General features: G+C 48.6%; 2 protein-coding genes across 7 annotated transcripts; both read left to right on the top strand.

Moving 5' to 3' along the window:
- Window positions 1-53925: 53925 nt before the first annotated feature.
- Window positions 53926-198535, top strand: FOXP4 (forkhead box P4). Of its 5 annotated transcripts, none has more exons than XM_054025524.1 (17): window positions 54218-54307; window positions 97335-97542; window positions 120029-120118; window positions 140940-141062; window positions 143560-143646; window positions 155983-156130; window positions 157270-157474; window positions 157892-157996; window positions 164034-164121; window positions 167301-167384; window positions 169052-169253; window positions 169357-169433; window positions 170742-170843; window positions 184452-184573; window positions 185784-185850; window positions 186785-186951; window positions 187946-198535. In XM_054025524.1, exons 2-17 carry the CDS (start codon window positions 97351-97353, stop codon window positions 188088-188090), a joined length of 2004 nt encoding a protein of 667 aa, XP_053881499.1. In that variant the 5' UTR covers window positions 54218-54307; window positions 97335-97350; the 3' UTR covers window positions 188091-198535. The 5 variants fall into 5 exon arrangements, with proteins under 5 accessions (XP_053881498.1, XP_053881499.1, XP_053881497.1 ...); XM_054025522.1 differs by having other exon boundaries at window positions 157889-157996; XM_054025520.1 differs by having other exon boundaries at window positions 155980-156130.
- Window positions 198536-216924: 18389 nt separating this feature from the next.
- On the top strand, window positions 216925-259018 carry MDFI (MyoD family inhibitor). 2 transcript variants are annotated; one of them, XM_054024839.1, is made up of 5 exons: window positions 216925-217235; window positions 217596-217700; window positions 242354-242572; window positions 255402-255671; window positions 257144-259018. In XM_054024839.1, the coding sequence occupies exons 2-5, from the start codon at window positions 217607-217609 to the stop codon at window positions 257398-257400; spliced, it is 840 nt and encodes a 279-aa protein (XP_053880814.1). In that variant the 5' UTR covers window positions 216925-217235; window positions 217596-217606; the 3' UTR covers window positions 257401-259018. The 2 variants fall into 2 exon arrangements, with proteins under 2 accessions (XP_053880814.1, XP_053880815.1); XM_054024840.1 differs by lacking the exon at window positions 216925-217235 and adding an exon at window positions 217246-217425.
- Window positions 259019-286431: the final 27413 nt, after the last annotated feature.

Below are 286431 nucleotides of genomic sequence, written 5' to 3'. Positions count from 1 at the left end.
CAAATAGCTGGCCTGCCACCATGCAAATCACAGTCTCTGCATTCTTTTAAACCTGGGCCTGCCCTGCTTTGGACAATGCCCATTCTCCTGACATTCTGTTCCAGCATCCTGTGAGTAGCATCCAAAGGAGAGAAGATCAGAGAGATGCTTTTTCTGTCTCTCTAGCAGAGATTCAGAGGTCAGAACCCTGGAAAGTGCCTCCTCGTTTTACACTTTCTCTCTGTATTTCAGGGTCCCATTAGGCAAAGTGACATTTCCCTATCTCTGCTGCATTTTTTCACAACAGTTTGGCAGCACTTTTCATCTTTGGTCCCACAGGGAACCACATTACCCAGCCTGCTTCACTTGCCACAATGTTGGCCGCAGAAGGCCAGGCACTCATTGCTGAGATTAATTTGTTGTATAAATATTCAGACTTGTCAGAAGTATTGTGCACTTGTGATAAGGAGCCTTCCAAGCCCTCAGCTTGCAGTACAGTGACCGAGAGATCCTACAACCTACCTACAATCCAGTTCGCCTTCCAAACTCTACCATGTCCATAGACCCAGCTGCAACACAATAGTGTCCATGTTCGCTAAAGAACCTTTTGGTCTCACTTATGGAGATGAGACTAGCCCAATGTAGCTAGGTCAACCTAACCTTTAAATATAGACCACGCCTGAATCACATGCCAGCACTGAACTTTGCGAGACCATCACACAACTTGTTCCAATAGCTAAACGCTATTCGAGTCCATCTACACTGCAAGACCACACTCTGTTTTAACCGTGTGAGGGTGATACTGCATTGGGTCAAGGTCCCCTGATGGAACCAAGGACCTTTGCTCCTATCCACACTGTGTTAGGAATCGTTCAGTGATTAAATACGGTTTATAACACAGTTTGGAGAACCAATATGGACAGGGCCAAAGTGTATTAGAAGAATCTGATTTAACTCATCTATACCAGTAATGAGGTTAGTTCTGGTTTACCTTGAACCAGATTTGAAGCAACTTTAATGATACTTAGCATTTTCACAGCACTTGATGTGTCCGAAGCACTGTATAAAGGATAATAATACTCTCACTCTCGCTGTTTGTCTTGCCTGTAAGCTTTTCAGGGCAGAGACAGTCTCAGACCAAGTGTATGTACAGTACCTAGCACAATGGGACTTTGATCTGGGTCGGAGTCTCTAGATGCTTCCGTAATACAAATAATACATTAGCATCCTACTAGAACATCCTCCCAGCATCCCAATGAGGTGGATTTAAAGATGACACCTTCCTACCACGAGGTGAAATGTTAGCATAGAGCACTCCTGGGTCCTTCGTCACTGATCCAAGTCCTAAACCAAATGCAGTGGTTCTCAGCTTTTTCCATACCACAACCACTTCCTCAGGGCTCTCATCCCATCAAAGTGAGGTGTAGCCTGGACCCACCTCCCAGTATGGGGAGGACAGGGTGCTTGCAACCTCCTGCCACAGGTTGAGAGCCCCTCACAGATCAAAGTATGACCCAGACTCAAAGGTCAGCTCTCCTTTTTCCTCCCATGTAAGATTCAGGCCTTGTCTGCAGTGGGCATTTGCCCTCGTTTCAGCTCCCAGCCTAACTGCACCAGTTGCAAACCTCTTAGTGTCCACTGGGCGAAGCCACCACAAGCTGCGATTTGCACTGGTGCCGTTTCAAGCAAGGGCGAGCTGCGTCGGGGCTAATAGCGGCTTTCCATGTCTGCACCAGAGGTTTGCGCTGATGCAGCTACAGTGGTGGCTGGAATGGGGGCAAACCCCCAGCTACAGGCAAGGCCTCCTGTGCCGTTGATTCAGATTGGGGGGGCATATAAAAAGGTGAGAATTTCAGAAGATAAAACTGAAAAGCAGCAGCCGTTCGCAGCAGTAAACACCTTGGAAACTTGCTCCCAGTTTCTCGTTCTCCTTCCCCCACCTCCCCTTTCTCTCTTAAGGTAGCAGCTTGGGAGCTTTGCCAAAACATTGCGGTCCCGCGGGGAAGCTTTCCTCTCAGTGAAAGAGTCCTTGCGCCTGCCAGCCCAATTAAAACAACGTGAAAGGAAAGCAGCATCTGGAATTGCACTGCCTCTCACAGCCAAGGCACAATTGTTTAGTCTGAAAGTCGTTTCAGGGAGAGCTGGGCTGGCTGGCTGCGCAGTGGCCCCCACATCTGGAGCTGCGGCTAGACGGCCTCTTTGGCTGCAGTCCTGTGTGCATGTGCATTTTTAACTTTAGGATATGCTGACAAGTTAAGAAGTCAGAAAGTCAGTCACAGTAACAGCCTCAGTGGCCCCTTCCTCCCTCCTCCCCTTTCTGACACACACCCACAGAGTTGACTAAATACAATTTTCTGACATCCTTTCATCTGGAGAGAGTTTCTTCCCGTTCCAGCCTGCCGCTCTGCTCCCATATGAGTTATCTGAGCCAAGCCAACACATACGAACAAAAGTCCTCTCTTTAATTTACACTTAGAGCCCTGTCCATGCAACTCATGTTCCACCTAAAGTGGGGTTCCATCACGCCTGTTACTGCCTAGGTTTCCTTAAGGACGGCAGGCAGGAATTCTGTGTCTGAGAGTCATCTCTGAACCATATTATAGATGAACTAAGGTGTGTTGTTCATAGTTTGGTTGGCTAGCGTGGTCCTCAGGGAAGTTATGGAAGCCGTGACCATGATTTGATATGGTGGTAGCCTCAGATGCACCAGAGTCAGGGACTTGCGTGACACACTATTGCATCTCAGCAAGAAGGGAGGCCGTGGTGCCTCATGGGAGATGTAATCTGGCCAAGGGCTCAGCGCATAGAGGAAAATGGAGGCATATGGCACTGGAACTACAACTGCCATGAGGCACCGCAGTGGCATTTCCAAATTGCAAGTTTTGCTTTTCAACCAAAAGTTTTTCACCAATTTTTTTCAGTTTTTTGGTCAACAATTTTTGGTTTTCAATATTTTGTTGAAAAGTCAATTTCCCACCCCCACCCCTCATTTTCTGACCTGTTCTAATAACCAAGACCAGAAAGAACCACCTGATCATGTTTGTGTCACTAGGCTATTGATTAATTAATACATATATATTTATTTTTACAGCACCCAGAAACATACCAAATCCTTTACCAATATGGCTCCTTTTGCCCTCCCAGGATTCTAGACATGCCCAAAGCATGTGGGAACTTGTCTGGGTTTTCCCGGAATTCAGTAACACAAAGACAGTTATGACAGCATGGTCAGTGTGAGCAGGACAACCTGCCTGCCTTGAGAAAAATGCTGCTGTACAGATATGTTCACCAAAACCATGACAGATGGCACATCGGAGGCTGGTTACACTTCCCATAGTTCTGGAGGATCAGCAGTGTAGTGAGAGGCCTAAGAGAAATTCCTTTTTATGACTGAAATACTTCCCTCTGTGCTACCGAAAACATTGCCACAATCTAGCTAGCAGCTCCTTGCCAGGCTTTGACTTGTATCCTTCGCTTTGCCCAGCTGTGTTTCTGCGGTATTAATCCGCATGCTGTTTCAAAGCAGTAAAAAGACAATAAAATAAGGGAAAGTTTCCATTTTAAGAGATGCAGTTGTAGCAGACCGGAGGGCCCTGTCTGCCATCTGCAACCTTTACTTAGCAGCATTTTAGCCTCAGATCCATGCCTGGCGGCCTAAGATTTCTCAGCATTTTCATTAAGGCCACAAATTTTCAAAAATGGCCACTGATTTTGGGGTGCCCAACCTGGGGCATCTCAGTCTTGATATTCAAACAGGCGGAACGCCTGTTGCAGCATGCAGCTCCCATCAACTCCAACAGGGCTGGCCCCACTAATCCTGTCAGAGGAAATGCAATGGCTACAGGATCTGAACACTAGAGGCTCCGAAGTTCCGTGTTGTCCCTTTGTGTTCGATATCTTGGTATCATGTTCATGTTGGGAACCCACCCACATCCTCGCAAGTTCTGCTTTGAGCTCTGGGTTCAAATGAGCCATAAAACTCAGATAGAGCTTCCGATGATACCACTCCATTTTGCTGGATTTCAGGGTCAAACTCTCCGAGGCCACCAAATGTTGCTTTGTTTCCATCTAGTACCATATATTGTCCGCCAGCTACCCGAACCTCAGCCTAGACACTCTCAAACTGTTGGCCCAGGTTGACACCACACTTGTCTCAGGTTCATTGAAATGTCCAGGAATCCAGCACAAGTTCTGGGTTTGTAACAAAAGGTTTGTTCAGCTCCCACAATGGCTTGCTGTTTACACAGATGGGCCTAGGTAGGCCGCAAGAGAATGCCTTTAGCCCCTAAAGGTTTGGGTTTAGTTATTTTATGCTGATCAGTGCTTTTATTTTAAAATTTTCCTTGTGTGTGTTTGCCTGTATGGCTACAGACGAGGGGCGTTATTCCCCTGCTCGTGTATACATACCCACATAGCTCTCATCAAACTAGCGTGAGTAGAAATAGTGTAACCGGGATAGCACAGGTAAGGGCAGCTGAGATGTGCCGAGTACATACCCACTGTATTCACCACAGCTCAGCCATGCCTTCACTGCCGCTACCTGTGGTGCTCTGGGTACATTGCTATTTATACTCACTGTAACAGCTAGCGCCAGCACGTATACACAAGTAGGAGAATCACACCCCCTCGCTCATAGTGTAGATGTAGCCTATGTGTGTGTATGTTTGTATATGTGTGTGTTGGTGTGCCTGTGTATATTTTTGGTGTGACTGTGTGTATACATGCATATGTGTGTGTGTGTACTAAACAGGTTTAACAGCTCTTTAGGGATGGGTTATGTTGTTTCCAAAGTCTCACAAAATAATATGTTGTTCACCAAGCTCTCCTGTATAAATAAATACCCAGCATTTTCTCTTCTGACCTTTACTCTCTTGCCGGGTTTCTTGTAAGTGCAGAGCATACGAAATAACCTTTTATCATTAAAGAAGCCTGCAGCACTGCACCGCTCTATTTTTTGTGTGTGATTACAAGTCAGGGCAATTGCAGGGGCATGTCCAGAGCTATTCTTGGGCCATGGGAAGAAGGATATTGGAGTATTGCCAGCTCCAGCTTCAAAGATCATGAATAAGGCCTCCAAAAATCCTGAGATTGGGTTAAAATCATGAGATTAAAATGATTATTATTAATAATAAATGAATGCAACTGGGGTTCTTTTTATCTGTCTTCTGTTTTTTTAACCTGAAGGGTGCACTCAGGTCATATTTTCGGTGTTTTCAATGCCTGTGATTTTATTACGAGTCTCGTGCTATTTGGTCTATTTCTTAACCTTCCCGGCTCCCAGGAGTCTTGCGAATACACAAGAATCTCAGCTTTTTTCTTTCAGAGTAGCAGCCGTGTTAGTCTGTATCCGAAAAAGAAGAACAGGAGTACTTGTGGCACCTTAGAGACTAACAAATTTATTGGAGCATAAGCTTTCGTGGACTACAGCCCACTGCATCCGAAGAAGTGGGCTGTAGTCCACGAAAGCTTATGCTCTAAAGCTTTTTTCTTTTCTTTTTTGTCCTTATGGTTGCAGAGAAAAACTTGAAAATGTGACTCCTAAAGTTCAAAAGCCAGAAAGGGAGTTAGAAGTAGTAAGCCAGGTGGGGCTGGTAGCTTACATAGTCAAAGACATGTAGAAATGAAGGCATCAAGTCCAGCCCCAAGTAAACGTAGACCATCCCTGACAAGTGTTCTTAAAAACCTCTGATGATGGGGATTTCACAGCCTCCCTTGGAAGTTTATTCCACAGCTTAACCACCCTTACAGTTAGAAAGTTTTTCCTAATCTCTAACCTGAATCTCCCTTGCTGCCCAGTACTTCTTGTCATACTTCAAGAAGTAAAGATCCAGCACCCAGGAGGGGAAAGGGGATGCAAATATATCACATAAACTTCTTGAAAGAACAGAAGGCCCACAAATGCCTGGTCATAGCCCCATACCCACCAGAATCCAAACTGAGGTCAGAGGTGACTTTCATGCAAGTAGCAGAGAACAACAAATGTATTGTTTTTACAATTCCATGATTATGGGGGACTGCTTCAAGATTTTGGAATGCCTGGGAATTCATCTCCTGTGACACAGCCACCCCGTGACTGCTGTGATGCACCAAGAGAGGAGACTGCAGTGCATTATGGGAGATGTAGTCTGACCAGGGAGCCCAGCCTATAGGGGAGAATAGGAGCCTGAGGCACCTGAACTATAAATCCCATGAGGCACCACAGCAGCATTTTAGAATCAAACTATTTCATTTGGGGCCAAAATATTTTACCCCAAACTTGAAATTTTCTGTTGAAACACCTGCCCCCCCGCCCCCAACAATTTCTGACCAACTCTAGTACAAACTGCTTGATGTAACTCCCTCCCTCCCCCTGTGGTGCCTCCATTTTCCCATCTGTAAAACAGGGGAAATAAAAATGACCTACTTCCCAGAGGCGTAGTGAGGCTTCATTCATTCGTGCTGCTAACGTGCTTTGAGATCCACAGATTAAAAGAAAGGGCAGAGTATGATCATTATCCCTTTATTATTTCATGGAGCATTTAAAAAGGTTTCTTAAAGAGAATAGGCTGAATTCCTATCCTCATTTGCACTGGTTTTGCATCACTCATCTTAGTGCTTCACACCAGCGTAAGAGCAGAATTGAGCCTGTGTCATTTGATTCTCCAATGGAAAAAGCCAAGGATATTAGATGACAAAGCTTCTCTCTAATTTAGAGATCTCACTCCATCCGTAGGCACCCTCTATGCAGTCTTCCTGTTGGAAAGCATTGCACGGTATTGATAACTCCCTGATGGATACCTTGTTTACCAATGTGGGTGTCATGTGAGTATGTGATAGGCCGGCAAGGGCTGTAAAAAGGATGCTGTGGACCATTTCAAACAAAGGAAAAGATTCCTATCCCCTTGAAACACCTTACAGCATAAGCAAACTGAACTTTGGGTCAGATCCTCCATGAACAAACCAAAATGGAGGGACTACTGAAAAGGGAAATGTACTATCTTGTGTGGAAATATATTGTCTTGTCTTACACTTAGATTGGAAGCTCTTTGGGGCAGGGACTAGCTTTTTGTTCTCTGTGTGTACAATGGGGTCCAGGTCCATGACTGGAGTTCCTACGGGCTGTTGTAATGCTTTCATGGGGCAGAAATTACCAAGTCCGCTGTCTCCAGAGAGACAGAATACATACACCCGTCTGCTGGCTCAGCTGAGGTTACGCGCCTCACTTTACTGAAACAGCACTGAGATGAATTCATAATAAAACAAGAATTCATTTATTAATGAAGAACAGGGCTTTAAGTGACATTATGCAGAGATAATAGAAACAGAAAATGGTTACAAATAAAAGTATAACGTGCTTTCTAGCAACGAAAAGTTAACAGGCTGCAATCCTTGCCTCAGGCAGTTTTCTCACCTACAGCTACTTTTTAGCATCACCAACTCACATGGCTGGGGATCAACCATTCATAGATGCAAAGAACACTACTGAACTCTTTGTTCCCACAGTGATGAATAACAAGATGCCCTTTTGCTTCTCCTTATATTCCTCAAAGTTTCCTTGTCTTTGTCTCAAGAGCCAACATGATCCCCTGGGATTCAGACTCCAGTATGTCCTGACACCACACTGTTTCATCCTCCTGGCATTTGGTGTTCACCTCGGTTGCAAAAGAACTGCCCATTGTCTGACCCTCCCTCTTGTCTGAAAGAAAACCTGGTTTTCACTTTGTTTGGTTACAGACTTTGAAGCATAATATCAGTAAGTGTCCATAATTCCTCCCAGAGTGCTAATACATCCATTTCACAATCATATTAATGACCAGTGTGTCCCCGGCTTTCATATGATATCTCATGTGATATTCGTTATAGACAAGTACCCTGACAGCACTGTGTTAAGTGTAGGAGTTCGTCAGGCTTGATAGGAACTGCTGTTACATGGCAGCGAACCCTTCGCCAGGGGGCTGTTAGGGTTACAGTTGTGTTTTGCAATCATTCAGTGCTCAGGGTGTTTGCAAGAGCTCTGCTTTTTTCTTTGCTTGGACATAGCAACAAGAACGCCGCAGCACCCCACTCAGGCTCTCTGTCTGGGAAGCTCACCCCTTAAAGGCACTCTCCCCAATAGCACTTCTTCCCTTCCCAGCCAACATTTACCACTGTACAACTAATAAATGATCATTATATCTCTGCCCCAGTCTGCCTATACTTCCACCAGTGCAGATCTTGGCTAACCCGACTGATTTCAGTGAAGTTACTTTGCCAGGGGGTGAGCTAAAGCCCTCTGAAGTCAATCCAATTAATGGTGTTACTCCGGATTTACAGTAGTATAAATAGGAGCAATATCTGTCCCCTTCATGCACTGATTTCCCACCTCTAGCAGTGGGGGAGCCTCACTGCATGCCCTTCCTTGCCTGTTTATCATCAGACCCATTGCAATCTTCACCTTCTGCAGTACATTATCTCTGAATGCACCTTAACACGTCAGGTTTTCCTATCCAGCGGTCCCTACTATTCCCAGGGCTTTCTGGTCTCTCTCGCTCTGACTCTCCTACCTCCTCCTCCAAGTGCCCAAGCTTGTCTCCAGAAGGGGAGGAACTGGCTGTGGGGTTTCAGGTGTTGAAAAGTCTCTTTGGAGGTGAACGCAAAAGTATTTTGCCCTGGAGCCGTCAGGTAAGAGCCAGAAAAGGGGCTGTGGGCAGGAAAGGCTGGATGTTTTCATGTAAACACTGAGAGTGAAAGCAGCTTCCATCTGCTTGAAGGGAAGGGTCGGGGAAATTAAAAGCCAGAAATGTTCCTTCTCTCCCTTTTTCTCTCCTTGCCCTCCACTGCGTCTGGCTCAGGGGAGACCTGGTCTAGAACCATCTAGCAAATAAAAACGAAACTAGGGCTTGTCCACAGGAGACAGTTCCACTGGTTTAAAGGAGTTATAGCTCAGTGGTTTGAGCGTTGGCCTGCTAAACCCAAGTTTGTGAGTTCAATCCTTGAGGGAGCCATTTAGGGAACTGGGGTAAAAATCTGTCTGGGGATTGGTCCTGCTTTGAGCAGGGGGTTGGACTAGATGACCTGCTGAGGTCCCTTCCAACCCTGATATTCTATGATTTCCCTATATGTGTATCCATACGAGGGGTCTTGTGCTGCTTTACCGATACCAGTACAGTCAAAGCAGTGTGTGTAGACAAGGCCTTAGCTTAAATCAATGGGGAATCAGTTTAAACTAAACTGAAATAAGTGTGTCACCCAGGTGTTCGCCGTATAACTGCGTCCACACTGAGGGAGCATCTTGCTTTAACTATCCTGGTCTAATTAAACTTGTAGGAGGTTTGTGTGTAGAAAAAGCTTCTAAGGCTATATCTATACTGCCCACAAAGCCTCAGTTCTGACTCAGGCTTGAGCCCAAGCCCCACGTCCATTCATATACAAATCAGGCTAACTTGGGTCAGCAAGCACCTGGGCCCTAGGATCCTGCTGCGGGAGCAGGTCAGAGCCCAAGTCCTGCTGAGACTTGGGTCCAAGTCCTGTCATTCTGCAGTGTGGATGCAGCTCAAGCCGCAGGCCCAAGTCAGAAGGTCTGCATAGCACAGTGTGGACGCATTAACACAGTGTGAGACCTGGATCCAGCAATTGTAAACCCATCTTTACAATGTAGCATGGATGCTCAAGCACGGGCCTGGAAACACCAGGTGCACAAGCGTGGATCCCATAGACCTGGGCTTAGTGTGCTGGGTTGACATACCCGGAGTCATCATTGCCAATTGGGCCATGTCTAGCCACAAAATGACTCTGCTTTAACTAGATGTGTGCTTTTTAAAGTGATGAATCTGGTGCAAGCCCTGGTGTAGACACTCTTAAATGACTTTAAACCTGACTTTTTCCATTTTAGTTTGTCTACTCCTTACTCAATTACGCTAAATCAATATAAGCTTATTGGAGACAGTGTGGCCTAGTGGAAAGACCATTGGGCTGGGACTCGGGAGACTTCGGTTTAACATCTGGATCTGCTACTGGTTTGCTGAGTGACTTTGAATAAGTTGCTTCACCACCCTTTGCCTCAGTTTCCCCATGTGTAAAATGGAGATGATGATAGTGATTCCTTTGTAAGCATTTTGAGATCTACTCATGAAAAGTTCTCTGTAACGCAAAGGCATTATTATTACAATGATTTAAGTGTCCCGACAGGGGTGTTCACTGATTTAACTAAACTAGTTTTAAAAACCAATTTTAGTTCAACCAGTGCAACATTGTGAGTAGTCCAGACCTTGGGTTACAAATTTGCCAAGAGATGCTAAATATAATTCAGAGACATCTTAGCCAATTGCTGAAATGAAAAACTTCACAGGAAGACTGGAAGTTGCAGCATACTGACACGGGATGCTGTAGCCAAGGAGGAAGTATGTTGTGTGCAAAATTAATGAGAACCAAACTTTTCACTCACCCTTCCCCCCACGCGCACACACAGTTTCTGGGTTTATTTTATATTTTCCCTCATAAAGGTTTGGGCCTGTGTTACTCTCCTATCAAAGTCAGTGGCGGCCCCTAGGATAAACATGCGGTCAGAAGACAGAAAACTCCAGGCTAAAACACTGTTCGTTTCACCCATAGCAGCATAAACTGAGAGGCTTTTAAGAAGGGCGAATGGTTTTCAGTAAATCTCTCATATCAGCAGAAACCTTTGAAAGCGTTTGTTTAAAGGCTGTGGAGATAAACAGCCCAGCCAAGTGTTTGTTTAAGATGTATGTACTCTGTGTCGACTGGTAGGCTGGTATTTATATCAATGGGGGCAGGAAGGCGAGCCAGGATCCTTTTGACCCTTTGCTAGCTCCGACTGCGTGAGCAGGGCGTTCTAAGAGCTGGAGGGACCCCAGCCTTCTGGCATAAAGCACTGGCAATCTCCTCTGGGTGTCATGAAGGGAAACCTAGATGCAGCTGTGGGTAATATGAGGCAGCAGGATCAGAGCCTCTGAGAAGTACTGATGGGTTTCATGTGATCGCTGTTATTTCTTTGTCCTGCAGTTGTGCTTAAAGGTCCCATCCAAATTTGGGGCCTCCTTGTGCTAGGTGCTGTCTGAACAAATGCATGGTAAGAGACTCTTTGTCTTGAAGAGCTTGCAATCTAAATAGACAACAAGAGAAGAGAAAGGCAGTATCTTTAACTCCATTTAATGGAGGGGGAATTGAGGCACAGACTTGCCTTAAGTCACACAGGGAGTTTGTGTCAGAGCTAGGAAATGACCCCAAATCTCATGGGTGCCGGTCTTGTGCCTTAACCATGCGACCATCCTCATTACAATGAAAGTCAAGGGCTGTGCTGGGGCTACCAGATTAAGGTTCATACAAGATTATTCCATTTTGAGTGAAACACATTTTTGGGAATGAGATGCTGGATGGGACTAGACACAGCCTAGCAGCTGGCTGTCCAAGCTTGCTTTGATGGGTGTAGAACAGACGTGATTCCAGAGGGATTATACCAAGGTAATGGGTAAGGCACAGAACCCAAATAGAATAGAATGAGGCTAGAGCAGGGTTGGCCAACCTGAGGCTCCGGAACCACATGCGGCTCTTCAGAAGTTAATATGCAGCTCCTTGTATAGCAGGGGTTCTCAAACTGGGGGTCGGGACCCCTCAGGGGATCACGAGGTTATTACATGGGTGGTCATGAGCTGTCAGCCTCCACCCCAAATCCCGCTTTGCCGCCAGCTTTTATAATGGGGTTAAATATATAAAAAAATGTTTTTAATTTATAAGGGAGGGTTGCACTCAGATGCTTGCTATGTGAAAGGGGTCACCAGTACAAAAGTTTGAGAACCACTGTTGTATAGGCACTGACTCCGGGGCTGGAGCTACAGGCGCCAACTTTCCAGTGTGCTGGGGGGTGCTCACGGCTCAACCCCTGGCTCTGCCACAGGCCCTGCCCCCACTCCACCCCTTCCTGTCCCCTCCCCTGAGCCTGCCATGCCCTCACTCCTCCTTCGCCCCCCCATAGCCTCCTGCATGCCACAAAACAGCTGATCGGGAGGTGCGGGGAGGGAGGGGGAGGCGCTGATCGGCAGGGCTGCTGGTGGGTGGTAGGCAGTGGGAGCAGGGTCGGGGAGCTGATGGGGGGCTGCTGATGTATTACTGTGGCTTTTTGGCAATGTACATTGGTCAATTCTGGCTCCTTCTCAGGCTCAGGTTGGCCACCCCTGAGCTCGTGCGCATTTTAGTAATTATAGGGGAGCAGCAGCATTGCAGAATGGATAGGCATTGTAACAGAGGACAGACACCATAATCTGGGCAGGGTGTGAACATGGTAGAAGATCATATTATTATTATATTTATTATATGTATTGTGGTAGAATCTAGGAGCCCCAGTCATGGACCAAGTCCTCAGGGTGTTAGGCCCTGTACAACCAGAACAAAAAGCCTCACTCCAGATCCCCTACTCCAAAGAATTTAATGCAGTGAAAGGGATGAGAGGTCAGATGATAAATTAGCAAAAACTCCATCGTGCTAGGCACGAAATTCAAAACAGCAAACCATTGACCGAGAAGCAGAGCAGTTCAAAACATGGTCACTGCTGTTCTTGGAAAAGTTTGGAAATTGGTTTAAATTTTCAAAGATTTTTTTTTTAATGAAAAACTGAATTTTTTTATTGTTGCCAACCAAACACATCTGAAGTGATTGGGGATTTTGTCAAAGCACTGGAAAAGATGGGAGCGGGTAAGAGAGAGAGAAATTTTTTGCCAAAAAAAAAAAGTTTTTTTCCAAAAAAAGGCCATTTTTCAACCCCAAATAATTTTGACCAGCATTACTTGTATCACAAACCAGGTAAGGAGAGAGGCATTTGAGAATCATGAGTAGGACAAGTCCAGAGTTGCCTTTGAGTCATATTTATGCTTTCCCTCCATTGCCTGCTAAATTTAGCTCTGGGAAGCCAGCTTCCTTTTCTCTCGCTCACTCACTCACACACACACACACACACACACACACACACACACACACGATGGACATGGCAGAGAAAGCTGCTGGTCTCAGCAAGCTTAGCACCTGAGCCTGTAAGTTACTGGTGCTCAATCTCTGTGCAGCACAGGCTTGGGGGAGAGGCTTGTGAAATTGCCCTAGTCTGGCGGGTTGGGAAAGCCCGGTCAGCCAAGACAAAAGGATTTCAGACTCTCTGGGTGACACACCTGTTCTGTCCCCCTCCCTCCCATACCTGGCCCTGCAAATCATCAGGATGGCTCTTTTAAAAATAGGAATATCAGACAGGAAGGAACCTCGTGGGCCACAAAGTCCAGTCCGCTGCTATCACAGGCAAACCTGTCATATCATCCCCTTCATAAACTTATCAAGCTATATCTTAAAACTAGTTCGGTTCTTTGCCCCTCCCAAATCCTCTTGGGAGACTGTTCCAGAACCTCAGTCCTCTGGTGGGTACAAACCCCTAATTTCTAGCATTAATTGATTCCTGGCCCATTTATTGCCATTTGTTCTTGGGCCAATGTTGTCCTTTAGCTTCAGCAGCTCTTATCCCTCCCTGGTGTTTACCTCCCTGACGTATACAGAGCAATCGTCAATATCGGCCAGTCTGTCTCCTAATGACACACAGCCCAACTGTGCTCTCGGGGCAGGTCTACACTTAAAACGATGCTGCAGACAACAGGAGAGCTTCTCCCGTCGTCGTAGCTAACCCATCTCCATGAGAGGCGGGAGCTATGTTGATGGTAGAAGCCCTCCCGTTGGCAGAGCGCGGTCCACACCAAGGGTTTGGTCGGTATAACCACGTTGCTCAGGAAGGTGTTTTTTCACACCCCTGAACAGCAGCGTTATACTGATGGAAGTGTATAACGTAGACCTCAGAAGAACTCCAGTTGATTGTAACCTCAATGGAGTCAATTTACACTGGTTTAACTGGGAGCAGAATTTGGCCCATTTCCGGTGATTGGATGATATGTGGAGTCCCACAGGCTGTGTTAGGCATATTAACAACAGTTGTAATACCAACGCCCTGGGTGAGCCATCAGCAATGGAGATCAAACCTGGGACCTCTGAAGCTTAAGACATGAGCCTCTAATGCCTGAGGTAAAAGACAGCTGTGTTAGCTAAGGTTGTAGCAGTCTCATCAATTGCTAGTTGGCCTAGCCGCTACAAGAAGGGGGCAGAGTGCCACATGGCTTACGTCAACTTATCTTTCATCCTAAAGGGTCCCCAGAGTTCTCTACAAAGATAAAATATACAGGCACTATTTCATCTACCATTGCTGGGGTGGGCAGCGGTGTCTGTTTAACAGCACGCAACAACACTATGCAACCGTTTAGGATAGGGACGTGAAGGAAAATGCTCTATGCAAGTGAATCTGTGGGATGGAATTTAGACCATCCTTATTTGGTGTAAATCAGCATAATTCCACTGACTTCAATGGAGCTAAATCAATTTATATCAAGCCCAAAGAAGGTAATTATGCAAACTGGAATCTGGTCAGGACACCAGGGTTCACACTCTTGCCAAACCTGCCATGGGATTTCCAATGGCCCTCAAGGGTCACCGCCTCAGATGTAAGCCTCATCAGAAAGACAGAACCGCCAGCATCCTGGGGATACTAACACCACCCAGGGACGGAAGGTGATTTATTTTGTCTTGGTGCATAGCTTGCCTTATACATCTTAACTTCTCTTAGAATTAGTGAGTTATTCCTCTGGCTTCCTGGCCACAAAGCCATCTTTGAAAGCGGCGACCGGGATGATCTAATTCTACTAATGCAGAGAGCCCCCAAAGCCTTGCATGGGTAAGGAAGTCATCACCGTAATTATACCTGGGGCTTTATAACCAGTAAAACGTCTTCCACAAATTCCCTGCCCTAATCTAGAGATTATTGTTTATCGTTTATATTGCATGAGCAGCCTCAACTAGGCATGGGGGGGCCCATTTGTCACAGGCATTGTATATATCTTAGTAAATGATCGTTCCTAATCCAAGTCCAGTAAGAATAACAAGGAACAAGGTGAGACTGAGCCTAGAGTGTCTGCAGAGGCAGAATCCCAGTAACTATCTTTTGGATCCCAACACCAAGGTAGACCATGGCTAGGAAGGAATGAAAGGCTCCTGCCAAAGAGAAGAATGGGAGTAGACAGAAGCAGCAAATCAGGGGTGCCTATTGGCTGGAGGGTTTGCCCAGCTGCTTCCCTGAAGATAAAAGGTTTTGAAACTAACAGCTGGAGTTAAGCAGCTGAATCTATCGATCTGTGGCATTATCTGGCCCCCCATTACCGTGGTATCTGAGTGCCTCACACTTTTTAATGTATTTATCTTCACAACCCTACTGCAAAGTAAGAAAGTGGTACTGTTCCCAGAGCAAATAATGCCTAGGTTTAGATCTCTATGTGCCTAATTGTCTTGGATGATTTGGGTGTAAGGAACTTGCCCAAGCTCACTCAAAGAGGCTGTGGGGGAATACAGAATTGAACATGAGTTTCCCAATTTCCAGACTGGAGCACTAACCACTGAGCTATCTTACCTTGCGAGCATCTAGAGCTATAATTGCGAACTTGTCCGCCAACGTGATCGTGGAGTTTGTCACTGTGATTCCATATTTAAAAGTTCAAAGTGAGTTTGGGGCTGCAAAAGATGCTGGCTTGAAAGCATCTGGAGACTGAAGTCCTGCATTTATCTATAGAACAAGGAACAGGAAACAGGAAAAAACAGTGTAAGCTTCTCCAACATTGCCTTGATGGGCATGAGGAGATGCAGTCTGTGTGAATCATAGAATATCAGGGTTGGAAGGGACCTCAGGAGGTCATCTAGTCCAACCCCCTGCTCAAAGCAGGACCAATTCCCAGCTAAATCATCCCAGCCAGGGCTTTGTCAAGCCGGGCCATAAAAACCTCTAAGGATGGAGATTCCACTACCTCCCTAGGTAACCCATTCCAGTGCTTCACCACCCTCCTAGTGAAATAGTGTTTCCTAATATCCAACCTAGATCTCCCCCACTGCAACTTGAGACCACTACTCCTTGTTCTGTCATCTGCCACCACTGAGAACAGCCGAGCTCCATCCTCTTTGGAACTCGCCTTCAGGTAGCTGAAGGCTGCTATCAAATCCCCCCTCACTCTTCTCTTCTGCAGACTAAACAATCTCATTTCCCTCAACCTCTCCTCATAAGTCATGTGCCCCAGTCCCCTAATCATTTTTGTTGCCTGCCATTGGACTTTCTCCAATTTGTTCACATCCTTCCTGTAGTAGGAGGCCCAAAACTGGATGCAGTACTCCAGATGTGGCCTCGCCAGTGCCGAATAGAGGGGAATAATCACTTCCCTCGATCTGCTGGAAATGCTTCTACTAATGCAGCCCAATATGCCGTTGGCCTTCTTGGCAACAAGGGCACACTGCTGACTCCTTTCCAGCTTCTCGTCCACTGTAACCCCTAGGTCCTTTTCTGCAAAACTGCTGCTTATCCAGTCGGTCCCCAGCCTGGTCCATTTGATCCTTAGCCTCTCTGCTGCTGATGGCTAGGAGCTTAGTTAATATGGTGGTGAGGGCCAGGTGAGTATTTAGATAGTATTTAGATGGTTTTGTGGGGATGACACTTATCTACTAGGATAAGGATTGAGACCCACCAAACTTATTCCCAGCCAGCCACTTTAACGGGGGGGTGGCCCCAGCTCTGGTCTTTGTCACGCTCCTCTTCTAATTGTATATTTATTTAAGACAATACTTCCTGAGAAGCAGCTTTCCCCATGCAACTGGAATTCATATCTCCGGGATTCTTATCGCCATTCACAAAACACCTATTTCCCCCGACTAATTTCTGTACAAAGGAAAACCCTGTGTAAGAAATTGATTTAAAACCTAGAAGCTGATACTTTTCTTTTCAAGCCTCTGCATTTCATCTTTCTCCTAAGAAGGGAGGAAGCCCCTTCTGTTGAGTATACAGCCTGTAATTTCCCTGTCAGATCCCAGCCAGCAGGTCAGTGTTGTGACTGACTGTGTGAGGATAGCTCCCTTAAGGGTAATTACACTAAATTCCCTTTTGAAGGACAGCTTTCTCTGGATATGATACAAGGAACCCGCTTTTTCCATTCACTTAAATTCATGGATTCAGCAGCTGTCACTAAGAACCCAGCAGTTAGAGACTTACATCTATTCCAACTTCAAGGTGAGTCCTGAAGAGGAGGTAATGACAGTATTGGAGACTGAGGGGCTAATTATTTAACACCGGATGAGTTGCTTGGAAGGGAAAAGGGGACCAGAAAGTGTGAAGAAGGGAAGCATCTTCTCGGGTCTATGTCGGCAAGTGTGGAGAATGGGAATGTCTCAATCCCGGGACATCCTGGATTGAGAATGTGGAGAGTGAAAAGCCATTGGCTCTCAGATTGTCCTGGGATGGTGAGTGCGGAGAATGGACATGACTTGACCCTACAAGCATTTGCAAATGGAGAGTGAGGCAACAGAAATAGCTTTCTTCCAGGAGACTCCGTGAAAGACAGAGCCAAAAGCTAAGGCTTTCTTTCCTCGAACTGCCCAGGTGGGGAGGTTGTGACATTTGAAAGAATGATGCTGCGGTTTGGATGTACCCAAGGAACAGTCAGAAAAGTCTTGGCTCTAGAGTCCAGAGAATGAAAATACTCCATAACTGAGAGAGTGAACCAGAGAACTATCTCCGTCCTGAGACTGTCTAGGATGGAGAATCTGAGGAAGGGATGGAAGTGCAGAGAATTTGGAGGAAATGCCAGAGCTGAGCATCCCCAGCTGAGAGACAACATATTGTTGAGATTTCTAATTCCTGGAAGAAGTTGATGAGGACGGAAGGAAGCTGGGCATTTGATCCAAGAATAGTCCCTATACATAAATGAACTTCTCTTTCTTCCTTTTACCTTCCAAAGACTTCATTCCTTACTTCTCTGCATCCAGATAGTTCCTGTGGGTGCACCCTCACCGTGCATCCAGGAGTCACTCATCAACAACAAACAGTTAAAAGGAAGAAAATAGGCTGGAAATATCAATGCACTTTGGTAACAATAAACCCTGCTTTTAATTTATGCTAATATGTAGGGTTGTGGTGACAGTAAGAACAAAATTACAGAGTGGCTTTCTAGCTGGTAATTATCCCCCCATTTTCGTTGCTCGGGAAGATGGACACACAATTATGCTCTCTTGCTGTATATTAATACGGATTCTTGACATCTTCAGCAGACCTGGAGCTGTCATCGGGCTTTTTGTCTACTTTAATTGAAAATTAATGGTTACTGTGTTACCACGGAAACCGTGGCAATGGACGCCAATAGCGCTCACATATCAAACAGGCACTGGTGGCATTATCTGTCCCTGTTGACCTTGAAAGTTAAAAGAAAAACTTAAATAAAAAAAGGGAGGGGGGGAATCCACCCTGAAAACAGAGGGTTGAATATTGTATATTGAAGGGGGGGGAAGAGGGAAAGGGGAAAAAAAAAACTTGGTGTCTTTTGTATCTTGAAGGGGAAAGAAGGGGAAAAAAATAAAAGGGCCTAAACTGAAAGTGTCAGAGTGGCAAAGCGGAGAATTATGTTTGAGTACAAAAGCATTACGGCCCATCTTGTGAGCAGCTCTTGGTGTGGTATTGATGTTCTGATGGCGCTGTGAGGTGTATTATACCATCAAAATGCAGAGGATAGGCCCAGGCAAAAGAGTCACGGTGGAACTGACACAACATTGCGCAGACAGTAATGATGGAGTGAAAGAGTTGTGTCTGCCGGGCCATCAGTTTGAAGACATAACAAAAGAGCTCAAATGGGTCAGGAGGATGGGGGTGGGAGAGGGAGAGAAGAGGGGTGTGAGAGACTGGGGGGAGAAAGTTAATGGTTGCTTGGAAGATAAGAGATTTAAAAAAAAAAAGGAAGAAAGAAAGAAATAGACTAGAGGGAAGAGAATCCAGATTTGCTTCGAATGGAAACGTTGACTGAACGACGGGTGATTGCAGCAGCGTTTGGTTCAGAGGGGTCAGTAACTGCTCTGGAACGGGTGTTTGAACTATCCTACCTTCCAATGCTTAATTTGTAATGAAAGAGATGTTGGAGCTCAAACAATTAGGTGTTGGGGCTCATGCAATTTTTTAATGTTCATAACTGATGCACCAAGCCCAGAGGCACCGGGGCTATGAACTGTCAAGCCCAGAGGTGCCGGGGCTTAGCCCTGGCACAAATTAAGCACTGCTACCGTCTCTCTTTAGTAAGACACAGCAGCTGGGACTCTGATGACACACTCTCTGCTCACAAATCGGGGGACTCCAGGATACCACAGCTCTGAATGTGGGCTAGAGGGGGTCTGGGATAGCCAGACTCATAAAGGAGGCCAGGTGGGCTCTGGCAGTAATTTCTTGTTCAATGCAGGCCAGAGGAGATAAAACCCCTCCATTGTAGGCCAGAATGAGCTCTGATGGTAAGAGGTATGGCAATAGGACCCCTGCCCCTGTACATTAGATGCACAGAGACAGCCCCCTCCCAGGGTGGGATGGGAGAACCCCAAGGTGGGAGACATGAAGACAACCCCTGCCTGCCTTGAAGTTAAGGAAACCTTGGGTTTAGCAATAGGCTCTTCCTTTTCTCTTTCACAACCCTGCCTGAAGTGAGGTGGGACATTTCTTTTTGGGAAGTGCTATTAAATCCAGTTCCTCCCATGGCACCTTCTCCTTCACTGACCTTCCCTCCTTCCCGGTGCACAGAAGGGTAAGCCCAGAAACTTCCCCTCCAGCCACGCTGTGGGATGCTTTAACTTTTTTTTTGGTTGAAGCTAGAGGGAGAAAGCCCCCTAAGGAATAAAATGAACTTCCCAAAAGCAGTTTCTCTAGTTCAGCTTGCTGGGGCATGGATAGCTTAGGGGCCTCTTCTAGGGAAAGCTGCCTTTCTTTACAACAAGACCGGACATGGGCCCGTGATGTTTAATGATGAAGTGGGAGTCTGACCTTGCTCCTGTTACAGTCAAGGAGTGTTTTGCCATTGAGGTCAATGGGTGCAAGACCAGGTTCACTGGAATTCAAGATTTAGGCTCCGTGGCTAGACAGGGTCCTGACACAGCTGTGGTCAGAAGACAGCAGGCAACATGTGCATGGCCAGCAGTGGGTGAGAAAGCCCATGGTGTGGCTGCTGCCATCCTGTAGGTCACATGACTTGAAGGAAAAGGGAGCTAGCAGCAGCCAGGAGTGGTGGGATTCCATATCGGCCACCGTACGCCGTGCCCACCTCTACTCTCTGTCTTGAGGGACGATGGTGCAGTGGTTAGGGCACCAGCGGGGGACATGGAAGCAGAGCTGGCTGGGATTTTTTTTTTTTGACTAAACTGTTTTTCATTGGAAAATGCCGATTCTTTGAAACCAAAACTTTTTGTGGGAATGGAGTTGGTTTCAACAGAACTTTTGCTGGAAGGAATTTCTGGTCAAAACAGAGAGAACCTGATTTGGAGCGAGGCCTTCAACCTGGGTCTCCACATCCCAGGTGCGGACTCTGACCCAGGTGCTTATTCTATGTTTCTCCCACACATTCCGCCTCTGTTTTATTTTATTTAATTTTCTTTTTGTTTGTTTTTGTGGTGGGGAAATGAAAGGTCTGGGGTTTGTTTCAATGTGCAATGGGAAGATGTTTTGAAATCTTTTAAATTTTTCCATGATGGGAAAATCATTTCCTACCTAGCTCTACTTGGGATGAATACAGTAAAAATGTATTCAGGGATGAATACAGGGAAAATACAATAAAAATTATGTCCTCAGGTATTATTGTAATGGGGGCATGCCAGCACTTTAGCTAGACAGAAGATTTATTTGCAGGGCACACATTGTTTCATAGCAGGGTCTTCAGCCACTTCTGAGAGAACGTCTCCGATAAAGTAAGAAAGAAGCAAACAAGGGTCCAAGATTCAAATTAACCTGCTGTGCAGGTTCACAAAAGGTTGGTTAACTTCTCCCTCCACCCCTTCCGAATCCTGTTTTCATTTTTTGCTGCGTCTGTGTTTTCTGGCTCCTACAGGGAGCTCAATGAAGGCCAAAATAACCCAGAATGGCAGTTCCATGCTTCCATGTTGGAAGCAGGGAGACTTGGAAGTCTTGAGACTGAGCGTCAAACTGAGGCATGAGGTACCTCAACAAATAGCTGCGAGTGAGCGTCAGACCCTGTCCACACTAGAACTTTCAACGTGTTTGTGACAGGTTAGTGATCTAGTTTGTGTTCACACACAATAATCCTTGGTTTGTAACCATGACAGCTAACCATGTGTTGACTTTGCCAACAGCCTGGCACAGAACTGTCTTCCTGTAACCAGTTCTTGCACTTTAGATGGGAGCCCCATCCATGCTTGTATAATTGCTTTCTCCTGGCTTCCTTCACGCTTGCTCCTTTTGAGGTAGGAAACCCCAGAGTACGTCGGTCCAGGTGTTGCTGTTGCTGCTCTGTGTGTGTGTCTTCCTGGTACTCCATCCCCTGCTGAGGCACTATGGGATAGTTGCCCGTGTCTTCCCAGAATGCATGGGGAAGCAGCGAGGACTCACAAATGTGACTGACAAATGTTCACGGTTGTGAAAAAAGTTTCCAGGTGAACACAATCGAAGAGCTAAGGATTATTATAGGTGTACATGAGACTTAAAGAAACCTAAATGGGTGCAACTTACATGCTGAGGGGCTGGAAAAAGGTGTAAGTTACCCCAGTTTTAGACACCAAGGGCCAAATTCATCCCTGGTGGGGCTGCACCAGGGATGGATTAGACTCCTTCCACATCACATCTGGATTTGGCCCAGAGAGAATCATTACTCAAGAGCTTGCCCAGTCCAGTTATCCTGGCCCGGGGTTCCGGGAGGTTCAGAAAAACAGCTGGAAGGTGAGGTGCTTATCCTGAGGGCTGAACCTTCAGAGGTTTGCCCGCCACACTCTTGTTATGTTAACATAAGTCTTTGGAGGCGGCAACATCTAAGTGGTGTTGAGGTGAACACCGGGCCTTTTCAGGAAGGTAATCTGGGGCCTTTTAAAGTCGAATGCCCAGGGAGTCAATCTTCCTTAAGAACAAACAAGAAGACAAACACAATAGAAGCACGCCTGAAAGCCAGAATCTTTTTTCATTTCCCTGCCTCCCTGATCCCAACCTTAATCCCTGCTCAGAATCCTGTCAGCCCGACTGTTCTAGAACTGACATTGCTGCAGGCATCTTCTCTGCTGACTTCCCTCAGATCTGCCTCCTCCTGGGATGTCTAAAGAGGACTCAGAGATTTCTGTGTTACTGGATGATTCACTCAGTGCCCTCAAGCAAAGCGCTCCGCGTCCCTGGAGGAAAGAAGCGGGGGGGGCGGGGGGGAGAGGGAGGGGAAGGAGGGAGTGTAACACCATCCCATGCTAAGGGGATAAGGGTTATGCGGCGGAGTACACGAGATGTCTGATTGCAGAAGTTGATCATCAGAGCTGGCACAACAGCACAAGCGGCGGCTGCGTTCTCTTCCTGTTCTCACTACTGCCTTGTGGCCTGGGCCTCCCTCCTGCCTCATTTTGGCAGAATCGATACCTGATTCTGAGAGACAGTCATAATGGAGACACCTTGCCGATGTGGTTGTCAGGTAGTGATAACAACGATCCTCTGCCCTTCTCCAGAGTCTTTCGCGCTGATGCTGTATATGTTCAATGGTAGATAATCATGCTAATAACTAGAACCAGACAGCAGATCTCCAAGCACTTTATAAACATTTATTAATTGGGTCTCACAACGCCCATGAGGTAGATCAATGTTATCAGCCCAATTTACAGACGGGGGTGGGGGATGAGAACCAGAAAGGCAAAGCGACTTGTCCACAGGTATGTGGTGAGTCAGTGATGGAGTGAGCAATAGAAACCAGGAGTCCTGTCTCCCAATCTAGTATTCAAACCGATGGATACCACTGACTGTCAGTGTCTTTTGTAGCATAAGGAGGGATAGTCTTGTGGTTAAGGCATTGAGGCAGGGAATGAGAAGGGAGTCAGGGTTTGGTCCCTGGTTTTGCCGCAGATTCCCTTTTTGACTTTGGGCAAGTCACTCTGTCTCTCTGTGCCGCCGATCCCCATCTGTCCTCAGGGAGCCCAGTACCGTAAGCCACCATGTTACCTCTCTGCCTCAGCAAGAACTGAAACAATGTGACAGCTCCCTGCTGCACCTAACTTGCCAGCAAACTCCTCGAGACTGCCAGTCTAACCTGGCCTTGCAGGTAACATCTAGGGAACCCCAGTTCCCCGGAGGCATCTTTTTTCAGTGTCCAATCCCTCTCAATCTGGCCATTAGGATGACCAGATAGCAAGTGTGAAAAATGAGGACAGGCACCTATGTAAGAAAAAGCCCCAAATATCAGGACTGTCCCTATAAAATCAGGCCATCTGGTCACCCTACTGGACATTCATAGAAAGTAACCAAGTTCGCTGTCTCCAAACAGACAGAATACACACCAGTCTTTTGATTCAACTGGGATTCATAGCTTATTTCAATATAACAGCACTGAGATGTTTTATGGTAAAACTCAGTTTATTAATAAAGAACATAGATTTAAGTGATAATATGCAAGAGAAAAAGAGACCGGTCTGGTTACAAAAATCACCCACTTCCTAGTGTCTAAAACTTCGTTCTAGCAAACTAGGTCTTTGCCAAAACAGTTTCTTACTTACATGAAGCCATCAGCATCTCCAGCCCGTCAGGTAGGAGGATCTGCTTTTCACAGAATCAGAAGGTGCTGTTCTCTTTGTTCCCTAAGTGATGGATAACTAAGGAGTTCTCTTCCTTCCCTTTTAGAGTCCAGAAAACTTTTGATACATATTCTTTGAAAAGTAAACCCAGACAAAGTTCATCTCCCCTGCTGCTTGTTTTCAGCATATAGGCACCAAACCTCTTCTTCATTCTCAGGGCAAATTGCTTTTTCTAATTGGCTTAATCATGTTGTTTACCTTATATGTAAATGTACTTTCCTTGTCCTTTGCCTGTAATCAAGCCAGGCAGACCGGTAACTCCACATTCTTTTGTCTAGGGCAGGCTTGTTTATTATTGAAACCACCTAACTTTGTGGGTTCAGATTCCGCCCACAAAGTTGGGTCCAAACTTTCACAAAGTCTGGGATTGTCTGTATGTGGGGGGCATTTGGAGACTAGAGGGAATGAAATGCTGGATCCAAATCATCCCCTTAGTTTGAACAATGGAAAACCAAAATAATTCTATAGCTAGAAGAAGTAACAGGCTTTCAGTTTAAGCAAGTTTCCTCACTAAAAGCCAGCCAATCTGAACCTGCAAACTACAGTAAACAGTCATAGCAGCTTTAGCGTGAAATGAATATTTTTCATGTCCCCTCCCAAGTTCCATGTGTCCCCTTCCTCTCGTTCATGCTAGGACTGCTATTCTTCAGGTTCACTCTGGGAAAGGGTGGCACAGGAATGGGGCCAGTTCTGGATGCACTGAAAATGGATGGTGCCATTGGGGAATGATGAGACAAAAAGATAAGATAAAGATACAAAAAATAGACCCCCCCCTCTATAGTTTATTAGGGATGTGATGTGCAACCTGCAGTGTTCTTCATGCTAGAGAATGGGGACTGGAGCAGCTATCTTTTGGTTCTCTGTTTCTCCAGCGCCTAGCTTCATGAAGCTCTGGTCCGTGATGAGGGTTCCCATGCATTGTGGTAATATAAATAATAATAGAGAAAAAACAGAGCACAGTTATAATGAAATATAAAAGGAATTCTTTATGGAGGCTGCTAGACATAGCCAGACCTTTTTGTTCTCTCTGGCTTTCTAGCTGCCAGCTTTTGCTGCCTACTGTCCTCACACAGTGTCTCCCTATGTTCCAGCCTGGACGACGCAGTCATGGAAGGCACTGCGGATTCCACTACAGGCTCAAGTCTTGGAAAACTTGAAGTGCTAATCACTAGGAAGTTCATTTCAGCCGTAGAGTGGTGCTCACAGATCCCAGCATGTGGTGAGAATTTGATCCCTGAGATACCGAACCTTGACGGGTTTTCTGTGAAGGATAAATGTGCAGGGAAGGCATGCTACGTAGGTAATCAAAAACCCTCGCAAACAGTTATTATCATACATTCTGTCACTCCTGCTCTGCTCTGATTGTGATGCTTTGTCTTGATCTTGGGACAAGTGTCTCGTGGGCCTGCCACACCTCAGTCCACCAAAGTCTGAGGCCGGGGGATCTATTTCTTCTTCCCTTAATCACACCCTGGAAAGCTAACCAAGCAAATTAGGATGCTCCTTTGCTTCGGAGCTGCAGATGCTTTGCAGTCCAGAGAACCAAGTTCAGTCTGGTGTAAGCAGGTGTAATTACCCGGGAGTTGAATTTGAACCTAGAACTCTGAAGATTCAAGGAAAGCGATAATAAAGGACTAGACGGATTAGTAGTGGGATATGAGACCTTTTGAGCTGGAATTTTCAAAGGGGCCTAAGGGAATTAGGTACTCAGATCTGGAATAAGGCACCTTTTAGGCCTCTTATTCAGAAGTCAACTGTTCAAATCCAGTCCAGGACAATAGTAGTTACAATCAAAGGATGGATGTTCAGGTATCTGTGGGAAGTTGCACTACCACAATAGACATAATAACAATTAGTTGATCGTCATATCTGTGGAAAGGCTGAAATGAACTGATGGTCTCAGACCAGACCTTAGAATTCACGGGCCCTCATCTCAAAACCACCACTAGGGCTGGTGCTGACTGGCGATCTCAGCATCGAGGCCAAGGATTGAATGGACATGGAGACGGAGACCTTCTCGCCCTAAGAGATGGGTCCACCAGGACTGGGTTGATGGGCATATTTGCAGATGTATGTGAGCAGCTTGTTCCATGCCTAAATAGAGGCTGAAGCTCCACAGTTCTATTCTAGTCTATTCAGGTTCTTGTACTGTGCCTATCACCACGATATCTGAACACCTAAGAGAGTCCTCTACAAACTGCCCTTGCTGGGTTCCCTACTTATTTCATCCCGGTGATTTTGAGTTCAGATCTGCTTAGCTTACAAGTAATAAGATGTTTATTGTCTGCCAGCCCTACGAAGGCCCACTGGGATCTGTGAGTCAAACTGGATTCTTTCCTTCTTGTGGACCATCAGCAGTAATACAAATTCAACAGACCAAAGTCTGCCCTAATGCCTTGGCAACCCACTTGCCTTTAGCATGGTGGAACAGAAGCAACTGAGGGCCAAACTGGACCCTACACGTGGAAGTTAGTTGACAATTCTATGGATGACGTGTGAGAATGGAAAACAGCTCCCTCTCCTGGGGCCATCTTGGTTTGGCAATACTAGCTAGAGGAAAAAGCAGTGGCCAACTTGTTTTCATCTCTAAGTCAGCAGATCTGACTCACAATACACACAGGGAGGGAGTAGTTCTGTGAAGTCAGAAACCGAGGCACAGAGAGGGAAAGTGCACAAAAAGTCCAACGTTGTACATTGAATTGGGGGTGGCCCTGTGACCGGAACCCAGAAACCACCTTCTCCCACTCCAGTGTTCAAGTCAATCAATCTTCAATGGGAGCAACCGGTATCACTTTAAATAGAGAGACCTCCACTGGTTAAATACATTTCCCAGCCCTTTAGCATATGGTACAGACTCAGGGTCACTGTGTGTGTGTGTGTGTGTGTGTGTGTGTGTAAGAAAGAGAGGGAGAGAGAGAGAAAGAACAAGCTTTATTTTAGACAATGGCTCTTTTTAAAAATTCCCTTTTCCATGAAGGACCTCCTCTGTTTGGTAGGGCAATGGAATAACAGGAGGAGTTAGCAGTCAGGTGTTTTACCTGATGGAATGCTAGCCCTCATTCTGGGTTTGTTGCTAAGTTGGACATACAGTACTAGACATACGCTTAACTGGTGGTGCATATATGATTCCAGCTTTTGTTGACCATGAATGGTGGTAGGATAGCTTGAGCAAAGATGGAGAACTAGCAATATAAATCAGGCCCTGTTAAGCTTTGTCTCCGACTTTCAAAAGTCAAAGGTCCCCTGGACTGCTCAAAGACACTTAAAGTGCTTGAATCTAAGCGCAGAAAGGATAAATATTTTGGTGTCTTAAACTATGGCATGGCCTTCCTGGAATAGTACAGAATTCGTAAAAGAAGGCAGAGAAGTCCAGAGCAGAGGAACAAGAGAATCAAAATGCCAAATGTGTCTATGTGGGGCGGGGGAAGCTGGCTGTGTTCCTGCCAGGCACTTCAAGATTAATATACATGAAATCTCTTGAGAATGTTTTTCATACATTTTAAAATTTGATCAGCCATATGAGGAGGTGTGTTTGCTAAATTTAATTGATGTAATTCAAACACAGCGGAGGCTTTCAGATGATGGTTATACAGAGTCGGTGTCATATCGAACATCATGTAAAAGGTATGATTAAATGCTAAGTAACAAGACCTGGACCTCAGTGTAAGGTGGGACCGCGTGATGGGTCAGGGAGTCTGGTTTCAAGAGGCATGTGTGATGGAGACACACCACTTAAAGCTATTTCAGAACAATGGCCCACGTTTGGCCCTGGTGTAATTCTACTGCAGTCCATGAAATTACATTAGAGATCAATTTTTTTTCTATTCAATCCAGTTCAATCCAGGAATCTTATACAGTTCCTATCACCATAGTATCGGAGTGCCTGGTATCTAAATTGGCCCTAAAACTATGTAACGATTCACTGACTGTTTACTCAGCAATGGGATTGGGCTCCAAAGCAACAAGTTGAGATGCATGGGGATGGAACAGCTGATTCAAGCTCACTGGCACATGTCACCTGGTGCTGCCTAGGGTGCAAGCCACCTGTAAACAATGGTTACCTCATCTGTAGACATGTCTGATGTCACCAGATAATTGCTTTCCCAGAACGATGTGTGGGAAAGGGGTGTGATGAGGGAAAAAATGTGCCGAGTGCCGCTGTGGGAAAATCATCAGAAGGGCAGAGCAGGACTTCTCTACCATAGAATGTGGCTTTGCACTCGAAGAGCATCACAGAAGGGAAAACACTGATTGCTAAGGGATGGTGCATGGGCAAATCTAGAGGGACAATTTTATTAGAGCAACAGAGAGACTAAGGTGGTCCATTCACAGCACACTCTCTCTCTCTCTCTCTCTCTCTCTCTCTCTCACACACACACACACACACACACACTGATAAAAGTAGCATCACTGAAGAGCAGGAGCATGGTTGAGCCCAATTTCTATAAAGTGCTCTGGGATAGTTCAGAGTGAAAGGAGCTATATACATGTGAGATTTTCTTCCTTCTACATCACCACGACTACCTCGCCTTGCCACCCCTGCTGCTCCTTTTCTTCCTCTGCTGACACCATCACTGCTGCTTGTTTTAGTGCTCGAATGAAGATTTTTTTCCCCACCCCAACATGGGTTCTCTGGGAGTCTGAGAGTGCTCTGGAGGTTCTAAGAGTTCCTTGGTCCTCCCAGTATCCTCTAATGAGCAACAGTGCAGTAGCCAGGGGACAGGTCCTGGGACTAGGAGTCAGCGAACCTGCGAACCTCTGCCACTGAGCCAGTGACTTCCCTTGAATAAGTCATTTGACCATTGTGCCTCAGTTTCACTATCTGTAGAATGAGGATAGTGATACTGACCTGCCTTTGTACAGCACTTTGAGATCCGTGGATGAGAAATGCTGTAGAATTCCTGTTTATTATCTACTTTCATCTATTTAGGCCTGTTTCTTCTCTCATGCTGATGTAAATCAAGAGTAAGACCATTGAAGTCAACCGAATGTAAAATTGGTGCAAGCTGGTAGAGGATCAGGCCCTCTGTCTTTGAGGTGCTCATCACATGCAGTATCTGGGTGCCCAGTTTTCAACTGGATTTCTTCTCCAAAGAGCCATGTTGCCTCCCTCCCCCGAGAGCAATTGGGTTTGAGGAATCCAAACCCAAAAACTTTTGTCACAGGACCAAAAAAATAGCCAATGTGTGGAAAAAATCAACTCTTTCCTAAAGGGAAAAAAAAAAGCATTAGAAAAAATGCCGACGTATTGAGCTGTGACATATGGTTACACAAATAGAAACCACAGAGGGGAAAATCATGTTTTCTCTTTCATTATTTATCACTCTCTAACCATCTCCAGCTGGGTGAGTAAACAGCCTCATTGGGCTGTAATGAGAACAGCCTGCTGCCACTGTGCACGCAGCTGCCGGATTCCAATGGTGTGAGGAGTGCGTGTGTGCGTGCGTGTTTGTGTGTGTGTGTCACCTCGCCTAGCCACTGTCTTGGACAGTAAACATGGTCCACGGAGGCAAATCTCCAGTTGGTTTCCTCCCACTCATTGTTACCGCTGTCCATTGTTCCTCTTTTTCACTCATTCTCCCCCATCCCGTTTGTTTGTAGCTATCTCCGGTGCAAGCAGGCTCGATGCCATCACTGTCCCAAGCAGGATGGGTGCAGCACACGCTGTGCCATGCAGACCTGTGCAGTGTGCCTGCGGCATTCTCCTCCGACCGAGCGCTAACTAACTGCAGACTTGGCGTTAAATTAACCACGCAACTCTCTGTTATTGTTCAGGGGAATTATGTGCCCAATTTCCCCCCTGCACCGCACTGCAAATTGACTCCTAAGTGTCCCGTGAAATGGCTGCATAATTCACACATTTAGGATCTGGTGGCACAAATGCGTTCCAAGCCGGGAGATGATGGAGAGCCAGAGACTTTATTTTATTTTATCATTCTGGAGCTGTCTCACTCACTTTAATCTGTATTTTTTAAACTGATCTCTCATTATTATAGAAATTAGAGCTTGGGGGGAGTCGCCTGTCTCCCCACCCCCTTTCCTAACAGCATTCTCCATCCCAGGATCTCAAAGCGCTTTAAACACCTTAACAAATTAAGCTTTACCACCCTCCCTGTCCTGTGACCTAGGGACAGTGAACCAGGATCAATTTTCACTCTTTAAACCCAGTGCGACACCAGAGATACAGAGCAAGTGACCTGGTTCCCGTCACTATACTTTAACCACTAGACCATGCTCGCTGGCTGTGAGCCTGGTCCGACTCCCATTGGAGTGAACCAAAAATCTCCACTGAGTTCCAGGGGAGCTGGATCAGATCCTATGGGCTCATGGGAGATTTAGCATTGTCTTTATTGGTTAACCTCGAAGGGCCTCACCCAAAGCCCACTGCAAACAGTGAGAATTTTTCCACTGCCTACAGTAGGCTTTGGATCAGGCCCTCAATTAGGTCAGAATATTGTGGTGTTTCATCCCTCTGCCCCTAGCTGCTTTCCTGTTTTGCACCCATCTCTCTCCCATGGTAAATACCAAAAATGGCTCCTCTCCAATTGACTTCAGTGGGACCAAGTTCTGTGGCTTTACTCTCCATTAGGTAGCTCGTCCAAGTAAGCCTGAGAACAGGAGCCCATAACACACCTACATGCCACTTACGGCACAGGGCCAGTAAACACTCTTGCAAAAAACAGCTTCAGCTAAGACGAGAGCTCAGCGTGAATAGCGATGGGGAGAGAAGTGCTAAGTCAGAGACTCCCGGCAGAGACATCTCTTCTTCTAGGCTTTTCTACACTGTACTTAGGGGCAGTCAGTCTCCCAGCCTCTGGGTTGCCCAGTAACAGAGCCAGGCCTATTATCATAAGCAAATAAGTGTGAACATTTCAGCATCTCGTTGAAACATTGGAAAATGGCCTGAATTTGGTGGGGAAAGTGTACCACGAAATTCATGAAAGCAGGTCAGTTTTAGTGACAATTGACCTGTTTTTCAAGTCAAGAAGGGCCACGTTGCCATTTAAAATGGGCAATAATTTGAATGACATTTGGTCGTTTATGAAATGTGTTTGTAAACAGACCAATGAGAATGAAAATTGACCCAATTTTTCAAATCGAATAAGGAGCAACATTTCCAACAAAAATGGGCCACATTTTGATTGAAATTAGGTCAGTTTTGAGCAAAGGCCATGAAAATGTGGGAAACATTTTGTATGGTTTTTTTTTTTCATTATGGGAAAGTTCTGGTTTAGTGACTTTTTATGGAAATCTCCCAAAACTAAATTACAAATAGAGCTGCAAAAAAAGGTGTGAAAGAAAATCTGTTAGTGCATTGGCCCACCATCCCCAGTAGGGGATTGTCTTAAAAAAATCAGCCTGAACAAATTAGAAAGTTCACCGGTGCTGGCACTGGTGTATTTTCCAATGGGTTTGGAGAAAAGGACTAAAATTACCTCTGTTGGAAATGTTTAAATCAGATCTGATTTTTCAGTCTAATATGTAACTCCTTCATACGCGGTTAGCCAGGTCATGATTACACAGATCTGCTGGTAAATTGTAATTATATTTGCTTTAAAGATCCTTTATTCTAATAGTGCTGTGTACAGCACACTTAGTGTCATGGAGAGTCAGAGACCTTATCTAAAGTTAGGCACCGAAATTTACCAGCGCCACCCCCAAGTGAGAAGCCAGGTTAGAAAATTTGGCCTTGGCTGTGATTCAGCAAAGTATTTAAGCACGTGCTTAACTTTAAGCATGTTTAAGTCTCATGGCATTTAAGCATGTGCTTTGCTGAATCAGGGCCTTTCTACAGTACATAGTCACATAGCTATCATGTTAATAATATTAGACCTGCTCACTGCAGGTTTTCCTCTAAAGTGATTGCTCGTGTGTGTTCTTACGCAGCTCACTGCTTCTGAAATCAGTTGAGGTTAGAGGAGCAGTAAGTTTGAAAACAGGGAAGAAAAACAATTAAAAAACCCCACCCCCCACACAAAACCAAAGGTAGCTTGGATTCAGCGTCTTTGGTGTTTTGGAAAGAAGATCTCTAAATAATGTTTTAAAAATTCCAAAAGGGTTATTGAAAGGGCCACTTGTAGGGAGGAGAGCCCTGAAGTGTTTGTATTGCATTTCGTATTCATGTGTGAAAAGCTGTCAGATTGGGAGTCGCATCGTCAGTGATTTCTGCCCTGCTGCTCTTCTCATTTTGCTGAGTGGAGACAAAGGGCCTGAGTTCCCCCCCGTTTTCCTTACGCCGGGTGTCATCATTCAGTCCCGGACAACATGGATGTGAAGCGTTACCCTTCCGGTGGGCAGCATTTTATCCTCTGCACAAGTGTAAACGGCGCAAAGATGGGGAGAATCAGGCAGGGGAACTCAGTTTTGCCCCTGGTTTGGAAGAGGAGAAGCAGGGAAATCTGATTAATTCCAGGATGAAAACGGTTCCGATTCATTCTGCTGGAATGATTTCCTATTAACCTCTAGTTTTTCCAAAATTTTCCAGTTTTTCCTTTTATTGCAACAAATAATTAAGAATCCAAAACGTTAACACTTGTATGTGCTCTCCCACATTATTTAACGGAGACTTGATCTAACTGATTTAGGTCAGATTTGACACAAAAAGGGAGGGCTCAGTAGCTGAACTGTTTTACTCTGCACTGCTTCTCAGGAGCTTTGTGTTTGCTTCCCAGCCTGGTCTTCAGTTTGCTTGAGTCAGCAATGGGCTTAAACTCCAGCAGTCCATCCCTACTCGTGCACTTAAGCACAGGCTTAACTTTAAGCAAGTAGGCGGCATTGAGGACAATAGGATTTAGGCATGTATTTAAGTGCCGTGCTAACCTGGGACAGTTTAAACATATGCATAAGGGCTTTGCTGCATAGGAGCCTAAAAAAGCCGTCACGTACAGAACATTTTTGTCAAAACAGATGTCCACTGGAAAATGCCATTTTGATCAAATCAATTTGTGTGTGTGTGTGTGTGTGTGTGTGTGTGTGTGTGTGAAATCATATTGATTTTGACAAAAAAAAAGGGGGAAAAAAGTTTCCAAAATGTCAAAAATGTCCCATTTTGACACAGAATGAAAAGTTTTGATTTTTCTTTTTGAAATCTCTTTATTTTGAAATTTTACTTCATTTTATATTAAAAAGCATTGAAGTAGAAATGAAATGTTTTGAAAGTATCGAAGCAAAACCCTTCAGTGGACTTGAAATAGTTTTTGTTTGTTTGTTTTTTGTTTGTCTTTCTAATTTTGTTTCACAAAGCAAAATTTGAAATTTTGGCTTTTTGTCCCAATTTGGGATGAAAAAAATGTCAAAATTTGGGGGGATGGAAATCTCTTTTTTTACCAGCTTTGCTGCCACGGGTGCCGTTGGGCTGGGGTGTGTTTTGTCCTGTGTAACACATTTATATTGACATGGTGCCAATAAGAACTGCATAGATAAATTGTCAATGCAGAGTGTGGACTTCATTCTGACCTCACACGGGTGTAAATCTGGAATAGTGCCATGAAAGCCAATGGAGTTACAGCAGCGTAAAATCAGAGGGAGAGAAGAGTCAGATCCCATCCCTGTTGTATGGTAAGTAGACTAACTCCAGTTATGGAACAAAGCTCTCTTGTGTCGCCCCTATAACTTATGATTGCTTCCCATCACAATGGTGTTTTGGAATTGTCTCCATTTTGGGGGGATTGTCTCTGTTTTTTCAATCTCATGTCCTGCTGCTCTAACTTGGGGGACATGAGCAGGTCCCAAAATAACTTTCAGGGGCCACAAAAACCTGTGATGTTTCACACCACAATGTAATGACATTCTGACAAGAACGTGCTTTGACATACTATCACCCATATCTGCATCCTTTGTCAATTAAATACATTTGAAAATTTGGCCCTCTCTGCCTCAGTTTCCCCATCTCCAAAATGAGGACAAAGACATTGGCCTTCCAGTGCAATGTGGCCTGTATAAGAACTGAGTATTATTCCTAAATGGCAATGCTATTTTTAAAAAAAACTGCCGGTGTTATATGCAGTGTTGTTATAGCCGTGGTGGCCCCAGGATATTAGAGAGGCAAATTGGGTGGGGGAATATCTTTTATTGGACCAACTTCTGTTTGGTGAGAGAGGCAAATTTTCGAGCTACACAGAGCCCAGCCCTGAAGAAGAGCTCTGTGTAGCTTGAAAGCTCATCTCTTTCCCCAACAGAAGTTGGTCCAGTAAAAGATATTCCCCCACCTGCCTCAGCTGCCTATGTTAGGGTGTCCAGATGTCCCAATTTTACAGGGACAGTCCCGATTTTTGGGTCTTTTTCTTATATATGCTCCTATGACCCCCCACCCTCTGGCCTGATTTTTCACACTTGCTGTCTGGTCACACTAGTCTATGTTAGAAGAAGTTTTGTGAACTCTGTATTCCCAAGCAAATCCTTCCCCACCTTTTCACTCCATGGGGACAGATTCTGATCTCAGTAACCCTGGAGTAACTCAGGATTTACAGCCTGGCTTCACAAATCCGAATCTGGCCCCCACGCATCTCACCCAGCCAGACTGCTGGGAGGGTTATAACACCATCTTCTCTGAGCATTGCTGGCTTTTTGCTTTTTTCCCTTTTCTCTTTAGTTACCCTGTTAACATTCTCTCCATGTAAACTTTAATGAACTGTCGTCAGACAAAAGTAATCGCCAATCAGCAAAACTTAATTTTACAAAAAGACAAAAAGAGGCTGCGCTCTAATTGATGGAAAATTGGTCGTTTCTTGTCAGGTTATTGTTCATTTCCTGGTCGTTAATGACTGTGTTTTCCACCAATCAGGACTCTGAACAGGGATCCCATAAAATATCTTCTAGTTTCTTATGCCACTGAACTGTACATTACTTGCTGCCCTTTAAAGTAACCTTGTCAGGTCAAATTTGGTCCTAAATGTAGCTGTTCTAAAGCCTAAAACCAACAGAAATATGTCCAGGAATAAACTTTTAATGAAAATTGCAATGGAAATATTTTTTTAAAAATAAATACATTTCCTACCCCCAACATTACTGCATCCTGTTGCTAGTGTGTGAAAACCCAACAGTGAAACTGACAAGAAACAAAATGAAACTGACTAATCTATTTCCCATGGCAACAATAACAACAACAACAACAACAACAAAAATCAAACAAAGTCAATAGGGAAGAGTATATTTGATTTTTTAAATTCCTCTCTGTTTTAATAATGTAAGGTGTTACTGGGGATGCAGGTAAAGGAGATTTCTGGTCCAATTCTGATCTCACTTGCACCAGGAGTAACTCCACTGAGCTCAATGGACTTGCAATAACAGTATAAAGGCAGTGTCAGAGCAGGACTGGTTTTTAAAAGATGGGATTTTTAACTAGCCACTGTCCTTTATCATGCTGCTCTTGGGAGAGAAATAAAACACTCACACTGTTCTTTTCCTTCCAATATTGGCCACTGAAATTTTCCCAGAACTGCCTCACACTACCCCACTCATTATTGGTCATTATTTGTACTATGTGTGGTAGTGCCCAGAGGCCCCAATCGGGCCCCATTTTGCTAGATACTGTACAAATACATATATATTAGACAGTCTCTGCTGCTGCTATGGCCGGTCTAAAACTGGAGTAGTTATATACCAGGTATGGGGACAGAGTGGAGAATGAGGGGAGAGAATAACTACCAGACATCACCAATGCCCCCTTCCCAAATACACACAATGCCAACCCGCAGGAGCTGCTTTGGAAAAATGCATGTTCTACACAGGCTATTATGGTAATTTGATAAGCCAGTTCTTCGTGATATGAATCTTTGCCTTCGTTAAAGGGAGGAAAAAAAAAACCATTGCATTTTGATGGCTCACAGGGACAGTTCATTAAGCAATCAACTCTTTTAATGAAATATTTCTTTGTTAAAATATTCATTGATCTGCTGCAGTTTTGCATGGAGAAAGGAAAGGACTGCGTCCCAAATGCTTTTCTATCGGAGTCTTCCCAAGTACGCACTTAAAACAGAGGATTGTGCCCCAGCATTACAAACATGGTAATTCATACATCAGACCTTGTCAGGTGACCTTCAGGGAGTTCAACCAAGACCCCCGGGGTGAAGCAAAGATTTTTTTTTCTCTGTCTCACCATTATGCCTAGTGATCGCTGAGGTTTTACACACCGTACCCTGGTCTTCTTCTGAGCAAAGCAGACATCAGACAGACAGTAGCAGACAGAAAGTGGGATGGGCGACTGGCCTATATTGTAGGGAAACAACGGCCCCCGTTTAGACGGCGTAAAGAGAGTATGCAGAGAGAGTATCTGCTCAGCTGGTGTAGCTTGGTGGCAGAGCTAGAGAGAGGTCAGTTTACACCAACTGAGGAACGAGCTCTTGATGTCTAGGGCAACACAGTGCCAAACAGCAGGGGATGGGGAGAAAGTTGAACTGAGAGCGAGGGAAAATAGGTGAGCATGGGGTGAAGAAGAAAGCACTGGCATGAGGAGCAGGGCTAGCAGCAGCAGGAAGTCAGGAGAACAATGGGCAGAGGGTGGTGTAAGGAGAGAATGAGGCAGGGAAATAGAGGGCCTGCTTCTCTTCTCTGAGTGGTGGAAATCAGGAGGGGCTCCTTCAAAGTCAATAGGCCTAATCCCCAGTGGGTGTCAATTGGTACAGTTCCATTTGATGTCAATGGGCCAGATCCTCAGCTGATGTACTTGAAGTCAGTGAAGCAATGCCAGTTTACACCCAATGGAGATTTGTCCCAGTGCAGTGACCTGCGTGTAAAGGAGAGGAGGATCAGACTCAGAGAGCAGGAAGGAGACAGAATGAAGAAGAGTTAGAGAGAGAGAGAAAGAGAAAAGCAAAGGGAGAGAGATTAAAATTCCCAGCCAAAGGGCTGGAATCCGCTCCTTTTACTCGCTCTGACAAGTGCATTGCCCTGTGAGTAACCCCACTGCTTTTAAAAGGGGAGGCCACTCACAGAGTGAGGTACCACTCCCTGTGTGAAAGGATCGCTCCCTAAGGAAACCATGCAGACAAACACGGAGTGGTGTGTACACGCTATGTATGAGTAACATTATTTGAAAAGCAGGCAAATGAAAAGGGGGGGGAGGGACCAGGCCTGGCTCACTGTATCCAAATGAGCGAGCAGTAAAGCATAACCAACTCTAGGCAGGTGGTACTACAGCCCTTGGTCCCTTTCCATCTGGCACAGCATCAGCATTAAGCACTGGTCAGCTGTACATAGTTGAGGAATTACATCGTTCTCCCGTGTTCAGACACAGCCCCCTTAAACCCACCAGCTTTTCTTCTTTTGGTCAGGGAAGAAAACTCCCCCGCTGCTGATTTAAGCCCCTGAACCAGGGATGAGGATTCTCAGGTGAAGCAGGGATGTTGAGAGGGTGACGTTCCAGTCCGTGGGAGCCCAGGGCTAGCGTCCTTTGGAGGTGTTGGAGAAATGGCTGTCATTGGAGTTATAGGGCAGAAGGAGCAAAATCAGACAGGGTTTATTATTAAAGGGATGATCATTTTAGGAGCATTTCCCTCTTCCCTTCTCAGTATAAGCTTGATTGTAGACCGATTGCCTTGATACCTGTTGCCACTCCCCCACTAATATGTAGCACTTGACAGCCCCATTTTACAGATGGGGAAAGCGAGGCAAGGAGCGATGAAGGGATTTGCACAAGCTTACAGAGGGAGTCGGTGTCAGAGCTGCATTCCAATTCATGTGCAGTCTCCTGAATCCATTTATCCCATATTCCAGGGGGGCCGATAAACTACTGCTCCCAGTGCTGGTCACACTGGAGTGTCCCTGCCCCCACTCTCCTAGGTTCAGAGCTTGTAAGGGGAACCACATCAGTTGAGGATGCTAGCCTGGGAAAATGTGATGGAAGCTTTTCTTGATTGATGCCAGTGGAAGGCAGGCAAGGCAGATGGGGCAACGGTGGGGGGGTGGGGAGGGAGAGATCAATTTTTAACCCACTGTAAATGGGAGTCTGTTGCTTTAAATGTGGAGCCAGGCACCTTCTCATCATTTACAGTAAATGTATCACATCATTTCACTGCCTTACGCAACATGAGCTCAGTGTCCAAGCACTGGCCACAAACCCAGCCAGCAGATCCCAGGCAGATGCAAGGATTTCACAGTGATTACACAGGGCTCGCAAAGGCGGCCACACACTAGGGGGATATGTGAGCCAGGGACGTGGGCCTGGCAAAGACACCAGCCATCTTTGCTCTCCCGGAGACCCAGGAAATCTCAGAAGTCCCTGGCTTCAAGCCACCCTTTGCTTCTCCTTGGTCCCATGATTCTGTACCTCCCCATGCATCTCCCAGGATCCAATGAGTCCATAGGCCCCACATTTCTCTTGGGTTCCAGTGATCTTCCCCTCACCTCCACTGGGACCATGGAGATTCCTCCAATTCTTTAATCCTCCTGTGAATCCATGAAGACAGAGCTCCTTTTCCAGCCAAAGCTCAAAGGAGCCAAGTCTGGATAGGACAAACGTGTCTCCTGAAGACACAGCAAAGCAGGGATGGGGGCTAATCCGTCTGGGTTTGGGTTTTGCAAAAGTAAAGTACAGGTGGCTTGAATCCAGGTCCCATTTGATCCAAACCACAAAAGTTGGGGGCAAGGAATCGGGATAAAAGGTTCTGGATTTTGGCCTAGCTCCACAATTAACCCCCATCGTGGCCAGGATGTTGATGAGAATCAAAGGACAAGCAGGAAATGTCAAAAGGTGGAATTCAGCTGTTGTACGAAGTCACCCTCTCAGGTCGAGGACACATGGGACTCGGCTCAGTGGCAATTTCTGGAGCTGATATTAGAGCTCCTCGAAAAATGGGGAGTGTCTTTGGTGGAAAAAAGGCAATGGCATTTACTTGAAATTTTTATTTAAAAAATTGACGTTTTCAGATTTTTCTATAAATGCTGACTCCCCCAGAAAGAAAGAGAATATTTTGTTTTTCAAAACCAAAACAGAAAAATTTGGTAATTTTCAGATATTTCCTCCTCCACCCCCACCTTCTCTCTGTTTTTCCTTTCTACCTTTTTTGTTTTTCATTTTGCCACTGTAAAAAGGGAAAGAACGGGAGAGGGGGAGAGAGACATGAAACTGAACATTGGGGGGGCAGGGCGATGGATTTTATCTTTTAGTCAAATAATCAGAAATTTACCTTTTTAATGAAAATTTTCTCTGAAAAGTTTTATTTTGAAAAAAGGCCATTTTTAATAACAAGAAGAAAAAGTTTGGAATGAAAAAGTTGGCCCAGCTCTAGCTCGTCTGCTCTCCACAGCACATTAGAGTCACAACCCGGTGAAATCCGTCCATCCCTACAGCTGGGACATGAGATCGCCCCCCCGTTCTTTGGTGTCACAATCCGCTACCCTGTCATATTGTGCACATGCTGGGTCATCAGTGGGAACTGCTACATCCAGAGCACAGTCCTCCTCCACTTGAGCAAAAGAACGGAGTCCGCTAGCTGGAACAGTAGCGCCTCTTCTGTAGCTCAACCATTAAAGGGACAAAGACACACGTGGCCAATGTTTTGCTGTGACGCTTTCTCGAGGCCTCCAGAACTATGAGTGACTTTGTTACCCATCTGCATCAGCATAAAAGGGATCTGTTGGTGCTACATTCAGTGACATCTCCTTGCCACTCCTGTTTGTTAGCCAGCCCCACAGACTCCTTAAGACTCTGCCAGTCCTAACTTTGCCTTGCAGGTAACACTGCCCCCCAGTTCCCAAACCCCTAGAAGAGCAGTCACCTGCAGTATCCTGCCCCTATCACTGGAGACTCTCAGAAATGACCAAACCCACTGGCTCCAAAGAGATAGAATACGCACACCGGTCGGCTGGCTCAGCTATGTAACAGCACTAGATGGATTTATAATTAAACAAGCATAAATTCATTAATAAAGACCAGAGCATTAAATGATACTAAGCAGGGATAATAGAAGCAGAAAATGGTTACAAATAGAAGTGTAACATGCTTTGCAGTGATTAAAACTTGACCCAACAGGTTACAATCCTTGTCTAGGATACATTTCTCACCGAAAGCAACCTTTCAGCGTCACCCACCCACATGGCTGGGGATCCACCGTTCATAGACTGCAAAGAGCACTGATCTCTTTATCTCAGTGATAGGTAACAAATGGGTTCTCTCCCTTTCCTCTTATAGTCCCATAACTCTTTGAGAGGTGTTCTTTTGACTGTATCCCCAGAGAAAGTTCTCCTCCCCTGCTGTTTGTGCTCCAGGGAACAGACACAAGGCTGTTTTTCTCACCCTCCAGATAACTTGCTCTTCTGTTGACTTCAAATGCAAATACAGAAGCCTTTGTGCTGGTTTCACAATACTTGATTCACGACAGGTACCTTGGCAGACAGGTAAATCCACTTTCCTTTGTCTGGGGAAGACTTGTTTATCAACCAGGCTTGGTGGCATGGTTTCAAACAAATGTTTAGCGTACACAGACAATTTTTTCGTTAACAGCTGTATACATGTCATGCAACTCCTATGATGACCAAGATGACATATGTTTTCATTTGATATCTTACATGAAATTCTTCAGAGACAAATACTCTGACAGCACTGTGTTAGGTTTAGCAAGTTTGTCAGGCTTGATAGAAGTTGCTGTTACATGGCAATGAACCCTTTGCCAGTGGGCACTGAGGGGCTGCTAGGGTCACAGTTACCTTTCTGATGCTAACACACACGCGAGCCACTAATCCGCAGAGTGTTGGCGACTGTGAACTCAGGATGCAATCTGTCCTCTCTGAAACATCCCGCTAACTGCACTTAGATTTCCCCACTTTGACGTTCTGACTTATTGTCTGAGAGTAGATAAACCTTCCAGGAGCCAGCACTAAGGGCCTGATCTAAAGCCCAGGGAAGATCATGGCAATTTTTCCATTAACTTCAGTGGGTTTTGGATTTGGCGTAGATTAAAACTGACTTGAAGGGTCTGAAAACTTTTGGGGTTTGAATTTTCTGTTTTTTGATGGAAAATGAATATTTTCAAGTTTAGTTGAAACCAGAATCTTCCATTGAAAATTTCATGGAAAAATTTTGAACAGCCCCAGTGGTGTTGCCTAAAAGAGGCTCAGGTGTCATGACCCACAGGCCTCAAACTCAGGTCCACAGGAGTAGCCATGCTTCAAGCCTCCATCTGGCAACCCAGGAAGCCAAGCCCAGTTTGAGGCTCTACCCCGATGCCCTGTGGTGGACACCCAGAGCAGCTGATTGGCCCACTGGCCCTTCTTAAGCCAGCAACAGGAACAGGAAGCTGTCTGAACAACTGTGATCCACTCTGCTCTGGACTGCATACCATGTGCTTCTTGGTCCCCCAGCTTGACTTCCCGGCATCTCGACCTGGCTTAGCTCTTGACCTCTCACTTGTGGTTCTGGTCTCCAGTTTGTCTCCTGCCTCTGACCTCTTAATATCCTGAGCCGGCCTGACCCTGGTTACCGACTCATGGTTCTGATCCCAAGTTTGTCTCCTGCTTCTGATCTCCTGGTATTCTGACCCAGCTGACGCTTGACTCCTGACTGTGGACTCTGGTTCTGACCACTAGGGATGTCTGCCCATGACCCAGCCCTGACATCAGGCAACAGAAGAAGCTTGTCTCTCTGGAAAGGATTCAAACTGAGATAAGCCACTTTTCTGGGAAATTAAAAGATTGTGCCTGCCTTTGGGATGAGCCGCGTTCTCCTGCAGCTAAAACTATACTAACTCTTTGCCCTCCCATCTGAGGATCTCAAAGCGCTTTACAACCATCAGTCAATGAAACCTCCCAACACCACTGAGTGGTACATTAAGGTATTAGAGTTTGTCAAGGCTGCTTCCCCACTTTGAACTTTAGGGTACAAATGTGGGGGCCTGCATGAAAACTTCTAAGCTTAACTGCCAGCTTAGATCTGGTCCGCTGCCACACTCCCAAAGCTAATTCCCTTCCCTGGGTAGCCTTGAGAGACTCTTCACCAATTCCCTGGTGAATACAGATCCAAACCCCTTGGATCTTAAAACAAGGAGAAATTAACCATCCCCCTCCTTCCTCCCACCAACTCCTGGTGGATCAAGATCCAACCCCCTTGGATGTAAAAACAAGGAAGGCTTTTAATTAAAGAAAAAGGTAGAAATCATCTCTGTAAAATCAGGATGGAAAATAACTTTACAGGGTAATCAAACTTAAAGAGCTCAGAGAACCCCCCTCTAGCCTTAGGTTCAAAGTACAGCAAACAGAGATAAACACTCTAGCAAAAGGTACCTTTACAAGTTGAGAAAACAAAGAGAAACTAACACGCCTTGCCTGGCTGTTTACTTACAAGTTTGAAATATGAGAGACTTGTTCAGAAAGATTTGGAAAGGCTGGATTGATGTCTGGTCCCTCTTAGTCCCAAGAGCGAACAACCCCCAAAACAAAGAGCACAAACAAAAGCCTTCCCCCCGCCAAGATTTGAAAGTATCTTGTCCCCTTATTGGTCCTTTGGGTCAGGTGTCAGCCAGGTTACCTGAGCTTCTTAACCCTTTACAGGGAAAAGGATTTTAGAGTCTCTGGCCAGGAGGGATTTTATAGTATTGTACACAGGAGGGCTGTTACCCTTCCCTTTATAGTTATGACAGAGTTATCTTCGTTTCATAGATAAGCGAAGTGAGGCCTAGAGGGGTGGAGTAAATTGCCCCAAAGTCTTACCAAAAATCTGTAACAGAGGCCTGATCCAACATCCAGTGAAGTCAGTGGAAAAAAGCTAGTTATCAGGCCAAGCCTCCTCTCTAGAACCCAGTCTCCACAAATTCTTCTCTCTGGGTTAAGTCATGCTATTGTTTTCAATATACCAGCTATAAATCCTGCTATGTCTCTAAACATCTTCACTGCCATTCTTGTAAGAGGAGATAATACATGGCTAAATCTTTGGACACCACAGTGAATACCTACCTTTTCGTCTTTCTTTCTTTCTTTCTTTCTTTCTTTCTTTCTTTCTTTCTTTCTTTCTTTCTTTCGGTTCATCACTGTGATATCTGAACACCTATACTATCCCCTGCTAGCCTGTATATGTCTACCCTGCCATTGAAGGCGTAATTGCAGCTCAGGTAGGCGTTCCCATGCTAGCCTTAATCTAGCTAGCATGGATAAAAACAACAGTGGAGACATGACGGTCTGGGCTTCAGACAGGGCTAGGGATGTGAATAGGGTGTGACGCTATCATCGGGGAGCCCAGTAGCATAAATCACTGTGTTACCTCTGTCTCAGCAAGAGTGAGCTTTTCTGGAACTAAAGCAGTATGACAGCTCCCTTGCCTTGCCAGCAGACTCCTCAAGACTCTGCCAGGCTAAATCTTGCCTTGCAGGTAACATTCAGGGAACCCCAGTTCCCGAGTTCCCCAGGGGTGTCTTTCTGTAGCGTCCTGTCCCTCTCACTGGACATTCACTGAAATGAACCAAGTCCACGGTCTCCAAAGAGACAAAATAAACACCTGCTGTTGGTTTAGCTGGGGGTGTTCTTCAGCATAACAGCACTGAGATGGTTTGCAGTAAAATTAAGAATGCGTTTCTCAGTAAAGAACATAGATTTAAGTGATACTAAGCAAGAGAAAAAGAGACGGGTCTGGTTACAAACAAAAAATTACCAGCTTCCTAGTGTCTAAAAGTTAATTCTAGAAATTCTATATCTTCACCTAAAACGGTTTCCCATTTACATGAAGCCATCAGCACCTCCAGCCCGTCAGGTAAGAGGATCCACTTTTCACAGAATCAGAAGGTGCTGTTCTCTTTGTTCCCTAAGTGATCGATAACTAAGGGGTTCTCTTCCTTCCCTTGTAGAGTCCAGAAAACCTTTGATACGTATTCTTTGAAAAGTAAACCCAGACAAAGTTCCTCTCCTCTGCTGCTTGTTTTCCCTGTGCTGCAGGCACCAAGCCCCTTCTTCATCCTCAGGACAAATTGCTTTTTCTAATTGGCTTAATCACTTTGTTTACCTGATATGTAGATGTACTTTCTTTGTCCTTTGCCTGTAATCCAGCCAGGCAGACCGGTAACTCCGCATTCCTTTGTCTAGGGCAGGCTTGTTTATTCATGGCCTACCCAACATATTTTAAGAACATAGTTCCTGTGCACATACATAACTCTTTATACACACCCCGTGCATACATCACGTAATGCTATTCATGACCAACATGTCATCAGTTTTTATATGATACCTTCCAAGGCGCTGTTTGGCTAAGTATTTTGACAACAGTGTGCCCTTTGCCAGTTGGCATAAAGGGCTCGTAGGTCACATAGATACTCTTAGAATCAGAGGAATGTAGGGCTGGAAGGGACCTCGAGAAGTCACCACTGAGGCAGGACCACATAAACTTAGACCATGCCTGAGAGGTGTTTGCCCAATCTGTTACTAAAAACCTCCAGTGATAGAGATTCCACAATCTCCCTTGGAAGCCTGTTCTAGAGCTTAACTATCATTATAGATGTAATATCTAACCTAAATCTCTCTTGCTGCAGATTAAGCCCCATATTTCTTCTCCTACCTTCAGTGGACATGGAGAACAATTGATCACTGTCCTCTTTGTAACAGCCCTTTATATATTTGAAGACAGTTATCAGGTCACCCCCAGTCTTCTTTTCTCAAGATGTTTTTTTGACCTTTCCTCATTGTTTAGTGTTTCTGAACCTTTCATCATTTCTGTTGCTGTACTCTGGACTCTCTCCAGTTTATCCACAGCTTTCCTAAAGTGTGGCACCTAGACCTGGGCACAGTACTCCATCCTCACCAGCACCGAGTAGAGTGGGACAGTTACCTCCCATGTCTTACATACAAACCTCCCGTGAATACACCCAAGAATGATATTAGCCTTTTTCACAACTGCATCACGTTGTTGACTCTCATTCAATCTGTAACCTACTATAACCCCCAGATCCTTTTCAGCAGTACTACCCCCCAGCCAGTTATTCCGCATTTTGTAGTTGTGCATTTGATTTTTCTTCATAAATGAAGTATGTGGCACTTGTCTTTATTAAATTTCATCTAGTTGAATTCAAACCAGTTCTCTAATTTGTTAAGGTTGGTTTGAATTCTAATCCTCCCCTCCAAACTGCTGGCAACCCCGCTCAACTTGCTGTCATCTGAAAATTTTACAAGCATGCTCTCCGCCATTATCCAAGTCATTTATGAAAATACTGGGTAGTACCAGACCCAGGACTGACCTCTGTGGGACTCCACTTAATACACCCTCCCAGTTTGACATCATTCTGGGCAGGCGTGTACCACCTACACTGAAGCCCATATCACCACATCTTCACTGCTATTGCAGTTGTACCTCCAAATGAAGTGTAGACATACCCAACCTCTGAAATCTTCTTGATGTTACTATGGCCAGCCTTAATGTCCTTAATGGCAGTATTGTGTAGCACCTAGGAGCCCCGGTCATGGGCCAGGACCCCAGTGTGTTAGACGCTGTACAAACACAGAACAAAAATATTATCCCTGTCCCAAAGATCTTACAGTGTAGGCAGAGAAGCAAAGTTTTAGCTCATCCAAATACCTTTTAATTAATATTTTCCCCCATTGGCATAGCTGAACATAGCCAGACTTTTGGCCCCATTTCTTGTCACCAGGGCCGGCTCCAGGCAGCAGCGAAGGAAGCATGTGCTTGGGACGGCCAATGGAAAGGGGCGGCATGTCCGGGTCTTAGGCAGCAATTCGGCGGCGGGTCCCTCAGTCCCTCTCTGCCGCCGAAGAGGAAGAGAGGGAGCAAAGGACCCGCCGCTGAATTGCCGCAGAAGAATGAAGTGGCCCGTTTGAGCTGCCACCAAATCGGCTTTATCTTTTTTTTTTTTTCCCCTTCGCTGCTTGGGGCGGCAAAAAAGCTGGAGCCGGCCCTGCTTGTCACGTGATTCCTTCCTGCCTCTCGCCTCTGAAGTAACGAATGCTATTTGATATGTCACCAAAGTGGTTTATATGTTGAGAAATGGGGGCAAACGTGTTTTGATGGGAATCTTCACTCAGAGAGGGTTTATTTTCATTCAAAAATGGGGCTCATTTTGGATCAAAAATTCTGCCCATTTTCACAGGAAAACAGGGCAATATTTGGTCAAATAACTCACAAAAACATAACCTTTTATTCAGATGTTGGATCCTTCACCAGTGCATGAAAATATGAAAAATCTTGAATTCTGCGCTGGTTTCTAGGAATACCTTACACCCCTCTTTAAAAAAACAAACCACTCAGTGATGAGGATGAGACAGCTCTCAGGATAGGATCAAAATGGGATGTGGGTCAGAATTTCAACCAGAATTATACAAACCAGCACTAGGAACATACACAAAGCAACTGTAATTGGTGGGAGCTGGCTGGTTCTTGGCTCTTTAAGGGGACTGAGGCTGGCCCTCACCTGTGACTCATTAGATGCCTCTCATGTGACCAATCGGAGGCTGCAAGTGACCTGGTCCTTAGATAAAAGGCCTATATGCCACTCAGTTGAGAGTGAGATCTGCAGGGAGGCTTTTGTAGGAGATCCTGGGTCAGGGATCAGTCAGCAGGACCTGGTTTAATTTATGTTGGATTGCTGGGGAAAAAACCCTGCCTAAAGGCAGGGATGGAAATTCTGCCAATGTTGGGAGTTTTATTTGATATCCTGGCTGATGAGATGGCCCCTCTGGCTTATACCAACCCCCTGGCAATGTTCTATCTCAATGGTGCCTTCACACAGCGGCACACAGTAGTGACTGGTGGCGGTGATTCCCAGGAGAACCCAACTTCTCAGCATCTCTGGGGGATTCTCTTCTCTGGGGTTGGCTCTGAATTTGCTAAGCATCAGAGGCATCTCCCAGGCTTGTGAGAAATGTCCCATGCGTTCAGTTTCTACCCTGCAGAAAAGAAAAGCTCAGCGAGGAAAGGGACTGAAGATGATTCTTGTTTTCACCTGCAGGCTGCAATGTGAGGCTTGAACTATGATGCTGAGATGGGGATGCGGGGGTGGGGGGGATCAATGGGGTAGGTATGGAGCCTTTTATGCAAAGGTGATGAAGGATGGCCATATAAGTTGATACTTCTCCAGGAAGCTGCTGATCTGAATCCAGCCTTCAGCAGGGGTTGAAGATTATTACCACCTTGTGGCTGTTGGACTAGTGGAATGAGTTTGGACATAGTCCATCTCCTGGCAGTGAAGAGCCCATGTTGAAAACCATGGACATTAACTTGCAGTCTCAGCAGAAAGGTCAAGGATTGACTGGATATGGATGATGAGCTGTTCCCTTCCCAAACCCCTAGAAGTGTTGCTTCCAGATCAAGTATGAGGTAGGGGAAGCTAGCACTTCCATTTCCTGGGCTGTCCCTGCTCTGTGGATCGCTAGAGTCCTTCAGTCCCCAGGGCAGTGTATCGAGCACCTTTTGCCCACATGGAATTCACTAGGAACTTTGTGAAAGTTCCAGAGATATTTGCAGATCTCGGGTCTGACCTAGCGTATACTCACTAGTGGGCTGGGTGCTCATGGAACCGGTCAAAAGTCTTGTCAACGTTTTGTTCAATGGAAAAATGACTCTCCAACAAAACAGAAAATGTGTGTGTGAGTGGGGAGATTCCAGGATCCCCCCCCCACCAAAAAAATTTCTCTCTCTTTTGCAACACCCCCCCCCACACACACAAATTTGGGGTTTTCAACAACATTAAACCATGTCTGCCATTCATGAAAAGATTTCAGGAGGGAATCATCGCCCAACTACTCTGGTGCTCGCTAGGTGGGAGTGGTCCCACTGAAGACAGCGCTGTTCTAACTTGCACGAGCAGATAATGGCTCCCAAGGGGCTGCTTTGCCACCCAGTATTGCAGGAGCCCCTCAGATTTCAGCCTTGCCCCATTCTGCACCTGCAAAGCCCACCCTGGAACGGCCCCTTTGTAGAGGCACTGGGGCTGGCTGCTTCTTACTGTAGGAGAACCCTTAGTTGCTGCCTTAAGGCACTAAGTCCCTTTTGCACTGCTGGACTCACACAAAGGGTATTCAAGAAGGGTTGAGGATCTGGCCCATTATGTGAATGGCACAAGCCCCTCACTCCCAAATGGTAAACTAGGGCCCAATACTGAAAGCAGCTGAGTGCCTCTTGCACGGTGAGGGCATTCAGCCCCTTGCAGTATCAGGCCAATAAATTATAGGTCAGCCTGATGACTGAGCAAATATTATTTGCTAAATAATATTTCTAGAAGCTCCCCAAGCTTAGGGATGCAGATGGTTCCCATGGGGAAGTGTGCAGGGGACACTGCTAGGAATTTCCTGCCACCTACTCAGGGCAGCTTCAGGTATCTATAGAAATCACTTCTCCTGCAATCGGACACAGCAACTGAGGCAATCAAATAACAGGATGCCAGGAAGCTGAGGACTTTGAAGAGACCAACCAGTGCTTGAACTGTCCCCAGAAGCCTAGAGGCAATAATACCTAACGCTTGTATAGCACGTTTCATCTGCAGATCTCAAAGTGCTTTACAAAGGAGGTCAGTATCCTTAGCCCCATTTTACAGATGGGGAAACTGAGGCACAGACTAGCACAATGACTTGCCCAAGGTCACCCCGCAGGCCCATGGCAGAGTTGGAAATAGAACCCAGGTCTCCTAAATCCCACTCCAGTGCTCTAGCCAATCACAGCTCCCCAGTGGGGAAAGCAGAGATGAGCCAACATCCTGGGCCCTGCTGAGGCAGAAGGGGGTGTGGGGAATGGTGTCTCAATGTGAACTGAGACACTTCTCCCAGCGGAGGGGGCTGCAGGAATAAGGTGTGAAGATGGGGGAAAGAAATGAAGAGGGCAGTGAGGACAGAGGATTGAGAGGAGTGTAGAGGGGGAAAAGGGGGATATTAGGGGAAGCACAACTGAATGTGATGACAAGGACCCTGGACTCCATCCCTAGGGAAGGACAGCACTGCCTGGAAGGCCATTAGATGACAGGGTGCAGAGATCTTCTTCTGCACTCCACTCCATTGTGTTCCATCCAAACAGTGTCTCGCTCACCCTTCCCACGCTCTGGGGAAAGGGGAGGAGCACCAGGCTTCAGGAGCAAACGTTTCCATTGCCAGGGAACACTTTGTCCTGGGCGCTCCTTTAGCTAAATGCTGGCTGGGCCGTGCCCGTGCCATGCCCAAGAGTAACGTGCACCCTAGACGGGGAGGGAGATACCTGTGCATTCAGCAGCTTTCATCCCACAGCACTTTACAAGCATTCCAGCTACAGGAATCACTTCACCCACCGTTAAAGTGCAGCTACCTCTGGGGTGGGACATGGCCGCTGTTTAACAAGGCGCCGCAACGCTGCATGCCATTTTAGGAGAGAGAGTGAAGAAGGCTCCCATAGGCAACTGAAACTACACATGAGCTAGTCTGGTTCATTCTTCCCTCTCCTCGGTGGTGCCACAACAGGCTGCTGCTCTGAGCACACAGTGATGGTTATGTTTCCACCCTTCGGGGGGTTAGGCCGCACCCCTAGACTCCCAGCTATCATCCCGTATTTTCTTGCAGCATCTTTCAAGACGTGTGTGGGGAGTGTTTCTTTCCCACTTGCTCCCCTCGTGTACTAGGCAAACAGCACCATCCCACAGCTGAGCACCTCTTACAAGGTGCTGAAGCCAATGGTAGCTGAAGCCTGATGTGCACCAACCCTGAGGCACTCAGTACCAGGCAGGATCAGTCCCAAAATTAGCCCTGGAAATGGGCTGTCCATGACTCCCTAAAACCCCAAGTGTGTGAAGAGTCTTGATTTTTTCCCCCTGATTCTTTTAATTAGTTAATTAAAATCTTCCCCTAATTATTTATGGGACTTTTAAAAATTGTTAGTTTTAAATCCTTTGAAAGCAGATCCTTGGGCACCAAAAGGGCAAGCCCCATTGGCTCAGAGGATTCACTTCCGGAGGGGGAAAGGATAGCTCAGTGGTTTGAGCCTTGGCCAGCTAAACCCAAGGTTGTGAGCTCAATCCTTGAGGGACCCATTTAGGGTACTGGGGTAAAAATCTGTCTGGGGATTGGTCCTGCTTTGAGCAGCATGTTAGACTAGATGACCTCCTGAGATGTCTTCCAACCCTGCTATTCTATGAGGTCAGAGCGAGCAGCTATCACCAGATTATACCACTGGTGCCATGTGCTTCAGAAAGAGAGCCAGCCCCAGTCACTGCACTTAGTACTGTTCATCTGCAACATGCTTTACACACATTGATTAATGCACACATTCTGTAGGAAGGGAGGTAGTCTAGCCTCACTGGGGAGTAGACATGAAGAGGGGGTAAGCACCTGATATTTTTTCCACTGCGTACCCAGAGTTGGTGCTGGGGAAAAGGATTCTGGGAAATGTTTCACAGTTTCCAAGCTGTCTCAAAATGGGCTGATTTTCCATTTTTTATTATATTTGTTACTGGTTTTATTTATTGAAATGACCTTGGAAATGTTTTGTTTACTGAAAGTCCAGTTCTCAGTAAGAAAACATGACAGGTTTCAGAGTAGCAGCCGTGTTAGTCTGTATCCGTAAAAAGAACAGCAGTACTTGTGGCACCTTAGAGACTAACAAATTTATTAGAGCATAAGCTTTCGTGGACTACAGCCCACTTCTTCGGATGCATATAGAATGGAACATATATTGAGGAGATATATATACACACATACAGAGAGCATAAACAGGTATCTATCTCCCCTTGTAAGTATTCTCACACTTATCAAACTGTCTGTACTGGGCTAGCTTGATTATCACTTCAAAAGTTTTTTTTCTCTTACTGAATTGGCCTCTCAGAGTTGGTAAGACAACTCCCACCTGTTTATGCTCTCTGTGTGTGTATATATATATCTCCTCAATATTTATTCCACTCTGTATGCATCCGAAGAAGTGGGCTGTAGTCCACGAAAGCTTATGCTCTAATAAATTTGTTAGTCTCTAAGGTGCCACAAGTACTCCTGTTCTTTTTAAGAAAACATGGTTTGTGATAAACTAAAGCTTTTGACTGAACTACATCATAAAACAATGTAAACCAATGTCTGACAGAGCTCAGGGTGAGCCCTAACTGGGAGGGCAGGGGGAAGGCAGATTATTTTACATTTGCCATTGTAGGGCAATTACCCCTTTGTCTGAAGCTGGCCACGTTGGAGAGCGAAGACTGGGGTAGGTTGACCTTGGTTCTGATCCAGTCTGGCAATTCCTATTTCCGAGCATGGAAAATGTTGTATAAAAAATGGGAAATTTGGATATCAACACTTTTTTGCAGAAAGTTTCTGTTTTGAATAAAAGGCTATTTTTTGACCCAAAGAAATCCAGAGCCAAAATATAATTCTGGTCCTACCATCAGCCTTCATCTGGACCCACAGGTGCCCAGCGCTTCCAAAAGTCGGGCCCTCAGTGCTATATTTTCAAAAAGGCCCATCACTCACAATTGGGGCCAGATTTTCAGAAGTGGGTCTGTGATGGATATTAAGCTAAATCTGGCCCTGATTCGGGAGTCTAAAGGATCTCAGAAGGGGCTGACTCCCACTCCTGTGGTATAGGTCACTAGCCTATGTTTCTCTCTGTCTCTGCAATACCCGCGCGCCATAGCCCAGATGCTGATGGTCCCTCACAGCTCTTGCAACTAGGGTGGTGCCCTTTTCCCACTCATTGTAATGGAAGAGGATTGGGACAAAACAAATGTCCTACCAGGAACCTAAAGGAGGGCAGAACTGACACCTACAGCTGTGTGGCAACTGGATTTTCTGATTCGCAGGAAAATCTGCAGTTTTGAAAAATGTTCCACTCTAAACCAGACTGAAAACAGCAAAAAAATGAATTTTCCTGTGAAATGAAATTCTGACATTTGTTTCAGGTCGATCGAATGGTTTCATTTTAGATGAGACCAAACCAGTACATTCCAGTTTTGACCTTTGAAAATGTTTTCAGATGTCTGTCTTATTACAAAAAAAACAATCAATTTCATGTCAGAGAGTTGTTTCAAACGGAACAAATCGGCACATGTGATTCCGAAAAGGGACGTTATCAAAGTGCTTTGCTTGTGGGGGTTTTTCAAAACAAAATGTTGTGGAAATTGACACATTTTTCTAAAAATTTTGATTTGACGCAAATGGCATTTTTTTTTATTGAAAAAATGTTTTGATGAAATATTTCTCACCAGCTCCACGGAGCCCCCCACCACCCCATGAGCCCCAGCACTGCGAATACAGCCAATGGGGCATTCAGCCTGGCTTTCTGTGCAATGGATCAGCTGGTGGCTGGATATTTGTTCCTCTCCCCAGAGATTCTCTTCTCTCTCCTTCCTTTCCCCTGTGTGGGGGATAAAGGAGATTCAGGGATAATGCTGATGAATGCTGGAGGTGGGGAAATAGATTGGCTGCAGGGATAATAAAGAGCAGGCTTGGAGGGGGTAGAATTTGGGTACAAGGAGCAATAGTTTGATAGAGTAACCAGTTCTCACTTTTTATCTCTCTGGCTCTTAATGGCCACTGACAAAGGGTTCGCTGCCATGTAACAGCAACTCTTATCAAGCCTGACAAACTCACTACACCTAACTCGGTGCTGCCACGGTATTTATCGGTATAGAGTATCGTGTGAAGTATCAAATGAAAGCTGATATCATTAAAATCACTGCATGATGAATGGCTGGCTGGTGTGTAAAGCGGTACCTACATGTGCTGGAACTGTATTCCTCAAATATGCTTTGGAGGCTGGGTTGATAAACAAGTTTGTCCTAGACAAAGGCACGTTGCTTTACCTGTCTGCCTTGGAACCAGTTGTTGATCAAATATTGTGAAACCAGCACAAAGGACAATTCGTTTGCATTTTAAGTCAACAGAAGAGCAAGTTATCAGCCTGGCCATCAACTTCCTGAAGCACAAACAGCAGGGGAGAAAAACTTGATCTGGGGATACACTTTAAAAGAGCACCCCTCAAAGGTTTACTGGGTCAGAAAAGGGGAGAAAACCCCTTTGTGATCCATCACTGGGGGGAAAGAAAGGCCAACCCTCTGTGTGTTCCTGAACATGTGGGTGGCTGATGCTAAAAGGTTGGTTTAGGTAAGAAACTTATCGTAGACCAGGTTTGTAACCTGCTGAGTTTGGTTTTAGTTGCTAGAAAGCATGATTATACTTTTGTTTTATTTGTAACCATTTTCTGTTTTATTATCTCTGCGTAGTGTCACTTAAAGCTCTGTTAGCTATTGATAAATGTATGCTTGTTTTATTATAAATCCATCTCAGTGCTGTTACATTAAAAGGAGGTGTGCATCCACCGCTGGGCCAGAAGACTGGTGTGACAGCAGACTTGGTAACTGCTGTGATTGTCCAGTGTCAGGGGCTGGATACTACAGGGGAACGCTCTCCCAGGGGGTTCAGGAACAGGGGGCATCAAGGATTCCCTGCAAGCCAAGGAAAGGACTGGCAGAGTCCTGAGGACTTTGTTGGGCTGGCTAACAGACTGGAGTGTCAGGGAGCTGACACAAAGTTTAGCACCAGGAAATCTCTCTTTTCCTGAGATAGGGGGGTAATAAGGTAATTTACAGTTCGGGGGCCCCCAAGATGGCATCACAGGGCCAGATCCACAAAGGGTATTAAGGTCTCTAGCTTCCATTGAAATCAATGGAAGTTAGGAGCCTAAATACCTTTATGGATCTGGGCCTTTGGACCTTACTTTCCCTGTCTATAAAATGGGGATGATAATCCTTTCTCTCAGCCTTTGTCCGTCTTGCCCATTTAGATTGTAAACTCTTGGGACAGGGATTGTCTCTTGCTATGTGTATCTGTCTAGAAGATCTGGGTTCAGTTCCTGGTTCTGCCACAGACTCCCTGGGCAATCACTTTGTGCCTCAGTTTCCCCCCTCTGTAAAATGGGATAATAATCCTTCCTTTCTCTCATCCTTTGTCTATTTTGATGATAATCTCTGGGAGACAGGAACTGCGTGTTCCCATGCAGGTTTGTGCAGGGCTTAGCACAGCATGGCGCAGATATCCGTCTAGGTGCAACCTCAAGAGAAATACTTATTATTAATAAAACAATAATAATAATGGACCAGCCGGGGAGAGAACTGAAACCACCGTGCAGCCTGACCCCTTCAAATTTATTCAGACGCTGTCCCTATTCAGCATGATCCAACCTGCCGGATCCCTCACACGTAAAAAGAAGAGATCAGTTTCCTTTCCTTTAATTTCAAAAGCCTCCCCATCACCTCTTCATCCCCATGTGGTGCCTTCCTCTTCCCTCCTCCAGGAGCTGTGGGGTTGGAAATGAGCTGCACCTGTTTTAGATGGATTATGGTAGAAGTGGAAGTAACTCTCTCTCTCTCTCTCTCTCCCAGCCCTCCCCTCCCAGATCTCAAGTCACATCTCCAGTGCAGACACAGCCCTACTGATTAGAGCCCGCTCTCCCCATGTGAATGGGACAGAGAGAGAGGAGGGCGCACCCTGACCCCCCCACCCTACCCTGAGCAGAGGAAGAAGAGGAGCAGGGGTGGGGGGAGGAAAGCAGAGGGAAACCCCCCCAAGAATCACCCAGCAAAGGGGGAGCAGGCAGCAAGCCCGGGCAGTGCGCTCATGCATGACCGGGTCTAGTGGCTCCCCCCGAGACGGCGAACTTTGGGGACCCCCCGCCCCGGAACTGGAGAAGTTTCTCACCCCCCACCCCCACCCCCAGCGGAGATCTGGCCCAGGAGAAGCAGCCGCTACCCATGCCCCAAGCGGGGGGTTGAAGTTGAGCCTTGATTCCAGACGCTGTCGAGCCAAACAGGTTGGTGGGTTTGTGTGTGGCGGCGGTTGTTGTTGTGTTTAATTTGTGTGTCGCTTTACGTTGACTGAACTCTCCATGTGGGTGAGTTTCAGTCCCCAGGTCCCCCCGGGCACACTTGCAGAGGCAGCCTGGTTACACCGTGACTCGGATTCCCTGCCCCCTTTCAGTATTTTCAGCCACTAACCCCAGAAAGTTGCTAAACAGGCTGAACAGCTGTTTTCTTTCTTTCCTCCTTTCTTCTTTGCAGAGGCCGGGTGTAAAACAAAAAACAAAACAAAAAAACAGGTGGGGGGTGGAGAGAGCTGCTCGCTTGGTGGGTGCCCCAGTTCCCTTTTTGTAAAGGGGAGGGGGGGGAATTGCAAAGACTTCAAAAAAATATTTTTTCCCCTCGCTTTGTTGTTTCGAATTGGGCAACCTGCTCGTCTGAACTGTCTCTGGAGTAGCAAGCCCCAGGAATCGCCTTGCATTCAGTTTGGCTTCGCCACCCGCAGGACTTTTAGGGGTCTGTTCTTAGTTTCCCTTTGGGGAGGGGGAAAGAAGGGGGTCGAGGTTAAGGGAATTGTAGTCTGTTTCCCACACCCCCTCCCCCGGCACCCCTATCGATCGATCGCTTGGAGTATTTGGTCCCAGGGATCGCTAAGTTGCATCGAAGAGCTTTCAGACAAAGAGAAGGCTCTGGGAGAAGCAACTTTTCAGCTGAAACTTTGCATGGAAGGGGCGTGAAATGCCAGAGATTTGGGGCACAGAGGATTTTTTTGGGTGTGTGTGTGTGTATGAATGGTTTATATTGGGGGAGAAGGGAATGAAATCCAGAGGTGGGGGAACTGGGAAAGCCTGTACATGCTTGGAAGGGGGGGGGGGGAGAGTTGAAAAATACAGTATTGATTTGCCTTATTTTGTGTGTTTTTGTGTGTGTTTATTTCTTTTGGGGGGTTAGAAGAGACTGCTCTTGGGGGCTGTGTCGATCAATCAGCCCTGGGTGTGTGGCATGGGCTTTGGGGGGCTGTGAATCTCACAATTTGCTCTGATTGACAGGATGGGCAGATTCAAAGTTATTCACATTTATGGGGCTCTTAGTAGAAAGTGTGTGTGTGTCGGGGGGGGGGCACATAATGTGGGGACAGCTGTATTTCTGCCTACCTCTCTCTCAACCCCACAAAGCGACTTTCCCTGGGAGGCCTGTGGAGATGAACAGGAAACTTCCAACAAGAAAACCTGCTCTCTGGCAGTGTCTTTCCTGTTGGATTCTAGACTCCAAGGAAACTTTTGCTGACAATTTTTTTTTTCTCTTCAGTCCCAGAACCTGCTTTGCTCTGTTATTTTTAATGCTTGCCAAGGGAGTGGGGGAACATCTTTAGCAATTAAGAAATTGCTTTCACTTTCCTTAATTAATTAATGTTTTTTTTAAATGTAACCTTGAGAAATAGGTGTTTCAATTAGCCGTCTTTCTGCTAGGGGAAGTAATGCAGAATAACCTCAATAGCTATTGTAGTTCAGTATCCTTTGCGGGGACATGTTGCATTTGGTCTTCCTTTGTTGGTACCTGTCTCTTTATTTCCCCCATAGCCGTTTTATTTTAATGTTGTCTATTGCTGAGTGTTTAAAAAATAATTTCAACATAAAACTTGCTGATCTGGGCTGTGTGATGTGCCAACAAAGTAAACTTCCCCCTGTTTAGAAATATTGAATCAAATCAAAACCAAACAAGTTTTAAAATCTCTGCAAATTCCCTGAAGAAGCAAACTGAGCCCCAACAAACCATAAACAACCCGCAGAGAAATTGTTCCATCCATGAATACCCTGATTGGTGTGAGATTAAAATTTAAGTATTTAAAATATTTATTTATCTAATAAATAGAGAGCAGGCAAAAATAAGACTAAAAACAAAATATGATTGATATTGATTATTAAAACTTACAGGGCAAGGATTCTAACTCAGCCAGCTCTACAGTGAAATTCCACATTGTGATTTGCTTGTGCACATCTTTCCCCTAATGGCACAGTTTGTGAGCCTTTCTATATTTCTTTGTTTTAAAAGTGTGATGAGGGCTTTTGGGGCGGGGAGGAATCCCTAAAACTTTCATACAATGCATGGTAGTCTGTATGAGGGCTGATCAGGTTCACTGTCTAGCAGAACCGCTGTAAACCATCGCTAATAACAATCATTTGGAAAGAGTTTATTATTAAGTAGTAGTCTTCAGGGAGTTCAGAAATCCCAGGCAGAACTTGTTTTAAAACTGATGGCTAGTTGGTGAGGGATGTGAGGACAATTCTGATCAGTTGCTTTCTTCGGATCCCCAACAGAGCGAATAGCTTCATTTGAAGCAAATTCCCAGTGCAAACCTTGGCAAAATTAATGATTTTTTGCTTTCTTCAAAATTGTCTTCCCCGTCTCGGGCTTCTGTCTGCCCTCTGTATCTCCTCCCCCGCCTTCCCCCACCCCAAAAAAGTTTAGTAAGTGGTTTGTTAGCAGCAGATTACTCTGAATATTTCTTTGGGGGATAGGAAACTGTTTTGAGTTGGCAAGCACATTTCTAAGGTGTGTATGGAGGAGAACAAGTGGAGTGTAATTTCAGTTAACCTTTCCATTTGGAAATGGCTTTTTCTTTTTTTAAAAAAAAAAAAAAAAAGTTTCATTCTTTTTTCTCCCCCTCTTCCTCCTTTTTTAATTCAAATAAAAATGTTAATAGGGGAGAACAGGAATAATTCATGAGTATCTAAAACTAAACTTAGTTTGCATTGTTACTCAGAGCAACGTTAAAAAAGCACATATATTTAGAGAAAACACACTGTGATTTCTCTATTCCTAATATAGTGCTAAGGAATTAGAGAGGAATTTCAGCTCAGATTCCTATTCAGGATCTGTTGCCGGCTTGGAGTAACTGATCAGCCCACATGAGTTTTGCTTTGGAGACTAAAATGTACATACATTTGTCATTTACCACAGTCAGAACCAACTTAACGTCAGATTAAGACCTCACTTTACCATGCTTTTGGAAAGGCTGTGGGGTATACAATAAAAATGTTGTTAGTTTCTCTATTAAAAGGTTGTGTTTTTAACCTAAACTAGAAGTAGGATTTTTCTAGCGAGTGAAAATTCTTCCTGTGAGTTTAAAAATTTACCCAAGAAGTGTGTTATGCTGGAGAACAGGCAGTTTGGTGTCAAATCAATACACGTCTTAGACAGACAGTGTGAGCCTGGCAGTTGTGTATTTGTGAGTGCGTTTCATGCGATACTGATATTGTTGACTAAACATAAGTAAATCTCAGATTTTAATGAAATCATTTTGATTTATTTTGAGGAAAGTCTGTTTTTAAAATCAGGCTTGCTTATGCAGATGCAAAAATTATTTGTCAAATGTGGCCCCCATTTTTTCCCCCTAAATCAAAACCTTTGAGAGTTCAGGATGGAATACAGTGAACGTAAGGACGACAATTTTATGTGCTGACTGAGTCGGGGAGCATTTGTCAGTTCTGCGAAGCAGTCAGATGGTTCTAATTCCAGGCTTTATTCTTTACTCCTTGTGGAGCGGGGCTTGAAAGGGAAGACTTTCTAAGCCCCCACATTCCCTGTATTTTGAAGTGTTTGGGCTAATATTCTTGAGTTGCTATTTTTTTTATTATTAAAAAAATCGTTTTCCCCTTCTATCTTTGCTTCTGTGTTGAAAGTGGGATTCTAAAGTGGAGAAGAGAAACCCTCTGGTTAAAACCTGATGCAAATAATTTGTTTTATGCTTTGAACCTATGAGGATACTAAAAGCAAAACCACTTCTGAAATGGGGCCCATATGATAGAAGAGAAAGTTTGACTAGTCTTGCCTGGGGGGAAAATAATCTGATCATCCTGGAATATCAAAAATGCACTCAAACTCCATCCAACCTGTCTACTCTGTTAAGTGTCTAGATGGGGGGTGATGGGATGCATCTCTGTGCTTTCCAAGATTCTGCTGCTGGTGTTGAGTGAAAATGTTCCGTTTGCAGCGAGATGCACCCAGTGGTCTGATCTCTCCCAGCCTGGTTGCGTGTGCACTTGTAAAGGAAGCTAGCAATTCCTTCTGCTGGTCCCCAAGCCGATGGATTCACCAAAAGCAATAAAAAGGAGTATGCACAATACATCTACTATTCGGAATGTCGTGGCTCAGTGAATCTAAGCAGAAAAGTTGTTTGTTGCGTCAGGGGAGGGGGAAAGAAAGTGAGATGCTAAGGAAAAATGTTTGGGCCGAGTAGATTTTTTTTTTATTATTATTATTATATTATTCCTGAGTGGATTTACCTGGAGCAGAGGATTTTAAAATAAAATCTATTCAACTTCTTGATTTTCATGGGGAATTAAAATGAACAATAAAAAAAAATTTAAAAATCCAGCGACGCAACACCAGAGGAATCTGGTGAATTTCTAATTCAGATTCTCCATTCTGAAAGAAAGGGCAGAGTTTATTTAAAAATCGACGTGATCTATAAAATCAAGTGACACTAAAATATCCACTTCAGGCGCTTTCTCGCTTTCTTTTCTAATAACCAAGCTGGAATCCAAGTGCACTCGGTTGTGAAGTTCTTGCCCAGAGAACCCTAAGAGCTTTTCTTTTCTCATGGTGGAGAGGGGATGCTTTGAATCTGATAAGGTTTGTGTCTCGCTAGGGGGCTGGCTTTGAGACTTTTTTGGGGGGGGGGAGGGGGAGGTTGTTTTTTGTTTTTTTGTTTGCTGGGCGGGTGGAGGGAGAGCAAGGGGAAAATCAGAGGGGGGAAGAGGTACAGCAAAGATTTTCCCTTTGTAGCAACAAGGTGGGGGGGCGAGCGCTGTGGCGCGGGAGTCTCCCTCCTATAGAAAGGAGGGATAATGCATGTCTGTAGCTTTCCCCCCTTCTTCTGCGTTCATTTTTTTTTTTTCCCGGTCTTGTTTTCCGACAGGGAGCGAAATTTCGTAGCCTGGGTCCCGTGTGTTTAGGAAAAGTCTCTTATTTATTTTCAGCTCAAACAGTGACCATTCCCCCCAGCCCTACCCTCTGCTATCTGTATTTCCGTGGAGTTAAAAGATGTTTCTGTCGGTCTCTCCCTGCCCCACAGCCCCTATTTCTAGCTGGCAGGTGTGTTGGAGAGGGCGGGTAGCTAATGAATATGCCCTTTGCAGCAGGATTAGGGGAGGGCTTCATGCCAGCCTAGGTTTCTTGCCCTGTGTTAACAAGGCGACTTACTGCCATGTATGTACCTGGTGCCGGTGCTTCAGGGAATTGGAGTCGGATAGGAGACCAGCCTTTGCCTCTGCTTGCGCTTTGGCCTTCAGTTCAGAAGAAACTCTTATCTAGGGTGACCAAATGTCCCGATTTTTATAGGGACAGTCCCTATTTTTGGGTCTTTTTCTTATATAGGCACCTATTACCCTCCACCCCCGTCCTGATTTTTCACACTTGCTGTCTGGTCACCCTACTCTTATCTGTTCCCTTTGGGTGACCCTGTATTTTATTCCCTCTCCCCTCAGTAATTTGCTACACCCCAAGTGTCCTTAAGCCATGTTAACAGTCTGTCTCTATCACCTGCTACTTCTTAAAGCGATAACTTGGAAATTCCACTCCTGTTCTCTTTGATTTTTAATCTCTCTCCGTTTGGCACTGTGGCATTGTTAAACAGAATAGGATGCCACCTTTCCCTTACGCCCCGGGAGAACTGGCCATGTGGGAGGTTAAATACACACCTCCAGATCTGTGTGTTCAAAGGGAAGAGGAGTTCAGTGGTACCCGGAGGGGGGGTGTGGGACTCTATAGATACACTCAGAGCAGGGAAATGCATACAGCCACTGCAGAAGAGAGAGAACGCTGGTGTATGTGACTTAAAAAACCACCCAAACTCACCCAAAACCACACAACGGTGAACTGTGTGCTTGCAAAGGCCTCTTAAAAATATTTGAGATGACAGCAACCTCGCAAAATTCGTTGTCATTTTCAGTGACTTTCTCCTATATCTGTTCATTTTTTTTTTTTCTCCCCTCTTACCCTCCACTCTACATCAGGTCATTTCGTTCACTCTTTAGAACAAGCTTACCCACCAGGGTGCTGGTTCTTTTGGGGCACCATAAGCAACCCTCTTTGCTCACTGGAGATGGAACTTTTATTTTATAGAGGGGGGAGAAAAGGTTTGGGGAGTGTCTTGTTTTTCGGGTTGGGAAAAATCCTGTCTGTATCTTTTTCTTAGAGTGAAATTTACCCTCCAGAAGAGGAAAGGGGGTAGGGGAATGCAAAGAGTTGTTGATTCTAAAAACTTGTTTGTATTTTTATTTTTAACTGAAAAGAAGATGTGATGATGTAAAATGCAGGGGGGATGGCGGTGAGTCTAGTTTTGTTACATCTCCTTTCCCCTTCTGAATGAAGCCACTTCAGGGGATCAAGCTCCTGGTGCTACTGACCCAGCATAACTTCATAGGGTGCAGCATCTTTCTAATAATCCACACTTCTTCCTCCCTGTCCCCACCCCAATGCTCTAATGAGTCAGACAGCAACAGCGGGGAGGGAGATGATACAAGTGGTGGAGAAAAAGATAATTTCATCTGAGATCTGGAATGAGATGGAATATAGGGCACAGTTCATCTCCCCCTCCCCCTTCCCCGATTTTGTTGTGTAAAGTTCTTGCTTCCGTGGTTGAAGAGAGATCCTATCTAGGGATAGGATGGCAGTTGTTAAAGGATTGCACTAAAAGTATTGCACTGGGACATAGGTACCACGTAGCTGTGCTCGTATGTAGATAGAGAAACCGTCGAGCCCCGTGTTCATTAGGCGGCATGCACAGTGGGTTTGACTTCTTCAAATTGTGCCTAAAATGTGCTTTTGCCAGGCTGTGAGTTTATCCGCCCTCTTAACGGAAACTGGTATCCGTGTTTACCCTCGGCTGCAAGTGCCTCCCATGTTTCATGCCCTGGCAAGTTGGCAGACTGAGATCCTTTCTCTTCACTCTCCAACGGAAACCCTTCTGGTAGGTCGCAGTTGTTGGGGCCAGAGGAGCAGTGGCCGTTTTTTTTTTTTTTTAAATTGATTGTCAAGGAGGGGGTTTGCAAAATGGAAGGAAAATTTTGCTGCTCTGCCGGTTTGTGCTGAAGCCGAGAGCTCTGGTTCCAGTTGTATGGATCCTCTGTGTGTTTGTCATAGTGAAGAGTGGAATAATGCAACTTTTTTCTTCTAATAAGAGGACTTTGAAAAACATAGGCAGCTGTGAAAACACGAGGGCCTTTTTTTGTTTTTTGTTTAAAAGGTAGTTGGGGAAAAATGCCATTGGAGGGCCTGTTTTGGAGGTAATGTGAAAGCTGTTTATTCTGCCTCCCTGGCAAACCTCACTCATGTGACCTCAGCTGGGTAGAAAGTTGGCATTCTCTGGTGATTAAACTGCTGGACTTTGAGTCGGGACCTAGGTTCTGCCCCTCACTCTGCCTAAACTGATGCGAGAGTTTTGGCAAGTCCTTTCAGCTTGCTTTGCCAGGCAGTATAGTAGGGATAAAGCTGTTGACCCGTCGGTTGAAAGGAACGCTGGAGCTCCAAGGGCGAGGGAAAATTCCATATTCTCTCCTTCTCTATGTGAATATAAGAATGTGAGGGGCTGGTGTGCGTTATGTAGGGGAAGTACATTAGTGGACCAGATTCTATTCTCGCGCTATTGAAATCAGCTGTGTTACTCTAGACTTACACTGGGGTAATTTAGAATGAGATTTAGCCCTGGCTCCCTGGTTCTCAATAATGACTGCGAGCGGGCTGGATTTACACAGTAAATGCATGTGTATATGGATGTTATGTAGGAGGCATGGGAAATGGATTCTGTGCGTGAGGCAGAGAGGTTTGGATGGGTAAAGTGGCCATGTATATAGTACATAGAATCAAGGGTGTACTGGGTTTCAGGCGCTGATTCAGGACCTGTTTGCATGTGTTACGGCTCACGCGTGCCCCGGGGAACAAAGCAACTTAAGCACACGTGAGGAAATTCCATCCCCACGTTCTCCGCGTGTGTTTTTGTTCAGGCCCCAGCACCTCCGTTTAAACAGGCAGAGGGAGAGGCCAGGTTCTTAAAAATTGTTAAGAAGCAGAGTCCGCGGCATGGATCACCAAGGCACAGGCAGTTCGGGACGAGATGAGCTGCTCCCTTATTGCAGAGAGTGTTGAAATAACGAATTTCAACACCACTCAGGTCGCTTGCAGAATAACTAGATTTATCTAGTGGGATTTAATTGCACTGAGGTTAATCAATACAGAAAGCTCCAGCACTGCACACACCCAGCCCACCATCCAGGGGACCAACCCTGATTGAATGCATTCCCCTTTCTCCTGCCCATCCTTCCAACCCCATGCCCCTGTCCAACTCCAAAACCGGTGGGAAGTCATGCAGGGCTAGAATTGTCTAACTGCCCTCCCCAATCGGAACGCTGTTTTGGCTTCCCATCCTGGCTGGCTGGTTGGTGGGGGGGGGGTTGTGACTTCATGCTGCAGAACCTTTAAGAATATAAAAGGAGATGTGGCCTTGTGACGAAGGCACTGGAGTGGGATTATGCTTATGAACCATGGGGTCCTGATCATGGGGTGCTACCGTAATGCACAGGTGATGCTCAGTCAGATGGAGTGTTGAGCACAGAACCCCACAAGAATCTAGGCCAAGCTTGTACAAGCGTGTTTGGAACTGAGCAAAGAGTGTATTCAAATTCTGTCTGTCTAGGCATTTTATCCCGTGGCCCTCATTTAGTTTTTCTGCCTGCGAGTCGTCAGCAAGCGCAGGGTGACTTTGCTCAGACATACTCATTATTCAGAATCCATTTGCCCACGGAATTTCCGCAAATCATTCTTAGCCTGTGGCTTGTTTCAAGTATGTTGAAATTCAAGCTCTGTCGGTGGGTTTCAATTGGACGCGGAGAGTCACGCGGTATTGTCTCTGCACCCTGATTGGATTAGAGCTGCTCGTGGGGTCGGGTTTCTGGCACGAACGCTCCTGGTTTTTGTTTTTGTTTTTTGTTTTGTTTTGTTTTTTTACAAGTTGGTCATTGGCTCTCGGCAAACGTTCCTTGGGTTCCATGAATGTTCCTGCTCAGGGAATGCAGCAATGTTGGCAGAAAGGGGTGCCTGGTGGCTAGACCGTGTCTTTGGAGAGATGGACATGCTGGCTTTGGGCAACCTAAAAGTGGTGGCAACAAGCAGCCATCAGCTGTGTAAATTCGACTGGCTCCTGCTGGAGAGTTTTTCCAGGGCCGGTGAAAGCAGCACATCTCCCCGGTGACATGACCTCTCTCCATCTCCTAGTGGTGGAATGGCAATGTCTGGCTGGACAGAGCTTGACAATCCCACTCCTATGCCCTCTTATTCTACGAACCTGCTGAGTGGAATGCAGCTCTGCTGCTACACACCGGCAAAAGGTCCTGGACCCTTTACCTTGCAGCGGGTGTCAGGCCTTAGCATGGCCTTTCTCCCACCCACCTGAGTGCCCTGTGCTGGGCGGTGTTTGTCCCGGGGCTTTGAAAGAGTTAACGTAGGCATCGGCCTGCAGGAGAGGCCCACCAGGCCTCCCCAGCGGGTGGGCTGACTTGTGGCGAGAAATACCAGGCAGAACAGTTTCTTGTCAAGTGTCAGTGGAGCCGCCGCCGCCTCCGGACCTGGCTCCTGGGGATGGGAGCAGAGGGAAGGGAGACGGGGTGGAGGAGCGTGTGGGAGGTGGCGATGGCGCATGAGAGGAGACCCAAGGATGCTGAGGGGCAGGAGAGGAGCGTGGAGTTCTTAAGAACCCACGGCAAACATGCTGGGAAGGTCCCAAGCGTTGGTCCCGGCCCAGCCCAACAGCAGCCTTTGGCCAGGCTCCCATTTCATCGGGGGCCCCGTCTCCATCCTAGTGTCTTGGTTTCAAAGCTAGGGCCTGCGATGCCTGCTTGCTGGGATAAGGCCCCCTTCCTCTCCAGTTATCTCACATAATCCTGCCTTCACCATAAAACTCCAGCAGCCGTCCAGGCCAAGTCCAGGGAGAGACGCCTGTCTCGGGCTTCTTCTACGTCGGCAAGAGGAAGGGGAAGGCATTTCTCTCCCTAGATTCCTGAACTTTTTTCTTTTTTTCTATTCCTGACCGAGCTTCGAAGCTAGCAGGAGCCAGATGGTGGCTTAAAACGCCCCCACCAGCAACAAATAATTTATTGTTGGCGCTCCCACTTTTCCGAAGGCAGCAGCGTTGGCAGCCATGGGACCCAACAGGTTGCTCATTTGAGGACAGTGCCCTGGGTTCCTTTCTTCTCCCTCTCATCTCTGTTCTTTTCTGGGGGAGATTCATTGAGCCGGGGGTGGAGGGGGGAGAGGCATGATGCGACGATCTCTGCCCACCAGTCGCTTCTTTTCATTATTCGGAAGGATAAAGCCTCCCAAATGATCCCCCTCTAAGTGGCAAGAAGGCGGTGGGGAGGGAGCAAGTCCCTGAAACAAGTAGTAATCCATAAAATGAAAGCAAATTAGTCCAGTTTTAAAAAAAAACAAAAAAAAAAACCTCAAACTTTTGTGGCTAATGAGGCAGGAAATGTGGATTTTTAAAACACACTGCGCCAAACGCCGCCACAATAAACACTTATCTTGGTGAGATGGGCTCGGGTTGGGGGGAAGCCACAGGCTTTTAAAATTAAGATGCACTCCTTGTCTTTCGTCAACTTGATTTCCAGCGTATTCTCACTTTCCCTTCTCCCCCCTTCTCGCCTTCCCGTGGCCTCTGACAGAAAATAGCTTTCACTTCGGAATGGAGAAACTTTTATTTATTTATTTATTTACTTCCACAAGCAAAACATCTCTAGTTTTTTTTTTTTTTAAATGGGCCGAAGGTGGTATATTTCTTGCCCCCTCCCCAGCAAAAGGAACTGATGTCTAGACCCAGCTCCATATATTATCAAAGAAAAATTGATGTGAGATTTTGCTTCTCGATGGAGCCCAGATGTTCGCCATTAATAAATTAAAACCTCCAATATAAACGACTTCTGGTTTAAAAAACAAAAGGCGCATTTGTTTCCTATCATGCTAGTAACTCTGGTTTTGAGGGTTGTGTTCAGTGTTGAGGGGGGTGAGGCAAGGGAGGGAGAGACAGTATTCATCAATGACTTCTTGCTGTTTGTTTGAGGAGCATTCTGTATTTCCTGTTGCTCTGACTTCATTTCAGCATCTTTTCAGAATCACTGTGCCTCTCTAGAGCTCCCCCCGCACTCCTTGGTTTATAGTCCTTCAGATTCTCTCCCCGCCCCGGCTTCAAAAATTTAGTGAATTGATTGTGGTTGTATTTTTGGAAGCTTCTTGTTTAGGCGATGAGACGGTTCAAGAGGACATGCCTGGCACTCTGATTCACAACACATGAGACTATGGGGACAGGGTCTTTTGAAAACCTTAAGGTAAATAGATAGAAATAGGTGTGAAATTCCCCAGCGGTACTTAGATACTGTGGGCCAAATTCCCTGCTGGTGTAAATTGGGGCTGCTCCATCAATGTCAGCAGAGCTGTGCCCACTTACTCCAGTAGAGTCATAAACTAAAGGAAGTATTTTTTCACACAACGCACAGTCAACCTGTGGAACTCCTTGACAGAGGATGTTGTGAAGGCCAAGACTATAACAGGGTTCAAAAAAGAACTAGATAAGTTCACAGAGGATAGGTCAATCAATGGCTATTAGCCAGGATGGGCAGGGATGGTGTCCCTAGTCTCTGTTTGCCAGAAGCTGGGAATGGGTGGCAGGGGATGGATCACTTGATGATTTTCTGTTCGTTCCCTCTGGAGCCCCTGGCATTGGCCACTGTTGGAAGACAGGATACTGGGCTAGATGGACCTTTGGTCTGACCCAGTCTGGCCATTCCTATGTAGAGAATTTGGTCCACTGATGATGAACATGTTGGAACTGCCTAAGAGATACTGTACTACGTTCCAGCAGAAAACTCGCCACACTGCCAGACGGCTTTTTAAATATCAAACCCAAATATTTATCAACTGCCAGGATGCCCAAATACACTTTACCAAGTCAAATTGCTGATGTGGGGGTGTGGTGGCACGGGGGGAGCTGGGATCCCAACCTGCAGAGCATTTTAGCACTGTTTCAATCTCTGTGACCTTACCCCAGGTTCAGCATGTCAGATGGCTCCGGCTTGGACATCTGAGCTGTCCTTGCTGAATAGGGCACCGGGGGAAGTGCTATGGGCTTGTAATGGGGAGGGAGCTAGTGAATTCCACTTGGAGACCCCCTGCGGGGTCTTGGTCACTTGAAACTGACCCCTTCCGCTGCCGAGTGTGCGGATCTGTTGTCAGAAAGGTAGAGTGTCGCTGTGTGACGGCGGGATGAGACTTGAGGGGTTCAGCTCCTTGGATGTAGAAATAGGGCTCTGACATCGCGTCCCTGTCTCCGTGTGGACCATGGTGTCTCATCAGTAAGGGGACAGGTCTTTCACCCCTCTCCTTGCGGACAGGGGTTGAGTGGAGGAAGGAGTCAGGGATGGGGGGACGTCCCACTACATTAAGCATTTCCCCTGCCTTTGGTCTCTTGACAGCATTGCCTGTGACTAATTAATACCAAATAAAGAAGAGGCGATTTCCTCTCTTTCTCCCCCGTCTCCCAGCAGCAAGGGAAGCATGGTCTCCTGTCCATCCCTGGAGGGTCCAGCCAGGCAGAAAGGGCTTGTCAGCACCCTTGTACTCCAGAAGGGGAAACATGCTGCTTTGGAAGAGCTCCTAATCCGAGACTTCTGTTAGCCTTCTGTAGTGAGCCACGGCAGAGGAGGAGAATAGATCCAGGATTAAGGGATTCCCAGTGGGCTGTGATTACACTGACTTGGGAGAGACTCAGACCAGAACCCCAGATCTAAATTAGCCACCCCCAACATCCTTTCTTCAAGGGAGAGTTCAGGTCCAGCTCCAGACCTCACAGTTCATTCCTGGACCTTACCGTGGGCCCAAACTTCAGAGAGATTTGGGTCTGAACTTGTCCTGGCCCCATCTCTCTCCGCTGCAGGGGCGACGGGGGAGACTGACTCTGAACCTTGCAGTGACTGGACCTGCCTCCCTTTAACTGGACGGACAAGCTGATCTAGTGCAGGTGTTTCTGTAGCTGTGGTATCCAGTCATCGAGAACATTCAAGAGCCTTTCTCCATACTGCCCGCTGGAGCAGGATTAGATGATAGAGGATCATTTCTCCTCCTCGCTTAGCATCGTTCTGCTTTGGGACATGGACAGTTTTCCCTATAATGGGGGTTTCCTCTATCCCTAGCATGGTGGGAGGGTGTCCTGCTTTAAGGGCCTGATCTACAATCCACTGAAGTCAATAGGTGTCTTTTCCTCACGGTCAGGGGGCTTTGGATGGGGCCCCTGATGAAACTCTGTTTCAAGTAAGAATGGACCATTGGATCTTAATTTTGACAGCTCCGAAATTAGGGGATGTCTGATCAGCCCCTCCTCCGCTCAAACCCCGCATCATGCCCGTGCGGCTCTCACAGAGGGAGCGGAACCTGCGTTGCTTCGTTTGAAGGGGGATGAGGCTAAAGCAGCCCCCCCCCCCCTCCGGTTACAGAGCTGACGGAAAAGATGCTCTGAAAGGCTGGTCTGTTTAGAAGGGCAATAAGAGAAAGTTTTAAGTGACGTGTGTGTGTGTGTGTGGGCGGGGAGTAGGGGGGAATCGTTCAGGGATTGAAACCAGTTTTGGTGAAACCAGGAAGGCCGGCACGATCTAGTCCAGTACCTGCTGTGTGGTGGGCGTGGCAGCCTCCCACCCCGAAGCTGGTGGTGCTGCTGAGTTTTTGGCCTCGCAGGCCCGTACCCCTTTTTGAGCGGAATGGGGTGCAGTGGCTCCTGACTGTCGCGGCCTCTGGGGGCTGGTCTCATGGAATACGGGGGTACTGAGCAAACGACAGAATCTGTGCCTAAAGAAGGGAGAGTCTTTGCTTAGTTCTTTACTATCACGGCCAGATCGGGCTCTGGGAGCGGGACCCCAAGAATTTAAATCTGCAATGTGACTTGCCAAAGTGCGCCCTGCCCCCTACTCCCTGGAAGGGATTGTAAGTGCAAAGAGAACAACAACTTTTATTGGGGGGAGGGACAAGGATTCCTTTGTAGCGATGACAACTGCATTTGCCTGGGCATAAGGTGGACAGAGGTGGCTGCAGCTGGAGGGCAAAGGTGGCAGGTGTGTGAGTCGGGGGGAGGGGGGGGCTGCGTGTGTATCAGTCTAAATTGTTGATAGGGTAGAAATTCCCCGGCTTTCTCTCTGAACAGCTTTGGTGTCATCTGTCTTGTTTCGCGATGATTTGAAGTTGGGGGAGGGAGGGCTGTGCGTCTGTCTGTCCGTCCCTCCCTCCAGCACAGCAGCCTCTGTGATCTGATCTGGACCATTTTCCTAGGGATGCCTGTCCTTTCCCCCACACCTTGATCATGGGGATGGTCTGTCCTCTTCTCCCTGCTCTCTCTCCTCAAAGTTCCCCATCCTGGTCTGTTCAGCCTGGGAAGCAGTGAGGGGGAGAGGGACCTTACCCTGGAGTTTTGCTCCCTGGAGCCCTTAAAGATGTTGAGCCCCCTCCAACTTGTGTGCTCCAGGCTTTCCTGCATCTAAAGCAATCGCCAAAGAACATTTGATGCAGCAAAGCTTGTGCTTAAGTGGCCATAAGCCTGCACAGCTTCCGAACCTCTGGGGTGGAACCACCGACCCTGGTAGCGGATTGCCCTCCTTGAGTGCGTGTGCAGAGACGGGATTTGACTTGCCCGGGGCAAGAGGAGACTGGTCCAAGGATGGGCTCACGGACAGGATGCTGTGCTGATGACGTGGTGAACAACACTAGCCCGTGTTCTGCAGGATTCTCGCTCCTGTTCTTCTTTGTGGCACGGTCCCTTGCTCAGGTTCATCCTGCGGCTTTTACATGCCCGTAGGCTGGGATTTTGACAAGGACCAGGTGGTCCGGTGCCCGGGCAATCCCAGCCCATCTGTGAGCTCTGGGTGTGGGCAAGGAATCGGAGCTAGCAATGCTGATGAGCTGTCTGGTTATTTCAGTGCCAGCAGGTGTGCTGGGCTGCTTGATGGAATCAGAAGACCCAGTCCCTACTCTGAAGAGCTGGGATGGGATGCATACTTTTTGAGCAGAGTAATGCCTGGCAGCCCCGATCAGAATAAGGCCCCGTGGTGTTCTGTGCCATAGAAGTACGTAGCAGACAGTCCCAGTCTTGAAGAGTTTAGCCATGGCAAGCGAAGGGAACGCGTGCGAGGGAGGGATGGGGCGAGGGGGACAAGGGTAACAGCAGCACTGTAACACGGTTGCTTAGTCAAGGCCCGCGTCGTACCCCTTGATGCTTCGCTTGTGCGTTTCGCTTGCTGCTGGTAATTCTTATCTACTGGCATCGGGAAGGAAGTGAATCTTGAGGAGGGAGGCATGGGGTGGGGAGGTGTTGGCATGGTGGACCTGGGTTGGGGGCATCCCAGGGAAGAGACGTGCTGCATAAGGCCTAGGGATGGTGATGGGAGTGGCAGGCAAGCAGGACGCAGAGACTGGTGCTTTTGAGGTACAGCGGTACCTGCTTTAGACAGAGACTTCCGCTTTCATGCTAACCTCTTTGATTATTCCTTTCCCCTCCCCCCATCATCACCCACTCTCATTCATCTGTTTTGTCTGCCTGCTGTGTCCTGACCATACCGATTCTCTGGGACGAGGGACTGTTGTCTTGGTTTGCCTGTATCGCGCCTAGCACCATGGGGCCCTGATCCTTGATTGGGGTTTGTAACGCAAACAATGACTAATCCTCATCTTGGCGAGGAAAAGGTGGAACGGATATTCTGCGTAAACCCAAATGCCCTTTTCTGCCCCTGGCACCCTGGGCGCCGGGAATTGGTGGGCAGTGATGGCAGGTGGAGGCACGATGCAGAGTGTTGCGGCTTGTGAGCCACGCATCATAAATTAATATTTTAGAGAAGGAGCTTTTTTTCCTCCCCTAAAAGGAGAGCGATTTTCCCCCCCCCCCCGGTGCACTCTGAAATGAGGATGTATCTGTAACGCCACACTGCTGTGGTTCTATCAGTGACGCCACATTAATGGTAATAATCCCTTGGAGTTATATGGTGCCTTCCATCCCGAAGCATTTTACAAACTACATGGAATAGAGGCATGGCTTCACCTGCTGCTGAAATGCAGCCACCTCTGGGGTGGAATGCTGGTCGCTACCTCCCTCTCCCCATTTAATGTTTGTGCACTGTTAAATTCAGTGTGTTGGGAAGCCTTTCTTCCTTGGGAAGCAGGCTGGTCCAATGGTTAGGGTGCTCCAGGTTCAAATCCCTGCTCTGCCACAGGCTAAGTCACTTAGTCGCTATTTGCCTCGGTTTGCCATCTATAAAATGGGAATAATATTTCCCCTCGTTCACAGGGGTGTTGTGAAGATAATTCCCATTAAAGATTGTGAGGTACTTAGATCCTAATAGGGGTCTCATAAGTACCCTAGACCTCCAATGCCGTGGTGTTAGGCTGTAAACTGAGAAGGCGTAAATGGCCTTTATGTCTTTGGCTTCTCTAAATGGCCGAACTTTCATAGATTCTAGGACTGGAAGGGACCTCGAGAGGTCGAGTCCAGTCCCCTGCCCACATGGGAGTCTGAAGGAGGGGATAAGTCTTCACCAACTCCGCATCTTGTACCTGGCAATTGATGTAGCTTGCCCTGCCCGTGCTCTGTGGATGGAGAGAGGTCTGTGTGCTCCGGGACTGCTGATTGGGTCCCCTTCTCTCTCGCTGGTGCGTGCACACAATGGAAGTGGGCAGGATCAGTTGTGTGGCAGGCGGTAAAGAGCACATGGAGAGCAAATGGCTTGGGGGGAGAGGGTTGTTAGACAGCCCAATTTAGCCTTGGCATCTGGAAGCCCAACTCCACACAGGTCAACAGGCCCTAAATCGGATTCTTGTACCTGCCTTGGCTCCATGTTGGCCTGTCTGCTCTCAAGGCAGCGGGGCTCTAATATCAGCAATGCCCTGGTCCCAGCTCCTTGCTGTGATGGGGGGCAAGGGTAGGGGGGACACCTGGCAGTGTTAACCCCTTGGCTGCTGCTTGTCTGGCAATGGGATTCGGCAGGGTCAGGGTTTCAGGAAAGGGCTGGGAATGTTGTTTGCTCTTAAGTAAGAAGTGTAGGTGTGGCCGGGAGACACTGAAACTTCTGATCTGGTATGTGTGTTCTGCCATTCGCCAGCCTCGGCTCCCAGGTGATCTACACAGCTGCCTCCCACCGCTGCTAGTAGCCGGGAATGGAGCCTGTGAACCCTCAGCCGCAATCGCTTCGCTTCTCACCGAGCTGCTAACAAAGCTAGTGCCTCTGGTACCAATGACTGGTAGCAACAAGTGCTCATTCCTCCCCCCGGCCCCCCAAAGTACTGCTAACACAATGAAGAGCTCTCCCTTCCCCCCCAGCCCCATCTAGTAGATAGCCACATCATCCAAGCCCCTGGACTGGCTCTCTGCCTCCTAGCTAAGACATCACCCCTTTTCTGAGCTCCCCCCCTTTAGACCTTGAAAGGAGTGAACCTGTCCCCTGTGTTTGCCCCTTTCACCCCCTGGGTAATTACCACTGAGAGATCTTTGATAACCAACAAGGAGTGCTACAAACAGGTGACCTGGCAAGTGAAGAGGACAACATCGTAAATTTACAAAGCACCATGCATCCCAAAGTTCCTTGCTACCTTCACAGATACCTCCCCATAAACTGTTTCCCCCAGCTACCGATGCAGCCACCTCTGCGGTAGAATGTGGCAGCTGTTTTGCCCATGCACAGCAGCCTGCTACAACAGGGCAGGAGCAGAGAGAAGAGAGGGAATTTCAGGGAGACAGAATGCAGGTAAAGAGAGACTCCAACCTGGATACCGGAGGTCTAAATCCCACTTGTATTTAACCTTATCTTTTTGGTTGGTGATCGTTGTGCACAGCTGTCCCTATCTGGCCGTGTGCTTGGCTGGATAGTCTAATATTTGAAAGTCACAAAGCTTAGGGAAGTTCTAGTCTTCCCTATGCTAAATGTGGGACCTTGCCGATTTTTAAAATAACCCGTCTGGCAGAAAAGGCTCTTAATGCTATAGCAGGTTTGTTCGTTTTTTTTTTAAAGCTTGTTTGGCAGCTGCCAGCTTCTTCAGTGGGGGCTAGAGATGGACCAACACCACCTCCTTAGTGTTAAAGCTAGAAGGGTGGGGCACAGATGCTGCTGATAGAGGTGGGCAAATAACGAATTTTGTGGACCATTGGCAATTTTGAAAAGTGGGGGGGGGGTGAGGGGGGAATTGCTTCCGGTTGGACGGAAAACGGAAAAATTTTTGTTGAGTCAAAAAGTTTATTTTTTTCCTCCTGAGTCCAACAAAGCACTTTGTTTCTGTTTTGACCAAGTTTCTTTCTTTCTTTTTTTTTTTTAATGTTGAATTTTTAAAATAAGCTGAGAGGAAGTTTGGATACAAAGTGGTTTCAAACCAAAAAAAAAAAAAATGGAAACATTCTGTTTTTGCAACATGTTAAAACATTTTGATTCCTTTGGAGCTGTTTGGCAGGTGTTTTCAGAACAACTCAGTGAAATCGACATGAATTGGTGCTATCTTGTGGTATTTCCAAATCGGCGTTTCATGCCCAAAAGTTCTGGGTGAAAAATTTCTCTCCGCTCTCAATGGAGGCATATTGCATTGCCTGCAAAGTTCAGTGCAAGTGGTACTTATTTAATATAGATAACGAGGGCTGGGTGGCATTGGCGGTCTCGTTTTGGGTGACTTCGCATCTGTAACATCTGTCTCATGACACTTTAGGAGATGGTGAAAATGTTACGCCTTTCTTTTTTCCCCTCAAATAGCATCCTTTTGGAATTAAAAGGGGGCCCTTGCTGCAAGGAAACGATCAGGAGTTTGGGTTGCAAGCCAGAAAAATGTTTCTGGGTCTTCTTTGTCTTCTCATATTTTTGATATATCAAGGCCACATCCAACAGATTCTGGAAAAAACCTCCAGAGTTGGAGCTTGTCCTTTTATTTCATAAGTGCATAGATTTTATTATTTTTGTTATTATGTATTATTATTAAAAGCCAGAAGGGGCCTTTTTAGTTACCAGCTGGTGTGATCTACTGCTTAACACAGATCGTATCTGTAATCTCACCGAGTGATTCCTGCATTGAGCCCATAACTCTGGACTGAGCTAGAGCATAGTTTAGGAAACCATCAGCCCTGTATCTAGCATGCACAGGGTCGGACGGGACCGTATGCTTCAGCTTGTGTTCTTGATGGTGTGCAGAAGCCCGACTTCCCGCACCTTTCCCAAGGCTGTAAGTTTTCTGTGCTTTGTGGTCTTAGACGTTCAATGCCGATGGCCCAGTGCGCCCGAATTGCGTAGCTTTATGGCGTCTCTCCTCTGCTCCCCGGGCCTGTCCCCGCTCTCTCCCTTTCCCTGCTCTTGGTGTGGGGTCTGTACTCTTCGGGCCGGACTTGCCAAGGTAATGAGCACCAAGCAGACTCGTTACAGTTGCGTTTCTCCCAAGAGCTCCTCACCCAACGTGCTGGGCTCTCCTGAAACTCTGCCACCAAGCGACTAGTCTCTTGCCCTTTAAGCCTCTTGCTCCATCTCTTCCCTATCCCTTTGCCTCCCTTCTTCTGCTCTACTCAGATTCTCCTCTGTTCTTTCCCTCCATTGGTTGCTGTCCCTCGCCTTGCCTTGATTCCATCCCTGACTTTTAGGCCCTCCACCTAGGATCTGGGTCCCCTGGGATTGGGAGCTTGGCTGGTGCCCTCTCTTCTCCCATGAGCACACCCTTCTTGGGAGCCTTCCTCCGCTCAGGTCTCGGCTCGGCCTAATTGTTCCCAGCACGGTGGGAGGTGCAGCGCCGGTCCGAAGCCCTGAAGGAGCAGACTTGGCAGCGTGGCTGAGAGCAGCTCCACCGTGCCACGAGGCAGAACGCGTATTATTGAAGGATCGACCCAGGCAAGCTGGGACGCTTTAGTGCAGCCCTTACCTGCCTAACACAGAGATATGATGCCTTAAAGTGTCTGCAGTTAGCCCCATGGGTAATAAAGGCACCAATTACATGCAGCCTGATGAGGACGGGGGTTGCCCTTCACTGTTGGCATGTGCTTGAGGAAGGGAGACGTTTCCCTTCTCTGCTGTGTCTGGCCTCCCATCCCTAGCGGCGTCCTCTGAAGTCACAGATGGTTCGTAGCGGATCCCACCAGGACGCTAAGCTGAAACAGAGCCTCCTGTCCTAGTGATGTGTGGTGCCGTTACTTGTAAGATGCAAAGCAACCCAGAGAAGCTGCTAGGTAACTCTTGCTGTGGTGTGCCTGGGCAGAGGGGCGCTGCAATGGTTGGGTCATTGAGTGGTGTCACGAGGCTGTTCCCAAAAAGCACAGGGGAGAGCGAAACTGGGTGGGCCGGTGTGGGGCAATGCTGTTGCCTGAGATTTTCTCTGTTGATGCTCCAGGCGGGTTCTCTTTCTTGGCAGTACGAGGCTCATTCAGAATGACTCCACGTGCTGGTCCAACAGCTGCTGTCCTGAACGGGAGGGATGGGTGGTCCCTCCCGGCAGAGGACTCCTGCAGATAGCGAGCCTATGTGTAGGCGTGAGCTCCCCAGTTCTAAAATTGGGGTAGATATTTTGCAAACGGTGACATTTAGACCTGTCATCAAGTGGATCAACCTCTTTGCCTTCAGTGGAGTGGCATCCACTTTTAACGGGGCTGAATTTAATTGACGTGACTAAGGCGTGCAATGGAAGGTAAGCATGTGTTTCGCTGAATCTGGGCCTGACCCAAAGCCTGTGGCAGTGAAAAGACTTTATGGGACTGGATCAGGCCCGTAGAAATCAGTATTCTCTGGTACATGCATGCGTCACTGATAACGGGGTAGCCACGCAGGACACCTCTTGTGCATACTGGCACTAGAAAAGGTTCAGAACAGGGCAACTAAAATGATTAAGGGTTTGGAACGGGTCCCATATGAGGAGAGATTAAAGAGGCTAGGACTCTTCAGCTTGGAAAAGAGGAAACTAAAAGGGGATATGATAGAGGTATATAAAATCATGAGTGATGTGGAGAAAGTGGATAAGGAAAAGTTATTTACTTATTCCCATAATACAAGAACTAGGGGTCATCAAATGAAATTAATAGGCAGCAGGTTTAAAACAAATAAAAGGAAGTTCTTTTTCACGCAGCGCACAGTCAACTTGTGGAACTCCTTACCTGAGAAGGTTGTGAAGGCTAGGACTATAACAGAGTTTAAAAGAGAACTGGATAAATTCATGGTGGTTAAGTCCATTAACGGCTATTAGCCAGGACGGGTAAGGAATGGTGTCCCTAGCCTCTGTCGGTCAGAGGATGGAGATGGATGGCAGGAGAGAGATCACTTGATCATTGCCTGTTAGGTTCACTCCCTCTGGGGCACCTGGCATTGGCCACTGTCGGTAGACAGGATCCTGGGCTAGATGGACCTTTGGTCTGACCCGGTACGGCCTTTCTTATGTTCTTATACATGCAAAGATACTTAAACCTGGGTCCGGACTGACAAGCTAGCAAAGAATTTGTGCGGAATGTTGTTCTAACATCGGCTGTATGTAATGGTATGTGAGTATTGCTTTCTAATGATGGACAGAGTGATGTGTGGGGTTTAAACTGTAGCACCTACCAAGGCACTTTTTTTTTTTTTTTTTAATAAGTTTGAGGAGGACGCGTTTGTAGTTGTAGGATTTTTTTTCTTATGCCGATCATTTCAATCCAACTTCCAAATAGGATTCTGAGGAGGACATGTTCAATGCGTGACAAACTAAATGAAAACCTCCCCTCTGATCCAGATCTGGTGTGGTCCATGGCTGAAATAAACGAGAGAAAAGAGCTGAATAAGGCTGTGTCCGTGGATCTGACAACACGATAAAACAGCCAAGCTTCTCTTGTGACGCCAAGAACTGAATTCGGACTCCGTGTTTGCTCTTAGCTGACAGTTACTTGCTGTGTGATTCATATGCGACACATACTTAGGATATCATACATGTCTGTATATGTATACGTACATGTTGGCTCTATTTGCGGCTTTCTGTCGTGTTTAGCCTTGAAATTCTTGTTAATCCTCTCGTGGGGTTAATCCTCACTTGCCTGAGAATATTTACCCTTAAAACACACGTGCTAAACCTGGGAAGGAAAAAGCAGCTTCCTTTTATTTTGGGGGGGACTATGCATGTCCCATTCCCCGTGCGAATGGAAATAGCAGGTCGCTGTGACTGGGATCCTAGGGCATCTCTCTGTTAGTGGTCTATATTGGGAGAACAACATTTTTTTTTTCTCTTTTTATGTTTTTTTCCCCCCCTGGAGTTTGGATTTTTGTTCCCTATGATTTTTTTCCCTTCCCTCGTTCATTGTTGTTTTTGTTAATTAGGTTGTGATGGGAAACCGTCTCTATCCAAAAACAAAACCGTTGAGAAATGTTTTTCCCCTCCAGAGTACGGGCGCAGGCGTTCGAGGAGAGATGGTTGGGAGGACGCTTTTTTAAAAATAATTTCTTCATAAAGCTCCTTAAAAGAGAAGCCCAGTCTCCCCCTCAGACGCTGCCACCTCCCCTCCCACCCCCCTAATTAAACGATTTGAATTTTCACGTTAACTGCTTGGCGCTTCCTCAGCGCCTCAGATGATTAGAAAAGGATATTCATTTATGCCTTTTAAACGCCGCCCCGATTAAAATCAGAGAGATTTTTTCCTTCATCAAAATCTAACATCCTTGAAAAATTAATTTGATGCCTCTTGTTATCAATTAATTGAATCTCGTTGGGAAAGAGGCTTGTACGGCGGGTGGTTAGCGCTGGCCCTTCTGTTCTTAGCTGCTTCCCTCCACCCGCTTTCTCCCTTCTGCTGCTGCTTCCAAACACGGTGACATTATAAAACTCTGTCTTCTTTTTTTATTTTACTCATCTCATAAAATAAATGAATAAAACTTGGGTCTCTTTTTCCCACCCTCCACCCCCACTCTCTTGAGTTCTCATCTGAAAGGAAAAACCTCTTCTCTTTCTCGGCCTCCTTTCCTATAACTTCACGGGGGCGGGGAAGGTGGATGAGAAGGAGAAATAAAGTTAGTGCCTTAGCAATTCCTCAGCGTAGCAAAGCAGTCAGGGTCTGTCTGTCTCTGCCTTTCTTTAAACGGGGATATTGGATATTTCATTCGAATCTCCCTCTTTTCAATTAAAAGCACACGGCTCCTTCTCTTAAACCCGCTCCATTCTCCTCCTCTGTCTCTGCAGCCCGAGAAGCGATTTTCCTTTCTTTAATATTTCAGCTCTTCCCCCGAGACGAGCTGGCTGCATTTTTTTTTTAATAGACTCTCTCCCTCTGTATTAAACTTTTCCAATCTTTGCCCCCCCCCTTTCTTTCCCCCTCTCACCATCTTAAACAAAAAAAGGAAAAAGTTAGAAAATTAAAAGAACTGGATTTTCACAGGTTATTTAAATAATAATTAAAAAGTAGAAGAACTCACTTCATTTTAACTTTCCTTCTCCTTACTATGAATCTGCCAAGTTATTTCAAACTTGGATGTCTCTTTGGTTAATAGACTCCTTGTTAATACACTCTTGTGAATTGGGGATTGTTAGTGGGGGAGTTTTAAACTGATTCTAACTGTGTAAGAGCATAATGGCCATCCTGGGTCAGACCAATGGTCCGTCTAGCCCAGTAGCCCGGCTTCTGACAGTGGCCAGTGCATGATGCTTCAGAGGGAATGAACAGAACAAGGCAATTTTGAGTGATCCATCCCCTGTTGTCCAGTCCCAGTTTCTGGCGGCTTAGGGACACCCAGCATATGAGCTTGTGTCCCTGACCATGCTGGCAAATGGCCATTCATGGACCTATACTCCATGAACGGATCTAATTCTTTTTCCAAACCCAGCTAGTACTTCAGGCCTTCACAAGATCCCCCTGGCAACGAGTCCCACAGGTTGACTGTGCATTGTATGAAGAAGTACTTCCTTAGGTTTGTTTTAAACCTGCTGCCTGTTAATTTCATTGGGTGACTCCTGGTTCAGGTATTCTGTGAAGGGGTAAATAACACTTTTTCTCCACATCAGTCATGATTCTATAGACCTCTGTCACATCCCTCCCTTAGTCGTCTCTTTTCTAAGCTGAACAGTCCCAATCTTTTTAATCTCTCTTCAAACGGAAACTAAATCCCCCCCCCCCCCTGTACTTTTCCCAATTCTTATTTTTCTTTTTTTGAGATTGACTGACCGGAACGGCACACAGTATTCCAGGTGTGGGTGCACTACAGATTTATATAGTGGCATTGTGATATTTTCTATCTTCTCTATTGTTTCCTAATATTCTCTCAGCTTTATTATTATTATTTTTTTTATTGCCACCGCACATTGAGTCGATGTCTTCAGAGAACTAGCCACGAAGACTCCCGGATCTTTCTTGAGTGGTAACAGCTAATTTAGACCTCATTTCGACTTTTTTCTCTCATGGGTACCCTAGTCCCGTTCAAAGTAACTGAAGTGAGAAATCCCCATGGTATTAGCTTCAGTATGAACGACTGCCCACCATGCTTGTTCAACCCCGTTGCCCATCCGCTGGCTGGCCCTTCTTCCTCTTGGATAGCCATTTTTGGTGTCTTTAAAGGAGTCTGGATACCCTGAACGAGCTTCTCCTTTAGAGCATTTTCAAAAAAATCCTTTAAATTATACCTGTTGTCCAGTTTGCCTGCGACTCTGTTGCTGGAGTGTGTGCATAGAATGTGACGCTGGCAAACTGTAACTGAGAGCCCTGATGTTTGGCATTGTCTATTTATCTGCAAAGCAAGCTCAGTTTTCTCCAAGCTGCCTGCCCAGAGCTTGTTGGCTAATTCATCCTCCCTGCCTGTTTTGATCTCTCTGCAGGAACGTGCCTGTGAGAAGGGTGGCTTTTGTGATTAGTCTTGTGGTGGCAGCTAGGGCCCCAGCCAGGATAAGAGCCCCATTGTGCTAGGCGCTGTACAAACACGTAGTAAGAGACATTCCCTGTCCTAAAGAGTCTGTGTAGGCAAGCCTAAGAAACAGCGCACAGAGTGGGGAAGTGACTTGCCTGTTGTCCCACAGCAGGTCAGTAGCAGAGCGGGAATAGACTCTAGCTCCCCACGCAGTGGCCAACCCACTGGACCCCACTGCTTTTCTGTACAATGTGGATTTTACTTCCATAGGGGCTGGAGTGAGATCACCAAACTTGCTTTGTGGATTCACTGAACAATCTTCAGATGGTAGCCGTCTTTGTTCACTGGAGCTGAACTAGGATCCTAGAGGTGAAAGGCGTCATCTCCCATTACCAACCCGCAGTGGGTCATCTAGCCTCCATTTTTTTGGTCTCCCTAAGGGGGTGTGAACGTTGCCTTGTGGCAGAGGGCTGGAGGTCGAGTGGCAACCCTACCTCCTTAGAAATGTGGGGGCAGCAGGGCGGTGTCCTGTAGCTTTATGGCTTTTCGTTGAATTGAATTTCCACTTGCGCTTCCTCTGGGAGGAGAGCAAGTGGTTATCTCAAGAACAAACACTCCGGGAGGCCTACTGTAAGCTTCTCCCATTTGATAGGATGGAGAAGTATGAGGCTGATCCTCATCCGGTGTAAATTAGCATAGCTCCATTCAAGTCAGTGGAGAGACCAACAGCTATAATGCCCCACCATTTCCTTCCCTGCTTCTCTGGATCCCGCTTGCTAGGAGCTTGCTGGCCTTTGGAGCCTGGGGCCTTTCTCAGCTCCTTCCTGCCAGCACTGCAACCCTCTGGACTCAGGAAGGGGTCAAGATGGGTCACTAGAGCTCTAATCCCAGCCTTTTTGATCACTATTGGTAGGAGGAGGGTTAGCCTCTCTGAAGGGGAGAGGGCGGGTAGCAAATGGTGTGTCATTGGGATGAGTACTCTGTCTACAATCTGAGGGATGAAGGACTGAGCTGTCATGAACCTGTCTCCCTCTACCCTGCTCTGAGCTGTGTATCCTAACTAGCACTTACCTACAGGTGACAATTGCTGTATCTCCAAGGTGAGACCATTTACCCCCATTTTACAGCTGAGGACACTGAGGCACTGGGAAGGGAAACGGACTTGCCCAAGATCACACAGTGGGGTTAGGGGCTGCGTCTCGAGAGATTATAAACTGGCAATACACTGGTGAAGCTGTGCAGGGGATGACTAAGTCCCACATGTCTGTGCCATGCTCAGTAGATTGAAACATCTGCTGTGGATTGACAGGTGGATTGGAGTTTCCCAGGCTTTCAGATGTCCCTCTCCGGCACCCCAAGCAAATGAAAAAAGCAGTAGCTTTGTGAGAGAGGAAAAGTGCCCTGAGGTATAAGGGTCTTTGGAGCATGCCTACCTGTCTGATGGGCCAGTGACACTTTCTCAGGGGGTCCAGCACTGTAAGTCCACAAACAAGGGACTGTGCGGGAGCTCCCTGCCACCGCAGGCTGTTAGCCAGCCAAGCAAGCTCTGTAGGACTCTGCCAGTCCAGACTTTGCCTTGCAGGTTAACCCTTGGTGTACGTCAGTTCCCAAACTCTCCAAAAGTGTCTCCCTGCAGCATCCAGCACCTGTCACTGGCTGCCTGCAGAAATCCCAAGTCCCCTCTCTGCAGACAGAATACACCCCCCAGCCTGTTGGCTCAGTAGTGGATGCGCGCCTCACTCTCACATAACAGCGCTGAGATGGATTTATAATAAAACACGCATACATTGATTAATGAAGAACAGAGTTTGAGGTGATACTACACAGAGATAATAGCAACAGGAAATGGTTATAAATAAAATCATGATTTCTTATGACTAAAACTTAACCCAATAGGTTGCAATCCTTGTCTAAGGTAGGTTTCTCACCTAAAGCAACCTTTCAGCATCACACACACACACACACACACACACCCCGCCCACACACACACATGGTTGGGGTTCCAGGGAGTGCAAAGAGCACCAACCTCTTTGCTCTCTGAGTGATGGAGAACAAAGGGGTTCTCTCTCCTTCCTCTTATAGTTCTTTTGAAGTGTATCCCCAGAGAAAGTTCTCCTCTCCTGCTGTTTGTGCTCCAGGGAGCAGACACCAGGCTTATTTTCTCACTCTTCTGTTGACTTACAATGCAAATACAGCATCCTTTGTGCTGGTTTCCCAATACTTGATTCACAACAGGTATCTTGGCAGACAGGTAAATCCACTTTCCTCAGTCTAGGTGAGATCTGATTAGCAGCCCTGCTTGGTTACTTGGTTTGAAACATATGTTTAATATGCACAGACCACTTTTTTTTTATTTAACACCTGTTCATGCATCTTACACCTTTGATGGCCTGTATGACATAAGTTTTCATCTGACTTCTTATGTAACATTCTTGATCGACAGATACCCTCACTGCACGGTGTTTGGTATAGCGAGTTTGTCAGGCTTGACAGGAGTTGCTGTTACATGGCAATGAACCTTTTGCCAGTGGGCACTGCGGGGCTCTGAGCAGCACAGGGCCAGTCCTTTCTCGTAGGGCAGTCGGAGTTGTACTGATTGCTAGAGCATTGTGCTTTGGTCTTAGTGCCTTCAGGAAGGGTTTTGGGGGAGAAAATGGCAAGTTCTTTGGGACAGGCACAGTCTCTTTGTTCTGTTTGTACAGTGCCTAGCACAATGGGGCTCTGGGCCATGACTGGGGCACCTGGGTACTACCCCAGGATAAATAATTATAATATCCATGGTATGGAGTGACTCTGGTTTGTCTGTTACTTCAGAATTCTCTGCCCCGCCTCTTCTAGGCAGCCAGAGAGTTCCAGTTCGGAAGCAGGGTCTAGCGGACCGGGATGCAGGAGATCTGGATGGTGCCTCTGAACTGTTGAGTCATCTTGGACAAGTCACAGCCCCGCTTTGTGCCTCAGTTTCCCCTCCCCTTTGTAAAGATTGAGGCATGTATTGTCTCCCACTGTGTGTTTATACAGCCCCCTAGCACGATGAAGCCCCAGTCTCAATGGGGGCCTTTAGGTGCTATTGAAATACAAATGATATCTGGATAGTGGGGAGTCTAAACTCTGCTCCGAGGTAACTGGCAGCATCGCTTGTGGCTTTGGTGCAGTGTGGTTCCAGCAGACTCCTGGTCTTGTTGAGAATTGGAACCAGTTAGATGAAATGGGCACAAATCGGAACCCCCACCCCCACCCCACCGAGCTTTGAGAGAGCTTGGGTCTTGCATCCCATGTGGGCAGCTCATGCAATGGACTCAAATTCGGAGCCTGACTGAACACTCCCTAACTTGGAGTCCATCTGGAATCAGATCTGTGTATTTCAGCTGGGATTTGAGTCCATTTTATCCCTTCCCACCCCCTTTCCCGTCTTCACACTGATAGGCCTTCTCCCAGACATATGCAGTGCTGGACTGCCATGTAACAGCAACTCCTGTCAAGCCTGACAAACTCACTACACCCAACACAGTAGATGGACCCGTGGGAAGGCAGCACTTTCAAACCAGTTGCCGTTCATTGTCTAAAGTGCCCGCGGGAGTGGGGTACAAAGCAAAGGGAACCTGGGAACTGTAGTCCTGTCCTTTATGAATGGGGTGTGACTGGGTGCCAGCAGCACCCTCACTACCCAGCAGGCTGTGGCGAGCAACCATCCCTTGTTCAGACTTGGGCATCCCTCCAGTCACCCACCCACACGGCTCCCAAACAGCGAGACAGGAGCCCCTGTGTGCGACGTCACTATTTAATTAGACGTCCCTGATTAACAAAACTTGGCGTTCTGCTTCCTCCTGCCCTCATCTTTCCTGGCTCCGAATCAATGGCTTTGATATGCTAATTAGGGAGTAATTTAATTTCAAAAGGCCGCAATTAACAAGGGTGTTGTGGACATGCTGTAGTTAAGCGGCGTAATCTAATTTGCATTAGTAACAAGCAGGGACTAATTAGAAGCTTAATTAGACACTTAGATGGCTCTTGTGTTTACTTTCTTAATGAGATGGAGTGGGGCTTTTTTTTTTTTAATCTTTTCAAGAGCTCAGCAGAAGGAAGCGGTGGGCAAAGCTGCAGACCCAGCGCCTGGCACGTGCCCTGCACCTTTGCTGGCTTTCATCTGTAGCCCTGCGTTGCCAGAGTAGCCTCTTAGGCTTGACCCGGGGTGCCACATCCGGGCAGCTAGGCTCAGATGTCAGGAGGGTTTTTTTTTAAAGATGGATGAGCAGTTCTTAGTGCTGATTAGAAGGTGGGCTGGGAAATAAATGAATGGATTAATTGAATAATCCAGCTGAACCGTGTTTCCTGGAGCTCCTTGCACCCAAACTGATGGCCAAGCTCGGGATGGCCCTGAGGCAGGAGCGCATCTGTCTCTGAGGTGGAAGGTGGAGGCTTGTTGAACAGCTCATTTCCTGTCCCTAATGGAGGTGAAGAGGGACACCAACGCGGCACCCTGCGGGCTTGTGGCGAAGAGCCAGCGTTGCATACCGAATCCCCAGGACCGGGGCATTCCCTATATTGACCTGCTGGGGCAGTGGTTCAGTGCTGGCTCGGTGCGAAAAGTGCCCCCTTCTAAATCATCACAGCCTTGACACCCTGGCCATGCGGGGACAAATGCTCGCTACAACTCTGCTGAGCGGGCTGAATCGGAGACGGCTACCGATGTGCAGGGGAGCTCATTTTGGAGAGAAGACTCTGTTCCTACCAGCGCTCTGTGCAGGATAAGATTAGAATCCCCAGCCTCGCTCATTCGGGAGCTTTTCCGGCCTGGCATCTGCTCGCTGTGCTGACTCCTGGCTAGCCAGCAGTTTCTGTGGGCCGACCTCTGCTGCTTTGAACAGCAAGAAGATCCGTTGGTTGTGCTTGGGGACCTTCAGCTCAGATGTCCTGCCAGACTCTCTGCAGTTCCAAAATAGCGGGACCCAGCTTTCTAGGGGATGCTCTTCCACAGGCTTTTCTCACTTCACTCCTTTATAACAGGGAAGACTAAGTGCTCCATTTGAAACTTGCACACACTGCCTCTTCTCACCTGTTGCTGCATCCAGAAGGATTGGAGCCTGTGGTCCCTTGCTAGATGTCTCTAGAGCCAAGATTGAAAGGCAAGGTACCTCGGAGTTGGGTTTAGACCTTGGAAGTTTGCCACTAGCTTTGAGAGGGGCCATGTTGTTGGGGATCATAAGCATCCACGACCGCATTGGCGAGGTGGGGTATACACTGCTGGGCCTGCATAGAGGTTGCTTGATGTGTTCCAGAAGGTTCAGTGAAATGCCTCCACTGGAAGGAGCTAAAAGCTGGTGAAATACTTGAGCACCTGAGTACTTGAGGCAGGGAGGGGACACACTGAGGGGTTTATCTTCAGTATTCCTTCATGTGGTGGGGTTGGGGACGCCTCGGAGGTTGACTCCTTCCAAAATTCATCCGCTCCCAGCAATGTAAGTGCCCGTAGGTGCGATTCCCATTAAAGTGGGTGCCTGGACGTAGCCAATCCCTGGTTCCTTCAATCTCTTCCAATTTACGGTAATGCTTTTAAATTTGTTTTAGCTCTGCCAGACGTTTATTCTAATCCCCTTTCCACATTTCCATGTGTTTGTGTGTTAATTAAAGGGTAAAAAGCCACTCTCCGAGCAGTCCCGGCTTCGCTTTCGCCTCCTGAGCCCAAAGCCTTTTAAGATTAGCGAGTCACTTCCTGAAGAGTTCCTGGTGCCCAGACCCGGGGAGGCGGGCTGGCTCCACTTTCTGTGGCTCAGAGCAGATCTGTGTTTGCGGTAGCGAGTCAGAGACATTCCAGCAGCCTCTCCCACTTTGCATGGAGTTTTTTCTCCAGGGTTAGTTATAAAGGATTCCCTGGAGGCACTGGTGTCATGAATTACGGGTCTTCAGTGCATCTTAGATGTAATTTTTCTTCCCCACACCAACATGCTTCCTCTACAGCGTTAGCCTCTATGCTAAGGTTGGTTCCCCTAGTGCTGCCAGCCCATGCCGCGGGTACCTACCTGCAAGACAGCCTGCCTTCTGGGTAGCTGCAGTAAGAGGAACATGCTCCCTGGAAACCGGTGCTTCACGGAAAGACCTCACTGCGCTCAAGGGGGCAGTGACCCAGGCTTGACGCTGGGCCTCCGTCTCCTCCTGTCTGCCTTGCCTTCGAACCTCAATGTGGCTGGAGCCAGAAAGAATGCATTAGGCAAACTGGTTTGGTTAAAGCCCAGGGAGGGGCTTGAGCTGCCGAGTTGGGATGTCTGTCAATGGGAAGCTCTCCAGGCGGCGTTTTGGATCTGGAGCGTCTTGGTTGAGGGCCCGCCGTGAGTTAGAATAGCTCACCAGAGCCTCTTGCTGCTTCTGGCCTGGCCAGAAATCATCTCTCATGAGTCACAGCAGCAGGCATGTTGCAAATACTCGGCCAAGTCGCTTTTTACATTTTCAGCTCACTTTTGCAGACCGATGAGGTACAAATTGTTCCAAGGAGCATCTGAAATGCCAGGTACTTCCTGACGCTTGCAAGCCTAGACCCCTTCGGTTAGAGGGGGCTGGGGAGAGAAAAGGAGAGAGACACGCCGCTAACCTCCCCCCCTCCTTGTTTTACCAGACTTCCTTTTTTTGACAGTCAGTTTTGCATTCTCTGCAGTCCACGTGGAAGGGAGCTTATTGTGAACAGGCCGCTTTTGGGGTTGGATTTTCCCTGCACTGAACCCCTGCTTCTCCCCCCCCCCCCTCCGCCCCACTTCTGAGGTGTGGAATTTTACCTGCTGACAATACTTAGCACTGCGGTAGTGTTTGCTTTTTCTCCCTAGACCTGGGTGCTTTTCCAGGGAATGAACCAGCATCCTTACCCTTATTTGACAGGAGAGGTAAAAGTGACTTGCCCCACCTGACGGTTGCTGTGTTCACTGTTTTGCATCCCTCCTGCTGCTGTGTTTATAATGGTAAGAAGGTGGCAGGTGCTCTTCCTTCTGCTGTGATTCGGCGGATGAGCAAAAGGTGTTGGAGGTGACTAGAAAGGGCAGAATCATCTAAATGGAAGGTTCTGTGGCAGTTAACCACAGTGATTTGGAGGGAGAAGGAGATTTTAAATGAGTGAATTTACTTTACCCTGGCTTCTCCCTACTGGGGGGGTGGGGGGAGGGATTGAGGCAGATTGTGTGTGTCACACATCTCCCCATTTATCTACCTAGGGATTGCAGAGGCTGGGAGGTGAGTTACCGAGGCTCTAGCAGGGGACACACATCTTTGAATTGCTGTAATCACTGCACCTACTAGAGGCCATGTGTATGGGGGTAGCACAGATATTTCTGCCCGGCCTGCAGTAGTAGGGCGGAGAGGGATGGCAGATCAGAGCCAAGAACAGGGGAGTCGGGGAGGCCCTTGGTTACTAAGCAGCAGCACGTAGCTCAGTGTAGGGTCCGCTGTCGGGCCGCTGATCGGTCCTGTCAGCAGAGAGCAGGATAGTGAGCTCCAAGCTCTGCCACGCCAAATACCGTCTTGCACGGGGTGAGGAGGGGGAAGAACGCGGTGCTGGCAAGGCAGATGAAAACCCGATTACCAGCTCGTTGTTCCCACTTCAGAGAGAGGGGAGGGAATAACCTACTACCACTGTGGGCAAGGTGGGGAGGGGAACACAGTGAGTGGGCTGGCTGATCTCCACGTCAGATGCTTCATATGCGACTGGCCTTGGATCCTGGATCTCCCCGAGTTCCAGGGCCCAGGCACATCCTGAAGTTTCTGTGCAGTTTAGACTACATATTTTGGGGGGATGCGGGGGAGAATATTGCTGCACTGTGGTTTCCGCTCTCCCTGTGTAAATAATACCCCTGCCAGCTTCCACTCCTGGATAATCTGCTCCTGTCCTGTCTCACACTGTTCTTAACAATATCAGCACTTTTGTATGATTCATTCCCTAGGTAACGTGAGCCAGTATTTTGTGTGTTTGAGTCCTTAACTTTGTGTCTCTTCAATTCTGTGTTTGTCCTAATTGGGTTTGTAAAATCTTCAGAGCAGGGACTGTCTCTTATGTGTCTGTACAGTGCCTAGCACGCTGGGGCCCTGATCTCAGGTGGGGCCTGTGAACCATAATCGAAGTAGTAATCTCTGTAAAATGCACTACGTAGTCACAGGCTCTCTAGGAATCACTGTAATAAAAACAGGAGGATAGATGAGGGAAAAGAGCTAAAATAGTTACTTTATTTTACCAAGTACCTCACAATCTTTACTCTCATCATCCTCCCAATCTCACTGTGAGGCAAGGCAGTGTTGTTAGCCCCACTGTACAGAGAGACTAAGTGAGTTGCCCAAGGCCACACAGGAAGTCTGGCAGAGCAGAGGATTAAACCCAGGTGTCCTAAAGTCCCAAGCTAGTGCTCTAACCCCTGTACCATCCTTCCCTCCTCTGTATAGATACATAAAAATGCTTGATGATGATGATGATAAACATTGCAACACCATGATGTGTATGCGTATTCAAGAGCCTAGCGCTGCACATATGTGCATCCTATAAGCGTTCGCTTTTTAAATTGCAGAGGAGACGTGTTTTGTGCATGTGCGTGCTCAGCAGGAAGTCTGTCCCTATAGCAAAAAGAGCTGATCTGCGCTCACTCTCCCAGAGAAACTCTGGGCATCCATCAGTCTGTTAATTGTGCTAATTAGAGTGTGGAGGTGTTAATTGGAAAAGCCTGGGATTGTGCCTGTTTGGGGGAAGAAAATGTCAATAAAAATTAATTGATGACTTGGCATGGCGCGTGTGCTTTACAGGTTAGCAGCGAGTCAAAAGATGTCAAGGCAAATGTTACTGCTCAGATTAAGCAATTGTTAATTAAAAAGCAACAGTAATTAATACTCTCTTTGCCATATGGTACTGCTAAAGACAGAGGGCTCTCTCTTTGCCCTTTCAGTAATTCTCTCTTGTTTCTCTTTTCTTTTCGTTGTCATATGAAAGGTGCTTGCTAAAGCAGGCAAAAATAGATAGTAAAATGAAAGGGCAATTGTTAAACAAAATGATTTTGATCCTGGCCCCAGGAAACTGGTAATCAGTGATATGTTGTTGTTGTTGTTGTTTTTTAATGTGAGGCTTGTCTCCTGAGGCAGTTTCTTGGAGCAGGGCCCATATATTGGTGTGTCCATATAACGCCTGTCAGGATGGGCCCCTGATCCTAGACTGGGCCCTTTCGGTGCTGCTGTAATAAAAATATTTAACAATAAGAGATGTATGAGGGGAGAAAGCTAAACCAGGTGACAGACTAAGGCTCTGATCCCGCACATACTTTGTTCATTCGCTTGTGCTTAAGTTGAACACGTGTTCAAGTGTTTGCAGAATCAGGGCCTGAACGTACATGTTGGGACAGACAGACAATTTTTTTCTCTCTCCACTTCCAGCACATACGCGGAGCCACCAGCCTCAACTGAGCCAAGATTCATAATATCTTCTGATTCATAATTTTAAAGCAAGGCTGTAACAGTTAATATGCACATCATCGGTTTAATTTCTTTTAAGGTTTTACAAAACCTTAATATGAAGAGAGAGATTTTCATTATTATTATTATTATTTATTATATATTTTAAAATAAAGCTTAAAAATATTGTAGCCTTTCCTGGCAGTGTTAGGAAACCAACACAGCAGTATCCCACTAGCATTGAGACCAGAAAAGTGAAATTTACTGGACTAATTGTGAAACTGACCAGCGTTTTGTTATTGACCATAGGGATTGCCAGACTGGACCAAGCCAATGGCCTATCTAGTCCAGTATCCTATCTCTGATAGCGGCTAGTATCAGATGCTTCAGAGGAAAGGACAAAAAATGCCATATTTATGCAATAAGCTACCAATAGGGAAAGATTTCCTCGTAATTCTCAATAGCTAGATTTGAAATTATGCCCTGAAGCCAGGAAAGTTTTTACATTTTCTCCAATACTCCTTCTATTTTTTGTAACATTTTCCTATTATAACTCTGGATAGTCTTGTTATCCATATAAAAATCTAATCTAACTCTGAGTCCTTTAAAGCTCATGGCCCCAAAGATAGCTCATGGCTTCTGGACACAGAAAGACCCCGGGATTCTCTCTGCTTCTCGTTGAAACTATTCACATGCTTAAAGTTGGAGATGGTTGGAAAATAGTTAGTAGTCTCGGGATGGGAGGGGGAACATGGAAAGAAATGGAAAAACTTATTTTCTGGAATGTTTTGGCTTTTTGAAAATTGAAAAATTCTCATCATTTAAAAAAGAAACCTGAAGACTGTCGAAAGAAATGAAAATTCTCATTTTCAGGGAGAAAATTATTTAAGTGAAATATTTCGCCCAGCTCTGCTTTAATGTGCTTTGGCTGGAGTGCTCAGCTGTTACAGGCTTGAACCCTTAAAGTGCGGCAGAAATGGAATGAAGTGATTTGGGACTGTGGGAGAAACCGCCCAGGCTCCAGCCTGAATCTCTACACTGATTATTTTAGCCCAAGTCAGCAGAGCTGAGCCAGCCGCAGCCGTGCCCTGTGTATCGCACTGTAAACTATCCTAAATCACGTAATGCCCGTGCCTCAGTTCCCCCTCTGTAGAATGGAGTAATAGCACCAGGGGGTGGTGAGGATAAATACATGAGATTGTGAGGTGCTCAGATGCCATGGTAACGGGGACCATATAAGAGCCATGGATAGCTATCATCTTGGGAAGGCACTCAGCTGCTGCAGTGGTGAGTGTGGGTTAAGAACCCATATAGGCTAGAAGAATGCAAGTGAATTGAATGAAAAAATACGGGGGAAGAGAAACTGAGACACCATGGAGGGGGAAGAGGCAGCATAAGCCAGTGGTTAGAGCAAATTATAAAGCAATGTCTCTTTCTATTCTTTATGTGACTGTATAAGGAGTGTGATCTGATTGGTAGACTGGAGGACTTGGAGTGAGGACTCCTAGGTTCTTTTTCCTTGCTTTACTTCTGGCCAGACTTTTACGGGGACCAGTCGCTTCACCGCTCTGTACCTTGCTCTCTCTGTCTCCAATATAGGTGCATTAGCTATGCTTCTACCTATCAAAGTGTGGATGCATGGATTGATTTGTTTGGAAGGTGCTTTAAGATCAATACACAGCTCTGAGCACAAGCTTGGGGAGGTTGAATGCAGTCGGCATGTGGATCTGCCTACATTTTGCTCACCATGTCCGTAGGCAAACATCGTCTCTCTTTCTGGTAATGTCTGTGATCCCTTCTCGGCAAGCGCCTCAGTCCTTGGAGCAACATTCCTCGATCTCACGCGTGTGCCCTCGCATCCCTGCAAGTGACTCTCATATATTTTAAATAAAAAGAAAATACAGTAATCCCTTTAACCTTGAATTCTCTCATAGCTACAAGTATGTCACTTTGTGCGTGTGTGTGTGCACGCGAGTGTGTGTTTTTGAAAGTATGAGGACTACAGGAGGGAGCCGGCAACTCCACATGGGAATTAATGTCATTCATACACCCTGCGGAAATGACTTTTGAAATGCATATAATCTCAAACATGCAAATGAGAAGCTTGCTTCACCCTGTTTAATATGAATGATCAGCTTCTGAATAGCTATTATTACACGCCACATTTCAGCAATTATGTTGTTCCCGGTTTGTCTTTCTATCTTGCAGAAAGAAAAAAGAGACAGAAAAGAAAGAGGATAGGAGGGGAAAAAAAAGACAAAAAACAGCTTTTTTTCCCTGCTCTCGTCCCTTTTTTCTTTTCCTGTTTTGAACTTGCTGACCATCTCTCTGATCGGCAACTGGCGAACACCGTGCCTATTTCAGTTCTCCCCTTGGCAAGGAAATGAGCTGGCTTGAATGAAGCAAAACTGCTGCATTCTGTCTTCCTTGCAAAGGAGGGAAAGAAACAATTTTCCTGTCAGGGCACCACATCTCTAGTCCGCTTAGTGCGTCAGTGTCCGGGATCCCAGATGAAGCCTTCAGGTGAGGGGAGTCCAGTGTTATGCTCAACCCCGTCTCATCTATATCAGTAGGTTGGATTAATAGATTTTTCTAACCAGAAGAGGCCATTGATCATCTACTCCAACTGCTTAGCACAGGCCAGAGAATATCATCCTGCGATGACTACTTCAAGCCCACTGACTTGTGGTTGAACTAAAGTATTATCTTACTGGGCTTGATTATCGATTAGACACTGTACCTTGCAGCATTTAAGAGCTACGTGTTGCGACAGCAGCTCCCATGGGTGCCCCCAACCCCAGCTTTGTCAATCACACATAGTGATAGAACGCACCTTCCGTGCATGCACCTGTCAATAATACCACCAAGCAGGAATTCCCATCTCCGCTCCATGTCCAGCCACTCTTTAAATCTGTCCTCAGATCATTACCAATACTGTGCTCTTACATAGGAGCCTCTCCTCCGCCGTTCTCAAAGCATCTGACAAAGCATCATCCCGATTTTACAGAAGGTGAAACTGAGACACAAAGAGGGGAAGTGACTTGCCTAAATCAGACTCAGGAGTAGAACCCAGGAGTCCTGGCAACCTGTCCCCTGATTTGATCATACTGCTGCCCCCACATACCCATGGAATAGAAAGTTCCGCTGCAGTTTCACCAGGATCTGTAACGAGATAAATGAAATTCAGTAGGTAACAGGCTTAATACAAACAGAAGGAAGTATTTCTTCACACAACGCACAGTCAACCTGCAGAACTCTTTGCCAAAGGATGTTGTGGAGGCCAAGACTATAACAAGGTTTAAAAAAAAAAATTAGATAAGTTCATGGAGGATAGAGGTCCATCAATAGCTATTAGCCAGGATGGTGTCTCCAGTCTCTGTTTGCCAGAAGCTGGGAATGGGCGACAGGGGATGGATCACTTGATGATTATCTGTTCTGTTCATTCCCTCTAGGGCACCTGATATTGGCCACTGTCGGAAGACAGGATACTGGGCTAGATGGACCATTGGTCTGACCCAGTACGGCCATTCTTATGCACGTCGGTCCAGATTTAATGCATGCAGCCAGCCTGTTAGGGATATATTTTTTTCACTTGAGGACAGGTGGCTATTTCATCAGACACCTCTATGAAGGGAGGCAGTTTCACACAAACGCCCTGTAACACACATCCCATGGTTTTGAAAGAGACCCCTCCATTACAGCTAACAAGTCACTCACTGGTAAAGCCCAATTGCATAAAGATTATTAATCCGATCTCTTTGAAACCAGTGCGTGGAACTTTTCGGAACTCCTTCCCCGTCTGTGTAAATGTAAGTAATAGAGAGGAAGGATGGGTTACTGGTTAAGGCACTGGACTGGGACTCAGGAACTCTGAGTTCAATTCCCACCTCTGCCACAGACTTGCTGTGACCTTGGGAAAGTTATATGCACCCAGTTTTTCAAGAGCTTGGCTCTCTTTTAAGCCTTAGTTTAAATGAAGACTAGATCATGAAGCACTCAGCAGCCAGCAGCTCCTGTTTTGACCCTTCTGGGCAGATTCTCAATAGAGTTCTGCATGCGGTGTGCTGGGCTCTTCTGAAAATCTGGCCCCCAATCCCTCTGTGCCTCAGTTTCCCCATCAGTGAAATAGGGATAATAATCTTTCTTTGCCTCCTAGGGGTGCTGTGAAGCTAAAATCCCTTAATGATTGCAGGGGGTTCAGATGCTACAATAATGAAGGCCATAGAGAAGCCTCTAGCTAGACAAAATAAAGTCTTCTGGGATGGAAAGCTCTGTCACAACAGCTCACTCATTGCCAAGGTGTAGAAGAGAAAATGAAAAGTTTGTAATTCATCTGCTAGTGAATTCTGCCTGTCTAATGCAATTCAAATTCTGTCCCAGTGGTGATGATGCCGTCTGCAAACAAGAAGTATGGGAAATCTCACAAGGAGTGTTTGTCGATCTCTCTTCACTTCCTGGCTGCACCGTTCAGATCCGGATCTGAACTTCCCCATAATTCAGGCAGGCCAAGAGCAGGTTGTTAAGTTCTGTCCTAAACTTTGATGTATTCAGGTCCAAGGGTGGGAATTGTTTGGACCCAGCTCTGCTCCTAAATCTTCACACGCACCCCTTCTCTGATGACATACCAATACTTGTTACCTTAATTATACTTAACGTGAGTTGGAGTATCCACATGTTGTACTCACACAGGTATTTAGTACTGCACACAATTGTGTAATGGTGCATTGTGGATGATTGAGCACAGCCTTCTAGGAGACCTAGTGAGTGCCGGGGGAGCAGAGGTCATATAACCTTTTCCCTTCCCCCAGAAAGTCCCATGATTGCTGGAGAGTGCAGGCCACCTTGGAGCTGGGTGGGAGGTCGCACTGCACAAGCAAACCGTACGCTGGAAGAGACAAGTACTAAAATTGGATGCGCAGGGCGCTCTTAAGAGCGCAAAGCTCTGCCAATAATAAACCTGCAGAGCTGTTAAACACTTTCCCCCCTGCTCTTGCTGTTGAGCTCTGTCCAGATTCAAGGGCCAAGTTCATAGATTGCGAGGCTAGAAGGGACCATTGTGATCATCTCCTCTGACCTCTACAGAGACCCGCCCCACAATAATTCCTAGAGCAGATCTTTTAGAAAAACATCCCATCTTGATTTAGAAATGGTCAGTGATACAGACTCCACCACGACCTTTGGTAAATTGTTCTGATGGTTAATTGTTCTCAGTTAAAAATTTGCACCTTATTTCCCCTCTGAATTTGTCTAGCTTCAGCTTCCAGCCCTTGGATCGTATTAGACCTTTCTCTGCTGGAGTGAAGAGCCCATTATTAAATATTTGTTCCCCAAGTAGGTACTTCCAGACTACAATCAGGTCATCCCTTAACCTTCTCTTTGTTAAGCTAAATAGACTCAAGGAGCTCGATCTATCAGTATAAGGCATGCTTTCTAATCCCTAATCTTTCTCCTGGCTCTTTTCTGAACCCTCTCCAGTGTATCAACATCCTTCTTGAATTGTGGGTACCAGAACTGGACACAGTGTTCCAGCAGTAGTCACACCAGAGCCAAATAGAAAAGTAAAACAACCTCTCTCTACTTGTTTTATGCATCCCAGGATCGCATTAGCCATTTTGGCCATAGCATCACCCTGGGAGCTCATGTCCAGCTGATTATCCACCCACCCTCAAATCTTTTTCAGAGTCACTGTTTCCCAGGGTAGAGTCCCCTATTGTGTAAGGATGGCTGGCATGCTTTGTTCCTCGATGTCTACATTTGCATTTAGCCATATTTAACACGTATTGTTTGCTTGAGCCCAGCTTACCAAGTGCTCCCGATCGTTCTGCATCATTGACCTGTCATCTTCATTATTTACCGTTCCTCCAATTTTTATGTCAACTGCAAACTTTATCCGCGATGATTTTATGTTTTTCTTCCAGCTCATTAGTAAAAACGTTTAAATGGTGTCAGGCCAAGAACTGATCCTTGCGGGACCCTCCCAGAAATATACTTGTTCAGTGACAGTTCCCTGTTGACCATTATCTTTTGAGATCATTCCATGAGCCGGTTCTGATGTGTCTCATTTTATTGGGGTTAGCCTGGAGTCCTCAACCCCCTACCCTTTGCCATCCACAGAGGACAGGAGCATGTTCTGCTTTGCATGGTGCTGGTGTGGTTTGCTTCCCTTAGCAGTGAAACAAAGCTGCGGGGGTGGGGAGGTTGCACCTCCTATGGTGGTGATTAAAACCCATTGCTGGAACTGAGGAAATTATAGGCTGGGATATTTTTAGTTTCTCCAAGCCTTTAGCATCTTGCTGGGTGTGAGTGGGGCATGTGGAGGGGCTGGTTTTCAGTTAGAGGAGATACGCGGCTCCATCTACTATGGATATTTCTCATAGATCTATTCTGCAGCCCCTCCAGGATGACACACGCCAGCTTCCCTACCCCTGTGGAGTGAAAGATTCATGGGCAGGTTCTCCCTGCATAATGGCCCCTAAGAAAGAAACCATTTTGAATCCCCTTCCTATCCCTGAGTATTTACCCATGAATTGTTAGGGGAGGGGGCAAATGGGAAGGGCCAGGAGTGTGGGAAAGGGAAGCTGTATGGGAGGTGGTGATGCTGGAGCCAGTCTGATGAGGTGAGCAGCGAGTCAGCCCTGCAGCCCCCCAGCCTGCAAAAATCATGCAGTGAGACCCAAAAATCATGAAATCATAAAAAAATGAATAAGTTTGGGGTTCTCTCTATTCGCCTTGGAAGTTTTTGAGCCTTTAGGGGGCACTCGGGTCATGTTCTCGAGCCTTTTTCCACAGCTGTGAGGGTTAGAAATTTTACTTCTTACAAAATAAATAAATAAATAAAAATCTGTGATTCTCCTGTAATTAAACTGACTCCAGGAGTTGAGACTTAAAGAAAAACACCAAAAAAACCACTGCTGCATGTGTGATATTGAAGGGCGAGGGGTGATGAGAAGTCTGAGGATAGGGTCACCTTCTGGTGGCTGATGCATCCCTTTGAAGAACTGCTGCTCCTCAGGTTTGAATCCCGCATCCCATGTTGGCTTGGCGCTCAGTTGTGCATGGTTTGTTCTTAACCCTCTCTGCTTTGTGTCTGCACTTGGAGGCATCTCTCTGGTTAGTAGAGCTGGTTGAAAATATTTCCAGTGCAACATTTTTTGCCATTGAAAAACGCTCATTTGAGAGAATTGAAACATTTTGCTGGACTATATTGATTTTTGTCAACATTTTCAACAGGAAAATATCAAAATGTCCCGCTTCATCTCTTTTATGTGATATTTGAAATGATCAAGTCAAAATGCAATCTTTTGACCTTTATGAAAAACAAAATTCTTTGGACTATTTCGGTTTTTTTGGCGAAAAATTCCAAGATTTCTACTTTTTGTCCCAGTTCAGGATGAAATATGTTTAATGTCAAAATCTTGGAATTTCCCGCCAGACAGAAATTCTCTGTTTTGACCAGCCCTGCTGTTTGTAATACAATAACTACACAGAGAGTCTGCTCATGGTTCTGGAAATGTACGAGATCATTCACAAACGGTTGGGGCTGCCTGTGTGCAAATCTATCCACAGACCTCTCTGTAGCCACATGGTTTTCAGTTTAAGGGTGGCTTTATTTTGGTTTAGTTTAAACTGATTTCTGCTCCACTAGAACTTAAGTGAAATAAACTACTTGAAATCAACAGAAGAGGATCGTGCACACGACGGCCTCTTGGACCAGCTTAATTCAATCTGCTTAAAATCACAGCTATAATTGAAGCAGTGCATCTCTGTGTGTAGACAGGCTCACAGGTTAAAGTACAGCCTCACAGAGTTCAGGTCTTAATGCAGGTGAGAGAAAGCACAGGACAATGGGTCAGCTGAAGGAGAGGCAGGGGTAGGAAGGATTCATAATTTCATAGCGCTGAAGACCAGAAGGGGCCACCAGATTACCTAGTCTGACCTGCTGTGTATCACGGGCCATCAGATTTCACCCACATAGCCCCTATTGATCCCAAAGACTCTAGTTAGACTAATGCATTTCAGTCCTCAGGCACCTAGACTTCATGCCACTGTCCGAGCACAGGAGAAGCCAGGGTGCCACCAATGCCCCAGGCCCCTGCAATGGAAGGAAATGATTAGGGGATCCCAGCAGGCGAGCCTCTCCCCATGCTGCAGAAGAAGGCAATAATGCCCCAAGGTCCCTGCTAGTCTGACCTTCCCAGTCCCAGATCTGGTAATCAGTTAGACCCTGAGCATGTAGCACGACCCACCAGCTGGGCATCTGGAGAGAGGTTTCATTTGGGGGGAGGGGGCTTTAAGGAGGGTTCAGAGGAGGAAAGGAAGGGCACTCCTCCAAGTCAGGGGCGGGAGTGGAGGTGGAGCTGGGTGTGGAGAGTCCTGGCGGGGTGGGGAAGACATGAGCAGGTGGAGGTGTGTCATGGTGAGACGATGCCCCAGGTGGATCTTGGCAGGCAGGATGGTTGGGTGTTGGAGGAGGAAATAGTGCGTGGCCCTGCCTTGCTTGAGCTCATTGCTCAAGGGAAATGGTCCTACAGCTCCTGCTAACCAGTTGCCTCATGTGCCGATACTGGGGGCTGTAGAAAGGGCAGATGCAAGGAGGGAAGAGGGAACCCTGCCCTGGTGAGGCCAGGGTAGCAAGTACAGACGACATGCAGCGGGGGGCTGCTCTCCCCACGGGCCCTCATAGCCCGGCGGTAGCTCCATCCAACACCTCCAATAACGCTGTGCTCAGGGACGCTGCTGCTTCTCATTGCTCACTCAGGTCCTGCGAGCAAGTCATGATGGTTGAATCTGCCTCGGAGACAATACGCTCCACTCCCTCCAGCCAGAACGGGGTCAGCAACCTCACCAACCAGACAGACGGAGGAGGAGGCGGTGGCGGCGGTGGAGGAGGAGGAAGGGAAGGAGGCGGCGGGGAAACCAATGGGGAAATGAGCCCGGTGGAACTCCTGCATTTTCAGCAGCAGCAGGTAGGAAAGAGCCTCTTTCTTCTCCTCCCTTTCTCTCTCTTACTCTGTCTTCCCTACGTCCTGGGTTTTTTTTTGCATCCCGCAGTCTTTGGGCTTTCGTGACATCTGGAGACCTGCACTGGAAATTATAGAAATGTCGGGTTGGAAGGGACCTCGGGCGGTCATCAAGTCCAGTCCCCTGTGTTGAAGCTGGACCATCCCTGACCTGTGTTTGTCCAAACATCCAATGATGGGAAGTCCACAGCCTCCCTTGGAAGCTTATTCCAGAGCTTAGCTAGCCTTACAGGTTAAATATCAGGAAAAAGTTTAACTTCATCTCCCTTTCTGCAGATTAAGCCAAATACTACTTGCCTGACCCTTCAATGGACATAGAGAGCGATTGATCAGTCCTCTTTGTAACAGCCCTTAACGTATTTGAAGACTGTTATCGGGTTCCCCCTCACTTGTTTTTTCTCAATGTTAAATGTGCCCTGTTTTCTTTAACCTTTCCGCGGAGGCCAGGTTTTCTAAACCTTTTCTCCTCTTTGTTGTTCTCCTCTTGAGTCTCCAATTTGTCCACATCTTCCCTAAATTTTGGCACCCAGAATTGGACACAGAACTCCAGTTGAGGTCTCACCATTGCAGAGTAGAGCAGGTCAATTACCTCCCATGTCTTACATACGACTCTCCTGTTAATAGACCCCAGAATGATATTAGTCTGTTTTGCAACTGCATCACATTGTTGACTCATTTCAATTAGGATCCACTCTCAGCCCCAGATCCTTTTCATAAGAACTACCGCCTTGCCAGTTACTCCCCATTGTGTAGTTGTGCATTTGATTTTTTCCTAAGTGAAGTACTTTGCACTTAGCTGTTGTTGAATTTCGTCTTGTTGATTTTCAGACAAGTTCTCCAATTTGGCAAGGTTGTTTTGAATTCTGATCCTCTCCTCCAAAGTGCTTGCAACCCCTCCTAGCTTGGTAGCGTTGGCAGATTTTGTTACATGCTCCCCGTTCCATTATTCAAGTCAATAATGAAAATATTGACTAGTACCGGGCCCAGGACTGACCCTGTGGGACCCCACTTGGTTCCTCCAGTTGGAGAGTGAACCATTGGTAACTATTCTTTGAGTACGGTCTTTCATTCGAGGGTGCTCTCAATCAGGTCCCTCTCAAGTACTGTCTGCAGTGGTATATGGGAGAACACAATAGTTGCATCTGCTCTGCCTGACCTAGGCACCCCACGAAAGAGGAGGCAGACAGGGCGGGGCTGCTGCTCTCAATACTTCAGTGAGCTTCTGCCGTCCAGCAAACCCCACCTCACCTCAGTGTGCGTGCCTTGCTCTGGGCCAATCTTGTCACTCACTTTCAGCCAAGAGCATGAGTCTCCAAGGGCGCCAACGCTGCTGGAGGTGCCATCTTGTTGATGGGGAGTTCAGACCAAGGACCTCGCCTTCTGGCCCTTAAAGATCCCCTTGGCACACTCGTCACCTTAGGTTTGGGATGTTAGCTGTGATGTTCAGGCCAAATTCCAGCATGGCCAGTTGCACCCCACCTCCCTCAGTTCTCCTGCAGTTTCAGCTGGAGATGTCGATCTGCACTGCTGACTGTTCTTTAGTGTTCCAGTGCACTGTTGGAATGGGTGATGTGCTCTGCCACAGGGATGGCTGCATTCAGTGCTGGCAGAGTGACCCCTGTGTTGTTATAGTCCGTGTGGCTCTGGGATCCTTTCATATGGAATGAATGTAAGACGGTGTCAAAAGCTGAATGCGTGGTGTTGGGACGTCAGGGGAGGGAAAGGGCTGTGAGTTCAAAATGATTGCAACAACCTGCTGGGCATCAAGTAGGTAGCTGCTTCTCTCTCTGCTCCATGGGCTCTTCTTCTTTACTCTCGGTGATTACCGAGGTCTGCTCCTTCTCTTCCATGCTTTGGGGCTCAGAGCCCTGTAAGGAGGGGTGCGCTGGTGAGTGTGCGTACGCCTGCCTGTGTGAATCTGTGTCCGAGCATGCCTGTCTTTGTACAGATGCCTTCCTGCAAATACATTTGTGTGCATGTCTTGGGCTCGGTGTGCCAGTCAGCTCGTGTGTGCATACGTCTCAACCTGTGTGTGCATGCGTGTATTTCTGTGTGCATCTCTGTGCTCGTGCACGTAGGCCCTTTTGCACGTGCCGAGTTCTGGGTGCAGGGGTGCATTGGTGCACATATAGCTTGATCTCTGCATGTATGCACACACATGTAAGTTGGGGGAGCTATGCACATGCCCACCAAGTATGTGTGCATACATGCAGCAATGGTTGTGTAGTTTGAGTGTGTGTGTGTGCACACAACTTTTGCTCACTGTGCTTGAGTGCAGCTGGGGCGGGGGGCCGCATGTGTAGTTTAGGCTGGGGGTGGGGGGTGCGTGCATGCCTGCAGGTTACCTTTTCAAAACAAACTTCGGAGAAAACATAAATTTTCCTCCTCGGATACTAAATAAGGCAATGATCCCAGCCTCGTGTGGAGATCGCCTCCCTGAGCCATAAATTCCAGCATGAAAGCTGTAAAAAATTGCTGTGTCTGATACTTTAGTAGCGAGCGCTGTAAATCCATTACCTGAATAACAGCCGTTTCTCACGCAGTTAAGCCACTGTTCCCCTGATCTGAAGGGTAATCATGCGTGTAATGCTTCTCCGAGTCACCCCGCCGAACGAGATGCTGCTCGTCCTCTCCCCTCCCCGACAGGGAAGGGGGGTGCGGTTGCCTTCGCAGTGCCCTGCGGAGAGGGCACTGAAATTCACTTAGCGGCAACGTGTGCTTCAGACTCGCCTAGCCATGGTAAATAGGAGACGCTTGTTCATTCGCAGCCGGGACAAGGCAAAGGGGATGGCGGGCTGTGTGCTTGGAAAGCACAAGTGACTCTGCCAGGGCCCCGGTGGCTTTTGGCACAGGCCGCTGGGGAATGGGTAAAGGCAGTTGATTCCCATTAGTGCCTGGCATTCCTATCGCTCCTGCTGTCTGCCCCCCCCCCCCCCCCCCCCGAATGCTCACTCGTCCCCTCACGTGCACCAGGTCACTCCCTTCCCTTCACACGTCCCTGGGTGCTGCATGCAGGCTGCTGGGGGTCAGGCAGAGAGAGCCATGTGTTAGCACCAGAGGCTCATAAGGCATGTCAGAAAGGTTCGTGAATGCAAGGGTCGCAGCACCGCACCCCTGGAGGAAGGGAAGTGCTGGTGGTATCCCTGTTTCATGTATGGGGTAGGGGAGAGAGGGCAAGTGACTGGACCAAGGTTGTGTGAGTCAGTGGCAAGGAGCCCCAATCCTGTTCTCTAGTCACTAGCCTGCCCTTGCCTCTCAGAGTTGGGAATGGAAGCCAGCAGTCATGGTAGCCAATCCTTGCTCTCAGCATTAGGCAGTCCTCTCCTTCCAGAGCTGGGAACAGAACCTGCGATCCATGAGACCAGACATGGTCTCTGACAAGGTCAGTGTATCTACATGGGTGATTCTTAACCTTTTCCATACATGGGCCCCCTTTCCCATCCCAGGCACCCCTTCTGCCTAGCAACGTGGGCTGGGTGGGGTGGTCTCGACCCCCAGATCAAGAATGCCATGATCAAGACATCCCGTAGTGAAGCTGTGCTAATGGAGGGTAATTCAGATGTTCGTCAGACACAGTGGTGGGAAGCACAAGCGCAACCCCCTATAGCGGAGAGGCAATTTGGGGATGTGGATTTTAAAATTCTCTTTGAATCTTTTCCAGCTGTTGTGGTCGTCTGGTCACTGAATCACTGAATACATTACAAAGTGCTCCTTTAGAACTGGCTGGTGGGCTGAGGCGGAGAATTTACCCATCCCGTTAGCCCTCGTCAGCCTAAATCCTGTCCCTGATGCCGCGGTTTCTTGGCCTTAGCAAATTCTCTTCATCCTGACATTCCAATGGTGTTCATATCCCAGCTGCCCCAGCCCTGCGGGCACCACCGCCCATCTGGGTCGCTAGTCGGGAGCGATGAGGCAATAGGAGATGTGCTTGGAGTCGCAAACTATTCCCCCCCCACACACACACACACTCTGCCCTCCTTATCATATAATCCAGGAACAAGGGAGTGTGGGATGATGATGATGATGATGATATTTTGACGCTGCATGTGGAACTCTCTGGCACAAGGTTTTACTTGGTGAGCTTCCAAACATGAATGACATCTGCAGTGACAGTAGCTTGAATAGACATTCCTAAGGCCCATCAATCTTTGTGCTTCAGGGAACAAGCTGAGCACCAGCTGGGGTCAGGAGTAAATGTCCCCATATATAGAGTTTTGCACAATTAGGTGCTTTATGAAGGTTTTCTACTTTCCTCAGGCGCATCTGGTATTTACCCCTGTAGAAAGCAGGATACTGGACCACTGGGCTGTTCCTGTCTGCTGGCTCCCATGTCCCTGTTTGTGCTGCAGTTCCTGAAATGTCTCGGTTTTGTTTTTTTAAACGATGCGAATTCCACGGAGAGTTTAGAAAAATCGTTTATGGGCCATTGAGGTCTATGGGGAGGAAATCATTGGATTGATGCCGTCCCCGAAAGGGGGTTGCGAACATACAATCATCTAGGATTTAAATGCTTGGGGCGTTCCCACAAAATTGTCTCCAGCCTAACACAACGTGTGTTCCTTATTAACACTTAGTTTTGCAAACCTGGCTTAAATAAACCCCTGGGAGGGAGAGACGGGGTTGCCCCATTTTACAGAGATGAAATGACTTGCCCAAGGCAGGAAGAGAAGTCAGAACTGGGACTAGAAGTGGCGAATTCCTGGCTTCTGGTGCCATGCTCACACCACGAGATTGTACCCTTTTGTCTCTCCAGAAGGCGTGTGGCTTTCCAACTGATCATGGGGGGGTGAGAGAGGTCACAGGGAAGATCCTGTGCAGAAGTTCCTCTTCTGCCAAGGCGGGTTCAAACCCCAGAACTGGGCTGCCTGTGGGTCTGGATTTTGGACCAGACCCCGGCATGAGCTTTTCATTGCGTTCATTCTGGTTGCCACCAGTATATAGCGCGTTCTCTTCCTGCGCTAAGCAAGTGCCCGTCTCCTGAGCTCAGAGTAAACAAGGCCGGGAAACGTGAGCTGGGCTGTGGAGTAATGAGGTGACAGAAGGAGAGAGAGATAAACAGAGAGAGTCAGAAGTCAGGCATCTGACAGGAGTTTAGACTGAAACAAACAGCGCTGGAGAGAGCGCGCACGTCATTTTTGAACAAGACGGAGTGTCTGTTTCCACGCAACGGGCAGAGCTGAAGAGCTTGTTTAAACAGAGATGAAAGGAGTGAGGTGGCTGCACGACCTGCAGCCGGCGCTTGGTCCCAGGAGGGGTTGCCGAATTCGAGTGCAGGAAAGGGGGTTGGGCCGGGCCGGGGAAGATCTTGAGAGCTACCTGCCGGAGTTTTGTGCTAGGAAACTAGTCTGTTATTCTCGGGACTCTTAACCCTTTGCAGACTGCAGATGCATCCCAAAGGGTTACAGAGGGATCCCACTCAGGAGGTGATTGCCCCGTTCTCACCAGAGCTCTTGGCCCACGTCACGCTGTGGTTTAGGAGGGGAAGGGAAGAAGAGCTGTTCCAATCGAAACTGCCGTGACAGAGTAAGATGCCAGCAGATTGGATTTGCCCAAGCTGGACAGGATCCTCGGCCTTAATGCCTCCCTAAAGAACTGAAACAGCCATTCATGTAAAAGGGGCAGCTCCCATCCTTTGCCCTGCTAGAGACCCCACCTGTCCAGTTATTTCCAGCACAGGCCTTCGCTTGGTGGGGTGAACCCGATGGACACACCTTTCGGGGCCTGAAAAGGTGTCAAAAACCATGTGGGAGCCCACGAGAGTCCTTGCACCACACTCTGTGCAAGACTGTCTTGCACAAACAGCCCCAGTGTGACATCATAAGTGTGTCCCACCAGCTTGGGCGTCCCATTGGGCTTGAACTAACTTGATTCCACAGCGCCACCTTCCCAATGTGTGCAGGTCAAGACAGATGGCTTGGCTTCCCTGCCATGTTCTTGTCTCTTTCAAACCTAGGTTTTGCCAGGCAGGGTCAGACCCGGGGTCAATCTAGTTGTGCCTTTTCTCTGGCAGCGGCTAACTTGAGCGGCTTCAGAGGAAGGTACAAGAAAACCCCATCATGGACAGTTCCGGAATAACCAGCCCCTAGGCAAAGCCTCTCTTCCTGACCTCAGGCAGTTAGTGGTTGGTTTATGCCCTGACCCATGAGGATTAACACAGCCCTTCTGTCCTTGTGTATGGTCTAAATGAACTGTGGATGTTCTTATTTTTTTTATACATGGATGGTGCTTGAGCTGAACGCACTAGCCACGGGAGTGTAGATTGCATACTTGGTTGTGCAAAATGGGCACATGCCATGCTAAGAGGGACAGTGTGTGCAGTGATGCCCAATTTGCACATGCCCAATTTGCATGCGTGGGGGGGATGTGCACATACTCTGCAGCTGCAACCCAGGTGCCGATGATTTTAGAGACAGTCTGAATGTCATTTTGCTCTGGTGTCTCTTGCTGTCCAATCTCGTGCCAGTTTCAGTACCTGTTGTGCTGTCCCGTGTCTTGAGCAGCGTAAGATCTGTGTTAACCTAACAGGCCTAACCAAGGTCCAAATCTAGCCCTTGGAGTCTGGGTTGATGTCCGAGGGCTGGGTTCTGATCTTGGTTAGCCCAGCTGGTAAACGCAGAGTAAATCCATTGCCGTCGGTGGCTTCACTCTGGATTTACACTGGGGTAATGGGGATTGAAATCAGGCCCCTAGACAACAGCCTCCAGCCTTCTCAGACTGGAGCGTTAGAAACAGCTTCCTGCCTTGCTTCTGCAGGCCCTTTCTGAACAGGGGGGAGGGGAGGGGATGGATCTTCCCCTCCCCATCCCCCAAGCAAGGTGATGGCGTTAGGGTTAAATCCCTGGATTTCAATGGTGGGGCCCAGTTGAAAAGCATCCTGGGATTCAATAGCGCGCGCTTACATTGTGGCAGGGGTCGCTGGAGGGGAAAGGCCAGCCGGGGTCATGGGAGGGTTGCCTAGCATCTGGGAACTCCCACAGTGGTTGCTGTGGGAACGTCAAGAGACCTCCAACGTGCTAACATCCTGTAACAAGATTCAAAAGGACCCGGGTCTTTGCACATTAATGAGTTTTTAACTCGGGGGGCTAGTCTCCGTCCTGCCTCCACCCAACAAGACGCCCAGTCAGGTAGGGAAGCTGGGAGGATTGGTGGAACTCCTCCCTTTCCATGGTCCTCCGGCAGGGAGGTCGGGATGGAAACTGGGGACTAAGGTGGTGAGTGGAGAAGAATCACCCGTAGCAGGATGAGTGATGGGGGGGGAATGTGCCGGATACCACGGCAACAGGTCCGCACTGCATCCCTGCTGCCCATTGACTGCCGCTGGCTTCACGAGGGGCAGGAGCCGCAGGTGGCAGAACCCCGCCGAGACGCCCACTCCAGCTTTCATCCCAGGCACTTGGTTAGGTGACCGCCTGGGAAATGGTGGCACCAACTGGTTGAAAAGCCTGGTGCGGGATGGGTCTGGTCTGAGCCCGAGCAACTCGTTTGGCCTCCCCCGCGTTCCTTCATGCTCAATGTTGTCTTCTTAAATCTTGTGTGGCTGGCTCTATGAATCTCTGCCAGGGCTGGGCTCTCGGGGGGAGCTCCTGTCCCTCTCTGAATGCTGATACTGATCGCAGGCTTGTGGTGGGACTGGTCTGGCCCCTAGCTCTTCCCACACCTGACAGGCTTCTGGCCAAGATTTTGCACTAGTGATTCTGGACATCTCAGTGCCTCTCCTCCTTGGTGCCCAAATGGATGTGCCTTAAATTTGACCAGGCTTTCGGAAAGTTCTAGACCCACCCTCTGGAAATCAGGCCCCTTGAAGGTTATTTCCACTTGAGCACTTAAAAGGTGAAGAACCCCAAATGTCTTCTGATAATCTTGGATCCAGAGATCCCCTCTGAAAATGGGGGTTAAGCCCCCTGTGCTGTGTGAGCCTGGAGGCCAGCCTTGGTCTTCAGAATGAGTCATAAAGGTGATCATCGTAGCATTTTTCTCCACAAAAGTGGCTCTAGTGCTTTGGCCAGACTTGTTCCAAACTTGGTTCACTCCATTCTGCCTCCTGCAATTTTCCTCACCTCTCCCTGCAGTTTGAGCCAGTTAGGGTATAATCTTCCTATCAAAACCAATTGTGAGCTGTCCAAAGAGCTGCCAGCCCTCACTCCAGAGGTGGCTGCATTCCAGTGATGGGGTGATTGGTGTGTGTGTGTCTAATGTAAAATGTATCTGGAAAGATCGTGGTTTTTTGGGGGTTGGTTTTTGAATCCCTCAGGAGAGAAGGTGCTACTGGAATGTAAGGGATCCATGTTACGTTTTTCCATGTGTCTTGTTTCCTATAAAGTTTAGCTCTTCTCTCTTCCTCTTGCCTAACCCAGTTGACCTTGCCCTGTAACTAGTGGAAAATGCAGACCGACAGGCAGCAAGCTCATTTCAGCTCCAGAAGCAGCCGCCGCGGACCCAGCCTTTGGAAAAGGTTTACTTCCTATGTCATAGGCTGTGTTTAAACTTCTGCTTCCCAGCTGGGTCTGGATGGAGTGACATTTCATGCAGCCTCCCGCTGTCTCGTGTCTCCCTTCAATGAGCCAACGTCCGGTTGTAATTGTCTGTGCAGGAGTTTTTTGGGGCTCTGGCACTGGCTTAGTGGAGGATTCTCTAGGACAATTGGAGACTAATGGGGCCGGCTCCACTGTTGGGGGGGGGGGGGGGCTTCCCCTCCCTATGGTCTCCTTCGCCATTCCACAGGAGATATCAAACTCGTGAGTGAGTGGAATGATGCGCCAGGAGGAGGGGGCCAGATGTGCTTTTAGGCACCACTTGAGGATAGTCAATGGAGCAGTTCGGCCCTATGATGTCTAGTGTATTTAGGCACCTCTGGGGTCACGATTGTATCTAGCCCCCCAAAGGGGAGCCTTCCTGTGGCTTCAGCCTGCTTGCCCTGGGCAGGCAAGTCCAGCTCCTCTGAGACATGGGGCCTAAAGCAGGACTTGGCCAAGAGGCAGGGGGGGATGTCTGTGACCATTGCTGCCCACCCATCGCAGGGCTCAGGAGGGACAATGCCCCCCCCCGGGGAAAGGGGGGCGGGTGCCTAGAACCCTCATCTCCAAGTTGCGCCAGTACTCTGATGTTGCCCTCGAGGAGTTAGGGAAAACTTGGTCTCCTTGAAGTCCCTTTGTTGCAGGGCTTTGAGGAAGGAGGGCGTCTCCGCCATCGGCGGGTCGCTCGGCATGGGCAGGCACTTCTTTTGTGTGAGTGACTCGCACCAGACAAGGGAACCTTCCAACTTCAGGCAGCTGGGAGAGGGGGGAGGGAAAGGGAAGGGGAGTGCGAAGGGGGGAGGCAGTGAGCCAGAAAGGGAGAAGAGGGGGGGGTAGGTGGAAGGAGAAGGGGAGGGAGGTTAAAGACAGGGTGGAGGAGGTGGGAGGAGGCAGAGAAGGATTAAGAGGTGTTGGGATGGGAAACCAGAGGAGGGGGAGCTCTCAGCAGGGAAGAAGAGATGGTGGGATGGAGCTGGGGCACAAGGGGGGAGGTGGGTGAGTAACGAGGGAGGGTTTTGTCTTGGACAAACCATCAGAAAACTTGCCTTTTTAATTAACCCATGGGGTTCTTCAAAAATGACTTTTAAAGGCAGCCCCCTACCCCAAAACCAGCTGGCAGCGCATCCTGGAAGATCAACTTCCCAACCAGCAACTACAGCTCACTCGCGCAGGAACCCATATGGGAGGTTAGAGACCATGAACTCTTTCAGTACGGATTGAAGGCTTGGATTTTCAGTGCAGTCAGGTGCCCGATGTCCATGGAAATCTCCTAAATCCTAATGAGTTTCACTGGGATGTGAGCACCTAACTCTCCTTATGCTCTGGAAAACCCAGCTTCAGATTGCACGATGCTTGCCTCCATCCCCAAAATCAGCACTCCCTCCTGCTCCTCCCTTTGTCACTGAACCTGTCAGCCTGAGGCCTCCTGGTAGCACACTTTCCAACTTGCAATTATCTGGAAAGGGCCCATCTGGAAAAGCCATCCCATCCGTCTGCTGTAATATTTGTTCTGTGCTTTAAAAAAAAAAAATACTATTTATTGCAGGCATATGTAAAATAAATGTTAAGGTATTAAACAAAAACAAGACACCAAACTTATAACCAAATCAGCCATTTTTCTTATTGAAAAGGAGATGGAGGTGGTGGTGGGGAGACTCTCTGGTGTGGATATAAAAGCATGTGCTCGCATTTCAAATGTATTATGTCATATGCTATTATTAGGGTATTTAAGATAAAAATGAGACTAGAGCACTTAAGTGAAACTCATCTCTCTGTTAGGTTGCCTGATTTATATTTCATATATGACTGAGCATAAATGTTTAATTTTTTTTTTCCAAGCACGGGGAGAAAGGGAATTGTTGGGAGCAATGGTCAGACTTGTTCCTTGTGTTCTCCGTTAGTGAAAATGGATTTAACCCCTTTAGCCAAGGAGGATCGAAGTCCAGAAGCGTTAGGGTGTGTGCGGCAAAGAGGAGAACAGCTGGGGCCAAGAGAGAGAGAGTTGAAAAAGATTTTTCCTTTTTTGTAAAGAATTCTGTCATTTTATTAATTTTGATCTCTTGGAGCCATTTGGTTCTGATTATATTAGAATGGGGATGGAGGAAGTGGAGTGGGGGAGTGGTTTTCAATATGGCATCATTTACGGTTAATATCCATCTAAAAATATCTCTCTCTGTGTTTTATTTTAATAGTTCTAATTCTGGAATGTGACGATGTCATTTTTATAAGGGTAGTGTAAAAATAATTTATAATCTTTTTATTCCCCAAAAGCTCTTTTGGGGTAAAAGGAGATGGGGGTGGGGGGGGAGATATAGTATCATTTTCATAGTTCCCTCTTTCCCCCCGACCCCTGTGCTCTGTTAATATAACTTTTGTGGTGGTGTGTTTTTTTTTTTTTTTATCATTGGAGGTTAAGGCCCCATTGAAAGCTTTTGTCCCATCCAGGTGGGAATTCCCTTGGTTAGTTTCAGCCACTGTTTCATCCCCATGCTGTATGGAAATCCACACCCTCCTGGTGCAGTAAAGAGCACATGGCCTCTCCTGCTGTAGTGTCTGGGTGACTACTGTTAATTAAAAATGTGCTATGTGGTTTTGTTTTTGTTTTTTTAAAGACTTGGCCCTAATATTTTTATGCTTTTATTCTGCAAAGATTTTCCAAAGTGACCCAGTGATTTTGGAACCCCAGCTTGAGACCCCTTCAAGGCACCTGATTTTTCAAGTGCCTGAGCACCCACCCCTCTGAAAATCATGCCCCATGCTCTAGTTGGGCATCCCCGATCATGAGTCACTTCTGAAAACATAGGCTTGTCCTCTTGGAGTATCCAAAGTACTATCCGTCTGAGTTCTCTGTGTACCAGCATCTATCACCATAGCATCTGAGTGCTTAAGCACTGCTGTTAGCCCAGTGGCTACCTTAGCTGGCTGGTATGGTCTTAACTCTCCCAATTCAGAAATTCATTTAACTGCCTGCGTACATACTTAATGCTGGGCCTTGAAGGCTATCAAGTTCTGAAGAACCCAAAGAAGAATGGAGTTCCTTAAGGAGAGAGCCTCTACTGAACATGCCTTGCCTTCCATTCCTGGCCTCCCCTCTAAGTAATCATCCCAGCTAATCCAGTCCTGACTTAGAGGTGCTTCTCTTGTGTTTCCATGCTGGTTAGTTCTGGGGTTTCTCCATTAAATGGTCCTGTGGGGACCCGGCTCTCCCTGGCAGTAGTAATAATGCCTAGCTCTTGTATAGCAATTTTCGTCTCTAGCTCTCAGTGCTGTACAAAGGTGGTCGGCATCATTATCCCTGTTTTATAGCTTGGGGGGAAACTGAGGCATGATGAAGTGCAGTGCAGGGAGGGAGAGTAACTTACCCAGGGTCACCCAGCAGGCCAGGGATAGAAATGGAATCCAGGTTCTCTGAGTGGCAGGCTGCTGCTCTAAACGCTAGACAAGAAGGTTGTTCAGCAAATCGACTTGCCATATGAGCTGACGAAAGGCACAGGTTTGATTCCCATTGGAGTCTGTGTGGAAGCTCAATCTCTAAGGCCCGTTCAATTTTTAGTCTCTCCTGTGACTGCCAACATGGAGGCCACTTAGTTCTAACTGGTGGTGATTTTTGGGGATAAAAACAGGACTTCTAGGAATGAGGGATGAGACGCACCAGATTCATCTCGTACAGGAGGACAACTTCATCACCAGGTTCATTTGTTCCTTGACTTGCTTGCTTTGCTCACCAGTAGATATGAAACCTGGCCTAGAAAAGGTGCATTATTCCAGGGAAGAATTAAATGCCATGTGTCTTGGGTGGAAAGCTGGATAGCAAACTGTTCCTGCTCTGAGATCCCCACACACTGACTTGTGATGACCCGCTTTCTTCTGATATTAGAGGGGGGAATACAGTATTTATTTCAACCATAGCATGAACTCAAAGGAATCAGGCTCTCAGGTGAAAAGAGAACAGCCTCTCCAGACTCATTAGCCAATAGAGCTGTGGTTATTCAATTTTTCCAGTGCGTCCTGGTGGGGAATTCTTCGCTACAGCAGAATCTCTTATTTCTTCTTGGGATCTGATACTAGCATAACATTTCTGTTGTCCGGACATTGCGTTCACCACACCCGGGATTAATCTGAGACTCTTTTTTTCCTAGTAGTTCTTGTTGCTCTGGAGTTGGACAGCCTAGCTGCAAAGAAGCAGATGAAAATCAAGTATGAAGCATATACAAAGAAATCCAGACACCCCGATTCAGAAAGCCCTGGGCTTTGGGGCAGTTTTGAATCTGGATCTAGATGGGAATTTAGAAATCGGGGAAGCTTCTTTTTCCAAGGAACTAAGGGCTTGTATACATACAAGGGGTTTTTTAGATACTATTTTTACTATATCTGTTTAGAAACTGGTGTCATTAAATGGCGTGATCCTCTAATGTGGACGCAGTTATACCAGTACAACGGTGCTTAAGCTATACAAACGGTGCCAGTGTACTGGTATAACTGCATCCTCACTAGGGGGTCTTCCTGATCTTAGCTTTGTTGGGTAAACACCCCTCACAGCTCATAGTTAACTCAGCACAAAACCACTACGTAGGTCAGGTCTCTTCCCCTTCCGCCACCCCAACATTTGCATTTCCTCTGCTCAGTAACAGTTGCTGCCACTGGTCTTGTAAATGGGGAAGCCAGGCGGTGTCAGCTGTTGATGTCTTAGATCTCACAAACTTCTTTTTAAAATGGGCTAATTTACTGATCAAAGACAATCATCCAGGAGACAAATTGGACACAAACTATTTGTTCCTAATTGTGGCTATCGCACTAATGACTCGTTGAATAGCACCGTGGAGCAGGGTACAATTAACCCTCCCCCTCTTCTCCCCCTCCCCCCCCATTTCATAGATCATTAGCAGGAGGTGAAGCCAAATTCTCCTCTAAATGGGGACCTTCTTTTCTTTTTCCCGTGTTCTCAAAATTAAATAGCGAAGAATTATGGGTAACTTGGACTTCATGCTTTCTAGCTTTAAGGGGTGGTCCATACTGCTAACTTCAAGTGCTGCTTTTTGAAGCTAATCTTCTGGCCTGTTGAAAGAGGTTAGCAAGTGCAAGTGACCTGTCCAAAAAAAACTTGCCTTTCATCTTTTACTCCCATCTCAAGGTGGTTCTGGCCCTGGTTGGGAGCCCCAGGTTGGAATCTGGTAGAGAAAGCACCCATCGTAATTCAAGCAAGACTTTTGTAAGCGCAGCTTCATTGTTTCCTGAGGAAAGACGGCAATGGACTGAGGTCATCTTTGGGTGGCAGTGAATATCCCATGACGACCCGCTTTCTTTGCTTGCCAAGTGACTCCCTCTGAGTTTGTTAGAGCTGTACAGTTCTGCTCCCACAAGGTTCTGGGGTGTTGAGAACCTGGATTATGGGTTGGGCTGCTCTCTGAGCCTTTCATACACTGGCAAAATGGGTCACCTGGGGATCAAGATGAATGATGTTCCCTCTCTGAACATGCCATTACTTCACCCCCATCACTGGTAAGTAGGAGTAAAATGCTGGTTTTCCCCCATACAGCTATGCCAATGCATTTCCGTTCTGGCCAGCGGCTGTTCTAGATCTCAGCAGCCTCTCCTGAGTAGTGGATGTTGCCTCAATGACCATTTGCCCTGTGGTGATGGAGTAGATAACCTGAATGCTAAGCCCCTGAAAAAGATGAAAGGCTAATGCTGTGGGTCCCCATCCTCCTGTATGGCTGTCTCAGAAAAGCAAGTTAAGCCCTTGGGTTTTGCCAGCCAGTGCCAGTCATCTCCCATTCAATTCTAACCCACCAGCCCGAGCCCTGGCTCTGTGGTGACTTAAATCACACAAATGGGCTGTGTGGGCACGGGGCTCATCACTGAGGTAGGAGAGGGAGCTCAGAGTGCAAGTTGCTAGAGTCAGTCAAGTCTGCGGGGTTAGAATGAAACTTGCCTTGGTGGCAGGTCCAGTCACTGCAGGGCACCTTGCACTGAAGCAGCTGGGGCTGGTGGAGACAGCATGCTGGCGTAGATGGACCCCGGGTCTGGTCCAGCCTGGCCGTCCCCATGTCGCATAACCAGCTCAGTGACTCTGAGCCATCGGGTGAGTGCACTGACAGTGTAACATGGTCTCCACTACACAGCAGAGTTGGGAGGTGCTGCACCTCCGCCTCCCAGTCATGCCTGCGTGCTGGCTGTCTGATTGAAAAATGCTCGCGCCAAAACAAAACTGGTGCCAGTCTTCTTAGCAGCAGGTGGTTGGAATGGAAAGCTGTCTCCTGCCCCACACCCCCACTCTTCCCCCCCCCCCCCCCCCGCCCGGCAGATATCTCTGTAACTCTTCTGTTGGTTTCTCGGCCATCCCTGGCCATCTGGCAGGGCCGGGGAGGGAGGGAGGTAGGAGAGAAGGGGGTTGCTTCTCTGGGCGAGCTGCAGGGCTGTCATGGGGAGGACCCTGTGTGAGATTGGAAGGCCATGTCATTTTTTCCTGTAAATCTTGTAATTTCGTGCTTCAGAGCACAACAAAGTGAGAGAGTCAGCAGGGAGTGAATTAAATTGCCCCATGAGAGCCTGTTCGGGGTGGGCCTCCTGCATTCCATCCGCGCCTCCTCGGCGCACGTGTGCCCGCTCGTCATGGGCGTCCCCGTCTCCAAGTGGCAGGGCTTCGTCCCGTCTCCCCCGGATCAGCCTGGCTCGGTGCCCTTTTGACACATGGCCTGGCGTTGGCACGAGCCGTATTCTTCTTATTCAAGTAATTTGCCAGCTTAATAAACCCATGCAGACTTTTACAGGGTTCCCAAAGCCTCATAAAACCAGGGGCTGTCCCCGCATCTCCCCGCGAACAAAGCTCTCCTTGTGTGGCTCGTGCAGTTAAAACCGGGTATCTCGGAGCCCTCAATTGCTGGCTACAGCAGCACGATCTCCTTTGGCAAGCTGGGCTTCCGATCGGCTCAGCCATCACGCTAAGGCATTGCCTTCGCTCAGCTTCTCTCCTTTTGTGTGTCTTGTTTTTTCCTCTCTGTCCCGTGCTTAACTTTTAGAGAGCTGTTGGGAAAATAATTCAGAGAGTTTAGAGAGAGGGCTGGTCTACACTTAGTCCAGACTTTGGACTAAGGTACGCAAATTCAGCTACGTTAATAACGTAGCTGAATTCGAAGTACCTTACTCCGGACTTACTGCGGTCCAGACGCGGCCGGAAGTCACCCCCCGTCGATGCCGCGTACTTCTCTCGGCGAGCTGGAGTACCGGCGTCGATTGTGAGCACTTCCGGGATCGATCCGGGATCGATTTATCGCGTCTTAACCAGACGCAATAGATCGATCCCAGAACATCGATGGCGTGCCTCCGGACCAGCCGGTAAGTGAAGACTAGGCCAGAGAGAGAGAATTCCGGGCAGGCAGCATTACCTAGTGGTTAGATCGGGGTGAGACCGGTAGCTGGCACTCATGGATTCTTCTCTGGACTCTGGCGCTGACCTGCTGCGTGACCTGGAGCAAGCCACTTCCTCCTCACTCTGTGCCTCTTCCCCCTGCCCCATCTGCAAAATGATCTCAAAGCACTTTTTGCAAAGATCAGCTAATTTAGCCTTGCAGCTTCCCCTGTGAGTTCAGTGGTGTCCCCATTGAAAGAGAAGGAAACTGAGGTTCGGGGGGTGGGGTGGGGAGGTGTTAATGGATTTGCTCAAGGTTGCACAGTAGGCCAGCCGAGTTGGGGATAAAACCCAAGATCTCTCACTCCAAACCAAAATCTGCCCTTCCTCTTACAAAGACACAGTGAAGCGTGAAGGTCCTTGGGCAAAAGTGGCTATAGAATTACCTCACTGTGCGATACCAGTGAGGGATATAGTCAAAGGTGACATCATAGAATAGAATATCAGGGTTGGAAGGGACCTCAAGAGGTCATCTAGTCCAACCCCCTGCTCAAAGCAGGACCAATTCCCAACTAAATCATCCTAGCCAGGGCTTTGTCAAGCCGGGCCTTAAAAACCTCCAAGGAAGGAGACTCCACCACCTCCCTAGGTAACGCATTCCAGTGCTTCACCACCCTCCTAGTGAAATAGTGTTTCCTAATATCCAACCTGGACCTCCCCCACTGCAACTTGAGACCATTGCTCCTTGTTCTGTCATCTGCCACCACTGAGAACAGCCGAGCTCCATCCTCTTTGGAACCCCCCTTCAGGTAGTTGAAGGCTGCTATCAAATCCCCCCTCATTCTTCTCTTCTGCAGACTAAACAATCCCAGTTCCCTCAGCCTCTCCTCATAAGTCATGTGCTCCAGACCCCTTTGTTGCCCTCCGCTGGACTCTTTCCGTTTTTTCCACCTCCTTCTTGTAGTGTGGGGCCCAAAACTGGACACAGTATTCCAGATGAGGCCTCACCAATGTTGAATAAAGGGGAACGATCATGTTCCTCGATCTGCTGGCAATGCCCCTACTTATACAGCCCAAAATGCCGTTAGCCTTCTTGGCAACAAGAGCACACTGTTGACTCATATCCAGCTTCTCGTCCACTGTGACCCCTAGGTCCTTTTCTGCAGAACTGCTACCTAGTCATTCGGTCCCTAGTCTGTAGCAGTGCATAGGATACTTCCGTCCTAAGTGCAGGAGTCTGCACTTGTCCTTGTTGAACCTCATCAGGTTTTTTTTGGCCCAATCCTCTAATTTGTCTAGATCCCTCTGTATCTGATCCCTACCCTCTAGTGTATCTACCACGCCTCCTAGTTTAGTGTCATCTGCAAACTTGCTGAGAGTGCAGTCCACACATCGTTGATCTTTACACATAGTGCATGTGGGGAGCAGGCTGAGGTACAGCCACAAGGGTGTCCAGGTCTGCTTGTACCACTGCAAAGAATTGCACGGTGCTGCCCTGTGCTACATCCGTGCAGGCTTGCTAGTGCCTGATTGTGTGTTCCCGTGCACCTTTGGCGTTCCTCTTGCAGCTGACACGGAATTTCTGCTCCTCACAGGGATGCTGCCAGCTTGAAATCTAGTCAGTTTCAAAAAAGGAATTTTAAAAAAGTAGCTTCAGGTTCTAAACTTGCCCCCGAATCCTCTGGCCAGTTTTTTTTTTTTTTTTCTTCACAATGATATTTTCCCATTTCTTTTTGAGGTTTGATTTTTCTCTGCCTTTCGCTGTGGGAAAGGCCCACACAAACAACAGAGGAAATTGTCTCTGCGGGGGAAACTGTAATACTGAGCCTGCACAAACCACTGTCAGATGGGAGGAGTGGAGAATTCAGCGTTAATTTTGCAGCTTGTCTGAACACAAAAGTTTTCTAGGTAGAGGTACAACCCTCCTAGGGTGTACTGATAGTGGTGTAAAGATATCTTAGACTGGAATATCTATTCCCATATGGGAAAGGGAATCTCCTGTACTGAATTAAGGACCTTTATACTAGCTGTTGCCACATAAGGGGTTGCAGTGGTTTAACATTCAGTAAGAATCATGCCCCTGCCTGATATAGTTATATCAGTACGTAATCTGTGCATAGAGCAGGCCTTATGTATAGGTAAATAAAAAGAATTTCAGACAGAAGCGTGACTTCTAAGTGGACAATGATGCATTTTCTATCCCTACTGCAGACTGGCAGGAATTGTGCTCATAATACACCTCTACCCCGATATAACATGAATTCAGATATAACGCGGTAAAGCAGCGCTCGGGGGGGGGGGGGGGGCTGCACTCTCTGGCAGATCAAAGCAAGTTCAATATAACACGGTTTCACCTATAATGTGGTAAGATTTTTTGGCTCCCGAGGACAGCGTTATATCGGGGTAGAGGTGTAATTTGTATCAGTCTCGTTCTAGTCTGGGCGTTTGTGCAAAGATCTTTGGGGTTTGATCATCCTGCAGCAGGTTCACGTGTTGGGGGTCCCCCCCCCCTCCCCACCAAGTTTTCTTTTGAACAAACTAAAAAGTTCAGCATGAAATTGGGTAGAAACTGCCCTGAATTTTTAGGTGGAAACAGTCATGTGGTAGTTTTGCACAAACCCATCAGCCTGGGGTTCCTTGAGAAAGAAGTTTTATGAGCCCTCTGATCTTGTCTTCACTGGAGTGGGGGGGAGATTGTGTTGTTTATTTGACAAGGTAAAATGCTAGTGATAGTTTAAACACGTTTAAATTTTCATACAAGCACCTTGGTGCTTTTCTCCTTTTCTTTGGGAATTGCTCTCTGTAAACACCTGCAAAGCTACCTCTTTATCCACCTTCAAATTCCTCCTCAAAACTCTTTCCCTTGCCATCATGCCTTGACAGTGGCTAGGCTGATGGTGCCCTGAGGCATTTGTCTATCACGCTGACCAACTCTTGTCATTTCCTGGTCCTCCCCGATCTGTCTGGTTCCATCTGCTGGTCTCTTGTCTTGTATTATACTTCAATTGGAAGCTCTTTGGAGCAGGGACTGTCTGTTCTGATTGTACAGGGCCTAGCACATTGGGGTTCTGCCCCATGAGTGGGACTCCCAGGCACTACAGTAATACAAGTAATAATGAGTTATCAGGTCAATGTAAAGACTACAGGGGAAGGGAGGGTTTGTCTTGATGTGCTCATACATGTGGAAACACACTGCCTTGTCTTCCCTAGGATTTTACCTCGTGTTTGTTCCACGTACTAACAGGAGGTAAGAAAATACCGTCATTCCTAGTGAAGATGTGCCCTTGGAGGGTTTGTGGTTTTTTTTTTTTTTTTTTTTCTGATGATGAAACCTAAAACCAAGTGAATTCTGAGCGTGATTTCCTTGTGGTCATTTTGCACTAGCTGCCTACTGTTCTCCTGGTTCCCACCTTCCCTGTAAGTTCCTCTGACGAATTTCTTGCCCCCTACCCCCCGCTTTGGCCTTGAAGCACTCAATTTGTGCCCAGCAGCACACAAAGGTATATGGGTGGATTGTTCATTATTCTGTTGTCTTGTGTTTTCCAAAGGACTGGGAGTCCATCAGTACCAGTGGATTGACTTAAGTGCCTAAATACGGTCCTAAGAGACCAATTTTAGCCTCCCCCTCCATGTGTTTTGAAGATCTTGGGCTTTTGACTTTCATTGATTTCATAGAGTGTAAGCCAGAAGGGACAATTAGATCTAGTCTGACCTCCTGTATATCCCAGGCTATTAAATTTCCCCCTGTTACCTCTGTGTTGAGCCCAATAGCTTGTGTTAGACTAAAGCATTTTAGTCTTCAGGAGTCTAAATTGTAAGTGTGCCACAAATGGAGAATAAGGTTGCCACTCTCCAGAGCGGTTGCTTGATTCACAAACGCAGCTAAAAACACAGCTTGGTTCCTGTCTGCGCTGCAAAACTGACATGTGCTTTTAGCTGTGTTTGGGGCACAACTCCATTTGTTTGCGTCCCTTGATGTGGTATATTCTGACAGTGGAGCTGGAACTGCACCATATCAAGATGTATTGTACCACAGTGTATTCGTATGTGTGCGTGTGTGTGTTTACTGGAGAATGGGGTCTAAATATCAAATGATTTTCTTTCTGTGTGTGTGTGTAGTAGATGCAACCTGCAATAAGGACCCCCCAGCTTCAGTAGCCACTTCAAAATAATCTCAAGATTTGTCTCTTGCATCTTACAGTTTGTCTACATGGGAAAATGGACTGGTATAGCTATTGCTTTGGAAGCAGATTAAGCCAAACTGAAAAAGGTGCTGCTGTTCCAGAATAAGAGAGTGCACACAGTGAGCTAATCCAGAATAACTAATGCACTTTCAAGTCACACCCTGCCTTATTGCAGAAATAATTTCCTGGTGTAGACAAGACCTAAATTAGACCCTTGGTTTAAACAGTAGCGACTTAATCTTTTTTTGATGGTCCATTGGATGGCTGCTTGAGAGTGGTTTGCGTGTTAGGTCAACACTAGATAATTATGCAGACTGTATGTGTGTGAATATATAATTAGACTGCGTATATGCTATATATGTGATGGACAACCTGATTTGCTTGTGTCCTGTGTAATGCGCACACAACAACAGGGATTCCATTGAAATGGCATATTCATGATCTAATGACACTGTGTAGGTGTAAGTATGTATGTAACTGTATTATGTGCCTTACCCCTACCCCCGTACATTTGGATATGTAATTACTCTGGATATGTGCAAGTGAGTGTGCTAATCTCTCCGCTTTAGAGTGTAAATTCAGCTGCCCCTCCGAACAGTGTGTACGGTACAGTATATAATGTATAAATGCCTGACGGAAAGTAACTTTGTTCTTTATAGATGGAAATGTGGAAAATTAACAAGCGGCTCTTTCTTTGGGACACACCCTGCAAGTGCCTCCGCCGCCTAGGAGTGCACAGCCGCCTCTTGGAAGCCAGGGCCTTGATTTACGGCCCTGGCGCTGACAGCTCACTGGAACCCACATGCTGTTTGCAGCACCGCCAAGCTGGGCTATGACCCTGCGACCTCTCCCCCTCCACTCCCCCCTCCTGTCTCTGCGCTGTAATAAAAACCTGTCTTGCAGGCAGGACTACAATGACTTTGTTGTTCAGAAAGGTACCCCCCCTCTCCCCAAAATCTTTAAAAGCAAAAAATAAGGAACGTATGAGGAAATGGACCTGGGAGCAGCAGCCCGGACTACCACAGGATTGTTTGTGTTAGAATTTATTCCCTTCTCTTTGCCTGCTCTCAGCTCCTGAATGAAACCTCTCTGTCCTGTGCTTCTCTTACTCTTTTGCACGCCCTCTCGGCTTCTTTCACACGTTTGCCGTCTTTCACCAGCTCTCGTGGACGCTTTGGCTCTTCTGCCCGTTTGCGCACGTGCGTTCTCTTGTGCATGCCTCGTGCTCACGCACTCATTCTTGCAGTTACTCTCTTCCTCGTGCCCTGGTGCACTCGCTTGATTGGGCTTGCATTCGTTTTCCCCCACCGTTTCCCCCCACTTGCTTTCACAGCGTGTTTTTGCATACGCCTTGACTGGCAATCTCACTGACTCGTGCTTTTCTCCAATGCCAGCAAAGTGTTTCCTTTTTAGTTAATACAAGTGACTTAATAAATATTATTGAAAACAAATCAGTGAATGCTCAGGAAACTAACAACACTTTCCAGGCAGACGCCCATAAAATAAACAGATTCATGTGCCGTCACTAGCAAGTACTGCTAAACTCCTCTCCTGCATTGCTGAAAATTATCTGCAGAATGTCCACATTCTGTCACTGGTTATTCATTTGGGGTGAAATCCTGCTCTTTACTTGGTCTACTCCTCTGGTAGTTATATGCTCCCCTCCAGGCACCTAACAAATGGATTTAGCATCACCGCACCCCTGTGAGGTAGGCAAAGATTAGCATGCCCATTCTACAGATGGGGAACTGAGTCACAGACCGGCAAAGTGACTTGCCCAAGGTCACACAGGGAGAATCTGTGCTATAGCTGAGAATAGAACCTGCCTCTCCTGAGTCCAAGGCCATCTTCCTCCAACAAGTGAGCTGCACTCTTTTGGTGCTATTCCTTGCATTATCCCTCTGTCTCTCTCATCCAGTTAATCTTAAGGGTATGTCTACACTGCAATCAGACACCTGCAGCTGACCTGTGCCAGCTGACTCGGGCTCTGGCTAAGGGACTATTTAATTGCAGTGTGCACATTCAGGCTGGAGCCTGGCCTCAAGGACCCTGCCCGGTGGGAGGGTCTTGGAGCTCAGGCTCCAGCCCCAGCCCCAGCCCGACTGTCTACACCGCAATTAAACAGTTCCTTAGCACGAGCCCTCAGAGCCCGAGTCAGCTGGCATGGGCCAGCCGTGGGTGTCTGATTGCAGCATAGACATGCCCTAAGGGGCTTCCTGAGACTGCTTTATCCTTCTGGCTGTACCAGTAAGTGGGTCTGTCTCCAGTTGGATGGTGTCTAGGTAGTGAGCGCATACACAGGTAGATAAGGCACAAGGAGCTTGAAAAGAGAAATTACCTCTTCTCCTCCACCACTCTCTTATCTTTTTTTGTTTTTGTTTTTTCAGGCTCTCCAGGTGGCAAGACAGTTCCTTCTGCAGCAGGCCACGGGGCTGACCTCTCCTAGCAGCAATGAGAACAAGCAACCCGCAGTCCAGGTGAGGCAGGGAACCACCTTCACCCAAACCCTTATGGGAAGTGTTCTACTAGCACAAAGAGAACTCCTCCACTAGGGGGGTTGGCACAATCTCCAGAAATTCATTTGTGTCCTGGGTGGGCTTCCCAAGATCGCCTCTGCAGCTTAGGAGCGTCATTGACTTTCAGCAGAATGGTGCTCCTAAATGATTGCGGGTGCTTTGGGAAGGCTCATCCATTTACAGACACATGCGTGCATACGCTCACGCTCCCTGCCATAGAGTCCCTGGCTTAAAAACACCTACAGGGAGGTCACGTGCTCCACTACGACTCCATAAGCTTTTTAACAACTTTGTAGAGTCCCTGTCCGTATCCTTTGGGCTTCACCATAAGAGAAGTCAGTGGGGGAAGGAAGGGACAATGTCTCCAGTGTTTTGGATACAGGTTAAATTTCAGGAGAGGAGTCTTTCACCTCCCCCTCCCCCCCCCCCCCCCATTCGCTGGTTTGGGCTGCTCGTCCCAGACGGTGAATGCTTAGGGGGAGGATTAGGACAGCTGTTGCAAATCCATCTAACTTGTGGCTTCTTCATTTCACCCAAGGAGAAGTTCTCCTGCGTATGTGGGTTCTGGGGGGCAGGCTGGGGTCTGGTAGGGGGAGGCTGTTTTTCAGTAGGTGTGTATTAATGAGCTGTGTGTCAGGGGCACATGTTTATGGTGGGAGAGGGTTGCGGGAGTGTAATATTAGTGTACATGGGAGATTTGGGGTTAGGGGGAGAGTGTGTGTGTGAGAGCGACAGAGGTATCCATATATGTCCTGGGACCATATGGAAGGACATGACCCTAAGGCTATGTAGCTCTCGTGAAGAGGCTTACATCAGGGTGGTGGGGGGAGCAGGGGCAGTTTATTTTATAGTCTGACCCAGGATGACGGGCAAGGGGTCCAGGACGGAGGTGGGGTGAGTGGGTGTTGCCAGGTTAGAGAGGGAGCTGGGGTTAATGACCTGGCCTTTCACCTCTGCAGATCTGGCTTTAAATCCCAGCTCAGGTCATGAGTGGAGTTGCCTTTGGTGGACTCCTGTAAGGCCCCATTTGCCCGCATCATAAAACCCACAGTGCATCCTGGCTGCAAAGCAACTGGCGGTCAGTTCAACAGGAGCCTGGATTTGGAATCTGAAGCAGGGAAGGGGGCTGCTGTGGGTCAGGAATGAGGGATGTTGGCACATCTGGGGAGCAAGAGAACAACAGCTGCCTTCTGTATCCCGGGCTCAGGCCAGTCCTATTCATCCCTCTTCTCCTGAGCACTAAATTGATTCACCAATTAAACATGAGGGAACATGCTGGGACTTACCCCTCTCTCCACAGAGTGGTCCTGTTGCTCTGTAGCTGTCTGGACACAGCCCTGGATTTGGCAACCAAGGACCTGGAGAGAGAGAGATAGAAGCAGACGCCTGTAGGGCGTTGGACCCTGTGGAAGGACAGGGCAAGTCTGTCTGTACTGCAATGGGAGGGTGCAGCGCTCCCCTCCCAGGAGTCTGCGACACCCCACCCATGGGGGAGAGTCCCCTGGAAAGCATTCTTGGGGCCAGCAGGCCCGTGTGCTGGGGCGAGATGCCAGGACAGCTAGTGCCCGTGGCTCTGTGGGGGGAAGGGTGATACATGGGCTCCTCCCAGGAGGCAGGGCACTGCCTGCCAGAGGAAGCTCGCTGGGATCACTGGCACTACGAGGGGGAGGTACTGGCAGTGGGGTTTGAACCTGGGACCTGCAGCACTGAAAGAGTGAGCTAAAAGAGGGACTCCTGAGATGGTAGCGGTAGTAGGTCTTTATCCTCTTACACAGACCAGCCACGAGAGGGAGACCAATACCAGGGTGGTTTATCTTGGCATTGACAGGGCACTGCTGAGGGGGGAAACGTGGTGCTGCCAGAAAGGATGGCTGGCAGGAGGAGTAAAATTGCTGCAAGAGAGAGGGAAAGGGGGCTGACCATGGTCATGACCTCAACCCCCTCACCTTTTCACAGGCAGTGTCCTTCTCTAACCTCAACCTGTTGACTGGCCACGCTCCGGCAGGTTCCTCCCACGAAGGGCGGCCGGCGAAGGGGGCCTAACTCCAAAAAGAGAAGGAGAGAAGCAAGGCCCAAGTGAATATAAAGTGACAATTTAAAGAGCTGTGCGGAGGGGCTCTCCCTTCAGGCTAATTAAATTTATCGGCGAACAGCAGGTTACCTTATTAGAGCCACGTGGGTTTAATTAACAAAGGAAAGTAATTAGCACGAGTTCTCTCTGAGCCGGAGATCCTTCCTATAGCAGGCAGAGCTGGCTCCAAAGCCCGCTGGATGCGGGAGGGGGAATCTGGGGCAGGAGGGAGGAGAGGAATGTCGGTTTCTGCTCATCCAGGTGCCCCAGAGAGCGAGATCCACGGGACAGTTTTTGTTGCTGTTTATTCCTCTCTCCACCCCCACCCCCGGCAACGCGCGCCTGGAATGAAACAGGGATTAAATTAATCTCCCCCTTCCCCCCCGCCCTGGCTTTTTATTATTGTTTTTCCTTCTTCCCCCTGTTTTGTTGCAAGTTGTATAATTGCCTCCTGATCTTTTCACCCGTCTCTCTCTCTCTCCATCAGGTCTGTCTTGTTCTCTCCTTCCCTCAGCTCTGCACCGACAGCATTATCGCTGGGGCTGGGCAAGGGGGTGTCTTTGAGCGCCTGGGGGGGTCTCCACCTCCCTTCCTCTCTCTCGGCAAACCTGATATTGAGCGTATTTGCTCCACCTCGTGCCTTCGTTCCCCTTGACCACAGTGTGCTTCAGCTCAGGCCTGTGGCGTGTTGGGGGTTGGAATAGCCTCTCTGTGAGAGCAGTGGAAGTCACGTTCCTTGAAATCTTTTAAATTTTTAGACGGGACAAAGCACTAGGGGAAGGAATCCCACCTTGGCAGGGACAGGAGACTGGACTGGATGGCCTAATAGATCTTTCCTGTCTCTGATTGCTGCAGGCTTGAAACTCCCCAGAAAACCTCTATCCCTTTAGCAGGATAGGATGGAGTCCAGAGCCACTCTGAAACAGGTCTCCGTTTTCGTCCCACCTGCCTCAGAGGCGCAGACCCCCTGCAGGGACAGCGGACCTGCTGCCGCGTGGCCTTAATGGGTTTGAAAGTGAAGAGGGAACGGATGAGGGGAAATCACAGCTGCGGTATTAACAGCAATAATTAGTCAGGGCTTCTCCCGCACAAGCAGGCAGCTTTTTCCAATAGTGTTTTCAGGAAGGAAATGCAGTCATTGGATGGAAAATATCTTGAAAGAACAAAGACAGTAAGAGTGAAGTCAGATTCCGGTTACGTACGTGTGTGTGTGTGTGTGTGTGTGTGTGTGTGTCTATTTCTCCATTTCTCTCTTTCACGTTCCTCCTTCTGTTTCTTTTCCCATGGTGTGTGTCTCTCATTCTGTCACTGCCTGTTTATCTTCCCTTTCACCCTCAGTCTTTCGTGATCTGCTTTCTCTCTTGCGCTCTTTCCTCCATCCCACCCCTCCCTTTCGCTGCTGTCTGTCCATCCATCTGGCTGGCTTGTTCAGAGTTAAGAGTCCGGCTCCCTCCTCCCCCTTTTGTCTTGCAAAAGAACTTGTGAAAGTTGTAGGCTATATTAGTCAGGAATAGCAACCTGTCTCCCCGCCCCCTCCTTCCCGGCTTGCCCCTGCCCAGCAGCTGGGGGAGGATCTGAAGGAGGGGAGATAGAGGATTAAGCAGACTCCTTTGAAAGGAAGTTTATCTAACGGGGAATGGTGTGGATGAGATTGACCAGGAGGGTTTCTTCAGACTGAAGTGGAGAAGGAGAGAGGCTATTGTATGGTGAGACGGCGGCAGGCGGGGAGCAGGGCTTCTCCACCACCAAATCCAGGGTGGCGAAGGGGGGGCAGAGAGCATGGAATGACTGGGGGAAGCACACTGCTCTTGGAGGGAGCTATGGAATCAGAGGCCGGGGGAGACTTTTGTGAGTTAAGTTCCTAAGCACCCGTCACTTCCATTGACATCAGTGGGCGATGCAGGTGATCAGCACCTGTTCAGGATTAGGTCCTGAAGGGACCTATCCTGCAACCCTTGTGTTGTCTCACTTGTGTGGCAGGAGTTAGGAGGATGGGCTGGCTCTCCAGGCTGCTCTTTGTCTGGCTAGCGGCCTGATCCTGCACTGGGCTGCTGAGCTCGCATTGACTTCAAAGGGAGCTGAGGACACTCAGACCTGCTCAGCACCACCCTGTGGAATCACAGTCGGGTTGGCCGTTCTCTTGCGCTCCTAGTGCAGTGATCTGGTGAGCAGGGCTCTGTTCTGCAGCACACTGCCTGTCCTTTTCATGCTAGTTAATACCATTAGGTTTCATTTCAGCTCCTCTCTCCCCACCTTGGCTGTTATGGGACTGGATGAAACAGACTCTGGGGGTTCAGTCTGGCCTGATTTGCGGCTCTCCGTTAAATCCAGATAAAAAGCTCCTCTCTTTCAGCTGAGTTTCACTTGGAGATTTTTGGAGTTTGCTCAAAATGAAGGGGGCACAATGCCCCATTCAGGCTGAAACCAGTCCCCCAAACTCCCTGCTGGCATCTGAGGCCCTCACGCAGCAGTCAGTCCTCTTTCAGCAGAGAATTTAAGCATATGCTTGACTTTAAGAACATACTCAAGTCTCGTTGATTTCAGTGGGACTTAAGCACATGCTTAAATGCTTTGCTGAGTCGGGGTTTACTGGATTTAAATAGAAAAACTGCATGGAGGTTAGGGTCTAATATCAGCTGGCAGGAGGAAATGTCCTTAATGTCCATTATAATAATACTTAGCTCTTCTATACCACTTTTCATCAGTTGATCTCAAAGCATATTACAAAGGAGATTGGTACCATCATCCCCATTATACAGATGGGGAAACTGAGGCACAGAGAGGGGCAGTGTCAGTCTCATCGTACCTTGGATATCATGAAAGGTGGCCACTGATAGTTGGATATATTTTTTTTGATGTCTCATTTTTTGGGCACCCTCTCCCTCCAACGCAAGTCTGCTTTTTATTCAGTGGCGCTGAGAATCCGCAGCTCCCAGGGATGCCAGTGAGAGAGGTGGACGCCCAGCACTTTCTGCAAAACCAGGCCCCAGGTCTCTCAGTTGGGGTGCCTCCATTCTTAAGTGCCTTTGGGCCTCAGTATGTCAGGATCCTGCCCCTGTTCTAAGGATCCTTGCTGATAGGGGAACATCTGGGGCATCGAGCCGGCTGTGATAGTTAAGAGAATGTTGCTCATGTGTATTTGAAAAGCAGTACGTAGCTGCTGAGCTTGCGAGGACTCAGTATTTCAAACGTGGAAGCTCCCCCAATCCTCTTTCCTTCGACATACCCAGAGGTGCAGTCAGGGCCGGCTCCAGGCACCAGCTGAGCAAGCGGGTGCTTGGGGCAGCCAAGGGGAAGGGGCGGCACGTCGGGCTCTTCGGCGGCAATTCGGCAGAGGGTCCCTCGGTCCCTCTCGGAGGGAAGGGCCTGCTGCCGAAGAAGAAAGCGGTGCGATGGAGCTGCTGCGGATCGCGATCCCAGGTTTTTTGTTTTTGTTTTTTCCGCCGCTTGGGGCGGCAAAAACCCTAGAGCTGGCCCTGGGTGCAGTGCGCAGTTCATGTGATTGCTGCAGCTGGGGTAAAAAAAAGTCTGAAACCTTACAAAAAATTGCTTTCCACCATTGAAACAAAACCTCCCCTTTTTCTCCCCTAAAAAAGAAATTGCATGTGGGTGGTTACTGTCACTGTCAGTGGGTTCTTCCCCCAGCATGGCATGGTTTGTGTCCCTACTTTTCCGCCTCCAGGTACTTAATAACGGAACTGCGTGCAGGGGCGCTAGATGATGATGGAAGAATCAGTTCAAGACGTGTTGATAAAATACCTAATGCCCGGTGCTTTCCAGCCTCACTGGGGGTGTGGTGTCACAGGGCTGGTGTTTTCTGGTTCCCACCTGTGTTCCCATCTCCATGCTCTGTCTCCTGTGTGAAAGCCTGCCAAGTCTTAGCTTGTTGATCATGAAAGAGGCTGAGTACCTGCAATCCTAGCTGACCTGAATGGGAGTCTCAGGATGGGTCTCATAGCTCCATGGGCAGGTCGCTCTGAATGACCTCTCCAGATCCAAACTCTCCTGAACTCTGTGCCTTGGGTCACCCTCTAGCACTGAACTTTCCCAGTGAACTGCTACAGCTGTTAAGAGGCTGGGGATCAGTCGTGGGCTATTAGAGCCAAGTCACTGGTTCAGATCCAGCCCATGTCACCAAGTGGATGAAATTTAACATTTGGTGGCTGTTCATTGGCTCCGTGTGGGATGAGTTGGGGGGGTGTCTCGGTCTATATCCCATTAGCTGTGACTCTGGATCAATGGCTCTCAACACTTGCGGTCCAATCAACACACAGCTGCGGCTCATGTGACATCCTCAGGGCCATACAGATAGTGTATATATTGTGTGGATGCAGCCCACATAACACGTAAGAGAGCTGCATGTGCGGCCCACAATGGTAACTAGGTTGAGAACCACGGCTCTGGATACTGGAAGCCAACCTCTGTGACTTTCTTTTAAAAGTGAGTTTAGTGCTGATTACCAGAATGATGGACCTGGAGACTGAAATCTCTGTTGACCTTTAGAACAGACGTAAGAGAGACATTGACAGCTGCCCCACCAGTGTGCCTTGGAAGGGATGCCCTCTAGAGGTAAGAAAGGGGGTTTGATCCCTATTCCCACTCACTCTTTGGATGGGCAACAAGCACCAGTTGCAATGGGAGCAACTTGTGATAAGGATGCTGCCTCCTGGGATCTGGCCCGAGACCCACCAAGCTCATTTCCCATCAGCTGCCAAACAGCCATTCAGTGGGCACTACTTTGGGTCATTGTCACCCTCTGCCAGTTTCGTACCCAAGGTCTGGAAGTGTCCAGCTGTATTGCCGGTTTCCAGTCCCTGTTAGAGACTAGGCAGCTGGGATTCCTGTACTGCCACTGTCCCATGCTGCATCTGCTCTTTGGATGAGTAGAGGCCATGAACCTCCAGGCAAAAAGGTAGCAATTTCACTCCGAAACCACCCCCCTTCCTGTCAACCTAGAAGCCATAGCATGGATCAGCAGGTGGCCAGCTAGGAGATAACATCCCATCCTGCTCTCTGCCTGCTGGAGGGGAAGGGGGAGACTCCTGTCCCCTGTGGGACGAGGTCTCTGGGGCTAGAAATGTGTCCGTCATGGGAGAGGGAAGAAGGGCGCTGAGGAAGGAGCAGAGAGTTTGGAGCAAACTTGAGGAAATTGCTTTTTCTTTTGTCTGCTGTGGCAGGGAGGGCACTGGAGCGGAAAAGTGTATTTTGTTGATTTGAAACTTGAGTGAAATGGGTAATGAAGACAGATCAATACCGGCCCCTCCGCGTTCCCTCTTGAGGAGAAATAGAACAGCCCCTTTGAACTCTGGTGGTGAAGCGCTGAGATTTTTTCACTTGAATCTGCAGCGCCCAGGTCTAGGCCCCTTTCTCCAATGTCCCCTTCCCTTTGGCTGTCTGGCCTCTACCAAATAGCGATCCCTAACTAGTGGCTCGGTCCACACCCTGCAGGCTACAGGAATAACACCAGCCCAGGGGCCCAGCTGCTCCAAGGAGAGCAACAGTGTTTGGAGAGTGGGTGACCAAGAAATCACTTCAATTCTGTAAGACTTTGTTGGCCTGACCAGCTAGACGAGTATTGCCAAAGGGTAAGGAAGAGAGCGCCCCACTCAGGTATTTGTCAGAGGGAGATAAGACACCCCCCACCCGGATAGACGCCTGCCTTTGGGTTTTGATCCTCTGCGTCCGTTTTGTCAGCGATGCCCATTCCCAAGGCGGTGCCAGCCTGGGACGTAGTGTGACGCCTTCTCTCCCTGGGGCGTGGCAGATTTTGAAAGGGATTGTCAGCCACAGGAAACGTTCAGACAAGGCGCGCTGATACGTAGGGATACGTGAGCCATCTTCCTTTTATCTACTGGGGTGCCTGGCACTGGCGAGGATGCGTGCAGGTGAGATCATACAGCATATTCATAACTTGTACATGTGACTGAAACATCAAACTCACCTTCTCTCCTCTGCACAGGTGCGTTCACCCACATACTTGCTCCTGCCTTCACCTTCACCTGGAAAGGCTCCCTTGCACGTCTCCTCTCCTGGTGCGCTCCACGGTCTCGCCCGCGATCAGTTCCCAGTTGCCACTGCACCCTGTGAAATCACTCTCAGCAGTGTAGAGAGTGCACAAAATGTGTGTAAAACCCAACTAGAAAGAGGAAGGCTTGTGCAGTGGCTAGGGCACTACTCTGGGACTGGGGAGACGGGTTCTACTCCCAGACTGCCCTTGTGAGCTTGAGTCACTCACGTAGTGTCTCTGGCCCTGGGTTTCTTAAGGTATTTAGGGGTTGTGGCACTCAGCGTTGCAATGCCTAAGTCTCAGTTTAAAAAGTGATTTGGGCATTTAAGGGCCTAAATCCCATTAACTCACAATGGGAATGTTGTCTCGTAAGTGCTTAAACCCCTTTGGAAAATGAGATTTAGGATCCTAAATCAGTTAGGCATTGTAATGCTGAGCGCAGCAACACCTACATACCTTGGAAAATCTGGGCCTCAGATCCCCATCAGTAAAATGGGGATAACCGTACTTCCCCACCTCACAGGGCCCCTGCGGGGATAAATACACGGGAAAATTGTGAGATGCTCAGATATTGTGGTGATAGGAGCCGTATAAATACCTAAGAGATTTATCCAGGTAGACCATTCTGCGTTTGTAGCAGTTCATACTCACACCGGCTACTCATGGTATAAGGTAATGAAGAATCAGTCTCATGTTCTCATCTGTACGCAAAGTTCACTCTCTTGTTCTGATTCTCCATGGCATGTGTATATTGCTTGACGCTCTAACTGTGAGCCTAATCTTGCTTCTGTTGAGTTTTACTATTGACTTGAAGCAGCAGAGTAGATTCCAGGGACTGTTTCCAATCTTACTTGGTGGGTTTTAAATTGGGAATCGCTCCACAGAAGTCAGTGGCGTTATTCCGGTGTAGTATCAGAATCCAGGTCAGAGTATTTAAAGCCCTCGTTGTCGTCTTTTAAAACGGAGTCGAGACCAAATAAACTCCAGAGCCTGAAATGCAGGTAGCCGCTTCCTGCAGTGCAGCTGGAGATGTGTCGGCCTGATGCTTTCTTGGGAGCCAGCAAATGTAGTGACGGGGCTCGGGCCGAGGCTTGCTCTCAAATGGGGTGGGGATTCATAATTACCATCTGGTGGTGGTGGTTTAGTCCAAATTCAAAGTGAAATGTGTTGGGCCGTCTGCCTACATGGAACAGTATCCCAGGTGGAGAGAAGATGAGAGTGTGTGCGCTATAGGGGGGATGTATGGCTTATGTGTCTATCATGGTCCATCCACTTAAAGAAAAGCCATTCTAAGGTTGGTGTTGGCCAGGTATTTGTTCCCTTTCCTCGTTTAGCTCTTCCCGTCCCCATAGCAGACCCGCTTGATGTGTTTTGTTGATTTCAGATTCAAAAAGGATGTTCTTAAACTGATCTTCATTTTTATTATCTTAATCATGGCTTTTGCGTTCCTATCGTACGGTGCCCTGAGCTCTGTGGCCAGCATACATGCTTTCAAACTAAGCTGTAGTATGCATGTGTGTATATCTGTACAGGGTGTATACATAAATACACATCTTGATTGGGCAACGAGATGCACACAGTAGGCCCATGTGCTGTTTTATGGTCCCACTGAAGTAAATGGGATTCTGGCATCTATCTGCATGGGACAGATTACAGGATCAGGGCCATAGCTGTGCAGATGAGTGGACAGCTGGGTTTGCTCTTCTGTGTTAGCTTTTCGACTGGGATATATGGGAAAGGGTTTAGTTGAGCAAGAAAAGTGACTAAAGACCTTTCTCTCTAAATGCTCTAACTTACTGCTCCCACCTTGCTCATTATGATGCCTGACCCCTTTGCGCTTCATATAGTTTCCCAGCTTCTTGGAAATATGCTCCTATGATTAACATTGTTTCTAACTGAAGCGGAAGATCTGTCCATTAACTCTTTGAGTCTGGGCAAGTTGTGGGTCTTCTAATATTCCATGTGCTAGTGGGGAATGGCCCCAGCCCTGACTTGTGAAGATAAATTGCATCTCTCAAGCTTCAAACTTTTGTGTCTCCTGAGATAATAAGAGCATTCACTCCCTACGATAGTGGAATCAGGGGTTCCCACTACCCCTGATTCTCCACTACTGCAAGGTTCCGGGCTGGAATATCAACTCCAAGAATGAAGGGGGTCTTTAATTTCTTCCTTCATTGAGTTTCGGACTTCCTTATGCTGCCCCAGTAAGTCAGACTCCAAGCAAGAAGGCAGTTCAGTCAGCATAGTCATTCAGTGTGTGGCTTTCCCCTGTTCTGCTTCACTAATGAACCTCAACCCTGATCTGGAAGGAACGTTCTCTTCTGGGTTGCAAAGGAAGGTTTATTTTTCACAATGCTCATTCAGTCCTGAATTCTCATTCCTGTAAAAATGCTCCCTACCAGATTCTGCTCTGTGACACTGGTGTAAATCCCATTGAACACCACTGGCTTCTGTGAACTTGCTTCAGATTTATACCAAGAGCAGAACTTCCCCTTTAACATGAGACTTGTTTTCCACCCACAGACTGGTTATTCCCCCCCATCCCCAGCCGCCCTCCCGTCTCCGGTGCAGTGGGATTACAGCCAAGACAGCTCAGAAAATCACCCCTTTCATTCCCCCCCCCCCCCCGATTCTGTTCTCAAATCAGAGATACAACGTCAAGGCATTTGTTCAAGGGCCAAAGCTGTTAGTAAGCAGTTTTGTGGAATGGCAGTGGGCCAAGGAGTGCGTCATTCCCTTCTTTAGCTCGTTGTCTGGCAGATGCCAGCTATGACACATAATACAGGCCATTCTTGGAGAGAAGAATCCAGCAGTCCAGGCTGCCCAGGCAAAGTTTTTGTTGTGGTGGTGGTTCTTGGAGAGTTAATATTCAGAAAGAGGAAAAAGTTCAGCTCCCAGGGAAGGGAGGCACTAGGGCGACTGGAGATAATCAAGATGAAAGAGGCGTGGTGGGAGCCGTTGAATGCTGTGTAGACTTCCAAATGGCCATGCTGGTTCTTTCAGCTCCATTTGGACCTGCTGCGTGTTACCATGATATGCCGTTGCTTTTCTATACCGCCCACGCTGCGCTAGGTGCTGCACGAAGAATAAAACCCAACCCCATCATGCCCCAATAATCTCCTACTCTGTTAACATCTACCACTACTTTGGATACGTCTTCACTTACCAGAGGGTCCGGCGGCAGGCAATCGATGTTCTGGGATCGATCCCGGAAGTGCTCGCCGTTGTACTCCAGCTCGGCGAGAGGAGTACGCGGCATCGACGGGGGAGCCTCCCTGCCGCGTCTGGACCCGCGGTAAGTTCAGACTAAGGTACTTCGAATTCAGCTACGTTATTAACGTAGCTGAATTTGCGTACCTTAGTCCGAAGTGGGGACTTAGTGGGGACCAGGCCTTAGATGCAGGATAAGGGAGTGGCAGTTAATGCCAAATGGCATGCTGCCTTTATGTGATGGGGAACTGTTCAACCTGGCTGGGATTTGAGCCCCTAGCGCTCTAGCTGACAGATTTGAGCATTAACCCATTGCACCCCGGAAATACACGGTTTATTTTTCTCAGCGCCGATCTTTCTCGCAAGGGTTCGTCTCTGGTTTGGACATGGTAGATGGCTCATTAAAGTGCTATGCCTAGAACACCAGGAGCCCCAATGGCCGAGATTCCGGTTTAGCCACATCCCTAGATATTGGTCATGGCCCTTGCAAATGAACGCCCGAATGGTGGGTGTATTGCAATAGCTGTGTGAGTGAGTCGTGCTTTGGCAGCAGGGCTCACGTGACTGTGTCTCCCATTAAGCCTGTCCCAAGCACAGTAGCTGCAGGCGCTGCGTTAAAGGGCTCCAGGTTAAGTAAGCTGTTCAGCATCCATGTTTTTAGACATCCCCTGGGTACGTGCTGCTCGGTTCACTTTCCTCTTTATCATCTCAGATGCCATTAGGCGCCTTAGTGTGGCTGTTACCAGGCCTGTGGAGATAGATGGCTTGGCATGCATCTCCTCTGCATGGAGAGCAGTGGCAACCAGGGACGGCTCTAACTTTTTGGTCGCCCCAAGCGCAAAAAAAAAACAACCCTGTGGCGCGGCCGGAGCGCGGGTGCAGGGGGACAGGCTTGGGGGGGGAATGGAGGAGGAGGGAGCGGGCAGGGGAGAGAGAGAGAAGGGGGCGGCCAGGGTTACAGCAGGGCGCTGCCACACGGTCCCTCCCGCTGCGCTGCCGCGAAAGCTCCGCTCTGGTCGGCGGGGAGGGAAGGAAGAGGACTGCCCTGCAGGGCGCTCTGGTTGTCCGCGCCGCCGCCCCCTACAGGGCGGCCGGAGCGGAACAAGAACAACAACAACAAAAAAAGCGGTCATGCCACCCTAGGATTGGGCATAATGCCGCCTCCAACAATCTGCCGCCCCAAGCACGGTGCCTGGAGCCGGCCCTGGTGGCAAGCAGGACAGTTGTTAAGTTTGAGCAGCTGGGGATCCAACTAGACCCCTGAGTCAGGAACTGGTTGCGAACAATGCGGGGTGGAGAGGGTGAAATAACCTCCGCCAATGCTTCTGTTTGCTTCTCCTCACGCACCGTGATCTGAGGATTGAGGCTTAGGCCCTGCGTTCTCGTGCATGCCCCAATCTCGCCCAGCCCTTGGCTTCATTCTCCGGCACAGAGAGAGCTGAGCATCCCCAGCGAATTTAAAATCCTTCATGTGTCTTCACTGACTCTCCCAACGGCCTCACGGACACGTTGGCTAAGATTAGATGCCCACGGTGCCCCTCATAAGAGAGTCCTGCATCCGAGCCCTTTTGGGGCCAACTCCACATTGCTTGTCTGCCTCTTGGTTTGACATGAGGATCATTGTTTCCTGGGGAAATCTTGGCCGTGGTGTGAGGTAACCCTGGTTGACGGTCCTGTTGACTCGCCTAGTTTATATTTTTTGTTTGATGCCTCACTTCATCTCTCTGCCTCAGCTCCTCATCTGTGAAATGGGGAGAATATGCCCCCACCTTTCAGAGGTACTGTGACATTTATAAGGTGCTCAGGTACCGCAGTGATGGGGTCATGTAAGTAACCAATAGGACTGGGTGAAACGGTTTGCGATGGACAATTGGGTTTTCAACTCAATTAATACTTTTGTGGACATTTTCCACTTTTCATAGACAATTGTGACTTTTTGTCAATAAACCTCAAACTTCTGGTTTTCACCTGAAAAATTTTGGGGTGGGAGGGGGGAGGAGGAAATCTTCATTTTCCAACCAGCTGTAGTACCCGGACCCATGGTGCCCTGAAGGAGCTTGATGTTAGCTAGATAACCTGAGCCAATGGTGCAGCGAGACTGGAACCTGTCCTCCCACATAATGCAAGACCTGGAACGAGAACTCTTCAGCCTCAAATACACATCTTACGGGAACCAAAGTCCAGGTACCTGGCTTGTCTCCTCTCCGCCCCCACTTCTCAAGAAGCCACAAGAACCGTTCCCCATGTCAGCTCGGCATCGTAGCGCAAAGGGGAAAGCCATTTAAGGCAGACAAAGGTTGTATGAAAATATAATTCTGCTTTTGTTAGCAGCCATCAAACTCTAAAAGGCGCCGCTTTTGTTTTCTTGTAACGTTGTGAAAACCTCATGTCGGATCGAGAGCTGCGGTCCTCACGACTAATCGCTTCTCCTTTGTGTTTTTAGATTATAGGGGCAATTAGTGTTGTCAAAACCTCTGGCAATTCTCTTTGCTCTTGACAGGGTGTCAGTCCGCCGGGCGAGAAATGGAAGGTGTTATAACTCTCCGGTAATTAGAATGCCTCTGATTTGAAAATGCCAGCAAACGTGTATCAAATAGGATGCGCTGCGTGGTGGTTGGGGCGGGGGAAGACGTTTGGATGGGGGATGCAGATGAGCGATTAATTATAGGCTCTCATTCCGAGCATGTTGCCAGCTAATGAATGGCAAAGGGAAATTAGCGTGAGGCTTAGCTCCCCAGGAGCGGGCACCGACCCTGTGCTCTCACTTATCCTGGTGCCGCCACTGCATGGATTTGTCTCTCTAAATCTCCAAGTTTCCACTGTTGGGTGAGAGAATGCCCAACTGGTCAGATCCTCTACCGGGCTAGGGAGAGTGGTGACACCAGCTTATCAAACTGGTCATCTCATCTAATTCCTAGAGGAACATATTGAGGCCCCCTCAGTGATACGTTTTGGTCTTGTGACCAGTGTTTGCAGATGTCCCAATGGCGGGAGGACTGTGCAGCTATTTGCAGGGACTAATTTAGCACTTACTATTTCTGTGTGTGTGTTACCGTAGCACCTAGAAGCCCAATTCATGGCCCAGGACCCTGCTCTGCTAGGTGCTGTACAGTCACAGAACCAAAAGGCAGTCCCTGCCCCCGCAGTCCTTGCACTTTTCCTCCCAGAGCGAGGAGGGCAAGCAGTCCGGCTTCTGCCCGGGTGAAGCGCTCCTGTGGCCTTGATTTCCTTGGCTGACTTTCATCCAAGATGCCTCAGTTGCAGCCTCTGGGTGAGCATGCAACAATTAATAAATAACTTTACAAGAAGTCAGCTGAGAGAGAGAGATCTGAAATGACAAATGAAACTCGGCCCACCCGGGACACTTCCCTCTAGCAAAAAGTCTGAGTAAATAGATAAGCCTTGCAACCTTTCTCAAAGGTCAGCAAACTCCGGCTCAGTTGGACCAATAGGGTGGAAGGGGAGCAAATTCCATGGAGGGTAGCCCCCTCCATGAGCTCTGCTACCCCTGGCTCCGCCCAGCTGCTGAAATGAGCTTTAAGGGAAGAAGCAGGTCTCTTAAGTAGGTGGGGTCCATATTGTGGAGATCAGGCATGAACGGGGACTCTTGGGTTCTGTTTCTAGCTCTGGGAAGAAGTGTGCTGAAGTGATTAGAGCTGGGAGCCAGGACTCCTGGGTTCTGTTCTCAGCTGTGCCGCGAAGTGACCATAAGCAAGTTGCTTCACCTCTGCGTGTCTGTCAAATGGGGCTAGTGGTTATCTGCCTCTGAGACACTTGATTGCAGACAGCTCTGCCAATACCTTCAGATATACCTGGAAACATATAACAGGTCACCTGTTGCATAAAAGAAGCACAGGTTGCTGTGAATAATCAAGCCACCTTGCTCTCCAAACTCCAACCCTTCCTACTTTACGCGTGGGTTGTTCTTTGCAGCACCCTGGCAGCACAAATCCTAATGAACACATGTCCGGCCCTGTTTGAAAAGGGGGGTGGGGGGAGGGCGCACATCAAATACCCTCAGCCGCAGTCCCTGGAAGAGTTAGGCTCCCATCAGGCCCCGGTTGGAGCCGCTCCCTTTGTGGTGGGGAGGGGGTTATAGTCTGCGGTTGACATGGCCTCGGGCAAGTTAAAAGGACTTGCGGGAGGCGGGGGGGGAGGCCTCATTCACTCGCAGGTTTAAAAAGTGTAAATGGAGGGTTTTGAGGCCAAGCGCCTCCTACAGACGAGAATAGGTTACTGCAGCTCTCTCCCAAGAAGGTTGCTAGAAATGCCTAACAGTGCTGGGCGTGAGCAGCTACTTAGCGGTCAGGGGCCTGTGCTTTATTTCAGCTGCTCCCTGCCTGGCTCAATCTCCCCCTACAAGGCTGGGACCAAAGTAGGAGGTAACTCACCACCACCTGGAACTGAGATCTCCTCTCCCTATGCCCCACATGTGCTCTGCCTCCAGTAGGACCAGAGAGCGAGGAAAATCTTCTGCCCGATTTTCCCCTCCTGGTAACCCGGCCCTCAGCTATCGCAGGGTCACTTTGGCTAAGACCAATCTAGCATGGAGCCTCCTTGGAGAGGCAGGCTTCCCTGCTCTGGCCAGCCAAGGTTACCTGCTTTCATGGTTGGAGGGCATCGAGGAGAGTTGGTTTAGGTGGAAGAGATTTTCTGCAGATGTCCAGGGAGGGCTCGTGCTGAATGCATTTCCACTTAGAGGCGAACATTGCAGGGTTAACATGGAATGTACAATAGCTTTACATTCCATTCCCAGGTGCTGACTACAGCTCACCCCCCTGGGCCAGCATTGCAGGGTCAAACCCCTGGAAACTATTCTGGGGTGATGTCTGCCCTCTGCCTGGATATGGGGGTGGGCGATAGGGGGCTCTGAAATTTTCAGGATCCCCCCCCATTTTTTCTGGCTCTTAACTTGTCTGGGGCGAAATTAGTTTCCAGAGCAAATGCCCAGGACTTGACGTCCAGCATTATCCCAAATCACAGGGGGCGTTCTAATATAACAGAAGTCCTCTAGCCAGCTCTCCTAGCCCACCCGGTCCTTGGCATGGTAATTATGGGTTACTAATGTCAGCTGTAAATAATGGTTGGATAGAGATGATTGATACGTTCCTCATGTCTCTGCAAAGCCTGATAACTTCTCCACGGTCTGATTTTTAGAAGTATTTTGGCTACCAGTGTCCCCTTCCTTTGGGAGGAGGGATAGCTCAGTGGTTTGAGCATTGGCCTGTTAAACCCAGGGTTATGATTTCAATCCTTGAGGGGGCCACTTAGGGATCTGGGGCAAAAATCAGTACTTGGTCCTGCTAGTAAAGGCAGGGGGCTGGACTCAATGAGCTTTCAAGGTCCCTTCCAGTTCTATGAGATAGATATATCTCCATATATTATTAAATATTATTCCCTCCCCCTTTTTCTTTCTAGTTCTCTCTCGCTCCCTCCTTTAAGTTTAGATCGGTGCCTTGAGAAGGGATGCAGCACCCAGCACCTGTGCTGTGAAGCCCTGTGCCCAGCTCGGGTGCCTGCCATGAGTGAGATTAATTAGGACTGTGGTCCGTGGAGCATTTAAGTGTGGCTTATGGAGAGCTGGTTGGCCCATACGATGCTTCCTCCTCCTTTCTTAGTGGCTAAATCATATTAAAGGAAGCTTTAAAAAGATCACCAGTGGGGAGGGTGGGGGAACTGCATGGCAGCCAGTGGGGAGGGGGGAAGGTCCACGAGAGAGCCTCTCAAGATGTGTGGCCCATACTCCGAATAAGGCCCTGTGTAAATCACGATTTCACGGAAATCGTGAAATTAGCCCAATTCCGTGCTGCGCACGGAGCCCCAATCCCTGCTTTGGGCTGTGCTAAGCCAGGACAGCTAGCACTGGGTGGTGAGAGACACACCCCCTCGGATAAGCATGGCTAGCCACCGTCCCCTGTCCCCCTTCCCCCCAACCCCGTTGGGATGGGGTCAGCCCATGAACCCCCCCCAGGAGCAGGCCCGAGTGCTGGAAAAGTCGCAGCAGTTCAAGGAGGGACTCGGCAGCCGTACATATCCCATGAAACTCAAAGAATTTGAAGCTGCTTATGACACGTAGCCTGTGAGCTAGAGTCCCAGTGGACTTTGCTGCTAGGAGGGGCTGCTGGCCAAACACTTGACACTCAGGAACTGCAATCTGTTCTGCGCAGGCGCTTGCAGTGGTATCGGAGCACCTGCTCCACTTCCCCCGCGCCCGCCACACACATGCCAGTTACCCGTGGACATCAGGTTGGACAGGAAAGCCACTTTTCCCTTCTGCCTCCACATCAGACCCCGAGCCGCTCGGCTCAGGCAACCCCCAAAGGGGGTGCGCTCACTGAGGGTTGGTCACGAGCTTCTTCCGACCCACTTCCAAGCTCCTGTGAGTGACGACGACCCAGTTTGGGAGCCGCAGCTGCTCTATTTCGGTCGTTTTGGAGCCCGCGCGGACGGCGGTATCCAGGATTGGCATCTCTTGATACCTTTCATGTTGGGATCTGCTGCTCAATACTTTGCCCTTGTTCCCACCTCCTCCTGGCTTATCACCAGTAAAAACTTCTGCTCGCCTGGGGTCAGCGCTCCCCCTCTGCCCCCCGCTGCAGCAGGCTCTCTGACCCGGCCTGCTTCCAACCGCTTCCAACAGCTGCTAGAACCAGTTTGGAAGGTGAAGAGGTGACATTTGATTGACAAGCCCAAATGCCTCCCCTTCCTCCCCTTTCTTCTGGGGCCCCGAGCTTGTTAGGTGTGTTTTAGAAGAGAATTTAAGCAATGAAGGGAAGGGGAAGGCGGGGCTAGGGGTAGTGGAAACGGGCACTAAACTCGCCCTAGAGCTGTTGCAAAAGATATGGGTTGTGGGTCCCCCCTCTCCCCCACCCAGTTGTTGCCAGTACCTTCCCCGCATGCTGCAGTTCAAAGGGTGGGGAAGAGAAGGTCCTGGCTGGAGGGCTGGGTTGTGGGCCCGAAAATGGGATGTTGGGATTCAACACCTGAGCAGTTGACAGCAGTTCACCTGGAAAGGGCCACGGACATCCTGGGCCTCCCTCCCCATTTCTCAGTCATCCTGTCCTCAGATGACCCTGCAAGCAGCCCCCTGCCTTGGTTTCCCTCTTCTGGGCACTTGCAGTTCCCCTCTTCCAGGGGCTAATCACCTGCCTTCAGTCTCCACTGTATGTGATAAGGCAACCCCCACTTCGACTGCTCTCCAGCTGTGGCATTACAAGCATGCTTGCCTTGGTTTCCCCTTTCTTCCAGAGACCCTGGGAACTCCACACAAGCCCTTTTCGGGAGTAATTTATTATAAGAAATCCCACAACCATAATCCAGATTTCCCCAGCACTGACCAAACAGTACATTTACTCATTCTCAACTCCCAACCATCCATCGGGAGGCCAGATACAGCTCCAGCATCTCTCACTATTCCCCAGCTCTCTGGTACAGCTCCAGTGTCTCTCACCATGCCTCACCCTAACCCCTCTAGCTGGGGTGCTTCTCTGCCCTGTTATATTCTCAGGCCTAGCTCCAGCTCTCCCCTGGAGACATGGGTGGGTTCACCCCTCCACCATTCCCCAGCCTTTAGCCCTCCTTGGCCTCTGGCTCCAGCTTTTTGAGTGAAGGATCCACTAGGCTCTATTGCTTTCAGCCCTCTCTGACAGCAGCTCTCTGGGCTGGGGAAGTTTGTAGGGCCCCCCCCCCCCCCCCCCCCGCCTGCCTTCTGCTCTCACCAGCCTGATCTGGCTCCCCTGCTCACTAGAGAGCTCTCCGCATGCTCTCCTGCAAGGGCACCCCTTCCCTGAAGCTCACAGCCAGGGCCGGCTCCAGGGTTTTGGCCGCCCCAAGCGGCGCAAAATAAATAAATAAATAAAAAGCCGTGATCGCAATTGTGATTGCAATCTGCGGCAGAAATTCGGCGGGAGGTCCTTCGCTCCGAGCGGGAGGGAGGGACCGTCTGCCAAATTGCCGCCGAATAGTTGGATGTGCCGCCCCTCTCCGGAGTGGCCGCCCCAAGCACCTGCTTGGCAAGCTGGTGCCTGGAGCCGGCCCTGCTCACAGCCCAGCTCTGCTCTTCTTTTGAGCTCGCTCGTGCTCTCTGTGGACTCTGGGTTCTGGACTCTCCTTTAGGGAACCCCAGTCGCCTGCCTGAGGACTGTGAACTCTGTTGCTTTTGGGCCATCTCATTTGTAACGCTCAGGGCAGCCTTGCCCTCCTCATGACACCAAACTAGGGCACACCTGGAAGAGAACAGCGGGGCCCAATTTCATCGAAGGGGCCAGCTGCCCTGTTACACTTCCCCAAATTGAGGCAGATGGAAAGCACACCAGACCAGCTGGTCCATGCCCAGAATGGGGCAGGGTGGGGAGCTTTAGTTGACCCCAGGGAGGGGCAAAATGGCACCTGCAATCGCCTAAAATAAGATTTGGGCAAGGCTCTGAGTCCCCACAACTTCCTTTGGCTGGATGAGAGTTGTAGCTCCCAGAAGGTGCTCAGAATCTCACAGGATTGCGCCCACTGTGTGCGCCACATTTTCTCCAAATCGTACACCTTGCAGCTCAAGAATCTCTGCCCCCACCTTCCCAATGCATAGCAGCAGTGGGTTAGAGAAGTTCTGGCTACCGGTTCTTAGTAAAAAGTGCCATGAGGACCCTAAAGATGGGTAAACCTCTGACCCCACCCCTCTCTCCCATGGCTTTTGAGATTCAGATAAAATGGAGTCCGGATCCAAACCAGACAGGGTTTTGCTTTTGCAAAACCCAAACCTCTGCTGATTCGAGGGCCTGATTTTAAAGATACAGAGCATCGATTTTTTTTCCCCCCCCCCTTTTACAATTGGATTTATGGGTGTGCAGTGCCTCTGAAAATCGAGCCCTTAGGCAATGACATCAGTGCTTGCAATTTTATCTGGCGATTCATGACGTTTGCTTAACACCTTGGCTCCTGGAATCCTGTGATTACGTGAGAATCTCTACTTTCATTTAAAATGCAAGTAAGATTGTAGCCTTCATGACTGTGGAGGAAAGCTTGAAAACATGACCCCCTTAAAGGCTCAAAACCAAGAAGGGAAATACCCCTTCCCCAAGGAAAAAAAACCCCTATATATTAAAAATCTCATGGCTCTTTTGGGCCTAACTCATGGCCTTTGAATGCTTGGTCTTGGCGATGCTGGCTACATTTTCAAATCCTCTCTGCTAGGTCTGGGACCCAAACCAGTTTTTGAGGGGTTTTGGAGCTGGGCTTAGCAGCCCTATATTGAGGGAGCATCATTCAGGGAACCCCATGTCTGATTTGACTTCAAAGTGGGTAGGACATTCCTAAAGCAGCCCCGGCCCAGCCTACCAAGGCTGGAATTTGGGGGAGGGTTTTTAAGGGCCTGAGTTGGAGGGGAAACTCTGTTTCAGCCTTAACGAGGGAACGGCTGGAGCTTGTAGCTGTAGGCGAGAACTTCTTCCTGCGAACTCAGCGTGGGGTTGTGTTTAACGCGCTCTCGCTCTCTGTCTCCGCAGGTCCCCGTGTCTGTCGCTATGATGTCGCCTCAGATGATCACGCCACAGCAGATGCAGCAGATCCTGTCTCCTCCTCAGCTCCAAGCTCTGCTGCAGCAGCAGCAGGCGATCATGCTGCAACAGGTAGGGCCAGCCGAGGCCTCCTTCCTCCATGTACCCTACGAGGCCGGCTCACTGAGCTCTGCACCCTCCTAAAACATAAAAATAATAAATAAAGAATCCTTGCCCCATGGATGCAAATAGGGTCAGCATCGGCCTGCACTCCACCCCATTCTCTCCAGTGACATTGGCCTCTGTGTCGGGTGAGGCTGCACCCCCTCTAAAACAGTCATGCAAGCAGCCTGGCCCTTTCCCTCTCTACGGCTGTCTCCAGTCCCCCATCTTGCTTGCCCTAGGGATCCCAACCACGTTGGCACCATGGAATGGGAATTATCAATAATCCCACTGCAGCTGGATTCTACTGCAGCATCAAAATCCCCTACAACAGTGTCTACATTAAAACCCGTTCAGGATTTGGTTTTCAGTGGGGAGAGGCCTGAGCCAAAGCCTGATGGGCGGGACCATTTGGATCTGGGGTCAAGCTTCGTGGCTCGCCCTTGTCTCTCTAGTGGGCCCCAAGCCTCAAGCTCGACTCTGGACTCTCCCTGAGTTGGGGCAGGTGTTTGGATCCAGACCCAGACTTAGCAGCTCGGGTTCATTCCTTGGAGTTGAGCTTTCTCTGCATTCCAGAACACACACACACACACACCCCACTCACTCACTCACTCACTCACACTCTGCAAAAAGAGCGGTGGAGGGAAAGAACTCCAAAACACAAGGACGTGGGTAAACATCTCCAGCTGGGGGGAAGGAGGGGGAGTAGGAGAGAAATCCCACAAGCATCTTCCACACCCTTCTCTTGCCTTCTGTACCTGTTTACTCCAAACACGCTGATAAGGATTCAAGGTTGGCCCCAGGGAAAGAACAAAGGGTAAACACTAACCTGGGTGGAGTCCTTCTCGGAGCTTCTTTGGAGCCGGATAAAGAAACATGTTTGACTGCAAATTAAACAACCCAGGCCAGAATAGCTTGCATTCTCCACCAGAAGAAAACCAAACATCACACCTCTCACCTCTTGACCCAATGTTCTCGGAACCCTGTTCAACCGAGTTATAGAGACCTGGTTTTGATTGGCTTTCGGGTAAACAGCTTGGCTTTCCAAACCTGTTCCGCAGACAGAAAAAGCAAAGTTGCTGCTGTCAATTCCTGAGCTGATAAAAGTTTCCCAGCATTCAGCAGAAGCCAAGGGTTTCCCAGCTTTGTGGATGCTTCTTTGTGGCTTTTATGGAAAACAAATCCATCAGGAACAGTTTATTTGGAGACGGGAGTGGGAGGAGGAGGGAATCTTAGAGCTGGAATTTACCTCTGCCTGAAAATCCAAAATATGGAACAAAAGCACCTTTTATCAGATGATCTTAAAGTGCATTACAAGCATTAATTAAGCTTCCTGTGTAGTTGTTGTTGTCCCCATTTTACAGATGGGTAAACTGAGCGGAAGTGGCTTTCTGGGGATAGAACCCACGTGTCCTGGCTCCTAGTCTCCTGCCCCAACTGCTGCTAGACCACAGCTCCTGCCAAAGTGAGAACAGCCAGTCTAATCTGGAGGAAGAAAAGCAGCATGCAATAGAAATATTACTCAGAAAGGCTAGGAGTGCATTCTTGAGGCTTATACAAGCCAGAAGAAAGGGGGAAGAGACTTTCCTGTAGCACCCTTCCATCATCACCATAGTATTTCAGCCTCTCTGCCCTAACGCTAGCCATTATGAGTGAGTCACCTTTACTCATGGTGCTGTTTGTTCTGGGAACACGTCTCATTCTCATTGATAGGCTGTTTTAATTTGACTGCTGCTGGGGCCTGCACGTCAATCTCAGCCACACCCTTTGGCAAAGCATCGTGTGGGGCTTAGAGGGGGGGAGGGTACTTCTGCTGGCTAGAGCAGAAGGTTGGGAGTCAGGACTCCTGGGTTCCATTCCCTACAGTATCACGAGCTCACGGTGAGACCTTGATTAAGTCAGTCCACCTCCTCACACCTCACTTCCCCCCTCTAAAACGCAGATCACTAATTGCTGATACCTACGATAATACTGAATTAAGTACATGTTTGTCACTGCACCTAGCAAAATGGGGCCCTGACCTGGTTGAGGCTTCTAGGCCGTACCCTAATACAAATGATGATTAATAATAAGCAAGGCTTAATTAGTATATGTAAAGGGCTTTGAGAGCTTCAAGTGAAAGACACTTGAGAAGGCGTATTATTTATTTATTTATTTATTTATTTATTGTGAATTTTAATTATCCCAGGGAGTCAAAATCTTGATTGTGGGTCTCACGTCTACCGTGGAGTTGGGCAAAGAGCATCAGACTGCCAGTGCTGTCTTTAAATAGCTGAAACGTTCTTTCACCTGACTTTAGGAGCTGGGTATTTAAGCAAACCAACAAACATCGTGAGCCTGGCAGTAACATGGCCAGAGCTGGCAGCCTTGTGCTAAGCCCAGTTTAAGAACCTAAGTGGTTAGGCCTGGGCAGGATCTTCTGGCTGCCTCCCTGATGTGTGCTGCTTTCTGCTCTCCCTCCCCTCAGCTGCAGGAATACTACAAGAAGCAACAGGAGCAGCTTCACCTGCAGCTATTGACACAGCAGCAAGCCGGAAAGCAGCAACCCAAAGAGGTGAGCTCGCCCATACAGGTTCGGGGCACAGACGCAGGCACAGATCGGAACTGCTGCAAGCCAAAGGGGAGGGAAAAGGCGTGGCATGTGTAAATCTTAGGGTAGCCCGCTGGCAGGCATGTCGGTGGAGGGAGGGGCCCAGGGGATAGGGGCATATGGTTATGGAGGTGGATGGATAAATGAGGTGCTATAGGGCTGGGAGGGTGGGGCAGCTGGACCTAAGCCACCTGGGACACCTTTTCTTGTGGTTACCCCTATCATAAAATTCCACATCATATGCGTAACCCTGTAGCTCACAGTGCATCATTACTGGATGATGCATCTATAAAACATGCCTGGAGTGTGGGAGGTGATGAGGTCACTTGGGTGTGAGAGCAGCGGTGTCCATATGCCGTGTCCAGCATAGGAACGTCTCTCCCTCGGGGAGCTCTCCGTACAGTCCGACCCACAGTCCATGTCATGCCGGAGGCTTCTGTGCAAGTGGAATATGTTGGAGGGCCGGCAGCATTGTGCTTCCGCCCCTTCATCCAGAAGGGATCTTTTCAAGAAGAGGAGAGGAAACATCTTTTCTTTTCCCCTCTCCCCCGTGAGTCCCTAAGAGCCAAGAGCTGAACCGCTGGAGTTGGCGACCATGAGCCATTTTCTCTGACTAATATTAGCTTGAGATAGAGAGGGAGAGTTGGAAATACAAGGCACCAGAGAGAGGCTGAAATTCAGTGTGTTTGCGAGATGCCCCGTCCAACAGGACTCCCTCTTGAGCTGTGCCTGCACTTCACCTTGAGCGTTAGCAGCACTCGCGCGTCAGCCATTACCCATGTGACGAGCACCACTGCGCTCAGGCGAGGAGTTTGTGTGCGGCCAGACCTCAGGAGGAATACTTGAGTGAAAGGTGCACTGAAGACCAGGGCCTGGATGGGGTGGAGGTGACATTTGGAGGACGTGACACCCTAGCCTGGGTTAAGACTGTAGTAGTAATAGAATACTCTTCTATTCCTGGCCCCCGTGGAGGCGGAAAGTGCTGGGTATCTGGCATGGGAAGCCTGTTTTCCTGACATCCCCTGCCCAGTTTTGCAGTTTCGGATTAGTTGGGCTCAGACACTGGGGAGCTTATTATTGAATCTCTTTTGAGATTTCATCCATGGCTAGTGACTGTCTCTCCATTTCCTATCTTCTTCTGCGTAGTGGTTCTGGTCCATGTGTAAGGGACCAGAAGCATGCAGTGGGTGAGGTCGCAGCAGCTATGGGTCCCCCTGATCTGGGACACAAGCTCCCACAGGAAACCACCTTTTCCAGCTCTTGTTGGAACTCTTCCATGTCTGTGGGGTGGGGTGGGACACGTGTTTTGTTCCTTGATTGTGGCTGCCCACTTAAGTAGCCTTGTTAAGGCTTATCTAGACAAGGGGGAATATGCACTGGTATTCTCTACTACCTCTAATGTGCTGTAATGCAAAGGGAGGCAGTGTGGTCTAGTGAATAGGGCAGTGGATTGTGCCTGAAATGACCTGGGTTCTATTCCTACTCTCTGCCTGCTGAGTGACCTTGGGTGAATCACTTCACCTCTTTCTTTCTTTCTCTCTCTCTCTCTCTCTCTCTCTCTTTCCCCACCTGTAAAATGAGCATAAGGCCTCTCTTTTGTATAGCGCTTGGAGATCTGCAGATGACAAACACAGTGTAAAAACTTGGTAGGTATTATTAATACAGGCACGCTGCACTACTGAAAAATGGATCTTGCACTGGTGTGGTTAAAACCCAATAAGTTAGCAGGGTAAGTCGCATCAGTACAGCACATCTACACTGGGCATTTGCACCAATATTACAGTGCCATTGCAAAAACCAAACAAAATACCCAGTACAGACGACGCTTTGAACTTGTAATGTTTTGATGATAGATGTGGTTTCCACAGAGCACCTGCTGTTTCATCACCCACCTCTTGTGAGTACTGGTACATCTAAACTGGAAGGGGAAAAGAAAAAAACCAGGTCCACAGCAGTGAGTTTCAGAGCCCAGATCAGCTGACTTGGGCTCATGGGGCTTGCATTACAGGGCTAAGAATAGCAGTGTAGACATTCCCACTTGGGCTGCAGCTCAGGCTCTGAGACCCGGCGAGAGGGTTGGTATCAGAGCCTGAGCTGGAACATCTGCACTTCTATTTTTAGCCCCGTAGCCAAGTTCCCCAAGCCAGAGTTGGTTGACCCGAGCTTTGAAACTCTCTGCCCCGGGGAGTGGGTGTGTTGGCAGTGTAGACGTACCCTAAGAGACAAAGGGCCCTTCAACACCCGCATATCCCTTCTCTCCTAAACTAGGTCATCCTTCCTAATTCTGGATCCCTGCTGTAACTGAGGTTCACAAGGACCTGGACATTATTAACCAGGATTGTTAAGGAATATTGAGTCAATCTTTAACCAAAGGGTAAAACTGAATTGATCAAACCTCTGTGTAAATCTGGATATGAGAATATATATACATAAATATGTTTTTGTTCTGATAACTTTTGGAATGAATCAATTTTTATGGCTTTTTTTTCCTTAAAACTCCCAGAGAACTTTTTTTCCCAGTTTCTTTAAACTATTAAAAAATGGATTTCCAAAACTGATGTTTTTCAATTTGTGAAATCAAGTTTTCGTTTTTCAATTTTTGGGGGAGGGGAAAACCTACCACATGACTTCAGCTGACCCATCGAAAATGGCATTCGGAAAAGAAATACGTTAAATAACACTCAACCGTCAAATAACGGAAAATGAGATAAACATCAAAAACTGTAAATGAAATTTTTTTGCTGAGAAATGGAAAATATTGAGAAAATCAAAGTTTTTGCGCACACAAAAAATTATTTTCAAAATCAGGCCATTTTGCAGGGAGAAGGGAAATCAAAAAATTTCCACCCGCTCTAAAACTACATCTTGGTTCTATCTGATAAGAAAGCATCTTAAGGTGATTGCAGGATAACTGTGTCACCAGGACCAGTAGGGTCCTGTGTGGGGATAAGAATCCTATTTGTCTTCATTCCTAGAATTCCCCTATCTATCTGGACTCACTCAACCTACCCCCATCTGGGGTGACAGCAGACTTCAGTTGTCTCATTTATTCCAGTTGATGAGTATGAATGAAGGTTTAATCCATTAAAAGGCCCCTTGTCTCTTCTAGTTTGATGACCCAGTCTCTAAGAGTGGAAGAAGTAGAAAGAGAACAATGGTCAGAGGCGTAAGAAGGTGTCCATGTTAACCTAGTTCCATTGGGCCAAAAGCGTCCTCAGAATAATACCCATGGAGGCGATTGCCCTGTTGCCTTCTGTGAAGAGGGCTCTTCACTGTGCATACTTGGTCACGCCAGGCACCACTGTCCTACGCGGTGCAATGGTATCCCCTGTAAGCACTAACTCAATGAGAATGGGCAGAGGTCCAGGAAAAGCTGACCTGCCTCTCAGGAAGGTGTTTGGTGACAGCTGGCATGGAACCTGCTTTGGCCGTGATCTTGCTGGAGTTGAAAATTTAGAGCCACGTGCGCCCGTCTGATTGAAAACCTGTGGGGAAAGACTGATAGCCTGAGAAATCAGCTGGGCACAAGGGCTGTGGAGTTGACACGTGGCCGTGCCGTCTAGTGTCCAACACCAACCTAGATACAAACACCTGTAAGAGACCCAGTGTGGACACCTCACTGGTGAAGATGCAAAGCTTGTCTGCAATCACAACCCCCCACAGATGTGAGATGAAGCCCGCCCCATGTGTTACGTGCAGGTGGTTCTTGTATGCTCAGGAGTCCACTGAAGTGTGAATATTCTCCCCGCTCTGAGATGTGAGCCCATTGTGAGTTAGGCCTTGTCTACACTAGGAGGCTTTTTCCAGTATAGTGACACCGGTATAGCAATAATGGCATAACCCTCTACTGTTAGATCAGTATAAAAATGCTTAGGTTGGTATAGTTTGTCGATCTGTTGTGTCTGTGGGCTTTTACCAGCATAGCTAATCTAGTAACAAATCACACATAGCTATGGCAGGACATCTGTAAGTGTAGACGAGCCCTTACTTTTGGGGTAACTTCTCCTCCGCACTGTTTGATGTCACATGCCAGGATCTGGCAAATTGCTGGCTTAGTGCTGGCTTGCTGGAACCATCCGTGGAGTATTGCTACTCTGTTTATTCCTTATATTTCCATTAGCCCCGGTCTCTCATTTCATCTACAGTAGAACCTCAGAATTCCGAACACCTCGGGAATGAAGGTTGTTCGTTACTCTGAAATGTCGGTAACTCTGAACAAAACGTTATGATTGTTATTTCAAAAGTTTACAGCTGAACATTGGCTGAATACAACTTTGAAACTTTACTATGCAGAAGAAAAATACTGCTTTCCCTTTATTTATTTTTTTTAGGCAAAGTGGAGAATTAAGTTAGTGGTAGGGGTTTAGGGTTTGTGCGTCCTATACAGCATTGGCATTCTATTCCCAGAAGACCACTTTGAAAGTCTTCTCAGAATGGCTGAATTGTTAAATGATCTCATGCGTATTCTGCGTGTTTGAGGTTTGTTTCTCTTTTTAAAAAAAAATGAAATAATTTGTCTTTATGTAGTATGGAACAAGGTTTGTTCTGGACTGCTCCCACATTTCTGGGACTGGATGACAAGAGATGGATCACTCGATAAATTGCCCTGTTCCGTTCACTCTCTCTGAAACACCTGGCGCTGGTCACTGGCGAAAGACAGGATACTGAACTAGGTGGACCATTGGTCTGACCCAGCATGGCCATTCTTATTTTCTTACGTTATGTACAAGCCACATCTCCGTTGGCATCTGTGAGGAGCTTTTTGTTGGTCTCCTGCATAGGGGTTGCTTTTGCGCCATCTTTTGGTATGGCAAGACCACGGGAATATATGCCCCAGAAGTCCCCTTCAGCAGCCCATCCCTGTTCAGCAAAGCACACACTTAACTTTGGGCATCTGCTCAAGTCCCCTTGACTTCAGCGAGACTTAGGGTATGTCTACATAACCGACGCAGTGCTTTAACGTGGCTGTGTAGTCGCGGCTCCAGCGCTGGGGGAGAGCTCTCCCAGCGCTGTAATAAAACCACCTCCGTGAGGGGAATTTCTGCCAGCACTGTGAGCCTGGCTGTTTTTTCACCCCCCTGAGCGAAGAAAGTTTCAGCGCTGTAAGTGGCAGTGTAGACAAGGCCTTAGAAGTGAAACGTGGTTGAGTGATTTACTGAATGAGGCTGTACTTAAGTGGGTGTCTAAATGCTTTGCAGAATTGAGGCCTTAGGGCCTGAGCCAGTGACTGATCAAATCAATGGAAAGACTCCCATTGACTTCAATAGGCTTTGACTCAGGCCCTTAAAGGAGAACTATAGAAATGTAAGGCCGAAAGAGGTCATCTAGTCGATCCCCTTTATTGTTGTAGCATTGACCTACAAGGTGGAGGGGTCAGACTTGATCCAAACTACATCCTGGTGGCTGAAATATCCAGATATGCTCAAGAAACCCAAGAGGCTTAAATCTGCGTTTCTCAGAGCAGCTTTTCCCATTGGCCACAGACATTATATTGCAGTACCTCTACTGAGCTCTGGCAAAGGGCTCGCCTAGGCATTTAACTCCGTTTAAAAAGCTGCTTATAGATTATTAATTAATGATCCAACAGGAATCGATGTCTTCTTGTTTTCTAAGGATTCCTTAAAATTAATACTGTTTTTGGGGAGGATTATTCAGTATATGCTAAGTAATCAAAGAGGTGCATGTGTATGGAAAAATACTCTCCTAAACACCATGAAGCCTGCCTGCAAACTCAGCAAAGAGGTTTCCAAAGGGATCCCAATATGGAAAGGAGAGTTGCAGCAAGGAAAGGGCTCTGCACCAGTGCCATGAGTGACCGACAAAAACAAGTTGGCTGGGAAAGGAAGAGCTTTGAAATTAAGGGCAAAGCGGGTGTGTTAGGGATATTTTGAACTGGTCTGAGCACAAAGAATCGCAGCTTGGAAATGGGCCTTGGGACCTGTTTCACGATCAATATACCACCTGGTAATGGTGCAGTTCACTCTTGTGCACAGGGCCAGCACCAGTCTGATGCCTCACTTAACATGGCAGGCACCTGTTGTCTTACAGCTGCGTAAGTTGTGCATAGGCCATGGGGTGGTCCCCTTCTGAATAGAGATCAATTTCACAAAGTGAATCAGGGTGGCGGCCATTAAAAAGTCACCATTTGCCAACAGGAAGCACTTGGTGGTAAACTGTGAACTGTAAACATTGTTTGCCAAAAGGAAGGGGGAATAAATGCATTATCACAAATACCGCCATGTAGTAGCTGTTGGCCGGTGCTGTCTCCTTCATGGCAACCATGGTAGTATTTAATTATGAACCCCACTACAATGTTTGTAAACTGAGCGGCTTCTTTCCCTTCAATTGAGTTCATGGATTAGTGTGGTGTGACTCTAAGTTATCGACTTGTCTTCGGGGGTCGGGGGATCAGCAGGTGGGCATCTCTTTCTGCCTGGGTCTTTGTATTGTGTAATGAGGTTCAGAACAGGTAGCAGCCTGCCATGCAGGAGAGTTTCAGATCTCTGCAGGCGGAAAAGTGGAACCAGAGCATAGTTGGAAACCTCCTGAGGAGTGGGGGAAGAACAGGAAAAGAGGAGGATGGAGGAGAGCGCAGGAAAGCATGTCGGGACTATATCCTGTCCGGGCGGATGCAGTGATGTACCATATGTATCTCTTCCAGAGGTCACTTGCAGTGACCTGGGGGACGGACCTTGGGAGTTTGAGATTTGAATACAGCAGAGTCTGCTGTCTCAATTTCCTTGTTTTGTACCAATGGGGTGAGAGCGAGCAGAGAGCGGTGGGTGAGAGCATGAGAGAGACCAGGTGTGCACACTGGAGGAAATCATGAGATGACCCTGTTGTCCAGCTGAGTCAGGAGTTGGGCTGGATTTTCCACCTCTCACATTGAAATAAGACTAAGACGTCTTGTAATGCTGACCCTCTAAGCAAAGCTCTGAGTAGTTTTATTTTCATGGGGTGGGCAATTTATAGCATTCGTATCTTCCGCTTGGTAAGCGCGGGCAAAGCAGAAGTGATGTCCAGGCAGGTGTAATTTTCTTGCCACTGTCTTTTGACGTAAAGCTGCTCTAAACAGAGCCAGGGCAAGGGTAGACCCAGCAGTCCCTATTGTTACAAATTTGGTCCCTTTGTGCTTCCAAAGAACACGGGAGGGAGAGGGGGATTTTTTTTTCTTTTTTAAACGGCGTCGCCTCTCCAGCAGTGGCCCCTGTGTAGTGGCTGATATTGTACAGCTTGGCGGGGCGGGGGGAGGCAGCGCGCAGGGATTGGCTGGCAAGTAACCTAGGCGTCAGATTAATGAAGTGCTCCTGTCAGTCCAGAGTGTCACGCCGAAACTCCTCTTGATGTGCTCATAAATCAAAGTGACGGCGCCTGTTACCCCAGTAGCTGCACCCACTCAGCTGCGTCTAATGTAAACAGAGTGCAGACAAAATGCGTTAAGGAACTCGGACCCCGTTGCTGGGGAGGAGTACGGGGATCACGGGGGCGATGGGGAGGGACAGGATCCTGGATTGTTCCCTACTAGCCCCCCCTTTTCATCTCCCCACCCCCACAACACGAGAGAACGGAGCGCCCCAATGGGTGCTGGTGACTGGCAGAGTGCAGCTCAGGAATTACTTTCTTTGTGTTTGAGATTTTTATCGGTGGGCAGATAAGCTTCATACTTCATTGGTTCTATCAAGAGCGTGCCGCGGATGACCTCTGAAAGTGAAAGTGTCCAGAGAAACCCACAGACTATGGCAGCCGCACATCTTGCAGTGGGGGAGGGAAGGACGCAAGCGGCCAGGCAACACCAGAAGGAAACTTTATTTTCCCTGGCAGAATGTATTACCCGCTCCCTACTGCTGTAAGAGGGAGATGGAGGGATGTGGCTTGCTGGAGGGCAAAAGGGTGGGGGTAGAGGGTATAGCTGGGTGTGGGGGGCTATTTTTTTTTTGTTTTGTTTGTCTTTTGCGGAATTTGTGCTATATATAACATATTTGCAACTAACCCACCTGATTTTGGGCAGGGGAGGAGGCTGGGCTATTAGAAACCCTACATAAGAACGGCCGTACTGGGTCAGACCAATGGCCCATCCAGCCCAGTATCCTGTCTTCCAAAAATGGCCGATGCCAGGTGCTTCAGAGGGCACAAACAAGTAATCATCAAGTGATAAAACCATCCAAGACTCATGAAGCGTTTTGGGGCACACGTGGCCCAAGCACCAGCCAAAGGCCCCATGGGATTATTAATTTTGAATGACATTGAAGCCAGACAAAGCTGATGTGACTTTACACACGCGCGCACACACACACCACGCTCAGCAGTTTGATGGTTAAACTGGAACTGAGTGTGACTGGCCTAAAAATGGCCATGACACCTCCCCTCCCAAAGGGCAAAGGTTAGTATTTATTCAGTGCAGCTGTGGTTTTTAGAGCAGGAGACTGGGAGGCAGGACTCCTGGGTTCCGTTCCCAGCTCGTACCCCTGATCTCGGGCAAGTCTCTTCTCTGTGTGGCCGTCTGTAAAATGGGTGCGATCCTCCAGTGCCCCACACAGGGCTGTAGAGTCGGAAGTACTTTGAGATCCCCTGCTGACAGGTGCTGCGGAGAAGTGGTCTCGCCCTGCTGATTTTGTGCGTTGAGTTTCTTGCCCATATACATGCCGGAGGCCCGTGGGAGATGGTGCCACAGCTGCTGCTGCCCCCGCCAGGGTTCCTAGGACTCTGGAGCAGGTAGATGGAAAAGATAAAGAGCCCTATTGAGTTATGAGGTGAAAGTGATTTGCCCCGGGGATCCTAATGACTTAATCCGCTCCCAATTTCCTTCTGTTTTACAGCCTGGAAGTTGAGTGAATGAGGCAGTGTTCAGGTGGCCTGATGTAACAGGCAGGAACCTGTGCTTGCCGAAAGGCCCATGGGGAAGGGAGAAAGTAAACTCTGGCTGCCGTTGGTAACAAAGGCAAGGGCTGGGCTCCCCGCCCTCCTCTCCAGGTCTGTGTGTGTGCGTCTCACACCCCCATAAAACTCTTCCCAACGCGAATGACTGTCTGGCAACCACTGAGCGCAACTTCTGCCTCCTTTGGGGCTTTCGGGGATCCGCTCTCCTCGTATCTTTTCCCCACCAAAGTGCTGTGAAGATAGTCTTCCCTGGTCTCCTGGCTAGGAGTCTGTCTCACCCCCAGCATTCCTGGCCTTGCCTTGAAGTACACCAGCTACCTTTGGGTGCCTGGGAGACAGCGCACACTAGAGTTAAATAATAAAAATAAAAAAATAATAATGGAGATATCCCATCTCCTAGAACTGGAAGGGACCTTGAAAGGTCATTGAGTCCAGCCCCCTGCCTTCACTAGCAGGACCAAGTACTGATTTTGCCCCAGATCCCCAAGTGGCCCCCTCAAGGATTGAACTCGCAACCCTGGGTGTAGCAGGCCAATGCTCAAACTACTGAGCTATCCCTCCCCCAGAAATGAAGAAAATGAAGGGTTTTTTTCTCCAAAAGGAGATCACTATAGTCTGTGCCTTTGTCACCAAGCGCAGGGAAGCCCCGAGACTTGGGGGATAAAGCCCTGTTGATTTCTCCTTCGGGAACCATCCTGGCCAGGAGATGTGCAAGACGGGGTCTCGTCCGTCTCTGACTCAGTGATTGAGAACTAAAGATCTAAATACCCTACTATTCTTCAAGGAAACCCAAAAGCTCACCATGCTTTGCAGATGCTAATGATTAATCCTTATCCCAGTTGTAGATGGAGAAACTGAGGCACGGCAAAGTGAGTGACTTTACCAGTGAGAGACAGTGAGTACTGGTGACAGAGTCCAGGGCTTCTGGTTCCCAGCTATGCTGTTTAACCGCCCTCCTGCTTGCGGTCAGAAGCTTCCGGGTTTATCTCAGTCGTGTCCAAAATGATCCAAACCTCTTGCACCTACCTGGGAATTTTCCAGGAAGAGTCTTTCCTCCCAAGATTTACCACGTGTCTCAGCTCCTGGTTAGAAGCTCAGGGTTTAGTTCAGGTTTCGTGGGCAGAGGTTCAGTTTGGATCAGTTCTTCATGCTCAGTATAAGGCAGGGCTCTAAGCTGTGAATCCTCACCCAACCTTATTATAATTATAATTTATTATCAGTATTACCTCGGCGCGTAGGAGCCATAGCCATGGACTGGGGCACCGTTGCGCTAGGCGCTGTACAAACACAGAACAAAGGCGGTCGAAGCCCCCGAAGAGCTTACAACCTAAGTGAGAACATCGACTGTAAAAAGCTTTTTCCTCGGGCCGCCAACTTGCGGGGGGGGAGGTGGGGAGAGGATTGTGAGGTATCTGTGTGTGGATTCAGGTTGGAGCAGTGCTCGAGTGAACTGTGCAGTGAAGACCAGGGCTTGTGGATTTTTACTTCTCCAGGAGCTCCCTGTCTTGGGTTAATGTGTATCTGAGGTGAGAGAAGATTTCTGGAGCAGCAACTGGAAGTTTCCCAACTTTCTCTGCCCTCAGAGAGGCAAAGCCTACTTAACACCTGACATTGGCCCGCCTGTGTGCTGACAACAGGTCCAAGGAATCCAGAATTCGAAGGGTTATGGCAAAGCTCATGGCTGTGATGTGAGTGGGCAGGTACAGACAGACTCCCTCTCTCCCACCCTGCCACAGATCAGCGGCTGCCCTTTCCCTCCTCCCCTGTTACTTCTCCCCCTCTAGTTACTTTCTTGTCACCTCCCCAGAGATGGCCCCAGCCTAGCAGGGTTATACCAGTTAGAGCCGTGGTTCTCAACCAGCACACCACTGCAGCCCATGTGACATCCTCAGGGCCATACGGGTAGTATATATGTTGTGTGGATGCAGCCCATGTAAACACAGAGAGCTGCCTTTGTGGCCTACAGTGGTAATAGGTTGAGAACCACTGAGTTAGTCAGCTGATAGGTGGGTGTCTTATCTGAGCAGTACAGTCTGTGGTCTTCCAGGCAGCTGCTTTACCTTTCTGTGTTTGTCTCTGCACCTGCGGGCTGGGAATTGGGGGCCTGGGTTCCATCTCCGGGGTGTAAAATTAAAGGGGTGGGGGGACCAAAGACTGGCAATGCACGTGATTAGGGGCTTGGAACACTGCAACCTGAACAGCAGGTATAAAGCGTGTGCTTGCCCACCCTACAGCACAGCTGAACCTTGCCTTTGTTTTGTATCTGTGCAGTACCTAGCACCATGGGATCCTTGGCCAGGACTGGGGCGTCTAGGCACTGCTGCAATACAAATAATAGCATACAGTATTAACAGATGGGATAGAGAAGGGAGATCAGGAACCTCCACTTCCCCCGTCTCATCAGTCAAGAACATGGGAACGTTTGATGCAACTGTGAGGTGGCACCTTCAAAAATTGAGCACAGGGAATACAATTACACACAGAGCCTGTGGAACTCATTGCCACAAGTTAGCCTGGAGGCCCATGAGCTGAGCAAGATTCAAGAAGAGGTTAAACACTTGTATGAACAGCAAGGCTATCCAGAGTTACAACCGTAAATACTCAAAGAGGAGCGGGGGAGAAATCAGTTTAGCAAGGAATACAAACGGTCCTGTTACAGGCCATAAGCCAACTGTTTGCCCCAGGAGATTAAGTGGACATTTCCTAGAAGCCAAGTTCTTATACGTTATCTTTTACGGCAGTGCGTAGGCACCAGCCAAGAAGGGGGCCCCACTGTGCCAGGTTCTGTACAAATTGTCCAACAACTACCTGACAGCAGGCTTGTGATGCTTAAATAGCTAATTATTTGGTAAAAATAATTATTTCTCTGTAAAATGGGGATGTTATTTACCCACCTTGGCCTCTTTCTAGCCCTGGGAAACACCCCTGGTAACCGTGGTTGTAATATAGGGTTAATGATAACTTTGCCTTCTTTGCAGGAAGCTCAACGGGCTAATGTTTCTAAGGTGTGTGGAGAGCCTCGGCCAGCCACCGAATAGCAGTGCAAAGCAGCGGTAGTGTTTTTTATCCCCCTGTGTGATCCCAATGCACAGGCGTTGGAAATACTCATCGAACAGATGGAGCTGGAGCGCTCCGTTCTCTAAGCAAGCACACACTCTCTCTCCTCCCTCTTTTTTTTTTTTTTTTTTTCCTCTCTTCCTTCTCCTCCTCTTCCGATAGATCAAAGACTCTGTCTTGGCTACATGCTGACTGGCTACCGAGGACCAGCGATTTAGGACAAAGGTCTGTGCTGACCAGGCGTAGGGCTGATGCCGGGATCCGGCACTCCGTGCTGCTCAGCGGGGCCCTTATTCCCTGCAAGGCCTCGGTTGCAGTGTCGAAAATAATGTTTTGATTTTTTTTTTTCCTTTTGTCTCCTAGCAGCCATTAGGGAATAAACAGCTGGCGTTCCAACAGCAGCTACTGCAGATGCAACAGCTGCAGCAGCAGCACTTGTTAAACCTTCAGCGACAAGGGCTGGTCAGCCTTCAGCCGGGACAAGGCACCGTTCCCCTGCAGACCCTTCCACAAGGTAAAGCGCGTGGCAAACCTCCTCGCTCTTGTTCTGTCCTTTAAAGCCCGAGCCCTCTGCTCCAGTCGGCCTGGTGGGCGTTACCCATGTGTAGCAGCTACAAACGCAGCCTCCGAGCTCTTAGGCTTTTAGTAGCAACTGGGTGGTTTTCGGTGCACTTTAGGCCTGGTTGAGTCAGTCTCTCTCCAGCACAATCATGGGCTATACAGGAGCGGTAACAGTGATTCATAGAATCAATAGCCGTAAAATTGCACAGGAGCAGTTGAGGTATATTCTATAAGTTCAGGGCCCAATCCTGCTGCCAATGAAGGAGGCGATGGGAGTTTTGCCTTTAACATCAGTGGGAACAGGACTGGGCCCTGAGTTTGCGTATATGGTTCCTGTTGTTTAATGCCCTGGCTGATAGAGGTTCCTGTGTGGGGTTGGTGGTACAGGCAGACGCTGGGAACGAGGGATGTGTGCCCAGAAGGCAGAGTTCTTATGCCTGGAGAATGAATGCCCTGTTTGTCTGTGGAGGGGTGGCCCATGTGGGTGAAGGGCAGAGGCCAGAGCAAGGCATGATTTCCCCCAGATTCACTCAGGACTCTCCCAGGTTTGGGTCATGCACTGGAAACTCCTTCCAGCTCATTCCGAGAGCTTCGTGATCCTTTCGAAGCAAGCCTGGGGCCAGGGCCAAATGATCATTTACAGCTGCCTGTTGAAAGTGTGTGGCTCCGGCAGGCGGGACAGAACGCCAGGTGAAACTGGGCCGTTTCCACTGAGCAGTGGGTTTATTGGACCCCGACGTTCGAAACAAAACTTTGTGGGGGAGTTTGGCTGCCTCATGTAGCAAAGCCTGAAAGAAAGGTTCCCTCGCATGCCTGCAAACCAGACCCACTGAATTTTCTGTGGCAGTAGTCGAGGCAGCAAGAGGGAAGCTGTTGCTGCTGTTGCTACCATGGCTAGATAGCGCTCAGGCCTTCAAGGCTGTCAGGCTGGTGTTCTTCACCCCCCTTAGATTAAACTAAAAGCTGCCCTTCGCTGGGTTCTTCTCAGCGCAGGTTACTGTTGGGCAACGGTGGTTCTCGGGTCCATATCTTCACCCTTGTCTCCATGCGTGTGTTTTCCTCCTCTCTCCCTGGACCCCGTCCGGCATGTAGCTGTGTGTCCCTCGGACCTGCAGCAGCTCTGGAAAGAGGTCACCGCTACCCAGCCTGTAGAAGACAGCATCAAGCAAGAGGGCCTCGACCTGACCACCAACACTTCAAACTCTACCTCGTTTTCGGCCGCCAAGGTCTCGCCTCCCATTTCCCACCACTCTCTCTCCAATGGACAGAGCGCCATGCTCACGCCAAGGAGGGACAGGTAGAACCGAGCTGGGCCAGCCTTTTATTTTGCCCTGTAGGTCTAAGAAAAGGCTAGATGACTAATGGATCCATTGTTTGTTATTGGGAGTGGGGCCAGCATAGTCCAGTAGACTAGGAATTGAGGGAGCTGGGCTCTGTAGCTACGTAGGCAAGTCGCTTAACCTCTCTGTGTCTCCGCTTACCCGTCTGGAAAATGAGCTGTAATCATGTTCACCAGCCTCATAAGGCTTGACTGATGCATTTGAGAGCCTTGGCTGAAAGGTGTGAGGAGATGTGTTAATATCTTGGGGTGGTCCTGGTCTAGAAGCTTCTTTGGAACTGCAGTAGCCAGCCTGTCATGTGTAAGATCCCCAGTGTAACTGTTCATTCCTTCTCCTCCATCTCACACTCTCTCTCTCTCTCTCTTTCTCAGCAGCTCTTCTCATGAAGAGAACCCCGGCTCCCACCCTCTGTACGGACACGGAGAATGCAAGTGGCCTGGATGCGAAACCCTCTGTGAGGACTTGGGACAGTTTGTCAAGTAGGTCGCTCCCCTACTGTGTCTCTCTGGGGCTGTTGTTTTATTCCTGGCTCCCCCAGGTTGTGCAGCCAGTGTGGTGGTTTGCAAGTTGCCCTGCGCTCAGGGGCCATCCAGACCCTACCCGTTGCTAGCACCCTGCACTTCAGTACTGCTTTGGGCAGAAGCGGGAGGGGGTGGTCCTTGCACCTGCACCCTGGGCTGAGGGCAGTAGAGGTAGGTCAGAAAAGCCATGACTTCCAACTTTTCGGGGTTAGGTGGAACTCATTGTCTCTTCAGAGGCTACAGGTGTGGCCCTAAAAAATTGACTTTTCCACAAGTGGCTAGTGATTTTTTTGGGCACCCAACTTAACACCTTGCAGGGGTTTGATTTCCAGAGGACTCAGCACTGCCTGAAAGTCAGGCCCCTTTGGGGGGGGGGGGTCTTTGAGCCCCCAAAATCACTCGTCACTTTTTGGAAACTCTGGGCCTTCGTGTCTCTGTGCCCAAGTTCCCCATCTGTACCGGGGGGTGCTAGCACTCCCTGTCTTGGAGTTGGAAACTCTTCAATTCAGCCAGTGGGTGGACTGTAGATTCAAGCGTAATAGCCAAATTGGGGGCCCACCCCATCTCTTAACAAGGAGGTTAGTCTGTACATTCAGGGGCGTGTGAGAGGGATGGGGGGGAGGGTATGCTAGAGGAGAAGAGACTGTAAGAGACCTAGAGAAATCACAGGACGTGGGTGGGAGGAGGGCAAGAGAAGACAAACGAGGAAAGTTAGCAGTTCACCCTCTGTAAGGGGGGAAGAGAGAGAGAGCGCGCGCAAGAGAGAAGAGAAAGAAACAGATGGCAGCGCGGCAGCCTGCTGACACCGCTTGTGGGCTCTGTCACTGACTGATTAACTCCGCTGTCTAAGAGCCCTCCGCTAGCGTCAGGGTCAAACAAATTGTTTTCACGCTTCGTCAGAGGTTTACTTAATTAGTTCATTTGCAATTAGATCTCTTTGTAGCCGGGATTTTTAGCAAAGACATCAGAAGAAACTGACGGGTTTTCTTTCCTTTTTTTTTTTTTTCCTTTCCCCCTCTCTGCACTGAAGGGAATGTTGTGGGAGTTGGGGCAGAGATGCACTGTGCGTGTGTATGTCTATTTGTGTCTGAAAGACTTTTGTTTTACAAACAGCGCGTCAGCTGATCTCGGCAGCCATGTGCCTGTCTGCCTCCCCACTTTGTTCAGGGAGGGAGTACCGGAGGGTGGAACAGGTGCCAGCTGCAGTGAATACCAAGGCAGGCTCAGTCGGGGGGTAGGGAAGAGTGACTGCTGTGCATGTGGGGAGATGGGTTAAGAAGGGGAAAGCATCTTTATTCAAAGGAAAGAGCCAGGAGGAGAGGACAGGGGGCATTGTGCTATTGCAAGACGATGCCTTGCTGCAGCTAATGAAGTAAGGAAGGCAGAGGAGCCAGAGAGGGGTGCCACCTAGTGGTTAGAGCAAGGGGCTTGGTGACTCAGGACTCCTGGGTTCAATTCCCTTCTCTGCATTTGGCTTGATGCCTGACCTTAGGTAAGATTTCACCTCTGCACCTCAGTTTTCCCATCTGTACAATGGGTCTAATACTTAACTGACCTCACAAGTGGATTGCAAGCAGGGATGGGCCCAACCCACTAACACTGAAACTAGATCAGAAGCTCAGCAGTGTTTGGATCGCTGGTTTTGGCTTGACTCATGCAGAGCGGGGCACCATCTGTGAAGTACCAGTCTGAATCCTGAGCTTCTCCAATGTTTTGGGTAGAGACAGTTGAAAGAGAGGGAAGAATTTTTGCCAAGATGTTTGTAAAAAATTTGTCTCCTTTTTTAAATTTGAAATGTTTCAACCAGCTTGAATTTTGGGTGCATCTGAATCCACAGGGCCAATTTGTACCCACCTCTAGCAAAGAGTTAACCAAGTTATTGGGCTTCTTATATATGCTGGAGCAGTTTGAGGAACTCCACCCCTGGGCACAGGAAGGAAGAATGAAACTTTTTTACACTGAGATGAAAGAATGAAAGCACTTTCCAGATAAGACCCCCACCCCATTTTTACACTTTCCTCCTTCGGCAGAGAATGCCAAAACTCTTGACAGCTTATTCTTCACAGAAGTAACCATGTCTTAGTCCCACCATGCAGAGGAGCAAGGAGTAAAGACCCCTAGTCCATCTCCAGCTAGATAGGTAGTAGTGACGAAAGAAACTCAAACATTGTGTCGGGTTAGTTCAGATGCAAGTCTGGAAGCTTGTCCCCAACATCTTGTTTTTGCAAGATAGGGCTGGAAATCTCCCATAAACAGGTTTTTCAGTGAGAATCCTGGTACCTCCTGCTGCTGATTGATGGGTAGATCCCATCTGGACAACTTCTCCCAGGGTATCTCTGTATTTTGTCCCCAGTCCTGGTTGGAAGCCGAGTCACCAAAATGACCATCATTTGCACCCCAGTAGTATGTTTGGTTCCATCATGGATAGAGGCATTGCCTTTACACCTAGGAGCGTACAACCTAAATCAGACCTAGACAGTACAGGGCCAGATTTTCTAACAAGTTAGGCATGCATTGTGTGCTCGCAATTCACGACTAATTTGCATGCATGGTTACTATGGTTGCACTCGCAAATGTCACTGGCACATACAATTACCTGATTTGTGTATCTGGTCATTACACCTGTAAATTAGACGTGCATTTTGCCATGAGACTGCACACCTCACTGATGTGAAAATCTAGCCCACAATGTGACATGGGCCCATAGAGCCCCAGTTGAACCACCTTTTCCAAATCTGTGTATCTTGGAAAGTGGAGAGGGTTCAACCATCCAAACCCGCGTGGTGGATTATTGTAGCAAGACTTCCTGGAAGAAGTGAGTTTTAAATGGCTTTGAAGACAGGGAAGTTGCTTGGCACAGCATGCGGGGAGTTCCAAACAGAAGGGATGGTGCGGAAGTCAAGAGAAATGAAATACCGCTAGCTGCACATACATACGATCCTTGAGGAGATTTACGGTGGCTTCTGAGGGAAAATCACCTGCTGGTTAGAACACAGCACTTGGGAGCCTGACTTCGTTTTTATAACTTACCCGGGGTTGTGATGGAGAATCCATCACTGGCAATTTCCAAACCAAGACTGGCTATTTTCCTAAAACATCTGCTGTAGTTCAATCGTGGGTTAATTCAGGGAAGTTGTATGGCCTGTGTTATACAGGAGATCAGACTAGCTGATCCCAATGGTCTCTTCTGGCTTTATAGCCTATAAAACTATTCCTGGCGCTGCCGTGGACTCTCCTGTGTGAGCCCGAGCAGCTACTTCCCCTCCCTGTGTCTCAGTTTCCCTGATACCTACTTCCTGTGGATGGAGAGTGGAAACTAAATTAATTCATGTCTGTAAAGGCTTTGGAGGACTCTAAATAATAATATTTAGCTCTTACGGAGCATTTTCATCTCTGGCTCTTACAATACAGGTCAGTATCACTGCGCTGATTTACAGAAACTGGTGCACAGAGAGATGCAGGGATTTGCCCAAGGTTACGCAGCAAGTCAGTGGCAGACCTGGGAATAGAAACCATGTCTCGAGACTTGGTGTAGTGTCCTGTCCATTGGGCCACACCGCTCTAGATGGAAAGCAGTGTGGAGGGGGGTCAAATGCTAATTCGGTGAAGATCAGTGTGAGGCCAGGTGACTTATTTATTTCTGATCTGATTGACCTGCCCCTAAAGAGACTTTTTAAAGTCATGGAACGATAAAGGAGATGCCAAACATCCCCCATATAAAGTAAAATCCCAGATACTGGAGAGGAGGGTTTTCCCCTCACTTGCCCTCTTGAGTCACATTACAGCAGCAGGACAATTACACTGCGAGTTGGCACTCGGGTGACTGTGGGCCAGTTCCTCAGCTGGTACCAGTAAGCCCGTTGAGCTAGGCTGGCTTGACACCATCTAAGGAGCCCGCTCCGTTTGTACCATGTGTGATGGGAGCAGAGGGAAGATCCAGACCAGGTGGAAGGGCAAGAGTAAGGGATGGAACTGACTGAGCAGGGGGGCTGGAGAGAGAGATCAAAGGAGGACGAATGGGGAGAGTTCAGCATAGCGTGACTGGGGAGCATGGGACACGCGGACTCTAGCTTGGATATTGCTCTCGGCGTGTCAGCAGCAGCTGCCCCTGGCCCAGGGAGCTTGGTTTCCTGACACTGCAGCATCCAGGAACACAGGCTCTCTGCTGTTTTGTTGCATGGCTCTGGTTGACATTAGAGGGAGAAGTTTGATAGCAGGGATCTGTCGAGCGGCACGGCTCCAGGTGAAGGGAAAAGAGGGGGCCGCAGAGTTCAGAAAAAGGGGAGAGGGGACACCGATGGCAGGCTGCTGACAGTGCGGAGCGCTCGCCGCACAGGGCTCGGGAGGCTCACGCTCTGTGCTCGTTTAGTTAGCGGGACTGACGGGGATCCACCCGTTGTGTTTCTTTCCCAAATCCCCTCACCTGCGGCAACACCTGCGGCTGAGTCTGAAACGAGGGTTTCCCCCATTTGCAAGACCCAGGGCTGCTTTAGACAGCACCATCGGGGCAGGTGTATTTAAAACATCAAAACGTAATGCAGCCCTAATGTTTTCTTGCACCTTGAATTCACCCTGGCGGAGAATTATCCCCGCTCGTTCAGCACTCACCAGCACCCTGAGCGAGCTTTCCTCGTGTGCCGCGGTTGGAGGGAGAGGCAGGACTTGTTCTGCATTGTCAAGCTCAGAAGGCCATGCTTTGAGCGCCCGTGGTTTAGCGAGATGGGGCCTGGAGGGGAGACAGCACAGAGCTGTGTGGGGCAGGATTGATTCCTGGCTGGAGGGCGATGCTAGTCTGAGAGGCAGGGAAGGGCAAGGCATCCCCCTATTCTAGCGAGAGTCCACAGCCCGGCACCTCTCACTGAGCTATCTCCATTCTCCCTGGGTTCCAGACCTGGGGATTTCTCTGTCTGTCCTGACATCCCGGTCCGTGCTCATGCCTGGGACCTCCATGTGGTTGAGCGAGCAGAGTTCCTCGCTGGCAGGGAGCACTCAACCTGGAATCATGACTAAGACTGGTGCCGTATGTTCTTCTGTGAAAGCGAGCACGGGCCATTTTGAGGCCGTACACATGTCCCAGCAAGGCCCTAACTTTGTAAGGAGAAGGCTCCGCTGCCGAAGGTGGCCATGAGGTTATTGTTTTGATTGCAGAGAGAGGAAGGGGAGGGCCTTGTGGGTAAGGTATGGGACCCTGGGTTCTAGTCCCAGCTCTGCCGCTGACCTGGCTCCATCCCCTCCTTGGTCTCTGTTTCCCCATCTGTAAAATGGAGCTGATCATATTTACCTGCCTGGGGGAGGGCGTTTGAAAGGTTTCATGCATGAATGTTTGTGAGGCACTGAGAGTCTAGGATGCGGAGCACCTCATAAATGCCACCTCCTGCCTTTGGGGAGTCTCTCATGGGATGCAAATGAATCCCCATGATGCTGCCTGTGTCTGCCTGGAAACCTGCTCCTTGGGTGCAGTCAGTCTTACCAGGTACATCCCGGAAATGGGATTTTCCAGCTGAGCTTAAGGAGCCAACTGTTGTACCATACTCACACCTCCCCCGGGGCTTGGCTTGCAGGCTCACCCTCCACAGGTACCAGCTGTTTGTTTTGTATTTCAATGGACTCCCTGTGGCAAACTACAGCTGAGGCAATCCAAGTGCTGTTGGGGAAGGGGCTGAGAGACTGGGTAGTCCAGAGGGTAGGGAGGTAGAAGACCTGCTCTTCTCGGCTCTGCCAGTTACCTGCTGTGTGACCTTGGCCAAATCACGTTGCTGCTCTGTGGCTCAGTTTCCCCTCCCATGCTTTGTCTTATCTGTTTAAATTGTGAACTCATCAGGGCAGGGACTGCCATGTAATGTAACTAGCAGATTGGGGCCTCCATTGCTCCTGTAATAGAGATAAGAGGTGCTTGCAGGCCATAGGTAGGTGCGGACATGGGCCGGTAGGAGGCACTCTGTTTCATGGTGGGCTCTGGGAACTGTCAATCTAAAATCCATTCTTCTCTGTCTAGACACCTCAATACGGAACACGCACTTGATGACCGAAGCACGGCCCAGTGTCGAGTTCAAATGCAAGTGGTGCAGCAGCTGGAAATACAGGTAGGTGCAAACCAAAGAGACTTGAAGGGTGGTGTGGAGTCAAACTCTTTACTTGCCCTGCATATAAGTGGCAGAATTAAGCTGCTCTCCATCGGGAGGGAATAGCTGGGTCTAGGGTGACCAGATGTCCTGATTTTATAGGGACAGTCTCAATATTTAGGGTTGTGACTTAGAGAGCCAGGAAACGAGATGTTTGACAAATTATTGTCAGACCTCCTAGATCTGCTCACCTGGGCCTTAGCTACCACAATGTGCAATCTTATATAGGCAGAAAAATAGTTGCCAATTGCACCTGTAAATTAGGTGCACATTTTGCCATTCAGTCACCCATCTATCTTAAGGATAAGGGGTCCTGTCCCAAACCCAAGTGCGGGTGGTGGGCAACCAACCACTCAAACCATGGTAGATCACACATTCATGTACATATGAAACAACACATTGAATGGCTAGATCAAAAAAGAGAGACTACCGTTGTAACCAACGTAAGAAATGGAGCCTGGGTATTTCAAGTGGAAATTCAGTGGAAGATGGGCACCTGATTTCTGCAGGCTCCTCTGAAAATTTCAGCCAGAACGCCGCATGTACGGTGCATTTGCTTCCATAGCATGTGGGGGTTTCACACTGGCACAGGGTAACCAGTGTGTTGTGTGTGTTTTTTGTGGTGTTATCTATGGCACTTTGTGTACATGAATGTTGTGTAATGGTTGCAACCCATGGGACGTGCACTGTAGCCAACACTAGAGCCAAATCCTAGTCCTCCTGAAGCCAGGAGGGCTGATGATTGCTCAGCCCTTCCAAATATCAGGCCGTGTATTATGGGCCCAAATGCAGACTTCGGAGCTCACCGTCAGGCCCCTGCTTTTGGAAATCTTGCCCTTGATTTGTCCTGTGCATTTCATACGAGCTGTTTCCCCCCCAGAAGTGCTTCGTGTAATTAGTTAACAAAAGAGGGCAATTCAGAAGAAATGTAGGCTTTCCGCTGAGGTTTGCGAAGCAATAGAGATTCAAGGCAAGAGAGAGCCAGGGTGGCTGTTGAGAGCGGCCGCTGCAGAAGGCTCTCGCTAGCGCAGGCAAGCTTGGGTAAAGGGACAGGGTGGTGCCGCCTGGGTGAGAGGAGGAGATAATCTATGAGCACTGCCCATGCTGAGTATTTTAATGACGGACATACGGCACATAGGCGACTGTCTCCACATCTCTCGCGCACGTGCTGAATGCAAAGATGCCTGGTGCGTGTGACCGTGCGTAGGAACTGTAGTGCCGTGTGACACGTGTGTATCCATTGCCCGGGGAGGGGGGTGCACGCACGTTGTCTTTTTATTTACAGTTCCTCCCCTGGACTTCTCTGCCTGCCCTTTCCTGGGAAATACCAGCCCTGGAGCTTGTGTGACTGACTCCGGGGGTACTCTTGTTATCCAGGTTGCCTTGGCTGCTAGATCACACGTGTGCTAGGGCGTGGGGGGAGGAGGTGGCAGAGGAGGCTGTGCTCGGGGGGGGGGAGCAGCTGGTGTAATGCAGAGTGCTGGCAGCCTCTGGCAGGAGTTAGAGCAAGGTAGGATGAAGCTGATGGCGGGGAGGGGACGAGGGAGGGAAAGGGGTGGACATTTAAAAAAAAAAAAAAAAAAAAATTAGAGAAAAAAACTCCCAGGAGCACTGGTTGGAAAGTGAAGTTGAGATTCTAAAGCCGCCTGAGTCAAACCGTGTGATTCCATCCTGTTCCCAAATGCTCACTAAAGCAAGAGGTTGAAAGCAATTACTGGAACTTAGAGAGGGGTGGGAGGGGGGAACCTGAAGGGATAGCAGAAAGCTCTGTGCGCGAAGAGGAGAAGCTGCCACCAGAGCTACCAATTATAAAGTTTTCAGCGCGGAGCTCCCGCTGTGTCGGTGGAGAGAGTGTCTGCATCAGGAGGGGAGATCTGTCAGCTCTAATGAGAGCCACGACAGCGCGAGAGCGTCGCAGCCGCTCAAACTTCCAGCCAACTCTACTCCGGCGGCTGCTTTTAACTCCTTCCTCGCCGGGCTTCCTGCTCCACTCCCAGCGAAGGAGCCGCATCCGCAGGGGCGGGGGCCAGTGGGAGGAGGGAGGCAGCCTCTTTGGGTGTCTCCTGGATTGCGAACGGGGCCCAAAGTTTGAGGGGATGAGGCGGAAAGGGAAGGTGACACGAAGAGAGATGGTGTCAGGTCCCATTGCCTCTCCACAGCTCAAAACCTCTCCTGGTGCCACAACGAATATTTCACCCTTCCCCGCACTCTGAGAAACAAACACACACAATTAAAGCAATGTTGCACAAGTGGGCGGATGGGTGGGTGGGTGGGTGGGTAGGTAAGGGAAAATGGGAAGGAGTGTGGTGGGGGGGTATAGAGAGGTAGGATCTGATGCACCGACAGTGGGCAGGGGAAATACAGGCTCACTGGTAAGGAACAGAGGGGGTGGACAGGAGAGGCTGATGATGGAAAGGAGAGAGTGAGAAGATGAATGGGGAGAAGTGGACCAGGTCCTCCAATGGAGGAGGGAGGAATGAATACAGAGCAGAGTGACAGCCACCTGGGAAGCATAGAGAGACGGCACCAGAGAACAGAGGAGTGGGAGACGGAAAGGAGATTGGGGGGTGGGAGGGGATGGTGGATAGATGGGAGAAGGGAGGTGTGGATGGATATATATCTATAGAGGCATGGAATTATTCTGTTTTGCAATAGATTTTTCATCCCAGCACATAGAGCAATGCCCATACAGCCAGAGGCGTGGGCATGGCAGGCAGACACCCCAGCAGCCGTCAGCACACGTCCAGGTCTTCCTCCCCAATAGGAAAAGGCAGCTTTTTAGCGGGCCAGAGAAGCAATCCCATGGACAGGTGCACGGCTTTCAGGAACGTTCGATGTTACTGGGAAGATGCTAGCGGGGGGGTTAGACCACAGCACCGGCAGCCTCTCACCACGCGAGAGGAAGGAAGGCCCGGGGACGGAAGAGAATAACCCTGGTCTGTCACATAGCGGCACTCAGAGAACGTTGGCCAGACAGTGCCAGGCACATGGGGGCCAAGCAAGGGATGAGAGAAGAGCTTAAGGAAGCTTGCAGGAGAAGCGCGTTTCAGTGAGCACTCCCTGGGAAGCTGGGTGCTAGACAGCCCTGGGAGTTACCCTGCAGCAACAAGTAACCTCTTCCCTCCTGCTTCACCCCACAGCTGGCGAAAGAAAGCGAGCGTCTCCAGGCAATGATGGCCCACCTCCATATGAGACCTTCGGAGCCGAAGCCTTTCAGTCAACCTGTAAGCACCAGCCTGCCTTCCCCATCTGCCGCTCATCCCCTCGAGTTTCCTCCTTCTTGGTGCCTCCATCCCTGTCCTATCTGTCCGCCCATCCCCGTCCAGCTCTTCCAAAGCCCATTCCCAATGTCTTATCACCATTTTCCTCTCTTGCTTTGCCCAGAGGTTTGAGCCAAGCCGTGCAGACCATATCCCTGTTACGGCCTCAGTGGCAATCCAAGCTGGGCAGGGTCACCAACATACTCAGTGTCTCAAGCCCGGTTATGGCGTCCTTGTAGCAATGATCCCCAAGTGATCCGCTTCTGGTTATCTCCGCCCCAGAGGTCTGGGCTTGGCTCTGGTCCATGTTGCTCCCCTTACTAGACATCCAATGCTTTAGCAGGACATGGCTCATGAAAAGCCCAGGTGCTGACGTCCTCTGTGTTAAGGAGTCTCCGGGGAATGCTGGCCTCCCCCCAGCCTGCTCCCTCCTGCTTGGTGCCATCACCCCGTCCTCCTGAAGGAGTTTATTCATTGGAAGGGTGGCCTTTCTCTCTCTCTCTCTCTCTCTCTCTCTCTGTCGGTCACCTGCTCTCCCCGTATCTTCATGGCTTTTCTCTGCATCCCCAGGTCCTTCTGCTCCTGTTCAGTAGTGAACCTGGCTCGGGGCGTGAGCAAATGTATCCTCATCAGTGCCTCCTCCCCTGTCCCTGTAAAGAGCTCACTGAGCAAAATTCCAGGCCAGAAATCGGGATCATTGCACCTATCCCCTGCAAACCATACGCAGTGCCCTTAAAATCTCAGTACCTGATCCCTCGCCAGCTCCTAGCTCAGCTCTCACAAGGGCCTGGGCAGTACCTGGGGCAGACACCCCTAAGGAACCCCCGTGTGCTGCAGAGAGTAAGTCCTGATGACTCAGGTGTCAGGTTTCCTCCTGAGTTGCCCCAGTGTGATGTTCTAGCAGTGCCCTCTCTAAGGTGAGCTGTAACTCCAAGGGCTTGACGCCGACGACGTTGGGGTAATTACTCCTGAATTCCACCTGCTGTTTCAGTGAGAGGCAGGATTCTATAATAATAATACTATATGGAGATATACCGATCTCATAGAACTGGAAGGGACCCTGAAAGGTCATCGAGTCCAGCCCCCTGCCTTCACTAGCAGGACCAAGTACTGATTTTGCCCCAGATCCCTAAGTATCCCCCTCAAGGATTGAACCCTCAACCCTGGGTTTAGTAGGCCAATGCTTAAACCACTGAGCTATCTTCGTGCGCATAATGCTTCACTTCCTGTCCTGTTCAGCAGCTGCCCACAGTCTCATCCCAGAGCTGGCTGAATTTCGGCAGGGGATGAAGTGGTCCCTGTGTATAGTTGGTATGTCGGCTTGCAAAGTGCTTCGGGATTAAGACGCTTGGGGCTGGATCCAAGTTGCACTGAAGCCCGTGGGGGCCTTTCCAGTGACTGCAATGGGAGCTGGGTCAGGCCCACTTGGAGCTGTAATGTGTTGATAGCAGAGTTTTCCTGCAGCTGGTTTGATCCATGAGATCCTCCTTTAGTGCCCATCCCCCTGGGTTAGAGGGCCCTGTGCACTCTCCCGTGTCTCACAGCATGGAACCGAATCACTCTCCCTACCTAAGACCATCTCCACGTCCGTTCCCAACTGCTCTCAATTTCTTCCACCCATGTCTGTGCAGCTGAACCTGGTCTCAAGCGCCACCCTCTCCAAGAGCACTTCAGATACCTTTCCAGATGGCTTACCTCATCCCCCCACCTCCGCCACCGCCCCCATCACTCCCTTGCGGCAGGGTCCATCCGTCATCAGCTCCTCTACCTTACAGACCATGGGGGCCATTCGCAGGAGAAACCCCGAAAAATTCTGCCCCCCAATATCTTCAGGTAAGAGCGGCGGTGGGTGGGTCATTGATGCTCATGTGGTATGAGTTACTAGATTCGGTTCCTTCATATTCTCTCTCTCTCTCTCTCTCTCCCCCCTCTCCAGAGCTTGCACAGAATCACGAGTTTTACAAAAACACAGACGTCCGGCCGCCCTTCACGTATGCCTCACTCATCCGGCAGGTGAGGAACGCCCTCCGGCTCCGGGGGGCTGTGAAGGCAGCTATGTCCCGACGCAGTAGGCTGTTTGTGATTAGAGCTGAGAACTTGGAGGCCAGACTCCGGGTTCCATCGCCAGCTCTGCCACCGACTTGCTTTGTGATCTCCGGGGCCCTAGTTAGCAAATCAGGATAACAACTCCACAGGGAAGCACGGAGAGAGTTCATTCCTTAGGGGCCAAATCCTCAGCTGGTGTAAACGGGTGTAGCTCCATTGCTCTGGTTGTGTGCAGCTGACTTGGAGATCCTCAGGGAAAAGGCACTTCAGTTCTGTAAGTTGTCCATAGTCATATTTATTTCACAAAAATGATGACGGTGCATTTAAAGTCCTGCCTCTGCGAAGTGGGTTCCCAGTGGGTGGGCATCTGCCTCACCAACACCACTGGACACTGGTTGTCCCCTTTTACTGTGAGTCTCATCAGAGAGGCCCAAGAACTGGTCCATGAAGGTGGAGATCCCCTCTTCATCCATAGTGTTGATCCGTCCTGATGCAGTGTTGGAGGGGAGGCCGGCCTTACCTGTGCTATATTTGCTCTGTGGATAATTGGGGAACCCCAGTCTCAAGGATCATCAGCCATCACCTTAAAATCCAGGCGAGACGGGGCATAGAGGGACTCAGCATCCCTGCCAGTGGCTCTGTGCTGTCTGGCCACACCATGGAGCAAACCCAAGGACAGGTGCTGGGGCGTCGGGTATAGTCTGTGCCACTCCGTCAGCCTCTCTCAACCCCTCCAGCCCCACGGATCAAATGTGTGAGCCTTTGATTTGCATATGCAAATATACTTATGAAGAAATGCAAATCGGAGCACTCCTATTGTTCGCTCTTTGGCTCGGGGGAAGGGGGGGTCTTCAAAAGCCCATGCCTGACACAGACAAGGTTCGTTTGGAAGGGTGATTTCTGCCACTAACTCCATTTAACTCCTCTTTGGACAGCAAGATTAGCTGAGCTTTCTCTGGCGTTAGATAGTTGGTTCGTTGCATGCAACCTTTTGGCAGCACGGTCCAGTGGGTAGGGCACTGGGCTGGGAGTCAGGAGACCACCACTGAACTGCTGCATGCCCCGGGGCAAGACGCTCCCTCTGCACCCGAATAGCAAGGCTTGTGTGCTTTGACATCTATGGGTGAGCCCCTTCGTGATCCAGACAGAACCTCTGACTCTTCTGCAGCTCGCCCATCATGGTTGGCAGGCGCGATCAGTGATACAGGCTCTTGGGATTGATGCTTTATAAGTAATTGGTTTGGGTTCCTCCCCCTCCCCCCCTCTGAATTCCAGGCTATCCTGGAGACCCCAGACAGGCAGCTAACGTTGAATGAAATCTACAACTGGTTCACGCGGATGTTTGCCTACTTCAGGAGGAACACCGCCACCTGGAAGGTAAAGCCCCGCCTGGGATTTCATTCTTCACCTCCTCTCCATCAGCTGCAGAACTCGCTCGGGGCACTGGCAGTACATGGCAGGGTCTGCTGCCAGGGTGGCTTTCATTAGAGGTGGGCTCTAGATCACAGCTACGTAGGGCAGCTATGTATGCATCCAGGAGAGGTACTTTTCCCTCTGACTCCCGCCTATTGAGGTGGTACTTTGGCGGCTTCTCGACATTGGAATATGGGGTTGTGGGGGGGAAGCGGGGATTTGCTGCAGATTTTAGCTGAGCCATACATCCGAGAAGGGCCTTGAGCTGTCCCTGAGTTGCTCCGTCCCCAGTGAATTGCTGTCTGATAATGTTGTCCCATTGCCTCGTGAGTGACCGTTGGTGGCATTCTCACAACCTTGTTGCATTGCCTGACGGCGCCATGTAAAGCCACGACACAGACAGGTCCGTCGGTCTGAGACAAGCGCCGGGGGTGGCAGGAGAGAGTGGAAGGATGGTGTTACGTTTCCCTGAGCAGTCGGAGCATGACTCGGGATGGGCACAATTCTCCTCACAGCGAGAGGCCTGTGAGCCACGGGGTCCCTCTGAAGCCCTAGGATGTAAGTGGTGCACAGGAGGAAATGTCCCCTTGTTCCCCCGGGTTAATAGAGAACTTCCCATTTCCAGGTGTCCGCTTGCCTGTGTTACAGGGCAAAACCGCCCTGCAGGACTTCCCAGCCGTGCATCACCCCCCTGCATCCATCATGCAGGCAAAAACCCTATGTGCCAGAGAGGTGGGCTCAACTGGGCAGCTGGCAGAGTTGGCTTTTCATCGTCTGGCCTTGTATAAAGACAGAACTCTGTTGAACTACACCTGTTTTGTGGGCCGCTGGATGGTGTGTGCCAGGGTGCCCCCCGGGGAGAAAGGGGGAGGATTATGGGATTGGGGTGGCAGATTGCGGGGTTTCCGAAGGGGGTTACAGAGCAGCTAGTGTGCGAGCACCTAACTTACCTCTCTGTCTGTCTTAGGGCTTCCTGTAATGCCTCTCTCTGTAGCATCTTGAGCAGTGACGAACTGATCCCCAGGGGGATTGAGCACCCGTAGTTCTTAATGAAATCAGCGGGAGCCCCAAGTGCTCGGTTCTGCTGCAAAATCAAACCCTTCTTTTTTCTAAGCATTTAGCTCTGCCCCTCCCCCCCATGTGTCCTCAAACTCCAGGGAAGGTTGGAGGTGAATGGCCTCTCGCTAGGGTTTGCGCTTTCAGGTAGGGGCTGTTCAGTCCTCCCAGGGCATCGTGCAGGAGCGAGCAGCTCCCTCAAAAAGGCTCAGGAATTAGGTCTCGAGCTAAACCTGTACATCTTGGGTCCAGAAGAAGGGTATTTTTTTTATTTTTTTTTCTTTAAAAGGGAAAAAATTTAGACTCTAGAAATAGAAAATAAGGTTAATGATAACCCGGGGGCTGGTGTCTCGCTGCAAATAAAGACGGCTCAGCCAAGCTGTAAAAGTCTCCAGCGCCACCATGGCTCTTGCTAGGGTACCGATTCTCATCTGAGGGGATGAGGTTCTGTGTGAGCTGGCTGCCGCCTGTCTTTCACCTTGGCAAAGAAGCGGGTGAAACGTCGGGCTCGTTCTGAGAGAGAGGATGGTTTTACGGGTCTGGCACCGGCGTGGGGCTCTGGAGACCTGGCTTCAGCTCGCGGCTCTGCCACAGACTGGCTCCGGGATCTTGTGCAAGTTGCTTCATCTCTCTCTGCCTCAGTGTCCCCTCTGTCAAGTGAGGCTACCAGTCCTTCTTCTTTCCCGCCCAGTTCAGACTGTAAGTTCTTTGGGGCCGAGGGGCTGTCTCTTATTGTATACATACAGTGCCTTGCACAATGGAGTCCTGCTCAGCCTCCCCTCCCCATTTGTTGGGATTCATGGCACCAGGACGAGACAGGGTTCCCCAGGCAGGGCAGTGGGGCTGTGATCTCTATGTGCCATGGAAGTCGAGTCTCCATAGAAGCTTACAGCGCCCAAAACCTGAGCTTCCAGGTGCATGCAGGTTTAACCCCGGGAAATCAGTAAATTTTCACCCACTTACCCCAGGCCTGAAGTTGGCCCCTTGGGCCTGCGGTTCACTGTGCACCTGCCCTCCATTATTCAGTCTCCAGTGCTTCTTGGCGCCTTTTCCATTCAACGGTTCTGGTCTAGATCTGGAGAGACCCTCACGGGGGGGCTGCAGGGAAGGGCCGGGGGAGCACCATCTCCAGTGGGGAAGGGGCAGGGGTCGCATTCCTGCTGCTGGGCACCGCTGCTTTTCAGTCAGCGCCCCCCTCACCTCCCACCCCCATCGCATCTTCCAGACATGACATAATTCCACCGTGTCACAGGCAGACCCTGATACAATCACTCCCTCAGACGGGAAGCCAGAGTCATTATGTAGCCTCAAACCCTGATAAGAGCTCAGCCCAGCCGGCTGCCTATTAACTGAACTGAGAGGAAGAGGCAGAGGGGGATAAACTGAAGGGAATTGCCTCCAATGGAGTCTGGAATCCTTGACTCACCTGCAAGCTCCAGACTGTTCTTTATCATGTGTCTTGCGGTTGTGCTTCAAGACCCCGGCTAAATCAGAGCCTCCTTGTGCTTGGTGCTGTACATAGCCGTAGTGAGAAGCAGCCTCTACCCCCAAAGAGTTTACAATCTGAATACGACGGGGGGAGACAGAGGCACAGAGTGGGGAAGAAGTGACTTGGCCGAGGTCACGCAGCAGGTCAGTGGCAGAGCCAGGAATGGGACCCAGGTCTCCTGTCCTCTGCAGCAGCATTCCTCTCAGTGGACCTGACCCCCGGGCCGGTGGGGGTAGTCACATTACTCATGCCTAGCATTGCGAGTGCCTGTGAAGTGCTGGGGAGCTTTGGGTGCTGGAAGACCTCCCTGCACAAGCCTCACAAGCCTAGCGAACCTCCATGTTCAGGGCTGTGGCTCTTCTGGTTTTCACCCATCCACCCCCCTCGCCCTTTATGGCTTGATCCTTCTCTGCTCCTTCCCTCACCGATGGTCCTCATCCTCTTTTGGGTTGCTTTTATTATTACCATTGCTCCCTTGTAGGACTTCACTGCGCTAGGCACTGTGTAACAAGGACAGTCTCTGCCCCAAAGAATTTACAACCCAAGTCAAATGCTCCTAATGGCGTCCTACGCCAATGCAAGCGGGCATGAGCAAGTCACCAAGCTGGCTTCTCTGTGCCCCGGACGGCATGGCCTTAAGCAGACCTCTATTAGTGCAAAGCTCAGAAGGTTTGTTTCAGGGCAGTGCCCAGAAGTATGGGTGAATTATCCCAGCCTTGAATGACACCAGGTGGGGAATCGCTCAAATAGGTGGTTCTTGGGCTGAGGTTGGTTCTTCTCACTGGCTCAGAAGTCCCATCAGAGCTGTTTCTCTTGCAGCTTTCATTGCTTCCAGCTCTGGAACTCAGAAGTTCAGGGCTGCTGAGAGCATAGGGAGTGGGAATATTAAAACTCAAAAGAGGGTTTGGCTGGTGGGGGGAGAGGCTTCTTATTTTAGCCAATCCAGTTCATTCACCCTTAGTTAGCATGTGCCTCTTATAATGAATAGTTTGCTGCTGGTTGTACCGCTGGCAAGTGGTGGTTTGTATAGGAAGCTGTTCAAGGGTATAAGAAGAGAACAGATGGTCCAATGGTTAAAGCACTGAATGGGGATTCAGGAGAACTGGGTGCAGTTCCCAGCTCTGACACAGACTCCGTGTGACCTTGGTCATGTGAGGTAATCAGTTTGGGCCCCAGTTCCCCATCTGTAAAACGGGTTTAATAATCCATTCTTCATCTGCCGTGACTGTTTCAACTGGGAGGTGTCCGGGGCAGGGACTGTCCTGTACTATGTGTGGTTGCAGCTCCCAGCAAAATGGGACCCCAATCTCAATTTGAAGCATCTAGGCACTGCCATAATGGGAAAAATTACTGAGAGAGACTTATTCATGTTGCGGTACCACAAGCACTCACTCACAATCAACATGAGGAGCTGTCGCTTTGGTTTTCAAGTTCTCTGTTACTGTTCTTTAGAAACCCCACTGTGCTGAGATCAGTAAAGGCTCCCCATTTCCCGCTGATGCCAGCTCCCAGCGCTATACCGCCTGGCTGCAGAGCACCTTGGAAAGCGTTGATGCTGACAATTCACTCCTAATTGCTCTGAGCTCCAGCCACAGACAGAGGTGAATAGCTGATCTGTTTGAGGACAAAATGTGAGCTTCGGAAAGATTTCCAGTCTTGTTTGTTTAGGAATTTATAAAATCTGAGATGACAGAGACAGAAAAATATCTATTAAGTGGCATCTACTCCATCCACCTGCCAGGCCAGCGTTTTTTCCCTGGTATGTATCAATTTGTAATACAACAAAATTCAACTCGCTTTAACTCAAAGTAACATGGATCAAAGCACTTAGAGGGGCACTATGAATATAAAACTTAAAAGAAATAGCTTTATCTATGATTCAAATAACATCTTTTAGGATCACACTTTTTATACTAATGATGCATTCCTGAAGGTCTAATAAATGATTGCTAGATGTTTTAATCAATTATTATAGATTTCAACAGCTCAATAAGTCACTTATAACCATGGTTTATGACTAGAGCTTATCACAATGTTTGTTTTTTTTTTCCTCTCTGGAAAATTTTGACTTTTCATTGGAAAAAAATTTTTTGATTCTGAAATGCCACCACAGCATCTCATGGGATTTGTAGTTCAAATGTCTCATGCCCCCATTCTCCTCTATAGGCCGGGGTCCCTAGTTGAACTGCCTCTCCCATGATGCACTACTGCCTTCCCTCAGGGACAAAGAAGGCAGTGCATCATGGGAGTTGCACAACTGTGGTGTCATTTCTAAATCAAAATATTTCAGTTTCTAGGCAGTTGTGTTTTTCTTTGTAAATACAAAGTTGAATTTTCTGCAGAAAGCAGACCTCTCTCTCTCTCTCTCTCTCTCTCTCTCTTTATCAAAACCCCATTTTCCACTGGAGAACAGTGTCAACAGAAAACTTTCGACCAGCCCTGCTTATAACACCATCTGCTGACATGCTTCCAGCCATCTAGAACATATATTACTCATGTCTATAACAGGCTTCTAACATCTATTATTAATCTTTTATACCTATTTATCTGTGCACCATGAACAAAAATACCTTCCATCCTTCATACGATTCAGACTGAAAGTATTTTAATAGCCTCTCTCCCTTTCAACTATTTGTTCCATTTTACTTTTCATGCTCGTGGCTGGGATAGTGGAGAATAGTTTGGTTAATTTCACTTCCTGCCGTGTTTGTTTTTTATTTCTAGTAATCTATTGTCAAGGGAATCTCCCAGGCACATGTATGAAATCATGCTTTTAAAAAAATATCTAAAGTGCACAAGTCAAAGAAGTGTCATTTGATATGGATTCCCATCAATATTGCCCCAATCTCTGGGACGAAAAGGGTTCGCAGACGAATTAACGATACCCAAGAGATGAAACAGACTGAAAGGCAGCTGGCCAGTTGGCATGGACATCTGGTCTTAGTCCATCACCAGATCAGTCACCAAAACTAGGGATGTTTCCATGCCATAGCCCCTAATCCCTTCAATCTGATTTCTGGCAACCTGAGGACTTCAAGCAATACCAGAGGTGTGCACCAGATCACTTGACACCTGCAGGTTTAAAGGGTACATTCCTTAGCTGTCATAGATCGGTGCAGCTCCACTGACTTCAGCAGAGCGACGCTGATTTACATCAGGTGAGAATCTGGCCCATAGTGATCGTCTAATCTGACCTCCCGTCTAGCACAGGTTGTAGAATTTTACTGACAGAAAAAGGGTTGGAAGCCTTTCCCATAAAGTTTTGTACATCTCTCTCTCTCTCTTTTATTAAAATGAAATCAAAAGCCCAGGCCCAAAACTAGCTGACAAGCGTCCCCTTTCCCCAATCGGCGGGTTGGCTGCTGGAATGCGGCGCCTGTGCCTGGCTGACTGACCATGAATAATGGTGTCAGGGCAGGGAAAGCAGAGCCTAGGCCACCCCCTGTGTGCGTATCCCGCGGGATGGGCGTCCTGCCTCACAGTTCAGCATTCAGGATGTTGCGATGTCTCGGGCTGGCAAAGCAAATTTGCAGGGCCCTGCGCTGGGGCTGCGGGGCCTGAGCTAAGCTGTCCTGAAATCTTCTTAGCAACCATTGACTGTTTTAGTCTGTGATGGTACATCACAGAGGGTTTGTTTCAACAATTAGTCCCCTTTCAAAGGGCACAAGGGCTGGTGCTACCCTGCTCACTAGACTAGGGATTAGGGTTCCAGTTCTCCTTTGTTCAGCCATCCCCACTCCTCATCTCTCCATCTGCACACACCTCACTCTCTCTTCCCTTTTGTTTCCTTTATCATCACTTGAACTTTTCTCTGTTCTCTTCCCACTTCACCTCACCCACCTGCTCGTCAGGATCTGACAACCCGGAGAGGCCAGCCTGGTGCGGTAGGGTGACCAGATGTCCCGATTTTATAGGGACAGTCCTGATTTTGGTGTCTTTTTCTTATATAGGTGCCTATTACACCCCACTCCCTGTCCCGATTTTTCACACTTGCTGTCTGGTCATCCTATGGTGCGGTAGTGTGGCTTTAGAACCCACCCCAGTTGGAGATAAGGTGTTAGAAAGTTAATTGCTTCTGCTCAATTAGGCCTTTGTGCATGGCCAATCCATCTCAGCCCTTGTGCCAAGTGTACCGAGAACATAGCTCCCGGGGGGTGGGAGGAGAGGGGTATCCCCTCCTGTGGAAGGAAGAAATGTGCCCCCTGTTTAGCCCGACCCTTTTAATTCCCCTCCAATGCACAGAGAGTGAGCTGTAGCATTAACCAGCGCTCTGGGTAAGAGGTCAGTTAAACAAGCCCAGGAAGGACTCCAGTTGTTTGAACAGCTCCGTGAGTTTCCTGCACCAATCATCGACTCCTCCTGATGGCTCATGTGGAGCATTGCACTTGCAGGGGAACAGCTCTTTGCATGCCAGGCCAGCTCTGTGCATGAACACTTCTGCCAACGCTGCCCCGCACGGGTCGCATTTGGGATCTCACCCCCAGTGCGCTCGCACCCTCTGAGCTGACAGATTGTTTCCGTCTTGGGGGAACAGCACTTTCGCACCCGTCGCTCTCATTAGAACCTGGCACCGTTCACAGGGGGTGAATAATGGTTAGAACAAGGGACTGGGAGTCAGCACATCTGGATTCCCCTCCTCTCTCAAAGTCAGGAATAATGTCCAAGGTTTAGAGCATGGGAGACTGGGAGTCAGAACACCTGGGTTTTATTCCTAACTCTGGGAATGTTCTGCTTCCCCTGACTGCCTCAGTTTCCCCATCTATAAAACAGAAACATTACAATTTAGCAGAACTGGCCAAAATTTTTCATTCTAAAATATTTGAGGATGGAAAAATTGCCATTTCTCCTCCTCCCTCTCCCTTCTTCCCCCTCACCCCCATGAAATGTTTTGCAGAAAACTTGTATTTTTTTCCAAAATTTTCAGTATTTTGGAAGGGAAAAACTGAAATGTTCTAGTTTAGAAGGGGACTTTCCCCCTTTTTGTCTCTTTTTCCTCTTCCTTTTTGCTGTCTTCCTTTTTCCATTTTGCCCCTGAAAAGAAGAGGGGTCAGAAGTGGGGGAGGGGGAGATACGGAGGGCAAAGTCTTAGTCTTTAAAAGCAAAAAACTTGTTTTGGAGGTGAAAAATTATAATAAACCCTTAAATTCCGTCCTGACCCCAAAAAACGACCAGTCATGGTTTCTCAACCAGTTCTGACATTTCACCTCCTTCCTAGAATCCTGGGTGATCAGCAGGTAGGAGGCGCTGGGCAAGCGCAAAGTGCACAGAGAAGGAAGGAAGTGAGAGGAGAGTGGCGTGTGTTGGCGTGACGGCACATGCAGCTGCAACAGCAGAGAAATCTCCAGCATGATGGGGCGGGGGCAGGGGTTGGGGTTGGGAGGGAAAGCAGGGCCGGGGCATAAAGCAAACATCATTAGACAAGACAAAGATGAGAGGCAAACAGAGCAGCCAAGCCTGGCACTAAATAAATACTCTGTCGAAATGCAAAAGCCACGTTAAAACAAGGCAAGGAGGCGGCCTGAGAGCAGAAGAGCTGAGACGAGGCGGGAGAGACCTCCCCCCCCGCCCCAAACAGCCCCCCAACACCAGCCCGGCTAAGCAGGCGTGTGACCTTACCCCACGCTGAGTCCACTCAAAACACTGGGGAGGTTTAACCTCTTGTAGGCGCCTGGACCTGGCAATGTCAGACCCCCGCCAATAAAATGCCCAGGTTGATTTTATATCTCAATGTGGCTTTCCCCACCCGTCCCAATGTCCATTTCACAGGAGAACCGTTAAGACTCCGGGCCATGCACTTGCAAGGGGTTATTGCTCTCTTGCCCTGCAGCCCCATGTGTTAGAACGGCCACTGTGGGTCCGTCTACACTACAGTCAGGAGGTGTGATTGCAGTCTGTGTAGGCATTCCCGAACTAGGGTTGGCTGAGCTATTTTAGTGGGCTAGCGGAGACGCCACAGCGTCATGTGCTAGCTCATATCGGTTGGGTTTATACTCCGGCAGCTACCCCGGGCCAGCGCCCACGCTGCTGCACCTTCACCGCTATTTGTAGCAAGCAAGCTCGATCAAAGCTAGGTCGGATCTGCCTACGTGTGCTGCAGTGTAGACATAGCCTATAAGAGCCCATTCAGGCAAGCCCTGACACTGGGCTATGCACTGAAATGCAGCGTTATAGGTGATGGGATCTGGATCCTCGTCCAGTGGAAGACAAAAGGGAGCTCCAGCGATGAGTGGCCCCTAGATAGACATGGTATGGTAGGCTTTCCGGTGAGAGAGGCTCTACCGGTTCATGGAGGGGTCACACCGTTCCTACCTGTGAGGTGTTGCATTGAAATGTATTTGAATGCAAGTCACTGTTTAAGGAGCTGCTTCTGTTGAGAACTAGGCTGGTCTAGTGGCTGGGACATTGGCCTAGGAATCAGGAAAGCTGGGTTCTAATCCTAGCTCTGCTGTTGACCATATCCTGTCTCGTCTCGGTCTTCTCCTGTCCTTACTCTGATTCGGTTGTAGCCCCTTTGGGGCAGGGACTCTCTCTTGCTATGAGTGTGTTTACACTTTAAAAAAAAAAAAAAAAACAAAACACCACCTACATCAGTGACTCTTAAAGCCCAGATGAGCTGATTCAGGCTTGTGCTTCTGATTAGATGTACAGGCTGGAGCCCGGGCTCTGAAATCTAGTGACGGGGGCAGGTGGGTCCGAGAGCCCAGGCTAGAGCCCAGGCTTCAGCCCAAACCCAGTCCTCTATGCTGCTATTTTTAGCCCGTAAGCGTGAGCCTCTTGAGGCCAAACCAGGTTCTAAGACTGGCTGCTGTGGGGGTTTTTTGTACATACCTTACATGTTTGTACAGTGCCTAACACCATGGGGGCCCTAATCTCAGGTGGGATCCCTAGGCACCATTCGACTCTCAGCCAGCGACCCGGGTACTCCATTGATTTGCTTGGATTTACATCCACATCCCTCAGAGCAGAATTTCCTTTATGGAAAAGCCCCTGTTGAAATCGGTAGGGATGAATCCGCGCCGGGTTCTACCCTAAAATCCCCGCCACACTGAATGGAGACCGCGAGCCTTTCTGGAGGGATTTTGAACCCTCCTGTCGACTTCCACAGCAAGAAAGAGAATTCGCCGTTAAATTACATAAATTACATTAGAAAAAAACAAAACAAAATCCTTTTATTTTCCATTCAATTCTTCAGCCCTCTCCCCGCAGCCTGGCCCTCCAAATGACTTGGATTCATTTTCCTCCCACTTGGTGCCTCTATTAATATATACACACGCCCATGACAGCATTGCACAGTAATGGTGGGATGCTGCTTACATTTGGGTTACTGAGTCATTACTGTACAGTGCTGGGGTATTATTTTTTAATCAGGGTTGTGGCCTTGCTGTGCCTCCCTCCTTTAATCTGGTCTTTGTTTGGAGGAGGAATCCCAAATACACACAGGAAGGGAGGAGGTGGGAGCTGTCCAGGAGATTTATTCATTTTGCTGTGTGCTAAAGGAGTTGCTCTGTTTGCTAGCCAGAGGGCACGGGTTGAAGGGCAGTGGGATCCAGGGCAGATCCCATCTGCCAGGTGACGCCTTCAGGGGAAAAAAAATCCCCCTCCAAGCATCCAAACTCCTGAGACAAGAATCCCAAACTCCTCTTCATCAAAGCCCCCCTGGTCAAAGTCTCTGTCGGTGGGAGGTGCCGCCGTACCGAAGAGCTGAGGGCGAGAGGTTCCCAAAGCGACATCTTGGGGCTCCTGAACCAGTAGGGGGACCTTAGCTCGACGCAGGAGCTCGGGGCCGATGGAGCCACTTTCTTGGTGTCTGTGGGAGTATGGGGGAGGAATCCCAGTGAAAGAACCTCCCTCGTTCCCCGCCAAATTTGTTTCTAATGAGAATGGCAGAGCTTTTCTTTGCCAGTGGCCACTGGCTTGCAGCATGTGCCCTCTGTTTGTGGGAGCAGCATACGGGACCTGAGAGGCACCCGTGGGAACCGTCTCCCATGCGTGTTGGCACAGCTGTGGAAGGAGATGGGGAAGGAGCATGGATCGTTCTGTGCACCTCTGTAGAGATAGGTGGGCTTGTGGTTAAGGCACTGGACCGGGGATCTAGGTTCGATTTCTTGTGCTGCCACAAACTCCCTCTGTGGCCTTGGACTAGTCACTTAGGCACTTCTGAATATTTTACCCAAAGTGACTTTGAAGCCTAAGCTGCACTTTCAAAGGAAACTTAAGTCCCACTAACTTTCTCCTAAGAGCCTAAGTCTGATTTTCCAAAGGGAAAGGTTGCTGGCTCGTTAGGGGTATGTCTACACTACACTTTAAAACCCGCAGCAGCCAGTCTCTGAGTCCAGGTCAACAGAGTGCTAAAAAACAGCTGTGTAGACTCTTGTAACCCCTTCCAAGGCTTCAGAGGCCAAGCCCATGTTTCTAGCGCTGTAGCGTGAGCCCTGTGAGACCGAGTCTGTGGACACTCGCTGGCATGGATTTTAAAACCCAGTGTAAACATACCCGATGCTTTTGAGACTGTTACTCTTAATCTCTCTGTGCCTCAGTTCCCCATCTGTAAAGCAGAGGGAGTAATCCTTCCTCTCTCCCATGCCTTATCTGTTTTGGGGCAGGCCCTGTCTCTTGCTGGTTGTGTGTACAGCGCCTAGCACCATGAAGCACCGATCTCAGTTGGGAACCTCCAGGCAGTGCCGCACTAGAAATAAGACTAATGCAGAGAGGCTGCTGACCCAGCATCCGCACTGGATGTATCGGGTAATGGTGTTGCTTTGGCAAGAGCGGATGCATTTGTTCAGGGCTCAGGGAGGAGTCGCACTTTTTGTTTGATTTTTTTTTTTTTTTTTTTTTTTTTTTTTTTTATGCAAAAAGGAGGAAACGGTCCAATTGGATGAGTTTTCGGGAACTGTAACACTTTCCAGTGAGGGGGGGGTTGGTCCCTGTCCCTGTCTCTTCTTTTGCCATGTTGTCTTGGCTGGCTCCTTTGTTTATACGGCCCCCGTTCGACCTTTTAAATTGCTGTTAATGTTTTAGCGTAACGAATTAGTCTCTCATCACGAATCAGGACTCGAAATAAAAAAAAAAAAAAACCCTCTGAGGCCAACTTCCTGAAATTGGGGTCATTCTCATTTGCAAGGCAGAGAATCTGAGAACCTTAATGCAAGGAAATTTATTCAAAGGCAGAGCCCCGGCGTGATTAGGCCCTTTGTAATTATAGCTCGGAGAGATTCCACTCCAGCCTCCTGCCTCCCTCATGGATTAGCAAGTGAGTCGGAAAAATACACAGGATTTAATTAGAGGCAAATTAAAATTGGTAATGAAATAGGGGCAGTAGCAAATGGCAGGGAGTTGGAAGGGGAAAGGGGGAGCCGGTGTCTCTCGGGGCTGTGCCGTCTGCCTACGTGTGTGTCTCTTTATTTTACATTTAGAAATGTAAAGATGGGCAACGGAAAGAAAAAAGGGAAGGAACGGACTTAAAAAGAAAAAAAAAAAAAAAAAAAAGAAGCCCGCTTTGCTAAGAACGGTGACGACTGCGTCTCGGGTGCCTTTCTGAGGCAGCTCGCCCCTTCCCTGTCCCCGTCTGCCTCTCCTTTCCCTCCGCCTCCAGCCAATGGCTCAAGATTTGGCCGAGCCGAGACTCGTGGAGGGCCTCAACTTGTCACCAGCTGAGCGCCCTCGGCTCCTGTTGGTGCAAGCGGGAGCTCAGAGCGCCAGGCAGTTTCACAAGGTCAAGATTGCTGGGCCTTGGGAAGGGAAAGGATGTGGGGGAGGGGGGAAAGAGGCTGTTTTATCCCCAGGCCGGTTGGCTGAGATGAGAGAAGTAGGGTGGTGGGGGTTCCTTCTGCAGGACCCTGCCCGCCGTCTCTCCTCCCCCTCTCCCTGGCTGGGGTAAGATGCAGCAAGTGCTTTTGTTAAGGCAGGCGGGGGGATCGTATATTCCCGATAAGGGATGTGAATAGAGGGTGGTGCTGAGTAGGATAGCGTGGTGGTCAGGGCATTCGCCTGGGACTCCGGAGACTTTGGGTCTGTTCCCTGCTTGATGATTCACTTCCTGTGTGACTTTGGGCAGGTCAATTAGTCTCTGCGCCTCAGCTCCCCACCTGTCAAAGGAGGATTCTTGCCATGCCCTGCCTCTCAGGGGTGTGATGAGAAGTGCATTGAAGGCTGAGATGCCAGTCACAGGGGCCATAGAAGGGCCTAAGATGGCTATCTGGGCAGGGTATCAGAAAGGGTGCCTCCTACCTGCCTTGGAGGGGTGAGACATAGTGTAGGGCCTTGTCTCCAAGCCCACTCCTCACGTCAGCGCGACGAGCCCGGAGGGGGATGCTGCTCTCCATCGGCAGAGGGAGCGAGCGATGGCAGAGGCAGCATGAGACTCTCCTTGTCTCAAATGGCTAGCAGAACGCACCGCGTTCTCGGCGATCGGCAGTGGGCTATGATGGGCAGGCCATCGGTGGCTAGAATTTACCATCCTCTGATGGCTCTCAGGCCAGACGCAAACTGGTATGAAGCAATGTCCCCAAACACCTCAAGTAGCCATGAAGACTAAACACTTTCCGCTGCCCCCACCTCCCCTCCTTGGAGATGATGCCCTGAGGGGTGAAATGTAGCGTAGGAAACACCTGCACTGGCGTTGGCCAAGCAGTGTCTGGAGGGCTTCCATTGGTGGGCTGTCAGTGCCACACTATTCACCAGTGCTACTGTCACTTAGAGCCCCGCAGATCAGCCCAGCACGCAGGCGGAGATGGAAAAAGTCCCAGCACTAAGGACGATCCCGGTGGTAGCACTGTCTAGGTCGGCGAGTGCCGTAGGTTGTCATCTGCCCTGCTTATAAAGTGCGAGGGAGCTGTTTCCAGAGCAGCCTCTGTGTGGTTCTACGCAATGGTCACTGTTAGTGTGTAGCTCTGTCCCCAACTCACAGGCCAACCTCACTGAGTAGCTGAGTACTGGCTGACAGTAGGGGGATGCCGTGGGTGGCAGAGAGGTGTTTGCTGCATGCCTTTCATCCGCTGTGAGTCTCCCTTCTGTCCCCTCTGCAGAACGCCGTGCGCCACAACCTGAGCCTGCACAAGTGCTTTGTGCGAGTGGAGAACGTCAAGGGAGCCGTCTGGACGGTAGACGAAGTCGAGTACCAAAAGAGAAGGCCACCAAAGATGACGGGGTGGGTTTTTCTTCTTGCCCTCCTGTCCCTGAGAACCTCCTCTGTGGGGAGCTCAGCTGGGATGGCAGGATCCTAGCTTGCCTCCAGGGCACTAGCGAGGAGACGTGGCAGACAAATCCCATCACACAGGAATCATTGCAATGCGCCGTCCCAGGATTTCCACGACGACAAGCCTCACCCAGCAGATGCTCTTTCAGCAATCCTCCCCTTAGCATAACCCTGAGATGGGCCTGAACTGCCAAGTCTGGATCAGAAATCCCCCCCCACAGCTCGGGGGTCTTCAGACCCAGGCTTTGGTACTGACCCACCCCACCCTTCCTTGTGCGTCCCTCTTTCCCAGGCATGCACCTAGCTTCTGAAGCTAAACCCTATGCACTGCTCACAAACATGCTCAGTCCCTCATGCATTCACAGCCGGGTACGTATGCACAGCGCTCACGCTTGCCAACATGTGACTTGAGCATTCGTCAGCGTGTCTATGGGCTTAGCCACACTCACCCGTACAAGCCCATCGGGGTGCATACCCACGCAGAGTGCAGAGAATCCCCGGCCACGTGAAGGCATTGCTGCTGGCACTGTCGGGGAAGAGCTGCTGCACAGAGGCATGGGCATGACTGCTAATCTCCTTCTGCCTCTGGCAGCCTCCTGGAGTGTCGAGGGGAGAGAAGCAGAGACTTGGGGGAAGAGGACAAGACAAAGAAACAAGGAGAATGGGGGAAGAGAATTAAGGGGTGGGAAAGAGCGATAAGGATAAAGAAATGGGGTGGAAAGAAACTGACAAACAAAGGGAGGAAAAAGACAGAAACCTACGAGGGAGGGAAGGAGATAAAAATGTAAAGGAAATGCTGTTATTGACCGGGTATGGGCCTGCAAGATGGTCCTTTAAAATGATGGCCAACCCCCTTTCCTTACCTAAAAGTTATGGGTGGCAGGAACAAGCCATGAGCGGATCCGGGCTTACTCGGATGGATCGAGCCCAGCATGGATCAAGGGAGAGACGTCTAATGGCCATCCTTCGTTCCTTCCCTGCCTCCCTCTGCTGGCGGCAGGGCATGTGTCCAGACGGGCCCACGGGCAGGGCAGCGCTGTGAGGAAGTTGAAGTGCCAGGAGTCTGCTATTGCTTTACCCTCCTCAGTAGAGCCCCATCTCTGATCCTGCCGTTCCCTGGGCCAGGAGCTAAGAGACGCTTCTTTTTGTTTCTCATTTGCAGGAGTCCAACTTTAGTCAAAAACATGATTTCGGGACTCAGTTACGGAGCACTTAACGCCAGCTACCAGGTAAGGCCCCTCCACTGATAGCAGTCAGCTTGGGCTTGTCCTCTGCTCCTGCCAGACCCTCTCCTTCTTGCCAGAGCTCTTCTGTGGTACAACTGCCTAAACCAAACCAGGAGAGACACGCTCCACAAGCCCCACAACTTTGCTCAGCAAGAGAAAACTGTGGCGTGCAGCTATCAAATGCACCCAACTAAGTTGGGTTTATTAACACGTTGCCCTATTGCAGTGGTTCTCAAACTGTGGGACGGACCCCATTTTAATAGGGTCACCAGGGCTGGTGTTAGACTTGCTGGGGCCCAGGGCTGAAGCCTGAGCTTTTGGACTTCAGCCTTGGGTGGCGGAGCTCAGTTTACAGTTCCCCCTAACTGGGGCTGAAGCCCTTGAGCTTCAGCGTTGATTTCCCCCCCGCCCCCCCAGTGTCGTGTAGCAATTTTTGTTGTCAGAAAGGGGTTGGGGTGCAATGCAGTTTGAGAACCCTGCACTATGGGGTCCCTGACATCAGCCATCCCATAACCCTTCAGCCCCCCGAACGCAAACCCCTTTGAACACATAGTTCTTGAATACCAATAATTTGAGAGCCCTACCTCCTGTGATCAATAACACAGGAGCCCCCTGACTGGTTACTCTTGGATGATCCAGGCGCATTAACCCAAGTGATTCCCTACCAATAAGCTGGGTGTCCTAGCCTCCCCAGCATCCTGCCCATCGCAGAGACATTGACCCCCTTGGAGTCTTGCTCTCCCTTTCCTGGGCTCATGGTGAGTTGGGAAGCAGCTGTTAATGGATGGCAGCCAAGGTGGGGCATGGCATAGCCAATTTCTATGTAGCCTTCGTCTAGCTATTCTCCAAACGGTGCCCAAACTCATGTGTAATTGGCCGGCACCACTCTGCCGCTGTCCCCACAGTGCTGCTGTCACTATCTGTCCATCTGTTACAGGCAGCCCTGGCAGAGAGCAACTTCCCCCTCCTGAACAGCCCCACCATGATCAACACCAGCTCCACCAGCGGCATGCTGCACATCGGCCACGACGACGTGAGCAGCACTGTGGAACAAGTCAACAGCAACGGCAGCAACAGCCCCCGGCTTTCCCCGCAGCAGTACAGGTGAGCGGCGGTTCCTGGGTGCTTTCCCGCCACGGTCACAGCTGTGGACGCCTAGGGTAGGAGCAGGAAGAAGGTGGGAATGCAAAGCCAGGGGAAAGGGAGACGTTGGTAGCTTTTATGAAACGCTGTAAGCCAAGGGGACAGGGCGGAGCAGGGAGTGGATCGATAGGGACCCATGCGCAGAACTCGGCATTGGAATGCCTGCGTCCAGGAGAGGTCAGGGGGTAGGGTTTTGCTTTAGGTCCGTTTCTGAAGTTAATGAGCAGAGCCAGAATCCTAGTGTAGAGTTTTGAGGGACTCTAACTGAAAGTAGGGCTGGTGAAAGGTGCTGGATTGACAGCTCTGGGGACTGAAGGCCTCTGGGCATGGACAGAGCTCATTCAGCCCGGGCAATGGCAGGGCATGTTTTTCTCTGCTACTGTGCCTTTTCCCCAGCTGGGAGGGGCACCCGTTCTGGATGGGGGAGATCAGCCTCCATGGCTGGAGAAGGCCAAGGGTGCCAATTGTGGACGTTTTAGGGTGTTGCCACCTCATCTCAGAGCACGTCTTCACTACCCGCTGGATCGGCGGGTAGCAATCGATCCATTGGGGATCAACTTATCGTGTCTAGTGAAGACGCGATAAAATTGATCCCTGATCGCTCTGCCGTCGACTCCGGAAATCCACTGCGGCAAGAGGCAGAAGCGGAGTCGACGGCGGCGCGGCAGCAGTCGACTCGCCGGCGTCCTCACAGCCAGGTAAGTCGACCTAAAATACGCAACTTCAGCTACGCTATTCACGTAGCTGAAGTTGCGTATCTTAGGTCGACCCCCCCCCACCCCCCCCGTAGTGTAGACCTAGAATCATACAGGCCATGGAAAAGTAGTTGGAGGGTAACTGCCTTTGTTCCCAGCAGTGATTGCCGGAGGCTAAACAGACCCTATCCCCCATCCCTCAAACCATCTCGCTCCCTCAGCACAGGCTTTCAGCTTCAATTCCCCTTGTCTCCCTTCAGCCATCAAGTCCACGTGAAGGAAGAACCCACCGAGGCTGAGGACGACAGCAGGCCCGTCTCTCTCATGGCTACCACCAATCAGAATGTGATGATCCCGGAGGACAGGGACCTGGAGGAGGAGCTGCCGGTGGAAGACTTGTCTTAAGGGCTCTCCCTCCTCACCTAGGGGCAAGCACTTCGCCCCTACTCCCCCCCCCCCAGGTGGAGACCAAGCAATGGCTCCCATCTCCTCAAGGTGACCTTCGGCATTAACCTGACAAAGCAAAAGGGTTTCTTCGGTGCAACCTGTTGCTGAAGGCACGTCCCTCCTCCCCCAGACCCTCCCACCCCAGTCCGGTGACTCTTAACAGACTCCCACAATGGGGGACACGCAGAGAAACAAAAAAAACCAGTCCCTCCCCCCTTTGGTTAGTGATTGGTGAACGAGGATGGTAGGTTGTTTCTGTCCGAAAATTTCTCCTTATTTCCCCCACCCTGTTTTCCAACTTCATGGCAAAAGGAAGGCGCCTCCTGTCACGTTGGTTTTCTCAGTATTTTGTTGGGTCTCAGTCCATGCTCTGGGCTTTTCCAGTGGTGATGGGACTACTCTGTTCCACGCGAGGTTCTCCCCAAGCAACGTTCTGCGCAGCGGAGACAACATCCAAGCTACATGCCTCTGTGAACATTCCCCCTACCTCCCCCACCCACTGCCACCTTCCCTTTGTGACGCCAGGAACCCACCAGTCGTTCTCCCCTCAGTGGGCTTTGCACTAGGAGAAACTTTTCACCTCACAGATGCCACCTGCAGATATCCAACCGGCGGCTGGCCTGGAAGTTCCACTCATCCCCATCTTGGTTCCTTTCCTGGCTGTGGAGGAAAAGAACTGGTCATGCCCATAGGATCCTGAGCTTGGCGTAACCTTACTCAGCCCCCATCATGCTGTTGCCTCCAGCGGGTCTTACCACCAAATGCTAAACCACTCGGAGAACATAATAGCCAACCTGTGTTTATCTCCCGCCTTCCCGATGCCTGTTCCCTCTCTGCCCTGCTCTACAGTGGCATAGTAGCATCACGGGGGCAGTCCACTTTACCCAGACACAAACAAACACTCCACGGCTGGGGCGGATGCTCTGCCCTTGAGTTTTGTTCCCTTTGAAAACGAAGAAAGGACATCTCTCCCGCCCCGTCTCATGTGGTGGAAATGTTGGAAGGACAGCAGTGGGGCCCACTCAGAAGCCAGCGCCCAGGCATCAGAGATCGAAACGAGGGCCGAATGCCAGTTTGAATTCAGGGAAAGACTTGAGCCCTTCTCTGCAGAACAGTGTATCCAGTTCCTTCTCCTCCTCCCAGCTCCCCTTCCGTCCCTGTTCTGTGTCAATGAAAAGTTCTCATGGGGTGAAACACTGAGCAGGGTCTGTGCCTGCTTTGTGAAGCCTCCCTCTTCCCTTCCCGGGTGCAGGGCATTTAAGAAAAGGGTGGTGAATGGAAGAGACGTCCCCTGGGCCATCCTGGCTTGGGTAGTCGTGTGTGCTGGTTTGTATTAGTGAAGCTGAGCGGGACAAGACAGCAGAATCAAAAGGAGCGGGCGTGGGTCTGGGTCAGCTCTATGAATCAAAACAATCCTAAAGCAATACATACTGTAAGGTAGTCGTGGGGCCCTTCCTCCACTGTGGCCAGACAGAGCTGAGCTAGACCAGGCACTCGGCTCCAGTTAACCCACTGGTTGGGACAGCGTGCAGCCCGGGGTCCCGCCACCCTCGCCATGTCAGAGACTTGGGCCCAGAGCCATGGCGAACTGGGCGCAAGCTGTTTTTTTGTCAAGACAGGAAGATACCAAAAGATTTTTAGGGATAGAAGGTCCATAGTTCAGGGGAACAGACGGTATTAATGCCAAAAAAAGAAAAAATAATCCAAACACCAAACCCCTTCTCTCCCCTCTTGATTTTTGTCGATTAGTTATTTGTGTATTTGTTACCTCAGTCACACTGCCCAAGGGCTTTTCTCTTTGCAGAAAGCAGCAAACTTCCAAAGGTTCCTCTGTCCAGCCTCCCGGACGGGACGTTGATACACACCCCCCAGCACCAATGAGACTTTGGCAAGCTGAACTGTCTGGTTATAGGATTGGATCCTGTTTGGGGAGTGTTGGGAGATGGAGGCAGGTGGGTGTGGTTTTTGAGAGGGTTTAGTCTCCTGGTGCATCTCTAGAGCAGACCTGCTTCTCCTCTGGGACTTTCTCCATGCTCTTTCAGGGCAGTGGATTTACCCCAAGGAGCTTATTTCAGCAAAGGAGCTTGTCACCAAAGCGAGCACGGTTCCCCGTCTGGTTCTCACGTCACCTCAGCCTTATTCTCCTTCACCTCCAACCCTCCCCTCCCTTCCATCTCCTAAAGTCAAATTGCAAAAGCCAAGCTGAATGCAGAATTAAGTGCAGCTCCAGATACCCAATGGCTCCTACTGATGCAGGCCGCAAGGGACAGTCGGCACGGCAACGCACGTTTTAACGTTTTCTAAAGTTCCCCTCGGTGCTGGTTCTCCTACCCTCTCCTGTCGCAGGCACCATGCGCCATTGAGGGGCGTCACAGAATGATGCATTCAGGGTGATGATTTGGATCCAGATGCAAGCTTGCCCAAAGTCTCCCCTCACTATGCTCTGCCCTTGAAAAACCTCTCTCACCCCCGCATGTCTGGATGTAGCTAAAAGCCCTGGCCCGCTCTTTATATTCCCATTTCAAAGATTGAAAGTGATTTCTCTGTTGAATCAATCCTCCCTCACAGCCAACCCTGCTCCAGGGGCTTGTGGCAAATAACTCGGTGCTCCCTGTAACTCAGTTTTCGTCTCACTTGGCAGTCTTTCTCCTGAGGGAAGTGCCCTCAGCCTGGGGCAAGCGGGGTCAGGGCTGAGGAGGATGCTGGAGGATTGGGTTGGACATAGCTACACCTCCCTCTCCCCCCACCCCCCAGCTCCTTAATGGTGCTTTTGGATCCCCCCCCCTTCTCCACCCACTCACAAGCTTTAGCTGGGATCCCTCCAGATGTGGGTATTCGCTCCTGTATGATGTGCTTTGTATTTGAATCACCTGGGGCAGCATGCACAGAAATGGACACTCGGTAACCAAGAGTATATGATGACCCCTTCTCTATAGCCTGATTCCCCACTCCAGCCCCTTCTCTTCTGCTGAGGTCGGTTGGGTAGCAGTCGGCGCTCGGTCCTCTGTACAGCCCAGACCGAATCGTTCCTGATTAGGTGTCACAAATCCTTCCATCTATCTGTCCTTCCTGTTAAATCCCTTTAGAGTCTCCTTCCACCAACAGCTGGGACCCAGAATTCCCTGCCCCCTCTGCTGCCTAATAGAGCAACAGCTGACCTTCCAATCAAGCAAAAAGGATGAATCCTTTCCCAGAACCAGTCAGGGTGATTCCGGTATTGACCAGAGGGGTCACTGGAGAGTGATACTAGCAATTCCCACCCAGTAATCCCTGCCCATCCATGAGCAAGGGTCCAGACAAGAGTTTAGAACTCAGATCCCATGCTTTGCTCTTGGAGTTCCTAAAATGGGAAGGTGCTAGATAACTGCCAAGTGTTATCTGCTTCACACCGTTGGCCCCTGCTTTTTAAAAGCACTTGTTGAGCACCAGCCTGTAGATAACCCAGCTTTTCGGTCAACTTTGCACTCCCGCTCCCAGGTTTTCAAAGTCTCGAATGGCTATTTAAGATCAGAGAGCAGCTGGATTGCCCACAGTAACCTACAAAAATTATCCGCCTCGCACCAAGATTTCCCTTCTCATCCTCTCTGTTAAATTTGGTGTCACAGAAACCTATGTTCTGACTGCTTTACAATAAAGATGTATCCAGTCTAGACAAAGTCTGGGGCGGGGGAGTGAAAAACAGTCTCTTATTCTTGCAGTTGGAATGCATGAAAGAAATGCCACAGTCCCAGATCAGAATTGCTGGCAGCATTCCCCAGAGCCCACACTAGATGTCTCCCCTGAACATGCGAGTTTTCCCGTTCCGCTGCTTCCCAGTCATGTCTCTCTGAAACTGCAGAGAGATTGGAAAGTTCTGTCCAGGGGGGTAAAGAGGGGAGAAGATGCCTTACAGAAACCGAGTCCTTCACATCTGTGTGGAAAGGCGGAAGTGGGAGGGGCAGTCCCAGAAGGGTTGCGGCTAATGGAAGAAGGCAGTAGAATTCCTAATACTACTCCATATCCAGCTACTTGTTTGGAGCCCTCTAGGGAGACTGGAATAGCCATGCAAAGCAAGCTTGATCCCCAGGCCTCCCCCCCCCTTGTAAAAATACAAAGGTGACCATGTGTGATAGACAACCTGCTGATGAAGTGTAGAAACTGAGAATAAAACCTCAGCTCCCCGCCTGAGCTTCTCTGCATTCCTTCGGGCACAATTCAATTCCAGAGGCAGCTAGGGAATAGGGACCTTTGAGAATCTAACCAGGTTCCCCCACACACACACCTGGCCTATCCTTTTTAGCTTGAGACCTCTCTTAAATCCCTCCCCAGCTCCCTGTACAGGCTGTTTTGCAATTGGCGTAACTGTTGACCAAAGACCTTTTCCTGGGCCGGAAGCATAAACCAAAACTTTTCCTTTAAACTTCTTTTGTGTGTGTGCACGTTCACTTTGCTCTGTCCCACCTGCCAGCCAAAAAAGAGATGCCTGCAGAGTTTTTTCCCTATCCATCACTTGCTTTCTTTTGAATTTAAGTTATTGTTTTAAACCAAAGTTTACAGATGCTGTTTGTACGTTTTTATGAAGGTAGACCGGAATTGTGCATTACTGCTTTATTGCTGTGTTCTCAACAAATGGGGCTTAGGGATGGCTCCCATTTCATCTGTCTCCAAGGTGCCAGCTCTTGCTTTTATCTCACGTCTCTCTGACCTGTCTCTGTTATAGATCTTTTTAACCCCCTTATTTCCATCTCAAACCCCTCGGCGGTTGCCTTTGCTGCATACGTCCAGATTTTCTCTGGGGATTTTGCTTCATTTTCAGGGAATGTAACACTTCTTTTATTTCAAAAAGGGCTTTTTTCCCCCCCTTTATTTTGTATCCCCAAAAGTATTAGGGATCCTTTCTCCTCTTCCTTTGCTCTTTAGCAGAGATTCCCACTTGCTTTGGGCAGCCAGTTTTGGCTGAGAGCTCATTGTAGCATCTCTTGAGGATGCAGCGAGCATTATCAGTACTTGGGATACTTCAGAGTGGGTGCAAGCCCAGGTCCACAAGACGCGCGGCTGTTCTGCTCAAACATGTCCCGCACTGGATGCGTTGGCCGGTTGGTTCCTTTGTAAACTGATCGCACCAGGTTTGGGAGCTTCAGCTTCAGCACTGTTATCTTCCAGAGTTTCTCTCTCTGCCACCCTCTCAAGCTGAAACCATATTCCTGGCACTGTCACTTCTGTCTATACGCCTGCTCTTTTTAAATGTTCTGCCTGGTAGAATATCCATTCTGTGCACTTGGCACCCACAGCTGGTTCTGCGGGGCCCAATACAAATGTGGGTATATTAATATGGTGGCTCTTGGTACTGTACAGTCAGGATGATGAGGTTTTGACCTGTAACCATCCCCACTCGAGGGAGTCATTTCTCTTTAGAAGTAGAATTGTCTCTGTTTAAACAAGCGCCTCTGACCCTCTGTCTGAGTTTGTTCAGCTCAAGCTGGTTAAACCAAAGGGTAAGGGAACGTGCCAGCGCTTGGGGGATAATGCTAACCTTGCAAGCCAGTCTGGAGGGGTTTGGGCAAGGATGGGTTTGTTGTTCTCATGGCCGCACTCTAAAGCAGCAGTGCCTGACCTTTGCCCAGCAGAGTGGGCCGCATTGACATCTTGTCAGGAGCCATAGGACCTAATCCAAAGCCCATTGAAGTTAATAGGAAATGCCCCAATAATTTAAACAGGCTTTGGATGAGACCCTTCATGTGACTAAAATGGAAGCAGGCTCCAGTCACTTTCAATATGCACAGGTATACATGGAGACCACAGGTCCCAGTATGCATTGCTGCATCTCAAGCCAGGCTGCCTGGCCCTACCGTGAAAGTCTAAATAGGGCAGCTCTCTAGCATCAGGTCAGATCCCATATCTAACCATTTCTTAAGGTCCTGATCCTGCTTTATTAGACATCAATGAGAACCCTTCCACTGTCCTTAATAAAAGCAGGATCAGACCCTTAATGGTCTTTGCATTTGGAAATATCACCCATGCAGGTATTCCCAGAAAGGCTACTAGGTATTGTGATGGGCCACAGAAAAATTCTATACAAAGCTCAGTTCCTAGGGCGATTCTTAGCCCGCTGCGGGCCCAGTGCCAGAGAGGCGTCTCTTCCTACTTTGGAACTGACTAGCTTTAAAACAGCACAACAAGGGTTAAAAAAATCCTCTATCTGCCTCAGAGACAGAAGTTGATATTTTGTGTGTGTGTGAGAGAGAGAGAGAGGGAATAAAATCCCTATGCTTGATCTCTCCTGAGACATCCGCTTGCATGGACGGCACATGGTGGGACATCTTTGTGAGGAGTCAGAAGAGGCCGTTGTGTGAAATGAGGGAAACCTACCCCGAAAGCGGATGTGTTCTGTGAGCGTGAGGCATTTTTTCCCAGCTCCAGCAGAACAATCTTTCCTTTCTTTTTCCTTTTGTTTGTTTGCTTTTATTTTAAATAGTCACTCATTGGGGAGATGTGGTTATCTTGCCTCGTCTCATAGCACTGTCTGAGTCTCACGTCACTCCCTATAACATTTGGATGTGTCACCAACACAGCACTCTCCCTGCGGAGCAAAGATGCCCTGGAACAAGCATGACTTTTGATGTTTCTCCAAGGAGCAGATTTTGCATCTGGGTCTGCGCAGCCAACCTCTGTGTCACAAGGAAATTAACAAGGTTTCACATGACCTCATGGATTTGCCTGCACAGATCAAGTGGCAAGATCTAGCCTCCAAACAGGCTCTTGTGTTTATTAAGCTGTAGATGAAGAGATTTCCTGTCTCCTAGCTCCCTATAGGTGTGGCCTGATTCAGAATCTCAAGTTGCAGTTGGATTTTAAAAAGCCATGTCTCTTTCATGGGCTACAAATTTGCTAGCTAAGAGTTGTGGCTTTCATGCCACCTTCATCAGAAGGTGAGCGTGTTCCTTAAAGGGTTGCTGTTGAGAATGTTCCCATGTATGGATTCCAGTGAGTCTAATTAGTCTGTTCCCGTCCCTTCTCCCCTCCCCCTTTGATGCCTAAATTTGGAAAAGAAGTTTCAAAATCTGGTACACTTTTTTCATCATTGATGCTATTCATATATAAATATTGGCACTTCATTCAGCTTGGAGGCTGAAACTGGCCCGCTCCCTTTTTATTTTCTGTTTATGGTTCATTTCACTTTCTCATGCTCTTTGAACTTTTTTTTTCTTCAAAACAATTGTATGAAAATCATTTTGATGCTCCGTTTAGTGAAATTCCAACCCCACCCCCCTTGGGAAAAAAAGCACACTTGAAACTGGCTGGCACTAAACTACATGCCAGACTCCATTCGATATTTTAGGATCTGATAATTTTTAGAGGCATGGAACACCCTGAAAACGCTCTATCTGGAGCCAGTGGGAGCTGCAGTGCCTCTGAAAATCTGATCTGGAATTGAACAAAAAGGGGCTTGCCAACTGAGACGCCCAGCTGCCAACACAGATGTGAACTCCTGGAACTGATGCTTCCACCTTACGGTTTGTCTGCCCTGAGAAACTGCATCGTGTTAGAACATGTGTTAACTAACATGACTTAGGTAGGCAAAGATGGTTGCGTCCCAGCAGTCAGTGGAGCTATGCGGATGAACACCAACACCATCTGATGATCAGGCCCAACGTCTTTTTTGTCTACATTGCAGATGCTGATATTGGTTACACTGGTGTAAATGCAGAGTAACTCCACTAAAGTCTGCACGGTTACACCAGCGTGAGTGACAACGCTGTGGGCTTAATCTCACGTTAGCTCTAATAAAATGTGATTTTTTTTTTCAGTGTAGATAAGGCTGTAGCGGAAAGCACTCCTCAACAGACCCATATCAAGCTATAGAGATGGGGCAAAATGTGATCCTGTATTCTTGGGAATAAATGACACCCACCCCGAGATGTGTGCACAAAACAGGGAACACCCCCTGTCCAATGTATCTGCGACACAATGGGTACCAAAGCTGTAATTTCCTCTCCGAGATCACCATTGTCTATCTGCTGGTATTATCCTTGTGTTACAGCCTTGCCAAAGCATTAGCCCGACCCTGAAAGTTGTTAGGCCCATGGCATATTGCCACCTCATTCTAGATAAGCCAAAAAAGTTCAATTTCATTATTATTACTTTAGTAGTTTGATGTTGTTACTAAGAAAAAAAAAAAACACTGTATGCAAAACACACATACGCAGCCGCCCATAGGATGCACACAAGTACTGTTACAAAAAAGCAACTGGCTTGTGCTACCTTTTTCTCTGCTCATCAACCATAATGTGTGTCCTTGTATGTTGTTGTTATGCCATGATCTGGCTCAGAAGAGCACTATATAAATTATATATGAATATATATAAATATAAAGGGTTTTTTAAACTGTGTGCAGGTTTGGAATATCCTACAGCTCCAAGCACTCCTGTTTTTTGTTTGCCCCAATCGTTCAAGCCACATTAAGTGTTTGTGTCACATTAAATGTGTCCAGTTTGATACTCAGGGGTAATTTTATTTCATTCTCTTACCCCCCTCATTGCCTGGCCCAGCCTTTTTCCGGAGTTGTGTGTAATGAAGGTACAATACCACACAAACCTTCTCTTGCGTTTCACCCAAACGACATACAGTACTTAAGGGGTGGTGGTTTCTTTTCACCCATTGAATTTTTAAAATTCGATGTCTTGTTACCTCAAAACACGGTTCATGTAGGGGTGGGAGGGTTAAAGGACCAAACGCAACGTGTGGCAGAATCGTGTATGTCTGTATATATTGAGATATATATATACTGGTTTTAAACCTACTACCATATGAGCTTTTTCTGTTGTTGGTTCCTTTTTCTCTAATGGCATTATTCTGGGAGGGAATAGCCCGGAAAGTTTAGAACCCGTTTCTGTAAATTTAGGGAGCTCTTCTGGTAACTCTCATTGGCTTTGCTTGGAGATTATTCCATTTTTCCATGTTGTCTTGGGCTTTATTTTTTGTTGGGGTTTTTTTTGTGTGACTAGCTTATAGTGGTAGAGAGGTGAGGGGGCAGATCAACCAGTGGAAGAAAGGAACTGGGCTCCCTGGTTTAACTATTTCCAGTCGGTGTTTACTGGGAATTAGAGGAGGTGGAAGGGAGGACAGAGACAGCTGAAGTTTAATTCAACCAAAGGTTTTTTGTTTACATAAATATCCAGTCTCACCATTTTTTTTTTTTTCTTTATGTTTTATGTTCTTGGAAGCTTTTAAAAAATAAGAGATGAAACCCAGCTGTGGGATTTTGTGCCCTGGATTCTGACTGACCCCAAAGTTTGAGAATACTCAGATCTGGGGTTCAGCTTGTTGTAAACGTAGGCACCCTCTGCAAAATATGGACCACCGCTGGGAGTTGAGATTTGGAACACTCCAAAGCGTGGTTAGATCTGCAGGGGTTGGTCACACTGAGCAGAAATGGGGTCACCCTCTGCCTTTACAAGTGAGAAAACTGGGCTGGCCGAATGGGACTGGCAGCTCAGCCCTTCCCCCAACCCTTTTAGAATTCCTGCCGAACTTATAACAGAAGAACCATTAGCCAGTTGTCCCGTCATCCTTCCCCATTTCCCCCTCCACCACAGTCAGAGCTCTGCCTCTCTGATTTCTGCACAACCCTGGCAATAGTCTTCCAAACCCCTCGCTGAATCTCAGGTGGCGGGAACACCCAAAAACCAATGACTAGTGACTTCTAATCAGTGTCAGCTTAGCCATTCTGCACAAGCCATGAAGCCAGGCCCTGACGTGGCTTGTTGGTCTCAGTGGGTGGATGGAGGAGGGAACATGGGCCTGCTGACCTGACCTGACTTGACCTGACCTCAGCTTGCACTTATAGTACCCTCCTTGGCCACTGCAGGGCCTCGTTCTAAGCACGCTCAGTTGCAAAGGGACTTTGTTCTCCCTGGTCACAATCCCTAGCCTTTGGAGAAGGTAACGTTGTTGCATAAGGAGAAAACCAACCCCACTTTCCGAGTTTAACTCAAACTACGGTTCCAGCTGCCTGCTCCACTACCTCCCCACCCGCGATTCAGACCGTGAAGCCTGCATTTCTCTTCGCTCTTGGTTTGAAGTGGCGAGGGAGGGGGGGGATTTAGACCTGCAGTGATGGTAACTTTATTATTTCCTCCTCGGTGTTGGTCAGTGGGAGGATACGATCCTTCAAGAGGTGGGGGAGGGGACAGGGAAGGTGGCGGGAGGATGTGCATAAACCTTGACTCTTCCTCTCCTGCCGTCCCCATCACTGCCATATGCCCGTGCTGTATAAAGGAAATAGCATTGCTGTGTATTTGTACTCTGAACTTCCGTGTGTCTGCTTTGGCAGACGGTAAACCCTTGTACAGTAGATCTAGCTGCATGTAATCTGTATGGACAACGGCATTATAAAATGCAATAAAATAAATTACCTATGCTGCTGTGCTGGCTGATTTTTGGGCTATGCTCTTTTTCAATTGGAGGGTGGGGCGGGGGAGAAACAACTTTCTTACCTTCTTGGTGTTTACCAGGGTTTAGGGCTATTTTGGGTTGGATGCTCAGAACAGTGCCTTAAAACACACACACAATTGATAATCGCCTCCGCTGTTTAACATGCCGGACAATGCGCACAGGGTTGCCAGACAGATGTGGGAATTCTGCTAAAATTCCCCATCCCTAGTCCAGCTACATGACCGAACCGGAGCGGTTAAAGATGGGAAAAGAGCGATTGCATCATCCAGCCCATTGCTGTGGGGATCATGATTTTTTTGTATTATTCTAAGGCCTGGGAACCCCAGTCACGGCCCAGGACCTCATTGTGCTAGACGTTGTACAAACAGAACTATGTCCAGTCTAGTTTTGGGGCTCCCACCACTCTTACTAGCACGATTCCTCCTTGGCCTATTGCTGGGGCCCTACTAAATTCACAGTTCCATTTTGGTCAGTTTCACAGTCATAGGATTTTAAAAATCGTACATTTCATAATTTCAGCTATTTAAATCTGAAATGTCATGGTGTTGTAATTGTAGGGGTCCTGACCCAAAAAGTTGGGGGGGGTCACAAGGTTATTGTGTGTGGGGAGGTTGTAGTACTGCTACCCTTACTTCTGTGCCGCTGCTGGCACCGATGCTGCCTTCAGAGCTGGGCAGCTGGCGAGCGGCAGCTGCTGGCTGGGAGCCCAGCTCTGAAGGCAGAGCTGCCGCCAGCAGCAGCACAGAAGTAAGGATGGCACGGTATGGTATTGCCCCCCTTACTTCTGCGCTGCTGCCTGCAGAGCTGGGCCCTCAGTCAGCAGCCGCCACTCTCTGGCCACCCAGCCTTGAGGGCAGCAGCGCAGAAGTAAGGGTGGCATGGTGTAGTATTGCCACCCTTAATTCTGCACTGTTGCTGGCAGGGTGCTGTCTTCAGAGCTGGGCACCCAGCCAACAACCATCACTCTCCAGCCACCCAGCTCTGTAGGCAGCGCAGAAGTAAGGGTGGCAATACCGTGATCCCCCTAAAATAACCTTGTGACCCCCTTGCAACTCCCTTTTGGCTCAGGAACCCCAATTTGAGAAACGCTGGTCTCCCCTGTGAAATCTGGATAGTATAGGATAAAAGCACAAAAAGACCAGATTTCATGGGGGGAGACCAGATTTCACAGTCTGTGATGTGTTTTTCATGGGCATGAATTTGGTAGGATCCTACCTATTGCATCTCCCTGTTAAAGTTCCTCCTGATATTATTATTATTTTATTTTTGTATTACAGTAGCATCTAGAGACCAGGGCCCTGCTGTGCAAACATATAACAAAGAGACTGGCCATACCCCAAACAGCTTCCATCCCAAGTATGAGATGAGAAACAACAGGTAGGTACAACCGACAGATGGGAGAGCACAAGGAGATAAGACTTAGCTCTTGAATGGTACTCAGACTCTAGAGTATAATCATCCCCATTTTGCAGGTGGGTAAACAGAGGCACAAAGAGAGCAGAAACTACTTGCTCAGGGTCACCCAGCAGGGGTGTGACAGACTTGAGAATAGAATGCAAATCTCCTGGATCCTAGTCCAATCCACTAGACCACAGTGCCTCTATCTTCCCTTTCTTACTTTCATCCCATCACTCTGTGCAGTACATGAAGTAGTTTCTCACCAGCCCTTGGTGCTGGTGCCTTCTGTAACCGTGGAAGATGACCAAACATCTCTCCCTCCCAGCCAAGCTCTATGCATTTAGCACTGTTAATCTTTTAGCCAAACCCTGGCTTTCAGGGAGGGATGACCCTCATGGCAATGGGACATTAATAGAACAGGGTAGCACAGCTGAGGTGTAGAAGCAGCAGGGGCAGGGGACCCACATTTGATGGTTCATCTACAAGACTCTGACTTGAATAGCTCTCCTCAACCAAGCTAACCCCACCGGGGTGGAGGAGTGATAGCACAAATGGATGTTTAGCCAAGGATAGGGCAGGGAGCCTTTCCTTCACTGTAAGTCTCCTGACATAATTTGCAGGAGAGTCTTGTAGGGGCGAGAGATTGGAATTGCCCACAGGGATACCAGCTGGAGTTTTTGTTCTAAGTTACAGAGTCAGTGTTCTCTCTTTTCAACCTCCTTGTTTCTCTGTCCCTTCTCCCATCGGTCCCCAGGCAGCATGAAGGACCTTCCAATCTCGACAGCTGGGCTCTTGCCAATCCCAGCCTTGCTCCATGGCCCCACAGCAGAGGCCGCTGTTGGGCTTAGCCACCCAGCCCTTGTTTCCCATAAGCAGGGATGGAGTAGGAAAAATGAATCCCACTTGCTTCATTCAATGAATCAATATCTACTATGTCTTTAAAAACGGTAAGGACGGGGGGGGGGGGTCAGAAAGTATCATTTAAGCTATTGACGGTGATGATTGTCACCGCTGTCACTGAGCAGACTTCGCTTTGCAGAGGAAAGGTGGCCCAAGTCTACAATAATAAACTTCCCCCAGAAACTACGCCCCAGATCCCCAAAGATACTTGGGCCATGGATATCAGTAGAAGTTGGGAGCCTAGATAGCTTTGAGGATTTGGGTCCAAGGCCCATTACAAACCGCCCCACCTCCCACTGTCAGTGCAAGGTGCGCATCTTTGACCTTGCCTTCTCAACGCACCCATTGTGCTCTGTTTGTGTATGTTTTTAAAACCTTCTAAAACAGGAGGGGATGAGAGAACAAAGGTGACAGCTGTTAGTTGCCTTGCTCAAGACACCACTGGAAGGTGCTCGTGCTATGCTGACAAGCGTGCTGAAATTTGTTTATAAAAATCATTTTAAACCTCCAACTTTGAATCAGCAACATATGTTTGTTACAGTGCAACCTGCCTGTCATGCCTGAACACCAAAATAGCCCTATTTTTAATGCAGCAGCATCACCTCACTGATCTATCAACAGCCATGGGAAAAGCATAACTATAAAATACATTTTGCGGAGGGACCCTTCTCCTCTAACTTATCCTCCCACCACACCAGAAAACTGTTTAGGGGGCGCTTTTCAAACGCAATCCTAGCACTTGGGCACCTAACTCCTATTAAAAAGCAACAAAGAGTCCTGTGGCACCTTATAGACTAACAGATGTATTGGAGCATAAGCTTTCGTGGGTGAATACCTGCTTCGTCAGACGCTTATTTTCCAGTACCTCTGTTAGTCTAAAAGGTGCCACAGGACTCTTTGTTGCTTTTTACAGATCCAGACTAACACGGTTACCCCTCTGATCCTTAACTCCTATTAGAAGTTAATGAGAGTTGTGCACCCAATTCCAAACATTTTAGAAGTTTGATGAAAAAATGGCCGCAACACCAAAAAAAAAAAAAAAAAAAAGAGAGAGAGAGAGTCCAATTTTTTTCTGCATGTTTTTAAGCAGCTCTGCTATTAAAGCATCTTCGTCAATTGTGGGGCATTTCTAGAAACTGAATAACACTTTTAATAAACACTTTTAGTTTTTGTGGGGGTGTCCCAAGTTCAGATGAACTCAGAACGGACCCAGACCAACCTTAAGTTCACTCTAAAACTTGACCCAAAACTTTTTTAGAGTTAGGAAAAGTTTTGTCCACTCCCCCTCTTATTTTTAAAGATGGGATCCCAGAAGACAGAGCTGGAAAGATCAGATCAGTTACTTCATGTCTCTGCTCATGTGGAATTGTTCCCTATAGTACACTTTTTTTCCTAGCGATCTGTTCAATCTAGCGGCCAAATTTCCAGCGACTTAGCACCGACAAGCAGGGCTGGATTATCAAAAGAGCTCAGCTCCCACTAAGGCTGTGAAGTAAGGGTCCGAAGTGCAAAAGCACCCAGCACTGTACAGGCGGAGCTCTTTGAAACCCTGCATGCAAATGAAAAAGTTTTAAGCAATGGGGCTTCCACCACCTCCCGGGGGGAGCCCCTTCCACAGCTGAACAACTTGCTGTTGGAAACTTTTGCCTAACGTGGAGCTGTTTCCTTTTCTGAATTTCATCCAACAAGGAGTGCTTACACCCCACCAACTGCACCAAGATAACAATTTCCCGTCAGTGTTCAGACCTTTCCACTATTAGGAAACTGTTATGACTCCTTCCACATTCAGTTGACCTTTAGCCAAGCTGTGTCTATTCAGTTCTTTAAATCCTTCCTCCTAAATCCACCCCGCCAGCCCAATGGTTGATTTTAGTGCTCTTTGAACTCTCGCCAATTCGCCAATATCTTCCTGCTGGTGCCTGGAATTGAACGCAGTATTCCAGAGGACGTTACCAGACCCGTTCACCCTGGATCCCTTGATTCAAACACGCACACGTTTTCCTAAACAAGTGCCCTATGTGGCCACAGACCTGTTAAACAATTTAGACTCAGCGCAGCCTCACATTGGTTCCCGTCTCCAGGCGTACCATTCAGCATCACGCTGTGATAGCTCACGTGGCACAGGGGGGCTTTTCGCTCCGTACAGGTTGTCAGTTGTTGTGGGAAATGTACGGCTTGGATTGATTTAATGCTTGGAGAAAGAGCTTTTTAACTGTTAAACCATAAAGCTCTTTGTCTGATTGCTAAACCAGTATCCAACGCAAGAAGGAGACTGGTGTAACCTCCCTCCCCAGCTCCACTAACCCCACCTGGGCCAGAAGGAAACCAGGAGCTAGCAAATGTCAGCAGGAGGCCCCCGGCTCCCTTCTCTTTATTTTAGATGCCCTTCGGACTCTACGATCTCATTTGAAAGACCAAGGTCCTGCCTGCGTGGATGTGCAAATACTCTCTGCCCCTTGGGATGGACTTTCAGAAACACCCAGTGTTGCTCTAATTCTGCTCCCATTGAAACCAATGGAAGTTTGAACCATTGACTTCCATGGGACCAGCGCTGGGCCAGTGTTGACTGCCTGTGAGAATCCCAATCCGTATGTACAAATACAGGGTTTACCCCTGTACCCTTAACCAAAATCCCTCCTCCCCCCGCATTTTTCTCCAGCCTGTTATTCAGGGACTGCCCTGCACCCCAATGGTGGCTGTATTTTAGTGACTTAGCATATACATTGAGAAGCACTTTGGGAGGAAAGGCAAATAGGATTATTACATTTTGACCCTGAGAAAGAAAAGTTAGACTCTGGCTCAGAGCACAAAATAGGGGGGTTGGGTCTTATTTCATCTGAGCCAGCAAATTCACCCTTCTGTTTGTAATGACCCCAGTCTCATTCTCCTAGTGCATTGCATGGCCGATCATCGCTCAACTAACAGATTACGCCTGTGATAACAAATGAGTGCAAATTCACACCCAGGATACTTCCTGCTTCAGATGAACTCCCTGCTTTTTGAGCAAGCATCATTTCTCACATGGAGTTCATGTACAGTCAAAGGGTCATTCATTACAGCTCTCTACTGATTTAGTGGCCTCCTTTCTTGCTCCGAGTATTGCTGGTGGTCTACCAGTGTTGCTACAAAAGGCACTGGACAAAGACCAGGGGAGGGTCTGGGCAGGGCTTGATTGTTGCAGTGAGCGTATCTGTAAACGAAAGCAGTATCTTGGTCCAAGATTTCATCTAGTAATACCTTTTTCAATGCATGTCAAAGGACTGCAATGACCATGTCAGAGCAAAAGCATGTACCTCTGACCTGTAGATATATCAGGGTGAAGTCAGTTAACTTTAGGGTGTCACATGGGGGATAGTTCTGAAGCTTTCCCTCTCTCCCGCTCTGGCCGGGCTGTTGAGGGGCGTGAGATGGTGGATACTTACAGGACCAGTCCTTGGCTGATGTAAAACAGAGAAGCAGTATTGAGCTCAATAAGGCTGTTATGATAGGAGGCACCAGATGGCGCACAAGGTCTGACAAATTTCTTTTTCTCAGCCTGCAAGCAGTGTCCAGTCTTTGAAGACCTACTGTATTGTTGCTAGTTTTGTGATGCAGCGTCTTGCAGGGGAGCTGTTGCAAACAGCAAGAGGATTTGTTCTCTGGCTTAATTTCGCTAACTAGAGTCAATTCTTGGGGCCTGGGAAATGGCTGGGCCAAAATTTCAGAAAGAACAGATTGCCTGTGTGCCCTTTGTGACCGCCTCTGTTCAAGTACTGGTGTATTTAGTAAAACATAAAGTAAGCTACACTAAGAATATACCCAGATTCCATGCCCCCGATTTCTCCTCCACTGGCAAGCAGAACTGCAAGGCCCTGAAATGTTGCTAGTGCTTAGCAGAGGGTTGATATGGGCTATGCCATCTTATGCAGCCTGTGGATCTCGTCCATGTTATTTCTGTGGAGAGATGGAACTATTTTTGTTGCGCCTAGAGTTGGAGGGGCTGAATATGCCAAGGATGGGGACTTCACAGTAGGCAAGGACTTGTGGATAAGCACACGAGGTATGTGCATAGAGTGAGGAGAGTATGTGCTTGCTGTGTCTGGCTATTTGCCTGCAATGCTGGGTTTACTGTGGATGAGGGTCTCTGGGAGGCAAACCCAACTGAACATTAATGCCACTTTGTGCAAAAAGGAGAAATGATGGATTCTTGGAATCTTGCATTTAGACCAAATTCTGCTTTCAACTGTACTATGATAGGCCAGTCCATCCCCACTGATTTCCATGGAAATCCCTTAGTCTAGATTTACATCAGTGAAGCCAAGAGACAAAATTTGGCCTGCAAAAACAGGTGTCTTTCCCCCTTAGTAAAGACTGTAAGGTTAGGATTATTGCTGGTAAAATTGGGAGGATCGGGGGAGAGAATAAGCTCTTAATTAGCCCTTTTTTTAAAAAATGGAAAAAAGAATGTGTATAAATGCTTTAATTTACCACCACTGCCTGCTTCTCCCCCCTTCTTCTCAAATAATAATAAGCAAAAAAATTATTAGAAACCTATAGAATTAACCAAACTCTCGCAGCTCCCTTGTGATGCATGAAGCCCAGAACTGGGAGAACCTGTGGGCGTCTCATCTGTGATGCAAACACGCAGAGCTCAGATTAAATGTCCAGGCTCCACCTCCCAGCCACTGCAGCAAGCTGATCAGCCCTCCCCGCAGGCCGTGCTGTTAATGTCGCTCCTAGACGCCAGCTGTGGGGCAAAGCAGATGATGTGGTGTGCTGGGCAGCAGAGGTGGAGGCTGGGGGTGGGCACGGGAGGTTGGGTCATGAGGCTCTGTTCAGTTCAGCCAGCCCTCTGGGATATAGACGTGGCAATGGTTGCTCTGAAACTGAAGGCAAGGTTCTTTGTGAGTGTTTACAGAGAGGATTTGGATTATCACTGGGCATGAAGAAAGCACCGGACAGACTGCAGGCCTCACTCTGTTATGTCCCAAACCTAACTAGGTTTTCCTTCAATCCTTCAATTTCGTTTGTAGCAGGGTATTATAATCTCCATTTTCTGAACTGGGAAACAGGCCGGAGAGTAATTGTGAGCTCCACGCGGCCAATGATCCTCTGTCAGCTACTACAGATAGTTGAAGATGGGCGTAGAGTAGCTGATAGCTGCCCAGATACCCACTCCTCTTACACCAATTTCTGATTCTCTACAGCGCCTCTTGCTGGAAGAGGCTGGGTCTGGAATAGCTGTGAGCTCCCCACACCATCTTCTTATATCAGTTCTTGATTCTCTGTTCACTCCTGCTGGTACAGGTGGAGACTGGAGCAGATGTGAGCTCCCGCTCAAAACCAGCACTCATATTCAGGTCTGTAGTAGACGTGGGCAAAAATATTTGCAATGAAAGTCCAAGTATTGTGAACTTGATCTCTTCCATATCTCATTGCAATGCACCATTTTATTTTCAGGAAAAATGGGCTCCGTCAATTTTTTTTCCCCACTTTGAAAACACGAGACATGTCTAAATTTTGAAGCCAAATTGTTGAGCGTTTTGTTTTTTATTTTGTGTGTGTGTGTGTGTGTGTGTGTGTGTGTGTGTGTAACTTCACAGAAACGTGACTACCTGTGGGGAGTGTAAAAAACATTGAAAATCCATCTGCAGTTTAATACAGCCCTATCGCCAATGGTGATTCTTGCTGGGAGTGAAGTAGCCCAGAATTCCCATGTAACCAGTTCCATACAGTGCCTCCTGCTGGTATAGGCCAGGGCTGCAGTAGGAAAGCGTTCCCCCATGCAGTTGGCTGCCTGCACCGTTTTTCCACAGGGACACCTGTTTGTGAGAAATTGAGACGGGAGTACTAGGAGAGTGTCAGTACTTGAAGGTTGGTCTTGTGGGTAATATACTAGAGCAGAGATACTCAGACTGAGGCTCGAGAACTGCAAGTGGCTCTTTTATGCGACTCCTGTGGCTCTTTGGAGCACATGATATTAAAACACCATGTGATTTAATGATTAACCAATCAGGAGGCTTTTACTATGTTATTAACCAATTGTAGAATATTTGATCAGTCATGTTGCTGTGAGGATAATTAGGGAGAGAGAGTAAATGAAGCAATGAATTGGCATTACTGTGGCTGTTTTGGGTAATGTTGATCACTAATTGGTCTCCTGAACCACTGAGGGTCTGTAGTAACGTATCAGTCAAGACCACCTGGGTTTAGTTCTCAGTTCTGCAATAAGTTTGCTGATTGACTTTAGGCATAAGAACAGCCATACTGGATCAGACCAAAGGTCCATCTAGCCCAGTATCCTGTCTTCTGACAGTGGCCAGTGCCAGGTGCCCCAGGGGGAATGAACTGAGCCCATCCCCTGTCGCCCATTCCCAGCTTCTGGCAAACAGAGGCTAGGGATACTATCCCTGCCCATCCTGGCTAATAGTCATTGATGGACCTGTCCTCCATGAACTTATTTAGTTCTTTTTTGAACCCTGTTATAGTCTTGGCCTTCACAACATCCTCTGGCAAAGAGTTCCACAGACTGACTGTGTGTTGTGTGAAGAAATACTTCCTTTTGTTTGTTTTAAACCTGCTGCCTATTAATTTCATTGGGTGACCCCTGGTTCTTGTGTTATGAGAAGGCGTAAACACTTCCTTATTTACTTTCGCCACACTTACTTTCTCTGTGCCTCGGTTTCCCATCTGTAAAAGGAAATATTCTTTCTTTTCCTCATCCGTCTGTCTTGTTTATTTAGACTGTAAGTTCCTTGGGACAGGGGATGTCTCTTACCATGTGTCTGTACAGCACCTACCCCAATGGAGCCCCCTAGGCCCTATTATAATGCAAATCATAACATTGAATAATAGTCTCTACAGTGCTTCCAGCTTGAGAGCTGCACCATTTTCCCCACAATGACCTGTGCTGGGAGAAACTGACTGGCTGTGAGATGTTCCTATGTCACCAGGAACCATGCTTTGCCATTTTTCCATATGGCTCTGTCTTTGCTCCCTAATGATGAAGACTCCCCACATAGCCAGTAGGGGCAAAGTCACTTTTCAATTTCCAAAGGATGATGTTTAAAAAAAAAAAATTGTCCATTTCCTTTTTAAAAAACTATTTACAGAAATAGCTTGTGATTCATCAAAATATTTTCACTGAAAATATAAAACAGTGGGGTCATTCACTCAAAACCTTGCAAACCACATTCCCTCCACCCCTCGCCCCATCCCGCCCCGAACAGAATGATTTGAGAGTGTAATTTTGTTTAGAGGGTTTGTGTGCACACAAAGAACGGTAATTATGTAGACAGATCAGTTATGGCATTGGCCCTGCTCAAACACGACTCAGCCTATTACAACTCCTCTCTGTATTGAGACGTAGACTGAAATGTACGGCACCATTCATGGGAGGTTAACCGCTTTGCTGCAGTGTGGTTTCTCAGATGGCATGGGTTTTGTTTTGTTTTTTCTCTCTCTTTTTAAACTGAGAAGAATTTGCCTCTGGTTATGTCTAGAGCATGTTGCAAAACATCCTGTAAAGTGAAAAGTCAAGTCCTGTTGCTAAATTTTTGTGAAAAATGGAAGGATCAGATTCTCAGCTAGTGTAAATCTTGACTCATACATTGACTTTGATGGAATGACACTGATTTATACCAGCTGAGGATGTGGTCCAGAGGAGGAAATCTTCCAGGGTGATAAGTTGCAAAATACCACCCTGAAGTAGAAGGAACTTGACTAACTCACTGCTGGGTGCTGGGACAGCTGTGCTTAATTGAGCTCTGCCACAGACTTCCTGTGTGGACTTAGGCTAATCACTTATGCCAAAATTTGCAAACATGTCTATAAAGTGGGCCTCCTAAATAAGAGGCTTAGTTTTCTGAGGTGTGAGCACCTGCAGCCTCCACTGGCTTCAGTATGATTAATTGGTCCATTTTTGTGGGATCTGTCTTCACTGCAGACTTAACTCAGCTCTTACTCAGGTGTTATCCCGAGTCCCCCTCCGATTCACACACACAACCCTCTGGCCTGAGTGAAGTGGTGTTTTCTACCCCAGCTAGCTGGCCCGGCTGGGACTACAGACCTACCACACCAAGTGATCTCCCTCGGGCTGGTAACCCACCCAGGATGAAGGCTAAATCACTCAAGTACTAAGAAGGACAGAGAGTTTCTCCCACAATTCGCTGGGAAAGAATCCTAAACCGGCTCAGCTTACTACAGCACAAAGGACCACACAACGTGCCTCCAGAAACCCTAGCGACGCACACTGGGGAGCATAGTATCAGGGAGGACAAAGTAACTCAGGCCGGGCTGTGCAGTGTGGCAGGCTAAGATCTGGATGCTGGTCACTCTGAGTTAATTCTGCAGTGAAGACAGATCCCTGGAAAATCCCACTGTTTATTTAGGCAGCCGAGTATGGCTGTAGGTGTCTAACATTACTCACCTCAGATTGCAACTTTTTCTTTCACATCTTTGCCCTTTAATTTCCCCACCTATAAAATGGGGATAATATTCACCTGCCTCGGTTGCCAACAGTCCCTTATTTCTTCATCTCTGTACAACAAGATGAGGAATTGCTGAGTGCTGCAAAAAGCAGCAACAAAAACTCCTGCTGAATGTAGGTGAGTGCTGCTTATTATTATAAATAATAATAATTAATAATATCGGGAGGAGGGGTGGGGCAGAGATGCTAAGAAAACAGTCCCTTATTTTTGAAATACAATGTTGGCAACCCAACGTAGCAAGGAGTGGCAAGGTTTGGTTTGTTAATAGTTGGGAAAGTGCTTTGAGATCCTTGTGTAATATACTTGACAAGTGGGTTACCCATCCCGCTCTGTGCCTGCTCCACACAGCATGGCCGCCTGCCACAATTGCCAGCTAATGCACTGAGGCCTTATTTAAACGTGGCTGCAGCTACGCTCTGTTCCTAGAGGGACAGGCCCTCTAGAGTCTATGGAATGTGCAAAACCACAATAAAGGAACGTCACAAGTTGTCCTCTGTATTAAACAGGCGCAGGTGCCCACCTCAAGTGTTTGGGATTTTTAAACCCCTCCCAGTAGTAGCTGACCAGGTGTCCGTGTTGTTACAAGAGCACTCCATGTCTGTACTGCAGTAAATAGCTAGTGCATTGGAAATGCACCTGTAGATGGCGCACAAGAACACGTGCCACTGGTCGTGGATTTTGTAGGCCCAATAAAGTTTGTTGTTGCTGTGCGCTGCAGATGGCTTCCTTTGTGCCGCTCATAATACTCATCACAAAACCAGCAGGCGTATGGGCACTGATTAGCTCCTCTTTGCAGGCAGCGAAAAACACCCCAAGCAGCAAGTGCGAACTCCATGGAGCAGTACCGCCTCTGTCTCTGAATAGGCCATTGCAGAAGAAGCCGTGTTAAGACCAAGAAGTGGGTGTTAGATCAAGACGTTACTGACAGATGTCCAATACAGGGCAAAAAAAAAAAAAAAAAATCCTCTCAGCTATCGGGGGAGGTGATTTAAATTAATCTACTCTGACTTCCATCTTTAAGGCCTTTATTTGTGTGTGTTGTATAACTGGCTGAATTAGTTTGTGGTTGATACTGTGTTTTGTTTTGTTTTATTTTTAATAAGGGAAGGTGGAACCATAGCCACTGAGAAGAGAAGATCCTGACCCTAATCATGGGCTGTAACCCTAATCCATGCCAGGTGACTGCGGCCAGGAACCCAATGTAGTCCTTTGTTACAGGTTTTGGTGTTGAGAAGGAAAAACCTCAAAGTATCTACTTGGATTTCTTAAGAAAATGCTTAAATGTTAGCAATTAGAGCTGGTTTAAAAAAATCAAATCAGTTCTGTGAAAATTCTGGCGATCATTATAGTTCTCAGTTTTCTATATGGAACTGATTTCTTTCTTTCTTTTTGTTATTGTTTAAAAAATTCTGTGGCGTGTTTTTAATTGATTTTGAAATCTAATTTTGTTTTTGTTTTGAAAATATTCAGTTCTGAGCCCACCCCTGCCCCATATGACTAAATCTGCCAATCAAAATTAATAGTTGAGTAGGGAGGAAGGAACTACCACAAAAAAAAAAAAAAAAAAAAAAGGGTGTGGGGGGGGGAAAAAGCCTGATTAAATTAAAACTGAAAATGACAAGCAGAAATTTTCATTGAATAACAAAATTCCAGAAGCTGGGAATGGGAGACAGGGGATGGATTGCTTGATGATTCCCTGTTCTGTTCATTCCCTCTGGGGCACCTGGCATTGGCCACTGTTGGAAGACAGGATACTGGGCTAGATGGACCTTTGGTCTGACCCAGTAGGGCCGTTCTTATCAAAACGTTTTCAAGAAAATTTTCATTTTTGAAAAAAAAAAACCTTTTTATTAGAAAGATTTCAGTCCACCTATTCAACGTACGAAAGAAATGGTAATAAATGAGACAACTACGTTATTTAACTGGCTTCCATATACCCTTTCTAGTTGCTATTCTTCATCCAGAATCATCAGGTGCAGGCTAGAACATGGTTTGCAACAATGCTATTGCCTTTTCCTCTTCTCAGAAACTTCTAGCTAATACGAACAGACCAAACATCTGGTAGTGTCATTAACACACATGTAAGGTACTCAGATAATTAACCCTCTAGCTACCGGGGTAAAATGTGATGCCTGGGCCACACCATGTTGGCCACACATGATGCAGTGTCAGATAGTTTTGGGAAGTGCTAGTCACTCCCAGGTAACCATCATAATAACACTGGCATTTTTATGAGAATCTTCAAGTGTAATCTACTAACACTGCGACTGTAGCTTTTTGTTCTAATACCCTGGCTTAGTGTGTTAATGAGAGGCTCCTGTTAAGCTGTGTGTATGTGCTAGCTGTGTTTCCCCTCCTGCTGCTGATTGTAATGGAGATAGAGAAGAAAGCTTTGACTCCAAATGCCTGTGGGCAAATACTTGGAGAAGGGTGGGTGGGAGGAGGGTGTTAGGTAGAGTCTAAGACAGCGTAGGGGATGCAGAGTGGACTCTGGTGTGGACCATAGGAAACAAACCTGACTTTGTTAGTCAAATTTTGTTAGTCAAAATTTGTTAGATAAATTTGTTAGTCTCTAAGGTGCCACAAGTATTCCTGTTCTTTAAACCTGACTTTGGCCTTTACCGGCTCTGGCTCGCTCTGCTCCACCCCTAGAGCTGGGATCTTCAGCCTGAATAAGCAATTTGTCTATGGAAGTGGGGTGACTCATACAGAGGGGAGCAACTGGTGTGGGGAGCTCACCCCAGCCGTGGTGTGAGGCAACTCCGTGCGTTGCTGGATGACCTGTCTCATTCCTTGTGTGTCTTACTGAATCCACTGTCCATCCCACCCTTATTATTTATTTCTATTACAGCAGCGTTTAGAGGCCCCAGCTGAGATCAGGGCCCCATCGTGCTTGGGGCTGTACGTTCATAGTGAGACAGCTCTTGCCCTAAAGCGCTTACAGTCTAAATAGATAAGGCAGACAACGGGTGTAAGGGGAAACTGAGGCACAGAGCAGGGAAGTCACCCAGCAGATCAGTGGCAGAGCCCAACTCTCCTGATTCCCAGTCCATGGCTATATCCCCTGGAGCACTCTCCCTGCCCCCGCCCTAGCACCCCCAGCCCTTTCCCACCCAGACGTGGCCGTTTTCCCCTCGGTGATGGATTTATTCGTTTCCTCTCAGTGCCTCTGCTTTGATGTGGCAGAATGAGTTCCATCCGCCTTGCAGGGATGTCTTTTACTCTGGGAAACCCACTGGAAATGTCAGGGCTGGGGTGAGGTGGCTGCTTCCCAGGCTGGGTTTCCGTTGGGGGTGGGGTGTAGGGGAGAAAAGCATCATGTGCCAGAACCTGGCTCTGAACCCCGTGCTCTACACACTGTGAAGCTGGGATGCCCTGAAAATTCCTTCCTGTCCCCCTTCCCTCAAAGCCAGATCTTCAGCTGTGTGAGGTTATCGGCCGGGCCATTCCTTTGTCTGTTCCTGCTCCCGTCCTTCTCCCTGTGCTTTCCCAAGGCTCTGTGACATGCTCTGGATGTGCCCCCAGGGAGTGTGCTGGGCTTCCTGCTGGAATTTAGAGCAGCCTTTAGATCAGATAGCAGGATGACAGGAGACTTAGACGGAATGAGGGTGGAAAGGGGAAGGCTGCTTTAAACATGTTTCATAGGAGCAAATCCTGCCCTAAGCTACACCTTTGTATCACCATGAAATTGAAGCAGGATCGCTGGGAGGAAATCAGGAGGGAAATCATTTGGAGTCAGTGGGGAAACCCATTGGAAAATCAATGGGGAAATCATTTGAAATCAAGGGGGGGCGGAATCACTGGGAAACCATGGGGTGGCTTAGATGTGGCCTGTGATATTTTTTAAGCCCTAAGAAAACTAGTTTTAGTTTTTTTTTCTCACGGCAGGGTAAACTGTAAAGAATCAATAGGGAGCTGCTATCCGCAGAGGGTAGGCCACTCATGGGTTCAAGGCAGACCCTCAACAGAGCAGCTTTCAGGATAATATTGTTTCCCCTATTCTAATAAAGTTTCTGGTTCCGTTTTTGAAGAAAGCAACTTTCTGATGGTTGTTTTTTTTACTGCTCATATGACCCCTCTATAATACTGTCTTACATTTACATAACACCTTTGGTTCCAAGGGATCCTGAAGCACCAGAGTTTATACACAGTGTTCAAGGATCACTTCACCACCGCTGCAGGCATGCAGGTAGCCTGGGTCCTGTGAGATAGGACAGGATGTGAGAAATGCAGCTCCCATTTGAATGGATGACCGAGGAGGAGATTTTCAAAGTCGCTGCAAGGTAAGTTCTAGAACGATCATGAAATTGAGATTCCATTTCAATGTCCCCTCCTGTTGTTTTGAGCGCTGCATCATGAGACCGAGCTTTCTGCTGGGCCGGAAATGCTGCTCTTAAAGAACTGAGAAATGGTTGGAACGGAGGACTTGGCATCTGGACTGTCAGAGAGTGTTCCAGCAGGACTCCTGGGTTCTTTTCCCACCTTTTGAGGAAAGAGTGGGGTTCGCTAATTAAAGCAGAAACCTGGCAGTCAGGAGCTGGGGGTTCTGGTCCTAGTTCGGGAGGGTGTGTTGTCTGGTGTTTGGAGCAAAAGGGTAGGAGTTGGGTCTCCTGAGTCCTATTCCCAGTCCTGCCACTGATCTGCTGCATGACCTTGGACAGCCGGGTTAACCCCTCGGTGCTTCAGTTTATCCATCTGTGAAACAGGGATAATAACACTTACCCACCTCACAGGAGGGCTGTGAGGACTTAATTAATGGTTATCAAGTGCTCGGATGAAAGGTGCTAAGATGATAAAGATGATAGCTGCAAAGTATCATTATAAAGACGCTGAGCGCACCCAGATTCCTCTTGGCATAAATAAAGAACTGTCAGGGCCAAAGGAAAAAACCCAGTGGATTCGCCTGCTTGTCAGCATGAATCTTACAAGCGGAGGAAAGTGCAGTACTGACATTTCATCATCAAAGCGTCGGCCTTCGTTCTCATGGACCTGGGCCACTTCCCAGCTGTAGCTACCAGGAAGCAGGAGGGTGGAGTGAGGGTCCCGTATATCCCCCCTGGGGGGAGCTCATGCTCTGATGTTGGTTATGAAGCCCCCCGCCCTGGCAGAAATGGGAGGAAAGTGGTGGATGTTAAGACATGGGGGCACCGATAAGCAAACAGGAATGTGCTCCTGCCAAAGCACAGGGCTGACCTGAACCTAGGGTGATTCAGAGGCATGCTGCCTCATAAGCAGGAAATCCAGGGCACACCCACTGAGACATGCTCAGATGTCCCAGCGCCCTGGGTGTCACGACTCACGAGCGAGGCCAGCTCCCCTGTTGTAGCTGTTTGAAACGAACCCCAGTGGAAAACTGGCTGGGTCTTTATGGCGAGTGCAGAGGCTGGCCGGAGCGGTGTCAGGTCAGAGGAATAACACGGCCACTGTTTCAAACACCAGGGGTTTCTTAGCTCGGATAATAATGTTTCTCTTGTCGGGCTTGTCTGTTTAGATTGTAAACTCTTCAGCGTACGCTGTCTTTCTCACTCTGTGTTTGTACAGCCCCCAGCACAATGGGATGCAGACTTAGCTGGTGTTTTGGGTGCTGCTGCAATACCAATGATAAAGCAGTGCTCTCCAATTAGGATAGATCACTAATGAGTGATCAACTTTTGCTAGTTTTTTTTTTTTTATGAACCACCTTGTAGAATTTAATAGAGAATTCTATCACCACGAAGGACAGTTTACAAAACCTCCATAGAGGGGGTCTCATTCTCTATTAGATCCTGTTAGATTTTAGAGCAATTTCATACCCCTGTTTAATATCTGTACATCTTGGCTGGAATTTTCATAGGAGCCTCAGTGAGTGAGTTACCTTTCAAAATCCCAGCCTCCATCCCTGCTAAATTCTATCCTATTCTTGCCCCTTCTCCTTTAGATGCTTGCGTCCGCAAGGGCACCTCAGACTTTTCTTCCACCAGGGAAGAAATTCCCATGGATTGTGTGTCTGAATTAGATCTTATAAAGAGCTCCAAACGCTCTGTGTTGGTTGCCTTTTAGAGTGGAGTTTGGCCGCTTTGGCTGATCTGTGATATTGAGCTCTTTGGGCAGGCCCATAGCCCATGTATATTTGTACTGGGAACAGCAGTTAGTAGTAGTCATATTTCAGCAACGGCTAGCAGTGCTAGCAGCAACGGGGCCCCATTGTGCTAGGTGTGGTATATACACATAGAGAGACAGCCCTTGCCCCCAAAGAGTTTACAGGCTAAATACACAAGAGAAAGGATGGGAAGGGAAAGAGGGACATACAGAGGAGACATGACTCACCCATGGTAACAGCAGGGCAGTGGCTGAGGTCCTGAATCCTGGCCAGCACCTTATCCACTGAACCACGCTGATGACTCTCTGTAAATTATAAATCTATGCTAGCCACGACATGGAAATGACACCCACGTGCATTCACACTTACTGACACTGCGTCAATTCTGATTTCATTGACACTGGTTTCAGTCCAGAATAACTCCACTGATGTCACTGGGGTTACTCCAGAGTTACACCAGTGGAGAATCTGGCCTATTTAATAAACTTGGAAGTACTGGATTATCAGGCTCTAGTAGTGTAAAAAGCAGTCTTAAAAAGAATGTGTCGGTACATATTTTATCTAAAAACGTTTTGAAGTCAGTTCCGTTAAAGCAAGATATAAAGTAATATCGCGAGTGAGTGTGGAAACAGTGAATCCAAATGTAAACTGCTCCTAATTAAAATATTACACTAGAAAAGGGAATTTGAGACTTGACTTCATTCTGTCACTTTAAACAGTAATACTGATAACGCTAATCATATTTTGCCCTCCATCTGAGTATCTCAAAGCCAGCGAGTTAAACCACAAAACCCAATATTGACCTCATTTTGTAGATGGGGAAACTGAGGCACAAATAGGGGAAAGTGACTTGTCCAAGGACAGACGGTGACTTAGTAGCAGAGTCAGGAATAAAATGTGTCTCTCCTGACTTCTGGCCATGTGTCCTAGTTACATGACAATCCTTCGCACAAGAATATGTAGTCGTACTGTAAGCATATTGGGCCACATCTACATCAGTATTTGGGAGCATTACCGCTGGAGGAGACAGGCTATTGTTTCTGTTCATGCGACACAAGGGAGGTTTTGATGATTTTTCGAGTTAGGCTTGCTGTCCCTTTTTGCTTCCTTGCCGCTGTTTGAAAATGGATCCTTTGAGTTTAAAGAAAAACAAATTTGGATTAAAAAATGTGGAGGTCAAAGACTTAAGCATTGGCAGAGGGATATAGTAAGCCCATGCTCGTCCCACTTTTCCCTGTTCCCCCCACCATACTTTGACTGCTTGGCTCTACTCCCCCAAAAAAGAAATCCACTTTTTTTTTTTCGTTCCTTTTTAAAGTGGCTTTGTGGATTGTTGTGTCTGTTTGTTTGTTCTCGTTGCTTTTTTTAAATCGTAGTGCCAACCAGCTTATTATAGGCTGCATGAACTCCAAATATCTCCAGCATGAAGGAAACTGGGTAATCAGCCCTGAATGCAATTTCCTGTGTGAGAGACGGGAGGCAGAGCTTACAGTCTGGAGATAGACTGCACAAACTTGTCCAGTTGTAACCTAACACTGCCCTGAAGAAAGAGCTGCAAAGATAAAGACGTGAAGTGTCCTCTTTATTTGAAAGTGCAGGACAGTCCTGGCAGGGACAAGGCACCAGGAAGGGCATTTTTAAGGAATATGTAAAGATAAAGGAAGAAAGAAAGACAAGCTGAAGAAATCTAGTTGAAGAGGGCTGGAGGAGTGGGGTGTTTGGAGAAGGGAGCAGCTGCAGAGACCTGAAGGAGACCTTCATATGGAGAGGACGATAGGATGACACTCCACTTGTGGGAGCTCCATTAAAGTGTAAACAAAAAAAGTGAGTTTCTCCAATGTGTCTGTGTATTCTTGGGGGTGGGAATTGGCTGATCACAGGATTCCTCAATGCAGCTGGGACTGAAATGTGTCTGGAGGGAAGCTTAAGCAGAGCTGGAGTTTCTTGCAGCTGAACAATCAAGCAAACTTTTGTGCATGTGGATGCGGCAGTTGGGGAGAGGTGTCCTGCCCGGGTGAGTTAGAAATCACTTCTTGGGGTTGTGCGATTTCCTTCTTGTCTCCCCACCTAAAGTCTTCATGCTGATTCATTCCATGTGAGAGTTCCTCATGGCTGGGTTGTTTAGCAATCTTCAGTGAGCTTCTCTCTCTCACTGTCTTGATCTGCATGTGGTGTGTCTGGCAGGTCCCAGTCAGATGTCCCAGCTGAGAAGTGATCTCTCAAGCCATTCTGACTCACTCAATGGAGACCCCGTGCCGGATCAGACACCCTTCCTGCCCACTAGCACAGGTAAGCACAAGGGGCTTTTGTCTCCCTCGCTTTAAACTTACAGGGACTTGTCTCTCTCTGGCCACTGGCAGGAGCCCTAGGCTTCCCTGTTCTTTTTATTTGTTAAGTAGAAGTCTTTGTCCAACTTTCTGGATTATAAAGAGAATTGTAGCTCTTTGTGGCTGAACACAACCTGAGCTAGATCCTCGGCTGATGGAAATCAGCATGGCTCCACTGAACTTAAAATAGCTGTGCTGTTTTCCACCAGCTGCCCTGTGTGAATATCCACCATACAATGGGGATCAGAACCCCAGCTGGTGAAAATCCAGGGAAGCTAATGGAACCCCACCAGCTGGTGATTTGTGGGGTGGGGCGGGAGATGATGCCACTAGGACAAGAAAGTTTGTGTGAAACTTTCCCGCAAAGTTTCTGTAACTTTCCCATTTCTAATGGGACTTCACCAAGAGCCAGGATCGGTGGGAGCAAGGGCGCTGGAGATGAAAGGTGCTTGCTGAGCTGTTTTCCTGGCTTGGGAAGAGGAGAGGATGTTGGCTCTGCGGGAGCCAAAGGGTTAAAGAGCAGGCAGACGAAATGTTGCAGAGACTTATTGGCGAGGGGCTCACCTCCAGGCTTAAAGCCCACCACTTCCTTTCCCATATTTTCTCTCTCTCTCTCCAAAGACACTATTGTGCTCTCGCACACTGGCTGTGTGGGACGTAACCTCTCCGAAGGGGGGAAAGGGAGCTTGGGTTTCTTTCTGCTGCCTCCTGCCTGGGTTGCAGACCGTGCAGTGGGAGCCCTGATGCAGCTGCACCGGAGCTTTGGCTTCTCACAAGAACTTTTGTCTCCATTCAGTCGTCGCGTGTTCTTGGGCCTGGGCCAGCTCCTTGCGAGATGCGGCTTCCCCCCACCCTCGCTCTGGGCCCTGATCCTATTAAATTTAATAACATCCTTTAGCCCCTGCTCCGTACCCGGAGAAAGCTGTCTGCTTCATTCCTTCCCCAGATCTGGCTTCAAGCCCCACAATCGGAAGGTGGGGAGGCTCTGGGTTGCTGTATGTAGGGGGGTTCATCCGGTACCCATGGACTGGCCAAAGATCAGAGAAGATCAGTGCTCCGATGGCAAACCATGGGGAGACCATCGGGCGGATCAGAGCCTGATCCTGCCACCCTTGCTCATGGCACGTGGCGCTCAGTCCCTTTGACGCCTGTAAGATCGCTCAGTAAATGCTCCTCAAAAGGGGTCAGGGCTGCAGAATCAGGCCCTAAATAAGTGGGTTCCCTGGATCCCTGATTACCTCCATCTCCTCCTCCCACCTGGAGCAAATCCAGTGAAATTCCACTACCCGTGAGAGTCCTGCTCTCTTTCCATGCATCGTGCTGTGTTAGCTGCAGTGTGCTGGCTCTGAGAAAGCCTTCTCTTGGAATGTAGCTATTGTGTGTGGGGAGGGGAATCAATTTGACCAGAAGAGGTTTCCAGGCTACTAAATGATGACTCTTCGCCAGCTGACTCTGAGCGAGTTGTTGTATATGTAATAAGCTCTCCTGTAATTTAATATTACCTGCTGTAGAACTCTAACGCTATGTGAAAGTTGTCCCGTTGTTGTTATTATGACAACACCATAATGCCTTCATTTGCATTTGCCGTAATGAGAATGTTAATTGGGCCGGAGTCTTTGGCTTTTCCGGGGGATGTCACGCACAAGTTGGAGGACCTCCATTGTCAGCGCAATTGGCTTCTGCAGATATTTACATGGAGAAACTACACTGAAGGGCAGATTGAGAGGAATGGGTCAGAGCAGGAAACTGACAGCGAAAGGTGAAACACAGCCTATTGTGTGTGCTGTCAGAGTGAGACACAAAAGAGGCCAAATTAATTCCTGGTGTAATTCCACTGATGGACTTATCCTGCAATGTGCCAGGGCCCAGATTTCAGAGAATACATTCCCTTGTTATGTTCCCCCAACATTTCCAACTTCTCCACTTTCTGTCCCAAACTCTTGTGTGTTGTTGCTGTTTGCTGTTCAGCGGCTGACATGTTCCACCACAGAGGTGGCTGCACCACAGGGAAGAATTCTGTGCATCAATGGCCACTGCTTTCCACCCCAGAGGTGGATTCATTTCAGTGGTGGGTGAGCAGTCCATAACAACCTCTGCAGGGCTAGGTGGGTTTTACTCGGGAAGTTAGCCCGAGCCTCGGCTGGTGCCGCAACATCTACACAACTATTTTGAGCGCACTGGTGCAGTTCTGTCTACCCGGGCAGTGTAGACATACCCATCAGCAGTCTGCGATGGAGCAAGTACTTGAATCCAAGTCTTCAAAGTCCCATGCTAGCACCACTGGGTTCCATCTCTTTCACAGCCTGCTCTGGGGGCATGGGACTTTGGCCTAGATCTAGGTTGCTACATAGCAGAGGTTCGACAGGGCAAGAATTCTCGGCTTTCAAAACACCAGAAGCTCCTACCCCTGTTTGAAAAGGCACCAAGTGCCATTGCTTCCTGGGAGACGCTCCCTGGTCCATGCAGAGCCAGAATTCCACCGAGCAGAGTCCATTCCTGCTCTTTGCTGAGGACTGAGGTGAGATGTTTGTTGTTTTTTATCCATCAGGGTAAGAGCAGCTGCTCCTTGTGGCCTTTCCCTTTGCAGGATTTTCATCCTTGTTTGCAGGGCACTCCAGGGACGGCATCCAGTTTGTCCGCACAGTGTTATTTGCGGAAACCTTGTCTCTTGGGAAGTTTCATTTGAAGATTCTGCCTCCCTGTTCCTACACCTAGGGGGGATTTGAACCCAATAACCCTTTCAAATATAATTCAGGAAGCCAAATTAACTTGGTGAGATTGAGTTGATAAAATAGGTGGGGAAACTGAGGTGCACGGAGGCTCAAGGCGAGCGAAACTGTGGCAGAGCTGGGGACAGAATCCAGGTCTCCGCACTCTTAGTCTCATTCCTGACTATGGAGCCGTGCGGTTTCTACCTTGTGAAAAATGACGTGACCTGGATATTTCTTCTGGGATCTCTGTCCCCTCTCTTAGTAGCCATCTCTGAAGATGGATCCCAGGTTATCACAACCTTCTTCTCACCGCAGGGAGGGCTGGTCCCAGGTACCTAGGTACCATCAAAGCAGCCCCTTTGACAGGGCCGCACAGAGGAGGGGACAAGTGGGGCAATTTGCCCCAGGCCGAGCCCGGGCCGAGAATCCCTTTCCTGGCTAGAGGCACCTTTTTAATTTTTACTCACCTGGCGGCGGTCCGGGTCTTCGGCGGCATTTCGGCAGCGGGGGGCCCTTCAGTGCTGCCGAAGACACGGAGCGAGTGAAGGACCCGCCACCACCGCCGACTCAGAGCGCCGCCCGGTGAGTACAAGCGCCACAGCGGGTGGCGCCTTTTTTTATGTCCGCTCCCCCGCTTTGCCCCAGGCCCCCTGAATCCTCTGGGCGGCCCTGCCCTTTGCATTACCAGAGGACAGCACTAGAGAAAGATGAAAATCTGCTGGTTTCATGTCCAGCAGTGAACGAGTGAGCACAGGCGGCCCATACTCAGATGCCACCTTCATATGGCAGCATGTTGGCTCGTATGGGCCAGTCTTTCTATGACCTTACTTTAGCATGAATACCCTATAGACTTTTCTCTTTCTCCATCACTTCCCTAGAGCTGGTTGGAAAATATCAGTTATTTTCTCACGTGGCATTTAGGGGCAAAGAAAATCTGGGCCTTTTGGTTTTTGAAGAGAATTTAAAAAAAAAATCTATTGTTTCACCCAAAAAAAATCTCCCGTTTCTGATTTTTCATTTCCCTCCCCCTTTTCCAGAATAGATCAAATGGAGGGGACAGCTGGCACAACGTTTGGGAGGGGCTGAAATAAAAATGAAAAATGTAGAGAAGAAACGAATATTTGGGACAGCTTTTTTTGGGGTGGTGGAAGCCATTTTCCGTCAAAAAAATCGGTTTTGATGGGAAAATTTGGACAAGTTCTACACTCCTCCTCTCTCTCTTTCCCCTGCCCTCTTTCTCCTGGGTACACACACAACTTTTCCTCCCCTCTCTGTCATATGCACCCCAGATAGTCTCTCTGGCCACTCCACCCGCAGCGTAAGCATCTCACACCCAGTGAGCTCAACTCTGCCCCTGTCAGAGGCTGCCGGTGACTCCCCAGCACAACTGGGAGCAGGCCTTGGCCGACAGTGCTTCGTTTCTGGGCTCCCTGTTGACATCCATTCCCCGGCTTGGCTACAGTAGCCGGCAATTCTGCGGCTTCCTCAGTCTGAGCGGGGGAAAGGGGAGTGTACTTAACATGCGAGCACACACACACACACAGTGGTTTTTTTGACCGTTCACAATGAGTTTGCCCTGAGGTATAACATGGGGCTGAAAGCAGTTCTGTCTCGAGGCCCCAGCCCAGCCCCGCTGTACCGCAGGCCCAGCCCCTGTGACAGGCCCAGACAATGCCTCTTTCATAGAGGGCGCAGCAGAAGCCTCCCTCGGAGCTCAGCTTCTCTGGAAATGGGGGCTCTGCTGAGCTGGGTTTGCTGGGGCGCAAACCACAGGCCGCCCTGCCCAGTCCATTGTCCTGCCCGTGCCGCAATCAAGATCAATGGAGGAGGTGCTGGGACTGGAGGCCTTGTCCACATGGGAGAGTTTTTCCAGTATACGTTTTTCCACTACAGCTCCACTGGTGTAACTCTGCCAAAAGAGTGCATCCACACCACTTTGTTTACGCCAGCTTAAATCTCTTCTCTTATGAATCATGCAGCTCTCTGCTTTTTCAAAATAACTGCACTCTTGGCACATCTCCCTTGGTGCCCTATTCCACCACTACATTCTCTGCCTCCTGGGATTTTTCTCGTGTTGCACACTCAGATACCTTCGGGAACCTGCTGGCATCCTGGGACTTGGGGACAAACTATCAAACTCCCATGATTCCTTTCCAGAATCATTTGGTTTTAGCAAGCCAGCACCACTTCCAAACTGCTGTCAGGCCGTATGGGGAAAGCCCGGCTGCTTGGCACGATCCTGACAGTCAGGGATACAAACAGGGCACCCCAGAGGTATTGGCAGTCAAGAATGAGACCTCAGAAATGTTTGCTGTGGGGCATCATATGGGGGAAGCTTATGTACAGCCGCTGGCTTGCAGGTGTGAAGGACTGTGCGTTCCTGAGTGGTCAGTCAGATAGCTTGTCGGCTCTGTCCCCCTGGTTGATCTGTGGACTCGGTGCCCCTCCCTCACCTGAGGGGCGGGGACTTCCGTTGTTTTGGTGGGCTCTATCCAGACCTGAGACGGGCTGACAACTTGTCCTCCCTGCCAAATTCGTCCTTAGGACTCATCTACCTGCGGAGTTGCACCAGTTTAACGCCAGGTGCAGCTTGAAAGCGATTTAAGTTCCGTCTACACGGCAGTTGGCGGTGTAAGTTCCAGCTCGGGTAGATATATTCACGCCTTCTCGGATTGAGCTCGCATGCTAAAAATAGCAGCGTCACTGCAGCTACACAGGTGGCAGGACAGCTAGCCACCCCAAGTACATCCCTGTCTGAAAGCTTAGGCACGTCTTCGCACGGCTGGCCCATCGCACGGCCCATGCAGCCACGACTACACTGCTATTGTGTACTAGCATGATCCAAGCTAGCACTGGGATAGACTCATGGATTCCAAGACCAGAAGGGGCAATTATGATCATCTTGTCTACCCTCCTGTATAACACAGGCCAGAGGACTTCCCCGAAATATTTCCTAGAGCAGAGTTTTTAGAAAAACAGCCAGACTTGTCTTGATTTAGAAATTGCCAGTGATGGAGAATCCACCACAACACTTGGTAAATTGTTCCAGTGGTTAATTACTCTAACCATTAGACATTTACGCCTTATTTTCAGTCTGCATTTGTCTAGCTTCAACTTCCAGCCATTGGATTGTGTTAGACCTTTCTCTGCTAGACTGAAGAGCCTCTAATTAAATCTGTGTTTCCTGTGTAGATACTTACCGACTGTAATCAAGTCACCCCTTAACCTTCTCTTTGTTAAGCCAAATAGATTGAGCTTTTTCAGTCTATCAGGCAGATTTTCTAATCCTTTAATCAATCCTTGTGGCTGTTCTCCGACCCCTTTCCAATTTATCAACCTCCTTCTTGAAATGTAAGCACCAGAACTGGACCCAATATTCCAGTGGTGGTTGCAATAACCTCTGTACTCCTACTTGAGATTCCCATTGATACAGCCCAAGATCACATTAGCTCTTTTGGCCACAGTGTCACACTGGCAGCTGATTATCCACCCCACCCCACCCCCAAATCTTTTTCAGAGCCTCTGCTTCCCAGGAGAGAGTCCCCTATTGTGTAAGGATGGCCTGCGTTCTTTGTTCCTAGATGTACACGTTTACATTTAGCTGTATTCAAATGCATATTGTTGGCATGTGCCCAATTTGCCGAACCCTCCAGATCGCTCTGCATCAATGACCTGGTCTCTTCATCATTTACCACTCCCCCAGTTTTTGTTTCATGTGTAAACTTTATCAGTAATGATCTGATGTTTTCTTCCAGGTCATTGATAAAAATGTTAAATAGCGCAGGGCCACGAACTGGTCCCAGCAGGACCCACCTCGAAACACATCTGCTTGATGACGATTCGCCATTTACAGTTCCATTTTGAGACCTATCAGCCAGTTTTTATTCCATTTAATGTGTGACACGTTAATTATATATCACTCTCGTTTTTTAATCAAAACGTTGTTCAATACCAAGTGACCTCCAGTTCCAGTATAGACCTACCCTTAATTAAACTGGTGCAAACCCATGTATGGATGCTCTTATTTTGATTTAGTTTAAATTGCTTATGTTGGAAGATTATGTAGGACAGTATATAAGGAGTGAAACTAGAGAAGGAGGGCCAGATTTCAGGCGGGACCTAGTTTTGTGTGACACTCGGAGTTTAGGAATGCAAACCAGTGGCCAGTCCTCTCAGTATGTAACATTGGCCTCTCTGCATGCACAATGCAGGGCCGCACGGGAGGCGGGCAAGTGGGGCAATTTGCCCCGGGGCCCCGGCCCCCACGAGAATATAGTATTCTATCGTATTGCAACTTTTTTTTATGGAAGGGGCCCCCAAAATTGCTTTGCCCCAGGTCCCCTGAATCCTCTGGGCGGCCCTGGCACAGTGAAGATCTCTTTCTACAACTCTGCCAGCCTGCCATGTCACTTATTGCACAGTTCAGGAACAGGTTTAAACTAAGTGAAAATAAATCTTTTTTAAACTGAATTAAGAGAGCCCACACAAGAGCTGGCACCAGTTTAAGTAACTTGATTGCAAAATGTGTGTGCAAACAGCCTCTCAAAAAAAAAAATTAGAAACAACCAACCAGTTTTTTTTCGTTTTGCCCCCCAAAAAAACAATAAAAAGCTTTCTGCGCCAAACACCTGACATCTATATTTTGCTTCTCCAAGTTTCATTGCAATTAGTGAAACTGCTGCATTTGTTTAAAATTAAAAAAAGGATTCTTTCTGGCATTTTCAAAGATTCCAGTTTCAAAACAAAACAATCCCTCAACTGGGTTCTGCTGTTTGCCACTAGAGTGCTGTGTTCTTCCTCTAGCTTCTAATTAAATTTCCTTTGAAATTGCCTGCCGAGATTCTGAGAGTTGCAGAAACCAGATAACACCCCTTTTTCTTTTTCTGGAGTTTTTCATATTTTCCCAGAAGTGTAACAAGATGTGCATGGCAGTTGTGATCTCTCCTTCTGTGTCCCCGTAGCCTGATCCTTCCTTGGGGGATTTTGTGTCAGGGCCTGCATTCAACATGGGCCCTATGTACGGGACATCGTTCGTTTCTTTCGTCTGCTTTGTGCTTGGGCTGTCCTCTCCTTGGCTTCTCAACACCAGGCTGCATGGGAGGGTAATGGAGATGCCATAACCAAACATGGTCTTCTGGGTAAAGCACTACTGTGCGACTCGGTAGCTCTTGGTTCAGTAGCTCACTTTGCTACACGGTGCCCCATGGCAAGTCACAGCAGCCAATGTTTTCCAAAAGTGGCTAGTCTTTTGGGGTGCCTCCATTTCTGGGGGGCCCTATTTGGAGACATCTTAAAGGGGCCTGATTCCTGACAGAGCTGAGCACCCGTTCTCTGAAAATCATACCCCTTTAAAGGTAGAAACCCAAAATCATTCATCATTTTTGCAAAGTCTTGGCCTAATTTTGTGTGTGTGTGTGTGTGTGTGTGTGTGTGAAAGAGAGAGAGGGGGAGAGGGAGAGAGTTCCCCGTCTCTAAAATGGGGGTGACAATACTCCCTTTTTCTCACCTTTTGCCTTTCTTATCTATTTAGATTGTGAGCGTTTTGGGGTGGAGACTTTCCTTTATGTGTAGTCTACGCAGCAAAAACAAACCAACAAACAAAAGCAGGGCAGTGCAGATGTTCGCCAGGGCCCTGAAACCCAGTGACAGGAAAGGTCTCAGAGCCCAGGTTCCAGCCTGAGCCCAAATGTCTACCCTGCTATTTTTGGCCCTGCAGTGCAAGTCCCATAAGCCTGAGTCAATTGACCTGGACTCTGAGACTCACTGCTGTGGGGTTGGTTTTTTGGGCAGTATAGATGTAACCTATGAATACAGACAGCACGTAGCACAGTGGGGCCTTGTTCTTGGTTGGGGTAGGTCCAATACAAAGAAGAAGAAGAAAAGGAGAAACACCCTCTCTCTCATCCTCCCCAAACCTTTGCTGAGGTTCTGAAATGTTCTGATACTTGTCAGTGTTGGTGGCTTTTTATTGTCACTTCTGATTTCCAGCTAGGTCTTGTGAAAGTCCTGAACCCAAGCCTTGAACCCAGGCTTCAAACTTGCAGAGCTCATGGCCAGTCAGATCTGTGGTTTGTTTCAATTCAGAGAGCTAGGGCCAGATCCTCAGCAGGTGGAAACCATCGTAGCGCCACTGACTTGAACAGAGCTGTACTGATTGATGCCAGCTGAGGTTTTGGATGATAAATGAATCCAGAAGTAGGTGCAGATTCCAAACACCTTGAAGTTCAAACCCTGCATTTCAGCTCAGACCCATCTCAGGCGACAGGAAATATGCATGCCCAAAAGAACATGCGCGAAGCTTTACCAGGGATGTCTCCAGCCAGCAACAGAGAAATCTGGTGAGAACTAAGCTTCTCTCATCCCTACAAGGAAGGGAGAGATAAAGGGGTCTCTGCTTGACCTTTGGCCAGTGCTTTGTAGGTTTCTTTTAATCCCCCAAACTCTGCATAAGGCACCTTAACACCCATATCATTTTGGAATTTTTATTGCCCTCTCTACCCAGGTATACAGTCTGTCTTGTACATTCCAGGTTTGGCTGTAATGTCTCCTTCCCTGGATAAGGAGGTTGAAAATTAAAGAGAACGCAGTATCAGTAGAGGTCACGGGCTGCAGCGTCTGATGTAGGACAATAGCCTCTTGTGCTGAGCTTTGGAATTTTGTACCCCGGGATGTGAGCACCAAATTGACCACGGTTTACTGTTGGTTTTGCTGATGGGCACCCTTGGACCAGCCTGTTACATTCTGTTTCAGCTGCAGGATAAACAGTCTGATTAGAAGAGGAATGCAGAGCCCGGGACTGGGTAGAGTAGGGAATTATCAATGGGAGCTGGAAATTCTCACCTCTTGGGCTAACTCTAGCCCTGCTTGGGAATGACAGAAAGATGGTATCGAATGACGACTGTTTGGTGTTCTCTATGTATGGCAGGTCTCGGTTCCTAGTGGGCCGGGGTCCTCGTCATGAAATAGCCATCCCAAGTGGCACTGACAGGCATTGCTGGAGACTGAACTGCTCTTTCCTCACTATATGTGGCCGCTCCAGGTCAGGACTCAGGCACGTTGGCAGGGTGGGGAAATCTGGCCCTGTTGCTGTACCTGTTTTGTGGATAAACAGATGACTTCAGGCTGCACAGCCATCACTCCAGCCTGTCTCGCAACCGGTGTCAATTCTGATGCACCAAGCAGGAATGTGTTTACCCAGTTTGGCAACTTTCAATTCCCTGGCTAAGATCCCAGGTGCAACACGTTCTCAGGAGCAGATGCAAATTTGCACGGAAAGCAAGTTGGACGATTTAAGGTCTCCATGAGAAATGACTTGCTCCACCCAAATGGCCTAATCATTGGACTGTTTTGCAGTCATTAGACCAACAGCTATGTAATCTGTGGCCGATATAGGGTGATCAGATGTCCCGATTTTATTGGGACAGTCCCAATTTTTGGGTCTTTTTCTTATATAGGCTCCTATTACCTCCCACCTCATGCCCCGATTTTTCACATTTGCTGTCTGGTCACCCTAAACCAGGGGTCAGCAACCTTTCAGAAGTGTTATGCCGAGTCTTCATTTATTCACTCTAATTTAAGGTTTCATGTGCCAATAATACATTTTAACGTTTTTAGGAGGTCTTTCTATAAGTCTATAATAGATAACTAAACTATTGTTGTATGTAAAGTAAATAAGGTTTTTAAAATGTTTAAGAAGCTTCATTTAAAATTAAATTAAAATGCAGAGCCCCCCAGACCGGTGGCCAGGACCCGGGCAATGTGAGTGCCACTGAAAATCAGCTCGCGTGCCGCCTTCGGCACGCATGCCATAGGTTGCCTACCCCTGCACTAGACCCATAAAGCTTTGTGCTGCCTTTTTAAAAGGAGTTTATTCCCTTATCGCCCTGACCCAGTTGAGGTAAGTGTTATGATCCCAGGCCCAGATTGGTCTGTCTATACTCAGTACCACCCCAGAAATTCTGGATTCTCCTCCCTGTTCTAGAAGGGGTGTGTTGTCTACTGGTTAGAGCAGAGGGGGAGTTGGGATTAAGGACTGCAAAATTCTGTTTTCTTAGCTCTGCCGCTATGTTGCCTTGGATGGACACCTCTCTGGCTCCCCCTCTCCTCCCCCCCCCCACACACAGTAAAGTGGGAGTAGTAATCACTTTCTGTTTCACAGGCTTGTTGAGATGAGATTGTATGAATGTAAAGTGCACTGCGATCAGGTTCTGTAAAGTTGGACCCTTGTACAAAACCCTAAGATGGCTAGTTAGAACTTAGAATGAAAGGTGCTCTATGGGTGCACATTATTGTTCTTGTTAATAATGATGTGCATCAGCTCACATTTATCTATTCTTCAACTAACTTTTTCTAAGAACTCTTAGGTTAGAAAGGCACAATTTTCTCTGGCAGAACCTATGCTAGTTTGACCCTGTAAGGTTATATAATTACTGTACCCAGCATGTCCTTAACTAGGCTCTCCTTAACTTGCCCTGGCATTGTGGTGTGGTTCATTGGGCTGTAGTTCCCACAATCTCCGTGGATTTGCTAGGCACCGTATTATCAGCTTTCCAAGCTTCAAGGATAATTGCTGTTTTTAAAGCTATGTTAAATGCCTCAGGCTCTGATCCAGCAGCCTTCACTCATGCAAAACTCCCAGTGAAGTCAAGGAGGAGTTTGCCTCTGTATGGAAGAATAGGAAGAGGCCAATATGGCTCCGTCAGGAGCTCTTCAATGACTTAAAAATCAAAAAGGAATTCTGTAAAAAGGGGAAACATGAATGAATTGCGACAGAGGAGTACAAAAGAATAGCACGCGTATGTAGGGACAAAATCAGAAAGCGTAAGGAACAAAATGAGTTATACCTAGCGAGGGACATAAAAAGCAATAAGAAGACGTTCTTTAAATACATTAGGACCAAGAGAAAGATGAAGGAGAGTGCAGGTCCTCTTCTTAGCAGGGAAGGAGAGCTAATAACGGATGACATAAAGAAGGCTGAGAGGTTTAATGCCTATTTTGCATCATTATTCACTAATAAAAGCTCAAGGTGACCAGATACTCAACATAATTAATATTAACAAAAAGGGGGGAAGATATGCAAGCCAGAACAGGTTCAAGAATATTTAGATAAATTAGATGTATTCAATAGGGCAGAGCCTGATGAAATTCATACTAAGGTTCTTAAGGTACTAACTGAAGCAATCTCAAAACCATTGGAGAACTCATGGAGGACGTGTGAGGTCCCTGAGGACTGAAGAAGGGCAAACATTGTACCTGCCTTTAAAAGGGGGAACAAAGAGGACCATGGGAATTATAGACCAGTCGGCCTAACTTCAATATCTGGAAAGATGCTGGAATAAATTATTAAGCAATCAGTTTGTAAGTGCCTAGACGATAATAGGGTTATAAAAAGTAGTCAGCATGGATTTGTCAAGAACAAATAATGCCAAACCAACCTAATTTCCTTCTTTGATAAGGTTACTGGCCTCATGGATGGGGGGAAGTAGTTGAAATGATACATCTTGATTTTAGTAAGGCTTATGCCACAGTCCCACATGACATTCTCATAAGCAAATTAGGGAAATGTGGTCTAGATGAAATCACTCTAGGGTGGGTGCAACTGGTTGAAAGACCATACTCACAGAGGAGTTGTCAATGGTTTGCTCTCAAACTGGGAGGCAGTATCTAGTGGGGTACCGGAGGGGTCAGTTCTGGGTCCAATACTATTCAATATTTTCATGAATGACTTGGATAATGGTCCAGAGAGTGTGCTTATAAAATGTGTAGATGGCACCGAGCTGGGAGGGGTTGCAAGCACTTTGGAGCACAGGATTAGAATTCAAAATGACCTTGGCAAATTGTTCTGAAATCAACAAGGTAAAATTTAGTAAAAACAAGTGCAAAATACTTCATTTAGAAAGGAAAAATCCAATGCACAACTACAAAATGAAGTATAACTGGCTAGGGGGTAGTACTGCTGAAAAGGATCTGGGGGTGATAGTGGATCACAAATTGAATGTGAGTCAACAATATGAGGCCGCTCCAAAAAAGGCTAATATCGTTCTAGGGTGTATTAACAGGAATGTTGTATGTAAGACCTGGGAGGTAATTGTCCCGCTCTACCTAGCACTGGGGAGGCCTCAGCTGGAGTACTGTGTCCAATTCTGGGTGCCACCACTTTGGGAAAGATGTGGAGAGAGTTCAGAGGAGAGCAACACACATGATCAAAGGTTTAGAAAACCCAACCTGCGAGGAAAGGTTAAAAAAACTGGGCATGTTTAATCTTGAGAAAAGAAGCCTGAGAGGGAATCTAATAACTGTCTTCCAATATGTTAAGGGCTGTTCTACAGGGGACGGTGATCAATTGTTCTCCTTGTCCACTGAAGATAGGACAAGAAGTAATGGATTTAATCTGCAGCAAGGGAGATTCAGGTTAGATATGAGGAAAAACTTTCTAACTATAAGGATAGATAAGCTCTGGAACAGGCTTCCAAGGGAGGTTGTGGAATCCTTTTCATGGGAGGCTTTTAAGAACAAATTGGACAAACCCATGTCAGGGATGGCCTAGATTTATTTGGACCTGCCTCCGTGCAGGGGACTGGACTTGATGATCTCTTAAGGTCCCTTCCAGCCCTACATTTCTGTGATTCTATGATCTTGGGTCCCTTGGTTTTATCACAACCCTCAGTCTTGCTGACACATGTATTGATTCAGCAAAGCCCTTAGGGACTATTCACATGCTGGACGTGTGCACAAATGTTTTGCTGAATCGGGCCCTTACTGCATGTTAGCATCTCAAGATGTTCTGTAACCTCCTCCATGGAGAACCCCTCTCTCTTGTCTGTTTAGATTGTATGCTTGGCCGGGCTGGGACTGTTTCTTTGTGCATATACAGCAGCTAGCTTGTTGAAGTCTCTAAGCATTGCTCTAATACAAATAAACAGTAATAAGGCTGCATTCTGATCTCCTGTAGGAAATAGCCTTTGAATAGGAATTTCCCCGTGACCTTCCACAGTAAAAGATTCAGCTAACTTCTCCGCTACTACATCATCCTCTCTAATTCCCCACCAGACCTTCTCCCCTTGAGGGCCCGGGTCTCCAGTCATGCACAGGCAGCTTTACTGCTTCAAATGTACATTGGGACATGATTATTTTTGTTCGTTTCTGGCTCGCTGTTCATCACATGGAGACTTAGTCTCGCATCTGTGGCTGTCTTCATTGCAAATGAAGGTGTGTGTTTACCTCAAGAACGGTGGGGGGAGGGGAAGAAGCTTGATCTCAGCAAAATCAAGAGAAAAACTGCCTGTGCCTTGTTACCACTAGGATTTTGCAGTACGATAGCTCTCTCCATGTAAAGACACACTTAGTTTCTGAAGTGAAGACGTAGCCACTTGCAGTGGTGTAAATCAGGAGGAATTGCACTGAAGTCAATAGGGTTTTAGCTGTTGTAGGTAGCAGAAGAATTAAGTGTCTCATACAGGAGTTTATTTCCAGTTTTAACCTTTCTTGAAATATGTTGTATTGTGTTGTTCAAACAGCTGGTGTTTTAGCTATGTGCGTTTCTATTCTGCCGTGCTGGTTTTACTTTCCTCCTCTTTAATTTGAGGGGGGAGGTCTGCTCCGAGGCACACAAACTTTCTCTCCCTCTAATACCGGGGCTTCTCCGTGCTGAGACTTCTGCCGTGTCCTGAACTGTGAGCGTTTCCTTGGGAAAAGGGTTTCCTTGTACCATGCTGGGAGTGGGACATGGTTTGGGCCAAGTCATCTGAATGGTTTAACCTTGATTGTTGTTTGTTCAGTGCCTAGAGGCTGCTTCTCGGCTCAGGGCTCCATGGGTGCTCTGCATATACCCAGTGAGAGACCTTCCCTGTGCCAGAGGTGGGATTTTCAAGGAGCCAAAGGGAGGAAGGTGGCCAGATTCTATTTTATACTCCGTGGGGGTTGAATGCCTTAGCGTGCCCTTGAGAAGCCCAGCCTCAATCCACAAGCCAGACAAAGGGGGTGGGATAGGTTGTTTTAATACACCATCTCATGGATTACAAAATTGTCCAGGACAGGAGTTCTTGCAGTGATTCTGAAGCAGCTGGCACAGACCATTGTCAGAGAGGGGCCTGTGTGCTGACCGGCTTGGCTGTCCCTATGCCTTTATATCTCTACCCACCAGAACACTATAAATAACAAATAATAATAACCCTGGTGTGGAGCTGGCGAGTTATTTGTGGTTTTGCTAAGGAAGTAACTTTTCATAGAAACAAACATTGGTGACCAAACGCCTCGTGGTCCAGCAGCGAAAATGTTTTATACACCATCACCCAAGCGTGCCGAGAGACACTAGGGCAAACGCTGCCAGGGTAAGCAGCCAAGGTATGGAAATCGGTGAAAGCAAAGCTGTGTTTGATGTGTCAGGAGCTCACTGATTAGCTTGTGCTCTGCTGTGGTTTTCTGGGCATTTCTCTTCCCCGTTCCCCCTCCTTTCTCTGAATATCTTTGAATCTGAAAGGCTTTAGTGCATTAATTTCAGACCGAATGTAAATAAGCCATTTGGATTTCCCCAGTCGAGCAAACTTTCAAAACAGAGTTTTGTTTCTCTCTCTCTCTCTCTCTCTCTCCTTCTCCAATCTTGCATATGGGATTGGAGGATTTTTCTCGCACTCCCTCCACCATATTCTAAATCGCTTAATCACATTCTAAAATAGTCATTTGGGGGGGTCAGTAAACCACCTGGATGGACGAGGAAAACCAAGAGAGATCACTCATTCATTTTATCTGCAAAAAAACAGATTAGAAAGCTCCCAAACGGTATATTGTTGCACAGTAGCATGTTGATAATGGCAAGCACCTCAGTAGAGTATATCTTTGTTTATCTCTCCATCCACCATCATCTTTCCTCTCCCTAGTCATCCCTGGGAGATTAAAGGGAAGAGAAAGATGAAGACAAAAATGGCAAGAGAATCCATGCCTTCATTCATATGAAAAGGGGACTCTAGCCAACACGCTAGATACAGATGCTCTTCAAGTTTGGAAGGGCATAAGTCTGGATCCAACCATGGTGACTGCCCCTCCTTGTCCTCTTTGGAAAGGGTCAAACCAATGTTCTAGGTCCAAACACCCCAAGTTTTGCAAAAAGAAGAGGTTTGCTTCGGACCTTGGCAATCGAAATACATTTCTAACTTCAGGGCACAAGGCAACCTCTAGCTCAGAGAATTAGGGAGAAACTTCCTCTGTAGAAGGTGGTACCACTAGCCATTAGAGATGGGACATTGGTCTAGCTCCACCGCAGCTCTGGTCTAGTACGGTCGTTCCTATGTTGTATTTAAGACATGCTTGGGACAACTCAGTATTTAGCGATGGGAAGACCTCTAAAGGTTCAGCTAAGTACCCACAAGTTTGAGTACTCCAGGATTATGTATATGTAGACCATTCCTGACAAACACCTGTCAGGGATGGTCTAGGTATACTTGTTCCTGCCTCAGAGTGAGGGGATGGATTAGATGACCTCTTGAGGTATCTTCTAGCTTATACATTTCTGTGATTCCTCTGACCCTTAGCCAAACCTCTTAGAGCTTTTCAATTGGAATGTTGGTACAAGAGTCTTTCTTGGACACTTCCTCTATTGTGGTCCACAAGAACAAAAGAAAACGAAGAGGAATCTAAGAAAGTGTGCCAGTCATCCTCGTGATCCTTTACTTGTATTAAATCTGAGGTCATTCTAACTTCCCTCTGAAGTCAGAGCAAGGGTTAACCTGGGTTAGCTGAACTTGTGCTGACTACAGCTTGTTCCTTGTTTACACTTGAAGCTAAACTGAGTTCCATCCTGGTTCAGCTAAATTGACTACTGACCACCAATTGCTGGCAGGGTGCAATTTCCAGTTGTTTGCAAAAGAGTTTTATGATATGTTGACTAGATCATGATAGCTAAACATAATCTAACTACCCCTCACACACACCCTACACACCTTTTTATCCTACTCAAGACCAGGCCCAAAGGTTGGCCCATAAGTTTCATAGCTCCAGTGGGAATGTAGTACCACAATAAATCCACAATAAATCCATCCAATGAATGGAATGCCCTTCTACTTGTAACAGGTGTCATTTTTGCACACCTTATATTGAATGAATGGTACAAGGTGCCCAATGAAATAGGTGAAGATACATGGCTGACACATTACTCAGTGTCACTAAATCTTCCTGCAAATCTTGCAATATTTGGCATGGGTTTGTTCTTAAAGTCTCAGCTTCTGGAGTCTAATGATGTCATGAACATTTCAGCTTTCCTTTTTTCTTAAGTAAGTTTCTAGTCCTTGTGGTTGAAGGGAAAAATCCTGAATATGGGATACAAGTGCATCCTACAGGCTCAGAAACCAGAAGGCAAATGAAAAGAACTTTTTTTTTTTTAATAATCTGACATTCTTTAAGCCAATCTCATGATTGATTGAGGCCTGACTCATGACTTTTGAATGCTTATTGCAGCCTATTGTCTCTGTGCTTATAAACAAAAATGTTTTCCTATGCCCAGTTGACATTCATTTTTTCCCCTCCAACATATTTTAAAAATATTATGCAGAAGTTATGTTGTTTGCATCGTTAATGATGCACCACAGCTCCATTTTGTTATCTAAGCAGGACTCAGGCATGTACTTGTAAAGGGGAAGGGGAAATCTATTAAACTGCATGAAACCAATTGCCAGCGTGCTATCCTGGTTAAGCGATGGATTCTCTGGTCTTGGGCCCGATTGAGGTGCAGACTGTATCAGCGTTCGTATAAAAGTGTAATAGGGGAAGATGCAGAAATGGCATTTTAGTCAGCAGAGTAACCTGGTGATTAGAGCAAGGGGCTGGACCTCAGGGCTATGCTCTGCCTCGGTTTCCCCACTTGTAAAATGAGGATAATAGTTATCCTATTGGGTGCTGAGGCTTGAATGAAAGGTGATCTCAAGATGCCCCATATGGTAAAGGGAGGCTGGTGGGATGCAGCAGCTATATGGCATATACGTATCAGTATGTAACTAGGAAATGAGAAAGGTTAGGATCAGGCAATCCCCAATCCCAAAATGTCTGACGTTTTGTTAGCACTTAATGCATCAACCCCCAGTTGCTAGCATCTAGTCAGTGTCTGCTCACAGCTGTTTGCCGGGGGTCAGGGATGACTCTGGATTCTGCCGCGGGGGCTCAGCAGCTTCCCAGGGAGATCACTCGGAACCCCAGAAGATTTCAGGGCAGCCTAAGTCTGGTGGCTGCCTCTAGTGCCGTGAGCAGCTCTCTCCCTGGAGGTCAATGGAATGTCAGGCTTTGCATGAGAGGAAAACAACCGATCCCTGACCAGGGGGTGTTGGGTGAAGGATAACATGGCTCTGTTGCTGACCTGCTGAGTGATCTTGGGCAAGTCCCTCTCTGTGTCTCAGTTTCCCTTCCCAGCCTTTATCTGTTGTGTCAGGGTGGGATTTTTAAAGACATTAAGGCTCCTAACTCCCATTGATTTCAGTGGGAGTTCAGTGCCTAAATACTTTCAGAAAATCTGGCCCGAAGCCCTTTGGGGCAGGGATGGTCTCTCACCATGTGTACGTTCAGCACTCAGCACACTGGGGCCCTGAGGTGCTGCCAATAATAGAAATAATTACAAAAGTGAAGAGGTAAATCTGCCTGGATTTCAGGGGTAGTTGAGGGTTGCTCAACACCTTGCAGTATCAGTCTCCCCAGGTGTGTTGTGCAAAGGATTATCGAGCAGATCAGAGTCCCCAGGGCTGAGCAAGGATAGGTGGAAGCCACTGGCTCACAAACACTGTGTGGGACAGCAAGTGCTGCAAACATGTCTTTAGCTCCTTGTCTTCTTAGAGCATCTGATCCAGACAGACCTCCGCTGGGCACCAAACCCATAGCTTTGCAGATCATACTCTATTGGGCCCCTTGTTATGCCAAGTATCTCTTTCAGTGATGCAATTACACGCTTCAGAGCAAGAAGTATGAGAGTTCTATTTAGCGTTATACCTGATGTCACTGAAATAATATCTAACATTTGGCTACTTCCTCCCAGAAGGCGTATAACTCCTGGGGTACCTTGCCAAGGGATGATTAGGAGCCAGGACTCCTGGGTTCTACACCCAACTCTGCTGATGGTTCGCCATGCAAATGTAAGGAGGTTACGTCATCAATCTGTGCCCACCTGTAAAATGAGGATAATAATTACCTGCCCGTCTGTTTCACAAGGCTTGTTTCTAAAGCACTTTGAGATCCTGAGATGAAAGCTACTGTATGAGTGTAGTGTGTTTCGTTAATAGTATTGTTTTCCCCTGGGCCTGACTGGGTCTGGAAAGCTCCCAGCAGGGAAGAAGATGCATCAAAGCAGGGGTTGATCTGCCTTTTTACAGGGTCCCTCGAGCCTGTTTGAAGCATGAGCATGTCTGGGCAGTCTCCCTGACACCACCACAAGGAAATCTGTCTGAGCTCAAGCCAGCAAAGGTGCCCACGCCCATGGGGCACTGAGCTGTTAACAATGAGACACACGTGTTGACTCCACAACATGCCAATCGCAGAACCACAGAGAGTAGGAGCAACTCCTGTCACTGGGTCTTAGTGCCAGGAGAGGTGCTGGGGCTGCTTCGGCAGCTCACGTGCTCTGTAGAACGCTTGTGAAGCGCATCGCGGCGGCTCTCACATGTGGGCACGCGGCTGAAGAGATGCCAGGGAGTGAGTCAGTGTGTCTCACACAGGGGAGAACCAACTTGTCCAAATTCCCTCCTGCTCTATATTTCTGCCCCGTTTGTTCCAGTGGAAATGAATCTAATTGCCAATTTCCTCCCTCCATCTCTCTGTTTGTATAGGAGACCTTGCGTTCGGTGTAATTAACCACGTATGAACAGCGTGCAGCCCAGCCAGCTATCTGTTTGTCTATCAGTATTACATTAGTGTCAACAGCCTCCATTGTACTGGGCACTGCAGACATATCATGAGAGACCCTCCCTGCCTCAAAGAGCTTATATTCTAAACGGACAAAAGGGGTGTTACAATCCCAGTTTTATATTTGAGGCACAGTGACTTGCCATGTTACAAAGCTGTGGATTGAAACCAGATCTCCCAAGTCCTTGTTCGGGGTCTTAACCACAAAGCCATCCTTTCTCTCATCTTCTGGTAGCCCACCACCAGTAGGTGGTAGCCCCCAATTATCTGGAAGTCTAATTTTTTAGATGTTGGGTTCCATCCTTTAGTCACTTGCATTGCGGTAAACCAGGAATGACTTTACTGAAGTCGGTGAAGTTACAGGGGGGGAAACCTGTGTATGTGACCATCAAGCCCTTGATAATAATATATTACATTGTAGGCTTTTCTGAGTAGGCAATCATGTCTTTTCTAATTATTGAAGTGTTATGTCTATTTAGAGCGCCCTATCAAAGTGTGTGAATAATTATCTCTGGGCCAGATCCAGCTGGCCGATAACACTAATGTATGACAGTGTAATTCCATTCATATAAGTTCTGGGTTTACACAAATGCAGTGGAGAACCTTATGATCAGATGACCTGAAAGGTAACCTCAGGATCACGTGTGACAAAGGGCTTGAACCAAAGCTCACTCAAGTCAATGGAATTTTTGCCATTGGCTTTAGATCAGGCCTATAGGAGCAAACTTTGCATGTCCTACTCAGGCCAAACTTCCATGATTGAGCATGATTGCGACCAGACAAATGGCTGCAGCATTTACCTCTGTGTGGCCACTACTCTATTTACACCCAGGTCTGCACCTCTTTCTCCCATGGCTTGGGTTTTCAAGGAAGCATTAGAACATTTCCTCCCCTTTGCCCTGCTTTGAGGGGTTCACATACTTCCTGCCCTGGCTCACTCTGAGTGTTGGACCCAAGTTCTCAACGCAAACCTTTCCTGAAGCTGCTGAATTTCTCCTGGTTTCACATTAAAACCAGGCAAAATCACATGCCTGTGGGAAAGTCCTGTAGAATGGAAGAGGGCTGAAACCAACAGGTTCTACAGAAATTACTCTAACAGCCTCAAAGATTTCATAGCGAGGTGGGGGAGAATTCTCTGCTGGATTCTACAGGATAGTTTGAAAAACCCCTAGAAAGATCACTGTTTTCTATTAAATTCTATCGGAGTGTCCCATAAGGGGATTTCATCTTGATGTTCGTGTGAAACCATAAACCAGTCCAGATTTGCTGGTACGTAGAAAACAGCTGGGAAGCAAAGTCTCCGGCACGCACACTCCACCACCAAGCGTTGGAGGTGCTAGTTAAATTCTGGGGCTTACATCCCTCTGAACTTAAAAAGGCTTAGTTAGGCTGAAAGGCTCAAGGATCTTCAGCTGTATTTTTCAGCCAGGTGAGCATCACGCATGTGTTTGCCTTTCCTACCAAAAGCTCACGTGCCTCTGTTGACTGTCTATCTAGGTGCTTATATTGCCCCCATCCATCTCCGAGCACCTCACCATCCTGAATGGATTTTATCCACTCAACAGCCCTGTGAGGTGGGGAAGGGCTATCCCCATTCTACCAATGGGGAGCTGAGTTAACCATGCAGGAAGACTGTAGCAGATTTGACTGGGAGTCAAATCGAGGTCTTTCAAGCACCGAGCTCATGTCCTATCCACTGGGCAATCTTCGCCACTCTCTTTGTTGGATAGCTTTGTGTGTACGAGGTCGCTCTCTTCCCCGGCTTTTTTCTTCATCAGCCTCTCGGAATCCGCTCTAGAGTCCTCTAGAGTCAGTGCAAAGAGTCCCGCTGACCCCAGCAGACTTTGGATCAGGCCCTCCTCCCTCATGTCATTATGGCCACTATAATTATATGTGTGAGGTCTGCCTCCCTTCCTCCCCGTCTGCCTCCTGCCCTGTCTGCCTGCATGAAGGATCTCTTGTTATCTTGAGTATAATGAGGGGTCCAAGGCCTGCCGCTCTCTCCCCGCCCTCTGCCCCTGCCCGGCTGTGTGTAGGACCTCTTGCTGTAGTCAGTGTAATTATGGGTGCTTGGTCTAGCTTTATCCTCCTAAGGTATAATTTAGCTTTATATAAAGTGTGGTTCCGCCCCGATGCTGCTGCACCTCCAGCCCCTGTTGTGTAAACGGTTGCTATTCTGAGAGATAAGGGAGCATGGGGGAGGGTCAGAGGTGGATAGGCCAACTGGGAGACCAGTGGAAGAAAGTGAGGGGGACTCGGCAGAAAGGGGCCGTCTCTTCACGTTCGCAGGATCTCCAGCGGCCTTGTCTGCACGAGAGGAATGACCCATGTCTAACATCACGCGATCTCTCTAACATGCCCTGCATACAGACATCAAAGCCGTCTCGGGTGCTACAAGCCGTGCCTGGCTGCTGTAGGGTTCCCGCCCACCCCCAGGGCTAACCAGGACTGAGGCTGAACGGTGTCCGCTCCACCGTGTTTTGGCCCGTGCGGCTGGAAATCCGTGTCGCGTCACAACAGCAGAGCCAAATGAAGTCCTCGTCGGGCTGTCCCACAGTGCCGCTCTGGCCATCAAGCTAACCCACCAGTTGCTCATGTGCTTCATTCACAATGGGCCCCAGACAGGTGGTAAGGATGGGGCTGCACAGGGGGGCTGGATTTGAGGGGGGGTCCATCTGTCAACTCCATTGCATACCTACCGACACCCCTGCCTGATCTTGTTCCCCCATCTGGACAGAGGGACCTGGAGGCCTGCCTCACTAAGGCTATACCTTCCACCAAGTGCTGAGGGCTGCATGTCTGGTTTGTCCAGCTCCTGTGGGCCAGCCCCTTTGACAGAGACCTGCCAGACAAAAGCCAAGCCAAGGGAATCTCAGGAGCCTGGCAATCCAGAGGATTCTGGCTGAAGCTGGGATATGTGACAACCAGCTGCTCAGTCTGTGTGGGTGCGAAGGAGCTGTACCTTTCCAGCAGGCTTCGGGAGCAGGTGGCGTGGGCCTGATGGCCTCCTCCTCTTTCTCACTGGTCTCGCTGTGCTGCGGTAACCGCTCTCCCACGTTTCTCATGCAGCAGCGTCTTGTGGGTGCCAGCTGGGACTGCGGCAGCATGAGCTGCCTATCACTCAGTGCCCTCTTCCTCCCATCTGGGATCGCCCTGGTGAGATCCTCCTCAGAGCAGCGCCCTTCTAATGCCCACTACGGTTCCTGGGCCCTTCTTCACGGAAGTGCCCAAAGCCCATGCCGGCAAAGACTCCCACAGCATGGGACTTTTTATTCACCCTGTGATAGGCTGCTGCTGTGAGAAAGCAGTGCAGTCTGCTGGAGTCTCAGTGAGCTTCCACACAGCAGTGTCCTATCCCAGCTGGATAGAACCCCTGGCAGTGTGAGCTTCCCCACAGCAGTGCCCTGAGGGTTGCTAACTGGAGCTCTTGTAGCATGGGCTTGCTCCCAGCAGTGCCCAGGCAGGACTCCAGTAGGGTCTGAGTGAAAATTTCAAATATTTTTTTCTACAAATGATCATGGGAAAAATACCCATGTTTCCAATTTCATAGCAGGCCGCTATGGGTATGACTACCCTGTCCACGGCAGGGAGCCTCCTAGTCCAGGTCGACAGATTCGGGCTCATGCTACCACACTAACAATAGCTGGATAGGTGTCGCCTTTTGGGCTGGAGCTTGGGCTCTGGAGTCTGGGGCGGGAAATAGGCTTCAGGGCCGGAGCCATAACGTCCAAGTGCTGTCTACGTGGGTACTTCCAGAGCGCTCGGGTGAGCGCTGCATGGCCAAGGCTGGGAGCTCGCTGCCAAGGGCAGCATATGGGACAGAGAGGTTTTGCTTTTCACAGGGTAACCAAACGGACCTCAGACCTTGTGACCATTTCGAATTGCTGCGTGTCTTCCAGGAACAAACTGACCGTCACGTGCACACGGCATTTTAACATTAGAAAATAAGCAGGGGTTGGATTTAAACAAAATCAAATGATGCACCAGCCTGTTTCTGAGTAAAACACCTGAGAAATGTTGTATGATTTTAAAATTTGAATTGTGAAAAACTGGTGGGATTTTCAAAATAATGTTTATTGAAGTCTTTTAAGTCATGATTTGAGGACTTCAGTATCTCAGTTAAAGGTGAGGGGTCTATTCCAGGAGTGGGCGGGTGAGGTTCTGTGACCTGCAATGTGCAGCAGGTCAGTCTAGATGATCATGATGGTCCCTACTGGCCTTAAAGTCTAAGTGTCTTATTTAATGGTTTGTCCAGCAGTAGCGCCTAAGGGCCCCAGTCACAGACCAGGAGCCCATTGTTCTAGGCACTGTACAAACACAGAACACGATAGTCCCTGCCCCCAGAGAATTCACACGTACTCAGCACTGGCCTGACTCTGTCCTAGCAAAGTCAAGGGGACTTTTACCATTAACTGCATCAGGGCCGCCCACATGATTCAGGGGGCCCGGGGCAAAGCAATTTTGGGGGCCCCTTCCATAAAAAAAAGTTGCAATACTATAGAATAGTGTATTCTCGTGGGGGCCCCTGTGGGGCCCGGGGCAAATTGCCCCACTTGCCCCCCCACCTCTGGGCGGCCCTGAACTGCTTGAGGAGCAGAGTCGGACCGTGCTGAGCACTTCTGAAAATGCCACCCAAAATGGCCAGATCCTCAACTGGTGTAAATCGATGTAGCTCCCTTGGCGTCAATGGAGCTGTGCCTGTTTACGCTAGCTGAGGATCCGGCCCTAGGCTTCTTAACTTTCTTGTGAATAGTGTGCCCAGGCTCGAATCTGGGAAGCCTGCTGCCTTTGCACTGTTTAAGGGTTGTGAAGATGGAACGAATGATGGAAGAGGTGTCTCACTGTTTCCTGGTACTCCCCACTCAGTCTGTCTGATGCCATCTGTTGTCTCTGGTCTTATATTGCAATTGTAAGCTCCTTGGGGCAGGGACTGTCTATGTTCTGTCTTTGTACCGCACCTAGCAAGGTAGGAGCCTGGTCCATGGTATGCTAGCACATATAATAATAATTAGAACCTTACTGTCTTTCTCAGATCAGGAGGAGATCTCGTGCACTTCCTCCACGCAGAATCCAGCGGTAGCACCGCCTGCTCTGTGCCACATCCCAGCCCCTCACCCTCAGGCCCCAGCAACGGAGGAGAAAGAGAAACTGCCAGATGACGACAAGTCCCTGAACTTCCTGGCAAATGGAACAGCACCACCCAAAAGTGAGGCCACGTCAGAATTCATGGTCACTCCCGAAGCTGTGACACGTAAGTCTCTGGTATCAGGGGGTAGCCGTGTTAGTCTGTATCTACAAAAACAACAAGGAGTCTGGTGGCACCTTAAAGACTAACAGATTTATTTGGGCATAAGTTTTCATGGGTAAAAACCTCACTTCTTCGGATGCATAGAGTGAAAGTTACAGATGCAGGCATTATATACTGACACACGGAGAGCAGGGAGTTACTTCGCAAGTGGAGAACCAGTGTTGACAGGGCCAATTCAATCAGGGTGGATGTAGTCCACTCCCAAGACTAGATGAGGAGGTGTCAATTCCAGGAAAGGAAAAGCTGCTTCTGTAATGAGCCAGCCACTCCCAGTCCCTATTCAAGCCCAGATTAATGGTGTTAAATTTGCAAATGAATTTTAGTTCTGCTGTTTCTCTTTGAAGTCTGTTAGTCACTATCATTGAACAAAAAAACTTCAGAAACTTCAGGTGTCAATTCCTCTCCTAGACACCTCCTCATCTAGTATTGGGAGTGGACTACATCCACCCTGATTGAATTGGCCCTGTCAACACTGGTTCTCCACTTGCGAAGTAACTCCCTGCTCTCCATGTGTCAGTATATAATGCCTGCATCTGTAACTTTCACTCTATGCATCCGAAGAAGTGAGGTTTTTACCCACGAAAGCTTATGCCCAAATAAATCTGTTAGTCTTTAAGGTGCCACCAGACTCCTTGTTGTTTACATAAGTCTCTGCTTCTTTTCCTTGGGTTCTGCTGGGGCGGGGGCAGCATTGGGGGTTTGGCTCCTTGAAATCACGATGGTATCTCTCCCCTCACTCATGGGTTCAAAGAAACCCATAAACTATTTGGGATTGGGACTGTCTTTTCATTTGTGGTATGTACAGCACCTAGCACAATAGGCCTAGTCCCAGGTTGGGGCTTGTAGGAAATACCGTAATACATACAAAAATAATGTCAGAGGCTCCTAGCAAGAGTGAGCACTATCCCTGTTCTTCCATTATCCTCCCACTCCCAGATAAAAGCAGGGAGCTGTATTTTTATCCCCCACACTAGGATGTGGCGCTAGTCCGGGTGGCGAAAGTAGGAGTAGCATCCAGTGAGGGGGTAATTGCTGCTGCTGTTGTCTGTAATGTTAACCTTACCTGCCAAAGTTATACACAGGGACACGTGGGATGAAAAATGAGGAACACGCCTTCTAACTCCTGTGAAATGCACCAGATGGGGAGAGCCCCCTAGAGGGAGAGAAGGGGGAAATGGGAGGGGTTTTGCTAACGTTACAGACGGTCCCTCCTACACCGGCATGTAGGCAAGTTAAGTAACTAGGGGTTGAAGAAGTGGCGGGACCAACCTGCAGGGATTGTGGGTTTAAGGCTAAAGTGCATCTCTCTGACTGCCCCAAACACAGCTAAGGGCACAGTAGGGCTGAGGATCTGCAGTTCCCACATGAGAGACGGGTCGTGTCCTTTGAGAGAGATCTGATACCAGCAGCTCTGCAGAGGCACAAGACAAGGGGGGCTCATGCATCGGGGGTACGGCTCCGCCGGGGTGGCAGTGATGAAAGCTGTGGCATAGGCAGGTCGAGAGCGTTTTTAGCACTGTGCTGTCGAAATCCTGCTCTGTGAAGGGTCAGATGACACAGTGGGAAGATCGCCAGAGTTCTGTCAGTCTGTGGCTATGCTATCGATCGGCAATCGGAGGGTCACTGCCGCTCAGGCAGGCGTAGCCATGCTAGCTTTAATCGAGCGAGCGCAGCTGCGAATCGCCATGATGGCATAGCCACCGGTGTGTGCTGTACAGGCCCACCCAGTCCCCCTGGGTGTGTACTTGCAATGCTAGCTAGGGTGACCAGACAGCAAATGTGAAAAATCGGGACAGGGGGTGGGGGTAATAGGAGCCTATATAAGAAAAAGACCCAAAAATCAGGACTGTCCCTATAAAATCGGGACATCTGGTCACCCTAATGCTAGCCTGTGCTGAAGCTGTGTTGCTGGGGCTTCTGTGCTGTTTTTAGCTTTGCCCGTTAGTTAGGTGAAGCTGCAATCGTGCTTTGGAGCGCAGCGTAGGCATAACCTCTATCCATGCACCCACTTTTGCTGGGACAGCGCCACCGTTGCATTATGGGTCCCATTTTTGCCAGTGCAGACAACCAGCTCTATCCCCTGTCCCCTGAAAACACCAGCTGAGGATTTACAGCAGAGCTGGATCCAGGGGCAAGCTACCCCCACTGTGCCTCATGCTGAAGGTGAGGGAAGGTGGTTTAGCAGGTTTGGGAGAAAGCAGGCCAGTCCCTTGCTGAATCATTAGATCTGTTCTCTCCCTGCCCTCGGACTGCATCCCTGAGCCTGGATTTAAGTGTCTTGCCCTCAGTCTGCCCCGTAGGCACACAACAGTAAATCCCCTTTCGTTGGATAGTTCAATAGAGTCTTTACTTTTCCAGGGACATGAAATGGATTGAGGCTTCCCATTGGAGAGCGGGACGGTGGGGGCTGAGGCTCTGAGTGAGGTTGACAAATTGCCGGTGGTGCAGACTAGTGGGTAGGACAGAGGGCAGCCAGGGAAAGGATTGCGAAGTAGGGTTGATCCTGATGGGTGGAGTGAAGAGATTATGTGCTTCCTGTACTGTAACTTGGAAACCTTGCAGGCGTCTGACCTTCTGCACCTCTCAGTCACTCTGCTGTACCCTGCCTGGGGAGCAAGCTCTCAGCCCTCCTCTCTTTGCCGCGGATTGGCTTACGCATGATGCCTCCGCATCAGTCCCAGTGCAGTCCGCCCTAGGTGGCTTACCTGGAAAGAGAGCAAGCTCCCTCTGGAGTGGATGAACAACACTAGGGCAGTTGACAGGTACGCAGGCTGGGGGGGGGGAGAAATCCGCCTCATGCTTCAGGGTATCATCAGATTGCAACAGGAGTCAGGAAGAATTTCCCCCACTGCATATAGCATTGGTTAACTGCATTGTGATGAAGTTAAATCTTTCCTCTGAATCTCCAGGCATGCAGCTGGAAGGATGATATTGGACTGGACGGAACAATGATCTTAGGTACTTATCTGGCCCCCATACCATAATATCTGAGCCCCTCATAATCTTTAACGTATTGATCCTCCCAGCACCCCTGTGAGTAGGGGAGTGCTAGTATCCCCATCACACAGGTGGGGAATTGGGGCACAAAGGCAATTCCTAAGTGAGTTAGATGCCTAAGACCCATTGACTTTCAATGGGAGTTAGGTGCCTAGCCCACTGAGGTGGCTTTGGAAATCTCATATTAACTGAGTTACCCAAGGTCACACAGAGAATCTGTGGCAGAGCAGGGAATTGACCCCTAGATTAGCACCCAGACCCCTGGCCCATTCTTCTTTTCTGTTCTAATCTGATCTAATGGGTCAGGGGGAAAACAAGCAACCATGGAACTGGATTTGTTTGTGTAACTTCTCACCTAGCACCAGGAAACCTGAGCTCTAGGAGTGAGGCTACTTATGTGCCTTAACCCTCAATGAAGGGTCATTCAGGTTTGGAACAGGCTGTTGAATCACCATCATTGGAGGTTTTTAAGAATTGGCCAAACCTGTCAGCAACGACAGTCTAGGTTCACTTGGTCCTGCCTCGGTGCAGCGGGCTGGGCTCGATGCCGTCTTGACGTCCCGCCCAGCCCTGCGTTTCTTTGATGAATTTATCTCTTTCCAACAGCCACACCAACTCCGTCACTCTCCAGTCATGCCGCTTTATGGGCTAATGATGCCGGAGTGTGTGACAACCAATCAGGGTGGACCTTTGAACAGACACTTCACATTTACCATGTGGGGATTAAATACAGTGAAACCTGTTCTACCGGAAGCTGCCATTAAAAAGTCGTCATTTTCCAGCAGTTACCCCACGCTGCTATCTGAGACACCCGCGTAATTCACTGTTCTTCGAATGGGAAGTAACGGTGGTATCTTAGTAAGGTGGGGAATGTTTGTTTTAATGATGACCTTTGCTAATGGCCAATCAAAAATCCCTTGTCAGGAAGATGTGGGTCTTTCCCTAATGATGAAGCAACGATGAACTGCAAATATCTTCAGGCTTTCAAGACCAGGGCCAAATTTCAGAGACCTCAGGTCTGATTTCCAAGTGCTCAGGACCCAGAATTGGGGCCAGATTTTCCAAACAGTTCAGTTCCCTTTTAGGTACCTAAGTAAATAGCCAAAGTTTTCAGAATTGCTCAGCACCCAATGTGCTGAGTTATTGGGAAAGTCTGGCCATCAATGTCACAATGGGAGCAGCTGGGGGCTGAGTTCCTTTGAAAATCTACTCTGTGGTGCAGGGCAAACAGATCTCAGGTGCATCTTGATGTATCCCCCTGTGGATAATACCAGAGGGAGGTGAAATGATGCATTCTGAAGTATAGGAGAGGTTAAATTATCCAAGAGTCAGCACTTATGGGAGAAGGCAGGGAGCTTTGGGAAGGGGGCTTTGGAATTGTGTCTTTGTTCCATGATCCTGGTATTATCCCAACGTTGTGAGGGACTCAGAAAAATGACCTTCAGCGAAATTGATTATTCTTAAAACCTGGTCTTAGCAGGAAGAGACACTGCTGTGGTCAGATCCTCAATCCACTCAAAGTTCCTGATGACATGACTAGAGCCAAATCTACATAGTGCTAGGAGCTGCTGAAGGTGCCATCTCTTGTATAGGAATTAAAATCAAGGTCCTGGCCTCTTTAGGCCATTAAATATCCAATACAATGTCCCCAAAATAGGGGTGATAGAAATGGTCCAGGAAACCAGGACTAACTGGTTAATTGCATTCTAACTCCCTAAATTCTCCTTGAACTTGCAATTGGATACGAGACCCTCCTGGACTCACTTGTCGTGTAGTGTTGCACTGCGCTGTTAAACAGCTGTTGCATTCCTCCCCAGAGGCGGCTGCATGTCGGAGGTAGACTGTAGCCATTCTTCCATCTCCTTTTGAGTGTTTTGGGATCCTTTGTGTGGAAAACCGCCCTATAGCTGTAAGATATTATTACTAACTCTGAGGGGAAATTCTGGCCAGGCTTCTCTGCTGCTCAGTGCTTGTCTGAATCAGGGAATGATTTTGATTTACAAACAATTTAATCCGAGGAATGCAAAGAAACAGAGAAAGCCAAACCATGTACACCAGGCACTTTTGTAAACCCTGCCATTTTCAAAAACGTTTAACGACTGAAGCTGTAGAATATTTGTGGGGAGTGGCTGGCGAGGCATGTCTGAAAATTCCTGACCTGTGCTTCTGACTTTCTCTCTGTGGACTGCATCAGATTCCTGGGCCCAATGGGCCTTTCTTGCATCGGATTGAGCAGGAGTTTTGAAGCCTAGCATATTGGAATCATACTGGACCATGCACTGCTAGACTCTGTCTACACCAAATGAAGGCGGGGACCTGGTTCCAACAGGGCAATAGAGACTGTTTCCCCGTAACTGGGTGAAAAAGATTAGTGCATTAGAGGAGGGAGTGTAATCTAGAGGATGCAGTACTTTGCTAGAAATTCAGAAGACGTGGGTTCAATTCCCAGCTCTACCTTTAACCTGCAGGCAATTCACTTCCCCTCTCTGTGTTTCTGTTTAGACTGTAAGCTCTTCAGGGCAGGAACTGTCTTTTACTTGGGGTATGTACAGCACCTACCACAATGGGGCCTGGATCTTGGCTGGAGGTCTCTCTCTGTGCTACTGTATGATAAATAATAGTTTAGTCCAGCTACAAGTAGGCTAAAAGTTGCAAAAAGATCAGGGGACAATCATTGGTTGTAACTGGATTCCCTGGCTCTGGGCTTGAAAGACTTCTGTTGGCTGCAGTGGGCTTTGGACAGGGTTGAACTGAAGATGGGGCCTTTTAGAGGGGTGGGGCCCAGACAGTTAGGGTCTGGCAGGACTGCACCCTCTCGAACACTAGTCTCATGACAGTTTGGAAACACACACGCCCACCCCAGGGGCTATTGTATCTTCTTGTCTCTTTGACGACGGGAGAGATGCCATTCTAACAAATCATGCCTGGGGGAAGAGCCGGGAGGCCAGCCTCCGCAGGGAGAGCATGTTGGGAGAACTGGGGAAATGGTAAGGAGCAGCTGGGAACAAAATTCTTATCAGCTGAGGCCTCATCTTTAATTTTCTGATTCAGGGATTCACCACTATGTAATCTCACTTGTGCCCCTGCGGTTAAGGCCATGTCAGCACAAACCCATGTTCTCAGGGGCGGATTTAAACTCAGCTGTAGAAGTTCACTCGGAGTTTGCGCCAAGGATACAACCCAGTTCAGGGGGCAGCTCTGTTTAGCCGGTGTATAAATGTATGTCCACGTGTAGCAATTTATTACTATGCTAGCACTGAGAGACAGGGGCCCTATTGTATGTAATAGGCGCTGGACAGACACACAGTATTAGATAGTCCTTGTTCCAAAGAGCTTACAGTCTAAATAGACAAGGCAGAAAGGAAATGGTGTTATCCCTAGTCCCTATACAGATGGGGGTGGAGGGGACAGAGTTAAGGGCCTGGTTATCAGAAGTGCTGAGAATCTACAGCACCAGCAGAAATTCCATCCTTTAAATGGCTGGTCTAAGATGACACAGGGAGCCTGCGGCAGAAATGGGTGTTGAATCCAGACAAGACCATCCTTCCCCTCAACACAGAGCTGTTGATCTGGTTTGCCATGATAACACAGTATAAGAAAAAAACAAACCCAAAATACGCAGTTTATGCAATTAGGGCACCTCGATTACATCTTGTACAGAACAATGCTGGTTTAAACGTTAAGGAAGGAACTTGCGGAGTGATTAAGCCAAGCTAATGAGGCTGTTTTCAAAAGCAGCCACTGATTTTGAGTGGCTGCTTAGACAGTAAGCGCCTTAGGGCAGGGACCCTGTTTTTGTTCTGTGTTGATACAGCCCTTTGCATAGGGGCATCCTTCTCCGGGACTGGGGCCCAGAGATACTATGATAATAGGTATGATGATATGATAATAGGTAATAATCATCGAAACACCAGTGGGGCCTGTCAGAGGAGCCAAGTGCCTCCTTCCAATGACGTCAAGAAGAAATGTGTGGAACCAGTCCTTCTGGAACCTGGAACCCTAAACAGCCTCAAAAATGGTTCCTTTTCTTCCCCTGCAAACGTTTTTTCCCCTAGGCCATTATCTTTGGGGCCATGTGATCTTTGGGGCCTGCTCCCGCTTCCCCCAAGCTCCCCGGGGGGGGGGGGGGCAGGATCAGGCCTTCATTGTGACAATGGGAGAGCATCTAAAGGTTTCCTGCTTTGGAGAATCAGCTGAAAGTTTGGATCCCGCTCCTCTCCGTCGGTGTGTACATTCAGGCTGGGGATCTCTCAAGGACAGGTGCTCGTGTGCTTTCAGGCATTTCTCCTCCTAGCTGGAAACTGAAAATGAAAATCACCCAGCACCTCGAAGAGGAAAAGGTTGGGGAATGGGAGTCTGATTTAATCCAAGCTCAGTTTGTTCTTTCTTTCATCTCCTCCTCTTCCTTCCTATCCCCCTCTCACCCCTCCTCTATCTATCCCCCTCCTTCTGAATCACATCGCCCGGTTGTTTTCACCTCAATTTTCAGTCCCGCTTTTCCCAGCATGCTCTGCCATGGAGCCTCTCACACAATCACCCTCCTTTAGGATCCAGTTGCTTAAACTTTCCCCCTGGCCTCGTTCATGCTCTAAAACCAGCCTTAAGCACTAGTGACTGCCTGGGACTGCCCCGCCCCCATTCTGTGTGGGACGAACCTGCTTTGCAAGCCCCGCTACTTCCTTGCCAGCCATTTCCCCATTTCTGCTAGCCGGACGAGTGTAGCGCTCGCAGCCCTGCTGGGATACCCAGGCTGGGAAGACAAGATGCTGTTTTCTTACCTCCATCGATTTTATTTTTGCCTGCGAGCGGCCTGGCATCCTCGCCAACGTGAGACAGAAGCACCTTGTGTTTGGACGTCTTGCTCGATGCAGTCCTGGCCCTTCTCATCCCTGCAGTTCAGGCTCCCTGTCCCACTGACACCCCGAACAGAATGCGGCTACTGTTCCCCGGCTTGGCTCCAGGTGCCTTTGCCCTCAAGCCTTTCTGCTGAATCATCACTTGTTTACTGACAAGAGAGAGAGAGAGAGATTCAAAGTTTGGCACAGACAACGGCAGGCGGAGTTCTATTTATTTGGTTATGTTGCGGGCCGGGGAGATTGATGATTAACCCTTCCTGATCTGGATTCCAAATCCTGTCTGTGGTCGATAACCAGGCCGACTAACCATGCACGGGGGGAAAGGCAGGATTAAACTATTCTCCAGATTCCCCCACATTGCCTTGTCTGGCCACGGCAAAGTACAGACGAGCAGCCCTTTGGCCCCAGCTAGGGAGATTCGCAAGCCTGACTTGTTTCTGCAGAATGCGAGGACAAGAGGGAGTCGCAGCTAACGCAGATGTTTGTTTTCCTCCCCTTTAATGTCCAGCCAGAGGTTGTGGATCCCTTTAATTAAGGGCATTAATTTGTTTGGCGAGAGATCCACAACCCAGCTTTCTTACCGGGCATCGTCTTCTCAAGCTCCCTTCTGACTTTCAGCCCTGGGGGTTGGGGGGGAGGGGGAGTCCAATGTGAACACACAACTTCTTCCTGAGGTCAGCAGCCCATTTGTGGCCCTCAGACAGCTGACCAGCCTGGGCGGTGTCTGTGCTAGCCTTATTTTGGGAAATCACCCTGTGGGGGCAGCTGCTTTGAGGGTTGTGCTAGCGTAGTTCAGTCCAGGGTAGTTTTTATCCAGGGTGTCATTTAGACCCTCTCTGAGCAGGTGGCATCAACGCAGTGGTCGCAGCCCAAGTCCAGCCACGTTACTGCCATCAATGGAGCTGAACCAGTGGTGGTCAGCGCCTCCACCAAAGGACTAACTTCATTATTTGATAGCAGCAATAGGCGTTTATCCTTTATACGGACCAGGTTTTCAGAAGAACTCAGCCTCTTTGGTGTTGAGCTCTCTTAAAAACCTGCCTTCTGGGCTCTCTTCTTTCCCATCACGTTGTCATGAATATCTTATATGACCCCGTCACCATAGCAATTGAATGCATTGCAATCTGGGCTCGGTTTATCCTCACAACCCCCCTCTGAGAGGGGACAGGACTATCACTGAAGCAGAAACACTAAGGGACTTGCCCAGGGGCACACAGAGCAGGGTGAGAAATCCAGGTATCCTATGTCCCAGGTCAGTGTTCTAACCACTGGGCCATTCTTCCACCATAGGACTCTACTCGCTCGTTCCTTTATTTTCCATCCCTTCTCCTCCCTCCTCTTCATGTCCCTCTTGCTCTACTATGTCATCTTCTGCATCTCTCCCTTTCTCCCCCCCCCACCCTTTGTGCCTCCCTTTCCCCCTCCCTGATGCATCAGGCCAGATTAGCGTAGCTAAGCCAATGGGGCTGCACCGAAGACACCAGCTGAGGATCTAGTTTCCAGGAGCCTCCCGTCTCCCTGTTTCATCTGTTTGAGGTTGGGGTGGATTGGGGGCAGAACATGAAGGCTGCCACCGCAGAGGATTGTCTGGTTATGCCAAGAAGGGATAGAGCCTCACAATCTGGAGATGGCCTTTGCTGATAGCCCTCCACAAAGGGTTATAAGGAATAACCATCATGGATTTGTCAAGTACAAATAATGCCAAACCAAGCTAATTTCCTCCTTTGATGGGGTTACGGGCCTAGTGGATGGGGGGAAGCAGTAGGTGTGATCTACCTTGATCTTAGAAAGACTTTTGACACAGTCTCGCATGACATTTTCATAAGCAAACTAGGGAAATGCAGTCTAGAAGAAATTACTATAAGGTGGGTACACAACTGGTTGAAAGACCATACTCACCGAGTAGTTATCCATGGTTCGCTCTCAAACTGGGAAGGGTTATCTAATGAAGTCTCATGGGGGTCAGTCCTGGGTCTGGTACTATTCAGTATTTTCATCAATGACTTGGATAATGGAGTGAAGAGTATGCTTATAAAATTTACGGACGGCACCGAACTGGAACAGGGTTGCAAGCACTTCGGGGCACAGGATGAGAGTTCAAAATGACCTTGACGGATTGGCGAATTGGTCTGAAATCAACAAGATGAAATTCAATACAGACAAATGCTAAGTTCTTCATTTAGAAAGGAAAAATTCAATGCACAACTACAAAATGGAGTATAACTGGCTAGGGGGTAGAAAGGCTGAAAAGGATCTGGGGGTCATAGTGGATCACAAACTGAATGTGAGTCAACAATGTGATGCATTTGTGAAAAAGGCTAGTACCAGTCTAGGGTTTATTGACAGGAGTGTCGTATGTAAGACACAGGAGGTAATTGTCCTGCTCCATTGGCACTGTTGAGGCCTTAGCTGGAGTATTGTGTCCAATTCTGGCTGCCAAATGTTAGGAAATGTGTGGCTAATTGGGAGAGAGTCCAGAGGAGAGCAACACACATGATCAAAGGTTTAGAAAACCTGAAGAAAGGTTAATAAAACTGGGCACGTTTAGTCTGAAAAAAGAAGACAGGTAAAACCTAATAAGTCTTCCAGTATCTTAAGGGCTGTTACAAAGAGGACGGTGATCAATTGTTCACCATGTCCATTGAAGATGGGACAAGAAGTAATGGGCTTACTCTCCAGCAAGGGAGATTTAGGTTAGATATTAGGGAAAACCTTCTAACTTTCAGGGTAGTTAAGCTCTGAACCAGGCTCCCAAGGGAGGTTGTGGAATCTCTGTCACTGGTGGTTTTTAAGAACAGGTTGGACGAACACCTGTCAGGCATGGTCTAAATTTACTTGGTCCTGCCTAACCACTGAGGGCCGGACTTGGTGACTTCTCGAGGTCCCTTCCAGCCCTACATTTCTGTGATTCTATGAAAGGCCTTTAAGCCCAGTAGAAATGGCCTCCCCAGATACCTTCCAGGAAGAACAAAAAATGGCTTCAGGCTCTCCTGTGTCTCCGTTCAAGTAAAATTCTCCCAGATGGTTCCATTGGACCAGGGCTGTTTAATGTTCTCTTTATAAAAATTCCCCCTAGATGGGCAGAGCCTTAAGTAAGCCCAGCTGGATTGTACTTTCCACTCAAACATCTTTGCTGGACTTAGCCTTGTCTACACATGGGCTTAACTGCATTTTGACCGGGGGGAAATTTCCCCTGCCCATTCCTCCTCCCCTCTAGAATTTACTTATTTTTCTACCAGCTCCAATTATGAGCTTTGTAAAGAAGTCACCTTATTTATAGTGTTTGCTGTCCATGTTTGCCAGGAGATTGGCAAGCCTTGCTGAGGCTGTCAAGCACAAAGCTTTAGATGTTTTTTTGTTCCTCATACAGCCTCCTGTGGCCCAACTGTGAGCACACAGGGTTGGGCTGTAGTTTAAACCTGTTCCTAATTGATTTAAACTAAATAGAAATTAACCGGGGTAAGGGGCGGTTCTATTTTTTTTAATGACACTTTACCATGTATTCTCCTCCCCTCCACCCCCACCATGTTGGTAGGTGAGCTTGCTACTTATCTGATGCACTGGCAAAATTTGTGTCACGCTCTCTAGTGGGCCATTAGAAGCTAGCAACCTAATACTGCTGCCAACACAGGAAGCTTCTCCTTAAGTTAAAGGGGCAAAGGTCTGTGCTGTGCTGTGGTGGTGACAGTTGTGGGTTCAAACCCTGTTGATGGCCCATGACCAGGAGTGGGTTACATATGAACCCTATTCATACAGGCCAAAATGTTCCCCCTGGGGTTCCTAAACTTTAGACACCCTGGAAAAGGTCTTGCCTTACTGAACATCAATGGGGGCGGTGGGTGCCCAGCACCTTTGAAAATCCAACCACTAGTTTAGATGCCTACATTTTAAGGCACACCTGTATGAATAATGTTAGTCATCCTTTTTAATTCCCTGGGAGAAATGTCTCTCACAGAGACTGGTTAGGTCTTACATCCCTCTCCATCTGGTGCATTATTCATTACTCTTTATTGTGTGTATTATGGAGGGGGGTAGTTCTTGTGGTGTTGTGTTATGGAGGGGGATCGGGGCCTTTTGTACTAGACAGCGTGCACACATATAATGAAAAAGTGGCCCCCACCCAGAAAAGCTTCCAATCTAAGAGCTTAATGGATGAATGTCTTGCTAGGTTTCTCTGCCTGTACCTGTGCAGTTAGTGTGTGATCTTGTGCGCAACGGCACCTCTGCCTGAGGAGATGATGGGGGATACGTGAGTGGTTGGGGCCAGCGTGTGCATGTTCCAGATTGTGAGCTACGCCCCTCTTTCCTGTAGCCCCCTGTCCCTTCCAATACTGGTCCAGGTCAGGATGTGGGAAGACCTTGTGTGCTGGCACTAGGGAATGGGGGCTGTGAGCTAGAGAGAACCACAGACTCTGTCTGTGTCTACACTGCAAACTAAACCCAGGCTCTGACTCAGGTTTGAGCCCAAGCCCCATTCTGTCCACACACAAATCAGTCTGATGAGTCAGCAAGCTCTCAGGGCCCGGGTCCTAGGACATGGCTAGGGGGTGGGTCAGAGCCTGAGTCCCGCTGTAGTCGAGTCCAAGCCCTGTCATTTAGCAGTGTGGACGCAGCTCAAGCCGTAGACCCAAGTCCAAAGGTCTGTGTGGCGCAGCGTGGCTGTGAGACCGGGTTCAGCAATTGTCAACCCAGCTTTACAATGCAGTGTGGATGCTGAAGCCTGGCTTGGAAACACATCCACAAGCCAGGGTCCCACACACCCGGGTTCAGAGTGCAGCCAAGACACCCCCTCTGTGTCCAGCAGCATCAGTAAGAATTCCCTTGATATGCATTAGAGCCAGGACCGGTCTTTTCTCTGCCATGCAGGATGCTCCTCTGAGTGCAGCTCTCTCTAACACACTGCTGCCTCTTGCCCACAGGCCAGCCCCAGGTGCGAACACCCCTGCGGGGTCTCCAGCCATCCAGCCCCATGGACTGCACCCCTCTGCTGCAGAACGGCGCCGGGCGTGTCCCGGACCCAGGCGGCACAAACCGAGAGGCCGGGAACGGTGTCCTGGGCTCGCTGCCCAGTTCTCAGAAGCCTCATCGGAAGCTGCAGTCACACTACTCCATCAACAGCCAGGGCAGCAAGAAGAGCAAAGGCAGCTCCAAATCAGCCTCCTCTCAGATCCCTGTGGAGGCGCAGCAAGGTACCGGCTCTCCCTGCCCCCCCACCCAGCTCCCCAAATCCTCCATGTCCACTAATGGGAACAAGAGCTACAATGCTCGAGCAAGAGATGGGAGCGCCCAGCTTGAAAGGGGTGACGCCCACAGTTACTGCTTTGCGCCGACTGCCCCTTGCTACCGTTCAAGCCAGGGAGCTGTGTGGATCCTGGTTCCGATTCCCCCACATTCTCCCTATTTGCTCTGGGCTGGTCTCCCCCCTCCCTGCCAGGTCCTCTGCCCCACCTCCTCGTGCCTAACGCTGGTCCTGTTAGTTCTGGGATCCCCTGTCCCCTAATCTCATGACCCTTGCATAGTTTTGGATCCCCTTCAATCCCAGTAATGTCCCTCCCAGCCCTCCAGTAATCTCCTTCACTAAGGGAGAACTAAGCCTCACACCTGCCCCATAGATTCCAGGACCTGCTCTTCCCCCTCACGCTGGCCTTATATCTGCCCCATAGATTCTGGAATGCTCTCTTCCCCCTCACGCTGGCCTCACACTTGACCCATAGATTCCGGGACGCTCTCTTCCCCCTCACGCTGGCCTTATATCTGCCCCATAGATTCTGGAATGCTCTCTTCCCCCTCATGCTGGCCTTACATCTGCCCCATAGATTCTGGAATGCTTTCTTCCCCCTCATGCTGGCCTTACAGCTGCCCCATAGATTCTGGAATGCTCTCTTCCCCCTCACGCTGGCCTCACACTTGCCCCATAGATTCCGGGACGCTCTCTTCCCCCTCACGCTGGCCTTACACCTGCCCCATAGATTCCGGGACGCTCTCTTCCCCCTCACGCTGGCCTTACACCTGCCCCATAGATTCCGGGACGCTCTCTTCCCCCTCACACTGGCCTTACATCTGCCCCATAGATTCCGGGATGCGCTCTTCCCCATCCCTACATCCTCCCCTCCCACCGCCATTTTAAATGAATCCGCCCATTCTGGTAAAGCGCCGTCTGTTTCTCACTGCAGACCTTTGGCGAGTTCTTTTTGTTTGCCTTCAGGTTTCGGTCTGCCTAGCTTAGGGTTTTATACTGCTGCCCATCACCGTAGTATCTGGGCACCTTCCACACAAAATCGTCAGCAATGGCCAAGATCCGAGAGGATTCCATGGAGTCTCTAAGCTCCCCGGGCAGCACTGGTTGGCCCTATAGAGCCATTCGCAGGCCCCACCCTGCCTGTGTGTCTGCAGAAGCCAAAGCCCAAATAACCAACCACCCTGAGCCCAGCAGCCCCGGGCTGGTCTCAGATCTCTGCCCTGAGATTGTTTGTGGTGGTCTCTATGGAAGCTGGGATCTAGGGGGTTAAATCTGGAACCCTAAAATGCCTGTTGGGAACATTCCCATCCAAGCCCTGGGATGGTGCTGTGCCGGGCAGCGTCCGTGAATAACAGTATCATTCATTTCTGTCCTCTCCCCCCCACCACATTCCCTCCCTGGCTCTGCCATCCCCCTCCTCAGATTGCTGCGTCCACTGCATCCTCTCCTGCCTCTTCTGCGAGTTCCTGACCCTCTGCAACATTGTGCTGGACTGCGCCACCTGCGGCTCCTGCAGCTCCGAGGACTCCTGCATCTGCTGCTGCTGCTGCGGCTCGGGGGAGTGCGCCGACTGCGACCTCCCCTGCGACATGGACTGCGGCATCGTGGACGCCTGCTGCGAGTCTGCGGACTGCCTGGAGATCTGCATGGAGTGCTGTGGCCTGTGTTTCTCCTCCTGAAGCGGGGCGGGGGCGAGGAACCCAGAGCCAAATCCCTCGCCCAGGCATAAACTCGAGGGGACGGGGGTGGGGCGGGGGTGCCTTGGATTGGGGATCCCCCCCACCCCGCCACCCATTTGGCTCTTATTTTTCTTGACCTGCCCCGCGTCATGTGTTCGGAGGATCCTGCAGGTTTCCTGAGCCTTTGAGAGAGCCACACGGGAGATGGAAAGGGCAGGAGTCCAGAGACCCCAGCAGAGCTGGTAACCTGAGGCTGGAAAGCACCTGGGGATGGGAGTCCCCTCCTTAGAGCCATGGGACAGCGGAAGATTCGTTGGATACCTGCAGGATCCAAACTTTCTTTCTCTACCTCCCCCAGCGCTGTCTGGCTTGGGTAACCCCAAGCGGTTCACGGGGGAATTGAGACAGCAGCCTGGCTGCTTCCTGCCACCTGAGCCGAGAGCAGGAGAGCAAGTCCTACGCAGAGACCCTGAGCTGCCTTGCTGGGCCAAAGATCAGACATGCACCGAGCCACCGGCTGTCTGAGGAATCAGCGAATGGTGCCACCCCACTGGCTGGCTGCTCCAGTGCCCCGCTGGCTGACAGCTGGCATGTTGTAGCAGCACGAGTGGCCCTTGGCTGGCAAAGAAAAGTGTACCAGGTGCACTGGTGCCAGCTGATTGGCAGCTATTGCAGGAGCATCCATGCTGCTAGTTCAAACTACGGCAAGGGCGTGGTGCCTGCTCGCTGGTATTTTAGGCACAGGAGTGCCCGCTAGTTTGCAACTTGAAGGAATAGGCTGATGTCCCCTGGTCAGCAGTTAGATATCGTGAGCCCGCAGGGGGATCGCAGCTGGCCTGCCAGCACCCAGAGTACAAAGACAGGACTTTTTCACAGAGCTCCCACAGGCCCGTCTAACCTCCCGCCCTGTGGACTCGGACGATGGGGCCCAAGACGTGGCACAAAACGCAGGCACCGGCCTCATCTCCCGCCCCAGGCGGGAAGCGGTGGCTATGGGCAGCAGGGTGTTGTGAGCTTCAGGGGGCTGGCCGGGGTGGGAGGTTGGAGATCGAACGCCTTGGCCTCCCTTTGCGGTTGGAAGTGGCTTCCCCGCCCCCTTCTCGGTGCTGAGGAAGACAGGCAAGTGCAATAAACCCAGCCGGCTGCTCCCTTGTGACCCCAGCACTTGGGCTAGCGCACGCATGCTCACACACACACTTGCACAGAGCCTTTTCCTTAACTGCCCCTGTGATGGCTGACAAAGGATGCCCAGAAAAGCCTTCCCCGCAGAGAAGCTGCATGTCCATGCACAAATTGGTGGAGAGAGGAGATTCCAGAGTCTCCCTGTTGCGAAACGCCTTCTCTCCTGGCCTTCTTGTTACAGGGGAAGGACAGAGCTCTCCGGGCCTGACTCGAAGGTGCAAGCCACGCAGCAGTTGGACACTGTGCCTGCTCGGAAGGCCTCCGGAGGGCCAGTGGCTCCAGCTCTCTCTCCCCCTGACCTATACCGGCCTACCCTGCTTGGGCCTTCAGCTGCAGGGCAGGGAGGAAATGCGCCCTGCAAAGGCTGGGGGGCGGTTTGTGAGGTTTTGTCTGTTTGATTTGTTACTGTAAATAAAGATCTTCCTGCATTTCTGACCCCCGACGTCTCCTGTGCCATGTGCTCGGCCTGGGGCAGCATCACGGGACCAAGGCTGGAGCCCGGCAAATGTCCCCCAGGACAACTTTGCCCCCCACCATCCTCGGGGCCTTTGAGCAGTGGTTCTGTCCCTGCTTAGGACAGGGTCGGGGATTGAGTGGGGCCTGAGTAGCAATCTGGAGTGTGTCCTCCTTGTTCTCTCTTCAGGGACATGAGGGAGGCTGGACACAGAAGCCCGCTGGGATTTATCCCTCTGGGTATCATGCTAGGGGTATTAAGGGAGAGCCCCCAGGGCACAGAACTGCTGGTATTTGTCCCCCACTTTGAGACAGGGTACTGGGATGGATGCCTGCTTAGATATCTCCTCGGGTTCCTCCCCATGGGTCTAGCTAGACACTTCCATGGGTTGTTCCACTGGATCTGCCTTTGTTAGGGTTAGGAAACTGCCACACAGAAAGTTGAACTGGTTTTACGGAAGCCAGGGAATAAGCATCCATTACCCACAACACGGCCCACCCCTGCAGCCTGCTTTGCAGGCTCTGAACCTCTGCCACTTCACCCACCTCTGGGGCTGGAACGCAGCAGCTGCTCTGTGCGACGATGCTGCACGACAGTGTTTTCTGAAGGAGGGGAAGCCACGAACAGCGGCTGCAATTAAAACACCTGCCATGGGAACGTGGGGAGGCAGGAGAGAACAGGATTGCCAACCCTGAGCATTCAAAAAGCATGAGCCAGTCCCCCAAAATCATGAGATTAGCTTAAAAATCGTGAGTTTTCAATTATACATTTTGAATTTGTTTTGTTTGCCTTCTGGGGTTTGAGCCTGTTTTCCAGCTTTTCTCTGCCATCACAAGGGCTAGAAAGTTTCTTTTAAAAAAATGCAAGCTGAATTTCTCACAAAATCACAGGACTCCAGGATCTGGAGCTTTAAGGAAAACAGCAAATAGTGCAAGACTTGCAATGAAATTGCAAGAGTTGGCAACACTGACCAGGACACTGGGGTTAAGACCCTGAATTCTTGAGAAAAGGGCCAGGGGATAAAGATCACAAGCATGCTGAAAGACAGCCCCTCCAACAGCCCCTAATACCTTGGTAGGGACGTTGGATCATTCAGAGGGGAGAGTTCTCCCTACTGAATCCCCCACACCACTCACTGGATATTCCTTGGAGATCTCTGCATATAGCGAAATCAAAGCCTAAAGGTAGCCTGGTTTCACGTTCATCTCGGGGGGGAAACACCAGGCCAAATGGGTCAGTTGGCCAGAGTGACACATGCTGGTTTTGCACTCTGGGCTGCTTGCCCTCTGGGGATAAAGTTTCAAGTTAACCAACTTATTTTTAGTGCTGACCTAAGGCAGCACTGAGCCCGAGCCTCGCAAAGTGAAAGGCTACACGTACACCAAGGGCCTGATCCAAAGCCCATTGAAGCCAATGCAAAGCCGCCCCTTGATTTCTGTGGGCTTGGCGGCAGGAACAGCCCCTGAGTCTGGGCAGAACCACTCTGCAAGCCTATGGAGCTAACCCCCAGGCTCGGCCTGGACCCTGATCCAATCCCGTCTCCGGTGTAGCAGACAGAGGCTCGGTACAGTCTGTGGTGGGCTAGAGAGCCCTCCTCAGCTCCACAGTACAGCACCGGGGTAGAACCGAGACGGGGAAAGGTGGGAATGGAATCTAAGAGGAAGGCAGTTCTTGCTCCTAGATAGGGTGACCAGACGTCCTGTTTTTAAAGGGAAGTGCCGTTTTGGGGGACTTTTTCTTATATAGGTGTCTATTACCCCCCCAACCCCAGTCCCGTTTTTTCACGGTTGCTATCTGGTCAGCCTACTCCTGGAGAGCCTCCTCCAAAGTCCATTGAGGTAAATGGGAGCCTGTCCACTGGGCCCTGGATCCTTGGCAAGAGGGGCCAGGACAAGGCCTTTCCCCAGCCCCCCAATCCCCGGCCTCACTTGTGGTGCTAATTAGTGACTGCTGGCAGCTCCCGCGCTCTCCCCTCAGCCGGCCGGCGTGCCAGCTGTGGTAACCAACTCTGCCAGAGACGCTAATGGGGAACAGATTTCCCCAGCGGAACCGGGGCCTGCTGTCAGAAGCACAGTGCAGGCTTTTGTCTGACGGACGGATGAGAGGGGAGTGGGAAAAAGCACATACCACGCTCTCTCCCACCCCACACTCATCCCCACCCTCCTGTGCCGCTCCTGAGCTGTGCACATCTGCATCGCGTGCTTCACGCCGCTGTATACAGAGAGAGGCATTTACGCTCTGGCCAGCCCCGAGGTGGTGTAGGTTGTCTGTTCTCAGATGGGAGCTTAGCCTGACCGCCTTGTGTCCAAACTGATTCTTCCTGTGCACAGGATTAAAAACCCTGAGCCTGACGTTGTAAAAACAGCATGCACACCAGCCACATACCCCGACACACGTTAACAAGAAAGAGGCCCGATTTTCCAAACAGCTCAACACGCTGGGACTTGTGCTCTGTGGCAAGTACATCACCAATTATGGGTGATGAGCCCTTGAAATCCTGTCCCCCTAAATACCTCCCATTTGACTGTGTTCATGAGCAAATGGGATCCTATGGCAAACGCATACACAGCCACCTTGATTTATCTGCCCCTTAAATAAGTGGCTTAAAATTCGTGTGTAAGGGAGGGGAGTTTGGTTTCTCTGAGTGGTGGGGAATGATGTATTTCTAAATGTATGTGCTGTTAACACCTACATATGCTATAGTGACGGCTGCACTAGAAAATGCAAATAAAAATCACTGCTCACTGGAGCTGGGCCTAATCGAAAGTGAGGCTAAATGCTGAAAAGTGACACTCTAAAAATGGCCTCAGAAGCACAGCTGGGCAAACACGGAATTTTTTGGGTCATTGGCAATTTGGAAAAGTCGAAGAAAAAAATCATTTCGGGGCTAAGGCACTGTTTTGTTTTGACAAAAGGTTTCCTTTTGATTTTGCCCATTGTTTCGCGTTCTTGGATGTTTCTTTAATAATCTTAAAGGATGTTTTGAAACAAAACCAACAAAACCCAAGTGTTTTATTCTGAAAACGTTGAACGTTTTGATTTTTTTCCCTGATTTTTTTTGTTGTTGTTTTGGTGTCCAAATGAATAATTCCATGAAACTGACACGAATTTGTGACACGTTGCAGTGTTGCGAGAGCTGCCTTTTTTGCTGAAAAAAGTTGTGTGTGAAAGATTTTCTCCCGGCTCTAATCAGAAGGCTCCAAATGTATTATGTCTCTGTGACTCCAGATCAAATCTACTTAGCTTACAAAGAAAAATGCTGTTTGTTTCCTACCAGCCAGCCCTGCACAGAGGCAGGCTGGCCTCTTTCCTTCTCACTCCGATCCAGCAATCAGAACTGCTGACAGTGCATGAGCCATGCGAGATACTCCAGCTCACACCCACCCAAAGCCATGCCGACTCCACGGAGTTTACAGGAGTAAAGAACAGTCAACAGATCTGCTTGTGAATACATATCGGTTCACTATTGCAGTGCAACCGGTGTCGTCATTTACATGTGTGTGAAATGGATGTTAAATGCTACTGCTCTCCTTTGGTGGCATTTAAAACCCATAGGTTTAAATGATGACAAGAAGCACAGAACAATGCTGAATTAACACCACAGGGCAGCATTTCTGAGTCAGGAAATGTTCTTTTTAGAGAGCCAGGGTATAAAACCTGAGAGGACATGCCTCTCCCCAGCTTGTGTGTGCCACTGCAAACTCAGCATGATTTCTCCCTCTTATCCCAACTCTCTCCCGCTTGATCTGCGTTATACTCTTTCTGCTCTTCTCCTTCTAGCTCCCATCTTGGGTTTTCTTGCTCCTTTCTGGACTCATTTTCAGCTGCTTCCCTTTCTCCTCCTCCTCCTTTTTAATAACAAGTTGCACTTACCTCACACTTTTCATGAGAAAATGTCAAATGTCTTAATGAAAGAGGGTAATGTATATTTTTTACAGATGGGGAAACTGAGGCACGAAGCAGTTGGCCAAAGTCACACCAAGTAACTTGGCCGAAGTCACACAGTGAAACAGCGGTACAGTCAGAAATCCAGTTTCCCAGTTCCCTCTGCTCTAACTACCAAACTATATTCCCTCTTGTTTCCTTTCTCTTCTCACCAGCTCCCTAATTTCTCATCCTTTCTAAGAGCAAGTTAAGATGCAGAAGTGCCCCTCCCACTAATTAAGCTGGTTATCCTTCCTGGTCTTTTAGCAAGCCTATCCCCATGTATTTCCCTAATAACCCAGCAGGAAGTGAATTCCTGCTTGGGATGGGGCTTGAGTCTCCAGAGCTTGCCGAGGAAATTTGGCTCATGAATATTAAACAGAAAGCTACAGGGGCCTCGTTCTTGTTTCTGGCATCAGGTCACCAGCTGGGTTTTGCTGTAACTCTCACCTGCCTCGCTCCCCTGCTTCAGCCCTGATGGACTATCCCTGAAATGCCCCAAACCTAACAGAGTTTGAGAGGAACTGTGGGCCGGTTGCAGTCCACAGCTTGCCAGGTTCTTCTGGGAAGGCAAGGCTTTAAAATGGGGTCTGCTGTAATTGCAGATCAGGTGGGCTCCTTTCCTGCACAGCAAAGCTGTTGCCTGTTATCTCCACAGGGCTGCAGCTGGCATTCATCACACACCTCTGTTCCTGCCTGCCAGTCTTAGCTCCAACCCTGTGATTCCTCCTTTGGCAGCTGAGGAACCCTGCAAAGGGCCTGCACTGGCCCATGGAATAGAATCCAGGAGGGAAGCCACAGGTCCTGAAAAGAGCGGATGTGGGGATATGTGCTCCTGGGATTCATATGGGATTTACTCTTTCCCAAGCGCCGCCTGTCCTGGAGTCCCCGGGGAGCTGGCTTTCCAGCTGAGGAAGCAGAAGGTGAGAAATGTAGATGTCAACACCAAAACTGTGCGACTTCCAAATGGTTCTGCAGGAAGGAGCCCTCGGCAAAAGCCTTAGCCCTCGAGTTCTCTCTCCTGCTACCCACTGGTTGTGGCGGAAGGCTGGGAGCTGTGGGGCCAGATTTTCAAGTGCTCAGCACCCACAATTGAGGCTAGATTTTCAGATGAATGCCACTCTGCGTGCTGGGCTCAACTGCAGATCTGGCCACTTCTTTAAGCACTTGAATGGGAGCAGAAGCTCTCTGGAAGTTCTGGCCACCTTCTAGGGGCACTGGAGCCACGCAGGGGTCCGAGGGTCTGTTTGCAGAGGGCACTGAGTATAAATTGTCTTCCTCCGGCAATAATCTGGGGCTGGGGAGTGGAAAGACTCTCTTGGGATTTGAGAAGTAAATTGTAGCCAGGTGGGATGGAGCAGCAGCCAGGAGGCTTGCCAAGCTGGCTATTGAGTAGGGGCTAACATCAGCATGTGAGCAGGGGAGCGAAGCAAGGGCAAGGTAATGCCAGGTGCATTCTGCCGGCCAGTGGGAAAGCAGGAGGGCCTCTCCGAAGGGTGAGCAGGGGAGGACGGGATGGTTGGACAGCGGAGCTAGACTTCCCATGCAGTGATTGACGCTCGGCTCAGACCACTTTCGAGGTCCCAGCAGAACTTTCCAGATGTTCTAGACCATCTCCCATGTGCAGGGCAGGCTCCGCTCTCGCCCCAAGACTCACTCACATCCCCCGCATGTCCCTCCTACATTCCAAACTAGCTTTGGGGCAGGAAGAGATGAAAGTCCTCCATCCCCATGACTCCACAATCAGCTCCCTACCTTCAGCCCAGCCCTCCCCACCTCCCACCCCCTGCATTTTGCCTTTCCCTAAAACACTGCAGTGGGAGCCAAAGGGGCAGAAATTTCCCCTTTGTGCTTGGAAAAGGGCACGAGGCTTTGAGACTAGCTGGAGCAGGAGAGGAAGGAGTTAACCCTGCTGCTTGGGAATTAACTAACAACAGATGTGTTCGGTTTCAATTAATTAATCTCCTGCCGACACTTGGTTTTTACAGTTCCCTCGGAAGCCTCTCCAAGTCAAGGAGCTGTCCGGATGCCAAAGCTAGCTCTGTGCCTGCAGGCCTGGCAGGTCCCGGGCTGCCAGGGCTGCCTGCATGGGCCACGATGGCAGTTCAAGGGGTTTGTTATTCTCCTATTCGCCATAGGCTCCAGCTGGCCAGGGGGCGCACCCAGCCTCTGACACTGGTAGCAGTGAGCTGTGACGCTTCTTGGGCGGTTTCCCAAGGGCATGTAGGCTATCGGCTGAGAATTGCTACCGGCTGGGAGTGTACGTACATGGAGGCTAAACAGCCTGCCTGCTCTGGGGAAGAGTTAAGGTTGGCATTGGTACAGCGAGTGGTGTGGTTGGCTCTCCTGCTTTTCTGCTAGCCCCCCATTTGCATCGTTACCCCAGCCCACCACTCATTCTGCGCGGCTGTTTCGCTCTCTTGTCGCGCACAGCTAGGTAAGCTGCAAGGTCTCATGGGCAGGGGGATAATTACTACTTCCCTACCCCACAGCAGGGGGACGCAAGGATGCAATTAGTCAATATCCAGTGGTTCCATTTGGGGTCCAGCTCTCATTTAAAACCAGCATGCATTCAATTCCCAAACTCAAGGTCTGCTCTGAAGCCGGCTGCGGACAATGGAAAGGCTCCCGGGGCGGGCAGTAGACATAGGATCAGTCTCCGGCTGCAGAGAGAACCTGGATGAAATCGCCGTTGTGAGGTGCCTTGCAGATAGCAGTAGTTCTCTCCAGGTCGTGGTGAGCTGGGCCAGCCTGGGCCGTAAGCCATCCCGAGTCAAGGGTTCACCAGCTCAGGCTGCGTGGTCTGTTCCCTGTGGAGTGGGCTGGCCTGGATTTGAATTTATCTTCTGGAACTCCAGCCAGGCCTATTAATGTATGGAAAGCAAAGGGGATGGTGAGCTCCCAAGAAGCCCTTAGCCTGCCCCTCTCAGCTGGAGGGACCCTCTTTGGCTGATTATATTTAGGACTTTAATTTGTGCCAGGCTCACTGCCGGCAATTTGTTAGGAGCGAGACACAGGGCATATGAATAATGAAAGTTCGTTGTCTAATTGCTGATCAACCGCGAGGGAACTATGCTCCCAAGCTCACAGGAAAGCATTAAGGCACCGGTCACTTGACCAGCCTGGATCTCACTTTGCCTAGATGTGGCTTTTCACAATGTGCTCCGCTGTCGTAAGAGCTGAGTTGGCTGAAGACCCAAACAGAGAGGTGGTCAGGCCAGATGGAGGTTAGGGTCAAGGGCATGGGATGTCTGGAAGGGCGTGGGGGGGCCCTCACTTGCGTGGCCTGGACAATAGTATTATGCAGTCCTGCCATTGCTGATCGTGCGTGAGAGCCTTCCCATCTGCAATCCCTACCACCTGTAACAGTCTCTACGCATCTCTCTTCCTCATCGGCTCTCCATCTTGCTCCCCATCTCTTCCTCCTCCTCCCCTAGCAGGTTATTACTGAACACTGGGTGTGGCTACACTGCAATCGGGAGGTGTGATTGCCAGAATGGGCTAGCCCTGCCCACGCAGGATGTTGGGTACGTACACATGGGCTAGCCCAGGCCATCTCCCATGCCGACCGGGCTTCACTGCTATTGTTATTGGAGCTATCTAGAGCAAAGCTAATTCACTTGTGCTATCATGCCTCTTGATAGCAATGTAGACATGCCTGCTCTGTAAAGCATTCTGGGACATGGTTTGTGGGAGAGACCCTTGCTCTGCAAAATAACCATATTAGATGGAGATTGAACCCCACAGTTTGGCTCTGGACCTTAGAGACAGTTCTGAATAGTCACAAAGTCCAGGGGGTGGGGAAATCTATGGTCCCATCTTAGAGAGAGAGAGAGAGAGAGAGAGAGAGAGAGAGAGAGACCAGCCATGAAAATTAGTTCTAGGCCTGATCTTTCCCAATGGTCGGGGGTTTGGAATGAATATGACCCCTTGCAAATCCCCACTGTGACAGGAGCCTCCTTGGCAGGTGGAGAGATGAACTAAGGGCTCTCCAGCAGCCCTGCTTCCAACCCCTGGCAAAGGGTGGACCAGGGGCAGGGCCGGCTCTGGCTTTTTTGCCACCCTAGGCAAAAAAGCCAGCGCGGCAGGGGAGGGCGCCGAGCAATCCCCAACCAGCCGGAGTGCCGGGGGGAGGGCGGCGAGCCCGGCCGGGGCTCTCCGCTCTCCCCGGCGGCCAGAGTGCCGGGGGGAGGGCGGCGAGCCCGGCCGGGGCTCTCCGCTCTCCCCGGCGGCCAGAGTGCCGGGGGGAGGGCGGCGAGCCCGGCCGGGGCTCTCCGCTCTCCCCGGCCGCCAGAGTGCCGGGGGGAGGGCGGAGAACCCCCGGCGGCCGGAACACCGCAGGGAGGGCGGCGAGCCCAGTCGCGGCCCTGCTCTCGGGCAGGAGCGCCCCGCCGCACCGCCCCCCTCCAGGCGCCGCCCCAAGCACATGCTTGGTGGGCTGGTGCCTGGAGCCGGCCCTGACCAGGGGCATGGCTGGAGCATGCTACACTATGGTGAGTCTCTGCTTCCCAGGAGCCTTGGGCTGCAGAGTGCAAGTTAGAGCAGCCTCAGGGCTGCTGTAACTAAGATGTGGCCCCAGAATACAGAGAGTACAAAGGGGCCTTTTCCCCACTACCCCTACATCCACCCCAGATCTCTCCCCTCCTGCCACCCCCTCAAGCACAGGACTGAAATAACTGGGAATCAGTCCCCTTATTCCTAGGCTGGAGAGTCTATGTCAGCACCAAAGAACTCAGAGAGGAAGGACAGTATGTCCTGTCCACCCTTCTTTGGCCACTTGCAGTACTGTTCCATGCAGTCGGCACACCGTGGCGTACTTTGCACAGGCCAGCATGAGCAACGTTAGCTTTGGACTCATCTTGCTTTCTTGACTGCTCTTTAGCTTGCTGTGAAGGGCTAAGAACGACATGACGCTGCCCCAGCCTAGTTGTGTGTTTAGCAGCACTGAATGTATATTTTGTGGCCTTAGACATTCAGATGGATGAGAGGCAACATTTCCGGAAAGGCTGAGATGATGTCCCATTTTTAAATATGACTTGGGCACTTAGGATTCTAAATCCCATTGACTTGACTTGGATTCCTGAGTGCTTAAGTCACATGTCAAAAATGTCTTGAGGTGACTTAGAAGCCCTAAGTTACTTTTGAAAATGGGCCTACGGGTTCTAAGTCATTTTGACGCTTTTGAAAATTGTACCCTACAAAAATATCCTGAGTTATAACGTGTGCAGTGGTGGGGTAGCCGTGTCAGTCCCAGGGTATTTGAGAGACACAGTGGGTGAGGTAATATCTTTTATTGGATCAACTTCTGTTGGTGAGAGAGACAAGCTTTCCTTTCCCAGACCAGAAGAAGAGCTCTGTGTAACTTGAAAGCTTGCTTCTTTCATCAACTGAAGTTGGTCCAATAAAAGATATTACCTCACCCACCCTGTCTCTCGCTGTTATAATAGAAAGAATTCAAAAATAACCAGGAGTTTTGAAAGGGGTGTAGTAAATAGAGCTGGTCAGAACATGAATTTTGCATCCTGTGGGGATGTAACAAGGTTGGGACTCACCACCGCAGCACCTCCTACTGGTTACTCTGGGAATTAGCTCAGTCCAGTGGAGTGTCCCCTCTTGGTGGTATCCCGCCTGTTGTCTTGCCCTCGGTTGGCTTCTGAGCCCACATCGCTCACCAACTCGCAGCATCCTCTTCCGGACCACTGCCCTCCGGCAGTGCCCCTTAGTCCAGCCACACCCCCTTCCGGGGAGGAGGGGGTCAATCAGCAGTCTCTATGTCCAGCCACACACCCCAAAGTCTAATCCCTCCTGTCAGGGATCTGGCATGGTCTATAATGGCCACTCCCTACAGCCAAGTGTACTGCAAGGGGGGGAACCCAGGCCCACCCTCTACTCTGGGTCCTGGCCCAGGGACCCTCTGGCAGCAGCCTCGCTGTCCTCCTTCTCTCCCCTCGTCTGTCTGCTTCCCTGGGCCGCTTCCCCTACGGCCCCTCACACCGGCTAGGCCCTTCCCCTCAGGGCCTGCAGCCTGGCAGACACCAGGCTGGAGTTTCCTTCTGCTCCCCCAGGCCTGCGCTGCGCTGCGCTGCCCCGGATGCTAGTCTCCCACCCTGGAGACAGACCTTCCCCTGCCAAAGGCCTGGGACAGACTGACTGTGCCTTTCCAGAGCAGCCTTCTTATAGGGCTGAGCCTGGCCCTGATTGGCTCCCTCCAATCTGGGCCCTGATTGGCTCTCAGTAAGCCCTTTCCTGATTGGCTGCCAGCCTGCACAGCCTTTCTGGCCAACTCTAGCCCCCTCTCACATGGGGGTGGGGCACTCGCCCCGCCACAGGGGGAAAAAATGAGATTTCCAAAAAATTTTTAATCTCAAATCAGGATGAAAAACCAACATTTTGACATTTTTGGCAAAGCATGAAAAGATTTATGTTGGGTCAACCAAAATGTTTCTATTTTGATAAATGTGGAATGTTTCATTTTGATTTCAACCCCTTTTAATGTTTATTTTTCTAATATAAAATAAGTTTTGAAATGAAAAGTCAGTCCAAAATGAAAAAAAATCAAAACTCTTCATTCTGGAAATGTCCGTACGTTCCATTTTGACATTTTTAAACTGATTTTTTTTTTTCATTTTTTCTCCTTAAACCATCAATACAATTTCACAAAAAAATCTCTTTAGTCAGAAGGGCACTTTGCAATAGCAAACTGTTTTAGATTAACCTTTTCTCACCTGCTCTAATAACAAACCCATCTCCTCCAGGGCATCAGCCAACCTCTTACTGGCTGGAAAGAAACTACCCCATCTTTTCATATGCTGTATATTTATACCTGCCTACTGTATTTTCACTCCATGCATCTGATGAAGTGGGCTATAGCCCACAAAAGCTTATGCCCAAATAAATGTGTTTGTCTCTAAGGTGCCACAAGGACTCCTCGTTATTTTTACCCCACTAGGCTGTTATCCTATCACTTCCTTGGACACATCTGACGCTGGTCAGAGATAGGATACGGGACTAGAGAGGTCCCATGTCTGATCAAGCCTAGAAGTTCCTTGCTTTCAACAGTGTGTTCTACTTGTGTCTTGAATCAAAATCAATAAAATGCAAGTGGAAGGATTTTTCTTTTTCAACTACAAAGACCTTTTTGATCCCGTTTCCTGTCTGGTCATGCACCGAAGTGGTGCAGGCTCAGAGATGGTTCATGAACCCACCACCTTTGCTTTCTTCTCGCTTACAAGTGCTGCCCTTAGTTGGGTCCCGCTTGCTCCTTATTCGCAGTCCTGATCCTGCCTAATTGGCCTCCTCCCCTTTAATTAATGGCAATTTTAAAGGGCCAGGGGATGGGGAAATAAACAAACACATTGCACAAAAATCTTTCAAGCCAAAGAGAAAACAAATCGTTGGAAGGCGAGGACGTTTGTTTAATCATCTAGGTTCCGGGAGGCTGCCTCTGCTAAGCGGAGCCAGTGGAAGGATGGGGGCAAGCAGAGAAGCCTGTAGTCTATTAAACTTCCTTTGAGAGCCTGCCAGACTGACAACAGCTGGAAGAAATTAACATTTCAGGTCTGTCAGCCCGTTCGCTGGGCTTTTTCCCCCCCAGAAAACAAACAGCTTGATGACTGTGGTCTCGGCAACTTCACCTTCTCACTCTCTGAGGTCCCAGGCTGCAGACAATAGTTGGTTTCATCAGATATTTTTTTTTTAAAAAACCTGCAGAGAGTAGAATGCCAAACAAAGTTCAGATCACATTCTAAAGTAGGGTTACCACCGGGAGTGAGGGTAGAAATGCCATCATCTTCTGCAGCATCTTATGTGTGACATTTACTGACCACAGATGTGCATTGGTTCCCTCTAGGCCTGTCGATTTGGTACCTCCAAGGGAGCATTCTGCCTTACGCCTCTTAGCACCATGCTGAACAAAGAGCACTGCCATTTAAAAATCTGACCTCCGATCATTAGCGGGATGTGATGGGGTGTGCCCCCCCCCATGCCCTGAAGGGGTTAATGGAGGCCAGAGGGACCAATTAACCTATTAGGCCATGGATCGGCAACCTTTGGCCTGCGGCCCGCCAGGGTAAGCCCCCTGGCAGGCCGGGCCAGTTTGTTTACCTGCCGCGTCCACCGGTTCAGCCGATCGCAGCTCCCACTGGCCGCGGTTCGCCATCCCAGGCGTGGGCCGAGGGATGTGCTGGCCGCCGCTTCCCGCAGCCTCCATTGGCCTGGGACAGCGAACCACGGCCAGTGTGAGCTGCGATTGGCCGAACCTGCGGACGCTGCCAAAGGTTGCCGATCCCTGTATTAGGCTGAAGGCTGAGAGGAAAGCCCTAATTACGGGAAGCTCACCTGTGCGGGAACAGATGGGACTTCTATAAAGCCAGGGAGCTGGGAGCAGGCAGGGAGCTGCAGGGAGGTGTCTGCAGTCACACCCTGGGAGAAGGGAGGTGTGTTTGGGGGCTGTAGAGACAAGTAGCCCATGGTCATTCCCTGGGAGAAGGGAATAGAGAGGTGGGCAAACCCCGGGAGTGCCGGGGTAGGAAGCAGCCCAGTGAGTAAGAAGCAAGGTTGGGGATTGAACAGACCTTGGCTGCATGTTGTAGGGTCCCTGGGCTGGAACCCGGAGTAGAGGGCAGGCCTGGGTTCCCCTACCCACTACTGGGGAAGCGGCACCAGTGGGGCAGTCAACTGGAAGACTGCCTGGGTCAATGTGGGAGTGCCACACACTTGGAAGGACTGTACCCCTGAAGGGGGGATGCTGAGCAATCTGGCCGGATCACGGAGAGGACGCTGCGGTTCCTGGAGCAAGAGTAGGGCTGCAGACCAGAGAGAGACAGAGTGACGGCGTGTGACCACGGGAAGAGGCGTCAACCTCACGAGCTAATCCCTGGAGCGGCCAGGAGGAGGCGCCAGCCGAGGAGTGAGTGAAGCACTCTGCCATAAGGGGGCTAAAGCATTCAGTTACCAGTGTGCCTAGTGGCGGCCACGTATGAATAGTGGGGAGAGTCTTGCAGTGTCTGCAACACCCTTGAAAACGTTCATCCTCTCTCGGTCATTGCTAGGTGAGTGTCCTGCCTTCAGGATTGCTCATTGGCCGATGGCGACTGGTTCTTATGACGTCATGCGTCTCTTTCGTGTTTGATTGGCTGAGTATGCTGCCACTTAATATCCTGCTGGCGGAGTTATTTGAAAGCTGGTCCGAGCTGGAATGGCGCCTCTCCTGCTGATGTAGCTGAATTAAGCTGCTTTATGATTCTCGTTGGTTTTTGTAACAATCCACCCGAGACTGCTTAGACTCTCGATCACACTCTAAATGCAGCAGCCCTTTGGCACACCATTGTGTTGCATGGGGGTGGGGTCTCAGTCAGCTTGGCGTTGTGTTGGCCAGTAAAGAATACAGAGAAAATTATCTCGTTGGGTCAGAAGCTGTCTGAACTCTGCTACATCTGAAGCGCGTAGAACTGGCAAACGCCAGCTGATTTCTGTGCCAAACTACAATCCACCTGACTTCTTCAGCTAGCCTGTGTATGCCAGGGCCTGAGCATAGACCATATATCTCCAGGTTCTGCATTGTTCTGCATTGCTACCAATTTGGAGAAGGAAAATACATCGTGGTTTGAGTTAACCCTTGCCTGTGAATGGTGAGGAAAGGGACCAAAGACCACGAGAAAGGCAGCTCAGAACATTCTATTCTGTATAGTTTTTTATACCATGCTCCTCACAGATCTGAGCTTCTGACTGGGATCTGATCAAGATCTACCAGTCCGGAAGTTTTGAGCACTGAGTCCCAAGGTGCCGTGTCACACCGGAGAGATCACACTTGCTCCAGCATTGCCAGAGATCAGCACAATCCCCACAGATGTTTGCTTGAGCCTTGGAAGAGTCCTGAGAGATCAGGGCAGACAAAAAAGAGCAGTAGTACCTGGAGTCCTTAATTAGAGTCTTCCACCGCCAGCAAGCCCATTCTACCTGTACATTGATCTCTGGTGATTGATCCAGTGAAGTCAATTGAGAAAATTTCCCATTCACTACAGTAGCTCCTTAAATCCCCTTCCGGTCTCTATAGATCCCCTTCTGATCTAAGTCTTTGTGTCTCCATTGCAGATTTATACAGCTCCAGATTCCTCTCCAAAGTGTCCTTAATCAATGAGAACTATAGAAACCTTGCTCCACCTTTAGCCTCCAAATCATTTGCTCATAGTTCTGAAATGTAACAAACAAACCAAAAAAAGACTCCATTCAATAATGGCATAAGACAGACAGAGATGGCAATCTAACTGCTTTGAAAAAACTAGGCCCAGATCCACAACGGGTGTAAATCAGCGTAGTTCCATTGATGTCGACCAAGCCACACCAACGTACACCAGCTGAGGATATCATCTGTGGCACTGATTGCTCTAAGGAGGTGCCTACCAGCTTAGCAGGATCTGGGCAAGTCTTTCTTTTTCAGCCTTGCTCAATGGCAGTTTGCTGATACGTAAGTTGGCCTCCGTAGAGTGTCGTACTAACAGGTGTTCCACACTTTGTAGGTGCTCACCGCTGAAAAGCCACGTGAGGTCTGCTCACGCCCCCAAGAGAGCTGTAACCATCCCCTGGATGTTGACTTCATTCAACACCATTCTTCTTCCCACCCCTGGTCACTAGGCCTTGATTGAAGGCCAGATGTAGGCCTACGAGTGAACATGCAGGCCCTGCATTTATACGGACGTGCCAGGCCTGATGAGACAATATATCAACACAGTGCTGGTGTTGGCCCTCCTGGCTCAGCTTTCTGATCTGGATTGGATGCTCAGGCGTTCTTCTCAAAAGATCCAGGGCCTGATCCTGGTCTCAGGTACACCAGTGCAAATGCAGTTCATGTATACAGGTGTATCACTGACATCTGACTCCCGAGATTTTGTCCTGTGTATTGTCTCTCACTAAAAAGAGGTTGTCGTTGGAATGAGAGCTGTGCTTTTGGTTGCCCTTGGAGCAGGAGTTCAGATGAATTTTTTCCAACATTGGAGAGGTTAGTAAAACAATTGGGAGAAGCAATTGCTACCAAATGAGTTGACGCTTGGCCTAGGTTTTGTATAGCGGCTGTGTGTGTGGTCTAGGCCTGTTTCACCATCTGCCAGCAGGAGTCACTGTAGGGAATGGCCTAAGTGGACTATTCTGGGTGAAACTCACAAGCAATTCCTGCAACTCAGCTTATCCCATGCATGCAGGAGGGGATGACAATGGTGAGTTGTCTGGAAGCAGGCTCACAGCTCCCCATGTCTTGACCTACCCCAGCAAGAATAGCTGTAGGGAGTGGAATATTATTATTATTCATTATGTGTATTGCAATAGCACCTAGGAGCCCAGTCCTGGACCAGGTCCATTGTGCTAGGAGCTGCACAAACACAGAACAAGTAATGGTGCTGAGGCCAGGTCTACTCGAGAAACTTTTGCCAGTGGAGCAATGTGCTGTAAGGGTATGATTTTTTTTTTTTTAATGACATTTTTATACCAGCAAAAACAGTAGCATAAGCCCAGTTACACCAGCAAATTTCAGTGCTTCTTTCAGTATCGCTTCTTTCGTTCAGCGAACTGATACAAGCAATACCAGCAAAAACATATTTTTGCCGGTAGACCCTGCATCGGCCCTAGGAGATCACCTACCCTACCGTGCTGATACTAGGATAGCTATACCAGCAAACCTTTTCTAGAGTAGACTAGATTAGTGGCTCTCAACCTTTCCAAATGACTGTACCCCTTTCAGGGGTCTGATTTGTCTTGTGTACCCACAAGTTTCACCTCACTTAGAAACTAATTGCTTACAAAATCAGACATAAAAATACAAAAAGCGTCACAGCACAATATTACTGAGAAATTGCTGACATTCTCATTTTTACCATATATATTATAAAATAAATCAACTGGAATATAAATATTGTACTTACATTTCAGTGTATAGTTACATAGAGCAGGATAAACAAGTCATTGTCTGAAATGTTAGTTTGTACTGACTTTGCTAGTGCTTTTTATGTAGCCTGTTGTAAAACTAGGCAAATATCTAGATGAGTTGATGTACGCCCTGGAAGACCTGTGCGTACCCCCAGGGGTACACGTACCCCTGGTTGAGAACCACTGGACTACACCTTATTCTCCAAGCTCCCATTGTCCAGATTCTCCCAGCAGGAGTCGGGAATGGAGCAGCCATGTCAATCTAGCAAAGGCTTTTTCAGAGAGGATGGTCAGGAAGAGGTGCCTCATAAATCCAAACAGTGATTTCCTGCTGCAGTCGAGGGGAGTTGTTTTCTTTAAAAACGCAGCTGAAATCGGAGAGGAGCTGGTGTTAGTTTAAATCTCAGTGCTGGGGAGTTTGCTGTATGATCGAGACAGGGCCAGCAGCCAAGGCGCGTACACACAGGCCCCCATTTGAAAGCCATTAACAGGAATATTTCTGGAGGAGAATTAGGCACATATCTTTAACCCACATTGAAATGCACTGAATGGGCTTAAGCCTGTTTGAGTTATAGAGTGAAAATATGGCAAAGATTCTGTTTTAAAACAGGAAGGCTAGGGAAAGTTGGCACATGTTTCGCACACATCCATGTGCAGCGCACACGCGCTCCCATCCGTGTACAGCCCCACATGCATTCTCACACATATGCACCCAGCCTCATGTGGATTCTCACACCTGCACGCATTTCCGAATGTCCACACGTGCAGCGTCACCTGAGCGTGACTGTCACAGGGTTATTATTTCTATTAGAGAAAAAATGAGATGCCCCACTGAGATCGGGGCCACACTGTGCTAGGCACTGTACATACACACACACACACACACACACACTAGAACCGATGGCTTGGACCTTGAAACACTTACAGTCTAGACAAGACAGAGCGGGGTGGGAGGGGAACCAGACTGACACAAGATCACACAACAGCTCAATGTCAGAACTGGGAATTAAGCCCGGGTTGCCTTTTCTACCACACCATGATTCCTGCCTGCTCATCGTCCCTGGCATTCACACTCCTACCTGGTCTCACCGGCAGTGCTGCATGCTCTCGCACGTTCTCCCACACAGTCCCACACGCTTTCTTTCACCTGGTCTTGTGCATTGCCACACTCACACCTGCTATCCTGAGTCCTCGCGCATGCACACCCAGCACCCTGCTGTCACATATGCACACCCCACTGTCCCCAGCCGCATGCTCCCTAACTCACGTTGCCTCGTACACATTGTCACACCCATTTATAACCACAGTCTCACAAGAGATGACTGCTCTCGATGGTGCTTAACTGAGCCCCATTACCATAGCACCAAGTACCTCAGTGTATTTATCCTTTCAACCCTCCCCCCAGGAGGACTATTATCTCTATTTTACCAATGGGGAAACTGAGGTACAGAGAGGAGGAGTGACTTGCACAAGGTCACGCAGGGAATCTGTGGCTAAGCAGGGAATTGGACCCCCGTCTTCCTAGTCCCAAGCTAGCACCCTAACCACTGAGCCAGAATTCCTCTTAAAAGTTAAATTCAATAAAAAAAAATATACAAGGTCTAAAAGGTTATGTGCCTCTCATTGGGAAGTGTTCCCGGGCCAGATTTTCAAATGCTCCGCACCCACAGTCGGGGCAGATTTTTCCAAAAGAACTCTGCTCCCGTTCAGCCCGCCTAAATGAGGCTGAAGTGTCAGAGGAGCCCAGAACATTGGTTGTGCATTGCGGGCTGAGCACTTTTGAAAATCTGGCTGCTCGTTAGGTGCCTGACTGGGAGTGGAGCTCTTCTGAAAAATCTGTTTTCTCTTAAAGACACGATAGAGGCGGGGGATAAGAGGGGGATGCTCAGAAATGGACTAAAACCAGGCACTGATACAGGAGAGTAATTGTGGCTAGATGATCTAACTCATTCTCTTCACAGTGGCTGATTTTTTTTTCTAAATAATTGATTGCTCTTATCTCTTCAGTTAACATTTGTCAGCAGCATTTTTTCGGAAAAGCTGGGTTATTTACAAGGCCCCCCGGCCCTGATTTTAAACACTAGCCCAATGCACATATTATCCCAGTGCAAACACACGGTCTGATTATCTTCAAATCCAGGGCAGGCCTTGCCTCTGGTGATGGGTGAGTTTCACTGCTGCAGGAAGATTTAATACGTAGTTTTATAACAGACCTGGTCCTGTGCGTCATGGCCACCCTATTGGGCTGGGGTCAGAGCCTGGTTACCCTGGAGTGGTTCCACGGATGTCAATTTTACAATGGTGTGAATTAGCATAAACGGAGCCATACAATAGGATTTGCTTTACCCACCACTCAGCTGCTACCACCTCTGATTGAAACATGGCTGTTTATTACTATGAATAACTCTTGGTACTTGGAACACTATAGTCATGAAGAAGTTTACAAAGGTAAGGAAGGAAGTATTAATAGCCCTATTTTATAGATGCAGAAACTGAGGCACAGAGAGATCAAGAGTCTGGTTTTTAGAGGGACTGAGCTCTCTTTGACCTCTGAAAATTGGCCCTTGAAGACCTCCCCAACATCAGAGAGAGTCAGTAGAAGAGCATCCTGGTTTGCTAGCTTCCTATCCACTGCTTTAGTAGATGTTGTTGCCTCTTCGTTTAATCGTTCACCACAGAGCAGCTGAAGTAAGTTGTTTTTGGAGTAAGAGTCAGATTCTCTACTGCTCTTGGGTCCCCACAGAACAGTAGAGGGTGGAAGGCATCAGAGCACCAGTTACAGCCAGGGCTGGCTCCAGGCACCAGCCCACCAAGCATGTGCTTGGGGCGGCGCCTGGAGGGGGGCGGCGCGGCGGGGCGCTCCGGCCCGAGAGCGGGACCCTGGCCGGGCTCGCTGCCCTCCCCCTGGCACTCCGGCCAGTCGGGGAGAGCGGAGAGCCGCGGTGGGCTCGCCGCCCTCCCCCCAGCGCTCTGGCCGCCAGGGGCTCGCTGCCCTCCCCCCGGCGCTCTGGCCGCCGGGGAAAGCGGAGAGCCCCAGCCGGGCTCTCTGCCCTCCTCCTGGCGGTCTGGCCGCTGGGGGCTCGCCGTCCTCCTCCCGGCGCTCTGGCCACCGGGGGCTCACCGCCCTCCCCCCGGCGCTCTGGCCGCCAGGGAGAGCGGAAAGCTCTCTGCCCTCCTCCCAGCGCTTTGGCCGCCGGGGAGAGTGGAGAGCCCCAGCCAGGCTCTCCGCCCTCCTCCCGGCACTCTGGCCGCCGGGGGCTGTCCGCCCTGCTCCCGGCGCTCTGGCCACCGGGGAGAGCAGAGAGCCCTGGCCGGGCTCTCCGCCCTCCCCTGCCGCGGTGGGGTTGGGGGGGCGGTGGGTGGCTTTTCTGCCTAGGGTGGCAAAAAAGCCAGAGCCGGCCCTGGTTACAGCTGTCTGATTCTCTGACCAGTTCCGTCCCAGAAATGGGCCTTGTGGAGTTTAGAGGAACCTGGGGGTCGCTCTAAACTCCACCAGTTCATAACAATCCAGCTCGGAGATGGCTGGTGTACAGTGTGCTTTGGCCATTGCCCCACCCCCACCCCCAGCCCCACCATGTCCCCTGCATCAGTTTCAGGAAGGGGAAGTGATGTAAGAGGCCGCTGAGAACACCCATGTGCCAGGGAGAATCCCCCCCCTCCCATTTTAGCCCCTGGAGTATAAGCTCTGTATGCACTGTTAACTTTTTTTGTGTGCCCTTGAGCGTTGTGGGGAGGGTGTTTTCCTCCCCTTTGATGGTTGTGAATTGCTTCATGCTGATTGCAGCGTATCTCAAAACGCCTACGGACAGTGGGACTGTTTGAGTGAGAGAGATTTCAAGTGCCTCACTGAACCGCACTGCCGGCTCCACCCTGCTTCATAAAGAGCCCCTCAAAGTGAACTGGAGACTGAACGCGCCATGGAAGGAGCCTGAGGAGTGTGTATTCAGCTGCCTTTGAGGTTTGGATAGGTGCGGTAATTAGCTGGAGCTGTATCTTGCTTATTCAAGGCAGCAAGCCAGCTCCTGCCCTCAGTTACATTGGTGCAACCACACTGACTTGCATGGGTATAACTAAGGGCAGAATTTGGCCTACTGTGATATTTATACCTGGAGCCAGCTTGGTCGGGAGGTTCTTTTAATAATGTTTTCATTTGACTTGCGGGTCTGCTTTTTGATACTGCAGTGAACTAGCTTTTTGTGTGTTTCTATTTTGGAGAGAGAGAGAGAGAGCGAGAGAGAGAGGGAGGGGCATTACTGCCCACTACTGGATGGAATCAGAACTGCTCAACTGTGTGTCCGAGGCCCCAGACTGTTAATGGAGATTCTCCATTAGCTCAAATGCTAGTGACAATAATAACAATTAATATCTAGCTCTTATCTAGCACTTTGCAACAGTAGATCTCAAAGTGCTTTACAAAGAAGGTCAGTGTCATTATTAATTACTATTATTATTTATTAGTAGAAGCTGTGCTTTCCTTCTGCGGCAGGAAGCCCAGAGTTCTACCCCAGAGTTCTGCATGGTCCTGGTGAGTCACAGATGTGCTGCGGCATCCTTTCTTCTCCATGTTTAAGTGCCTTTAGTGTCATTTTTAGCTCTTCAGCCCAGGCGGCGCTTGACGTTATCTTGACGTTGCAGTTTTTGGTCTGAGACTATCTGGCTTTCAGTTGCCAGGCACTGCATTTGTTCATGTTGCTGTGAAGCTGTTTGTTTGTTCTCTTTGCCGAGTGGGATTGAAAAATGTTCCATCCTAAGGGGTGGATGCATAGATTCCGAGGCCAGAAGGGACCACTGCATAGCCCAAACTAGAGAACTGCCCCAGAATAATTCCTAGAGCAGATCCTTTAGAAAAACACCCTGTCTTGATTTTAAAATGGCCAGCGCTGGAGAATCTCCCGCGACACTTGGTAAATTGTTCCAATGGTTACTTACCCTCCCTGTTAAAAATTCCCCCTGGAAAGGAGAGACTAGTGGTTTCAATAGTGCAATACATCTCCTTCAGCTGGTTAGGATACATCCATATAACTTCCATTTGTTAATTATTTGACAGTGGGGCCTCATGCGATGAGACCAATGGCAACATTTTCAAAAGCATCCAAGACCCATTTTCAAAAGAGACACAGGCCTAGGTCCTTTAAGGTATATCGGTGCCGAAGTCCAATCCCCATATTGCAAACGCCTCCTGAATTTTATGGCGTGCCTAAGTGAACGCAATGGGCCCTCTTACAAAACCAGTCTAGCTGCTGTACTAGTTCTGCACATCACTAAGGCGGTGAATATACTTCATAAATGGCTTCCAGATGTTATCAAATAATCATCTCTCTCCTGCAGTCTGTATGTTGTGCTTTCATATACTGCCAGGTGGGTCAGAGCATCTCTCCGGTCCTCCAGCGTTTAAAAGATGGCCTGGGTTGCTGCTGATCAGGAACTCAATCTTTCTTAGTTTATAGTGTGAACTACTGATCCTTGCCTTTTAAAAGGGACATTCAGTTGCCAATAATTGTGCTCAGGCTGTAGCTCTGAAGGCATCAAGGCAATCTGTACCCATCCCTCGCTGCGCGGCAGTGGTGCAACTGTGCCTGGATTTTGGGCCAGAACTTCAGCTAGTGAAAATGGGTGTAGCTAGGGAGCTAAGGAACTGGCCCTTTATATACAGTCCTTGGCATCTCAATAAACTGTATTTATTAAGGTGTGCAGCTTTTTGTCTGGGAGTCTCATAGCTTGGGTCACTTCAAACCAGACTGCACAAAACCCTGTAGAACATTCTATCGGGAACAAAGTACACTGACCTCTATGGGATGGACTAGAGGACCACGCAGGTCCACATTTTTCAAGGGTTATATATGAGTAGGGACAATTTCCCAGCCAACAGTGCAATCATTCTGCTGTGCGATCTTCTTCTCCGGTCAATATATTTTTAGGGTGTGTGGGGGAGGGGTGTAAAATGAGGAGACCAGGGGCCTGAACTTCAGAGGTGCTGAACATCCACAGCTCCCATGGACTTCAAAAGAAATATGATGCAGCCAGTCACGCTAGGGAGAGTTTATGGAATTTGATCTGAAGTGATGTCTAGTCTAGAAGCACAGGGACATTGCCCCTGAAAAGAATCATTACAGCAGTGATTAGAAGAGGTGTCTGAGACAGAGTAACCAATGCATTTAGACGCCCTGAGTTTTACCACATCAGGAGGATGAGAGCAAGCGAGACATAGAATATCAGGGTTGGAAGGGACCTCAGAAGATCATCTAGTCCAACCCCCTGCTCAAAGCAGGACCAATCCCCAATTAAGCTGAGTGGCCCTGAATTTTGGGGCGTTGGGCATTTGAACTTTGCAGCTCGGTTCCCTTCTCTGCTGCTCAGGTCTCTTGGAGCTGTCCAGGCTGTTCATGGATGACAGGCACGTTTCAGTCCAGCACAGATTGAGTTAGGGAAGTTTTACCTTCGACTCTCTGAACGAGTGACCGAGCAAGAACCCGAGATGCCGGACTTCCGATCCCTGATGAAGGGACACTATGAGTTTGGAGCCGCACAGCCCCAATTTGAATCCCAGTCCCTTCTCCTGGTATCTCATATCATAATGGCCTGAGCAACCAGCAAACCCATGAGACTCGGAAGTTCCTGAAAAGTCCACATATACCAGGGCTGTCCAGAGATTGTCCAGACAACGGGGTTGCACTGGCAACTTACTAGCAGCCAAAGGGGCTGCCCTTAAATTGCATTAATGAAATTCCTCTACTCATGTAAAACAGCCTGGTTCTAATGATGCCAATGGAGTGATGCCAATTTATACCAGTTGAGGAGCTGAGTCATAGACTGCAACAGCTTCCGTCTTTAATGAGGGGACACCACCCATGGAAACTACAGGTCCAGCATGTAATGCCTAACACTGATCTTCTGCTGGCTGCTTGGATTGAAGCAGAGCAGTGTATGCTGGGAGATGTCTCTGCAGACCACAGCTCCGACCTGAAAATGAACGTCTGTGAACCTCACTGGAAAGTTTCTGTTATGTGCAACTCCCAGAGGAGGCACTGTGGGGGCATTTCTGCTCTCATCGGACTATTATTACTGTTGGGTAGACTTTGTGTAGCAGTAGCACCTTGAGGCTCCCATCAGGGTCCCATTGTGCCAGGTCCTGAACACACCTGCACTCCAAAGTCTCTGTGCCAAGGAGTATCCGATGGAAAAGAATTAGGTCTAAGCCAGACTCGCAACTTGAGAAGGCAGAAAGAAGTCCAGCAGTGGGCTCTCAGCCCGTTCAGAATATTGGATGAAAATGAAATTCTCCATAGGACCAGGAGGAGGGTCCACGCTCACGTTAATGCCTTTCCCCCTGTTTGCTATCTGTGCAGCCACACGTATCCTGTCAGGCTTAAATGTCAGTTCACGTCTGTGATTCAATAGTAGCATCTTCTTGCCGTAGCTTCAGATTTTCCCTCCCAAACATGCAACCCGCTCCCCCCACTTTAATGAGCAGCTTCGATAAATTTCACTCTGCAGGTGGGTTTTGTTCTTCCCTGTTTTCTGGTCCCTCCGGCTGTTGTTTCACACAGCAGATACTTGTTTGCTAGGAGCCACAGTGGGGATGGTGGGAGGGGATCCAGTCACAATTAATTTCCTTAAAGAACCAGACATCTCTGCTCTGCCCCTAAATCTTTTGTGCACGGGCGAGATGAAGAGCGATCCCTGGGGTGCTTCTTTCGATCCCACCCCATGGGCTGTTTTGTTGAACTAGTTTGATCCCAGGGTACTTTCCATGAGAGCTGAGATTTTCTTGCTTTGGTCTTCTGGCCAGATTCCAGTTTGAATGATTACATTTGGCCTCAGTCAATTCTCCACTGGATACAGCATTCTCCTTGACTTCACTGTCCTAAACTGTTGTGCAGCGGAGCTGTGTACTGCACACAGCTGCTATTGTCCTTTCCACCCCAGAAGTTACGTCATTCCAGAGGCAGGCAATTCCTGTGTTTGTCAAGTGCCTCGCATCCAACATGCTGAGCTCTCCTGAAAATTCAGCCGCTTATTTAGGTGACTATGTGGGAGAGGAGCCCTTCTAAAAAGTCTGTCCTAGGCAATGTGCCCAGGGTCCAACTGGAACTCTGGGTGAGGCAGGAACTGAACCCAGATCTCCTGAGTCCCAGCCTAGGACCCCACTACTTTTCATCCACAGAGGTAGGCGCATGCTAGATGGGGTGTAAAGCATGATTACTCCCACTTTACAGATGGGCAACTGTGACACAGAGAGGTTGAGTGACTTTCCCGAGGTCGCACTGATACAGAGGGGCAGAGCTGGAAATGGAACCCAGGAGTCCTGACTCCCAGTCCCCTACAGCAAACTCATGCTGCTGAGGAAAGCCAGGTTGACTTTTCAATTCCCTTTCCTTCAGGAGGGGTTTTAGTGATTGCGCAATGCAGCAAATCTTGGTTGTCTCTTGCCGGTGAACCATGCAAAATAGAAGACAGAAAACCCCCATGTGGAAGATGCTCTCTCTCTCAAAAAAAAAAAAAACCAATGAATTGTTACGCAACTTCACGCTCACCTTTCCCAATCACTGTTTCAGAACATTTACCACCTTGTGTGCAACATTAAGAGGCGTCTGGCAGCAGAAATCCCATCATCTTATACTTGACTTTCACAAGCAGCTAATAACCAAACTCCAGGAAGAGAGCGGCTGAAACTTCACTTTGGTACGGTGACAATCTGACACAAAATGGTTGTGGAAACCATCTCCGTGCTTGGAGACAAGGGAAGGCCACATCCTCAGCGGGTGTAAATCAGCGTAGCTCCATCAGTTTACAACCAGCTGAGGATCTGGCCCTAAACGTGAGCACTTCTATCCTATCAGTGACCAGGACAACTACAACAGCTGGAATAAGCGTGGAATGGACTAGTCTATCTCGGGGTACCCCCCAACCTGCAATTTTGTGCCTTCCCATTTATGTTGCCTCATAATGTAAGGACAAAGGGGCATCCAATGAAACTGACATGTACTGACAACATGTAGAAAACTGATCAGAACTGATGCTTTAAAACACACAAAAAATGCACACAACCTTTGGGACTCACCGCCCCATGATATCATCAAGGGCCAGTGCTTCAGAGAATTTAGATTGGAGCTGGATAATAAGAACATTCATAGAGAACATGGAATTGCCTTCCCAGATCAGACCTGAGGGCCATCAATCCCGTATCCTGACTCCAACAATGGCCAACGTCAGATGCTTCAGTGGACAGTGCAAGAAACCCCAAAGTAGCCAGGCGTAGAATAGTCTGCCTCTGACAAAGGATCATAGTTCTCTATGAATGTTCTTATTATCCAGCTCCAATCTAAATTCTTTGACACACTGGCCCTTGATGATATCCTGGGGCGGTGAGTCCCAAAGGTTGTGTGCTTTTTGTGTGTGTTTTAAAGCATCAGTTCTGATCAGTTTTCTACATGTTGTCAGTACATGTCAGTTTCATTGGATGCCCCTTTGTCCTTACATTATGAGGCAAGATAAATGGGAAGGCACAAAACTGCAGGTTGGGGGGTACCCCGAGATAGACTAGTCCATTCCACGCTTATTCCAGCTAATCCCGGACAGTTAGAGATTGTCTTAAGCCTTGAAGTATGAGGTGTTTTTATCCCTTCCAAAACTCTATTAACTATTATAACTCTGGATACCCTTGCGATTCATATAAATATCTAATCCCTCTTTGAATCTTGGTAAATTATTGGCATCTATGACGTCCTGAGGCATTGAGTTCCACGGTCTAATTTTAATTCAGAGTATTATAAAGTAAGTTAAACATGTATAAGGGGTGTAAATCTTCATGCTTCAGGGCAAAAGCCAACCACTAACTGCTTTGGGGTTAGGAAGACACTTCCCCTACAGGCAGATTATTCCATAGTTGTCCATAAATAGGTCTCTGGCAACTTCCTCTGAAGGTTAAATGGCCTGCAAGATGTCAGACTAGATGATCCAATGGTTGTTTCTGGTGTGGCAGTTCCTATTTAACACTCCTGCCAAGGGAGAAGGGACACAGGCAACTGCCTCAGTATGACAGAGATGGGACAGAGTGTTTTGACTATTCTGAGCAGCTTTGGGAGCCACTGCAGCCAGCATAAATTAGAGGGGCCACAGGGCTGCTCTAACTTCTGCCAGGGGAATGGACAGACCTTCGACTGAGCCCAGAATTTAGGAGACACAAAGATGCCATAAAGTCACCTTTCTCCCTCCACCTCCTGGGCTGGCCTGCTGAGCTGGCCCGTTCAGAATGGGAACCAAGGTGCTAGGCAATGGAGAATCAGGAGTCCTAGCTTGGGCCTTAGGAGCTTATGAAATTCTAAACTCTTCAGCAAGTATCTTCTGCTTTGTGCTATTCGCTGGGATCTGGACAAGCAGGCAGTGTGTGTTTTGAGGGGTTCACGCCCTCTGCAGACGCATGGATCCAGAGTCGCAGAAGTGCTGAGCACTCAGCAGCTCCCAGTATAACTCTTACGGACAGATTTTCAGAAGCACTCAGCACCTAATCTGCACCCATTGTACTCAGCAGCCTTGGAAATCCAGCCCCGAATGTGGGGTTTGGGGGAAAAAATCTGGCTTTTAAGGTATGTTCCATGAGGAGTCCCAATCTCTGATCAAAGGGCATCCTCAGTGGAGGGACATAATGCTAAATAAACGCAGAAGAGAAAAAGTGTGTGTGTGGGGGGGGAACCATCTGTCAAAATTCTTCTTTCACCAGCATCCCGGAACATAAAAGGAAAAACCCTTGTCCCTTTGTCCCCTTACTCGCCCTCTACAGATGCACATGCAAAATCTAATTAAAATTTAGCAGAAGAGGGGAAAAATTGACACGGGTTTTTTAGCTTTAAAAAAAAAAAAAGCAGAGAGAGAGAGAGGATCTTTAACAAAGGCCATAATATTAACGGGGCTGATTCGTCAGCCGCTACCTGATAATATGGAGTCGAGAGAGCTTTATTAACGTTGGAAGCCTGGGCTCTTTGTTAATTATGGGCTTTGCTAATGATTTGGAATATTGGCCGGTTCTGGGGGATGTTGATGAATAGAGACCTCGCCAAGATTTATTCCTAATTATCTCATTTGTCTCCCTCCATTACTTTTTATGGCTGAAATTTATGGAGCTATTACCGGGGACCTCGCTGCGGCTGTGAGATGATTTGGGAGAAGAGCGATGTTTAATAATAATAACAATAATAATAATAATAAAAAAGTCTGATTAATAGGAAACTGATTACCCAGCCATGGATGGAGGGGTCTTTCCCAGGTGACTGTCCCCCCTGTCCCAGCCTCAATGACTCAGGGTTGTCTTTAAGGCAAAGCCACGTCCTTGCCAAGAAGCCGGAGGGATGGCTGGGGCTGTTGAGAGCTGTCTGGAAATTCCTTCTGGCACCTGTAAGAGTCCCCCTCCTTGTCCCTCTGGCAAACTCATTGCAGAGGAGACAGCAGAAATCCTTCATGTTTTGCCTCTCCGCCCAACACCCTTTGCACCCTCCCTTTACTCACCTCCCCCACCATTCCTCTCACTTGCAGGCTTGAGGCTCTTGCTCTGCGTCTCC

The sequence above is a fragment of the Malaclemys terrapin genome, chromosome 4 (assembly GCF_027887155.1).
Source record: "Malaclemys terrapin pileata isolate rMalTer1 chromosome 4, rMalTer1.hap1, whole genome shotgun sequence".
In the NCBI taxonomy this organism is placed as follows: Eukaryota; Metazoa; Chordata; order Testudines; family Emydidae; genus Malaclemys; species Malaclemys terrapin.
This window is presented reverse-complemented; position numbering and strand designations above follow the sequence as displayed.

Excerpts from the sequence above, each read along its gene's own strand:
- FOXP4 (XM_054025519.1), top strand. The coding sequence starts at position 97,351 with ATGATGGTTGAATCTGCCTCGGAGACAATACGCTCCACTCCCTCCAGC. Across the intron at positions 157,475-157,888 it reads CTCACGCCAAGGAGGGACAG|CAGCTCTTCTCATGAAGAGA; the intron begins GTAGAACCGAGC and ends TCTCTTTCTCAG. Across the intron at positions 185,851-186,784 it reads CACTTAACGCCAGCTACCAG|GCAGCCCTGGCAGAGAGCAA; the intron begins GTAAGGCCCCTC and ends CATCTGTTACAG.
- MDFI (XM_054024839.1), top strand. The coding sequence starts at position 217,607 with ATGTCCCAGCTGAGAAGTGATCTCTCAAGCCATTCTGACTCACTCAAT. Across the intron at positions 242,573-255,401 it reads CACTCCCGAAGCTGTGACAC|GCCAGCCCCAGGTGCGAACA; the intron begins GTAAGTCTCTGG and ends TCTTGCCCACAG. Across the intron at positions 255,672-257,143 it reads CCCTGTGGAGGCGCAGCAAG|ATTGCTGCGTCCACTGCATC; the intron begins GTACCGGCTCTC and ends CCCCCTCCTCAG.